The 288,358-nt window shown below is 38.3% G+C and overlaps 5 protein-coding genes and 2 long non-coding RNA genes across 24 annotated transcripts; 2 read left to right on the top strand and 5 right to left on the bottom strand.

Moving 5' to 3' along the window:
* Window positions 1-1,393: 1,393 nt before the first annotated feature.
* On the bottom strand, window positions 1,394-57,758 carry NEDD4 (NEDD4 E3 ubiquitin protein ligase). Of its 5 annotated transcripts, XM_050713107.1 has the most exons (30): window positions 49,599-49,985; window positions 48,432-48,524; window positions 47,305-47,378; window positions 45,633-45,711; window positions 44,529-44,567; window positions 42,870-42,923; window positions 25,617-25,667; window positions 22,866-22,927; window positions 21,992-22,094; window positions 20,957-21,126; window positions 20,332-20,449; window positions 20,027-20,194; window positions 18,141-18,206; window positions 17,405-17,524; window positions 16,777-16,983; window positions 15,538-15,615; window positions 15,236-15,290; window positions 15,087-15,145; window positions 14,217-14,282; window positions 12,222-12,451; window positions 11,481-11,602; window positions 11,315-11,385; window positions 9,613-9,708; window positions 8,450-8,523; window positions 8,251-8,311; window positions 7,616-7,675; window positions 7,398-7,505; window positions 6,695-6,791; window positions 3,477-3,549; window positions 1,395-3,400 (listed from the first exon to the last, which is right to left on the bottom strand). In XM_050713107.1, exons 1-30 carry the CDS (start codon window positions 49,653-49,655, stop codon window positions 3,298-3,300), a joined length of 2,814 nt encoding a protein of 937 aa, XP_050569064.1. In that variant the 5' UTR covers window positions 49,656-49,985; the 3' UTR covers window positions 1,395-3,297. The 5 variants fall into 5 exon arrangements, with proteins under 5 accessions (XP_035409645.2, XP_050569064.1, XP_050569065.1 ...); XM_035553752.2 differs by lacking the exon at window positions 48,432-48,524 and having other exon boundaries at window positions 1,394-3,400; window positions 49,599-50,066; XM_050713108.1 differs by lacking the exons at window positions 48,432-48,524; window positions 49,599-49,985 and adding an exon at window positions 57,677-57,758 and having other exon boundaries at window positions 1,614-3,400.
* A 228-nt stretch (window positions 57,759-57,986) lies between these two features.
* On the top strand, window positions 57,987-69,883 carry LOC118251646 (uncharacterized). Its single transcript, XR_004779892.2, has 3 exons — window positions 57,987-58,685; window positions 58,896-59,030; window positions 62,308-69,883. It is a non-coding gene; the product is annotated as an uncharacterized LOC118251646 (long non-coding RNA).
* Window positions 69,883-122,604, bottom strand: RFX7 (regulatory factor X7). Of its 2 annotated transcripts, XM_050712979.1 has the most exons (9): window positions 122,510-122,604; window positions 98,597-98,630; window positions 90,543-90,625; window positions 89,616-89,738; window positions 81,302-81,422; window positions 78,959-79,039; window positions 78,067-78,274; window positions 74,897-75,192; window positions 69,883-73,973 (listed from the first exon to the last, which is right to left on the bottom strand). In XM_050712979.1, exons 4-9 carry the CDS (start codon window positions 89,723-89,725, stop codon window positions 70,671-70,673), a joined length of 4,119 nt encoding a protein of 1,372 aa, XP_050568936.1. In that variant the 5' UTR covers window positions 89,726-89,738; window positions 90,543-90,625; window positions 98,597-98,630; window positions 122,510-122,604; the 3' UTR covers window positions 69,883-70,670. The 2 variants fall into 2 exon arrangements, with proteins under 2 accessions (XP_050568936.1, XP_050568937.1); XM_050712980.1 differs by lacking the exons at window positions 90,543-90,625; window positions 98,597-98,630; window positions 122,510-122,604 and having other exon boundaries at window positions 89,616-89,839.
* A 3,524-nt stretch (window positions 122,605-126,128) lies between these two features.
* LOC118251643 (uncharacterized) lies at window positions 126,129-149,422 on the bottom strand. The gene is made up of 6 exons (XR_004779891.2): window positions 149,289-149,422; window positions 148,779-148,909; window positions 133,582-133,712; window positions 132,951-132,997; window positions 130,803-130,881; window positions 126,129-127,443 (listed from the first exon to the last, which is right to left on the bottom strand). It is a non-coding gene; the product is annotated as an uncharacterized LOC118251643 (long non-coding RNA).
* A 216-nt stretch (window positions 149,423-149,638) lies between these two features.
* TEX9 (testis expressed 9) lies at window positions 149,639-172,289 on the top strand. Of its 2 annotated transcripts, XM_035553994.2 has the most exons (12): window positions 149,639-149,772; window positions 149,886-149,971; window positions 150,956-151,019; window positions 152,520-152,590; window positions 156,191-156,239; window positions 157,281-157,363; window positions 158,854-159,032; window positions 162,056-162,138; window positions 164,493-164,666; window positions 167,626-167,760; window positions 168,271-168,405; window positions 172,122-172,289. In XM_035553994.2, the coding sequence occupies exons 1-12, from the start codon at window positions 149,722-149,724 to the stop codon at window positions 172,197-172,199; spliced, it is 1,188 nt and encodes a 395-aa protein (XP_035409887.1). In that variant the 5' UTR covers window positions 149,639-149,721; the 3' UTR covers window positions 172,200-172,289. The 2 variants fall into 2 exon arrangements, with proteins under 2 accessions (XP_035409887.1, XP_035409888.1); XM_035553995.2 differs by lacking the exons at window positions 149,639-149,772; window positions 149,886-149,971 and adding an exon at window positions 150,241-150,442 and having other exon boundaries at window positions 172,122-172,268.
* A 1,302-nt stretch (window positions 172,290-173,591) lies between these two features.
* Window positions 173,592-182,337, bottom strand: MNS1 (meiosis specific nuclear structural 1). Its single transcript, XM_050712914.1, has 10 exons — window positions 182,289-182,337; window positions 182,089-182,184; window positions 181,791-181,918; window positions 180,222-180,324; window positions 179,081-179,310; window positions 178,069-178,285; window positions 177,883-177,990; window positions 175,761-176,018; window positions 174,727-174,852; window positions 173,592-173,731 (listed from the first exon to the last, which is right to left on the bottom strand). Exons 1-10 carry the CDS (start codon window positions 182,316-182,318, stop codon window positions 173,633-173,635), a joined length of 1,395 nt encoding a protein of 464 aa, XP_050568871.1. The 5' UTR covers window positions 182,319-182,337; the 3' UTR covers window positions 173,592-173,632.
* A 28,816-nt stretch (window positions 182,338-211,153) lies between these two features.
* On the bottom strand, window positions 211,154-265,410 carry ZNF280D (zinc finger protein 280D). Of its 12 annotated transcripts, none has more exons than XM_050712915.1 (19): window positions 265,176-265,309; window positions 259,513-259,658; window positions 255,609-255,674; window positions 255,123-255,493; window positions 249,545-249,662; window positions 245,164-245,331; window positions 242,564-242,673; window positions 241,128-241,357; window positions 239,104-239,261; window positions 238,555-238,655; window positions 238,300-238,446; window positions 237,581-237,715; window positions 236,657-236,889; window positions 235,354-235,494; window positions 234,279-234,341; window positions 233,618-233,736; window positions 233,402-233,438; window positions 221,544-221,599; window positions 211,156-216,368 (listed from the first exon to the last, which is right to left on the bottom strand). In XM_050712915.1, the coding sequence occupies exons 2-19, from the start codon at window positions 259,649-259,651 to the stop codon at window positions 216,163-216,165; spliced, it is 2,598 nt and encodes an 865-aa protein (XP_050568872.1). In that variant the 5' UTR covers window positions 259,652-259,658; window positions 265,176-265,309; the 3' UTR covers window positions 211,156-216,162. The 12 variants fall into 12 exon arrangements, with proteins under 12 accessions (XP_035409814.1, XP_050568872.1, XP_035409804.1 ...); XM_035553911.2 differs by lacking the exon at window positions 221,544-221,599 and adding an exon at window positions 258,786-258,870 and having other exon boundaries at window positions 211,157-216,368; XM_050712916.1 differs by lacking the exon at window positions 245,164-245,331 and having other exon boundaries at window positions 211,157-216,368; window positions 265,176-265,402.
* Between the last annotated feature and the right edge of the window lie 22,948 nt (window positions 265,411-288,358).

Here is a 288,358-nt window from a genome sequence, read left to right on the forward strand (position 1 = left end):
GCAGCACAGCATCGCCCTGGTTGGTCAATCCAGCACCTGTTTGTTTCTGCCCCCCCCCCCTCCAGAAACCTCCCGGATTCCTTGCGTCCCCATGTGCTGGCCTTCTGGCAGAGGTTAGAGAACTAAGTCTCCTGTAAAAGCCACGGTTTGCAATCTTAGGACTCCATGAGATGCTTCAAGACAACCGTACCCACTTCCTTATGACAATTGGGTGACCTAGACCAACTCTTCACCAGGACATTATTACCCATAGTGGTGTCTTTTCTGATCCAGAACACAAGGCTCTGTAGCAGCAGCCTCTTGTCCTTTCTGAAGATCTCCATGCATCCAAGCACCTGCAGCCATATGAACTGTCACATCGTTCCTTGTTTTTATCTTGTGCCTGCATTCCCCTGGTCTCCCCCTGGCAACCTGCACTTGTGTTCAGGCACCAGAGTTGGGTTGCCTTAAGCCTGTGGCATCCTCCAGAAGGGCTGTGTCCCACCACCCTGCCCCAGTACTTAACATCATTGATCCTGTTCTCACACTTAACAGGCTGGTATTACCATTCCTCAACAAACCTACTTTAAAGCCTGCAGCAGGGGACTCTTCATCTTCTGTCACCCACCACCTATCAGTGTGAACACTTGGTTCAGGCCCAGCCGCTTACAAACCCTCCCCTAACATAACTTGTTCTTTTCTTAGTCTGTAACAGCACCAAAATAATTGTGAAAATTCATACCTTATGGTGGAGAAAAAGCCTTTCTTCTGCTGCCAGAAGTCACAAGCTTCCAGCTTTGCCCATCTTGGGAATTTCCATCTAGCACCTGCCCACCTATGACTTCCAGCTGCCCCTTCTTACTCTCACTGCGTGGTTGGATCATCTGCCTCCACAAGGTCTTTGTGAAGATCCTGGTGACGTCCTGCTCTTCATCCTCCCTGATGCTGTAAAGTCTGCTTACTTCTCCTGTAGCTCTTTCATTGGGCAGCTTAGCACCTTGCCCACAGCACAGCTCCTGCGGGTAAAGCCAGCGAGTCCCCAGGTCCCAGAAGAGGCACCAGGCACTCCATGATGGCAGCAGCATCCTTCCCTAGGAGCTCCCTCCCTCTGGTACACCAGGGTGCTTTCCATAGCTGGCATTGGAGACCATGCCCTGTGGCACATACCCACCACTACTGGGCAGTCCATGCTGTTTAGGACCAAAGTTTTGGGCCCTTTTCTTTGCCCTGCTGCACTCACCACTGATGTCTGTTAGCTGTGTGCTTGTCACCAGCTGAGAAGGGTGTTCCCACAGCAGGTGAACAGGGCCAGAAAATCAGCTCTAGTTTCTGTGGGGAATCCACCTTTGCCTCTCTGCTGTGTAGTGTTTCTAGGCTGACAATACAATGAAGGCTTGCAGTTAGCTACAGTTTTTATAAAAACATTTCTTTAATTTTTCAAAGATTGCATGTCCAGAGCAGAATACAGGGAAAAACTGTTTCTGCACCTCAACAGCTACATAAATGCAGTACTTCATTATGGTGGAACTACTGCCCATAATGTACTTATCAGTACTAAAAAAAAAAAAAAATAAATCCAATTCATATTAGTTCAAGACTAGTGACTTGCACTTGAAATAACCAAGCCACAACTTATTAGAATAAACTTTTATTTACTGCTCTCAGGATCCTCATTTTATACTTTAAAGTATGCAACAAATACTGCTACATTCAAATCTATACAGATTTACTGATATATCATTCATGTTTTTACAAAACTGCATATAGATTTGGGAAATCTGTATAAGTTACCTCTATTTACATGTAGTATTCTCAGCTCTAACAACCTAGTCAAAGAATAAAACAAAGGGGGATTTTAAATATCCCGTAAGACCCATTACATTTGTTACATAATTTACATATTTTTTAATAGAGATGTGCTACACGTCCTTCTTGCATATTTGTAAAGACTGTGACTAAACAGAAATTTGCTGGCCAAAGCTAGATACTGTCATATCCTCAGATCATATTGGTAACAAAATGTTCAAATTAGAGCAAGACAGGTATATAATTTTTTTCTTTTAGAACCAAGTTGGCAATTCATTTTAACCAGCACTTGCTCAAAAAAAAGTTAAAATTAATACAAAAAAAGTCCACATTTACAAAAGAAATCAAACTGATATTTATATGACAAATTGATCTACAATAAATTGCACATTGTTGGTTATGACTTTGGTTATACTGTATTAACAAGCTTGGTTTCTAGACTAACAGTGGAGAAAAATATAAAAACGTAGCTATAGAAACTAGCATAATCTGTAAACATATTACAGAACCAAATTCTGCCCCTGGTTACATGTGCATAACCGCTGTACAGTTCCGAGAAGTTTGCACATATCAGACTGCTGAACTTGGCCCAGAAAACCCTGTAAACATGTTCTTTATTGTTATGTAGTGCAATACTGCAAGAATGGATAATAAAGGCCTCTAACTACCAGTAACTAATACTCTGTGATACTCATAAAAATTTTGCTTTAAGATTAGTTTGTTGCAAAAAGGCTGAATTGAAAACATCCATCATTGAACTACAAATTTATCCAAAAAAAGTGATGAACACTCAATAAATCAATGACAGTATACAAATTCAGACAAAAAAAGGATATAATTTCTCATTACAAATCAGACTTATGCTGCTTGTGTCTTATAAAAATTCCTGATTTTGTTACAGTTTTAACAACAGCAAGATAGAAACAAATTTTAAAAAAAATGTGTAAGCAAGTCAATGTTCTGCAAACTGATGGCTGATGATGCAAATAAATGCTTTACAATGTTTTACCTAATATGCTGAATTATAAGGTGCTTTGGACAGATCTGTAGCAAACAGCCTGAAGCAGCACAGATGATGATATTGCAGTACACAAAGTGTGTTTGTATCTTTAACTGATTAATAATTTCAGTTGTTTCTCTTAAAGCAGCAATTCAAATTTACAACCTCTGCAAAGATTTCTTCACAGTTTTACTTCAGTAGTTTACTGCAGGACAGTCTGTCAAATACTGTAAGAGGCAACTGCTTAAAAACACTTTAGTTTTTGACTTACTTCGTACTGGCCCATCCAATGTATATATTGTAGTTATCAGCAAAGTACACAAAACTGTGGAAATGGCAATATGCATTTTCAAAAGTTAGTGAATTTTTTAATACTTATTTTACAAGTGATATTATGAAGATTTAATATCCATGTGGCTAAATATAACGGTAGTCCCTGGAAAATTCAAATCCGTTTGTAAACCCTTGAAATGAAGTTGCAGCACTGGACCGATAAAATTTTTGTCTGTGGCTTAATCAACCCCATCAAAACCCTGAGTATTTTCAATCGCTAGAAGAAGTTTATCCCATAAATCTTCAAAGGAGTCATAAGGAGGCAAATCCAAGCGATTAAAGCTGAAAAACAGAAAAAAACACTTAAATATTTTTATTACTAACTTAAGGACATAGTTTACCTAAATTAAATACTCACCAGGTATGAGCTCTTGGCAGTTTTTCCGGGGTACCCCACTGTTCAACTGTAAACAATTGTGGTCCATTTGAACCTGCAAGGAAGAATACTTCAATTCTCACCTGATTTCTTAATCATTAGAAATTCAAATTATGAAATATATTGTTCTTTTGTCATACAATTATGACTTTAGTACAGGAGCTACCTGTATGAATCAAATACAGTGTATACAGTGGTCATCAATCCCAATTTACTGATACTTTTAATTATTTCTTGCTACATCTTATTTTCAAGAGACTTTTACACCTTAAACTCCAAAGTCTAAGAGCTAAAAGCATATGCATAGTATCTAGCATTGAAAATTTTATACAGAAGAGAGTTCTATAAATAAATTTTCATATTTTTTTTCATGTAAAAATTTAGACATGTTTATCACAAAGTGCCAAGCTTTAAAACCTGGCAGAAATTATTCACTATCTACCTTTACCTAGGCAACAACAGAGCCAAGTAACTGAGAACTTTCTGAAATGCAGTGACCATACATGTAACTCCAGAGATGCAGATAAGCACCTGAGAGAACTTGTGGCTAGCAGCTGCAGCTCCTGCTACACCTGTGTCTTCAGCAACTGTCTTACAGCATGTCATAACTGAAAGTTTCTTGAATCTATCAACCAGCCCCAAGTGGATACAAAGGGTATTTTGTAACCACTTCCTTAAGACGTTGAGAGCATTTGTGTGTCTCAAAAAAGACTGTAATACAAAATCTCTGTTTTGTCAGAGAACAGGAGATGACCTCTGATGTTGGGTGCTATTCTACAAGGAGACCACCAATACAAATTGGAAGCTCCCAAGAAGGAGTAGCTCTCTGCCTTTAAAATGGAAAATGTGAAATATGTTTCAGATGAGTAGTAGTAATGACAGCTGATGTATACGGCTAAAGGTACTCTACACAACACCTACAAAATTATTTTGGTTAGAATTCTGATAGTCACCTTTCCTTTTTTCATGACTGCTCCAAAATTTTTTTTGACTATACAAGTTACAACTGGCAGTTCAAAAAGATTTCCTTTGTGGTTTTATGGAGAAATGAAAAAAGTGTATACATATTCATAATAAAATTAAATGATAATGCTAATAACAAATATGCACAGTATACCATTAACAAATAAGATGACTGCACACAAAGTTGCAGAAGTAGATTTGGAAGATATTAGCCAACACATATTAAAAAAAAAAAAACAAAAACACCAGACAATACATCCCCAAAGTGAAAATAAAACAAGAGGAGGAGAAAATCCTCCCACTACTATTAGCATATACAAAAAGGCAGGAAATAGCAAACAGTGCACAGAAACTACACTATGTACAAGTTTAGTGAAAGAATTTGACAGATGAGAGCAGACACTGAGCACTTTATCCTAAAATATCGAGTGGGATGGATAGATGAGTAGTTGTGGGAATATTTCCAGCTCCATGGTTGTTCAGCACAAAGGGCTGGTTAGAAAAGGCAACTAGAAAGCAAGCCCAGAAGAAGGATGAAGCAAAGAAACAGCTCTATACCTGGCAATGCATTCTACTATGCGAGATGAAGATCAAACTCCCTTTTAACAGCTACGTGGGAGTAAGCCTGTATTTTAGCTGTCCAACTAATAAACTAATGGCTGACAAGGCAGAACGGGGGCAAAGACAAGAAATACAAACAAGAAAGCCCCATCTGTTTTGTTCCCTAGTTCTCAAATTTCGGTCGATTAGCACTCCGTTTTTATGAGCAGAAATCCCTCGCTTGACCACAAGAGGGAGATGTGCCGCTAGGAAGCAAGCCCCACGAAACACAGCCCAGACGTGGGGAGCAGGAACCAAAGTGGCAGCCCGGCAGTAGCAAAAAGCCACGTACCAACACGGAGCGCTGAAGAACCACCTACAGTTCTTCAAATACAAGCAGGTACTGGAAATGTGACTGTGCTCAATACTGGGGTTTTGTGAGGATGGCATGCTGACCACAGTAAAGCAGAAATAACTGTAAAAGAAAGAAACAAAAAGCACTGTGCAAGACAACTGCTCATTGAATTTTTCATCAGGAGTGAACAGAACTAGAGAAATGCCAGAAGACTGCCTAAGGATATCCCAATCCCTGGGCAGCAAGGAGCTAAGTGCTTCAACTGTTTCTTTCCATATATCATTCCTTAATTCTACCTCTGGCAGTATTTTTAGATAAATAAAAAAAATCCCAGAGGCAGCAGAATTTTGATCAAGTTCCATTGTGATAAACACGTACTGCAGCTCCAGCAGTACCACAGATCAGGTGCAACAGTAGACATGCCTCAAGTCTGCTGCAGGCACTGTCCTTCTCATCGGAACTCACAAGTCATTCACTGATGGAATGGAAAAAAAGGTCAACCAAGTATTTAAGATGAAAATGATGACGGTGAAATGGGGAAGGTGAAATAACGGCTGGTATTTGTTCATAATTCTGCTGTTTCATAAATCACTGTCTTGTTTACAAAGACGGAAATGTTTATTCAATGTTCACTCAGTTGCATTCACATTTTAGCCTTAATAAAGTAGTCTAGCAGAAAACATAGTAGCTGATGGCAGCTGAAAACAGATTTCCCAGAAGCAAAAACATCCCCACCCTTTGTGGGCTGTCCTATCTGCTTGCCCACAGTCTTACCACAGTGGGCTTTCTGGCTTTGCTATTAAAGTCTACTCCCCACAGCCATCTGCTTGTTCCACCCTCCCTATGGTAGGTTCACTACTTCTCCTTTGGCTTTATGTTTAACCCATGTCATTTCAGTAGTCCAATTCACAGTATATCCTTACAAACAATTGTATCTAAGTGCAGCTTGTGGGCAGGTAAAAGCAGTTAGGGAACTCAAGAATCTGCAGTTAACTGCTGATGCCAGCGTGTCTTTGCACTTTATGCAACAGAATCTTCTTCAAGCTGAATAAAGTGTTAAACAGGGATTTTTGCAGCTCTTTAGAGCTTCAAAATCTAGATTCATTGGAAAAGTCCTATACATTTAAAAACTCTGAAAAAGAGAATTAAAATGAAGTATTTCTAGAACATGGGAAATGTGTGTGTGATCTAAGTGAGTCTTTGCTAACTTTTCTTCTTATACCTGTCAGAATACATTCATTTTAAAGCAGAAATTGAAAAAGAAATTTTTAATGACAAATATTGTGAAAACTTCAGTATCATGTTTTGTTAATTAACTGTGAACACACTCATAAGTACTCACCATACAGCTCAGCAAACCCATTCATAGGTACACGTGATGTGCCAGTAACAAATTGCAGTAATCTTATTCTCTTTTCAGAGTCCATCATTAAGACTGCCTATGTACGATAATAATTAAAATTTAAGATTTAGTTGAGGTTTAAATTATGATTTTACATAGAAGATTTTTTCTTTATTTTACATATATATAAGAATATATATATATATATTTAATGACGTCGTCTACTTCTTTGCCTATTGCTAAAAGCCATTAAGTCAACAATTTTTAACAGCATTAATAAGAACACGGTTGCTCATTTTGCAAGCTGTAAAATACTTCCCTTGAAGATTCTGCCTCTATATTTTTTTTATTTTAAGTTTCTTGATGTTATGAACTAGCAGCCAAATTCCTGTTTTATCAAACAGAAGACTTTAATGCCTCTTAAGTATATCAATGCCACAGAAAACTACACAAAAATATTCAACCCCAGACTTTTTTTTTTTTTTTTTTTGGAAAAAGGTAAGTTATCAGTAGCATATTGTATTCTTACCGTGCATCTCATGTATGGTTTTCTTACCAACTTTCTCAGGAGTTTTAGTGTACAAATATTTACCTAACTACTGGTGAATCACATGATAACCTAACATAGCTGAAAGCTGAAAAGACGCAGCTTTTGAACAGGTTTTCTTGTTAAAAAAAAAAAAAAAAAAGAATTTAATGATACCTTCCAGAACCATTGTATTACTTGATGGTTTACATTGTAGCCATTTTTGTATTTTGTATGTAGTTTCCAATCAGCCACATCCACATCTCCCAGTCCACACATTAACAACTACATAAATAGGAAAAAAAAAAAAAACAAAAAACAATCAAACCAAGGAAAGTGTAAGTCAGTAACATTAACTTCCAGCATATTTGTTTTCCTTTCCATGATATACTTACCTCCAGCTCATTTTCATCAAAAATTTTAATCAGATCCTGAGGTATTAGTTCAAAAAAGCCCTAAAAAAGGTGAGGGAAGTTTTTAAAATCAAGTTAACAATATTTAAGCATCTTCGTTTACTAAGAATTGTATTTTAATTATAGTAAATAGAGTCTAAGCTTATGTTTATCAAATACAGATCTTTGGACACCAGCAGTCCCCTGTGTGATTATAGTACACTTAATTCTGACATATTTCACATTTCTTTACTGTGCTCCACTCAATGGTGAACATATAACTTTGAAAGTCAAATATGTAATATTACTTATACAAATATGGATAAGCCAACTAGTTTAATTTAATCCTATTAGTCTGATCTCATTTTTATTTTTTCAGAATTCATTAAATAATTTACACTACTGCTAAAGCTGTCAGCCAGGATTGAGGAATAAGCCAACTTTTCAATATGAATTAAACATTTCAGTAAACATTTACCAAAACTACTTAAGACTGAGAAAATTCAAAAAGTGCCACTGCTTTTTTTATACCTGTAACAAAGCTATCCGTGGGTCTTTACGATGTCACATTCTAAAAAATTTTTCTTAAGATTACATGCAACAAATTCTAAAAATACCTTTTGTATTTAAAATTATACCTCTTTAAAGGCTGCCATTTGTTTCTGTACTCTGCTCACAAATCTCCACTGTATTACAAGACTGTAAAAAAAATTGAACATTTTAAATAAAAACAATTTGTAACAAAATCAAGTTGTTTTGTGTATTATAGCCAACACATAACCCCAATTATCAGAGGGGCTATCCAGGAAGATATATTGCACAGTGACCACTACTTACTGAATATAGTCTCTCTTGTTCTTGTTGGTGACAACTATTTCTGATCCACCACTTTTCAGTTCATGTTGATGGGTCTAAATTTGGTACATAGAATTAGCCTTATATGAGATACACATGTAACAATTCATGCATTAATATTAGGTAATTTAGGTAACTTTGAATACAGAATGTCAAATCTATGAGAAACAGAACCTGTTTCACAGGTCGCTTGAATAAATGGATTTTTTTTCCTAATGTATTATTCAGGGATACCAGACTACAGTGTGGCAATGTTGATTTTCTTTGACCTGCTCCAGTGATTGGAGCTGCTCTTAAATTTGTACACAGGTTTTCAGTAGTGCTGGCTTCACTAACTGCACATCCAATTACCAGGCCTTTTTTCCAAATTCCCAGGAAAAACACTTACAGAACAGTTCCAGCCATTGCTCCAGTAAATAAGTGAATCCATATGCATATCAGTTACTTAATGATTCATACCACCAGCACCTCAGTAGACAAATACCTCATTTTCCAATTTATTACAAATGCACTTTTTCATGCTCCTACTTAGGATCTAATTTAGTTACACAAGACCACAAAGGCTTATTATCCTACTTAAATCTCACTGGCACCTGTAAGGTGGAAATACCTATGGTATTTCTGTGTGACCTGCATCTCAGACAACATTCTACATAACACTAAACTGGTTTATTCCATAGTTATCTTGTACAGCTTAAAACAAACAAACAAAAAACCCCACCCACACTATTATTACCTCTGAGGGAAATTTACAACTCCAGTCATTTCCAAAAGGGCACATACTTTCAGTGAATCATGTAAGAACAATCTATCCCCTAGATTAAGTAATGGGTATATGGATATTTTAGTCTTATTTGCATTCACAGCAACAGCTAGCTACATTTCAATGCAAGTATTAAGAAAAAAGCATAAGCTATTGTTTTTAAGGCTGTGCTTATTTCCAAGTCACGTCACTTCCAGACTAACAAAGCACTGAATGAGTATGTGCCAGCTAAAGGAAGAAGCTGAGTAAACAAACCAACATGACTGAATGATGGATATTTTTTTTTAAGGTGTTCTTAATACCATAAAGATAAAATCAGCTAATTTCACAGGTCAAATGTTTTGTTTCATTTGTCTATTCTGCTTAACATAAGCATACTAACCTGTCCAAAAAGTTCTTCATCAACTATAAATCTAAGGTCCAGCTCTGCTGGATCATTTTCAAGAATCCATCTCAGAGAATTGTAATATTCACTATCCTAAAAGAGAAAATTAAAAGTTTAATGAATTAATACACAAGATTTATCTGAAGTAGACACAGCAAAAATCAGTGTTTCTTAAACTAATACCAACTGGATTAAAAAACTTCTGGTCTTTTGCAGACCAAGTGCAATAGTGATTTCATTATATTTAACTGTCAAAGCCAACAACAAATACTTCTCTACTAAAGGGAGAAGAATTATGTTTCAAGGACCCTGAAAAGCAGATATATTGGAAAGCTTCTAGCAATGAATCCTCAACACAATAGTGTATAGCTTAAAATTTGGGGAAAAAATGTGAAATAAGAACATATTTAATTGCATTTTATCTATGACAAATATTTTCCAAGCATAAACTATAGATCAGATTTTCTCTTGTTTCTTTCATTCACTATCGTCAATATTCTCATGGGGACATGACAAAGTAGAACATAGCATTCCCTTTCCAGATACAGTACTACATGGGGTCTGGTCTTCTGCATTAGGAAAAGCTTCTGTTTCAAGAAGCACAGATGTACAGGACAATGATGGGAAACCTTTCAGTGTTTGGTGTCAGGTTTAGTTTTAAAAATAACTATGCCAGTCTAACTACTTTGGTGCCAAGAGGTGGCACTAGTACAAATGGTGTTCCAGCATAGGCCTTTGAAGAGGCCTGTGAGGTTTACAAACTGATGTAATGCCTAGCTGGTACCTGGGTATTTATTTCACACGTATTTGAGCTCACGTCTTCTACAGCTCTGATGTAGACATTCCTGCTACAGTACAGCTCTTCAAAGAAAAATGGCCAAATAAAAAGAAATTCCATCAGGATTCAAACTGGATGCACAAACTAGTAATTCTGAAAAAGGCTGCTCAAATTTAAGTATGAGAGGAGTGCTGTCCGTTTGACAATGATTATATTTAATCATTAATGTCTCAACCTCAGGAATTGTTGAGAAATATACTTAGTTGGTTAGTTATTAAAACACAATAACTTGCGCTTCTTAAAAGCACAGTTACTGTAAGCATCAGGAACAAAGAATGGAACAAATAAATACTTGTTTCCTTTACCAGAAAGTAACTGCTCAAATTTGAGTAACAGATTAAAGAGATTTAATAGAAAAATCACTCTGCCACAGCTGCTCCAGGTAAGAACCATTATCAGGGAAACAAACAAACAAAACTTATCAAAAGGCTGTTTCCTCTGAAAATAGTATACTGAATTACTAATAAATATTTTCAACCTCTGGAAGTTTAAGCAATATGTTTCTGTTTAATAATCAAAATACACAAACTACTTTAAAAAACACAGTGGCACAGGGATCCCAGAGATGTTAGTATTTATATTTAATTCTAAGAATCTTACTGTCAAAAATATGTTTAGAAACATCATAAAGTTTAGCATCAAGTTTTCAATACAGCATAACTGACAGAACAGAGTTTAGGTCCGTCTGTTTTCCATTGAAAGTTTTAATTCCTATGCAACTTAGTTTTATTAAGGCTGTATCCTAAAATTTCCTTGAATTGTACACTTTCAACCTTCACAATGTCATTAATGTTATACAGGAAAAACTTAACATGAAAACCTAACATGTAACATAACATATGAGAGAGGTAAATTACATACCACAGACTCCATATCATGAAGTGTTATTGGTTTTTGTAGCATCATCTTGTAAAAAGGACGAATAAAAAAGGCTTTAAAGAAGAACAAAAATTGAACAGTAGGTAACAAAATTCAACATGTGCACAATTTTAATCTAAACATCATATTATATAAAATAAATACTAACCATCCAAAAGTTTGCCGTGGTAAACAGCCATTCCAGCTACTCGACCTATAAACTTGAAATATGACAGATGATCTTCATTGCAGAGTCCAGAGTTTGGGTTGATCTGCAGAGTATAGTTATCTCTGAAGTTGAGGGAAGCAGCAGGAAAGAGAAACAAAAACACAAATTTTTGTACTATTAGAATGGTCCCACATCAGAAGATCTGAAAGATATCATTAATTAAATCAGATACAACTTTTCACAAAGTTAAAGAAAAAAAGTATTTGGATTAGGAAATCACTAAACTAATAGTTAACTAATACTCAATGGAAGATTCTATTAGCTTAGCAGAAGTAACATTTTTTAAACACCACAAACTACCTTTGAAAGTTAGAGATATATCAAAGAGAAGTGCTTAACTCTGATTAATTTTAAAGGAGTTAGAATAATATTCTCAGCATTATATGTTAAATATTGGCTCTTCATACTGTAAGTAGTGGATGGTTGCAGGTGTACCTTTGTCTATGTAAAGATGACATGGCTTACTGCTGAAAAAAAATACTGATATTGTTTCCACAATATTCTTCTAACAAGTTAAGAACTAGTTACAGAGTATTTCAGTTATTATCAACTAAACCCTCACATGGTTTAGGAGGGAGAAGAAAGGAGAAAAAAAAAAGTAATTCAATTCTCAAAGTACACAGGAGAAATAGAATTGATCTCCTTAACTTAACTCAAGTCTTCTGGACCTGCATTACTTACGTAGCTGAATATTCAAACAATCCATAATAAGGATTAAACATTTCCTTAGAGAGAAGGAAGAACCATTCCCTGGCCACTCCTCCATAGTCTAAACCTTTTTCACCATCAAATTCAATCCAGAGTCTCGCTTTAAGGAAATCTGCTCTCTTTACAGCTATAATTCTTCTATAAGAATCCTCAAGGATTGTTGTGCGATGAATTTTCATTTCAAATCTGTTTGGAATATCACTCTAAAAAATAAGAAACGAAAAGAAATAAGAAAACAGAATGATAGGACAAAAAAGTATTCTTACAATATTAAAAGAAAAATCAACCTACTTAGAATTTGAAGTCACAGGAACAAGCCACAAGGTTTCTATTGACTTTCATATATGAAAATGTTTAAACAAAGAAATATCCAAGGAGATCATAACTTGCTGCTGCGCTTTCAGAGCAAGTCCCCTATAAACCTGGGATAAAACTTTGCTGAAGTATTAAATGAGAACAGAATATATTCTTGATTTCACTTGTTTTCAGCCAGTTTACTTCAGCAATTACTTTAGGCAAAATTCAGAAATTCATAAAAATGGAACAGTTTCAACCCATTTTGCCAGATGACAATGACGCAATGAAACTCAATATATTTCAGATTTCAAAGAACTAGTCATACGTTGCATAGAAATAATGGATTTCTGAATGCAGAATTGCCCAAAGTGGGGGAAAAGAATGGAATGCTGCCTTTAAATCTAATGCTTGTTTATATCCAAAACTAGCTTGGTCCAAGATGCAAACAAAAAATAATTAAGTTGGGGTGATTAGAGTGCATTATTTGACATTTTCTAAACTGCAAAATAATGTACAATATATATCAAATTTACAAAGTGGCTGAAATACACAGGTCTTTTTCACTATGTCAGAAAGCGAAAGAGTACAAACATCTTATTTTGAGTTGCAAATAAATGTTTCAGAAAAGAACTTCAAAGAACAGTACAATTAATTTCTAAACCTAAATGTAACTGATTAAAATAGTATTCAATAAGTCAATCTCAATTTAAATCAACCTATTACTTTAATTACCATTTAGATAGTTGTGAGTGCTTAAAAGGCAATGGTAATGTACAGTTTACAATCTACACGTCTATTTCGTAAATTGCTACGATTATATTGTAGGCACGAACTGTCTATCACTTCTCAGATTAGGGTAATAACATTTGAATAGATGGTAAGCTTGTTTTAACTATGAACACAAAAAAATTAGATGTGTTATGTAATTACATACAATTTACAAGTCAGCTCAAAATGCATATGTTTCAGAAAGGCTAGAGACAAATTTGGTAGTTAAAAGGTGAAATACAGGTCTAAACTCAAAGGCTATTATTTTACATAAATACAAAATTATATATATAATATCTATAATATTATATAAATATAAAAAAAATACAATATATAAAATAACACCCAAGGATACTGAATTGAATGGCAATTGTGCAGAGATGTATTGTTATCTGGATATCCAGATGCTAAGTGTTATAAATATACTTGTCACTGCCAGTTTAAGAAGAACTTGCAAATGAGATTTATAGATTTAAGATTTTAAGGCTCTAACAATTTATTAGTCATCTAGCCTGATCAGATTTCTATCTGGACAGTTTAAAATCTATTTAGAGAATTTCTATTTCCATATTTTGACTTCCAAAACTATTATATGCTGTATCAGTGATTTCCCAATTTTTCTGCTGACAGGCTACTTCTAGGCTAACTTTTTAATCTTTTAAAATTTCTGCTTTTCAATTAGATTGCTTTCAGTCTCATGGCTCCATAGTCAAAAACCTGTTAGATTAAACACTAATTGTAATCAAGTTGTTGCTTCGTAAGTGTATTTGCAATCAGAAATTCCTTCTAACATTCTCTAAGCAGGTTAGAGACATTCAATTTATTTTTACTGTAACCTAAGCCTTCCTATGTTTAGGGGCACACATTTATTAACCTGCTGCTAGACTGCTGCTGATTACTAACCTGTTTCTTCAATTTCTTTCTGAAGAACTCATATTTCCGCTTATAGTCTCTGGAGTAAGGCACAGCCTTTGGAAAAAAAAAAAAAAGTGAAGAAAAAAACTGAAAAACTGCTTTAGATACTCTAACAATTAATGTAAGAAACCAGTCTATATTTGTAAAACATACAAAATATGTTTAAGCTATGAGAAAACAAGAATACATATTTTTTACTAAGTATGAAGGGTATTTTCAATGTATCAATCTATGGACAGCTCAAAACATCTGAAATGAAAAGTACTGCTTTGATCAAAACATTTGTTTATCAGTTCCACAGACTTTATTCTGTACTTCACTATTAACTGATGTAACTTATTAAAATCACTGATTTGCCCAGATCAAAATGCCCAAATGTCTGGTGACTTATATAACACACAATCTTTCCTTGCTGTATCATGAGAAACCTGGCTACAAACACCTCTATTTTCCATGGACAGAGAAGGTTGTTTACATATGTGGGCTATTAATAAACACAGATATCAGTTGAACACTAAAACCCATCTATAATTATAATGTGTACCATCTTTGCAATTAGTCCTGGTAATTTTGCACTTCAGATTAAGTATCAAGGCTAGATAATTATTTTTCCGTTGGAAATTAATTTCATTCCTTTTAAAGCCATCTTCTTGTTGAAATGATTTTTATTTCTGGCATTTAAAGACCACTTCCACAGAAAGCCTTGTGAACAGTCTTTCAAGAAATAAAAATGCCTTGTTCAAATACCATGGAAGTTTTGTCTTCTAGACCAGGGTACCTGATAAATGATGAGAGTTTGTTTGGATTCTATTACACAGTTTTCAAGAGTATGATTGAAGCTACATAAACAGAACTTACTGGTCCAGTTATTGCCACATTCTGCAGTCGAGGATCCTCCCATTGTGTTTTCTTTGTATCTGCAAGGCATTTCATAATTTGTTACACTAATTTAGATAACATTAACTAATAAAATTATGAGCGGTAGGAGAACAGTACATTGTACATACTGTGGTTTATGAAGAATACTCTTCCATCTGTGTGAGTTCTCTCTTCCCAACCTGGCTATAAAAAGGAGACACTTTTAATATAAATTTCTAACCACACAGTTTGCATAGAACCCAAGGTGATCTGCAGTTTTGGGGATTCCCCCGTCCCACACATCTATTCTCAACACTGGAATTCAAAATTTAGTTTTGTTTTTTGTTTTTTAATGAAAACAGCAGGCTGCATTTTTTCATGTACAAATTTTGATAGTGCTAGTTTAAACTAAATTGTTATACCTGCAAAACAAGTAAAATGGTTTACTTACTGGTAATGGCCCTAGATCTACTGGATCTAAAGAAGTTTTTCTCCTCAGATGAGCAGGAATTTTCAGTCTTGGATCTTCCTTTGAAAGCAAAATAACAAGCATGTTAAAACTGGTTTGAGGTTTGTGTTGTTTTAATTTTGTTTTCCTCCTTGTTAATATTAACGTAAAGAATATGCCTAGTACCAACAAGATAATTGTTGCATATTCTACAGCTAGGCGATTCCTTGGGGATTCTCAGCCTTCTAGTACTTCACAATCATAATCTTTTACTCAAATTTATTCAAATTCTCTCACTTTTCTAAATATTAAAAATTCCCTCACTCAACTCAGTTTTTGAGAAAATTGAGAAAATTCATCTTTCCAAAGGGTTTCTGGGACATTTTGTGCTTTTATGGTTTGTTTGTTTTTTTCATTTTGTGATTTGTGTTTTGAGGGGTGGGAGGAAAAATACTTGTATTAAGTGATGTCTTTCCATAATCCTGAAAAAAGTAACATTCACTTTGAATCAGTTTCATGTATTTCTTTATATTTCCCTTTCATCCAACAGTAATACTGACCTACTTTTCAAATGCTTAAGACAATCTAATAGCACTGACTAGTGGTATGCAGCGCCACTCCGTGGAACCATAGTTGTACAACACCCTCATCCATACTGCAGCTGCACCTGACCTGCTTCAAGAATTCACAGAAATTTGCATTGTGTGCTATACTGTGTGTGACAGGCTCAAGGTAATGGATTTCTTACTGGAAGATAAGTTTACAAATCTGATTTCTATGAACACTGCATATAAGCTATCACAGTTCGACAGCTATGATGGAAATGTCATTTAGGAGATGCGTTACATCTGCAAAACTCATTCCCATACACGTTTTCCTCCTTCCAAGGTAAACTTTCAAGTGATAATACAGTCTGTAAAATTCATGATGTTCTACTCATGAAAAGTATTTTAAATGACTTTGCATTTTTGTCACATACGCTCCTTAACAGAGACAACACAGCTATTTTGCCTGAATGTGAAATGTCAGCATCACAACACCATCTTTGCTGACAACAAATCATATTCACATTTGTAGTCTTTTTTTTTTTTAAAAAAAAATTTAAAAAAAAAAAAAAAAGAAGGAAAGATGCCAGCAATGAAATCTTGACACTGAAGAAATCCATACAATCTTGCTGAAAGTAGCAAAACTTTGAATTGAAAGGAACTAGAATTTCGGTCCATGAAAATAGTTTTCCATTACCCATGTTGTAGTTTTGGTATTGTGGTCAATAAAGAATGGTCTCCCATTGGGTGCATGTCGAACTTCCCAGCCTTTAGGGAGAAAACCTTGCTCCATTTCAGGCTGCTGATTAGAAGACTGTTGTGGTAAATCACTTGATGTTGCTTGTGGTTGTCTTGCTATAGAAGTACTTTGTGCAGTTGACAACTGACCTGCTTCCACAGCAATCTATGGACAAAAGACAAAAAACCATAAGCCGTTTAAGAGCAACGTATTTTTTCTGTTAAGGTACCAATATTTCTTGACTCATGAAAGCAATTGCATAAAGCAAATGCCAGACAGTACACAGATTTGTTTATCAACAACGTTAACTAACAATCACAGACTATGCTACCAAAGATAAAGTTTTTCAGGCTTCTCCAACAGCTATCACACTCCAGAAGGCTTTCCTGGTACATTTGTAGAGTGACTTGCTGTAAGTATTACTGTTCCTAGCTCTAGTTGCCTTCCCTCAGATATTTTATGTGGCACTTTATCATTTTATGCCTTTCAAATATTTTATTTCAAAGAGATCTCTAAACTTCTATTATGTCAGGTGCTTAAAAGGTTGCATGAGTGAAAACACTAATAATTAGAAAACAGAAAGTACCTGTACAACTGGTTTTATCCAAGTAGTAGTTCTAGAATTGTGGTCTATATAGTATGACCTCCCTTTTTCATCTTGTCTTTCTTCCCAGCCTGGGGGTAATCCAGACGAAGTAGGCAGTAACTAAATATTAATGATAACAGAAGAACAACAGTTACAACTATGAAATTGACTATGAAAAGGCTTTCCTCTACTGAATTAAACAACAACAACAAAAAGACAACAACAGTAGGCTCATGATTTACTATCAATTGGATAAAATGGAACAGAAGTACTTAAATACTTACTGAAGCATGAAGTGACCAAATCATTTTACTCATTTATTTTTAATTCAAGCTCCTCATCTAAAAGGATTAAAAGGATTTGTGGTTTAGGCATGGCTGATCCAGCCCAGTACTTCCAGCTATGAACTCATTGCAAGTTTGCAGTGTCACCATGAAAACATAATATAAGGATAGTGGTACAGCTTTTATTATAAAACAAGCAATTTTAAAAACAAAATGTCATGGGAGGATGACTTCCTTCTGCAAGCTCAATTCATGCATTAAACTAATGTTAAACTGAAAACATGAAGTTGGAAGAAGGAAGCTTTACCAATGAACTACAATCTTGCTAGACTCTCATAATTGCAATTTGTTCAGGACAGCTACCAGAAGGACATTATACATAGCTAAAAAAAAGTTTTACATCCTCCAACTTCTGTGCTACAGAAGCCTGTGTTTTTTGGACAGTGACATACCACCGGATGTGCAGGTTGCTCTTCAACTCTGTATGTTTGCAGACTACCTCTTCTGCCAGAATGATTCTTGAAGTAGGGGAGAGAAATGACATATTAGGTGTTATTATAACTTTAAGGATAACAGCAAACAGTCAACAAGGAAAACTATAATAATTTTAAGTGTGATATTCATCTTCAACAAAGTGTCTGATTTGTTTTGAAACATCAATTTAATATAACATTTTGTAAACTAATATAACATTACTACAAATATTAAGTTCACAGTGTCTATTGTAACTTCAAAGAAAATTTTTTTAAAAGGTTTGTGAAACTTCTGAAAACAATAGCCATTTTGGCATTTAAAACATTAGTTACTTGCAACCAGTTTTATTACAATTGAATTTACAATATAGAACTTAGTGCATTATCTTGTAGTAGACTAAAGCCTATGATACATGAGAGCCAACACAACTTTACAGAGAGCAGATTAAATCAATAGTAAGATATGAGAGTCTGAGATACCCGCTTTCCAAGAAAGGTGATTCAATTCCTGTAGTTTGCATAGGCACATGCTTTTTTGCCTAGAGGCATTTTTTAGATCTCATCTGCAACTGTACTTCACCTGCAAGCAACTGTACTTCATCTTGCTCCAGAAGTTCCAAAATTACTTAAAGGTTTATTCCCTATCAATGTACCCTTTTAGGATATTTCAAAGAAAAAGTATGCTTTTAAATTTCTTTTTTGGGGAGTGGAGAAAGTGGTAAAGGTGAGGGGATGCAAGACCGTCATTTCTAATTGTCTGTTACAAATAACTTGAACATCTGCTTCTTCCTGTGCTTAAGCTACCCACCAAGCAAGCTGAAGTAACATTTTCCATAGGATTCTGAGTACATCAAGTCTTGTCGCTCTCATTTTGCTATTTCAGAAACACTGGAGATGCCTTTGCACAATCTCACAAAAAAAAAATTACCTTCAATTCATACTTGGAATGGCAATCTGAGCATCACAAAAACTGATGATTTCATTTAAATAGCAAGATCTTACATATTAGATGGTCTGGGTCACCTCTGTAGGCTTTCCTCAATGGACAATGGTTTTCTTAAGTCATGTATTTATATATATCAGTTTACAAGGCCATTTGTGAGGTTCAAGTTTCACAAGACAGCTGAGCTTATTTAATTGCTTACTGCCACCAAAAAGACAAGTCTCACTCCTTGCCATATCCTCCTGCTACTTTGCCTTTGCTGGTATGGCATTTGTTAGACAACCTAGGGTGCTGTTCCAGCTTGCTAAAACAGCAAAAAACAGAGTTGGAGAGAAAAACTAAGTGTTTTCTGCTGCTTTAGCCACTCGAATGGACTCACTGGGAGGTCAGAGAGGTTTCACAGTTGGAGCAAAGGTTGTAGAACTGTAAGAGTGAGGTCTCCTTTTCACTGCTATGTAGTCATCAGGTTTACTCAGCCCAGTCATAAAACCTTATCCCAATATTCACAATGAAAAATTAGTTATTTTTAAACTTGTCCTAGGGGAAGAAGTTAACAGTACAGAACTATTCCCCTAGATATCAAGATAATCATAGACAGCTTTCTTTATCTGTGCTTTTCAGCAGTAATCAACCCAGCATAATACTAGAATAAGAGGTAGATTTAGAAGCTGAAAAATAGCTGACAAGTCTGTTTGGGTTTCAGGCAGAAATTCCTGCTCCCTCTAAGTAAAGTGGTAAACAATAAAATGGTTGCTTAAATGGGCTTCTATCGTAAAATTACTCTTCATTTCTCAAAATCTGTGATAAAATTAAGCATATATTAATTAATACAAAGTATTCATGCATCTACTTCTAGCAGTAGTAACACATTGTGTAAAATATTCTAAATATTTCTGTATGAACAACAAGAAAAATAATTTACCACATAGGCTGTTGACTGGCCAGTAGCCGAACTTCCAGAGGTATTAAGTCTGGTATTCAACTCTTCTGCAAGATGAGTCTGTATATCACAATTATTCTGTGGGAGAGGTATTTGAGGGTTCTCATTGCTATACATTGTTGCCTCATCTTCAGTTATAATTTCCCAGCTCTTTAAATAGAAAACAAGGAAAAAAAAAAAAACAGTTTTAAGAGTAGGTGTAAGTTACCGATATTTAAAACAAGTTTTTTGACTAAAGTTAAAAACCTATGTACATTTCAGAAATATTTAGAAATATTTGTTTTTACCTCAGGGGAATCTCTGTTGTCTAGATTTTCAGTATCCTCTGATATCTGTCGCCGATGAGTGAATACATGCTGGGCTTCCAACTGCATGTTACCGATATCTGCAACAGCTACATTGTCCCTATTGAAAAAAAATATATATATATGTATCAGCATACATAGTCACTTCACCTTCCGACAACAAAAACATACTTTATAGTCATTTTGGAGGAAAAAAAGAGAAGCAGTCACGAGCTATACAGATTAATGTAATCTGTTTAAAGAAAACTATTCATGTTGATAGGAAGCGTAAGTAAAACTAAAGAGCCAGATAGCATTTCAGGTATTGTTTTTGTAATTCATATGCTAAGGGACAAAATCTGGAAGGAAAAAAAGAAGTTCTTTCCATCACTGTAATTATTTCTTACAACTGTGACCAGTTTCAATTTGAATATCAACTTCCAGAGAGCAGGAAGGGTGCTGTGCAGTTAAATTGACCACTAGTCAATGACCATTACACATTGGCTTGAAGATTACAATGTCAAAAGGTCTCTACTAATTTTCAAGTTATATATTTTCCAGTTCCCCTTGCTTTCAGTGTAGACTGAATATTAATATAAGGCTTGAATTTTCAGGACAAAAGACTTACTGAGCAGTTGGTCTTTTCCACTGTGTTCTCCTGAATTCATGATTGACATAATAGGTCCTGCCGAGGATGTCTTGCCTTTCTTCCCAGCCTGAAGGCAGTGGAGGAGATTGCTGCTGCTGCTGTTGTGGCTGGTTAGCAGCATCTGGTTGGTCCAGTATAATCCACCCAGGCTGAGATACAATATTAACAACTTTTAATTAATATTGACAAAGTTGAAAAAAGTATTCCAATTTATTAAGTCACCACCTTTTTAAGGTGAAGTCCTACTATATCTTAGGCTCTTAGTTTTATTGTGTATATTTCTTGAGAAATGAGAGAACAGGTGATGCATGCAGAAGTCATATTCTTAAAAATCAAATTCCTTAAACACATTAGCATTAAGAGTTGCTTATTCCAGTTCAGGAAAATAAACAGGATTCATGGAATAGTGTTTTGTTTTTAAATAGTTTCATACATATGCTGCAACATACTAGTCAGGTGAGCATAACATTTTGTAACAGCAGAAGTGATTATGCTAATTAGAGTAATTTAAGGTCTTGAAAAGAGATCTACTGATCTAAACTGGATGTGCTTACTAAAGATTCCAAAGTAAAACAGTTAAGATCAGAAGTATGCCTATAAATCGGAGAAAGGTGAAATTCTAAAACAAACAAGATGTCAGTGTCTGGCTGGCTACACTTAAATAATGTTAAACAGCAGTAAAAATACTGGGCATTGATACTGCCATTAATTCTAAAATAAGAAAAGTTACATGGAAATATGGCAACGCAGTATCAGCACAAAATCAGAAGTCTAATGTGTTTTCCTTCTTAGATACACTGACAAACCACTCCTTTATTTAGAAAAGCTGCAGTCAGAAAACCTATTTTATGCAGGCTTAGAGCAAGATACAAGCAATAGGATTTAACTGGTTTGTTTACAAAATACTGTTTACAGCTTAGTGATTTCTAACATTCATTTTTATGGTAACTACTCTTACTGTCTGAAGACCAACCATTTGTTAAGTTTCTCAGCAATAAATACATCTTTTCCCACCTCCAATTCTTCGGCCTGTTCTGTAGTTTCTTCTTCAGATCCATTGCTTTTAGGTAAGTAAGTCATTTTTAATCTAAGGTGGCCTTTAACTCTTGACTTATGGCTGCAGGAGAGAAAAAAAAAACATTCTTACTGTGCATTTATGAAGTTGTTACCTAGGAATAAAATAGCTAAAGAAAACACAGCTGAAGGATTATTCTGAAGTTTCTCAGCACAAAGTTGACTTTTTATAGTTTTTCTTAATAAAGTTCTGTAATGGTACCGAATTTTCAAGGCTTCAAAATAAATCCAATCTAAAATCAAAAAATGCAGAATACTTCAAAATTACTATTTCTGCTAACAATGTGGCTGACAAAGATCTACTGATTCCCGTATCTTCTGATCTTATTTCTGAATTGGAAAGCAGTATCTGAAAAATGTTGACAAGCATTTTATATATTTTTTTCTAACAAAAATTGCTACAAATTCCTCAGATTTAAGGTTAGGAATATATTTTTTAAAAACAAATATGAAATGTGCAACACCTAACATCGAAGCATTACATATCATTTAAAAATTCCTTGTTTTCAAATCACAGGACTTCTTAAATGTGAGAAGCTTTTCAATTTAAGCTTTGTTATTTAATTAAGGTCACATGAAACTGTATGTGAAACAGGCAGAGACTGCTTTTAAAGGAAAGCAGGAAATAATTTCAAGCTGAAAGAGGATCTAAACAAATGCTTTCTAGTAGAATCGCAAATATCTTGCTCCATTGATTTTTAAATTTCTCTAATGAAAGCATGAAAACCTAGACAATATTTACGTACATACAAGAACTTATACAATAGTATCATTTACATATGAAAGTAAGAATTTCGAGGTGGTATTTACTAACCTTCTTGGATGAAGAACAAAATCCCTAAACGTATATGGTCTCTCCATACTTGGATTTTCTGTCTGGAATAAGATAAGTATTTTCAAAAAAAATCTGTATCAAACACTTGTTTAGGAAAATTATCAGAAGTTTTTAATGACTTCCTTAAAGGCTATGTAAGCTTTTAAATTGAAATTATTGGTTCAGTTAAAGTTCTGGCAATCATCAGCTTTAGTCTTCGGAATAAAGATAATTCCCCAGTTCAAGAAAAAATTACCTTCCAATGTTTCTAGCCACTGAAGCATTTAGAATTTTTTAGTTTCTAAAGCACAAGAAAAAATAACTGTTTAGCCTGAAATCAGTAAATACTTTCTCAGTTTTCATATTTAAAAGATCCACCATAATTATTTTTCCTACCTCGGTATTTTCAAGTATGTTTATACAGAACAGATATGAAAAGCTTTAGGATTCGGAAGAAAAAAAATCACAGAAAAATCCACTCTGAGAACATCTCTGCTCTAATTCATGAAAGTGAAGTTGTTCAACAGAAAGAAGCACAGTGGTAAACAGACAATTTTAAAAATATATGTCCCAGGTGAAAGTAGAGAAATATACATGAATGACCATTAACAAAAAAGATATTTATTTTTCTGGTTAACATAAATATTTATAATCCAGCTGCTGTTCTAAAATTCTTACAAAAACTTTTTTTTTTTTTTTTTTTTCCCCAATACTGTGTATTGTGGAACATTTGGAAATCTCTTTTCTTGAATCAAAATGGATTTTGCTATTTCAGCTGTTTGTGAATTCTGGGGTATAACTCTAGACTCTTGTTAGTTAATACATTTTAACCATTTCAAAAAGTACTGCATAATAAGAGGAAAAAACTGCACTTGCTATATTTGTAGGACTTAAGGAAAAATGTTAGATGAAGGAATTCTTGAAGGCTGAACTGATTTCATAACGGTATTTTCAAAGAATGTCTAATGTGTGTCAATATTTGATTGGAAAGAGGCAAAATATTCCAGAATCTAAGGTTAGCCATTATTAAATTAGAGATTTTAGAATTTTATTTGGAAAAGGCCTGTGTCTTTGTCATGAAAGATGTTATGAAATGGAAATTTAACCTTATTAAATTTTACTGAATAACTATTACATTGAACCTCAGAAAAATGCCACCTTGCATTACAGACTTTTTCAGTGTAAACTCTTATTAATACTGAGATAAATACTTCTCTGAAATTAAAATGGAACTAAGCTGTCCTTTTTTTCCCCTGCCAAACAGAACACACTAAAATAATGTGGAACTACATCAGATGAGAAAAAAGAAAAAACATTGTCTTCTTAATCTAAGTTTTGTAATTACTTTTATGACTTGTCAAAAAGGAGAGTTGCCTTGGATTCAATACTAGATTAATCTTGGATTAATAGAGTTTGGTTTTGGAAAGATTAAATTAATACCTCTTCACTATTTTACCACAGAAATGAGTTATCCTTTTAGCATGTCCCTGACTACCAGCTCTTTTTAGTTATGAACAGTTGCATTTGCATAGTAAGTATCAAGGAAAATGAAACGGGAATCAAAACCACATGCAATGAAGAGTTTATAACAGACTGATTTTATTTATCTGGTAATTTCATTTATCCAATAATTTCATTTATCCAAGATATATTTAGTTAATACGTAAATGAAAGACTATTTCAAGTAAAATAAAATCACCTTATGCTTGGGCCAATAAAGTACATTAGATTTAGATAGCAAAACCAAGTAATTAAGAACCAGGAAGATGGAAACAAAGAGTAGACAGGGAGAAGTTGACTTTTAAGGAAGATAAGAAGACAGACATGAAAATATTTAAGTGAGACTCTGTAAATTAGTTTTTGCTTTAAAAAAAAAAAGTGGTAATGCACTGATATCCCCAAAAGTCTGTGATAGTGCTGTCCAGCTTCTTAGTGGGAAGGGAAAGCAGACAGTCTTGTCCAGAGGGGCATTACCATCAGTCTCTCCAAACTACCTGCCCTGAGGGAGAGGAGTTTGTGTGATCTCCCACCCCAGTTACACCAGGTAGCAGGACAGATCTTTTACTACTCCTTAACAAGGCTCTTACCAGAACGAAAGGAGAAAATTGCTCTTGGAAAGGTTTTTTTTTTTTTTTTTTGCCACAGTTGTTATCCTGTCTTTACATCAGCTGTTGATAAAACTGCTAGTACTCTCTAATGTTTTGAAACCTCAAAAGAAAATGTAAAGTCTTACTTATTTCAGAGTTCTTGGTGATCTTCCTTGCATATTAACAATGTGCTTTGCAAAAGGAATGCAAAAAGAAAACTAAAAAAACTGTAACAAGCTCTATTTCCCACTTACTCTCTTGTGTATTTGTTTATGGGAATAAGGAATATTAGAAGTAATTTTGCTTAGCATTTTAGGCAACAAAAATACTTTAAACAAAATACTTTAAGTATTATAATCTCTTTAAGATGTTTAAAATCTTTAAGGATTATAATCTCTTCTTGGCTTTGAGACAGTTTAAAACCTTTTATTTTTATTCTTTAAAAAACTAAAAGCATTTTTAACTCTCATAGCAGCAGAAATCCTTATCTAAATACAAGGTAAACTACATCTTTTTGATAAATGTCAGCTGTAAACAGCCAGAACAGGAGAATTCAAACACTTATATCATGAGTAAGCTTTACTTTCTTAGATAACTAAAACAGTTGTTTACAAAATCACTTTTTCACAGTCTTAAAAAAAAAAATCAAAAAATAAATACAAACCGGTAACTGATAAAGAGGAATATCCACTTGCCCAAGAAAATCATCTCGAGTCTAGGGAAAATAAAACACAAAGAAAAAGCACAAAAACCTTAAAGTTGTGAAGTATTTAAAAATACTGTTTCAAACCCCTGATAATATAGCAATGTTTTTTAAGAATTTCAAGACACTCTTGAAGCATAGACAAGAACAATTTTTCTGTGTAGAACAAACTCTGATTGAACCAACACTCAGAGTCTTGGACAGTTTTGTCGTTCTCAAAATAAATGAAGTTTGACAAAGCTGGGGGTGGGGACTTGGATTTTATTTGTTTATTTAGATCATATGGACTAGTGCTAATGAAACGGAAGAAGAGTTGTTCAGAGTTAGGACTGAAATCCTCAGCATCTCTAACAGAAACATCGTTTTAAAGGGCAAAATGTAAAGGCACTTCCACTAGCTATTTCAAGTAAAATAATTGTCTTGTTATATACTTAAACAACTAAGCATTTCTCACAGAACAATACAATTATTTACAGACCTTCCTCCTAAATTTGTTGCTGTACCATAAGCTTTTATTCAAACTCATCACCCAAGGATTTTGATGGTCTTCTTCCATAGCTTTCCATTCCCGGTTTCAGCAACTCATTGAAATCTATTTCCTTTGCCTCAGGACAAAGCTGTACATTTCACCTTTTTGCGAGTATGACTGTATTTTTAGGTTTCAAGACTCTAAAACTCTTGTCCAATTCTACCCAATCTTTTTGTCCCATTGACCACATTCTCCATTTGAACATCTGACTTTAAAGGATATAGGTGTTTCTCCCTTAATAATTCTAGTACCTCTTTTCTTTAGGTCTGTTGTCCCAGGTTTGCCTATTTCATCTTTAAATTGTATGTGTATGTGTAGGAACAGTGCCTCATACCTGTATGAGTTTATTGACAATGCTAACTTAAAGCTTCAATTTTTATACCTCCCAAAAAACACAATATGCAACTGGACTGCAGAGCTTATCATACATATCATGCATGCCAGAAATCTACAGATACGCACTATAAATTTAACTTAAGGTTATATATGTCTCGTATTCAGAATTGGGGGGGAGAGAAGGGAGGACAACCAAACACAAAGCAGAAGTAAATAGCTTTTCAGTTCACAAACTGGTTGGGTATAGAAAGCTACAACAGGTTTTCACACCAGAAGAGTTTAAAGCTTCCCTGACCTAGTAAAGGAAAATTTTCTGTATTATTACAGACCACAAGCTTCTGGAAAAATATAGCTATCATTTCTGCCTATGAGGTTCTTTTTAAAATGGCACAGCACATACCTTAGACACGTTAAAAGACTTAGTATTTGTAAAGTTCTTGGCACTCCCCAAGTGGAACAAGCCGCTCAAATAAATTACTGGAATGTGGGACAAAAGTCTGCTGCATTTTAGAAAACCGCAGAACATTGTGTTTGTTACCAGCATTATTTTAGTACAGGCTCCTGTTATTCACTTTATTATTCTGCTGTCTCTCCTGCTATTTTTAGTAGAGCTGGCCTCGATAACCAACCTTTAACAGTACTTTCTCCTCCAGCCAGCGAGTAAAATCCACCAGCGGAGATTTTTGTTGACCTCCAAACTACTAATGCATAGATCAGATAGCAGGAATGCTCTGAAGCAGAGTGCCTTGCTATGACGAGCTGACTAACTGCCTTCAAAGAAGTGCCAAAGAAGCTTTGAAACAGACATCACACACATTAACAATTAAATGTCAATGGAGTTGAAACTGTTTGGATCTGTTTTGTGAGAGAAGGCATCCCAGTTTCCTTAGGAAAGACAAGTGGGCCAGTTGTTCTTGTCAACTTTTAACTTCTTGACAGCCAGAGAACTCAAACTTTCCGCTTGCCAAACCATAAGTGCATAAACCTCTATTAATGATATATTACATTAACAAAGAGGCCTTTCATTTTACTGATTCAGTGGTTTAGTCTATAGAAAGTTATTAAAAACATGCAAGGACAGACAGCTGCTATATACAATACATTTGAAGAACTCTAATGCAATGCCAAAGTGAGTGTTCAAAGAGTAAAAGCACTGAAAAAGTAATCCAGACACACCTGAAGTCCAAAACTCATTCCCGTCTATTTTATAAATATATATATATATACACACCTAATAAGCCTTAGCATTTAAGATGCTGGATTTTTTTCCTGTTTCCTATCATAAATTGGATACAAACAGATTTTAAACTGCTACCAGACATGATTATCTGAGTGTCCCAGTGTCATCATACTGGGTCACACATTAAAGAGCAATACTTAGAACATTACCATAATTTATCAGGTTTGAGCAGTTATCTGAATTTAATGCCTTCCTTAATTGTTGGACTCATCACAGTACCATGTGAAACAGCTTTTGTATAAGACCATGGTGTTGAAATAATATTTTCTCTACCAACTTTTGTGATTAAGTTTTTCTTGGTATTAGTGCATGAAGCATATTCCCACTCTTTTCCTGAGCAAACAGACAAGTAGTTGTACATGAAGTTGGTCTTCACACACAAATCTACAGCTGTATGGGAAAAGGAGAAAATACACAGCTTTTATTATACAGAATATAAAGTATCAATTCAAACTGAAAAAACAAACAGTGATCCAGACTATCGCTGCTTAAGAAAACAAGAGCTCAATAGATCCCTTATAAAACCAACATTCTTCTTGCTTAAACACTCAAACATCAATGTTAGTTACAAGCTTGATGAGAATGAAAAAAAAAACTGAAAATAAAAACAAACTTTCCCAAGCTACACTAGCAACTTCAAGTATTTTTCTTTTCATGCCGCCTGCCCTGACTGTATTATTTAGCTATCTTGAACTCTACATCAAGAGAATTGAGCTTTTTTTCTTGCACAACACACAACTCATCACAGGAAAACAGACATTTCAAATGACCAAAACTGAATGATCATGTTAAGATCTCACCAAGTTCATGGATTCTAAAAGCAATGTTTTCTCTATCTTGCAAAGCCATAACTACCTTACTGCACAGAATTCATTGAAGTCCCAATCTCCTGTACCTGTATTTTTACAGGGCAGAGGTAGATGGTGAGATTTTTTTTCTCCATTAAATGCAGGCATTTCTTTTTAAGTGGCCTTTATGATTAAATACAAGTTGACAGTTACTGAGGTATAAGAACCCATTGGCATTTTCAAAGAAGAGAAAATAGCTAATGTTAGATAGATGGTTATTACACAATGTATGTTTCTGCAGGACCTTCAGCCCCACTGGCTGATTCCAGAGAAAGGTGTCAGCATAACATGCCTCAGCAGTTTTACCATCTGTTTAACAGACGGCATTTAGAAATAACGTGAGTTATTTTCACTAATTCTCCCTCGCCTTTAAAGATATTTTCAGAGAATTCCTGCTCTACAAAGACCACAGCTAAAATATTATGTTTTGCCATTTATAGCTTATACTTTTTATACAGCACAAATACTCTATAGGTAGATTCCTTGAAAGTTCGTATTTAGCCTACGGTTATTTTAACACACCATTCATATTACTCCATTCAGTGTTTGCTACTTGAAGAACCTGGGCTTACATAGTCATTAACAAAGTAATTCAAGATAGGTTTGGGTGTTTTTTTGGCATATGAGAACTCATTTTCACATGGGTCACAGGAAGATAATTTGACGTCTAATATAACCGAAGCATACTTAAGCACAACATAAACAAAGAACAAGTCAAAAGCTAGTAAAGGGTATGTTTTATTCATCAGGAATTTGAGTTCCCTTGGTTTTATGGAAAGATGTGCCAAATAAGCTACTATATAGAAAAGCAGGAATTTTACAGTTTATAACTGTCAAGAGCCAATCCAAATTTGGCCTTCTGTGTTCAAGCAGCTAACACTTTAAATAAACATTAAAAATAAATAAATCAGAAAACCGTACCAAATATTTCATTAGTTACTACTTCTACAAGCTGCTTCTCATATCAAGTCAACTTTACAATAGTATAAAAAACAAAACTTTTGCATCTATTTGTGGGAGATTCTGTGTCAAGCCTTATGACTTCAATTAAAGGTTGAGAAAAACACTTGTAGTAACAATTACAGGTGCACTTTTACCTGCACTAATTAACAACATAAAGGTTAAAACACTTAAAAACTGTAAAAACCTATCAAACATTTAAATGCACATGTAATTTTCTTCCTGGTTTGATCTGTTTCTCATTTCAAATGTCACAGATGTTAATCACACTGTCTAATAAATACACTCATCCAGTGGACTCAATACACACAGTCAACTTTTTGTTATTCAGAGCAAGAAACATAATAAAACAAAATTAAACTGGGGGGGGGCCTCTCCCAAGCCTAAACCTACTGCTGCCAACCCTAAACATAGTCCTCAGATGACCTGGCTACAGCAGCATTTACTGGTTTGTCTTAAGCTGTGCAATGCTCAAATTAATAAATCCCATCAGGCCTAAACTGTCCTGCACAAACTGACCTTGGATGCCTCAGCCTCTATGACACAAGGCAAAGAGGACACGAATAACCCACCTGCAATTATTTCTACAACAAGAGCAGCATAACAATTTACTTCAGATAAGCTCAACAGTTCTTATGAAAGTTACTTGACACTTCCCACATTAGATAGTTTTTAGAGGCCTATAATTTGCAGATGTTAACCACTTCGGATATATTCTTTGTATTTAAGTATTTGTTATTATTATTCCTAATAAATTTAATTTGGAACAACGACAAACACAACAAATAGCTAAGGTAGAAACTAAAAAAATAGTAAGCACTGTTCTAAGTTCTAGAAACCTCGTTGGAAAGCCATGCTTTCATGTTACTGAATGCAGCCTTCTCCCTTATGCCATGAAAATCACAGACTGCCACAGAAGCCATTAAGGTCTAGGAGAACTCAGTTCTGTTTCCTCCCACATTCCTCTGCTTGAGTTGCCATAGTGTCCCATTTGCATTTTAATATGCCTTATCCTCAATGACTCCGGTTAAAGCTTGAATATAATTTCAGCCAGAAACTTGCTGATGTCCTCCCTAAATCCTGTTTGCTTATGCTCCAGTCCATACAGCCCAAAGCAGCCCTAGGTCTTAAATGATAATTGCATCCATCTGCTGACTTGCAGTTTACCTTGAACTGCCACAATGCAACGAGAGTGAGTGATCTCTTAAAACATGGACGATTACGGATCCATAAAACAGCACTGAAATGAGCTACACACATTTTGCTGGCTGCATTCCCAAAGCAGTGTGTTCTGTTTGTCACAAGGAGCAAGGAAGAAAGTTCATTTGAAACAGAGACACTTAACAGAAATGCAGGGCAGTCCCCTTCAGACAAGGGTAAAAGGCAAGTTGTAAGCTACTGACTCGCTTGAAAATGCCAGTCAGTTTCACTTGCTTGCTCAATCTGTGAAATTCATCCACTTACAGAACACAAGGAAAAAAATGTGTTGGAATACAGAAGAAAACTCTCAGCCCAGGCCGATGTGAGAACTTTAAAGAGCATTTCTACCATTTGATCCTAGGCAGCTGCAAGGGCTGGGCAGGCACCAAAGAACCTAGGAGTCTGATTAATGTTACGTAGCCTTGTATCCTCTCCCTAGCAATGGCCAAGAACAGATGCTAAAGGAAATAAGAGCAACATGTAAGAGTAGTACTTGCCCCAACATATCCTCCAGGCTCAAGTAAGTAGTTCATCAGGGACTTTTTCTATATCAAGAATGCAATATACTTTGATGGACCTTCCTTCATTTGAAATCCATTTCTTTTTCGATACCCACAACTTCTTGCAAAAGCAACTCAACAGAGAATATATTTATGATACGAGTGTAAATTCCCTGTTAATGTTCACCCCCCCGAACTATAACTTTACTAAACACCCTTTACATCATTCCTCCCCTCCCTCCTCCAAGCTGAAAAGCTGTTGGTCTACTTAGTCTCCTCACATAAAACTTACACCAATCTTGTGACTTTTATTTTTCTAATAGTTAGACATACTTTCTGAAAGAGGATGACCTGAAATTTGTTTATCATACGTGGATTTGTACAACTCCATAATGGTGTTTTTAATTTAGTTCCTTCATTCCTTTCCTAATAAAACTGAACATTCTATTTGCCATTAAAACTGTCAAGAAGACTTGAGTTGACATTTTCAGAGAGTCATTCACCACGACATAAAATATTTCCTGACCAGTATGGGAGACCATTACTATGCATGCATCATTAGCGATTTTTCCTGTGTGCATTACTTGGCATTTATCAACACTGATTTTCAAATCATCCACTCTACTGTCTAGTTGCTCACTACCATAATTTTTTTTTTTTGTAATTTCAGAGCTGACAATTTAATTCTCACTTCTGTTTTTATCTTTTAAATAGCTGTTACCAGTGAGGAAGCATTTTCTACACTTAACGTCTTGAGACTATTTTTCAGAACTTCTACTACGGGTTCTTGTTAAATATTTTGAGAATTTAAGTGTCCTGTATTAATCAGATCACTCATTTGCCTATGTTGCTGGTTAGTTTGATTTGTGAGACGTAGCTTCCTTTTATGAAAGCCGAGCTCATTCTCCGTTCCCTGTAAACAAACAAAAAAAAATGTCACACCTAATAAGCCTATTCTCTATATTCTTCCTTCCAGACTGGCATGTTGCAGTAGCTTGTAATTCCCTTCATTTCCCTTTCAGTCACTTAAAAAGACTGGCCACCTTCCTTCAGTAAGACAACCTAATAGATCAAAAAATATCATTGTTAGTATTTTAATAATTTTCTAGTTCACCTCCTTGACAATTCTTGGAAGAATACCTGCAGGTACAGTTCACTTTGTTGTCTTATGCCATAATGCTTAGAGAGACTTATTTCTACATCACATTTTCCAGTAAATATTGGGTTAAAAAATGTGTTGTGGTTTCAATTTCTCACAAAAAGCAAAAGGGACGTACCACTAAACAATGACATCAAAACATTGCATTGATCACAGCCTCGTATCTAAAAGCCTTGAAGTTATTTAGCTAGTCAGGACTGAAGGGAAAAATGTCTCTATCTTCCCTTGGGAGCAAAGTTTTACTTTATAACACATTCTTTATTTTCAGTAAGCCTTAGAGACAGTAACTATAGCTTATGGCTATATTAAAGAAGCCACACCATGAATTTTTCCCCACTCTTGTGGTAGATGAAAAGGACATGAATCAACCTGAAGACTGGGTAATTAAAAATTTATATAGCTGTTTCAGGAGCTCTGCTCCACATGGTTTTGCAGTTTTAGTCTTCCCTTTGGTTGGCATATGAGAAACCTACTCCAACTGAGTTCAATTGCAGACTATAAACAGAATGAGGTTAATTATAATTTGTGCAGAGCACAAAAAAAAAATTCCTTTTTAATATGTACATGTAACTTTCACTGCTGACTAAAAAGCTCTAGAGCTTTAATGTACAGAGTTATTATTCTGCTACAGCCAAGACAGTGTTCTTTTCAGGATGACAATATCCTGAACATTACGCATGGTTCATCACTGCCAAATGGAACTTGTAATTCTCCTTGACTGAACTGATATCCCACAACACAGAATGGGCAACAGGCAACCCTGTAGCACGATCCTTCAAGTCATGCAATACTGAACAAGATGAACATTATTAGGTGAGGAGGTAATCAGAGCATAACAGTATAAAGAGATTTGTACAGAAAAGACAACTCCAGACTAGTCAGGGAACTGGCTGATGTAGTTGCCAAGCCACTCTCCATCATATTTGGAAAGTCCTGGCAGCCAGATGAAGTTCCCTGTGACTAGAAAAAGGGAAACATCACAGCCATTTTTAAAAAGGTACAAGGTAAAACCATGGGAACTACCAACCTGTCAGCCTCACCTGTCTGCCTAGGCAGATCATGAAACAGAGCCTCCTCTAAGCTATGGTAGAGCATATGGAAGACAGGGAGGTGATTCGAGACAGCCAGCATGAATTTCACCAAGGGTATATTGTGCCCGAACGATCTAATGGCCCTCTGTGCTGGAGCAACTGATGTCAGCTACCTGTACTTCTGTAAGGCCTTTGTTTGACACAGTCCCACACAGTCCCTTGTCTCTAAATTGGTGAGAAAGGGATTTGATGGATGACTATTTGGTGGATAAAGAATTGGCTGATGCTATTCAAACAGCAACTCCTGTTACAAAAGCAAAATGCGAAGTTCCAGAACTCGATGAAAATAGCTGAAGAATTACAACTTATTTTTTTCCACACAAAGCTGACAATATAAAATGTTTTTATTTTTTAAATCACCTCTGAATTTTTTTTCTTCAGTGTGAGTTTCATTCAATGAAGACAAAACTTCAGCAAAACTACTTGTAAGCAAAAAGGTAACAATTCTGTTAATCGTATAAGAAATTATGTTAAAGACATACAGTTACTAAAACATTTGCAAGTACATTTATGATATACACATCTTCTAACCAGCAGCGATACTGATTTGGAAGGAAGTGCTGATATCAACAGGGATGTCACCGTAATAGCGTATCTGTGGAAGAGATTAGTATAGTTTTTTTTTTCTTCTTGTTTCAAAAAGTTTGTTCATGGTCAACAACAAGTGGAACTGTAGCCACTGCCCTTCCTCTGTACCTCCTAATGTCTGCATACGCAATATGTAACCTGTTCCCTTACTCAGCCCTACCCTCCCAGTTCACACCAGTGACATCAAAGTGCTTTAGCTATAGCTTTACATCCACCCCAAGAGACATATGCACTGAAAAAAAAAAACACATTAAAAACATATATACAAAGTCAAGGGCAACTGTCAATGATGCAATCGTGCACTTGTATACCTCTTCCTCCTGCTTTGCATAAACGAAATTCCACTCCCTGCTGCAGAACCTATTCAACATATTTCCAGTAAAGATCAGCAGTGCCATACAGGCCATCACCATTTCCCACATTTATTAACTTAATTAAAAATAATCCAAGGCCTGTTGTCACAGAAATTATGTTTTGATTTTTTGATTTTTTTCTCTCTCTTTTTTTTTTTTTTTTTTTTTAAAGTGAGCCTTTAACAAGCTGTTGATTATAGAATGCAGGAAACCTGATACTAGGTGGCTGAAGGCTAGTAGCTAGGCACATAAGAAAAGAATGCATAGACCTTTCACTGCTTCAGACTCTGCAGTGTCTGACCAAAGCACTGATTTGATTTCATGACTGCTCTGTACAGATAGCTGACATTACTAAATGCTACTCCAGTATCAACTTGTTAAATTTGAACTCAGACTCAGCATATCAATATACTAGGCCAGACTAACTGGAGTCAAGAGAAATATTTTGGGAGTTGTTTATTTTTAAATGAGTCACAACACACCATGATAATTAATTGGACTGTATAATTAAATGATTGCCATAGAACCTATTATGTTTGTCAAAGGCTGTAACAGCAAACACAAAAATATTTATCTAGTTTATTCTAGTGAATTACTAAACTGCCATAAAGTCACTATGGGTTTTGCTTGGTTTGGGGGGAGAGCCTTTAAATTTTTATTACATGTTTTAAAGGATATTGTACAAAAACTGATTTTACATAAAGACTGATAGGGCCCCTTCAACAGCGATATGCTTCTGTGCCTTTCAGAGGAATCCGAAACAAGCATACTACCATAAAACCTTTAGTGTCCAGTTTTCTGGCATCAGAAATCTTTTTAATTTGTATGTGGTCATGGTACAAATCAAATATTTGGCACAAACCAAATATTTGCAAATGCATGAAAGGTACAATGTAACCACAACAATTTGGGATTCAGACGATATTTTTTTAAACAAACAAATAAAAAAGACTCATCTCTCTAATTTTCTACCTGGAAGATAAAAAATTTTTAAGAAATTGGTAAGGTTAAAATATGCTGCCACATTACCACAGTAAAGATGCTGTCCTATCACAGGAGCATGCTCTAAAGTGCTTTAAAAAGTTAAATTTAGCCTAGATTTCATGACAATACACTGTGAACACCATTCCTGGGAACTGACACAAACCTGTCAGTCCAGTGAGCTATGAGGTTCTCTGGAAATGTTTACTAACAAAGTAATCCTGAACTTAGATTCTAACTGGATGGAACATAATAAAATTCATTCAGTATTTAAGCATTTTATATTTTACATATCAACTGACATTAAACACATAAGCTAGCAGTGAAATGTACTTGAGGTGCATGACTCAACATTTTCCTTTTTTTTTTTTTTTTTAGAATAACTAGATCCAGACTACTTAAAATGTCATAATCTGTTTGTGCTTATTGTGGAATTTGCCATTAACAGTTGGATTTGGGGATGATGAACTGCCAAATAATATACATAGTGGTTACCTGTGATCCACTATAAGCTTTAAAATAAGCTTAAAACTGAAATCACAGTTCTATAAAAAAGAACATATATTTGTTTTGTTTTTTTCCATAAAGCAATACAAAACTTGAAAGAAGTCAAAAAGTATGGAATCATCAGGTACTACTCTAACTAAAGGCAGTGACAGAATGAAAATTGCAGGATATTATCTTCAAGGTAATACAATTACTAGTTCAGACAGGAACTGTCACTAATATAGAACTTTGGCATAAAACTCGTTGCTTCTACAAGTAAATTAATTAAAACTACAGTAATTCTAATTCATGGAGAATGAGGTCTTAAAATTTGAAATAACTTTTGTAAATATTAGTTGTTGCTCTTTGATCTCATTCACAAATAAAACCAATAAATAATATTCAGCTTGTTCATATCTTCACAATGTTATTTAAACAAATTCTAAAATCCACATTTCTCATGGCTTATACTTAACTAATATAAACTGCCGCAAGAGTTAATAAGAGCAAACACACTTCTGAAGTTTAGTTGGACATGAGTTTCATTACCAAAAAAATATATTTATCTAGACCGAAGTACTGTAATTTGGACAGCAATGTTGTTGGGAGAGGTATTAAGTTACAGTGTACTGCTCAGACTGAAGTAGTGGTTGGAAGAAAAAAAAAAAAAAGGAAAGGAAACTCTGAAAATTCCTGTGGTTCAGGGTGTATACAGAAACAAATGGTATTTACAGTTTCTCTGCTCAAATATTACTTATCTTTAATTCTATATAGAGTGAACTGTACTGTAAAATAAAGCCTATAAGAAATAAACCTGAAAGTCTCTAATCTACTCATTTTTACCCATTTTATAAGTAATTTTAATAATAATTATTATTAGGCAGTAAAATTATGTATTTAAAACTTTACAAAACTGAAGTTTAGATACCTCCAATGTCTGAATAATTAGACAAGAAAATCCCTTCAAGTTATGTAAGCAGGAAATTATAGTTTATAATACATGTTATATACAGGTATTCCACTCTAAGACCTATTCACCAAAAGAGTACCATATTCTAAGACACAAATCTAAAAAACAACATACAGATCATATAAAAAAATAACATCCTAATGATGACAGTTTGACACCATTAGGAAATTCTGAAATAGCTGTGCTAAACCTTGATTATAGATTTTATTATTTTCCATTTAAATTTCAGCTGTAAAGTACTGTCAGATTTTTCTATAAACCAGAACACTCACCTTATGGGGCCTCCACAAAGAAGTGCTAGATATTTCCCTTTTAGAGGTTCCATATCTTTTGTTAACACCACTTGTTTTTCCTTCATTCCCAGGCTTGAACTGTATATGCAACTGAGACGTCCTTGCACTATGACACTTGTATTTAAGACTGGATAAACAGCAAGAAACTTTTTGACGTGATCCTTCCAATGAAACACTTCTTTGCAAAACATGGTGGGTTTTGCTCGCCTGTGCATTTGGTCTTTCCAGTTCATTTATATTCATCTGGTATTCTGAATCTATTTTTGAGGGTAAACATGCAGATGTGCTACGTGCCAGTTTTAAAGGAGGGTATTTTGCACTGGAGTTCAGATTTAAGTCTGCACTGCAACAGCCATTAACCATTTCACTGCTCGATGCAAATGCTCTTTGAGTCAGATGAACTGAAATACATGAGAAGCCACCAGCTACTTCTTCGCAAGTTGCCTGCTCAGAACTGTTCAAAATTTTACTTTTGTCCTGTAATGATGTATTGAAGGAAAGCGGTCGAACATCTCTAACTTCACCAGAAGAGCAAACTGTTTTAGACAGCCGAAGTCCATTGACTGCTGTTGAAAGGAAACCCTTAGAAACGGTTTGATCTTCTTTATGTGCCGGCTCACTGGGATAAATAATTAGTTTATGTGATGTCTGATAGGCACCTCTATATGGCAGCTGACCTGAGGTTATGGGAGAAGCTGGGGGAGTACTGGAAGGACTCCTAGGGAAAATTACCAATGAAGAACAACGCCGCAGTGGAATTTTAGTTTTCTTCCTCACTGACAAAGCATCTTGGTCAAAAGTAGTATTACTTCTACATGCTTGTACTTCTTCCTGAGGTGAGTTGTTTCTATAGGGATTACATTTGTTAGAAATGTTTCCATATGGAAAGTCACCATGTACAACACCACTACAGTAAGTACCATCGCTCATCGAAAGAGTGCCACTACCACTGTCACTGATGACACTGTTACTATATGAACCTCCATCACTCGTGGTACTTGTACATGATCCATAGTCACTGCCAGCACTGCTCAAGGATCCATTGTCACTGGCTGCAATACTGCTAAGACTGCCGCTGCACGCAGCACTATTGCTCAGATGGCTATCATTAGCTGGATGATCAACCACAATTCTAGTGCCACAATTTCCTTCATTACCAATACTGATGAATGAAGTGTCTTCGCCATCACCAGACTGAAAATATCCATTATACTTTCTAGACTGTAGAGAAATATGCAGTGAGGTGCTCTTTTTTTTTTGCAGTGAAGAAATATTTGCTTTTCTTTCTTGATTAATTATTTGCTGCATTACAGGTGCACAAGCAACTTGTCTAGGAGTCAGGTTCATTTGTGTAACATTAGGTTCAGAGTTCTGTGTCCTTTTGAAGTACATCCCATTGTTACTATCCAAAACATCTTCGGAGGTTTCTGATAACGGATCTGTGTTACTTCTTTGAGTTGCAAAATGCAGTCTTAACCGTCGTGCCATTTGTTCTCATTTCCACGCATGTTAGTGAATGAAAACCAGAAAAATCCTTCAGCAGGAAGGCTACAGGCAGCTGCACAGAACCTAGAGCTAGTACATCACAACAGTAAAAGCTCATAGAAGTAGCAAGCTTTGTCCTAATTTCTACAAGATACTAGTGTTAAAAAAAAGACTGTACCTCTTGAAATAAGTCAGCCATTCGTTGAACTGCAGTTTCTGGACCGTCTTTGATTGCTTGTAGTCAGAAAGCACTCATTTATAAAGCACTTATGTTCCAACGACCTCAGCTGCAACACACTGACAAACACTACTAACCTTGTTCCAATTATACCTTCTGTAATTTGCATAAATGAATATAATAAACTCCCAGTATTTCCAAGTTTAAAAGAGCAACTCCTGCTGCAGCTGCACTAGCTGAGTCAATGCGTCCGTACTTTCCTCAGCAGCGTATGACTACTAATATTTTTACCCGTAGGTTTAGAATTACAGGAAGTTGGTAGGAATGAAATCCCATATAATTGAGTATCAAGTCTAGGATTGAATTTCCAAATAGTAACCATGCTAGCAAACTGCTGAGGTCTGACTTATGCATAAACCAGGGAAATAACCCTTCTCCCCTAAAAAAAATAAAAGTTTTTCTACTCTATTTAAATAAAACTTGAAGAAATCTGACATTATCTAACAATCACACTTTGTAAAGATTTGCACGTTAAAAAGCTCTCCTGCCAATTAGTTAATAATTTTTAGTGAGATGCAACTGAATTAGAAACAACTTATCCTGATTAATAATTCAGCACTTACTTTCAGCCTACCGTGTTAAATAATATTTTAACCTTCCCAAATTACAGCTGTTAAAGGTAGAAAGAAATAAAAATATTCTTGCAAGCTACCATCTTAGCAAGCTACTGTCTTGTTTGCTTGAAGTCCACATTAAGCAAACATTCATTACTGTTTGATATGACATGCAAATATATGGCCAGCTACATAAACTATGAAACACCAAGAGAATTATGTACTAGGATAAATATGGTTACAAAGCACAATTACAAAAGAAAGCTACACGGTATATTATAAACAAACCACTTCATATATTCATAGCTAACTACTAATTTCTTTTCCAATAAAATTATCAAAATGAACAGCACAAAGAAATGAATATATTGTCAACTCTTGTAAGAGTAATGGTATTGAGAATTCCTACAAATGTTTCACTGTCTTATATTATCTGAAAAGGTCCTTTGCTGGCATCTAGTGGGACTTTTGAAAAAAGACAATCTGTTAAGTGTATTTTTTTGTTTGTGTTTTAAACATATTTGGTTATGAACGTACTTTTGAACACAGAAGCCATATATGATGCAGTACTAAACGCTACCACACTAACATGAAATTACTTAGTGCCGCTGAAAAAGTGCAAACAGAAGAGAACACTAGGCCATTTATACTTTTATAGGTCATACTACTAGATTTTTTTCTGTTCCATATTTATTTAACCTTTGCTGTATTTTAAGCTAGAAGGCAATAAAATTAACATTTAAACCTCCTTCCCAAATAAGAGCCAAGAATCGAATTCACAGTACTCTGTTTGCAAGCAACAAATTTGTTTTCTAATTATGCTCCAGGGCTTACTTAACCTCCATTACCTGAATTCCATGATTAGAATACAGCAGTAAACGAATACTAGCTTATTCATAAAAGCCAACAAATACAATACTTCATCTATTTCATTACGCTTCACCAACTGGATTTCTTCTAACGTTATGTGCTGAAGAGGGGTTGGGGCAGGAAGGAAAGTCAAACACCATAAAACCTTTCTTGGTAACAGATTTTAAAAATCACATTTGAACTACAACCAATATATTAGAAAAAGAAAAAAAAAGTGTACACATGCTAAGATGTGTGAACGAAGAAGAAACAATGCAGTTCTTAAAGCCCCTTTCTGCCCTGACAACACATTTATTAGCAGCAGTTTGTAGCATGCTAGTGTGATGCACAACAAATTGCAACAATTTTATCAGATATAATACCTTCAGTAAAAGAAAGCAACATTTTCGCCCCCAACAGATAATCGGAAATGTTTTTTTCCCCAATTTTCCCAAGAAACCCCTAGGTAAATGATAAACTGACATATTTTGGCAACTCAGAGTTAAGATTTCAGCCACATTTCTCAGCACGTCATTTTTCTTTAGCTATGATTTTGCAGGTATAGCCAGCCAGCTACAGCTTCCTTAATCACTCCAGAAATGACTTTTTAAATGCAATATTCTGTCCTACTGAATTAGAGTTCACATAACAATAATAAATAATAATAATAAAAGAAGGACCTATAGCCCCATGCAAATATTATTATTATTTAGCTCTTCATTATCAAATAACATAGGCTCTGGTACTTCATTTGAAATATGCAGAGCTGGGACAAGTTATTTTAAGACAAGAAAAGACTGCAAGATGTCAACTAGGTCCTGCACTGGCCCATCTCATAAACGATCTCATTCTCCTTCCTGACAGACTTTTCTAATGTGCTTTTAAAGACAGCTCTAACAGAGGATTCCACAAACTGGTCAAGCCATTTATTCTACTAATGGCTTGCATCAAGTCAGCAAAACAAGTAAGTTTCAGTGTTCCCTTACTAAATCAGATCCAAACCAGGTGATTTTTGACAAGTCTTGAAACTACTACAGAAAGATGTTAAATCACCAACAACTGGAGTCTTAATTAATGTTGCAGGACTTGGAATTTAAGCAGGACTTGGAAAATGAGTTTTGAGCCCACTTTTCAAGAAAGCGACGTTTCTTAAAAACAGAACTAAGATTTCAAGGTTCAATTTCTCCACGAAAGCTACCAGGAATAAAAGCACATGGGACAAAATTCTACAGAGGAAATCACCCATTAGGAGGACAGTCTCACAGCTCTAAGAGAATTCCATCAGCTTGCTCACATCTAGATTTTAAACAGTCATCAAATATGCAGAAGAAATGCTGCTTAATACTCAAGCCGACTAAAATCATGAAAGATGAAACACCTTTTGATCATAGGTACATATCCTAGTGAAAAAGCACAAGGCACCCATAATTTATGACATGTGAAGATAAATTAATAGAAGTAGGGGAGTCTATCAATCCCAAACACTCACAGCTAAGGCAACGATATGACTGACTTAAAGTAGTTCAAGACATGTGGGACAGAAATTTAGTCTTCACCACAAAAGAGGAAGCTAAATAAAAATAGGAAGACAGTCTTTTCCATTGACCAAATGATGAGATGGGAAAGAAAAAAATATTGCTATTGTAGAACTATACAGTGACTGATTAGGGCATGCTGCTTTGATCTTTAAATGCAGTCACACATAGGAAACAAAGCACTATTTCCAAGTTGATCCAGTAAGATGTTTTGTTGGCTCCTCTCCCATAAAAAAAAAAAACAGGTCAAACAGCTTATCTAGTTTAGATCAGAGAAAAAACGGTAAGAAATTTTCTTGGTCAAAACGAAAAAGGAAACATTGGCCTTCCCCAAAATTAGGGATCTGATTTTCTAGTCATGCATCCTGACTTCCACAGGGTGGCAGCAAAGCTCCAATGACTAATTACAAAGTACTTCTACCGCATGAAGAATAGACCATAGCCCAAAACATCATTTTTGAAACATACATCTGAGCATCCCGAAAAGTCACAATTAACCTGCCATGTAAACTACAAATGCTGATGATGCCTTTTAAAGTTGCTTTAAAAAAATAAAATGAAATGAGACTCCGTATACCTGGGATAGGCATCCAGGATCTGCTTGTTGAGACTTTCAAAGAAAAGGTACACCCTTTTTTTCTGTGCTGCTCCTCACATACTGAAGAAACTTCTCACACATGTACACAGATACCTACATTCTCAATACTACTTTGTAGTAAAAATAAACATTCATTGCAGAGCCTTCAATATTATGGAGGGATTTGGCCATATCATTTGAGACAAACTATAAAAAAATGATGCTTTTGAGTTGAACACATTAGAAGTTAAGAGCAATAGTATGATTGCTTCTGATCATCAAACTATGGTAATGTCAGACACATAAACAAATCAGGTTTCCTTTAAGTTTCATTATAGATGTTGGTTTGTTTTTTTGTTTGCTTTTATCTTGAGCTTAGAATCCAGACAAACTTGATTTCATTCAAGCATTGAGTAAATTGCAATATTAATAAAGGACCTACCAAACGGTTTTCATCAAATACTTCAAAAAGAAGTCTGTGTTTCTGAGGATTAACCTAGGAAAAAGAAAGATGTTAATAGTTAAAATACACACTGAATTCCACTATTTGTCTTAAGACAAATGACATTTCCTCTTGCATAAACACAGTAAAGCTAATAAAAACTCAAAAAAAAAAGTTTCTCATAGAACTTGGTATGCAAGTTCAGGAACGTATCATTGCTGATATTATATATACATACATATTTACACACCAAAGAAAAAAAATCCCTCAGATCTGTATTCTGGAAGATTAACATTTTCAAAATATCCTTGGCTACAAGCATGCACCGCTGGTCTTCAAGTTCTCCACAGGAAGCATTTGTCCCAACAAAGTTAAAAGGATATCTCAACTGTTATACGCATCAACACAGAAAAACATCAGGCAAGATTTCAAAATACCATGGAAAAAGGAGTACGCTAATACTTAAAGACCCATAGGTGTTATGAATTTTCTGCGGAATTATTTCTTAAGTCCACTAACTAGCCTGCATAGTCTTTTTGGCTACAGATGAAGAAACTGCTCCCCCATTTTGAGCACGTGAATCAGCAGTTACAGCTATCAAGAATTGCTATCCAAAAAAAGCAAGTCACGTGGAAAATTTATGACACTTAGCAGAGGGTACCGTATATTTGGTAAAGAATGCTTAAATAAATCTTTGTTGACAACAAGAAATACCTGGACAAATTTTCTGACAAAGCCTAAATGAGCTCTCCCACAACATAATATGCAAGGATAATTTAGTTTCTGGATCACAGAAAACAAATTAAAAACCAAAATATTAACTAAATGATCTTGGCATCTAGATTATAAAACCAATTCTCTAATAATAGCAGCTCAGAATGTATGCAAGTATATTGTGTTAACTAGAGGTCCGAAAGGACCAAAAAGGGGTGGAGGATCACTTTCTAGACCTAACTGTATGTATAAAGGTATCAAACAGTACAGGTTTTTATAATGTTGCAGAAAAGCACGTAATAAAACTTGGTGACTGGAAGCTGATGCTACACATTACTTTATATAAAGTCAAAATTTCCTCATAAGTCAAGATTTGATTTGTTTATCAGAGGAGGGAAATTCACCATCATTTTGAATGTGAGAAAGTTGCCTTTATTAAGCATGCTGAAAAACACAGAAGTCTGAGCCCTTGACTAGGCACCTTCTAAATTGGGGCCTCTACGTCTATGAATGTCTCAGCAATACAGTATATGTTCTGACTGCTTGCGTGCTTGTTGGACAAGTAAGACATAAATTAGACATCTAATCTACACCTTGCTCCTAAAATAGAAGTAATACTATGCTTTTTACACAACACATTTGTATCGGAACCAGTAAAACAAGATTGGTGCTATCCCAAAAATGTTTTTTAAATCCATGCTCAAGGTTTTGAGTATTCATGTAACAAAGAAGCTAAGATTTTTATTTGTGCTATAGGTAAATTTTCAGTCTTGAAAATAAATGTATTTCTAAGGAAAGCAGCCTGTGAGTCTTTGAATATTAATTATAAAGTTTGCATTTCTGATCTTAAGCTGCAGAAGCAAGAAAATATTTTTCCTACTGTTAACATAATAACCAACATAGGTAATAAGACCGTAAAAAAAAAAAAAAAGGAAAAACACTTACTCTAAATAAAAGTTCTTCATTCCACTTTGGGTTTAAGGACTATATGTAGGAGGAAATAAAAAAAGACAACATTGGTTATGGGAACAATTCTATACAGGTATCTTTTGTTGTTTTGTCTACTTGTTTTATGTCTGCTTTATCTCATATAACAATAGACTTAAAGCACAAAACCTTTAACACTGCTATTGCAGATAAAAGTCTTAGGAGCCTTATGCTGTTTATTGCAGGGCAGAATGGAGACAATTTACGCAAGTATTCTCAGATTCTGGCTGATGCCAAGGATGCAGAAAAAGGCATGTCATACAATCCAAAACAGTTCATTTATGGTATGTTTTCAGTAACAGTCACTGCTTCCCCTTGAGTCCAGGTTCAGTATCTGCATTGCTTACATGCAAACATAAACTGATCCTGAAATTATGAACTGTTACCAAATGCCAGATCTCTCAACAATGTAATCCAGACACACCAGGCACAGATGGACCAAACAGAATATAATCTGCTCAACCACACACCTTTCTCAACTGTGGTTATTTTCAGAAATACTGTAGCTATGGTGAGAGTGCAAAACATCTGAACTAACAATTATCAACAAAAAGAGAAAGCACATCGGTCAGTCATAATACAAATCACAGCCATCTGAGAACAGCAGTTTGGAAGAATATTTTCTCTCTCAGTTTTCCATTTTTAGTAGATCTAATATAAATTATAACTTCTAACACTGACTTTTGTCTGCAGGTATTCTAGAGAAACCAGGACTATCACGGTTCAGGTGAACTGTACAATTTAATGTACAAAATAGAAAAGTTGTACAGAAAGAGACATTAAAGACCCAAAAAAAAAAAATCAAAACCACCCAGTATGTCCATAAACGATTCGGTTTTGGATCAGTACTTACCTCACCTTCTTTAGTGGTTCTCTACCTTCCACAGATAAAATTATTGAAAGGAAAATACTAAAAATAATGCCATAAACAGAGAAATAGGGTAGATTATGGAACACTCCTTTCACTTGAGGCATATTAATCCTTCTATTTCTTGGATTCTTACCTTTCCCTCAGAGTCTGATGAGAAAAAAAAATACACCCACAAAGATAAGAATGCTAACCTTTCTAATAGTTTTTGTCTGCACACTGCTAAGGACTCCAGTCACTGGATCATACACTGTCACTTTCACATATGGGTCACTGTGGGGGGAAAAAGAAAAAGATAAGCAAACTGCTAGATATACTTTTTTTTATTTATAGCATTATTAGCAGTTGAGTTTTAAAAAGCTTAAATTAACAGAAGCTATTAAACTAGAAGTCACAATTTATTTACAAACACCATATCCATTGGCACTTATAAACATTTTCTATATAGTTTTAGAGATAATCAGTAATAATGCTTGATTAGTTTTTAGCTCCATAGTAGCTAGGCCATTTTACATTCTGTATGTCACTACAATTTAATTCTCCTTCCTCTTGCACAATTCTCATTGCATGAGAAAAGATTTAATAATCTTAATGTATTTCTACAAGACAGTCCTGAAAAAAATCAGTTGTGACTGAAAAATCTTAACTATTAAACTTCTTGTTTTTGACAAAAAGAATTTGGAACATCTGGAATTTGAGGTACTTCCTTAAAGACTCGGTATTTTTACTAAATGTTCTGTTTCACAGAGTTTAACTTGAATTTTTCTGTTAATGAAAGTGTCTAATATGACAGCTTAAAATGACCTACTGCCTCAGATATTTTTCCTTCCTGTGGTACAAGAAACATTATATCAGTAACTACTTTACATGAACAGAAACAAGGCATTCAATTGCTCAAATAAACTATTAAAAAAGGTAGTGAGGACCATCTGCCATACAGCAACAGAACATACAGTTTTCACATATTAAATTACAATGAGAAAAGTTGCCTTTTTTTTTTAACTAAGAAATTTGCATGTGAGAAAAAATAAGCGATTATCCGGCTTAAAAATATGAGAAGCACAAGAATTTTTTCCAATGCTAAATTGATGTCACGTGTAAAAATAATACTGCTAGTGCTAAAATAACAGCATTTCTGTACATATGTAAAAAAAGCTGACAGCAGAACTAGTACTAAACTCACCAGTACTTTTTTAGACCCTCCGGTCATGGGACAAAAAAAAAAATAACTTTACTACAAGCTGCATGCTACCACTTGCCAATTCTACAAGATCCTGCAACACATTCCAATTACAAAGTCTGATCTTTACTGTGGTAAATGTTAAATCATTTTAATTGTTTCTTTCCTTATACAGATTGTAAACTTTTAAATTTGTACATACCCAGAGCCTGAAGCCACTGGCATGGGTTTACCACATCTGTAGAATTGGTGGATGCTGTTCCTCTGCACATAATTTGAGTTAAAGTACTCTTGTTGCTACCACTGTTTAGTATGGTATTCATTCCAAGTCTTTAAAGTACAGATGAGACAATTTTGATTAAAACTGAACTATTGTTGTTGTAGCTGCACTCTAACTGAAGTAAAATATGTGCATGTATCTATCCTCCAAGACAGAAGTATTTTAGTGTGCAGAGCCTTCCCACATGTTTTGCCAATGCATAGATCTGTCCACGTGACTTTTGGGCAAGAAAGTAGACACCTTCATGTTTATATAGCCTCTGATCATTTTTATAAGATGCCAGTTAAAAGTTTTTTTTTTTTTTTTTGGGAAAGAGGCATAGTAGCATTTACTAAGATCTAAATAGCTACGGAAAGAAAATAAAGAATCAGCTGTCCATTAAGACATTAACCACATATTTTCTTACCTGGCTCCTAGGATATCCTTCTTGGCCAGACCAATTCCAGCTATAACCTTCACCCTGACAATTCGTGTGTTCTCCTAAAACATAAAATTCAGGATGCATTCAGTCAGATTTATTTTTCAGATCTATTTTTTGTTTATAGAACTAAAAAGCAATTCTTGGTACAGTTCTGGATTCATACTGAAAACTACACGCAAGTAATGCAGGTATTTCATCTGATAGAAACAGCCCTAGAATTCAATAGCAAGTTTATTCTACTTTAACCCCTTTTCAGGTATTATCACCATCCTTCAGGACAGAATTGTTAACGTAGCATACAACTGTCCCCGCCAGCCTTCCTTCCCAAACACCCCTCAGAAACAAGATGAAGATAAATTGGCCCGGCAGTGGCAGTCACCATTTCCCCTGAAAGCCTTGCAATACACTCCCATCAGTTTGGACATACTGCACAGCACACCCACAAAGACCTTCTAGAGCAAGGGCAAGAAAGAGCGAGCTGCTGTTGCCACAATTTGCAGAGCGCAGTGGCTTTCACCACCTCCCAGCTGCTCACAAAAAGGAGAGCATCCAGGAACAGCTTCCAGCCCTCTGTTTCTTAGCAGGCAACTCCTGGCTGCCCTTTACCAGAGCAGGCAAGGACCTTGTGACAACACACAGAACACTAACGACTTCTGTTTGGAAGGAAGCAAAGCACTGTTCGTCACTTACATCTCGCTAGCCATTCAAGCCACTTGCAATACGCACTTGGCCAAAAACATGCAGTTTTTACCTAATAGCATCCCAGCATTCATAACCGGGTGGAAAATACCCTCTGACGATAAATTTATTTTCTGGGAGGAAGTAAAAGGGTATCAAATTTGTCAGAACAGACTGATAAGCAGTGAAGAAACAAAAAAAGTTAAGAATGAAGAACTTCGGCATCTATTTTTTATTTTATAGCACAGAGAGGCTAGGCCCCAAAAAATGGCATTTTTAAGTTGCATCGGCAAGGTGTGAGATCTTAAAAACAAGAAACAACCCACTATTTCAGCTACGCATTATTCAAATTACAGTTTGACAAGGACACTTAAGTTCGACTTGCAATTACACTCCTCCTGCTAATTAACATAAACGCACAGACACGGTCTTACAGGCTTCCTGTGGTAAGGTATGGAATTCAGGAGCAAAGGCCTAACTGCTCTCAGAGGAGGAGGGAGCACTGTTTCTTGGGAAAGCAGAAGGCTCTGCAAATGAAAAAGCATTTGTAAGGAATGGCTAGTCAGAGAGACTGTGAGGAAAGCTGATCTGTTTTGGTGGTGAACGAGTTAGAAGGGAAACCAAGAGCACTTGGTAAAGCAGCAGATGCCATCCCCAGGTCTTTTCTGAATTCCATATATGACAGAAAGTGCTTTCAAAAGGAGACACATAGGGAGCACTCAGGGAAGTTTGCTTTGTCTTCGGGCTCCCATATAACCACAGGGCTGGACTCCCCAACCCGCACCAACTGGAGGGGCTCACAGAGCTGATGGACGGAATTAGAGCGCTAGTCCTGAGGCCTTCTCCCACCCTCTGAGGTGATTGCCAGGGGGGTGAGAGGAACCATAGCCACCTGCACAATAAAACGGTCAATCAGCCCAGACAATTCCAGCCAAACCACAAGTCTATCCTCCAAATTCACCTCAGAGAAAACTGTCTCCTAATAGGAAATCTAATAGATCAGAAACAAAAAACCCAGCAACAACCACCACACACGGTTTTGGTGTTTTTTAAACTGATAGCTGATATTGAACTGTTTGTTTCCTTCTCCGCACTACAAGGAGCAGTAACTTGAGGAAGCCCCTACCCTCGAGTGCAAGGCAATACTTGACCACAGGGATTACACACTGCTGAGGGGAACATACACTTCCACTCCCTGACCCTTCCCATCCCTTACACAGAGAGCTCATACCAGGGGCTGCCCAGTCTCTGGTCACACCCCTGAGCAGGGCAGACCATGAGGAATTCAGACAGGTTGACGCAAAAGCAGTCAGAAATACATTGCCCTGGAATGACTCATTCTTCTCCCCTGATCATCCGGCAGAGGACAGAGGTCTGCTGACAGGATACAGGTCTGCAGCACGACCGTATGACCTCTTCTCCCCACGTGCCAGCAATTGCGCCTGGCTGATCACAGTCGAGCTGCGAGACGTTAGAGCTCCACACAGGACACCACACTTGTGCTTACTCTACTCTCCTCGAAACAGCCATGCCCTACTCAGTGCTCGGACCTGCCCTGTTTCAAGGTCTGAGGGAAAGAAAAATAATAATAGTGTACTTGCCATTTTTTTCCAGCATCTCCTCTCTGGCACGCTGTGTCCCAGCCTTACTCCTGACATCCTTACTAGGCAGCTGTGTGCTCCCCTGGCAGACAGAACTAACTTCAACACATCTACAGGGAACAACTTCAAAACCAAGATTTCAAGGCTTCAAAAGCAACTTTGAGCCTTGTCTTCTTCATTCACCATGCTGAGGAAATCAATATTTGCCCACTTCATAGCCAAATGTGGGAGAAATGGTGGACCAGAAAGTGCTTCTGTAGATCCACAGGCAGCTGCAGCCTGAGAGTTTTCGTGGTCAGAGTCACAGTCAGGCTGCAGCAGTACCTTGTCTGTCGTGACTGCAGTCACCCTTAGGCTTGCCTCGCTACTCTTCCCCACTGCAGTGCTTCCAGCGGTGCTGCAGCAAGAGGCAGCACAGGCACCCAGCCAGGAACACGCCAGCCATGCCTAGCAGCACTGCGGCTTCTCAGGAAACCGCTCTCTCAAAGTCCAATTTATCTTCTCAACAGCCTCTTCCGGGGTATAAACGCCTAACAATTCTTTTGCACTCCTGAAATTAACTAGAAGGGAAGATAAAAAGATGAGCAGGCCTTTAAGATGGCCAGACAGAATAACCTCATTACACACCCACTCTCAACTTCTCCTTTGCACCAATTCCAGGATGCACCAAACACTTCCACAAACTCATCTAAATTGTTGAATTAACAGAAATTGAACCCAACTCATTGTCTTGTCATTTTCACATTCACTAACAATTACTCTGTTTACTAACAGATTGTATATAACAAAAAGATCATGAAATAGATGGTTTATGAGCTGATCTGTAGACAATCAAATAACATATTTAAATGCCTGACAACCTGCCATACTTGGATAGCAATGCAGCATAAATTTTTACGTATGCCTATTAAAATAGGTGTCAAGTAGTTTTTAAAATGTGTTCTGTACACAGCAAAGCAAGAGTCAAACTAATAAAGATAAAATTTGATTTCTAAAAGTAGTGTTTAATTTCCACTGAAGTCACTATGAATCTACCTAGATTCCATTAATACAGATTAAGGTGAGAAGGTCTCAGATTTAGTTTTGGACAAGAAAGTAGCCTTTAGAGAGAAATTACAAGTATTTAAGAAGTTGAAAACCTGCTCACTACTTCACCAGAAAAGAATGGTTTTACCAGAATAGTGTGGTTACAGCACACTTAGTTATTTATAATCAATGACCAGGGATACAAATATTAACACTGTCCATATCCACCCCCAACTTTTCCAAATTCATGTGGTAGGAAATTAATCCTAAAGACAGCTTGGAGGAGTGACTGGCAGAGGTAGCAATCATTTTAGTGGTGAAAATCCAGGACAGGGCTAAAGAATGACAACGAGACATATGCAGAATGAAAGGGTGAGAAAGATGGCACAAATGAAGAAGTGATGACATGGCAATGACTACAGCACAAGATATCAACTAATCCAGAGAGTGATGATAAAGTGTAAGCTTAGTATAAATCCCCAAAGGCAAATTCCAGTCCCTGAGTGTGGGCATGCACGTGTGTACATTGAGTGCTTTGCCAGTCCCACAGACAGCAAACGACAAAACGCGGCCCACACAAGTCAAAGGTGAAAAGATTCACAACCAGATTACAACACAGAGTTGTAAGTTGTAAACTTACAAGTTTTAGCTGCTGCCTATACCTGACACAGGGGAAGGGGGAAAAAAAGTTCCAAATTTTTCATTTTGTGTGTTGAAAAATTATAATGTTACACCAGGCATTTGCCTTTACCACTCATTCATGTCTGCAACATCTAATAATTCGACTATGATTGTATTACGCTACTAATCGCCCTTCTTCACTTGAACAAGGAAGACAATGCACACAGTTTTGTGTTATCTAATTCAGTGCCTATAAATGCTCTTTGATGTTAATGTAAACATCTCGAATCCAAAAAAATTTCACCAGAGCTTTCAGCAAGCTGTAATCTATTTTTTGGACTGAACAATGTTTCCAGACATTCTGAACCTCCAACAGCTGCCTGACTGACTGGAGTCAGACTCACATAAACAACTACCATATAGAAAAAGCACTTCATGTGTAAGAAACAGGTAAAATTCTGATTAAAAATTTGTGTGACAATAAAGACAAATGTTTTAGATTAGGAGAAGGGTTCTTCAGAGTACATATTAGATTAGTATTGAAAAATTAATTTTATTGATTTTTCTTTAATCTTTGATCCAAGTTTTGATTATTTTTAATATACTTCTACAGAAAAGACTCATGCAGAATATAAGGAAACAGCAAAAAATGGATTGTTAACATGAAACATTAAAAGGTACTATATGCTGGGCTACTAAACAGCTTTTTTGAGGAAGCCAATGTAAAAGTCGGCGTGCCTTACGGAGAGCACGCTTTGTAATGAACAATTGCTCTAGGCAATAACATCCTGTTATTCTTTTGTTCCAGTTAGATAGGTCAAGAATCAATGACCATTAAATTTAGCTAAGAAAGGAGCATCAAAGGATGTTACAACTATAAAACAGTGCAGCAGCAACACCTTTAAAGATTTTGGTAATATCTGAAATTATACGTTAAGGTTTTCTTAAGATTCATAACACGTCTGCATAAAGTGCACGGACAAAAAGAGAACAGAAGACACTGCTTCAGGTACATACAGATAAGGCAAGCTGAAATAAACATACCAACAATTTGCAAGTTCACAACTGAAACCAGTATACAGCCTGGCCTAGTAGACAGGGCATCAAAAGAAAGGGATGGTCAAGGGGCTGAATGTGTTGTACACAGCACACAGAGGGATCCCTCCCATCCCATGTATTGAGATCTGCAAATTGCAGAAGAAAAAGAGCTGATCAACTACTACACAGTGTTCTGCAGTACACATCTGCAGACTGCTCACCTCATTAATGAACAGCTGTAAACAGCAAAGGGGCAGGACACTGGCATGGGTTGTAAGGCACTAAAGCCCAAGACCCCAATATAGAATAAGCGCTAGCATTAAAAACAGACACCATCAATATACAGTTTGTTTTATAACGGGCATCTCACATTTGTGAGCCATCTTACTCAAGGTACTCAATTTTACTGTACTGTTACCTTGTATTCCAAGCACAAACTGATAAATGAAGGACATCATCACAGGCTCTGAAGCCTAGGAGCAGCTGGGAAACAATGCTGAAAACAAGCGATAGATACAGCAAATACATATTTGTGTTGAACGGACAGCTTCTTTCTACTCTGTTTTAGTAGGTGACACTGCTGTTTCTATATGCTAAAAAGAAACAAGCAAAAGAAAACAAACACACATCTCAGCAACAGTCCTAGTCTGCTTCTCCCATCCAAGTGCACTTCGCTTATTTCATGTTTCAATGAAAGGTTTTGTCTGTCTGTTTTTTAAGCCTTGAGATCATTACTGACCATAAGAAGTTATGCTAGTGTTTCACACCAAAAACAAATTTATTAATTGCATTTCTTGAGCAATAAGCCATCTGTTCAACTCAAATAGTATCTATGTTATTACATTATCTACATTGAGGTTAGCACAGAATATTTTCCCTTAAGCAGTCCAGGAGAAGAGACTGATGCTTTTCATCTGTCTGATCTTAAAAATCACATTTAAGAACAGACCTGCTTCATATATCATAGGAGATACTGATAATTTAAAATCCATTTCTTTAATATTTAATCTAAAAAACATAGATCAGGCTAAGAGGACTTACTTATACAACATTCAGCTTAAACAGTTCAGGCAGGAGATAGACACAAAGTTGATGGCATGAGAAGCATGCCCAATGAAATCACTGCTAAAACTCATCTCACTTGAAAGAAAAAGTCCGCCACAGAATGGCCAGACTTGACTCAAGGAAAAAGTTCCTGCGATACTCAGACCTTGTAGGTGAGGCAGACTTGCAATGTGTGTGTTAGGTGACCTGTGCAGACCACTAGCTCGGTTAGCGTCACCAGCCCATTCCACCAGGAGACGGGAAGCAGGGAAGACTTCGCTGACGGGCCCATTCCTTCGCAGCCCAGCCAGCGCTCTGCTCCTCCTCTAGGGCAACAACACAGCTGGACCTTTTGTCTTTAAAGAAATTCTCTCAAGGCAAGCCAGGCAAGTTTTTGACTCAGGAAGATTCCTGTTACAGAACTACAGCAATCAGTCTGGTAAACATAAGGTCCTCGACTTCCATCTGCTGGTTGCAGTCCAGTCTCACTAACGCACGGAGAGCCTGGATGTAGTTGTGCCACAGAACATTTTGTGTTCACCAGTAAGGAAGCCTCATCCTTCCCCAAATGCTTGATGTTGCTATAGATTGTATTTAATGCCTCCGCTTCTGAATTAAGGAAAGACTCGAGAAGACCACTAATGGAGTTAAAAGTCTGCCAGCGTATTTTTAAGCTTTTATCTTCCCTTTTTATTAAAAGACAAAAAAATCACTCTTCAACAAGCACAACCCAATATCCACAACAGTCACACCTGGCATTTTTTAGATCACCCTGAAGAAAAGGCTTAAACACACACTAGAACAACTCCATAAGATATCTTTTTGAAATTACTAGATCTAAACAAATTATATTTTGATTTAAAAAAAAGAAGGCAAAACCATCACTGTTTCTGTAAGTATCTCAGCTATACCATATACATACACTGGATTTTTGTCAACTGTTTTTTCTGCCTTGCAGAAGGTAGGTAAAGCCTTCGCAACCTGTAGGTTCCAAGCATTTCTGGAGCTGAGATGCGTGTCTGCTGTTTGTGTTTGGGTGCCCTACAGCAGCACAGTCAGAGGGAGCAGGCAGCAGCAGAGAGGTGCTGGGGAGGCCACAGGGTGTGAACCCAAACGGAAGTACTAGGCTGTCTCAAGCCTAGATGATAACAAGCCAGGCATAATTACTGTTCTCATCAGAAGCAACCCAAAGGAAGAATAGGCCCCACCAGCCTCCGAACAGTATTTGTAAGATTTCTGGTTGTCAGCATCATCTCTGAAATGCAGCGCTATGAGAAGGGCTCTGGTGGAAGGCACGCAGAAGGGGAGAAGACAAACTGTAAGTCCACAACATTCAGTTCACCAGCAGCAAGCTAAGTAGTCATTAAAAAAACTGGTCCAGTAGTATATTCTAAAGGAACAGAAGAGTATATCTGAAGTTTTCCAGAGCAGAATGCCATATGCATCTGGGAAACCTTCCATGACCTGCAGAAAACCAGACCACTCATTCTACAGAGGGCAGCTCTCCAGTGACTACTAAAATGGCAAGTACATCAGGCACGATGTCTCCTTGCCTCTAAATTCCCACTATAATTCCCTCTGTAATTAAAAAATGCAATTCCCTCTGTAACTAAAGAATTAACAGAACAGCAGCAGAGATTCCAACTAGTCTTCCTCCAATTTTCGAAAAACCATTTCACAACTGCTGTTCAAAATGCTGTATTTATTACAGCAGTCAATTGCCATCATTGACTAACCAAAAGCCGATTTCACTAACTGAAAGCGAGTGGCTCAGTGTTAGGAAACGCTAGATCCCAGTGTTTCCTCTACACAAATCCAAGCCTGAACAACCTGGAAGTTTTGTGTTAGAAAGTCCCTCAGCCAAAGAAAACCACTTTAGTAAAGGACACCCTACCTCAGCAAGCACATTTAAGAGCTCCAGCAAAGTCACCACTACTACAACAAAGAAAAGCAGCAGCAGCAGCTGCGTCAGTCAGCTCCCACAGATCTGAAGCAACGCTTGGAGCTACGTGGAGAGGCAGGCGTGTCCTGATCACGCAGGAACAGGCACAGGCTCCCACTTCACGGCGTAAGCCAAAGGCTGCAGCAGGTGGTGTGAGCACCGCAAAAGGCCTGACCTGGTTTGGAAAAAGGTTAACGAGATGACAGAAAGTCATCGTTTAACTGTTCTTAAAGCTCTTTATTTTTCTACACTGAGACCTGCTGTAGTAAGAAGTGCTATTCGTTCATTTGCCTTTTTTCTATATACTACACCTGCAATGTAAAACAGTCCAAAAAAAAATCGACACTTGATTAGCATTCACTTTTATTCTAATATTGTTCCTACATTAGATTCATTTTATCCTGTTAATGCACATTAATCCTGTTAGAACTTTTGATGATACAATCAAACCGTTTTTTTTTCTGAGACACCTTACCAAGTAAACGAAATTGATATTGTTCAGAACTATTCCGTATTTTCTCCTTTCCTCATTTTTCAGCACGTGACCCCAGACCTCACTTTCCACACAGTGTTAAGACCCTGCTGTGAATACAGAATTAGTAGTTTTCACCACAGACTTTTCTGGTGCTGATTACTTCAATATCCATGCAAATCACAAGAAGTCCTGTGGGTAACAGAAAGATATTATATCCATTTTACAAATGAACAACTGAACCAGGGAAGTTAAGAACTGTATCTGCTAGATCCTGGCACTGATACCCAAATATAGCATATACAATAACCAGCTGTACACCAAATAACCTCAACTACAGCTTCCTTCCGAGCCCAGCCCCTTTGCCATCATTTTGTTTGTGCCAGCAACATCATGCTAGCAATGCTGTGTGTTAAGTTCAAGTAACTAATACACCATTAACCAATAAATTAGCAATAAATGAATAAACTCGGGGGGTAAGGGGGGTGAAGAGAACTCGCACTGTAATACTGCATTCGGCTACCTCAAAAGTCAGACAAATCTTCTCCCCACCTTCCACCACCCCAGCCACCTTACCACATAATCCTACGCAATAGCTGCAACAAGTACTGAGGTTTTCCAGATAACACCTCTTCTTTTACCAGACAATTTTGATTCATACCCCAGGCAAATTCATCTTGCAGAATGGGTGGAACAGCAGCCCTGGGAAAGCAGCAGTGTACAGACAGACATAAACTATGAAAGGTCTGCAAAACCACGGGGGAGGAGGGGAGCTTTCACAGAGAAGTCCTTGAGGTCACTTTCTGTACAGTTTGTTTTCACTGTGATTCTGCATGTGCAATCTTCCAGATTTGAACTCCAGGAAGGCGAACAAGATGAATCCAAAGAGGTAAGAACTCTCGTCTCCATTGCAGCACCCTAGGCCAAAGTAGCCTACAAAGTTTTCCTACAACCCTAAGGTTGTTCACTCTATCCTGAGCACATGCAGAATCACACACTGGAGCTACAACGAAACTGACCAAGTCCCTCACTATAAACAAACGGCATTTTCCACATTTGTAACTTGAAAGAGTTTGGCTAAGCTTCTGAATTATAGACAAAGGTAAATCCCACAGACTTGTTACATACTCAGGAATTCTCTACTTCCCCCAGCTCAGTCTGTGTTCTAAAGAACATGGGGAAGAGGGGAATTTTTCAGTTTTGACCAGATTTCAAAACATTTTCCCCATAGCAAGGCAGGCTAAAAACCAACAAAGCCGACCAAAATTTAGTAAAAGCAAGTTGAAGTTGCAAGCCTAAGGCATGGAACATTTGAGCCCAACCAGACAGCCCCAAAAAGTTATTGGCAACTGGAAGCAGGGTCGTGCAGGGGCACGCCACGCAGCCCTGCAGCACGCTGTGCCCACTTGCCAATGGGATTCCAATGGGACTGCAATGCTAAGACGGAAATAAAATACGTTAAGGAGAGCTTTGTAGTGACTCCACTGGAAGCAAAGCACAAATTAGGAAGACTCACGCTAGCAGCCCACGAGTAACACCTCCAAGTTGTAAGAACTGCTGCTCAGCACGCAACAAGTGTCCGTCGGGACGGTCCCCGCCCGGCCCCCGCAGCGTGCCCGGGGCCGGCAGGACGCCCCGCTGCCACCGCACAGGGGTCCCCGAGCATCCTCCCAGCGCTGCAGCCTGTCCCCGCTGCCCCGCAACGAACCCCCAAGACCTCCCTCATCGCTCCTCGCAGGGCTGAGGCACGCAGCTCCCCCTCGGGACCCCCCCGAGCTCGCGGTCGGTCCCCGGCCGCTGCTTTCCGCCGCCCCAGCCCACCGCCGGGACCCCCGCCCCGAGCCCGGCACCTGGAGCTGCGGGAGCCGCCCCGCCTCGGCCCCCGGCCCGCAGGAAGCCCCCCCCGGCCGGGCGCGGCGCCCCCCCCCAGCTCACCTCCGGGCCCGGCAGCCCCAGCACCTCCGCGCCAGAGGCCGCCATGGCCGCGCGCGCGCTCCCGCCGCAGCCCCGCCGCCGCCCCCGGCCCGCCCCCGCCCGCCGCAGCACGAGAACGCGCGCGCGCACCCCCTGCCCTCCACCCCATTCTCTCTCCGCACCCTCCCCGCCCGCGATTGGCGCCGGAAGCCCGCGGCACCGCCCACCTTGCCACCGCCCCGCTCTGATTGGTTCTCCCTGCTCCGAGGCCCGCCCGGAGACGAGCGCCGCGCGGCGGCCTCAGGGGGCGCGCGGGGCGGGGAGGGGCGCGCGGGGCGGTGTCGCTTCCATCAGGGCGACTGCTTCGGGCTCCGTCTGGTCGCGGCGGGGATGTGTGAATAAAAGGCGTCATTTTCCTAACAGCGACCCCCTAATCCCCGCTTTATATCGCCTACGGGCTCTTCTGCGCCTCAAGGAGCCAGCCCTGGGGCTCGTTGCCTGAATCCTTCGTGTCCAGGCTGCCTTTGAGAACTGTAAAATGCCCAGAAAAGCTGAGGGGGAAATGGCCATGGCGCCATGGCGGTGCTGAGGGGACCCTGTGTGCCAGGATGAGGTGGTGCGGTCCTCGGCAGGGCTGTGGGGCAGGAAGGAAGCCTGTGTTGTGTAAGGAGCTGACCTGACGTGGCTGCTGGGCTGGAGGAGCAATAAAGATAAAGTGCACCAGCTGAGTCCCAAATCAAAGCAGGGAGTTGTGAGAAGTGGCCATCTTCAAAAAAATTTTTCTCCAGCCTAAGCTACTTACAAGCGGTAGCAGTGTGTTAGTTAAGGGAGCAAGTCGACGTTTCTGTCAAGTGCTTGAGGTCGGTCTCAGATCACCATGCCACAGTCCCACTCGTTCTCATCTGAAGGACCTGCTTCCCCTGTATTTCTGCAAATGGCCTGAATTCATCCTGCCTTTAGCCCATGAATCACCCAGGAGCCCCAGCCTACCAGCTTTCCCAAGCGGCAGAAGACCTGTGGTAAGAAACCTGTAAGTAAAGTAGGTGGTTTAGGCTGAGCTCCATAGCTGTGAGCCTGTCTACAAGCCAAACTCCTCCAAGAGCTGAGCAGCCTGCGGGAGCAGAGAGCATAACTTCATTTTAGGATGAATGTGTGGAAAATCCTGTGCATTGCTAAAAAATGGGCAAATGTGGCAGGGAAAAATGTTGGCAGGGAAACAACTTCTTTCATCATCTTTCAGCTCATCTAGCCGGACCATCATGACCTGCATGACCAAGTTCTCTCAGCCTCTGATGAGAAATCCCACCTTTTCCAAAGCAAACACAGACAGGCTCAGCTCGTTGGACAATGCCCCAAGCAGACTGACAAAATCTTGGTAAGTAACGCTTCCTGAAACTTCCCAGGCCTGTGCCAGTTATCACATACACTCCCGCTCTCCTCCCCAGGCTAACAGGAAGCTCTGAGCAAAGATAATCTCAACAAGAGCCACACCTCCCAGGATGCTTGTTCTCCCACCAGTGAACCTATGCTCTTTTTTTGATTGATCCCTTGCAGCCTGACAGCTGCTGCATGTTACGGGGATGGGACAAGCCCTGAGCAGCTCATGGGCAAGCTTGTGCAGGGTTTGCAAGTCCCATTCCACAGAGTCATCACTCTGATAGATTGTCTGGAGATAGGAAGTTTTCAGCTCTAATTAGTCTGCTCTAGAGGATATGTAGTCATTGGCCCCATGGTCAGTTGCACCTCATGTCTTCTGTTTAAAACCTTAGCTACAGTAATATTCAGAAAACAAGGCATTTCATGTATCAGTTACTTTCTGCAAAAGCTTAATGCACCAATCATCAAAAGAAAGTTAGTCATTTTCTCTAATGGTGTGGTGGTTTTACCCAGCTGGGCAGCTGAATTCCACCACAGCTGTTCTCTCACTTCACCTCCTTGAAAGAAAAGGGGGAGAAAATATGACAGAAAGGGCTCAAGGGTTGAGATAAGGACAGAGACATCAATATGCTGTTAAGGTCTATGTACATTTTCACTGTGGTCAAGAATTATCTTCAATATTCCAGCAAGACATCAAGCAGTTCACTCAAAATAAAGGAATTTTAATTTAAACTATCTTTTACTTAAAAACATGCACCATAAACATAAACCACAATCTGTTTGTTAACAAACATTCAGTTCTTATATAAGATATATATCTCCAGCATTTAATATTTTATGGTCTTACGCAATTACAGACAAATAGGAAGAGAACTCTTCTGAGAGATCTTCCTTTTCTTTCTGCAGATAACTGATGGTCAGCTGCACAGAATAACCTGCATTTGGATCATCTAAGTGCAACGGAACGCTTTAACTGTGTATCAAGACCATTAAAAACATATGAATATTTAATCTCATTACTCTGTCCCAGTGGTGTGTTCTCATCTGGTAACAGAGAAATTTGACTTTCCTTGCCGTCTAAATTAACCTTCATTGACGTGAAATATCAAAAAACAAAACAAAAAAAACACTTGAAAAATATTTTCCATCTCTTAGATGATGGCATCCAACCTGGCAGACTCAATTTATGGTCAAGATTTTATATTGATTTACAATATTTACTTCTTTCTTTATAGTAAATGTTTTTATGAGCTGAAGAGAATCCATACATTCTAATACTGAACTGCTTTGAAAAAAAAAAAACAAAGCAGTCGTTGTTAAGGAGGAAATAATGTTGGAAAAGAAGATTTGCTTCAGATTTTCCAAAGGGTTATCATAATAAAATAATCTTTAGTTTAATAATATATATAAACCATGATCATGGTTAAATTACCAGTAGGACATTAAGTGACATCAAAGTATGTCCTATATTAGTAGGATACAGTTTTGCTATAGAGGATTTTAAATTAAATCAGATAAATTATCTTCATTGTTCTTGCTTCAAACCAAAGGAATTAGAAGTAATTTTAACTGCAGTTACAAAACAGATCAGCCCAATGCAAATAACACACATATAGATTTTTATCCTATTATCTTTTGTTCTACTGAGTCATATAATAGGAAATGTTAAAAAGATCCACTCATGGCGTCACAGTGACAGGTAAATGCAAGACTACATGCAAGAGGGAATTAACAGAAAATATATATATTGCTAGTGAGTCATTGCTATGACTAAGATAAGTAAATACCTATTGATAGCCTTGTAATCTCAATTTCTCTACTACAGTGACAATGACTCACTAACGAGACTAATGTCAGAGAGAGTTAAGAGCCCAAGACTTAGCACTCTTCTTGGCTACACAGTTAAGTGTGAATACATAACAGATCCTGGCACTTAGTACTAGATATCAAACATCATAACATGATGCAACACTGATACAAAGATGAAAGCTTAAGTTTTGAAAGAAAAGTGGTAAAAGTGACCCCAGATTGATTATTGTCTCTGCGTTGCATTTTAGCTAGACTGTTATTAACCCCTCTCAGGTTTTCCCAGTCCCTTACTGGTCCTTTTTCATTCTCATTTCTCCTAAGTCACTACTTCTGCTTTCTTCAACTTAACCTTTCTTTCCCTTAAAAGCAACGTATCTTCTGTTTGGATGCTTGTTGCTTTGTGCATTGCACGGTGCCAAGGCACTGCCTCCAGCTGCCTGAAACCCAGCAGTCCTGTCTGTCCAGGCTGCAAGGCATGACCAGCACCCTGGGACAGTCCCCAGCTCCAGGCTGGGCCCCAGTAGAGAACAAAGATGATTGCATTGTTTGTGTGTTTTCTGCCCTTTTACTAACAGGGGCCCAGTAGAGGCACTGAACTTGCACTGACTGCAGATGGAAGAGACCAAGGGCTTTTAGTGGTACTTCAAGGAATGATGGCAACTTTCCCAAACGTAGCAATCCAAGCACCTCAGGGCTTAGATACCAGACCAAGACTAAAGCTAGGATGAAGATGTACAAAATCACTTCAGGATTCCCCAAATACAACAGGCGTGTGAAGCATTTGCATGCCTCATACACATTAACAGTATGGGGCCACCCCTGTCTGGGCACCTTTTGCTGCAAGTGAAGAACTTTTCCTGACTTGGAGTGTCACTGCTGGGCCAACCTCCAGTGAAATGGCCGACTGCAAATGTCCGCAGCTATTAGAATAAAAAATATAGCTCCACCCCCTGTGTTTTCCTCCCTCTCAACCCGTTTTGGATTCTTGTTCCCAAGGACCAGATGTGAACCAGAAATTCCCCACTCAAGTATCTCCTTTTCAGGGCAGCCTGCACACCAAATTTAACACCAGCAGCAAGCACCTCTCCACACACTGCTCCCTAACTGTGGGTCTGTGTTCCCGAGACACTAACACCTGCTCCAGGCCAGCTCCTTCCGTCACCCCCCCCCAGAGATCCCCATCCCCTGGGAAAGCTGCTGAAATCTCCAGCTCTCATTGGGGGAGGCTATGAGAAGGGGAAGATGTACAGTAAAAAACATTTTTCCTAATTTCTGTGACTAGTATAACAGTTTACAAGCAATTTTAGAAATCTCTCTAGATTGATGAGCAAACCTGTATAGTAAGAAGAGCAACTATGGTGGAGGTGGAAAGTCACACTCATCTTGTGCATATGCATTTGAATGAAGCAGTAAACACTTGTCTGAATCACCATCGCTCAGATGTCATTTTCTCTCTCTATTTTCAGTTTGAGGGGGAGGAGAGCTGCCAGAACAGAAACCGGAGTTGCTGAGCTCCAGTCGACTGCTGTCACTGTTCCCAGCTTAATTCACTGCCAGTGATCCCATGGTTAACACAGTCATTGTGGATATTTTTTCTAGCAGCTCAACCCTTCATAATGTCGCAGAAGTAAGATCTTTCCAGAGATTATGTATTTGGACTTCTCTTCTTCAAATATCTTGAGATTATCATTCTCCATATGTGTTTGAAGTAGTACATATTGGCTGCTCTTTGCTAGTGCCTAAAACATTGCTAAGACTACAGGAAGCTACTGTTCTGACTGGGTGGGTAACTGAGCAGCATTTATGCATTCTTGTCTTTACTCCTCTCTCTGCATAAGTTTTTGTTCCCACAAGTAATCCTAGTCAGAGTAGATTTTAGTTATTCCATTTGCTCAAGAACCTCTGAATGGGGCCTCTTGGACACAGCAGCTTTGTCTCCCCTCTACCCATACGTACATAGGAGGAGAGATTGTCTTGATGTTCAAAGCAGTGTGTAACAGAAACAAGCAGCATTTTGTTCTCAGAAATAATCATTGCTTATACGAAGTTTTTTGAACAGTGCATTTCAGAATGCATTCCACTTCTTGTCTCATGGCAAGAGGAATTGGGCTTTACTCTCTGGGGTCTGATTATCACTGCACTTGGAACACAGGTCTCCTGTTGAAGTACTGATACGGAGCAGGTGCTTTGAAGACTCAGGGATATTTCTGTTGGAGAAAGCAGATGAGTGAGTCCTAATCAGTTAGTTTACAATGATATACATTTATAGATCTGTGTGTATCCATCCATACTGAAAAAAAAAAAAAACACACAAGGATATTTGAGAAGAGGGAGCCCAATAGCTCTGTAAAATAAGCGTGCTGAGAAGCCCAGAGATGTAGAGATGAGTAGGTCACCTCCTCAAAGAAGCCTTCAGTGACCACTTCCCTTCTTAAAGTGCTCAGACTTGTTTCCACCCTTGGACTAGCTTTTCAAGTACGGTTTTAAAGTTTGGGTTGTAAAAAAATGCACATACAAAAGAATTCATTCCAGATCAGTAGCATACTGCAAATTAACAACATTTGAAAGAGCAGCTTGAAGTCCACTGAAAATATGACTCTAATGGACATCATCTGATCAGCTGGTATGGACAGGCAAAGTTTCATATGATACATAATTTACAATAGTCCATAAAAAAGCAGCAGTTTATTAAAGGAAGATGACAATGGAGGAAAGATGAACCACAGGGGCAAAAATAGAACCTTTTAATAATTGCAGAGATGAGGCATTACCAGATTTAGAAAACAGGTAGGCAGGCCAAGGGAGAACAGACTCAGGAGGAACCACGACAAAGCAATTGGTGAATAGATATGCAAATGTTCCAAGGCAACCATCTTGAGTATTTACATCACCAGTAGGATATCTCCTGCATATTCTAAGCACGTAGCAGAAATGTTATGATCTATCAAGAACTATAACCACTGGGTTATAAAATTCTGCATTATATCAAGGTAGTCTTGTATTTTGAGTATTTAAACACTGAATAATTGCAGTCTTTTCAGCACTATACATTTTCTAAGCAAACTTCTCATGTGCCCCCATTCACTTTTGACTGAACTGACTTTTGACTGAACTGAATCAGTTTTGCTTAGTTTATATTTTACCTTTTTTTTTTTTAGCTAACAGATTTGCAGTTTTATTAGTCAATGTCAATTAGGTAGCAGGAGGTGCTGGTTTGTTATGTTAGCAATGACAGAGGTACTCAGATTCTGTAAACTATTGCTTAAAATGCTATTTGTTAGAGCTAGCACTATGAAGAAAGAGAGGACAGCATAGATCGTTCTACATACTTTCAGATGCTGTGAAGACCAAGCTATGCTATGAACATGCCTCTGATTCACATAGAGCACACTGTGCAGACCCTGTCCATGGAAAACTTATCCCATTTTGCTCACTTGGGCTATTAAAAAAAATTTATTACAAGAAAACTGTTCATCATTTCTACTGTCAAGCAGAAAGGATGTTCACATGAGAAGTTGCTGCACTTTTAAATAAAGACAAGGACACACAGGTGGTGTAATCACCAATACCAAGTGGGAGCTGCATGCAGGCCCCTCTATTACAATCACCTCGCCAAACTTCCCCTGCAACCAGAGGTTATGTGCAGAACACAGGCATGAATCCAAGCTGTACAGACAGCACCCTGCACCTATTCAGATTAAGTGCTAAGAGTTATGTGTAGCACTAACTCCTCGTTGTGCAACAGTCTTCACGTCAGGATCACTGCAGATAACTATTAGAAATACCATGCAGATCAACAGTATATACACCACTAAAACGATAAGTTTCCTTGCACTTCCTTGTAAGCATTGTTTAGAAACATCTTAAGCATCATCAGGTCACTGCTGATTTCTTAAGTTTGAAATTGGTTTTCAGTTACTACACAATTTCTAAGTCTCACTATGCATTTATCATGTGCTTCATCTCCTTATCCAAGCTTAACTCATTTTTAACAGGGGGAAGAAGGCAGCCAAGATCCAAGTATTGATTATTTCTGGCTTATCCATCACAGGAAGCTTAAATAATTAAAAGGTTGCTGGCAGTTGAATTGATGATCATCAAATATTGTGTTTTAACTTCATCTGACTGAGAGCAGCCATGCTACAAACCCAGATTCAATTAGGTTTCCTCAGCTCTCCAGTTTGATACACAAACTGATGGAGTTAGGTTGGAAGGAAGTTCTGAAGGTCACCTAGTCCCAGACCCTGCTCTAATCCACTGTGTCAAGGTTGGGCATCTAGTTATTGGGTCTGGGAGAGCAGCAATTGTAGAGGTAGTTTATTCTGCAACCACCTCATAATGCAGGGCTTCTTTTTCTGTAGAAGGTGATATTATCAAGTCCCAGAGTCACTGTATAGACTACATGAACCACTGGCTAATGCAGCAGTCCTTATGATCCTAGAGGGCAAATTCTGTTTACTAGAATACCAACTGCATTCACAGATGCAGATTGGTATTTCTGGAGATGTGAAAATACTTCCAGTGTGGGTTTTTTTTATTTTTTTTAATTTTATTTTTTTATACAATTTACTCTGGATGTCTTGGTTAAACACAAACATCTAGTCATTTCTATTCCATTTCCATGCACAGCTTTGTTTGCTTTATGAACTTTTTGGTTTACTATTAACCCTAGTTCCTTCTTTCTAGTCTACAGCTGAGAGGTTCTAATTAAAACTTCAGATGATCTACCGATTGCTTAAAAAAAAAAAAAAAAAAGCCTTTTGTATCTCCTACACTATTTTCCACTCCATTCCTTGGCAAATTTTAGTTTGCACTTTTTTTTTTATGACTGTGGAACATGGTTAAAGAGTGTCAGTATATTGTTTGTAATAGTGGAAAATGTTTTTTTGGGGAATGTTAATTTAGAACCCAATGAGATGTATTAATAGTATCCCCTCTGGTGTTATAGTAAAATTCATCTTTCTGATGCTGCTTCATTTATGTCTCCCTGACGATTCTCTGTTGTGGACTGAACTAAATTACTTTGTGCCACCATCAAATCTGCCATCTGCCAACTCATGTGACTACTTCCGTAGTCCGGGATGGAGTCTGTGCCATCTTTTGGGCATCAAAACCTGAATATCTATCCTCACTCATTTTCTCATAGCCAGCTTTTACTCCATGGCAGTACTTCTCTGTTGTATTTACGTAGGCTACGCTGGCAGCATTGCTTGCTTTTATAACACGAGTAAGGGACTCCATACATCAGAACAGCATTTTTTTCCACTACAGCGAGTCAAGATGGATCATAACAGTGTCTTGTAAGACTGCTTTACCAGTATAGAAAAGTGAAACCAGCAAAGCATTGCCACAGTGGATGACTCTAGCAGCAACGCAACATTGTAGGATGGCAGCAAAATCCACCATCCAGACACAAATCTAATACTTGGACCCACATCCACGCTAAGATTCCTGTAACACTGAGAAGCTGCACAAGGCAACTCTAACTAGCACAACTATCACCGTCATGTTCTGAAGTACAGCCTCAAACAACAATATTTTCACATCTGGTGGTATATTTGACCTGTCAGTTTCAACCTCTTTTTTTTCCTCCAAATTTAATAGTATTGTCACACAAGCGATTTCCACATTAAAAAGGGATAACTGCAGAATTGGAACATAAATTCTGCAAATTCTCTCAACAGATTACTCTGACAGCACAGACTGCTCAAGGTTTCCAAGGCAGGAAGATTCACCTTCATGCACAGCTTTAAATGTAAGCCTGGGCTCAGCAACTGCAGCCAGTCAGTACAACTACACAGCTGTGATGCGTCTTCACACAAACTAGGATGCTCTGTTAGGCCCACCTTAACATACATATAAAGAAAAGAATCCAGAAATCATTTTAATATAAAATGTTTTTATTGTTTTTGAAAACATTTAAAAAACAATTTTTGAGCACTTTCAATAAAAAAAATAACTGAAATGCTACTGCAATATTCAACTACTGTAGTTTCAGCAGTACAACAGACAAAACACTGGGGAAGAGGAGGGAAACTGGATTTCCTGCATTAAATGAAAACATGGAACAGGGATTTTTCTTTCCTTACGGTGCAGTAAATAAAGCACAGTATAGTACAAGACTATTATATGAACGTCAGATGCACTGCACAAGAAATGCTTTCCTTCTTTTCAGTTCAGAAGTCAGTGCTTATTGCAATTATTTGCAAATTATTTACTTCATGAATTCTTATCATGATAAAATGATGCAAAAATGTTTCTCAACACCCGAACAATAAAAAATAATCCAAGAAAAGAACATATTCAACAATAACTAAGCTGAATTAGTTAACATAAAGAAGTAAATAACTTGTGAATAACTATGCTCACATGGTTAACACTGGTTAACCAGTTTCAATACAGCAAAATAAAAAAAATAAAAGTGGTTACAGGAGTATATCTAGTACTGTACAAGATTAAGTCATTAACACTCATGCACATTTTGTGATCATGTATTAACATGGTGAAGCAAACTAAATTTAATTTTTCCTGCTGTAATATTCTCATGTAAGAGAATAAGAAATAGACATATCTCATTGAGATCAATGCACATTGCTACATAAGACAATTTCACCTGTCACTTTTAATGACATTTTGCCTTTTAATAATGAAACACATTAGAAATTTTTTTTTGTTTTATTTTTTTTTAATTTTTTTGTGTGTGTTTTTTGTTTTGTGTTTTTTGTTATTTTATTATTATTTTTTTAATCTGTGGGCTGTATTTCTTGCATTTATCCTAAGGAACGTGCCTGCCACAGGTTCAACAGAATTTTAGTGCAATATATGAACCCAGAAAGTTTGCTGGACTAACCAACCAAATTTAAAGTGTTTGCTGCAATACAGTACACAGGGTACAAATTCACTAGTTCATATACTTTAGCAAAAATTGCTATCAAAATCATTTATTTCTAATGTTAGCAGGAAGCCAATTATGTAAACAAGGGGTCAGAACTATCTCAAATTCTTAGTTTTGGAGTATCTGACACAGGCTTCCGTTTGTTAAAAATCACAGAATTTTCCTTTGGGTATTGCATACTTTGGTGTGCAGTAGTGCTCTGTCTCAATGTAAAGAACTAACTAGCACTAAGTATAGGGACCTAACAGAATATTAGTCATAACACCAACATACAAACACCTATAAATTAACACACACCTATGTACAAAGCTGTGCCTATGCCTTGGGTTTCACTTGAAAGAATCCTTACTGAATTGAACGTTTCTTAAATTTAACATACATTTGCTTTAAATCCACTGATTATAGAATATGCCTACTAATTAAGTCACATGTTAGGTTCAATATAATGTTTGTATTTAAAAATAATTTAAAAGGTACTTTTAAAAACCTTTGGTGACGGCTGCATAATTTATAGTGCATCAGCTTTTTAAATCTACTCTTGCTTTACTGAGAAATGTTCTGAAGAACCAGAAGTTAGGCAAGAACTTGTTTACAGCAAGCCCATGTCAGTCTCAGTGCCAGCGCCATGGAGGTGAGGCCAGCACAGCATGCAGACGCAGATGGCTGCGGCACAGACGTCCTGCCCACCACTCTCCCCTGGCAGGTAGGGTTTACATATTCACAGCACTTTGCACAGGGTCAGAAAAGAGAGGTGCTGAATGTGTCTCAGATCCAGTGAAGTCAACAAGAGGATGATCAGCACCTTTCTGGCTAAAGGCCACAGACAGGTAGACAATTCACGCCCTGCCTTCAGCAACTTCTGTCTAAAGGAAAAATGGTTCCAGCCTTACTGACAGGCACCTAACAGAACTCTACACTGCGGTTTTTAGAGTCCTCCCCACTTCCTTGAAAAAAAATTAAAAGGGTCACTTGGTCTTAAAGTAAACCACACCATCGCACATCCACATGTTTTAAGGAAGGATCTGAACTCTCCAAGTCTGTTCCTAATGAAGCGTCAAAACTTCTGATGCAAGCACAGTGAAATCAGGCTGCATTTAAGGTGCTATAGCTTATCGCAACTGTTTGTCCCTGAAGAAGAGGCCACAGACTGGGTGTCAATCAGAGCAAGAGCAAAAAAAGCCATGGTACACCAGTACCTGGGGTGCCAATGCAATATCACAAATTGAATCAAGCACAGCCAAAAAATAAAAATCCAGTACTGAGATCAAGACATTAGCAGAATCTGAAGAAGGAGGGGAAAAAAAAGTCACCTAAAAATGTGAGCATCTCTTCCTCAATAAATCTAGGAGGGCTTATTGTGCCTTCCCATTCATAAGTTCATGACTGCTCATTCAAAGAAGTAATTCAAGAGAGGAAAACGTTTTCTGTTCTGCTTTCAGTTCTGTACATATCAGTTCACAAGATAAATAATCAATTTTATACTAAGCTTAAGGGATGGTACTGTAGCATCCTTAGTACAATCCTTTTGTAAAAGCTTGCCTCTGCAAGTCCTCTTTCTAACAGCAGGGTCACGGGCTAGTTAAACTCTCTTTTCATCATTACGGAAAACCATCCCATGCTGATAAAACAACAGGTCTTTTTTGTTTCGTTAAGTGAACTACTAAGGTAGAAGTCTAAATCCCATTTTCTAGCTAAGGAGTATTAGCAAAAATTAGATTCATCTGTCCTCCCAAATCATTTGATGAAAATGGAATTCAGCCTTCTAAAACAGTAAGCACTTTGAAAAGTTTTACCCAAAGAAAGATCACATCTGACTGTGTATCTGTAAAGTGCCTGGCAGTATTATGGCTCTATATGAAATATTTTTAGATCAACCACATTTTCTAATATTTTAATCGTATTTTGTTTAAAACAGAAAGACAGAAAGGCTCAACCTACTGAAACATAGAGGAAATAACATCTTCCTACACCCTCCACTATGTTAAAAAAGAGCAAACTTAAAATCGAATCTTTAAAAATAGTATTTTAATGAGCTCCAACAGCTCTTTTGTTTTTAAAAAGAGGGAAGAACATCACATGACTTCTTTAGCTCTGATAAATAATCAAATAGTACCTATCATTTTAAAATAGGGTGTTACTCCTAGATTAAATCTCAGTGCTCAAAATCTTTTCTCATGAATTTTACCTAATATAAAAACACTGAAATGAAAACTAAAATACCAAGTATAATGTCAGAAACATTAATGGATAAAATAACTACATAGATGTGTATCTCTTAAATAAAAAGTTTAGTGCATCTTTCTTTTTCCTTGATCATTCCTGTTAGTTTTCCTGTCTCTGCATCTTACTAGAGATGTAAATGGCATGAGTACTACAGAGATTTTTTCCACAGTTCACCACTGAGCAGCACTCGAGATAGCTACACAATGGTCAGGCACCTGCATGTCACCTGGTTCACCTGTACCCACTCCCTATCACCTACATACCTGCAGGCACCCTGCCTTTCAGACCTCAACAACAGAGGTCAGTAAGAATCATCTACTAGAAGTAACAAGCAATACGAAATATGGAAAGCCTGCTAACAAGCTCGACTTAACACCCACCCAAAGCCTCAACCATAGCTGTCATTGCTGGCTGGCTATTAACCACTTCTTTACTACAATAAAGAATATTGAATGGGAAACACTATAAAATTCAAATTTTAATACTGGCTCTTTAATAGCCCATCACCTTCAGAGATTTGTTTTGGTGACTTGAATTGGTAAGACTGCCTTTTCATTGCTCAAGTATGAGCAACTGGTACAGCAAACTTTTTTTTTTTTTTTAAATGCCACAAAACATAGCGTTTCTGCTGCAGGAGGCACTTCCATTAAGACAAATACAATACGTCTGTCTTTTAGATACAGTGTGCTACATACATACTATAAAACAAGATTAACCCAACATTTCAACAGCAGGATGATCCTTGCTCTCCATCCACTCAAAACCTGAAGTCATTGAGTTAATGGATTCATTGCAGATTTGTTGAAACAAGGGGTCATTTTTTAATTCCTCCAGTGTAGCATCATCATCTTGTCCCTGCTGACGACCTGGATCGAACAGTAGATTTGTGTCTAAAGTGTTCAGATCGTTAATGCTGCCTGAGAGTTCGGAAGACAACCTGATGTCGCTGGAAAAGACAGATGTAACGTTCAGATCTGATGCCACCTGATTCACCAGCTGCTGGTTTGTTGGCAGACTGTCCTCCCCTAAAAGGTCTTTTACAGTGCTGCTAAAATCTAATTGCTGCTCTCCGATGTCTGATTGTGCTTGGTTATCTCCAGAAGAGAAACTGATCTGATCGGTGCTGCTGTTTTTTGTGAGGTAATTTGGTGTTTGGAATTCATAAACTGAAGTGCTGGAATTAATCATATTTTGCGGGTTGGCACTAGGAAAAGCAGTGGATGTCTCTAAAATCTGAGTGAGATTCATCCTGGCTGTGTAATTTGAGGGCATGTTGTTCATTCCCAAACCTCTCACTGCATCATCACTATCAGAATCAAGTTTGCTTAACAACACATTGGTTATTTTTTTAGTGTTTGTTTGTTTCTGAAGAGACGGGAAGGCTGTCTGCATCATTACAGTCAACGGGACTGACTGGCTTCTTTGCGCTATGTTATTGGCACTGGTGTCTGCGTGGATATTCGTAAATACATTGTGAACTTCCGGAGTCACCGGACTCCCAAAAGGTGTCACACTGGAGCGCGGTATATTTGAAACAGGGTAAACAGTGCTTCCACTGAGATTACGCTGGCGATGGACAGCAGGGCTCACGCTCCGGCATCTCAGACTGTTATTGAGAGTGGAACTGGCTCCTTTGTTGTCCAGAGGAGCAGGAACAGCAAAACCCTCTTGCTTGGTAGTGTTACTTACAGGGGCTGCCTGGTGCTGCACAGGTGAAACGGGAGTCACGCGACCGAAGTGAGTATCGTGGTGGCGTGGCTGAGACTGGTATGACTGGCCAGGAACTGCAAATGCGTGAGGTTTCCTGAAGCGATCTTCCACTAGCTCCTGGTAGCTCGTAAGGATGCCGTGGTTTGCAACCGATGAATTGGTGACACCACTGTACCCGTTATTCATCCACTCAAGTTTGGTTTTGTCAGGGTGGGTAGCCATAGGCCGCTGCATTGGCTTCACGGGGCTACTTGAAACAATGCTGGCATCGTGGTAAGCCATACTGGAGCTTATGGGAGTAAACGCGAATGGGTTTCGGCATTCCACAGGACTCGGAGGGACGCTGCTGCTGCAGTTGGAATGCGGCGTGCCAATGGGCGTATGCCGGCTGCTTCCTAGGGCGCTGTCTACGGGAGTTGTCTGAGCCAGCCTGGAGCAAGGGCTCTCTCGTGACACGTTCTGAGATCCAGAGATCATTTCAGAGGTGGGGGTCGGAGTTGGGGTGGGGGTGGGAGTCGGGGTGGGGGTGGGAGTCGGGGTGTGAATCGGAGTGCTGTTGTTATGGATTGAATGGTAAAAATGTGTGCTGCTGGGATGAGATGACACAGGAGCTCCTTGAGCTGCTGTCTGACTCGGAAGTGCCATTCCTAGACAACCACCGTAAGGATGAGGATTATTCATTGACATCTGCTCCTCCATGAGCACCAGCTCCTCCACAATGCTGTCCTGGGTAAGGTCATCATCAAATGAAAAGAAGTTCTCATTCGACTGAGGGACTGTATGTTCAAACTCTTTCAGCTCAGACTGCAGAGGTAACTGATTTGAAGACTGTGCTTCTATTTGACCCAAGGAGGAGTCCTGGATCTGGCTCTGTAGCTGCTGGTTGTATACATCCTGCTGTATACCCTCACAGTGCACTGGCTCCCACGCAGACTCCTCTAAGTCACTAGAGCCAGAATGTCCTGCGATAGTCATAACACTGATATCTTGCTGCTGGTCACAATTCACAGATGCAAAGTCAGAGGTTTTGGTGATATGGTGCCACGCATTTGGGTTAAAGCTGCCATCAGATTTTGAATCATTTTCTATGATAAACATGTTTCCTTCCAATTTCACTTTAATATCTGGAGATGATGCTGATGCAAGCTGCTGTCCTAAAGTAGAATCACTGGTATCACTGGTGCTCAAGGAACAGTCTGTCGCTACGTTTGCTGGAGCTGTGGAAGGTACAGGGACATTTACAGGTACCTTGCTGGGAACTTGAGCAAGCGTTGCAGTATTGTCACCGCTAGCTAACGATACAACCTTTGGAGCCTTCTTAATGCTGTTTGCTTTTTGACCCTCCACAGCATTACCAGCTGAAAGCTGCCCCACCAGTGGTTTCTTTACAGGTGGTACCTGGGAATCTTGAAGTGTAGAAGGTTGTCGCTTTCTTGGACTTTTAGTGCATATTTTGTCTTTAATTGTAGACTCACCAGTAGGAGGTGAACCAATGCTGGTGCTGGACAAGTGACTGGCAACTGAGAGCTTTAGAGTGCTTTGATTATTGCCTGCTGAAGAAACCGGTGTGATCTCATTAGACTGTGTTTTATATTTGGTCCCTGCTTCTTCAGCTCCCTGATCACAGCCCTTAACTGTTTTTGCCTCCACAACACCATCAGCTGAAACCTTCAAGGTTGTGACCTCAAAATTTATTTGTTGAGCAGGAGGCAGGCCAGGGGCTGCCTTTATGGATTTAGATACATCAGAGCTCTCTTGGCCCTGTACTGGGTTCTCATCCAGCAGTGCTTCTGGTTCCATTTTGATCTCAACTGCAGATGCAGCTACAACAGTGCTAGGTTTGGATCCTGGGGACTGAAGTGAAACAAGAGATCCATTTTTCATCTGTGGAGCGGCTCTCCCCTCTTCCACTGCTCCCGCACTACTATTAACTGAAGGTGTCTGTTTGACAGGCACACTACTGCTGCTTGGGGCAAGAGATATTGCTGTCATTTTTACCACATTTAAGGAATTCACATGTGGAGCTGGCACAACAGTCTTGATTGGGCTACTGGTAAAAAGCACCGTTGTGGGAGAGCGGATGGTGAGAGCACTGGTATTTGCTGGCTTCGGTAAGATCTGTGGGTAGCGATGTCGGGCAGAGCGGTCACCAACTGGGCTGGCAGGAACATTCTGGGGAGTCTTTGGTGACTGCTTGACTGATTGCATGTGCTGAGTGACCACCTGAACATTGAGCGGCAGGACCTTGCTATCAGACGATCCCATAGGACTTGGAGATGTCACCAACTGCCTGGTCCTTGGCACCTGTTCACAGAGGAAGAGACATGGTGTGGTGATGAAGCAAGAAAGTCCTCCAAGCCCACAGACTACTTCATCCCCACACATTTCAAAGGTGAAGGACGATGCAGCTCAATACAGCAAAGCTAGTGACTTCAAAACAAAGCAAGCTGTTCAACTGTATACCAGGCCATTGATATTTGTCTGCCTAGGATTGGTGGACAGACACGTGACCTCAGTTTTTAAGGAACAAGGCACTGGTGTACACATTAGGCTTAAGAATGATTATTCTCGTACAATCCTTCACCAAATAGAACAAAAGACAGAAATACAAAAGATAATGAGGAGAGGATGCATTCAAAACTGCTCATTTTCAAGATTTCAAAAGCAAATCAAATGTAAGCTGAGTATCAGGCAGAAAAACTCCCTTATCTATTGAAATAAACAGCACAGCTAATATCCTAAAAACAAATAACCTTCCTCCCAACCCGATTTTTTATGTCTGAAAGACAAAGAAGCTCCATATTATCAATTTCATGCAAAAACAAAATTGCTGTTGTCACCTAGGTATGCTGGGCCAATGCAAGTCAATTTGGATTCCAAATGAGGGGCTCACTGAGCCACATGACCTGTGCTGGCTTTCCCATCTGGTTAAGCTTCATCTCAAGGGTCATTGTTCCCACATATAACCAATATTGCTAGCTGAAATCCCACTGTCAAAGATTTCAAAGATGAACAAGGCCTATGTGATATGATCAGAATGACGCTGCCTCCTTATCTAACCCAAACTTGGTCACATCATTACACCACTTGTGGTGTAACAGTCACTGGGACAGAAAAGCATCAAGGAACCCAAGTCTGAACGAAAACCAACATTTTTCCGTCCCATTGACATTTCTACTTAACTACTTTCATAAGGGGGTTTCTCTAGAATTGCTGGAGAACATTACCGGTATCGGACTGGGGACAGCTGCCACAACAATACCAATGGGCTGAGGAGACAGAATTGCAGGGCTTCCATTAGATATACTCGTCACACCATTGGTTGCAGTGCCTTCCGTTTTCTTTGCTGGAGAGTCTCCTGGCAAAGGAGACTGCAGTTTCTGTTCTTGCTGCTTCTTCTGGATCTTACGCTGCAGCTGCTGCTTGGCATCAACAGGAGATGACAGCGTTTTCACTTGTGGTTGAAAGGAATTGCTTTCAGCAGTAGGTATAAAAGCTGAGGGCTGGGGGATCCCTTTTATTCCTGAACACAAAAGAAGAAGAATGAATTATAACAACACATACACTGTCTGTTGTAGTGCCACTTCTGTATCCAACGGCAGATACATAGCAGGCATCTCCACAACCGTTCAGGGAGCACCTCATCCATTCGTGCATTTCATGCTTGAATCTATTCAGTGTCTCAGTTTCTTTCCATATCTGTGGCGGAACTCCTATCTGTTAGGCAAGCTGGCCATTAGCTGACAGATTTTAAGTATTGGCATCTTCTTTCTAGTAACCTCAAGCTACATATTTTGAATTACATCTAAAAACAATGCAATTAATTTAACTGACAGTAGAGGGCAGTGGATATGTTTCAGAGGAATCTAAAATCCGTTATCTACCATGTTTTTGTTATGTTATCTATATTGAAAGCAGTTTTAAAAATGAAAAGTCTTTCCAAAACTGCATGTCTGTGTCACAGAGGAGCAGCTCTGAACAGATACTACCTACATGTAATGCCAGAATGGATTGCAACCAGCACGGGATCACGGACAACGGTGAAAGAAGGGCAAGAAGATTAGCGACAAGGGAGGAAAAGAAAAACAAAAGAAGGTAAAGGTGAAAAAATGATGGAAATTAGAATGATATATATATATATATATATATATATATATAAAAATATAATATTTTTTTTTCTGGAGACAATGCCTTTGCTAATCACAAGCAAGCAGTGGTGCTTCCAAGGAGAACACTATGGAGTTGGTCTTGTCTGTGCAGCTGGTACCAATTCCTGTTACAAAATCACATCACATCTATGATCTTTCATTCATTAACAGTCAAGAGGATAAGCACACTCTCTCAAGGACCGCCCAATTCTCTTGAATTGCCCTTCTAAATATGCTTTAATAGTTTCATTTATATTTCCGTATTTTTCTCCATTGCTTTAAAATAACTCAATTATAAATCAATCATCGCCATTTAAGGGCAGTAATTTGGGTTTAGATACCCAGTACAAGCTCAAACACCGTCTTCTGGTAGCCCACCCTTTGAGCAGCAGCCTGCATGGACCACAAGAGCCTGAACTCTACAACATGTCTCCACTTTAAGTGTTCAATTCCTTCTTCACAGAGCAGTGAAACGCCCAAATATATTGCTATTACTGGAAAATAAGTGACCTATGTGGTCTGAATACCGAAAGCAAGTAACATTATCAGGAAAATAACACCACAATTTTACCTTTGAGGGTAAAAGCTTTCTTTTTTTCCCTACCAGTTAGCACACAGAGACACTATAGTTCCTCATGATAAAGAGGAAAGGTAATGAATATCTTATTTACCATTCCAGACCGTAGAACCTCTCCTGAAATGAGTATCCAAGCTCCACAGGCATGCATTGGAAATAACCGCCTTTTTTCCTTGAAACGCCACCTTCTCCTCAAGGAAGTAAGGGGATCACCCCTGTCTTCAGCTTTGACCACCAGTTTCCATTTGAAATGTGTGAATTTGAAATCCATTCCTCTGTGATGTAGTGAAATACAAAGCAACTCTCCTCTTTACCTTGATCCTTAACAAAGATCTGACATCAAGTGCTGGAATCCCAGTTACACAAACTGCCTCTGGAGAGGGCTCTCCTGCCCCTCAAACCATTATTTCTAGTATAATCCATAAAAACAACAGCTGACACGCTTTTACTACCTGACACAGATCAAACATCTCAGGAAAATTTTTATCTGACATACCAGAAATGCCTGTAAGAAAATCTGCTCAGAGAGAAAATTAAGACGGACAATTGTTTCCAAATTAGGACAAGTTATCAAACAAACACAGTTACAACAGCAGCGTGCCTACAAACCCCCACTGTCAAGGCACCCAAATCCTGATCTAGCATAGTACAGCTCAGTACAATTACTCACATGCTTAAAGTTAACCCTGCCTTTGAGTGCTTTATAAGACCAGGGTCCTCATCAGAGGAATTGGAGAAGATCTTGGAAAGAGTCTGGGGAGACAGGTGTCCATCCAAGTGCCACATGCAATTACTGCAGGCCGTCTCCCGGGAATCACCAGTCAGCTAATGACAGCACCACACACACATCCCTGCCTTCAGTGCAGCAGTTTTTGACCTGAATGGCCAAGATGGACTGGAAGACCCACATCCTGACTGCTTCCCACCATGCATGAACTCCTACCTTTCATTACCTCAGAGAATATAAGCTAGAAAAACAACTTGAACAAGACCACTCAAATTATATCATTAATAATTTCCTTGACAGAGAATTTCTTGCTTCAGTTTCTGTTGCTGAACTGTTTACTCAACTGTAAGGACTTCTAGAGAAGTTTCCGAAGTCTTTTCAGTGACCAGCCCCACACTTCACACTGACTGTGATTACATAGCAGCTTTAACACCAACTAAGGTTTCTCTTCCCCCACTTCCCTTCCCTTTACCCTTCTTTCAGGCAGCACACAGTTCTCAAGAAGCACCACTCTATTTTACCACACATTTTTATACCCAGTCCTTATGTGACCGTTAATGCAAATCTAAACTGCAGCAAGAAGTTGTCAAGCAAACAAAAGGTTACCATCACAAACTAAACCTGAAGCCGCTGCTTATTTTCAAATCTTCCTACCCAGACTACTTTCAAGAAAATAATTTAAAGCAATGCAGACTGCAATCAGTCTGGTTCAGCTAACATCTGTTGGAGAGGACTAAAACAACAAGGTCTGAAGTGGGATACGTTCCTACTCAAAGCAGGGGAGACAAACCGCATCAATCCCTAAAGGTCCAGAGCTGTCCAGACACCTCACTCCTCCTGTTCACCCCAGATTAAGATTAAAAGAAATCCCTCTGACTTAAAATGCATTACTTTCAGAAAAAATACCCCCCATTTCATCAATTCAGAATCAAGTTAACTCATTACCTGCTGGTGCCCCTGCCATTACTGTTAAAGCTGCCATTGACTTGGTGCCGATGTAGTGACTTTTTACAAGGAAACGAGCCAATTCCAAGACTGTATCAAAAGGCTGGCTTAGCACTTTCTGGGCCCATTCACAAACAAGCCGGCAGGCCGCAGAGACAACTTCCTCATCGGCACTTTGTAGCTGCCCAGACGGCTCTGTCCCATCCAACTACAACAAACGAAGAAGGAACGGTTACTTTCATTATTAAAGGTCACTAAGGAGTGAAAACAAGAATACAGAGCAAATGATGATCAAAGGCACACAGGAAGCTGAATACATATGTTCAGAGTTTTTCATGAAATTGGGAGAATGAGACCACAACATCGATGCTACTAAAAGTTATATGTTACTGCTTGTTTCCAAAAGGTACCATACGGAATTGGTGTTTCTGGAAGAAAATCAAAGCAAGAATCCCAACATTCAGACCACCTACAGTTGATCCTCCTTGCAACCAGAGTCTTGTCACCTCAGCAGCCATTGTTACCCAGGAACTGCTTCTTTCACATGGGATTCTCCTCTAATGCTGAATTATTATCATCAATATATAGTAAAGCCAAAACAGGATCAGAGTTAAATATATATATATACACACACCTTGTAGGTAGTAGTACTATGGAATTCTGCTTCACCTTCGATTTTTTTTTTTTTTTTATAATAGCACTACTATTCTTTCTGGATTTTTATAGAAACACCAAACAATGATTTAGAAGCTGAGCATCATAAAGAAATTCTTAAAAACTACACAGCTCTTCAACTTACTTGGAAAACTTAAGGTAGTAAGAAAAACTTAAGATAGTAAAAGTAACATAATAAATGTTAATTTGCACAAATATGTATAAGTATATAACATACCCCATCTCCAGTTTTGTGAAAGTCAAGGTTGGGCAGTGTTGGCATATGAACAAAAGCCTTCTTCCTCAGTCCACTGTAGCAATATGTGATCAAGAATTAAGGTCTACATCATCTCTGCTTGTTAGGTGGCATGCAGGGAGGACGGGCAGTAATTCCTCCCATACTTCTCATAAGCTTTATACTCAAACTCAGCAATGGCTCTCAAATTCAATGTCATTAAACATAACCTCACAGCAGCCCAGAATCAAAAGCCTAAAAGTTCACGTACAGTGTCTCTTTTCTGTGATGAGCAAATCCTTGTCAGAATCACTAATTTTTCATTTTCTCTAAATGTGTATTTCTCTTCCCTAGACCACGGAGTTTACATTTTCTTACACTAACACGGATGGAGCATAATTACAGTAAATTAAATGTAAGGTGGTTAGGTATTAAGGCAAGTGTGAAATAAAGTCATATTTTAATAATTCTGAATTAGAAACTTAGGAAACAGAACTGAAAGAGAATCCTGTCAAGCTATAATTACATCATATAATTTGTTCCTTAAAATTTGTCTAGCTCCATCCAGAATGCTGCTATTAAGTTTTGGATTCCACTACTAGATAATCCAACATTGTACTTAATGAAAAATTTAACAGACATAATTTCTTCATTTACAATTATGTGGTTTTTTTTGGTCCCCTCTAAAGAAGACAAATAATCCTGGGCTGCCTCCTAGCATTAATTTTCTTTGTAACCATGCTTCGAGTAAAACCTTGTCAAAAGACAGTATTACAGTGAGTCCGTATCATTACGGCTAGTTCTTTTGACTGTTTTTTAATTAGAACATACAACCTCCTTGAAGCCTTTTGGCCTTTCAAAACCCTCCCTCCCTTGCTTTCTGCAGTAGCTCAACCTATCCACAGCGTCAGAGCAACGCACTGATGGAGCAAGAGTTGGCCCTGTGGGACACAGCAGGCAGCAGGTTGCTTCATGACAGTTTCCAGATTCTCAAGGGAAGGTGCAATTCTCAACTTGGAAAAGACTAAATTCTTGCAGATGAAACTATTTACTTTGAAAATCAGTAACAGTTTTTGGTTTTTAATGGAATACCTCAGCTTGCTAAAGACTAGACAGAAGCAGTTACCTATGCAGTAAATACAAACCATAGCTTTATCTCAGAAAAGCCTGAGAAAAATTTACATCCTTGTAGCCTTTTGATTTGATTACTGCATTTCTTTCCTAGCAGGGCTTCTTGTCCCTAAACTGAAACAGCAGAACCACCAGTGATATAAGCTGACTCTTTTCCACAGCACTTGCCCTGACTTGTTCATAGTGGCTGCCTGTTAGCTGATAAACTAATCTGTCTCAACATTTAACTGTGCATACTTATGCCTGTAACAGTATCTTTACCTACACTATGACAACATCAATTTTCTGTATACTTCAGGCTTTGTTGTAAGTTACAGCTAAACAGGATAGCATTTTTGCATACCCTTTGGGAGAGTGAATTTCTCTACCACAGGCAAGAAGGGAAAGAAGTGGATTCCAGTTGTGGGCACAGGGAATGAGACCACAGTCAATGGAGAGAGACATCACTTCTCATCCTAGGAGCACTTGCTCTGAATTGTCTTTTCTGTCTCAGGAAGTATGCACCATGCAACGAAGCAATCAGTCTGTTCCCCTCACCCCTGCAGGACAAGCCATCAATAAGTGACTTCCAAGTCTATAATCAGCTTTTTGACTGCTTCCCAGTAATCCCCTTTTCTCTTTCAAACAATCCTAAACAGTGGATTGAGGAGCTGCAGTTTTACGAGAGATTTGTAGCACCTCTTAAGAAGGATCTTTGGCTTTACAACTACCTTTTAAAGTACCGGTGTGCACAAGTATATAATGAAGCAAGAAATGTTTTGATAATTCTGAACTTGTACGGCGTGCACAAGTATATAATGAAGCAAGAAATGTTTTGATAATTCTGAACTTGTACGGTGTGCACAAGTATATAATGAAGCAAGAAATGTTTTGATAATTCTGAACTTGTACTGCTAATAAAATATTATTGTATCGTGAGGCAAGTTCCTCTACTTCAATATTCCTCTTCACACTATGTGATAAGGCTTTTTTGGTTCCTCACTGTTGTGACAACTAAGCTTCCCAGAAAGACTGTGTAACCTAAATATACTACCTTGTTTCTTAAGTGGTATCTTGCAACTTAACACTATAGCATTTAATAATTTTTAAAGAATTTTGGAAAAGTGTCTGCGTATTTTATTTAACATTACTTCTAAATTTAGCTGGTAGTTAAGATGTAACAGCAGATGTTCTCCAGGCAATTGCAGAAGTTACTGCGAAGTGTTCTAGCAAAGGATATTTTGATTTGCCTCTTGTGCCTAGGCGACGGGCCTTCATATTCGGAAAGACATTTTTCATGATCTTTCCGAAGTCAGCAGCACTTAATGGGTGATAGCCAAGATTGTCACAATAGCTCCTGCAACAAAGAGAAATAAAACGTGAATGGAACCAAAGTTAATACAAAAAGGCCAGCCTGCATGCTAGACTCCAAAGGTTTTCAAAAAGAAAACACTCAAACCCATCCATATATCCACAACAAATTGAATACATAAAAATGTATACACAGAGCTATTAATACCATCGTTTTTGCCTTGTTCTACACTAAGTTCAAAGACAAGTCATGTGGAGATTTAACAAGTAGTGGCATTAACTAGAGCGCAGTTAAGATTTACTCCACAACTTAGTTTGAAGCTATTATGTTTCAATTCACTTACTTTAGGACTTAGGAGTGACATTCTCTAGCCAGAGGTATAGCTTGAGTGTGGGAAGGCCTGAAGTCCTATTAGAGTATTTGAAAAGCAGCAGGTCAGAGATTTGTCTGCCTATACAGCTGCAATTTGAGACAACTTAGCAAACTGATTTTCATGAGGCATAGCTTCCCGTGGAACCAGCTTCACCTTTATAGGTGTAACACAAGCATGTATTGAGGACCTAGTCCTCCTACCAACTGTTTGCCCACATTGAACTGTAAGATCTGCTTAATTATAGATATTCTTACGTGAATTACCAGCCCTAAATTCACAGATTTCTACTGCCTCTATAAATGTAGATCTGCTAATCTTCACACAACTGAGTAAACAAGTTGATGACACAGGAAAAAAAGCAACAGAAGCTATTCATTTTGCTAAATGTACTTTTCCAGTAAAATGGGTACTGTTATCTGTCTTCAGTTCTCAAAAACAGCAGAAGGAGTTTTGTTTCAACATCTATTCAGAGGTTTCAACACCTGAGATATCTAGAAAAATATCTCCTTGAGGCAGAGAGCAAGAATTGTTGATTACACTGCTAAGTGTGAACATTCTGAAAAATCACAATCATGTGAAAGCAACTGAGAAAAACGTAAACTGCTCTGGAATGCTTAGCTATGCAGCAAGTGCTTAAGGCAGCACAAAGATACCAACACTACTACATATCGCCTTTTGTTCAAGAGCATTGTAGTATTTCATGGATGTTGACATGCTCAGGCCCAAAAGCATACCGTTAAAGCATTCTCTTTCAGACTTCCTACGGTCACAGAGTCAGCACCATAGCAATAGCCTCCTTTCCTGTGAGAAGCCCTACCAGAAATACACAGAACCAACCTGTCTCTGAACAGAAGAGGTGACTACACATCTGTGTGGGCATCATAGCAGGAGAGCATCAAGACAATCACGTCATACACTACATTGCTCACTACTCTAACTTGGGTACATGCAGGCAAACAAATCTCTGTTCATCAAGGAAGAAAACAAAAAGCATCGCTCCTGAAACAGAAGTTTAATTCCCAGCATCACATGGTAAAACCAGTAACAATCAGCAATGGCATCTGCATCCAAGTAGTCCAGTCAAACGGCCTTCTCTGAAAACTGTAGCTACACAGAGAGATATTTTTGAGATATTTCCACTGCATTTATTTTCTTTGTAAAAATATTAGTTATTACAGAGCAGGTATATGCTGCTTTTACCTTGGCTGTATGTAGGTATCCTCCATTTGCAAAGCACCGCCACAAATGTTATGATTTTGATGATAAACAGCCAGGTTTTTCTATTTGGTTCTAACATTCTCCTATAGAGCTTGTGTGTCCTTACTTTCCCCAGCTCTGTCTGCAAACTTGTATAGACTGCTGTTATCCGTGGGAGAGAAATAAAAGACCTTGGTTTCTCCTTTCAAAATGAAGGAGGAAATGCAATGTAGTGCAGAGGAGCCAGTCTTACCGAAACTTTCAGCCCATTCTTGTGAGAACTCACTTTTTTTTCTTTATTTAAAAGGAAGTGAGGGGATGGGACACAAACAATGCCCCCCGACACATTCCCAATGAAAGTGGACAGACCACATGAACAGGAGCTGCTGGACACCGTGGAAGCTCCACCATTGGAGGCACAGCATCACAGATTAATTTGAGTGGGAAGGGTGCTTGGTAGCACCCTTTTAGACTTCAGTCTAAACACCAGCCTACAAGAGGCTCAGCTTTGAGGTCAAAACCAGGCTGCTCGGCTTTGCCCAGTCAGGTCCTAAAAACAGGCAGAAAGATTTCACACCCTCTTTGGGCTCCCATTCTAATGCTTGATTTTCCTCATTCATAAATTGTCTGGATAAGGCAACATCATGAAATGTCAAAAGCTGGCCCTGCTCTGAGTGAGGGGTTGGACCAGGTAACCTCCAGAGGTTCCCTCCAACTAGTTTATATTTCTGTATCAGACATTTGGAAAATTTTTACCTGATTTATATACCAACAAAATTCATTTCAATGCATGTCAGTCGCAGTCTCTGGATTCTGGGTTTGTCCCTTTGAAGTTAATACAAAGGAATGCTTCTTCAGCCTTGCTGCACCCTCTTAGGAATCAGACACTGCTTCATGCATAATGCCGTTCTAGACACGTCTCTGCACTTTTTTATCTGGAGTCTTACCAGACACCACTGGATTTTAACTTCCCTCTGAAAAATCCTAAAAGGTGGGTCTTTGTCCCTTTCTAATCCTGATTACAGGGCTTGAAGTCTCAACTACCATGTAAAGGGGGGCTCTACGAATTTCTCTGCTGTAGTCAGCGGTATTTTTGACTGAAACTCAACAATGTCAGCAAAACAAAACAAAAAAACTAAAAGAGCAAAACAACACAATTAGGAACCTATCAATCAATCGACTTCAAAGATAAAATTATTCCCTCTCCAGAAAAAAAAAAAGAAAAAAGAAAAAAGGAAAAAAATTCAGTTCCTCAAGTCAAGCACATCTGTTTCAAGACAATTACTTGCTAGCAGCACCAAGCATCCAGTTACATGGTCCCCCTGAATCCATACTGGCAGCTCCTGCAAGCTTGTGATTTCTGAGCTCTTATTATCATCACGTAATTTCAGTTTTCAGGCAGATCCTTCCATATGGCCCCTCCTCCTCCTGGCTTGGCCGAGAATCCTACATGTCCATCTGCCATCTCTCATTGACTTGACAAGACATACCAGGAGTCTCTTCCCTTAAGCTCTTCTCTCTGCTACTTGCACTCTTGGCACATTGCTGAGCCCAGGAGCTGTTTTGCTTATTCGAAGGGTGGGTGGGAAACAGATGGGGGAGGGAAGGTCTACAAAGAGACAGGAGTGACAATGGATGCATGATTGCTTATGTTCGTTTGTACAGAGTGCTCCTACACAGTAAATTTGGCAAGGAAAGTCCATTTTCAAATTACATATACTCAAGACAGAATATACAATGGGAGCACGCTTGAATTAGACCACAAAAAAGATTAACCAACTAAAAGCCAACGAGTATGGTCAGGCTATGCAGCCCAGCTTAATTAGCTTCCTGGGCAAAGAACTGGATAAAATGGAGATAACAGATTACATTGAGACGGAAGGGTCAGAGGAAAGCTACGCACAGTTCCTCAAAAACTGTCTTGCTTACTTAATATTGTATTAAATTGTTTCTGTCAGAAAAAAATGTGGCAAAATCATCTGATTCTGGAGGCATCACTGAAACAAAATGACTGGTGTATTACGCGGAAAAACTGAAAAGACAAGAATAGAAAAAAACATGGAATTAAATACCTCGAAATGCAAAATAATGCACAAGAATTAACAAGTGCTGCTGCTGTGAAGTAGGCACTCATCAACTGAATGCAGCAGAAGATAAAATGGATAAGTTCGTCATCCTGTTGTTAATTATGATATATCCATAGCAGCTGATAACAAGGTGGATACAATCTTAGCGTAAAACAGCAGCATTACTTAAGGAGAATTTTTCTGTCACTGTATGTACAGGCAAAATCTCACAGAGAACATCGTACATATTCTACATACCCTGTTCAAGAACGCTGAATTCAACACGAGATGGGTGCAGAAAGAACCACTATGAATAGTAGGAAAGAACCTATTGCATGAAACGAAACAAAGATCTTGGCTTATCCAATCCACCAAAATAACTGATTTCTAAAAAATGGGTTAGAACAAAACCTTATGAAGAGGCAGGATCTCTTTAAGCTAATGAACAATGCTGGCAAAGAAGTCCTAGAAATCACATAGGATGGAATAGAGATGTCTGAAAACCATCAAAGAAACGGAATTCGGTATCAGATTCTTAAGACTAGTAACAAAGCTAGAAAACAGTTGCTTTAGATGGGAGTTTGATCAGCTTTTAAAAGAAATACATAGTTACTCACTTACAACAGAAGACTTGACAACACAATAGGTCCCATGCAGTTCCTATCAGGGAGTTTTTACACAAAACACCGGTTAAGAGCTATAAAGCAAGACCAGCATGCATCTCACATCTGTAATTTGTTTGATGTCCATTGTAGTCCTATACCTACTGCCCTCTTCTGTTCCAGCTTCTGAATATTCTTCTTTAACTTGCTAGTTAACATCTTTAACACTTAGTACACACACAACCTATGCATCAGGTGGTATCAATTGGCCCAGCAGCCAGTAAATCAAGGATTAATGATTTACAGACACAGACACAGATTTCTAGGTTAGAAGAGACCTCAAGATCATCGAGTCCAACCTCCGACCTAACACTAAGTACTCCACTAAACCATATCGCTAAGCTCTACATCTAAACGTCTTTTAAAGACCTCCAGGGATGGTGACTCCACCACCTCCCTGGGCAGCCCGTTCCAATGCTTAATAACCCTTTCGGTAAAGAAGTACTTCCTAACATCCAACCTAAAACTCCCCTGACGCAACTTTCGCCCATTCCCCCTCGTCCTGTCACCAGGCACGTGGGAGAACAGACCAACCCCCACCTCGCTACAGCCTCCTTTAAGGTAACTGTAGAGAGCGATAAGGTCGCCCCTGAGCCTCCTCTTCTCCAGGCTGAACAAGCCCAGCTCCCTCAGCCGCTCCTCGTAAGACTTGTTCTCCACACCCCTCACCAGCTTGGTCGCCCTTCTCTGGACTCGCTCGAGCACATCCATGTCCTTCCTGTAGCGAGGGGCCCAAAACTGAACACAGTACTCGAGGTGCGGCCTCACCAGAGCCGAGTACAGGGGCACAATCACTTCCCTAGACCTGCTGGCCACACTGCTTCTTATACAGGCCAGGATGCTGTTGGCCTTCTTGGCCACCTGAGCACACTGCTGGCTCATATTCAGCCGACTATCAACCAATACTCCCAGGTCCTTCTCGGCCAGGCAGCTTTCCAACCACTCATCTCCCAGCCTGTAGCTCTGCTTGGGGTTGTTGCGCCCCAGGTGCAGGACCCGGCACTTGGCCTTGTTGAACCTCATACAGTTGGCCTCAGCCCATCGCTCCAGCCTATCCAGATCCTCCTGCAGAGCCTTCCTGCCCTCGAGCAGATCGACACACGCACTTAGCTTGGTGTCATCTGCAAACTTACTGAGGGTGCACTGGACGCCCTCATCCAGATCATCGATAAAGATATTAAAGAGGACCGGCCCCAGTACCGAGCCCTGGGGGACACCACTTGTGACCAGCCTCCAACTGGATTTGACTCCATTCACCACAACTCTCTGGGCCCGGCTATCCAGCCAGTTTCTAACCCAGCAAAGACCAGATAAGAGATGCAAGCTCACTCAAAGACCTCCTAATCTATATTAAGTGTTTTAAGTGAATCTGCAGGGCACCAAGCGTAAATATGAACAACATGACTCTTTTCTTGCATCATTGCAGTAGCAGCAAGAGGACCCAAGTGCTTAGTGAAGGCTCAAAAAATCATTTTGTGGACAAGCAAGGATTTTTTTTTTCTGTGTAAGTACTGCCAGACTTAAAATCTTAATTCTCTAAACTCAGCTTAATCTACACCTGGCAGCCTCCAGAAGGGTGTTTACTAATTAAGCAAAGATACCTAAGTAAAACTGATTGACAAGAAAACACTGAAAGGATTTATTTGATGGGAAGCAGCAACTATTTTCTTCAGGCTACATAAGAAATTAGGCAGCTCACCATGAGTCCTAATAATATATTCCAGACTGTATTCCCCTATAACTTCCAAAGGAAGCTGGTAGAAGCACCACGTTCGCTGAAACACAGCTTCTTACAGCACAGCATATTCTGTCAGTGCAAGTGGTACTGCAGTGCCAACAAGAGAGGTGAAATAGCTCTCATTTACCTCCTTTCTGAAATTCAGCTGCAAGCTCTCAACCATCCCAAGTGCTACTGGCTCATATTACGATGCATTTATCTCCCTTTTGAAGGGGGTAAAATAAGTGATATACTCATTCACTTTTACCTAGCTAGAGATGTGAATTTACAATTAAAAAAAGTAAGAAACCAAAAAGAAGCATCACTGTGTTAACTTAGATGAGGGATGCAAGGCTACTGAAATGTGAAGGAGCTGGAAACGCTATCAACGTTCGCCAGTGCTGGATTTGTGTGCACTGTAAGCTTCTTTTTTATCTTCATAGAAAAAAGAAAAACACAAAGGTGATGCAAAAGAGCAGTATTTTTATAAAAAAATATTTTGACCAAAATTTACAGCAGGAATTAAAATGCTGCTATGATGCAGCACTCTTCTGAAGCCTTGTAACTTCAATTTATTATGTTCAGAGTGCACAAGTTTCCTCACTATGAGCTCATGCAACATTTATCTTTGCACACAGAGGAGAGAAATTATAACTTGTAAATAACAGACAAGTGAGATTTGAGAGGACTTAACGCCCCTAGGTAAAGAAAAATGACTTATCAAAACTAACTCATCTATTTATACACCTGTTCCCCACCTCCCACTCCAAAGCTATTCTTCCTTCGGTGTGCAAGAATAGCTCATAAACACACTCACAGAAACTAAATGTTTTAAATACAGAACAGATGCTTTCAAAAGATAACAGATTCCAAACATTTAATATTTTCCTGAATATTTGCTTTCCACCCTTATTTTGTTAGGCAAAAAAATACAATACACAAATACTTGATGCAGCTACATACAAAAGCCATCCAAATTTCACACTCAACAATCTGTAGATGATTTTTCTGGGCATCTGCAGCTTGGCACAGCATGGAAGCCAAGCAGATTTGTTGCTGAAGCAGGCCATAAATTATTAAATAAGAAATATATTTAAGAATAACGCTTCCATTTCTCTCCCGCACAGCAGCTGCTGCTGTTGCTGTGTCTGCGTGAGCAGCTCCTGCTCGGGGATTGGCTACCCTGGCACGTCTGTGCTATTGGCTATGTTTCCAGGCTGCGTCACTGCTCAACTCAATGGTGAGATTTCAGAAATAGGTGTGTGCGTGTTTATCAACCCCAGGCAAGCTAATGCCATCATGCTGCAGCTTAGTCAGAGCAAAACAACTCTACCAGAGAGAGTTAATTAAAATGAGGTATTCACATAATGCAGCGCTGCAACAACTACCAAGGGCTGAATCCTGTAGGCATTTGTGAGGTGAAGGCACTCAACTCCCTGCAAATTATTGTAATCATTCAGATTATGGAAATATTCATACTAGGTCATGAATCTGTTATTCATCTTCAGGCATCTGGGTCTTTTTTTTTTTTTTTTTTTTTTTAATTTCCTGTAGGGAACATTTTGTAAATGAATCCAAATCCAACTTTTGCCAAACAGCTCGCTCTCGCTTGCTTCTTATCACTCTCGTTACATGATAGCTTCAAGACTTGACAAAACAGACTCTCAGTGGCCTTGGTTACTGGTTTCATGCATATTCAGGTATATTGTGCCTCTGTAGCAATCAGGTTTGCTGCAGGAAAGCCCAATACTTATGTATTATTCTGGAGAAAAAGGTACCATTGACTAGATCTTATGTGCCAAATACCTGCCTTTCCAGGAGGAACAATTCAGCCCTTCATCCTTGTTAAGACAGTCATTTACATGTGTACATATAAATAATTAGAATAAAAAGCACTGTAAGACAGCACGTGGCACTTTTTATCTGTGCCACTCTGTCCAAAAAATAAAAACAATATTCATACTGATATTTACTTGCTAAGAAATACTTGCACATTTACTTCAGCATACGGAATGCACCACTTAAACAGCACAGTCCTACCTTCAGTGGCACAACTACTGAATAGAGTTGGCCTCAGTTACATTAGCACACAAGTACAGAAGGCCTTGTTCTTCCAGGTGCACTTGTATATGTATGTCAATGGAGTACTTGTAGAGCCCGTGTCACAGAACTATTTACAACTTCGTAAAGCAGTATGTGGAAAGCACTATCAGAAGCACTCACTTGTATTCATCATAAACCTCCTGTTTGGGAAGGGATGTCTCAGGGTGCTCTTCCAAGGTATTCCGTATCCAAGAGAAGGCATGCATCTGCTGTGCACGGCTGGATGACATGGAGATCTGATCACTATTGAAAGAAGAAACAGTTCTGATGAGGACTTTACTCCATAGTTCCTCCTCAGTACTCATTTTTGTATTTGCACAGACAGAAAGATGACAAAGACAACAAAGGCCAGTACCTCAAATGTGCAGCTATTGTTTAAGGCTAAGGAAGTATTATCTCCCTATTTTTTATACAATTTAACAAAGAGACTCCATACTCTGGTTCTTGCCTGACACACAGCCACGCATAGAGTGATGGGTTAGAGTGTACCTACCTCCTCTCTGGTATTTTTTTTTTTTTTTTTGCTGACCATTCCTAAGCTTCTGCCTACTCAGTCTGCCAACTGCCCTTTGCAAATACTCAACTTTCTCAGCAAGTGCTCAGAGTGCTTCCTGTAGGCATCCGTCTGCCTATATCAGCCTACTGGGAACAGATGCTAATTTCATGATGTTGTGATCTTCAGGTTGTTTTTCTAGATCTTCCTTTAATCAAACAAATGCTACTAGAAATACTGTTAGTTCTTTCTTTCCCCCAGCATCACATTTATGTTGCTATATTATCATCACTTCCTATGTAAAATGTGAAGGAACGATCAAACTTAGGCTGCAAAAGATATTCTTGGATGAGTCTTGCATTTTAGGAGGTTTACATTTACAAGATATTTGAACAATAAAGTTCAAATATTAAAAACAATCTTCACCAAAAAATAAGTTCTTAATATTTGAAGACAGCTTCTGCTACCAAACATGTCATGTAAATGCATGCTCAGTAAGTGCCACAGGAAGTTGTGTTTTCAGCACTAGCTGCTTACCTGTACCACACACATACCTTTTGTCTCCATTGTTGGGACCCGAAGGCAGCTGAAGGTAGAGGTAGAGTTTCTCTAGGTCTGTAAACTTCTCAACTTCTTGCTAGATAACAAAGGTGTTTTGGTTAAAAAGAAACGAAGGGGATAGGGATAGAAAGAGCAAACAGTAAGAGTTGAGCTCAACAGCTAAAATTGTCATCCAACATTGTATTCCAAAATAACATACTTTCAAACAGGAAAATACTTATGTTAAAGAATGTTACTGCGAGTACTCTGGGTCTAGAACTATGATTTTCTATTTGTACACCACTGCACACTAGAAAACACTGGTCCACAAAGCCAGATCCACAATACCATTACAAAATTCATACACAATAAAAGTAGAATCTGGAGAAATGACAATAAGAGAACACTTTTGTAACTGGACACGTAACATGAAAACCTCCATTATATTCTCAGAGCTCATTTGAAGCACCTCTGAGAACAAAGCATCAAAAAACAGCTAGGCTATAACTATGCAGAATGTCAGACCAGATCCTGTAATCCACACCACCACATCAATAGTTGTGTCACAGACTTCAATGTCATCTAAATACATCATGTATTTGCTTCCTTTGGAATCAGAATTATTGTACAAATACTGAAAACAAGCCATTCAGTTACCATGAATCCCTATGATGCCTGAGTCCTACTCTAGAAGATACCAGCTGAGCATCAGACACAAGAGGGAGTTTTACCTGCTGTACGCAAACAGTGAGTACTACATATGAGCTGGTATGGGGTCATTCCAGATCTCTCATATAGACTCCGACGTACTAGGCCATCAGCTGAGGTAAGGTATTCAAGCCTGCTCAGCAGCAGCAGGAGTAAAGCCATGCAGCAATGAGTACACAGATTCTTTCTGGAAGATGCTGCAGAACCAATATGTGAGGTGCACTACCAGTACAGAGGCTAAGAATACCACAATCTCTTTTTAGTTCAGAATATAGCTTTCTGATTACAGTTAATTCTATTTTCCTTTACTGCTGTCTTACTGTCAACATAACCTTTTCCAAAGGGAAGAGAATGGGACCAACAGCCAGTGAAGCCTGTCTATTTCAACAACAAACAGAAGAGTGGGGAAAATAAATCCTAAACTTCATTTCAAACTGGGGTCCCTACCCATTCCAGTCAAGAAGCATCTCACTTCCACTGGCACAAAGTTAACAAGAGAACTAGCCAGAGGTGAGCTCCCCCTCCTCCCTGCTGCCTTTGCAATAAAATAAGCAAAGCAGTAAGACAGACACTCTCAGAGCTCACAGAAGCATTTCCAACAGCAGCCAGGGAACAGACACTGTATTTGTTGCTTTTATTTGTGTAAGCTTCAGCAAGCCACAACATTAGGTTTTTGTTCCCCCCCCCCAATAAACTCTTGAAATTTGCTGACACTGATGTCTGTTGATCTATAACAGCTTACACAGCAATGGTGCACAGACCACCGAAGATCCAAAGAGGTATTTCTGAACAGGTGCGTTTTGTAAAATTCTCTGTTCTTCCTTCCCCGCATACATGATGGCATTTACAATGGTGGTCCTTCCACTATCAATGATGGTTTTATTAAAAAAAACATTACTGAGATCATTCTCCAAAGAAACATTTTAGAGAAAATAAAATTTATGAAAAGATAGAAATGAAACAGCTGCAAGAAAATTCACACTTGTTTATTAGACTTTCTTGTTTTCCAAGAGCTTAGAATCAAGAGAATCACAGAACGAGTTGGAAGGGATTTTAAAGACCACCAAAAGACATGGGTCAGGTGAGATCCACTGCAAAACACACAAAAAAGCCCTAATGATTGACATCGAAGTGGAAAACAACCTCTTGTCTTCAAATCTAACGTGCTACTTCACAGTGTAAAGGGTGGTTTTATACTTTCATCAGAAAATGCTGAAGCAGTCTCAATGCCCACTGCAGCTGAAGGAACTTCTGCTGTCTCCCAGCTAAAGGAAAGGGCTGCACGCGAAGGCCCTGCCCAAGCTGCAGAGGCACTGCTATGCAGGTCCCCTCTGACAACCATTCATTCAAACAAAACCTGATTTATGTGTAGAGAAGAAATCTGACTGGGATTATGTTAGCAGAATCTTTTTCAGAAGTTGCCAGTGAACCAACAACTCTCATCAGCGGAACTGCATCCCTAGAGCTAAGGCAGCTGAGGATTATGGCTCTCATGTCCTCAACAAAGGAAGCCGGACAGTAGCATTTTCCCTCTGCTTTCACTTAAAACCCACTCTTCTCCACAGGCTGCACTCTCTGCACAACTCCTCCAGCTTGCAGCGATGGCTATGCAGAGCTCCTGGGGAGGCAGGCCCTTCTATGAAACGGGAGAGAAAACACGCAGCCAGGATGCAGAGGAAGTTCATGGAGGTAATCCTACGTGGGTGATAATTAGATAAAGCTAAGCTTATTAAATGAGACCGAATCTATTTAGACAAAAACATCTCAAAGCTGAAGAAGTTGCACCAAAGGCATTGAATGGGACACTGCTAATAGATTCAGGGAACAATGTTTTGCTTAAAAAATTCTGAACATTATATTTTGCTTAGGCTGTTTTCTCTCAATGTTTCTAAAACTCTCAAAGCTTTGTTTACAGCCTCGTTAAGTACAATTTCTTATTGAACCTTAGCCCTTATCTACCAGCTCTCAGTGGTAAGGCTCCAGTGATTTCAGTAGTCTCTCTGTTACTGTGACTGCTCCAAGTATCAAAACTTTCTAATTCTTAATGCAATCAGAAAAGCATTTGGGAAAGCAGAGAAACATTTCAGCTGGCCTACTGACAACAGATCTCTCTGACCAAGTTAAAAAAAAAAAAAAATGTTAACACATTCTGAATTTCACTTTGTCTTAAGTTGGATACATATGAAAATGAATAAAAAGAAAGGACAACACAAAACATACTACCAATTTTCTTATTTCCCACTAAGAAAATAGGTCAATATCATGTTTGGCAGAAATCTAAATGTGGAACAGAGTGGAAAAGAGTCAGAGCATCAAAAGGAAAACTGCAATGCTGGCAACATCTTGGACAAATTCCCCTTTGTGTAGCCACTTAAAGTTTATGCTACAGTAGTTTTAATATCCATACAGAATATAAAATGTCTGGGGAATCTTTTCTCACTACTTAAAAGGATCTAAGTACATTTTTTTGCTTGAAGTTAACAGACCTTGATTAACTGGTTCTATCAAATCAGCTGAAGAATGTTTAATTCTCCAAAGGTTATTTATAAACCATACTTCTTGAAGCTGCATTAGAAAGATGCATAAGAGCGCTAAACTGGTTGTATGACTGAGGTGTAAAGCCATCACAAAGCACCACTCTGCTATTCTGGGTCTTCACACATTATATTTATCTCCTGTAATTGGAACCACATCAAATGAAGGAAGATACTGTGAAGATGGGAGCAAGGAGCGTTCATACTTATTTTTTTTTACAATTTGGCTTCAATTTAACCAAAAAAAATACATCAACTATTCAAAGTATTTTAGTGATTTTACACGAAAAAACAGGACAAAGAACTAGAAACCTCAAGTCACAGACAAGGAAAGCCTTATGGTAATATATAAAGAAGTAGAAGTCTCTGGCATTTTTCTTCATTTTGGTAGTCACCAAAGACAGACAGTTCACCAAAGAAATTAACAAAATATGTAGCAAATATATTAAACCAGAAATCCATTTGTGCATACAAACAATATCGATGTGGTCCAAACGATTCTGTCCTTTTATTGACTAAGAACAATACAGAACAAGAACCTCTTAGGAACACAAGCAAATTTCTTTTTAATTCTAACAGGCATTTTGTTTGAGCAAATAAGCAGCTGTAAAATAATAGCAACTTTTTTTTTAATCAGAAATAGTTTTTGACATCTGGTTCCATACTGACACTAGCTAGACACGAAATTTTTCATGGCACAAAGAGACGAAGATCACTTCAACACAGAACGTAGCTAAGGAATTCATCTGTAATACAGGAAACATGAGACTCATGGTCCTGCTTGGAGAAGCTAGATTTCAGCTTGAGCCTCCAGATTCACATTATATCACTTGAAGTTTCCTGACTTTGACGGATTGAATCTTTCTATCTGTTTTTCTCCAACTGCTGATCCACTGACAGGTCACAAATGTTACTCGAATTTCATCTTATTGTTGCCAGAATGGATTACCATGGAAAACTCCAAGGAATGTTTTTGTTTTGCTTTTTGTTTTTAAAGTAAACATTTAGTCAGGCCCAACTTAAAATGAGATAGAAGAAAAATACACTAAGCAACAATTACCAGAATTACAATTTCTTGAATGCTGAAGAACAGCATTTAACTTTGACTTATTTTATATTTCTACAATGAAGGTAGAATTACAGGTTATTTCTGTCCTAAGGTTCTGGTGAAAATGAGTTGAAGGCCAGGGGCACTGCTGCAAGTATTTTGCAATATTACTATTTTAGAGAGCATGGACTGATCTTAATATTTTTCTCCACATTTTGAGTATTTATATATAACTATATTCTAATCTAAGTAAAAAAGGCTATGCCAATGGCAACATAACTTGCACATACTGGCAGACTGGTTCTAAAACCTGTCATATTTCAAAAGAACAAACATCTATTATTTAACAACCAGACTAAGAATAGCAGAGTAGTCAAGCAATCATCTCCCCACTATGCGAAGAGAGAAACAAGAAGCAAAGGTTAAATAATTTGCTCAAGGTCAGATGGTTTGTTGGAAAAATGATCCAGAAAGAAGATAGCTAAATTGAAACAGAACCTATTAGTCTAAAGAGATGCTAATAAACATATTTTGTAGGCTTTAGATGAACAGAAGCAGAAACATATTTCAGGTGCTAAATGTTCCAAACAAGCCCTAAAAATACATGGCAGCTTAATACTGACAGAGTGTCCAAGTACAGCTGCCAAATCTACCCAGAGCTGCTGCCTGTTTCCTGTAGGGCCAAAAAGCGACAAACTACCACCTTGAGTGCAGCAGGACTGAGGCAGGTTGCTTCAACAGCAGGTCGCGCACACTGCTGCTGCCCACACTGCCACTGCTCCAGCCATTGGCAGCTTTGGTTTTCACAGCCGTCGATCCAGCCATCTTTCACCAGCACTCATCTCTTTTCAGAGGACAAGGGAAAGCAGCCTTAGCCTTCTTGCTAAGCAACCAAATGGAGCATACAGTTCTTTACATCAGGTTCAAGAGTTCAGTATGTGGCAAGAAATATAACAAGCAAAGTCATGGGAGACTTCCAGACATGTTTACTACAGTTAAAAAGATGTTATAATGAATTTTTAATGGCTGTTTACACCACAATTCTTGCTAATTACCCCTTTTTTTTTGGATTGCACAGCATACAATATTCTTATGATCTTCCAGAAACTGACAGTATGTCAGATGTAAATGGTGCAATGTAACAAGTAAAAGACAGATAACTTTCGCCTCTTGTATAAATAGAACTTACAGTCCTAGTGCCCCTACACTAGCTGTTTTCCGCAGTCCTCTGATGCTAGTTACCCTCCGCAGCAGAGACAATTACCATCACTTTTGTTTCTTCTCCCTTTTTCTTCCTATCCTGTGTTAGGCAGCCTATGTTCTAAAGAGCATCCGTGTGCTGCTCTGCACATTGCGGCTGTGACTGGGGCTACCAAACACAAATGACAACAAGCATAGTCTGATCTTTGTTATTTATTTATTTATTTTTTATAGTTACTAGCAAACTGATAAAGTTTAAATGCTTTAAGCTATTATCAGTATCTCTCAACATAACTGAATGGTGGTCACAGATCTCCTCTTTACAGTAAAAGACGCAAGGGATGAGCATTGGCCCTTTATACCTCATGAGACTGATTCAGAGGCCCTGAGATGGTTGCTATCTGAACCAGATCTAAGGAAGTGCACTTGAAGGAAGCGCTCTGACCTGCCCATAACCTTGGGCTCAGACTCTGCAGCAAGCAGCTGGGTACTGATCAAGTCCAAACACCCCAATCACAGACCATTTGGACCAACCCATACACATTCCAACAGTGAGGAAACGTCCTCATCTGTCTTCTACAGGCCAAAACTGGATAGGTCTGCAAGGAAGCTCCAAACAATTAATTTTGAGTTGTAGGGTCACGGCCTTTTAGCTTAACACACTTTTACATTCTGTCTTGCAGCTTACAGCTTTCCAAAAGCATGTAAAATGCAGAAACTGTTTTGACATGATTCAGCTTCATTTTTGTTTCTCGAAACTATTCTGGTCTTAGATTTTGCTTTTTCAAACTACCTGAACAGCATTTGATCTACCTTTGCTGCCCTACAGTCACCTTTCCACTGTTGATAGGACTCCTCTGAACTCATCAGCAGGACAGACAAGAAAGCAACTGGAACAGAAAAACAGGCCATCAGGAAATCGCTGCTCTGTCCCAAGCCAAGCTATAGAGATTGCTTTGCGGGCAAGAGCACTGTTCAGAAAAACACCTGGTGGATGATCACAATCGACTCATGCAGATGAATGGTAACATTGGCTCACACCAACTGTGAATCTCTACTTCAGTATCCTAGATTCATGAATCTGCAGAATTTAATGCAAGACTAGTCCTACTGTAAATTCCGTTTTCTTAAAACAGGTTTCCAAGAAGCAGGTGACAAGTTAACTGCTACTTGTTTATTCATTCTCTGATGCTACTTAAGAACTCCTACCACATTTCTATTTCACTGCAGAAAAAGCTGGTGTTAAGAATTTTACAGGTGCAGTTTGCCCTCTTGCAAATGAAGACTCACGTACAAAAGATCTTATGTTCACCTGCTTTGTATCCGCAGACGCCACTAAGGAATAAATAGGACAAAAATGACATTATGCATCATGTTTAGTTGGATGCATCCAGGAATTCTTTTAAGCATAGGTAAAACTGGGCCCGAAGTCTGTTTGCAAAACAACAATAAAGCTTACCTGAAATCTCTCACCATGACAAATTAAGGTAACATTTAAAGTAAACAGAATTCAGTGCCATCTAAATTAGCCTTTGACAACGCGACTTCAAGGAATATTCTTATTTAGCTCAGCCATATAGTGGAACAGATTCTATTTGATAATGTCCAGATGGTTGTCTATGTCATGTTTTTATCTTACCCGCTGGTACTTCTGGATGAAATGCCAAAGGTAGGAAGTCAGAATAAGCAGTCCCTTCCAGTCTTAAGACTTATGAACTCAGACTCTGATTTAAAGAAACTTGAAACCTATTGCTCACTATTAAACACAAACAAATCCTCTCAGCTTGTCCTAGATATTTGCTTCCCAGAAATCATCTCTACTCACTGGCTAGGATTCTGTTATTTTATTGCACAAAGAAATGTGATCTTGATGTATTTCAAGGGCTTTCCTTTCTTCAATAAATGAAGCATCTGTTTTACGTACAGCTGAACTAACAGGACCTGTAGCATTGCTCACTTCTGGGAAGGTAGTCAAGATAGTGCACAACTTCAGAGGTTGGCAAGATTTAGAATAAACAAATAATCTGACAATTATGACATGAGCAAGACTTTCATGGACCAGGGCATTAGTCTGACAGGCTTTGTGCAAACATGCAGTTCAATCTAGTTCCTTCCTTAAAATGTGGCACTGGCCATGAATTAACTATTTCAAGGAAACAACAAGAGCAATAATCATTGTCATTAGCAACCTAAAGAGCAACGGAACCTGAAGGCACAATTAGCTTCTTGCAGATTCTGATCTGTGCAATCCATAATACCTCATTTAATAAAAACATGTTTACAAAAGCAGTAAGGCATCTTTCTAAGTCATATCTATACTGATAGCCTCTACAAAGGGAAATGACTTGCTGTTGCTAGAAAGAGGGCAATACTTCCCTGGAAAACGAGTACCAAATCTACATCATGCATTTTGGGGGGGGGGGGGGGGGCAACATGAACTACTTTTGAGCAGATTTAGAGGTAGTACCTTAAAGTATTGCCAAGGAATGACTTGATAATAACTCTTGGTCTCCAGAGCTGTCTATTTTGGTCTTACAGTTCTATCAAATATTAAAAAGCATTCTGGAGTTGTACTTACCAAAATGCAGTCCACTTTAGATTGTACAGTTTTGCTAGACGTGAGGGAAGAAAGAGAGAATAGAAATCTTGAATTAATCTAAACAGTAATGACAAAAATATTACATATTAGAAGTGCTATCACTATACTATAGGCTTAATCTCCTGCTACAAAATACAATGATAGCCTATGGAAGTATACTTAATCTGCAACATTTTTGGTAGAAAGTCACTGCAAACAAAGCTTTTTGTTAGATTTTTTGCTGTTTTACCCTTTTATATAAGAAGTGTATTTAAAATGAAATATCATTCCAACTGGGAACTATTATCCCAAGCTGCAAAGCAGCCACGATGGATCTCACTACTGTTATTGTAAACTCTTCCACAATTCAGATGCATTTTATTTGTTCATCTGTAAACACAATTAACACGTGCCCCCCCCCCAATCTTTTCCCCACACTTCACTAAATCCCACCACTTCAATGCATTTATTTCTAGTTTTCCAAAGAGCTGCTACAAAGCAGACAATTGGTATCCCACTGACAACTTACTTAGAAGTTTTCCACTTTAAGTCTCACTACCTCCTAGTTGGCTTATTAAGAAGAGACTGGGTGGGGACTGAAATAAAATTTGCCATAAACGACCTCAGGATATGTGCCAAGGTATGGTATGGAACTTATTATACTTCATATAAACACACCCATAATCAGCTTTTGTGTTTCTTGAAGAGTACTGTATGCTACGTGCTTGGTTAGACTGCATATCAGTTGAAGGCATTTAATCATTGCTCTGAACAGGAGAATGAGCTTTAACATGCGAAAATAAATAGTCTTTACTGTTGAACACTTACTGAACAAGCACTAAACAACCAGTGTGAGTTTAGGAAACACTTCACTGCTAGTAGAATAGAACATAATTCAACGTCCTGTTACCAGAACTAAACATATAATTTCCGGTTATTTTACTTTTGTACAGGTGCTACCACATACAAAAGAAAGGCCAAGTAAGGTATCCGATGGACATACTAAAAATCACAACTAAAACAAGCCAAACAAACAACTCTAGTGTCTGGTGAAAATAAGAGTTAGAGCTACCGATTCGGCACCTATGTTACATCCAATGTTCAAAGAGGCAGGAGCCTGGTTGTCCTGTTTGTTACAGCATCGCATTTTGAAACCAGAAGGTCTAAAATATGTCCTGCAGGAGCTGCTATTACTGATCCCCTCCGCCCCCCTTCTCGTACAAGAACCAGATATGGCAATAATGGCAATACAACAAAAAGCATCAACAGGCAAAAATGGATAGCAAGTCCACTGATGTAGATACAACGGTAGGTGTCCACTGCTGCTGACTTGGTGTTAGGACAATCAGCTGGGAAGACACTTGGAAATGCTAAGGCAGGAGTGAAGCTGAGCTGCTGGGGATTTGTGCAAACACAGAAAACTAAAGCCAGTAAAATGGAAGTCTTTCCTTGCCTAGATGAAGGGGCTCCCATCTACTGTAACAATCGAAAAAAGGCACCCAAATGTCATCTCACTCTTCATAAACCACCATCTTACTAGAAAGTCAAAGGACACCAAGCGTGGAAACCTGCTGCTGCTAAGAGGTACCACTGCATCTGACTCAAAGCTGAGCAAAGCAATACTGAAACATCGGGCTGCTCCCACAGCACAGCTCTCACCCTGGACTCCACCTTGCCCCACTGCCTCCTGTCCCTAGCAGGGTTTCACAATGCTTGTTCTGCTACAGATCCACAGCCTCTTTCATAAAGCAGCAGACAACACGCGCCCACTTTTGTACCAAAGCCTTTCCATGGCTTCACATGATAGATTAACGCAGAAAAGCAACACAGAGGATAAGGGGACGCAGGGGATAGGCAGACCAAATTTAGTCCAAACACAGCCTTTTCTCTACAGACCTGCTCACTATGTTTTGTGCTAGGTTTTTCAGAAGGATGTGCTTCTGCCAGCACAGTTGACAGCCCTGGCAGATTCTGCCAAACTGCCCATAAACATGCCCATTTGCATTAATATTTTCTTCTTGCAAAAAGAAAGAGGCAAACCGCCAGGAGGCAGCTGGGCAGGAGATCCCTGGAGTTGTCCTTTTATCTCCAAAGACCAGTCTGAGTCAGTAAATGTAAATTCTCAAATTCAGTTCAGACTCTTCCAGTTGTGACCCCTGCTCCCAGAGCACTGATCAACAGTGTCTAGAAGCAACAGCAAAAGAGCAATAATTGGACCAGTGAGTACAGTTTCTCTGTTTCCTTTTTGTCAACTGGTGGCACAAAAAGGAGAGTCGAGTTCATGTCCTCTAATCTGCACACAGATGTTGTGACATTTTACAAGGCAAAGGGTCCACAGCTCAAGCAGGAGTAAGCATGATGTCTATTTTAACAGCAATTTTTTCACCTCCCGCTGTGTGCTCCTTGGTATTCTAGAAGGACATTATTATAATTTGTTACTGGTAAACTGAGGCTTCTTTTACCCTAACCATATCCCACATTAACATAGCCTGACTTCATAAAGCCTGTGCCTAATGAGAAACACTTCTTATTTACCTTTCAGTGGAGTTGATCCACGTCAAAGTACAGCAACAACAACCCTCTGAAGAACCAGCCCTTTGGCTGGGAATGTGCTGGGACAGTGATCTTTGCATGGTCCTGAGCACTGCACAGAAAAGCTCCTTCTGGTGAAATTGTAAGATGAAGCATCTCCATTATATCAGGAGATTAAAGGACAAGTGACAGATGTGGTGAAGTAACAGTCACCCCAGTTAAAATGTATTTGCCAATGTTATTTATTATTTATTATATCTTCCTTTGCTAGCTTACAAGACAGATGTGTTTTGAAAGCTATTTTCAAATTTTAAATAAATAAGCCTGATTCTGTCTCTGCCAAATGCATCTATTACCTAATAACTATTTTAATTACAGTAACTGCACCAGTCGGGCTCAGTTTTACAGGCACAAAAATTTAATTTGGTCAACTGTCTTGGGAGACTTCTGGCAAAAATTAATTTGGTAGGTCTCCTACCAGCAATCACAAAAGCAAGGCTACCTCAGACCCTGTACCCAGACCTACTTCTAACACTTGGAGGCTATTACCCATGCACTTCGCTACATGTCCAGTAACAGCTGCAGAAGAGCACCCAAAGTGACAGATGTTCTCGCTAATGAAAATAACCATTTGAATCTATTAGTGACTTAAGTCCGTCTGAAAACTAAAATTAGAAGTCATACTGCTAGCATTGCTGCTCATGGACAGCTGCTCCACACAGCACCTGGGCGCTTGCTACAAGTTCCACGGCAGTAACTGCCTGGAGCATGCAGCACAGTTATGGTATCCATTCTTCTGCAGCTCTTTATGCTGAAAGTCTCCCTCAAGTCCAACTAGTTCACTTACCCGATCTACACCTTAATGCAGGCTGCTCCACACAGTTTAATCCAGGAAAAGCAGTACCTTCTCTGATTGAGGGGATAGCTGCCCCTTAGGAGTGATAACAAAGGCGCTTGTTTTTGACGGCTGCCTTGAGTTACCAGCTTGCATGAGGTACTGATCCTCCACAAGAACCTGGGAGCATAAAGCTATAACCTTTGCAAAAAAGACTAAGTGACCCTACCACAATCGATGAAATATTTACTCAGTGGACGCTGCAAAGCAGGCTGTCTGACAGTTCAGATACACCCAACTACTCAAGAAAGATGTGTTTCAGTCCCACTGCCTAAAGAAATGCTTCTCAAAAACATCAGCTCTGCCCAAAACAACACCAGTCTGAAACAGTTCCCCTCTGAAGAACCACCCTTAGCCATCAGGTGGAACACTCAAAAACAAGAGCCCAGCTTCTTTTAATGAGTTAAAGAGCATGGAAAAGGGGGATTATTTAGCCTGTGCTTTACAGAAGCGTAACAGCAGCTCCCTGCAAAGACTCTGTCTTTCACAGAGCCCCCCAGTCCTGTCTTCCCCAGAAATACATGGGCAGCTTTCATGCTGCAGACCAAAGCCTTACTGGAAAGCCTCTCAGCAGTTTTCACAGACTCAGTTCCTAACTCAGTCTTTAGGCCCAATATCTTTGACAGGTTCCTGAACACTTACTGTTGAATGCTGCAGCAATTTAAGCTTCTAAACGCTGCAGCCCTGCTGACAAACTCCTGAACGTTGCTCTAAGCAACACCTTGGGTTCAGGGATATGTAGCTGAAGCACTCTGAGCAGTATGAGAATATCTTATTACAAGATACGGCAGAACTCAGTTGCTCTGAGCACACTTAGTATTTCCTTAATGCTGCAAAGAATAGAGGCCATATAATCACAAGGGATATGAGAAGCCTTATGCCTGTGAGATCAGAAAGAGGAAGGTAGTTGGGAGGGGTAAAACAAAGCCATCAAACATGCTAGCTGCTGCTCAGTTAACTCTATAAACCTTCTCAAAGTCAGCACAATCACTGGAACAAACACTTACCAGCTTTTCAACAGTAAATTATTCGTTTAGTATCAAAGCTAGCAGCACAGTGAATGCTGGAGGAACATGTATGCATGCACTGCAAATGCCGCGTGAGCGCCCAGCCGCTACAGCGCAGCTCCTGTTCTGGGAGCCACTGTGCAGAGAAGAACACCTGCAAAGGGGCTCTCGGTCCCGTGCCTGGCAGGAGTGGGACAGCAGCACCTCCACAACACTGCCATTCACCCCAGCAAAGGACATCCCAGCCTCAAAAGCCACACAGGACGTGGCTCCCATCATTCAGGCACTAGCAGCAGACTTAATCCTCAAATGGAGGAAGTTGTACACAACTGCAACAGAAGTCCAGCTTGACAAAATTCAGGAGACAAGTGGAGCCACGATTTACAGTGCAAAATCCTGTAATGGTTTGACTAAGGTGCCTCAGGAAGCCTGGAGCCCCTTCTTCATTATGGCTTTAATTCCAGCAGTGAGATTGAAACAAATCTCTGTATGCTCTTCAGCACAATTCTGCAAACATTTGCATAAACTGGAACACCCTCCTGAGAACAGGCTCCAGAGCTCTGCTTCACGTGCCTGGTGCATTTTGGACAGCCCACAAAAAATATTATTTCTGCCTAACCCTAATGCAGGTTATGAAAAGGAACAACTTTCCATCAGCGCTCATAGCTATGCCATATGTTATGAAGACAGGATACAACTCCTGACCAGACAGGAAGGATGTCCCACTGCAGAGCTTCCAGATCACACACACTGAGTTACATTATTACCTGACACACCTTATGCAGTAAGTAAAGTTGCCACTAGAAACAAAAACCCCAGTGTGCAGTTACCTCTCACCACTGTTAATTAGTTACCATCAGAGATGATAAAGCAGTTACCAGTTCAGACAAATAATGCCAAGAGGGAGGTTTATAAAGCTCTAAAATAAGCTTCGTTTGGAGAAGTGGGGGGATGACCACAAGCTTTTTCTCTTGAGAGCTCAGCACAAAACCAGCAACAACGTGGGTGCAGCTCCAGCGAGGGGCAGGAACTGAGGCTGCTCAGCAGCCACAATGACATCTCCCAGAAACTCAATTGTAGCCCACGTGTATGGTGACATGCTGCTAACCCAATATTTTTAGGCAGATATCCAAAAATAAGCCTTCTGTGTGAAAGTGGAAGGTACCTAGGTAAGAAAGCTGGCTGCCAAGGAAGAATTATTTTGGTCACATGGCCCCTTACAAATTATCCAGCTATGCAAAGTCTCAATTTCTCACTGCACCAATCATTCCCTCATACAATCTTCACCGGCTGTCTGCCAAACTACTTAACAATAGGGTCTGCAGGTAGTCTTGTTCCTTCGATGGAGGAACAGCACGAAGTGAGCAGCAATCCCTGCCTCCCCGCACAGTAGGCTTGCTGTCTCCCAGGCACAGGAGGTAGTTCAGTGTTGGTAGCAACCGGGAGTCCTTCTTCCTGTTCAGTTTCCTGCTGCCTCTTTTCCTCTTCCAAAAACCTAGTTAGTTCCCAAGGACAAGTTAGACTCCATTACTAAATAAGAACAGTGCCAATTCAGGGCAAGTCATTTTTCTGAAAGCCATGTCAAAATAGAAGGGATAATTATTAAACTGAACCCACACCCTTCCCAAAAGATTCAGATCTCTCTTCCAGTACGTTGGTGACTTGAGACAACATTTAAAAGAAATCTATTTATTTTGAATGCTGTGAGGAAGTACTCAGTAACAGGACTACCAACCATATTACAGCAAGTGGTACTATCAGAAAGGTACTATCATCACATACTGCCTGCCTGCAGGATTAGGCCCTTAATTCTTAGTCTTACTGAATTAATGCTTCTCTTAGAGTAACAGCTCTAAAAATATCTTTATAGAACCTTCCATTCAGAAGCACAAAGAAATGTTAAACTGGAGCCAAGGATCATCTAAGGAGAAAATTATGAAAACAGCCGCCTATGTCTGTTGCTACTCAATTAACATCTTAACATATGTCATATTACGTTGTCTGGCTTGGCTCATATTGATAAAGAAGTAAAATGGTTGTAAAAGCATTTCAACTAAATATTTAGAAAGCAGAGCTGCAAAAGGTTGAAATCTGTTTCAGTTACTGCACTGATGACTACACTGCTTAGCTAATGGAGGCAGAGCTTTCGCAAGCATAGGCCAGTACAGAACAGCGCTTGTGAAAGGAAAGCACACCCAAGCAGGGCATTTCCACAAGTCAACCTTGGCATCACAATTACTGAATCCCCTCCCATCCTCACCTCTCACAGTGTGACACAGAAGAGCCAAAAAGCAGGGCTTCTGATGCCACCTAGGGGCTCTCTCTCTGCCTGCACTTTCTCTCCTGCAGATAATCCAACTTGATGTCTTAAAGGCAAAATAGAAAATATTACAGGCTATATTGTGGACCTGTAAAATCCTGCAACTCTCAGTGACTTAGGTGATAGTGTGTCATGGGATGGCTGAATCCACCACAAAAACTGAGCTTTTCCAAGTGTCTACTTAAAAAAGCAACCGAGGGACCAAAGCCATGGGAAAAACAGACTATGGCAGTATAAAGATGAAGTCACACCCTATGTGTTCACCTGTAGAGGCCATTTCAAGTAGCATCATCCAGTTAAACTGCAAGTTGTTTCTCAACTGACCAGTGCATTTTCCTTTCTGTGTCAGTGCCTTTATGTCAGATCATGCAAATTGTACAGCCAGAGCCAAGCTGGATTTCATTGAGTCGGATCTGTTTGCTGATCCAACAGAAAATTTATCATCTCATTAACGCAGACGAGCTTCCCGCTGAATCAATTAACTGAACCAGCTCATCCCACAACCCCATGATCCAATGGAAGGCAGAAATCGCAGAGCTGCAGGTTCCATCATTTCAGTGATAGCTCACAACTAGATCATTTGCAGCGTAACATTTTAATACCCTCCTAGTGAGGCCACAGTGAACTACCACAGGAGACAGTGATTAGTTCTGACACTATTTCAAACACTTAAAAACCAACAACAACAAAAAAACAGCAACTGAGCAGTGAGATTCAGATGACAAGTTTTGAAGACAGGGACTTAACTCTTCTGTCTGTATTTGAAGACTACTTTAAAAGAGGGAATAAAATCTTTATCAGACAAGTGACGAGTCCTTCCAGACACAGAGTTCGACTTACTTGCAGAAAAGACACAATTATCCAATTTGTATTCTCTCCCAGGTTCTCTCAACAACTTTTTGGAAAGATTTTCTTAAATAAGGATGTTAATCTTGAAGTGAATTGTAGAAATTTACCTTCTGTGCAATAGCAGTTTTCTGTCAAATCCAGTTGTACCTTGTCCTCTGCCCCGCACTTCACCTTTAAGCTAGCACAGCTGACTTCTCAAATGCCATCTTACACTGTCGTATCATGAAATTGTCACAAATTAAGACAGATTTGGACTTCAACAGACCCAGATCTGTAAACAAGAGAACCGCCAGTAACAGCAAACTTACCTCAATCTATTCGTTTAAACTACTTGAACCTAGCACAAACACAAGCAAATGCAACCAAAACATTTAATACAAGACAAATTAAATCTTCCAGTACTCAAAAGCAAATATATCCTCATTTCAGAAAGAAGGTACAGGGACTGTAATTCTGTCTTGGAAGTATATGAAGTATTGTTATTTCCCTAAAGCATAAAAATAGCCAGAGTTCTGTCCGCTGGAAATGTACCAAAGTATCTAACTAAGGCCTCAAAAAAGTAAATACAGAAAGCTGCCACCAATTAGTAAATATTGGCTCTCCAGCTTGAAGGCAGACTCCTTTAATCCAAGCCAAAACACTCTTCTTTGCAATATAAGGAAGCAAGAAAAACACCAAACTGATAAAACAGTGGGACAAGCCAAGCTGCAACCAACTGATCTTCCATGTAACCTAATCTATGTCCTTCCACTTGCAGAAGAAAAAACCCAAGGTCGGTTTTAAATTAGACACAAAAATGGGCAACACTGGACCACACAGCTGAAAAAAATACTAGATCAGCATGCCACTACATTTTAAGTTACTGCAGGTTAAAATTAGTCAAACACATGACTTCAACACTTGTTACTAAAATAAATGCAAGAAAAATATTGCATATAGGATAAAAAATATTTAATCCCTTCTAATTCCTGAGACTACGATGATTTTATACATTATTAAATAATGCCAACTATACAAACAGCTGAACAAAGAAGGAAGATAAGGCTACTAACGAAATACCCGTCTCCAATGTAGCCCGTTATAATGAACTGCCAAGTAAGAACTGCTGAGAAATAATTAGTTGGCAGACATCAGAATACCTGGGTCTGAAAATTAAATATATAAACATCTCTTTTAGCTTTCTGAAGAAATCTAGCTCTATGCAAATGCTGAAGACTCATTTCCACAATTCTTAAAATAACTGGGAAAAGCCTGCCACAGCCACAGCATGCCAGGTGCTCTATTCCAGCAACACAACAGTCACTTAAGTTCCTGTTTTGTATTTCTCTTTTAAATTACTTAAATATGCTTTTTGGCTACAAATTACTTGAATAAACTCTTAGAAGAAACAAGAAAAGGGTTTTATACATTTCTCATCTGTTTTTTTCAGCACTGATCTAAATTAAAATCAGTCTATATTGTTACATTCAGGCAGGACTCTATACTAAAGATGTGATGCCCTCTGTACATTATGTGGGAAGATAATGCCTTCCGAGGAGCTGCATCCTATATTTATTACTGACAATCCATATGAGGCACTGCAGGGTATTCCAAGATCAGTCTGCATCGAACAATTGCCTAGAAAGCCTAAACACAGAAAGCACAGGGTGATCTAAATAAAACTACATGAATAAAGTCCTACTTGAGAAGTCTTTTTGTCTAAAGCATGTCCTGCTAAAAGCAGAAAGGTTTGTGGCTAAATGGCAAATCACCTATCATAACGGGTCACATATTTCACAATGAAAACTGCTTTCAAAACTAATTACAAACAAACCAACCAACTGTTGTTGTTTCTGAATTCCGTCTGTACATAGCTGTGAGATTGCTACTGCAGTTTCGCCCACAGTCAGCAGAAGCCCGATCCAGTTACAACATTATTACTCAAGGCTTGTATTTCTAAAGGGCCTGACTGGGAGATGCTAGAAAGCATGACAAGATTTGTCTCAAGCCTTTCTCCCATATGGCTCTACAAAAGGATGCCTAGTGAAACTAAAGGGGTGGCACTCCTCAGCAGCACTTGAAAGAAGAGAAAAAAGGAAACGCACCCACAAAACGCAGGTGCACAGAACCCTTCTGTACCATCAACTTGAGAAAGACAAAAGCATTTCACTTGCCTGCAGAGCACCAGGACAGTGCACAGCGTAACACAGGATGCAGACCTGCCTCTCCATCTTCTTCTCTACAAACCAAGGCTACAAAAGGCTGGTGACAAAGGGACATGGTGTCCATGCACCCATGAGAAAAAGGGAATGGTGTACGCTCTGCTTACATTTAACACACAACCAAAACCGTGCGAATGTGTTTAGGGTTATGTTTATTGTACAGAGTTACACAAAGCTCAGACTATCAAACACGTACAAGCCTCCCGTGTTACCAGTGCTATCACAAGGGCTCCCAGCCTTCCAGACTGCAAGCACATGTTTTCCAGTGCTGGCACAGGTGCCAGGACAGCGTATCTAAGCCTGCTGATAACAGGTGAGTTTTTGTTCATTTCTCATAGTTCCTTTAGACATTTCCACAACCTGCACCTATCCTAGCTGCTTTTTGTTAACAAACTGGTTTGCTACTGGTTGTACCTCTTCTTTACCCTATTAATTTGGTAACCAGGATGGTTATCACCTGCTGAGCAGTGCCATACCCCAGCTCTATCCTGAGCGAGCCCCAGCACACGCCAAGCCCAGCACTGGGCACAGACACACTGCCACTGGAAGGGTCCCACAAAGCTCAGGTACCCCATACACCCGTCCTCACTCCAAACCCAGCAGGATCAACAACTGCAGGTTTCCCTTTATCCACTCGGGAAGGAGTTCTGACTGCCCCAGGATATAGTAAGTGTTCTCCAAGCATCTGCCTACACTTCTTTCAGACTAGGTGGGCATAGGTGCTCGATCATGGGAAAAGCAACGCCTCTCCCTGACATGAGCCACGCCATTCGCTGGCACATGCTATAACCCTGCTCCTATCCCTGACGTTTTTGTAGGGGTCAAAATTTAAAAACTGACTATACGCAGGATTAACACTGCACCGCTGCCTGTAGCAGCAGCCATACAACCCTCTCAGTTCCTCATTGCTGTTCAACAGCCATGGGTTCTTTCCAGCCTCCATCCTTCAGCCTTGCACTCGCACCTGGGGGCATTTCTCTCACTTCCACTTCCAGGCTTCAGCACACTCCAGACACAGGAACTGCATGGTATAAAAAGTCACAAGTAGCCAAAAGTCTCTTGCCTACCTCAAACATCATTTCACTGAACACCAAAGCAGTATATCCTGTAAGCTTTCCACCCTACTATTTAATTCCAAAACTAAGATCTTAAGAAGAGTAACAAACACATGCTACTCCACATCTCAAGGGTTTAGTTTGGAAAGTTTGAGCTCCCTTAGCCTGCAGCCCAGGTGAACTTCAGTTTACTTGCAGACTGAAGAGCTTGTCTAAACCTGTAAGCTGCACTTGATTAAAATTAAAGCTGCACAAAATTTAATTCAATTAAAGCCATGTAAGTTCACACCTGCACACATCTATTTCAATTTGTACCTACAGAGCTCAGCCTGGACAGCTGCACTTGCTCATAGGTGGCAGTTAAACTGTTTCAAGCGAGCACCTTAGGTGAGCCTGCACCGCACGAGCAGTTGCCCCAAGGCAGGACTACGTTCTCCAGCTCCCCGGCAGAGGCACCACCAGGCCCGTGCAGCTTCATGGCAACCCCACCAGCCAACTCCACCATCACCGCCACATGGACTACAAGCACAGGGCAGGTGGGCATCATTCAGTCAAGTCACCATCACTCCACCCACAGCCTCCTTCACTACAACTGCAATGAATGAACAAACAAGTTTATCAGATTATTTATTTCTTCTAGAACGTAACTTCTAAACGGGTATCATCAACAGCAGGCAACTAACCAGTACTTAGTATTCCATGTTAGGGCTTGTTGCTCCTTAAGCACTCTGATATCTATTGTAAAAGTTCTCGTTTTGTTAAACTTTTCTTTTAAAAACAGAGCAGAGGACGTGTGACCTGCCCTTGTTTGAAGTACTGAAACTGCAGCCTTGCAGGTCAGAAACTGAGTTCAGCACCCTCCTAGGACAATTGCAGATGTTCTGAATGCAGAATAGTTACATGGATTCATTATTCACAATACGTCCATGCCAAACATCCCAAAGACCTGCGAAGTTATACCACGACCTATTTAGTATAGCAGTCAAAAAAAAATAAAAAAGGTTGTCCTCAATTAAATCTAAAAGAGATTTACAGATTTAAGAAAAATACATTAAGTTTCTGAATTTCCCCAAATCAGTGCACCAGAAAATTAAGTTTAGGTTGGATATAGACAGCAAGTTACTAAAGCAATATTCACTGAGATAATCGCACTGTTGAAATTCACCTGTAGGCTGCAGCACACAACTGGCTAACGCCTTTGAGCATCTAACAACCTGCTGAACTGCATTTATTCCCACACTAATGTTAACCATGATGTCTCGTCTGACGGATCCCTCCAGAAAGAGGGACGTGGTCTAACAACACTACAGAATTCATTGGTCTGGATTTTCATTCCTGTGAGCCACACCATGTGTAAACATGCCAGCAGGAGAGCAGATGTCTGCACTAAAGGAATGAAAACGTCTTTTCTCAATTATTAGCACAGTTTGATTTCAATTTTCGAGGTGAACTATTTGCTGCTTTTCCACTCCTTTACCGAGTAGCTGAACTAATCAAGTCAACCTCACCTGAGTTTGACAAATTTAGGTAGGCCCATGTCTTCCAGAAGAATGCACTTGAGCTATCTCCTCCTCCTACCTTGAGCCAAATTTGACACAGAGCTATTGGTATTTAAAGTATTCAGTGGTAACTATGAAATTCTCTGAAGTGCCAAGAATCACTCTGAATTAACAAATAACAATTACTAGATTCTGCACTGAAAACACTTCCCCATGGTAAATATTTTCGCCCTGAACATCTGCAGCTACTGACAGGCAAGATCCAAGTACATAGGCATGTGTCTGTGATTACAGAAACAGGGTTTCCACTCACTCAAGCAATTGAACTTCTTTGTTTATTTTAGCTGCAAGTTTCACCAACTTCAACAAGTACAACCATGATGGTACAGGAACCTTCTGTTCTTAATCCCTCCAAGAGAAGTAAGCTTAAAGAATGGAAAAGAGAGATTCAGTCCGTGGGAATATGTGCAATGAAAGCTAGATAGGGACAGCTTAAACTTGGTGGTACTGAAGAGAAGAACAAAAAATTGTGGATTTCATTTTTATTGTCAATGGTACAACAATTTCTTTTTGCCTTCATTAACCAGGAAAATTGACTATTTATAGTGTACAGAGATAGCTGTCTGAATACATTCATGGATCAGGAACTTAATTACATAGGTTAATAAATCTTCAGGGTCAGCTTCTAGCATTTTTTGCATAAGCAAATGATAATTTACAAGATAGTTTTTTTAATTGATAATTCACTGTAAAGTCCATTTAGACAAACTTTTGCCCAATGTAGTGCACAGAAGCCAACATTTCCAAATTGCTGTAAAAAGAAAGTCCTTTTCCTTATGCCTTAAGCACATTTGTTGATTATGTTTTTTTTCAGTTTGACTCAGTAAGCTATCTCTAGTTGTTGAGTTCAATTAATGGTTTCTGCTCAAAATATCCCTATTCACATGTTTAGAACTAGATGTGACAATCCCACTTCACTCACCTGTTGAATGGAAGAGACAAATACACTCTTCTCTCAGCTGCCAGTTCATTTCTCAACTTTTAACAAGTTCATCATTGAACAGTACCATCAGAGTCAATCATAACAAATGTAGCTTTGCAGAACAGGCTCCTGGAGCCAAAAACTGCCTTAATTCTTCAGCATGCTGTGGTACCCAGTGTGCAGCTAGCGATTACTGACAGCAAGTTAATTTGACTCTTTTAAATATCAACTACCTAATAAGTTTACATGACTACTAATAGCAACTGTAGTCCCTAACACAGCTTCTCATTTAAAATGCAGACTTAATAAAACTAAATAAAAACAAAGGAAACAGGCAAGCTTTTTATGTATCGTTTATGAAAGGAAGGCTATATTTCAGAGCTTGGATACAAGGTTCCTATACCATAGTCTGACAGCGGTAAGAGTGTTTCAAAATGATTTTTGGCCTTTGTTTCAGACCGTCTCATCCCAGTAGGAAGAGCTGCAGCTTCCATACACAGGAAGCAAGAGATGTCACAGGCGCCTTATCCGCAGCTATGGACTTTCATATAACCCAGCCCCAGAATTGCGGAGTGGTTGTTTACCTTTCACTGAGAAACACTGCCAGAAGTATGAAACAACAAAATCCACAGTGTAGGAGACTGTAGTAGTAGGTGGATGATGCTGTGTCAGAATCAAGACAGGTTGCTTCAGCTAGGTACCTGTCCTGCAAGGGGGCCTCCTCTAACGGGGCAGCAAGGAGCACCTGATGCCTGCATGCTCTGCCAGAGGAACTACACCCTGCACATCAATATCACGAAAGATAAAAAGGTCCTGTGTAACGGCTGTCTGACCCTGAAGCTGAAACCTCAAGTCCCACTTTCAGATTGCCTCCACACACCTCAGACACTGTGCTCACGCAGCATCCATCCAGCACCACTGTGCCCAGCTCTCCCACAAGCTAAATACGCACCCAAGCTACTTGATAAATTTGGCAATAAAAATAGCATGTGGTACTAGAGGAGCGGGGATTCACTGCTTTTCAAAACAGGAGTTAAAATTCCATCCACAAAAATATTGTATTGAATGTACCTTAAAACTTCTTAACTTCTGGTACTGAAAAACTGTCTTTTGTATTTTAGTGTGGCAATGTTTCTGGAGAGGAAGGGAGAAAGCACACAGGAGTAAAGTCACAAAGACTACTCTAAGTATTCCCAGGTGACTTCCAAACAAGGGCAAGAAGCTGCAGAGGAAAATGCAGAACAAATTGCCCATCCTATAACCCAGCACACCTCAGTCACAAGCTAATTCTTTTTTGTCCAAGAGATGCTCTTGAGGCAGACACTTACAGGCAACCTTGTATTAAGAAAGAAGTTCCAACAGTTTGTCTGTATTGATGACAGCTTTAAAAATAAGTTAATTCACTCCTTTATAGGCAACCAAAGTAATGAAATGTAATTCCTCCTGTCCAATGCAATCCAACTTTTCCACTGGCAAAAGTCCCAACAACCTTTTACTGGCACTTAGGAATTTTTGACTAAGAAATATGGATTGCCTCCATGCCCATGAGACTATCCATCAAAAAGGACAGCCATAGATTACGGACGTTGACATTAAACCACGAACTTCCTCTAAGGGGAGATACAAAGATGCCTCAGTGAACAAGTTCTCCCCAGTAACAATTTTCTTCCCAGACTTGAAGTACCTGACAAGCAGTAGGCGACACCATCCACATCCAGCTGCGGTGAAAAGCTATGCAGGATCTGTCATTCTGGAGGAGCATCGGTGCATCCTGAGAAACACACGTCCTTAGATGCATCCCCGACTCTGCAACAGCCCCGCATTTCACCATGCAATATGTTTATAGGCTGCTGCTAGAAAAAGGTAACAGCTGATGCAACCTCAGCAATATATAAGGGCAAGATAAAAACTTGAAAGGATGCCACGTTGTAAACCCGGGACAGTTTCCACCATGTCCATCTCCTTTACACCGAAGCCAAACAGGGAGACTGTCACTCTCAACACACCAACAGTACCCCAAGTTCATCCCTGAGCTGAATTTCGTGACGGCCTCAGCTCAGCGAGCAGGCAGCCAATGCACTCTCAGCAAACAGGAAGTTGCTCCTGACCGTAGCTACCATACGGGGTTAAACTAAAACCAAAATAAAAAGCTCCTTCTCCTGCAGCTGTACCAAAGGATCATTAAATACAAAAGATGTGCTTAAAATATTCTGTTAACCAAGATGATGAAGGTGGCATAGGCGCTCCAGTTCACGTTAATACATCTACAGTCCATTGTAAGCACTTAGCCAGCCTGTATGCAGTAGCCAGTGAAACCAGCAGCCCCAAGCGATAGTCTTAGGTTGAAAGGTGGAACCAAAACACACCTCAGTTTTCTATAACTAATGCAGTGGATGAAGTACAAAAATATACATGCTTATGTAAAAAAGAGAACTTGGTTCATATGAAACAAAAAAAGTAAGCTAGTTATTCAGGTAGATTTTTTAAACATAATCCCAGCTACTAGGGATTGTTTATTTCCAAAGTGACTTGGGAATTTTTAGGAATTGGGAAAGGGAAAGTAAAAATATTTAAAGCAATACAGACAAAAGGTTCCCATCCTCACCTGCTCCTACAGTGCTGAGAGCACATTATATTGAATTTATGTACTGAAGAACAGACTTAAAATTATCCCTCTCTAAATGGCCACTTTGGGGTGGGGAGCGTCACAAGAAATCTACTAAAATCCACACTGTCTTCCAGTATCATTTACAACTCTTACTGAATAAAATGCAGCAACAGACCCCCAGCCCCGCAAACTAACAGAACTCAAACTAATAATACATGTTATGTAGCAAACAAGACTGGGGTATTCTAAAGGTGTTAAACAACACATGCAATTTATTTTACACTACAAATAGTTTGTATACCCTAAGCTTATCCCTCCTGCTCTCAGCTGAAAACTTGCACCATTCACTAGGTGTGATTCCAAGCAGCTATAAAAGGAGAGCTTCGCACGTCTCTCGCCCATTCAGGTCCCCTCTGCCTAACTTCTTGCAGTGGGGGTCACCAGCAGAGACCATCCCCATCTACCACGGCTGCAAGAAAGCAGAGCCTCCCTGCCCTTCGATATAATGTCACTGCATCAACCACGAGCAATTAAAAACAAGCAACAGGGAAAATATTCAGGAAGTTTTGAATGTTCTTCCACTGTCTTAATGATTAAATATTCAAAACCAGAAAATACTTGGCAGCTTACTGAAAGCCTGTTGATGGTACAGCAACTGATAACAAGCGTCCTACTTGATGACAGATAATCCTTTTTCCATTAAATCAAGAAAGCATTAAAATTGAGATACTGGCTAACTCCACTCAAAACAAAACAAAACCTTAAAATTCCCATAGATCTGAGGGAACGCAAGACAGCATTCCAACAACTTTGGAATTTTTAGATGTATTTAGGGGATTTTTCTCACTGGCTTGAAAGAACTAATTTGTGCCAGCCTTCTGTCTAGGCTCTTTCTGGATGACAGATCATTGCAATTTTATCTACTTAATTTACCTTTTAAATCATCCAACAATAATCTTTCAAACATGCAGTCCAGCACTCTATCCGACTGCTCTAGAGGAATGCTACAAAGTTACATCCATTTCCTATCTTTGAATTTTGAAATAACGAGATTCTTCTTGATATATGAAGCTTTGCAATATTAGATATTAGAAAGGCTTGAACCAAAAATCCAAATTTGGATTGTGATCTGAATTTTGCAGCTCTGGCTCTTCTCCAAATACTTCAGTTTGGCAAGCTGCAGAGTGGAGTAACAAGAGAAGGCAACATACATAAGTTACGGGATCTGTATAAAAACACTAAGTTCAACCCCTGTGCTCAACCACTTAAACACACAAAACACCCCAAGCCCCAATTAATAAAAAGATTAATCAGAGCTTCAGTATAAATCTGATCATCCAAACCTGAGAAATACTGACATCTTAACCAGTTGTATTGTGTTTTTTTTTTCCTTTTTTATTTTTAAAGAGCATTCAGAAAATTTGGGGGATGGCTCGGAGTGTTCTGATCAGATAGAGATGTGGATTCCTACCTGCCAATGGTGTACACACGTGCAAATCAAACAGAATTGCTCCAAATTGCAAGCAACCCACCTACAGAGGCCTGAGGTAACAGACCTGCAATTCTGTGCTTATTAACAACTCATTAGAAATGCCACCCTGAAAACCACAATGTCACACCGTCTGACTTGCTTCAACAAAGAGATATCCTGTGGTGGTAAGTAAAATGTTTATGAAACAAGGAATTGCGTACGTTTGATCCTGTGAAGTCAACAATTTCATGTACTCCTATGCATTTTAAATGAACGGCAGTAGAACTTAGCCAAGTCTTACTATTTGAATACTGTTCTTCTCCCCACATACTTTATTAGATCCTATTGTTTCAAGAAACAAAGGAAAACAAAGCCCACGAACAAGGGTGAAAAACCCACTCTTCCTAAAAGCAGCTTTACAGAGCTCGTCTCTCCGCAAAGCTGTTCCACCCAACTCAGAGCCAGGATATTCAATAAAACCTCAACTCCATTCTCAAAAGGTTACATAAAGGTCAGCATTCATTTTATTCGGGTTTATTTCTAACCTCATAAAAATGCCTGCAGACCAAATTGGCTTCCACACCTGCTGACCTAGAAACTCCAGCACCATGGTGGCTGTGCCCCGTTTTGGCAAGCTGCTGCTCCTCCCACAGCGCCCTGGCACCGAGTGCTGCGTGCCGCTGACCTGCCCGCGCCCGGCAGGTTGGGGAGGAAGGCTTTCTCAATAGCAAGGGGGGCGTTTTAGCAGAGGGCAACTGTTCTTTCAAGCCACTTCAGGGAAAAGGAATTCTTCCAGCAGAGCTTCCCCCAAAAGGAAGGTTTTCCTCCATTCAGAAATGGATAGCGAGAGATAAAGGGTGGAAACCTGGGCCTCTTTCGAAGGAACCAAAGGTCTCAAAACAACCCACAGAGCGGCCGTCCTCTGGGAATAGAGGATATGTAGAAAAAGTGACAAATGGTGCAGGTTTTATTTAGCCCAACTCAAGAGATCTGCACCACAGATGGTTACACCCTGGCACTGTTCAGAATTCGCTTATGGTCGAAGAGAAATAGGCACATAAAATGATCAGACAAATGGTTTTACAGCAACATCGTCCCTAGGAGATGGCTCTTACCTTCCAAGCGTGGTTTTCTCTGCAACAGCAACAAGGGAGCTACCTTGAGCAATGCACGTGGAAACAGACGGAGTCAAGTGAAAGAAACCCCACTTTCTGTCCGTACCCATTTGAGGAAGCAGAGTGTGAAGAAGAATGACATGCTGTTAGATGCTCTGTCCACAGAAGGCCAACCTCTCCTGAAATCATCAAGAACTACTCTAAAATATGGTCCATAGCTCAGTTTTTTCCTGTGTATTTCACTGCTTATATACTACATTGGGAAATACATTCAGGACAGGGAAGTCTCACAATCATCTGCAAACAACAGACCATAAAGACAGGGAAAACTGAGTGACAAGAAATATTTGCAGTTCTACAACACCTCTTAGTTGAGGAGCTGGAATTACTTTTTCCAAGGGGCTAAACACACCTCTGACGTTACTTAGACTAACTGGATTAAGTGTAGCCTGTACATTTGTCAACAACAATTCTAGCTCTTCCTCAAACTCATCAATAATCTTTTATTAAAGATTTTTTTATTATTAAAGAGTTACAAAAACTTTGTTTTACATCCTCAACAACGAACTGGCCAGAAGGAAGGAGGGCTTGGTGCACTCTGGGCTGGGGGCACAGAATAACCAGGAAGAGCCTGTAATCAGTTACAGGAACTTCAGTTCTCCACACAATTTCAATAGACCGTTTAACAAAATAGAGGTTTTTTTTTTTTGGTTGGTTTGTTTTTGCTTTTATTCCCCATCTTCCTCTCCCAAGCTACAGAAAACTGAAAAATTGCACATGCAGATGGATTAGTCTATGGATGAATCCAACCTGGCTCAAAAAAAAGAAAAATCTTAAAAAATATACATAAGGGGTTTTATGGGAAATTCAACTGTAGAAGAAAACTACCAGAAAGGTGTTTGCACCCACACTTTCTAAGAGCCTGAAACACCCTCTCAGCTTCCCTCTTCATTGTCAGGTATCTTGTTAAAAATATTAAGACTGTCAATCATTTTTTCCACTCACCCAACCACATAAATAAGTAGTAATTCCTATTATGAAAACTCTCAATGGCATTTCCCAAACTGTGGAGCATTTACTAAGCCAGCAGTCTAAGTGACGACACACTCTTGCCGACAAGAACTAACGAGGAGTGAGAGATGCAATTGCAGGAGCAGGAGTGATGTAAGTCATGACAAAGAACAGCGCTTTCCAAAGATTAAAAAATATTGATATTAAAATCAGCTAATCTGGTTTTCTAGCTCAATACAAAAAGCCCAGAACTCACCAAGGCACAATTTACCTCCTCCTGCCCCTTCAACAGGAGACAAACTGGGCCTTAGACCCATGTAATTCAGCACAACGTGGCCCAGCTCACGTGATTTTCCAGTACAACTTCTAGCTAGAGGAGTGATTTGAGGACAAAAATTATGGATCTGAAGCCTACGCCCATATCCAGTTTAAAAGACTAGAAAAGCAATGCTTTGAGTTTGTGACTCTGTGCTGCCCAGTCCTCAGCACGGTTCACACAGGAGATGGGGATGGGGAGGCGAGAAATTAATCTCTCGGGCAGAATTACTACACTCAAATCACAACAGATGCCTTTAGGACAAAGAGCTGAGATCCTGGCTCAGTGAAAGAAACTGGGACCAACTCACACACAGACAAGTACCAGATTACTATTTACACCAGTAAACAAGTACTCATTTAAGAGCCATCACCAGTTATTTGCAACAGTGATCAAGAAAACAAACCCATCCACTTCTTCAGTGCTTGTAGCTATGGACTGAATTTGTGATTAATGCAGTGAGCAAAGGGATGAAATTGCCTGGAATTGTTGGTCCTTTTAATCCCCCCCAGCAGGAGCAGAGAACCTCAGCCACCACCTTTCTCCCCGGTGATCTCCTTACCGCAGTCCTCGTGCCACACTCCTTTACATACGTTACTGGCTGCCTTCACCTACAGGATATTCTTTGGCAACTTAATGTGATAATGAGTAGACTCAGTCTTCACCAGCATATGTCTGGGTACAGAAATATCCCATACAAACGTCACATGTTTGTAAATACAGAACCCTCACCCAAAGAAATTAATTGAAACCCCATTAGTCTATATGCTCAGACAGCTGACTGGGGAGGTTTTCCCGCCTCGGGCTCTAACGTCTGGACAAAAAGCTATTAATAAATACAAAAGCTTGAAAATGAATCTAAGGGAAATACAAACAGGCAGATTAAGGCCCAGTGTCCAGTGAAGACTAGGGCAACTCACAAACCCGCCCAAACCGACATTAATCAGGTTGTCTGGGCTCCGCAAAGACGTATTCTTCCTAGTCTAGACTTCTAATCCGTCAATGGGAAAAGACATCTAATATTATTTCTGTCCTTTTCATCGACACCGCAAGAACACGTCCGACTGTCTGAGCAAGTCATACACTTAACAAGAACAAAAACAGACACGGCGGTGTTGGATATGTTTGAGTGGGGCAGCTAGGAAAAACACAGCTAGACAGCGATGAACTTTTAACTTCGGTTTGGCTACAAATAATTAATCGGCGGCAACCATGCAGCATACCTGCTATCATGTGCACATGCTGCTGTAATGGGAACAAATGCTTCCTGACTTGTTTTTACGCACAGCTAAGACACTCTTTCTCTCCCCTTCCTCAGTCCACACTAATAGTCACTTTTTATATAAAGAAAAACAAAACAAAACCCAGAATGGACTCCTACCAAGCACATTTTAAAATCTTCAGCACATATGCTGACTGTGTCTTCAATTTTAACCAGCAGGACTTAACCTATTGTTTGATTTTAAGGGACTTTGCATGTTCACAATTACTGGAGCTACTTTTGTCAAACTACATTTTAATCTAATAAACAGAATAAATTAAGTACGAGTTGAAATAATGAATAACTCATTGTCCCCCTTGAGGCCTACATCACATACTATATTTATATTTGTCTGTACAGTGGAAGGACATGCACAGACTTGTTTGTGATCCTCAAGTCCAGTATTTCAGTAGCTGCTATATTCTGCTTCACTATTTTCATTGACAATACATTTTGAAGACTAAAACCTTTTTTTAAAGAAACAAAACAAAACTAAAAATATCCATTCAGTGCGCACAAATGCATATGAGAAAAGAGGCAAAAATAAATACAGACAAGTGCTTATCTAGGTGTGCTAAATCCTTAGGGAAGGAAATGAGGACTTCAGCATGCCAACTGGCCAGCACACACAACTGGCAAGGCACAGGAGGAGGGGAGGAAGAGAAGGGAAAGCAGAAAAGAGGAAGCTCTTCTGCACGTTGCACCTAGCTCTGTTAATAACAGAGCACTGCCATTTTCACAAGCCCTCCCCACAGTCTCTTACACTGTTTATTCATTACCAGCACATGGCTCCTACTGAACAGGACAACAGATCCTAGACTGCAACTGCAGAAGAGGCGACTTTCCACTCTTTTCTCTGGGTGCAGTATGCACGACGTCCCTGGCAATGCTCCTCAGTCTTGCTGCTCGAAAACAACTGCATCTACACTACAATGCGAATTAACACAGAACTCAAGCTCCCAACGAGGTCTGGCTGATAGCAATACAGAAATAGAGAAACACACAGAACTCAGAGTAGTCACAGACAAAAGCTTTGGAGATGCCAAAGAACAGGTTATATTGCAGAAATGACCTGATCTCCAAATACTGCATTTCTGCAGCATAACCTGCAAGGAACTGACACTGTCTGAAAGTGGCAGAGAAGTTCCAGCCTCATGCAGAGAGCTGTCAGGTAGCCAGGGAGGAAAGGTCATGCTCATGTGAGGAATGTCTGTGAAACTACCCCAGGAGACAGGGCTGCAAGGTGCTGGCAAAACCTCTGCTAGTCACAGGCACTTGGCACCAGGCGAGCCACTCACGTCGGGCAAAACTCTGCATTCCTTTGTACTGAACAGGGAGTCAGGCCATTCATCAAGTGTACCTGAATCAAATAAGCAATCTTCATTTAAAATGCTAACGTATGCGCTCTTTTTCCTTTAAAAGAAAACCCAGAATAAAAGGGGAGGTTTTGCTTAGTAGCCATTTTGTCTTCAACTTGGACATGATACCTAATCTGAATGTAATGTAAACATGCTCTCTAAGGCTCATTTCCAAACAGCACGTTCATGAAAAGAGACGAAAATCTAAAAAGGACGTCACAAAATACCATAACAAATTAGGACAGTGTGAAGATTTCGTGATCTAAACAGACAGGAAATTCTGCAGTTTGTATTTCTTCTCTAGGTCACGTTGCAGAAAAAAACAAAACAAAAGGTAGCAAGTGTTGATTAAGGACGGGTGAATTATTGCTTACTGTTTCAATTCTAAAAAAAACAACCACCAAACAATAGACACAATTTCAGTATGCCATTCAGTAAAATAACCTGGAGAAAAAATTATATTTGGATTTTTTTTTTTGACAGCCACACGGATTCAAAACATAAAAGCTAACTATAGTATCAATAGAGATGCACGCTACATCAATATGTTTTTATTAGGATGAACACACATATATAGCCATATTATATACACGGTGTGTATATATGGAAAGTATGACCTATGGTGAGTAACCTATATTTACAATTCCTCAGTTTCACAATACTGTATCAGCCCCCTCAGCCAAAAGCACCTTTTAAAAGCATACAGAAAATGTAAATACTGCAGGTGGTAGCCCCTTGTGGATTGGGGCTGGGGGGGAATGACAAAATATTTCCTCTGCAGAGCAAGTTAAACTCAATTCATCTTTTCACCCCAAACGTACACAAAATTAATATTGTTAAGTGAAACGTTGGTTTTCCGTGAATTTTTACTTAATTGGGGGGTGGGAGGGTGGATTACTGGGCAGTAACTTGCAAGCCATCATGACAAGTTGCAGCCGAAACTGCATTTTGTTTGCCAGCCTGGAAACTCAGAAGAGCAGGGGTGCATAAGGAGGCTGGAAAAATGCCCTCGTACTGCAAGGCTCTGCATTCTTCGCTGCATCAACACTCCACGCTGGGGGTCTCGCCTGAACCAAGAAATAGCCGTGCAAACAGAAGGCTGTGTAACGCGCCGCCTAATTAAAATGCCTTCAGCAGGTGAGATTATACCCCTGCGTTTCAACAGAGCCGCACCGTAATTACCATTAGCGTTGAATACAAATGAACCCAAACACGCAGCACCACCAACCAACCCCTTCAGCGCACGGGACCGTCCATTGGGGGGCCAGAAATAAATAACAACAAGCATACTAACGAAGCGAAGGGAGGCTCGCTGCCGGGCAGGGGCACACCTGTGCGCGACCCCGCGTGTTTTCGGGGGGGAGCACAAAGGGGCCGCGCCCCCCCGCCCAGCGCATCGCCCCCCTGCCCCTTACCCCCTACCCTGCCCTTACCAGATGGAGCTACGGATCTTGTGCTGCAGCGCGCTGGCCTCGCCGCCCTGCAGCCCCGGCACCAGGGCCGGCAGGGCCCCGGGGGGCGCGGGGGTGCCGGCCGGCCGCCGCGGGGGCTGCCCCTCCGCCTGCTGCTCCTCCGCCATGGGGGCGAGGCGGCGGCGGGGGCCGGGGGGCGGACGGGGTGGCGGCGCGGCGCTGCCCGCTGTAGGCACTAGGCCTCTGCCGCAGCCCTCGCGTGAGTCGCCTTCCCCCGCTGCCCGGGGGACATCACGGGCGGGGAGCGGAGCCGCGTCCCGCCGCTACGCCGCAGGATGGCGAGCCCGGCCCGCGGCACGGCGCATGGCGGCCCGGCCTCCTCCTCCTCCTGCTGCTGCTCCTCGCCGCCCTCCCGTCGCCGCCGCTCCGCGCAGGGTGCCCGGGCGCTTCCCCCGCCTCGCAGCACCTGGCCCGGCCCGCCCCGCGCCGCCGCCGCCGCTCCTCGCCCCGCGGCCGCCGTGCCCGGCCGGGCGCGCAGTGCGCAGGCTCGGCGCTGCCCGAGCAGGCGGGCCGCTGCCGGGGAGGGGGCTGGGGCCGGGGCCGGGGCCGAGGCCGGGGCCGTGGCCGGGGGCCGGGGGCGAGCCGGGCCTCGGGGGGCGGCCCGCGGCTGGCGGTGACAAAGCGCGGAGGTGCGGAGCGAGGCGGCTGCCGGGCGCGGAGGGGCGCGGGGCTGGCCCGGGCTGGGCGCGGGGCGGTGCGCGGGGACACGTGAAGCCCCCTCCTGCGGCGCGGCAGCATTACATCAGCTGCAGGCACCTCGCAGCCTCCCGCAGCTCCCGAGGCTGGCGCTGGTCGCACACGCCGCTTAGAAACTAGCGTTTGTGGAAAAAATAAAATTGCTCGCCGCGCACGCGTCCCCGGGGAAGCTGGTCACCGCCATGGAGCGGTGGCAGGCTGCCTCGTCCTGCCCTGGGGCGGGAAGGCCGGGAGGGGTGAGGGTGGGGGGCCGGCAGCCCCGCGGAGCTGTGCCCCCGCTCTCTGTCAACACCGAGAGCGGCTCACGCTGCCCCTCTCTTGCCCCTGTTTTCCCAGTCGCTCCAATTCCTGTAGCATTCAGACAGGAATTCACAGCTTTCCGTTTGATTTATACCGGTGCCAAAAAGTCCCCAAAGTCCCAAGCTGTGCCTCCCCCTTTCCTCTTGTTCCTGCACAACCTGTGCCTCCACAGCCATAAATCAGCCTCGGGGGGCAGTGGATCCCCAGCCCACCAAGCCCCTGCTGCGGTGGGCCCGGGGGAGCCCCCAGCCCTGCCACACAGCCGGTGCAGCTCAACGCCAGCCGTGGTGCCAGGCACAGGGAGATGGGGCAGCGCCTTCCCCAGGGACTGCAGGACGGGTGATCGTGCTCAGCCCAGGGCAGAGAGATGGGTGCTTACGTACCCTGTACACACTGCACATAAGGATAAACGAGCAACTTCCTAGTTTACGCTGGTCCCAGAAAATGCAGGCCTAAACACAACTAATAAAGTAGATACGCACATGGAGACATGGTATTGTTAAATTTAGGAGATAAGTATTTGAAAATGACGATGTCACCAACCAAAGCAAGTGTTTTAAAAAGTAAATCTTCACTTACATTTCCACTGCTCCAAAGTAAGATCATTAATGGCTGTGACAATGATGGTGATTTTCTTCTCCTCATAAAACCTCTCATCAGAATTACAAAAACGACATTCTCTTATTTCTCCCTCCTACTAAAAGCAATTTTTTTAACTTTAATGGGAAATTTCTGAAGGGCATCCAAGAAGAGAAGATAAAAATTGTAATCGGAAGTAAATAAAAAAGCAATCAATTCAAAATCCCTACCTATTATGCTTTTTGCAAGGAAAACTACATCAACACACTTGTAAGCTGGTAAAATAAAACAAAGGTGTTCCCGGTGATATTTTCTAGTTTGGTTTCCACTTAATACAAATTGTATCAACAGGGTCCCGGTTGCCTCTGTTGAGATCTTTTGTTTGACCCTGTGAAATCTGAGCCAGAGCTTAACCTACTTGGATCCCAGCCCTAAAAAGATTCAAGCAAATGCATATCTCCCCTTAATTGAAATTGATGGGCCTACACATCAGAATAAGGTTCAACAGATGTGCATCATGTTTGCAGGACCATAGACTATTACAATAAATTGAAAAAATATATGTAATTTCAGTGTTGCTTTCAGTCTAAACCAACAGTTGGAAGACATATTTATTATTTATTTCCTTGAGAATTTAGTTCCCAGCAACGTCAAATTGTGGTCATACTTATTTATAGCTGTATTGGCGTCAGATGACCAAAAAAGAAATTAGTCACATCTGCTCTGTAAAATCTGCTGTGCTGGACACACACTGGCACCACAACACCACCACTGACACCCTGTAATCACACCTGGTGTTTTAGGGCAGAATGTGATTAAATTGGCACCAAAAATAATTAAGTGGACCAGACTCCGAGCTTGCATTTTTGTGGTGGAAGTGGTCACTAGGCTTCAAAAGCTATGTCTGTACTCCCATATCTCACCATCAGTTCACCTTTTTTTTTAAATACATTTTCCTGTGTTTTTTTGGTGTGAAGCCTTTCAGGTATAAGTCCATTTCTGTTGCTTGCTGGGTTTGAGTAGTTCTGATGGAACACACAGAGGCCCAAAATAAAATTGGGTGTAAAGAAGAGACTTCCTTTTTAGACCTAGCAGTAAAGAATAATTTAACAGGTTTTTTTCAGCCAGATCTTGAAAGAAACAGGGCATCCTCCAGCTCCAGCAAGGTTGCCAGTGGCTGGTGGCATGACCAGAGGGACTGCACAGCACACACTGGATAGGAGAGGTGCCCCAGAGAGCTGCCTGTGGCAAATGGCCACACCAAACTTCCCCCTGTGCTACCTGAGCATAAACTATCTTTCAGGTTGTTTGGCCTGCTTGGAGCCTCCCCCATGACTGATTCAGCTGATGGGAGTTATTGCTGCTAAAGATTTAAAGGGCAAAATCCAGAGAGGTCTGTTACAGAATAGAATAGCATCAGCACAGAGGGCTGTGCTCTGCTCTTCAAAAGCCTTTTTCATGTTAGGAATAACTCCACTTCAGTGTTTTTCTCACATTCCCATACAGCACAAGGTTTGCCCCAGGTTTTTTATACACCTGTATTAACACTGAATGAGGGCTTCTTCCCTTTATGTATTAGGTAGGCCAATAAATTGAGGCCAGTTTAGCTGACTACTACACAACCAGCTGCCTTTGTACCTCTGCAAAATGCATGAAAGAAAAATGGCAGCTTCTTATATGCAGTTTACATGGTAATATACAACTAAAACAAAGAAGAAATAGATCCAGAATAATTGTTTAAACAAAGAGGAGCTTGTGCTGACACAACTTGAAGACACTGAAGAGGATTATTTAACTGCTAAGAGACTAACCTGTTCTCAGATGAGCTGACAAAGCACTGAAGACCTTCCAGGAATATCCACCTAGGACCACTACTCAACCCTCTACTGCAATCCTTGTACTTACTGGCTTTTAATAGTTTTGTTGGACATGTAGATTGAGGCTCCTGGTCAGTACAATAAAAAATAAAAATAAATAATAATAATAATAATAAACATAAAGAGGTTAATTTTAGGTCCCTTTATTGTAAACAAAGGCATGTGGTTAAGTTTAAGCATGTCAGAAACCTGAACAGTATTTGCAGGACTGGAATCTTACTTTTACTTTCCCATTTCCCAAATATCTTTCAAGCAGTGCAGCAGCTGAACTCAGACAAGGTAGGATAGGGGCTCTCTGGTCTTGTGCCTCTGTTTCCAGACATTCCCTTTCTGCAGACAGTTTTTGCTCATCTAGAAAGTGATGTTGTTGTATTAGTGCTAAAATTCCTGTCTTTTCTAACTCAAAAGTGCTGGAAGCCTGTTGCGCTGGACAGATATATTTACTAGAGGATGAAAGAGAATGAAAGAGCCATTTTGGGGAAAGAGTGAGCCCGCTGTCTGCATGAAGGCAATCTCCACCATGCGGTCTGGGTGACAGGCAGGAACTAACTATTTTGCCAAGTTAATTCCAAAAGCAGTGTTCGTTTTTCTTCCATTTCTGGAAGTTAAAATCTAACACAAGCCCTCTCTGCAAGGGAAAGTTATTCCTAAATATTAACCTATTTTCCACAATTTTTATTTTTTTTCTTCTTTGTTATTGTCTCTGCCAGTTGGGGAATGTACTGTCTCATGCTTTCAAGGAGTAATGTCTTGCTGCCCTTTCTGAGCAGCCAGTACCGAGGGTGAGTGCTCTTCCCTGTTTCCTGTCAATAGAGAGAGATCTGCCATCTTGTGTCCAATGCAGGGCCAAGGAGAGGCCTGCACATTCAGAGACTACACTGAGGGTAAGAGGCAGATAAATAATGAAATATTGCTATCTTCATCCTCAAGACAAGCATAAAACAAATTCTGTGAGGATAACTGACTTTAAAACCTTGCTAAAAAAAAAGGCACTTTCTAAAAGCTTTAAACACTGGTTCAACTGAACCCCATTTTGATGCCTTCTTTGCAACTCTTCTTCCCTAAAGATGTCTGTCTCCAGATCTCCTGAGCTACGCCCAAGACATCTCCCCCCAGTTCTGATTGTTTTCTTACCTCTATTCATGTGTAGCACTAGTAAAATGAGAGTGCAATAACTAATAGTACACCTAATCAATTTTTATGTGTATTTTAGCTTTTATGTTTTCAATTATTTTAAAAAATCTAATTTACCTAGAAAATCTTCAAACTCATGTCACATCAACTGACAGGAGAAACTGGGCTGTGTTCAAACCTCACAGTGAAAAAGGGGCTATTTTAATTTGAAGGATAGCCTGCTTGGCCAGGAGTTTGCCAAACTTTCCTGGTTCTTGCAGCATCTGAACAGCGTGTGTGCAAGTATTGTGCAGTGGGCAGTATCGCAACCTGGAAAACAATGAGAAACATAAAAAGGTAGGGAAATATTAGGCAGGCCCCATGATCATGAATTCGTCTCCATCAGAGTACGAGTATTAGCTACCACGTTGACTAGTTACGGAAACAGTTTTGGAAACCATCCTCACTGGCTCCATTTCTTCTCTGCTTTGCCATCCATTTAGTCTTTTATATCTCTGCAAGGCAATTTTAAGATGTTAATGGAATGGGTGTGCAGCCCTTACTCCATGCAGATGAAGATGATCATCAGAAACAAGACAGCGAGGGTCTAGGTTCACACAGGCCTGGCTATAGCTTGCCATGATAGGTCAGACAAGGAGTGTGGTGTCTTGCTGGGATACTATACAGATCACTTACATTCTGGAAGTCACGATAACCTGATTAAATTCCCAAGGTCCATCCAAGTTCTTCAATGGCACAGACAGTTTGAAACTTTTTGTTTCCATAGACTGCCTCATCTGTAAAGTAAAGTTTTCTGGGGCAAATCTTTGTCTCAATGTAATTTCAAATGGGATCAGCTGCTGAGTTTGAGAAAGTTATGAGTATGGTGTTCCTATGTGTCACATAGCTGTCTTCAAGCTGCAAGACATCAATAAAGAAGAAATAGGCACTAACTACTGCAGCCTAAGAAAACTACTTAAAAAGGGACAGCGGGTCATGAAAGTAATGATTTGGACTGTCCTATACAGCAAGGCTGATAAGTAGGAAGGAAGGTTGTCACTGACAGAAATACCAGAGTTTGATACTTAACTGAATCAGGTTCTGCAATGACATCTTTCCATTTTCGGTGATGCTGAATATTTGATAACCTTGCTGGTAAAAGTTAGGGGTGAAAATATTTTTAGTCAGACCCCTATGCAAATGCCTGATCTTGTCAGCTGTCTTTCATGCTGACCCAGAAGCTCAGTTTTAGGGAGACTAACAAAATCAAAGACAAGGAGAGAGAAATGCATGCAAGTTTCATGCAACAAAGCAAACAACACTTCAGTCTTTAATTCTTTTCCTCTTGAGATTCAGTAGTAATCTGGAAAGGCAGGAGGATTCAAAAGTAAACGTTGCCTGCCTGAAATGGCTTGACTGCAAGGACTGGGTCAGCCCCTGTCTGCAGGGGCTCAGCACCTCCTGTGAATTGCCTTGCTGTATGCAGTGGTGGCCACCTGTACAGAAACGTGACCCAGAGAAGCTCACTGCATAACACGGTAATACAGTAATTCCAGACATGATAGGAGAGGATGGGAGAGCACCAAATCCCCAGACTCAGAGCCATGTGGCACAGGCCCTAGCCCAAGAAACCATCAATTTCAGTTATGTTGGGCCAAGAGCTGCATTCCCAGATAAACGATGGATGTCCTTAATTGCTGCCTGAAGGAATTCTGGAGGATTTCCAAGTCCTGCAGCCTCCTGAGAAATTTGTTTGCATTTTCTCCTGTATGTAAATGGACAAGACAGTGATCCAGCGAAACCCAAGTGCTTGTGATTACAGCAGTTGTCCTTTGATTCCCCATCTGGTGAGCAGGAAGTGTCTTCAAAGATCAAACACCAGCCTGAGGACACATTCAAGATTTTTGTTCTCAGAGAAGTTGCTCCCCAGAAATGAAGGGAAAGGAAAATACTACCTGCACATTGTGCTCACAGAGCAGACAGATAACCTCACACATCAATATGATGCCATAGCCTCATGCTTCGTCTCATCTTTCTTCTTCAAGCTCCCAACACGACGATAACGCTAAGATCAAAGCACTCACATCTCATCACTACTGGTTCATGTCCATCTGTTTTTAACACTTCGGTTCTTTTTGGTCAAAACTTCAGCTCTCCTCCTGCTTGTCTTCTGGCGCACAACTCCACCACCTCCAAGCACCATGTCTATTCGTGCGCACACTCCAAGCTGTCAGGACCCTCTCCTCCACACAGCCTTTAGCCCAAAGGCCTGCATCATGCAACTCTTCACAGCATTTGTGCCAGCAGTCACTGTATCTTGAGCATCGGTGGCTGCTGAAGGCAGCACTGCCTGGGCCCAGGAGCGTTGCTGTCGGTGCCTGGTCAGGATGCAGCAGGAAACGTCTGGCATCCACTCCACGACCATCTGCTAAAACCAGGCCTCCTCTGGCAGGAGTCCAACACAAAGTAAATAGTTTCACAGCCAGATTTCAAACTACAAAATAACTGAGAAATATGGCTTGCTGCTTCTAGTTTTCAAATCCAAGACATGGAAGCCCCTAGAAGCAAAAATCTTGTATGGATCCTAAGACCTTGGTTGCCAAATGGGTTCATCACAGTAAACAACAGGGAGAGAGTGCAGTGATGTAGCCATTTTGCTCGGCTAATTAGTTCAATTTGCGCATTTGCTAGTATTTAAGATGGTTTCTTTCTCAAGATCAGTGATGGAGAAAAATTAAATTGTCAAACTGGAGAATTCAGCTTGCAATACATGTTTGGGAAACTGTACAGACAGAAGAGTTCTGAATGTTGCTACTGTATGGTATTTTTCATGGCATAAGAGAGAGAGAAGGACTCAATGAAGTGTGAATGATTTTTTAAAAGAACAGATTGCCATGTATTTTAAAATAGGTCAAGTTTTTGGCCTAGTTTTGTTGAGGGTGCCCCTTAAAGCAACAGGGTTTAATATCCATGATAGTGCCATTGCATTTTTGTTTTTAGCTATGTCTATGTATGACTGTAGTTTTAAGGCAGAAATGTTCAAGCGGAAGAATACAATGGCAAAGACTGTGTATCTCAAGCCACATTTCTGAACAAGTTACTCGGAATAGTAAAATCCCAGTGGTGGCCACATTTTATCCTTAATGTGTAATGTTAATCTGAAACAAGCAGCTAAGAAAAAACAAACTATAAATGAAGGCGATGACCAATGAAGCCAACACCCACACACCTCACTCCTGTCAAACTTGACCTATTAACTCCCTGGAGTCCTGGGAGTGCCACTACTTGCTTTCCATCTTGAAATTGATTAAATCAATTGATTATTTTTATTTAAGTAGAAACAGAAATACAATAATGGCACTTAGATTGAAGATGCACAAGATAGTACTTAAATGAACAAACTACGGCTACATATGTTGAAAGAAGATAGATTACAATGGTCAGTTGTCAAAGCAATAAGAATCTGTATGTGTACATTTAGATTCTAAAAATGGGCATTCAAGATATTTAAAAAGGTGGGAAATTCTGCATGCAATATTAATTAATGTAGAATAAATACCATTTGTCTTCTACGTATGTAGCAGTCTGGTACCTATATTTATGGATGCACCTTTGCTCTGAGAACATAGGTACAATGCACACATATATAATGGCATTACATAGACTTAATTACTCAACATAATACTCACAGCAGTAATTGAAGTTGGCTTCAGTGCAGTCATATGGAGTAAGACAGGACATGAGTAGGATTTTCTCCATCCTAGAGCTCTGGAAAAAGACCAAGTACAAATCAAGACTGGTTGTGCTTGGGAAGTACACAGACAGGACTTGTCACTACCTACTCTCCCCTGAGGCAGAGGTGGGAGCTCAGTGCATCCTTATTAAGATAGAGGTTCTTCGACCCACTAGGTTGATCCATAAGGGATAGTGCCCTTCAGGCACAATCCATCTAGAATGTACCTTCTTGTGGTGAAACTCTGCACTGACCCAATGCACAGCCAGGAATAAACATTAGTTGGCTCACAGTGTTGTACAGTAATAAACATTCTGAAGAGCTTGTCACTGCATGCTTCAGGGAAGAAGTACTATCTGGAACAACAAGGTCTACACATACACTTGGTATACAAATCTTTTGCAAGCTGTGGACTTCATTATGAAAACTGTTCATGATTCCAGTTAAGCTGTGATTAAAGGCAAAGCAAAAGCTCCCCAAGCATTCATCACATTATAATTTGGAAAGACTTTAATCATAGAATCATAGAACCATTTAGGTTGGAAAAGACCTTCAAGATCTTTAAGTCCAACCATTAACCTGACCTACTAAGTCTCAGCGCTAAACCATGCAACTTAGTGCCATGTCCACACACCTCTTAAACATCTCCAAGGATGGGGATTTCACCACTTTCCTAGGCAGACTGTTCCAATGCTTGATCACCCTCTCTGTGAAGAATTCTTTCTGATCTAAAACTCCCCTGGCACAACTTGAGACCGTTTCCTCATGTCCTATCACTTAATAATTAAGACTGTTTTGAGAATACCTTTGCTTTAAGGATAGTAGTTGTAGTCACCACTATGGACTAGAACCTTTGTTTTGTACCTGATACTAATCTGCATCCTCTGCAGTTGAACCAGTGTGAACTGCTACACATGTGGCTTTGTGTGAATGGTTTGTGCCATAAAAAGGCACACGAAGAAGAAAGAGGATATTTCTCTTTGCAGAATACCACAAAGTGCAGGAAGAGTCATTCAGAGAGCTCCCAGGGATACTGATTTGTGAACAGCTCTTTTTCACATGTGAACTCCCACTACTTCCTGCAAGACAAGAATATTGTGCACACAGATCCGGTTTGAGTTTTCGCACTGATGATTCCTTCCAACACTGCTCATATATCAAAATCACTTTCACTACATGATAGACGACAAATTCTTCCAATAGTAATTCTATTAACTTTCTGTCTGCTACAATCTAAATAATTAGCAGAGATGCTAGGCAGATTTGTGCTGCCTGTGATAAGTAGCAGCAAAATGTTAGTAACTCTGCAATGATCCCATTTCTAATAGCTGACAAAGTCTTAATTTGCAAATAATCCCACTGAAAAGTCTTCCTCAGCATAAATATGTGACTGCAGTATTACTCAGTGAGGACTTGGGGACTAATAATCTGATTCAAGTTGGAAAAAAATAGTCATGTTATCTACTTGGATTGAATGTGTTGATAAACTTCACAGGGAGTTCTCCTCACCAGCATAGACCTCAATGGAGCATGCACATTATTTTTTCTTATCAGGGTGAAATGTAAGAAATGAGAGACTGTTTAATTCTGTTTATGACATTATACAGAGGTCCAGATTCTTAATGCCTGCTTTTGTAGAAAGTTCACACTATGGGATCCTGAAGTCAGCAACACATCCACATTTCAGGTGGAAAAAACCTCTGAGTAGAATACCTGTTATAGGGAACATATAGGATAATTACACTGCATGCTGATGTAAAATGACTGGTTCATCTACCTGAAGGACAGGATCTTATTCTGTTGGACTAAAACAATCTTCTGTGGGATTGGAGACAAGAAAATTGAAAAGAAAATGTTGCTCATAATTCATCTGGCTGAACTCACACTTATCCTACCTAGGCAATGGGTTTAGCTCAGAGTCAAAATCAAGCTATCAGAAAGGTACCACTGAGATGGGGATGAAGCCAGATAGCTTTTGAGGGAACCCAGTCCATGAGCAGATAACTTGTGAATGGGGGTGGGACGGGAGGGATGGGCTCCCATGTCAGATGAGTGTGGCAGTGAATGAGTCAGCAGTGGTGGTTACAGACTTCTCAGTACTCACAACAATCTTTGCGGTCGTAACCAATCTGTTTGGGTTGGATCCTCACCCTAGCAAAAAAATCAATAGCAAATCAGTTTAGATAGGAGAAGAATTGCATCCTTTATCAAGATGCTTTATCAATGTCTTAACAGTTTACTGCCAAAACTTCTAATTAGTTTAACAGTTACAATGTCACTGCTCTTACAAATCAATACCACATACAGCCAAAAAACAGCCGTTCTCATACTCTCAGGCTTCTAACATTTCTCTAACAATTCAAAAGAAAAACAGACCAAAGTATAAACATCAATATGAGAGAGGACTTCATGTCCTCTGTTATTTTTAAAGTGAACCCAAGAGACGGCTGATATATTTAAATAGCTTTTTAATTAACGTTATGTGTGAAATTATAGAAATTCAGATAAAAGCTCCCAGTTTACAACTAATATAATTTGAGCATAGGAGCAAAGTGTGGGGATTAAAATGGATAAAATCATGGATTTTACTCTTTGGGATAGCACTCAGAGATTTTCAACAGTTTTAATCTGAATAAGCTCTACAGGAGCAGCTCAGTTTACAAACCAGTGCATTTCAGATCTGGGTGTTTTATTACCACTATAAGAAGAAGAAAATGAATAAATCAGTAGGTCACCTTGCTAACTTGATTTTCCTGCAGCAGATCATTTTCTTTCCTTCAGGAAGTAAGGAATAGAGATCTCTTTCCACATCAGGAAGAGAGGGATTCGGGGCAGCTTTCCCTCTGCTCTTCATTTTCACTTTAACCTGTAGAATGAGTTGATCACATTCTGTTAATTAAAATTTCCCATGTTAGGCAGTTTTGTTTGGTTGAGGTTTGTTTACTTCTCCTTTCAGGTTTTAACAAAGTCCTCTCCCTGAATTCTGGCAGAACTCAAGCTGAGGAATCCAACTGTTTAAGCCAAGTTTAAGATACTGCCATTTACACAGTCCTGTAAGGGCCAGATAGCTAAATGTGATATCAACCCAGGACCAATCCTTTTCTCACATACAGGCTGTGTTTTATCCACATTCAGCAGGTAGGTTGGCCAGAAATAATGTCTAGTCCTTTTATTAACATAGCAGGCACCCAACTTAGAGCTGTGCCTATTTAGGCTTCTAAAAACAGTTTGCACTGAATATACCCTCTGGCTTCCTGGCAAGGCTGCTCCCATACCAGTAACTTGATCTATGCACTCATGGTCACCATAACACCAGCCAAGCACATGGAAATAAGAGCATCTTTAGAAAATACCTCAATGGGTTAAAACAGCAGGGCACAGCTACCAAAGTGATGTTTGAGATTCCTCACTCTGCAATGCAGAGAGAGGGGCTTGGTACCTTCTGGCTGTTTGCAACTTGAAGAGAAAAAGGATGATTGTGCAGTTGGCAACTTCTTGCACAGAAAATCTTTCCAGAATTACAGCAACTGACTAGTTTGACTTTGAGTTGCCTTATTCTTCTGGCACTGAGGTAGGGGAGGGGGCAGAATGGTATCAGTTCAGCTAAAGGCATGCAGAGCAATTAACTAGATGTTACAGGCCCAAATTCTGCCCTATTTGTACTGCTGCAGCTTATAGCATATGATATAGCGGCACAACCATCTCTGAGGACAAACACCATCAAAGCAGAGATACAGAGCTTCATTACTAGTAATCTAACTGTTAAAAAGGAAACAATATACTGCACAAAGGCCTGGTAGATAGAAAATACGATGTTTTAAATTTTATTCACAATGTATTTAATCTCAAATGACATATGCAGACACAGAAAACAGTGATGTGACATTTAAACATACCAGACCCACCCCACTGTAAGATATTTTCATTTTTTTTGTTCTAAACTTTACTATTTTTTTTTTAATTTTGAAGGATTGCTTGAATAGAAAGTTCTATAATCATAGTATATGGTCACTTTTTGTAGAAGAACATTACTCTGCTATATAAATTTCCTCCTTTTAATTCTGAAAGCATAGGCAAGTTAAAGAATAATCATAGGTTAGTCATAAAAACAATATGTCAATATTTACATGATGTTCTTTCATGTCTTGGTCTTTCTTTGCTAGTCCGATGCTTCAACTTAGTCCAGTATGCCTCATCAAGCTCTGGATCTAATAACTTGGGAAGATATTTTAAGATGCATTTGCATTAGCAAGTGAGAATCTAAATGGAGTAAGAAAAAGTGTCCTTAGCATGGTTCAAAATAATTGCTGAAAGAGGGATCAGGATATAACAGGGTAGAAAAAAACACCCTATGTGTAGCAACGAGAAGGCCTGTGGGTACATCTGCAACTTCCTTGGACTCTGATTGTAAAATTTAAGATCGTTTTGAATTTCTGTTCAAATACAGATGCAGTTATGACATAAGAATATCAGAGCTATTTTAAAATCTGCTCATCTATGGTTTTGACACCACTTTTTAGGGGTCTAAGGAAATTATTTTAAGGAAAGAATTGGGGCTTGAAAACTCCCAACCACTGTTTCAAACGGGGGCAACAACTGGTGTCCCAGGCACTGTCAGGAAGAAAGAACAGTTTAAGAGCTATCGGGTTGCTTTTCCATCTTACTGGCTTTACAACTTCATAGTTCTGACTTACTGGGGATGCAACTTAGATATCGATAGATATTTGAGCATAAATATTTCTCTCACCAGAAGTCGGGGCTTTCTCTTTAGCGCAACAGGAGAAGTCCCACTGCTTTACCAGGGGCAGCAGATGGGTGAGGCAAGTGAATGGTCTGTTAGTTTCTTTTTCGTTGCAAGTACGTAAGCACTGCTGCATCTGAAACCCAATTACTATAGTATTTACAGCAAAGAATAACTCACAGCAAGTACGAAACCAAAAGTATTGCTACATATATGCAGTGTATTTCTCTCTTTTTTTTTTTTTTTTTGCATAGTTTTGGCAAACCTGCAGTTTGGGGACTAAGCAAAGTATTGTATCTTCAACAGATTTATAGCAAGTGATTACATGAGCATCCTCTCTCTCTTTTCACATTTAAAACCTCTTTTAAGATTTTTAAAGTTTTTAGGGCTGGCAATATTGTATGGTCAGAGAAGGTACATGAAACACAGCACAATGGTTTCAGGAGGAGCATACCTGAATTCACCCAGTGAACTAGCATCTGAATCCTCCAGTCTGGGGAGCAATAATATGACTCAGGGCATCCCAAATCTCACAAGTGGTTCGATATAGTTTGCTTTTTTTGAATTTCTTAGACACTTATGGACAATCTTAACATCAAAGTATTGCCAGGTGCACATAAGCTGCTTCCCTAAAGATCTGTCCTCAGAGTTAATAATGTGCTTTTTACATTTACAACAGAATTGCTAGGCAGAGCATACTGCATGCATTGCCCTGTCCTGCCGTTTGCCTCAATTCAGATGCTCTACTCTGGTAAAAACAGCAGCGTTAAAATTTTCTCCACAGTACACTTCCCTCCTAAAAATCTCCCACATAAGTAAGCATTCTTACTCCTGCAGCTCCACCAATGCTAGCAAGTGTGGGAGGTATGGCATTTTTGGTACAAGCATATTTGGACTCTCTCAACAATGTCTGCTCTGCTCCTTTGAATACATTTGCAATTAATCAGAGGAACCTACTACAAAGGGTGGTCTACTGCGAAAGGTATCAAGTGCATTTGGACTTCAATATACCCTTATTTCATTCAGATAATGATGCTTTCCCTCCTCCTGGACTCCCTCTTTTCCTAGAAACTGCTGAATGAGAAAAAGTAGAAGTTCTGTCTGAGGAAACTGAAAACAATAAAAGCTCTCCAACCTGTTTATTGAAAGAGCCAGGCTCTATATTATTATATTGTAAAATATAGTGTAGCAAAACATCATTAAAATTGAAACAGTTGAGTTCATTTTCAAATAGATGATCTGTGGAGATGAACATTCTTCAGATTATCCGTGCTACTACAGGGAAGGTACATTTTACATTGATTTTCGCATAAACATTGTATGATCTTATATGGTATGTAGTCAAATAGCTGGAATCCATTAAAACCATGCTCCAGCTGTGCAATCACTGTCCTCACAAAGATACTTTTTTTTATGTGGTTAATGCCAGGAAGAATCCACAGATTCAATTATGAGATCATCAAAATATGTTGTTTATTGCATAAAAAAGCATTTGCAGCAATTTAAAATATCTAGTCAACACCACGCTGCTAAATCTAGATAATAGAAATCCTGGAAAAATTTGAGCTAACTCTGTCTGGATTATAGCTGTGGGATTATCTGAATGCTAAATTACTGTATATGTTTTACTCACAAACATGAGCACAGACAGTATAGGAAGATGGATGACTATGCAAATCACAATAAAATCCATCCCAAGAGACTTTTTAATACACTAGGTAAACAACCCCTCTCAATTTATCAAGCATTCTGGATTGAATTAATGCTGTCATTTACTTTGCTGTTGCTGCGTAGAGGAATATGGTTTAACTTGAACAGCTCCTTTAGCAGCAGAAAAATAACAAAGGTTTTCTCTGTGCATCCTTCATAACACACACAGTGCAGGAATATTAATTGACTTCTGTATTTGTATAACTGAATTAAAGAAAATACAACTGTAGTTTAGTGCATAATCAGAAAACCAATTTATACGCAATATTTAGAGAAAAGATCAACTCTGGCTCTCTTGTTAAACCTTCCCTTCCCCTCCCCCGTTGTTTACACACCAGAATTTCTGGCTTTCTAAGGACGTACAGTGAATGAACCTGGATTGACCTGACACATAGCATCTCTCAAAATTTCCCCTTGAATGACTCACAGATGTGTGAGCTGTGACCAAAAAAAAGCAAAGAGAAAAAGCGCAGGGTACTGCACAGCCTGAGTGAATTTGAAAGAGGTGATATTGTCTGAGTGTGCCATGCCTGAGTCTCTCTTTTACTGCAAGTGCACTGCTAGGGATTACAAATACACATTCCTTTGGTTGCCAGTTTAGCTCAGTTTGACAACTGCAAGTGAAATTACCTTCAGTTATGGTCATGCAGGGATTATTCTAATTCCTGTAACTCTACTTGTGTGCATTAGTCCTTTTACTGCTCGCTAGTGCTTTTTTTGGTATTTTGTGTGGCTATACTGCATGTTCAAGCACCACTCAGTTACACGGCACAGTCGGGTAGGCTTTCCTGGGGAAGAAGGCTAGACAGTAATTTCTGCTCCCTGTGAACAGATATCAGATGATATAGAAATAGTCACTTTCATTTCCTTCTTTCACATTCAAATAAGGTATGTAGCTCTGTAAACAGATTAAATGCAATTCTGGATCCTGGGAAACTGTCAGTGTAATCCTTCGGTCAAAGTACAAACAAATAAAAGAATAGGCCTTAGCCAGAGAGTTCAGCCACATCCAGCTTTTAAGATCCAACACTTTCAGCAGATATCAAATTTAGAAAGAGCACCAAAATGTTGCATTTCTACTGAGCAGAGGCTATCCTGAATATATGCCATTGACATTTGGGCATGATAGCTGTTATTCTCAAACTGTGCTTATGTGGTAACAGATTTGCATTGTTAGCCTTCTTTGGTGTTTGACAAGGAAATGTGGGTTCTGTTCTTCAGCTGCTCTCCCTCAACCAAAGGAGTCATTTCTTACAATTTCTCCCACTACTCTACCTGCTTTTGTGATGAATGTCTGGGTACTAGCTGACCTATAACACAAAAGCTTTTACATGAACTGTCTCCAGAGTAGTGGTCTCAGGGAGCTGAACCAGCAGCAGTAACACCGAGATATTTTCAGATTAAGGTTAAAGCCACCTAGCCACAAGTATCACTGCAAGAGTGGAAAGCGGAGGTAATGAGCTTAGGTCTACTCTGTGTTTACAACTCCTGCAAAACACATTGCAAAGACTCCAGTCTACACAGGATCAGTACCAAAGGTGGTCTCTGCATAATGGTCTCTGCCATAAAGATAACATACAGGATAGAAAAACGTGAAAAATAGGTGCAGCAAATGTAAGAGTACAGGTTGCAAAGGGCTTACGTGAGCTCTTAAACAATGAGCTAAGCTCATGTATAAAATTAAATTCTAAAAGAATTTGGAAAGAGACATTGGGGTTTCATACTATATTACTAATCTAAAGAATAAATACTTCGTGGGATTAAAACATTAGGAAAAGATCTGAAGTGAATGAAGTAAATTTATTAATCTCAAACACCACTGCATAGCCATAGATCAAACAATAAAATAGGGCACTTCATATTACTTGCAGGAATGCTAGATATGCTTCTCCCATTTCTTATATATTCATTATGAAATTTGTTCTACTGTAATCCAGACATAATTTAAACTATTCCCCAAAGTTTGGTTGGATAAACCAAACTTTAAAGGCAAATATTAACACAACTAGCATGTCTTTCTGGAAACAAAGATATGTTTTTGTTAGCATTAGCAATATTTCAGAAGACGGATCAATTTCCATTCAAAAGGAGATGAAACAAATTTAGAAATCTGATTCAGTACTGCAGTTAGATAACAGCTCACATGCTTAACACTATATATGAGCTTAACCACTTTCCTGAAAAAGTATTCCAGTTTGACATAAATCTCCAACAAAACTCAAATCTTTTCAGAGGAGATCTACAAAAATGGTAGACAGGTAGGGAAGAATATGTTTTCAGTTGTTACGTGAGCAGAGCTTCCTGTAGCTCTATCAGAGCAACAACCATCATTGTCACACAGGTAGCTTTGTAGAACTCCACGGGCACAAACCTGGACACTCCTCCATAAAATGCTCAATGCTCAGACACAAGAGGCCAGCAGTTATCTAATGGTTGTTCAACATGACCCAGGAAAGGGGCAGCTTATGTTCATTTCCTATTGGACCGCTGACTGCATAAGGAACACAGCTGTACATGGCATGGAATAACATCATTTGCAGCTTTACTGCTAATGTCAACACAGTTGGAAAAGCTGCATGGAAAATAAACCACAACCTTTGTGGAGGTGGTTTCTCTAACACACGCCAGCACTTAGTCATGGTGCCAGAGCAACACAGGGAAAGGACCCATGATTGTTGTTCATGCTGTACTGACTTCAAAGATAAAGGAAAAAATAACTTATTTTTCATTGTCATTAGCTGCTTTTTTTCTCTTTCACATGCAATGCTGTATGAGAGCAAACCCCTGGTTATTTGAGGGGTTGCTCAAATCCTCTGACAAGAGTTAGTTTATTAAAAACTATTAAGATGATTTTACTGTATTCAGTATCTTCTTAATAAGATTTCAAATTTAAACTATAAAGTCCTCTTCTGAGGTTTGAAAGATTAATAAAGAGACTTCAGCAACTTTACATGACCAGCGTGACACATTACTTTTAATGAGAGAGTCCCTAAGTGAGGAATCTCAAATATATTTGTGACTGAATACATTAAAGCTCACACCAGTGATAATGGCCTCCTCTACAAACAGTATTTTCACAATGAATACAGAAAGTTTTCATGTTGCACTGTATCAGTTATTTTGGCTTAGTGCAACTTTGGACTTTCTTTTTGCTCTAAAACTACAATTTACAATACAGCTGTTAGTTCTGTTTAAGAAATGACAGGCAAGTGATCTTCACAGAAGTGAAGTCACCATTCGGGAGGTATGACAAAAGCTTATGTCCATCTCAGAATAGAATTTTATTATTTTAACTTTTAATTCTATTTAAATACATTTTAAGACTCAATGTAAGTGAAAGGAAGCACTACGCGGTTATAACCACAGATGCTTAATATGCTGATTCGTATCATTTAAAATGGATTAAATTTAACTTTACACATAATGTTTAAGTGTGAATTGTTTAATTTATTGAAACCAGAAATAATTTTACAATGAATATTTTCACTATTCAAGCTATATGTTTACAGTGAGGATTCAACTTCTTTGATAACAATCGCTTTCATCTCTACATTCCCCTTTCTGTTCCTTATGCAGTGGCATGATCTTGCAAAATCTGAGTTGCAAACACTGGAGAAGATTGTTTAAATCTAAGTAAACAAAATAGCTGTTCCAATGGATCTTTTTCTTTTGATCAGGTTTTAGGGAAAAGAACCCACAATGCAGTCTTTGAACTTAAATGCCTTTGGAGCGCTCTTTTTACTCGGCACAGCCAAAGGCATAAAAGCTGATTCATTCAAAATTAACGTTAGCCAGTTTTTCTTCTCTCCCACTCTGTTAACCAAAAGTTCAGAGCATTTGAACACAGCAGTTCATTTAATAATGCTAATAAGTTATTTGACAATAAATTTTAAAGGAATGTACAGCCTTTCACTTGCCACTATACTGCTTGTACATCTGTCCTGTGGCACTCAATGCATGTACAATACCTAAATGAAAGTAGGGATCCAACTTTGCTTTCAAAAGAGGACTGTAAGGAGTGATGAGACTGAAGCAAGGACATTTTTCCACTTTGTTGCATTTACATCTAGGAAAGTCTGTATTTATGTATTTGTTTTTGTCAGGGATTTGAAATTTTTTGTGTCATTTATTTTTCTGGGAGGCCTTCCCAGTTATCTGCTGTTGCCTGCTGAAGCATGAATCCTGGGAAAATCGTAGCTTCTCTAAGGAAAAAAAAAGTTGTGACTATACAACAGAAACCTTTAAATCACTGCCAAATGGTCCTAGCCTGCAAATTCAGTTCAGTATTCAGTCCAAGGTTATTTCTGCCATGGCAAGGTAGTTTCTTTGAAAGACAGATGCTTAGCTGTGCCTTACTGTCCCACAGTAGATGTCCAGATCTTGATCTATGCATTTCCTCTCACAAAGCAATTCCCATTAGTGAAGTCCTGATTTAGTTTAAGCTAACTTACAAATTACTGCTAAGTTAGATTGCTGTGATGATACCTTGACAAAGCTTTTGGACGTGCTCAATGTATGTATTTCTCAAAAGATTCAGCCGAAGTTTAGTCCATGAACTGAAAACAACCCCCCTTGTGCTTTTCCTGGTAGCCACCCTCACATCAGAGACGTTCATTAATGTTGTACTTGGATCTCAAATCTGAGGGACTGCCTCAGAGTGCTGTGGGGCATCTTCAGCTAGAGCTGACTTCAATTGCAGTTGGGGTGCTCAGCATGCCTAAAAATTAGGCCATGTATTTTTAAAAGCTATCAAACACTGTGTTGTTAAAATAACATCTCTTTTTTGTGTGGCAGAAGAAGAAAAAAAATCACATGAATTTTTGCTGGCTCTGCAAATAATAACAATCACTGTTGGCATTTGTTTACGAAAACAGGTAAAAAAATAACAAACTAATATTCTCCCTCTGCCCCATACTGAACTATACATATATTACTAGAGTTAGTGAAAACGTTTGTGCCTCACCTAAGCTGAAATAATTTCCCAAAGCAGTTTAATGCACTAATGAGTCACATGCATTCATACTGGCAGTTTTACACAGGAGCATGTAGGTGGACTTTTACTTCATTTTATTACACTGCTACGGGTTTTCTATCACAGAGAGGGAATTAACAGAGGAGCCAAGGGCTGAACTGACAATGTAGACTGAATTAGCATTTCTTTTATCAAGCAATGTAGAATGAGCAAATACCAAAACGTGTTATTCTAGTTTAAGGCTACACTGAGAATATATTATTTGTGAATGCTAACACTGACACATTTAAAAAGTTAGAACTTGTTTGTACTTGTTAGATAATACTAATTTGCTCGGTGATGGCACACTATAGTCACCAAATATTTTAGATTACATCTTACTCTGCACTGAATAAAAAGTTAAAAATATGCAAGTTAGTAGTAAAAGCCAGACCTGTTTTGCTGTTGTCAACACAGCATAGCGATTTTGAGACTTCATCTGCATTCATCCTTGATATGCACACTCAAATATACAATGTGGCAAGTCCCATAAAAGCAACAATACAAAAATATGTTTTCTAAATGATTTTTATGCTGCATAGCATGTGCAGAACATACTCTTCCAAGTGGAAAAGAATTGGATACAAGTCACAACACACCTATGCAAATAAAATACGCATTAAAAGAACAGAAGAGTATTTGGCTCTTTCAGATTATGTGGTTGTTGGTACTAAATATATGATTATATTTCTCACTGACAACAGCATGAACAGTAACAATAAATGCAGGTTAATAATGACGAATGGGATCAACAGGAACAGCATGGCCAGATTTGCATTTGCTCCTGTAGTAACTGCAGGGCTCTGCATTGGGTGACAAGATTGTTTCTTTTTCAAAGTTTACCATGTCAGTAGCATGCCATTCTTTTGAAAGGTGATTTCTGCTTCATAGCAGCTTGTTGCCTCCCTTAAAATTAAGGGAGATGGAATTGTGTTCTTTAGACAGAGAAACTAACATATAAACTGGCCGTCTTAGTTCCAATGATTAAGTAAGAAATATTTGGAAAAATATTTAGCCCTATATTACTTCCGGTCTTCTATAATGCAAATTAAATTTGGGAAGAATGAATCATTGATTTATTTCAACTTATGTAGCCTTTGTTTGAAATAGGATGAAGAAATAACCTGATTTGGAGAGAAAAAAAAAAGTGTACTTTCCAGAGGAGATCGAAGAACATTTGACAAAATTATCTAAGGGACAGGTCTAAGGGACTGATTGCGGTCTAAGGTTGCAAAACACTGTTTTTTTAAATGCAACTTCACACATGACCGTACTTCAGATAGGAAATAGTATAAGATTTTTAATTTAAGTAAAATGAATTGTTGCTTTGGGAACAAGCTAGGAAAACAGTGTTTGTATACATCCCAGCAGCTCTTTAGAGGTACCGTCAACTAGAAAATGTGATGTCTTACACAGTAGGAGGAATTTCCATCATCAGTGAAAGACAGTTCTCTTACTTTGATGTTACTGTCTTCTGGAATCTTCTGAACCACCATACTGGAGGACCACATTTTTTTTTATTATTATTAATTTTCACTGAGGCAGACTGATTAACTTGTTTTTCTTGGTTTTGGTTTGCTTGTTTTTGCCCCCCCCCCAAAAAAAAAAATAATCCACCAGCTACTACTACAACTAAAAAATCATAAACTTGTCATAACCTGGTAACATTACAGTGGCCACTTTGAAGAGTGGTCTGAAGAGTATTTGCCAAACCTTTTGATCCCTAGTAATCAGCACAGAAGTGCCCAAAATCCAGAGATTAAAGGATTAGGCCTCAAGAAAGACTTGTGGTATTTCAAGAAAATGTGACTGATGCTCACCACTTATTTTTTACAGTTCTGATGAGATTTAGTGTTTAAGGTCCTTTCCTGTTCAGACATAAAAGCTGCTGTAATCAGAGTATTACTAGGAAAAACTACTCTGTTTGGGGATTCAATATGTTTAAATTGTTGAGCCAAGGTTATTGTTTGGATTAGGTTAGAAAGGATGACACAGAAATAAGTAAGCTCCGATAGCAAAGCAGAGAAGAACAAAGAAAAATGTTTGTATTTGTAAGCAGCATTCTGAATATCCTAAGCAAGCTAGTTACAGCTATATAATAATCATCTAGAATAGTCTAGCAACTAGGTGTTGTATATGTCTACACAGCTACTGGAAACAAGACAAGTATTTCCATCAAACCAAAACCTGTATGAAAGCAGAACTGGAGGCATGGAGATGGAAAAGACTTACTAGGTCAGCTTGCCCATCCCCCCAGCCCTGTTGTCCCTCGAAATCCATGTGCTCGGTTCACGCACACCTCCTCTGCTTCTGCCACACAAACTTGATGCATAACAACTAACATCCATCAGTGTCATTACACTAAAAAACATGTGATAACAGTCTATACTGACAGGAAACCATTTTAGGATATTTGTTGTTAAAGTCAAAAGATTTTTTGGCAGACTTCCTATGTCCAAGCAGCTAGCAGCTTTTCCATAAGAAATACGTGGCTATTAATAATACTTGGTCTTTATACTTTATGGAGGAATTAGAGAGCCATGAGGAAATATCAGCATGTATTTTTTTACATTACAATAGAAAATGTATTTTTATACATTACAATATGCAATCATGCCATTTCAAACACCACTGGATTATTGTTACTGATTTTGGGAAAAAAAATCCAACAGCTGTCTGGGAATTCCCTCAGTGTCTGGATTATTGATTAAATAGCTTAACATTGTCTAGATCCTACCACTCCACTAATGTTTGAAAATGCTCGTTGGTAAACAAGTTTGCACTATTTTCTCTGTAATTGCACAAAATTATGTATTTTATTAAAATTAGCCTGATTTTTGGGTGAGATTGGCTGTTACTACTCCTAAAGAACTCCACACTGTATGTATGAAATACCAATTCTATCTTTTAAAGTAAAAAATAAGATGCGTCTGTGCAGCCAACCCCCCTGACTTTTCAGAAAACTGCTAAATATGAAATTTCACATACAATTCATTCCAAAATTCTGGTCTTCCTCCTTGCCCCTCCAGGAAATTGGAACTAGAAAAATGAAACAAAAATTTAAGGTAGGGAAACTATTCGAGCGTGAAGTGGGTGGGTGCAAGTGTTGCAGTGTCTTACATTACAATGATGTGCTTGGATGCAAGTTTGACATCCTCTGTGGTACATTTAGGATGGATAGATAGATGGATAGATAGATAGATAAATAGACAAACACTGCCTGTTAGCTTTACATTCCTTGCCTGTCTGCATGTGCTACAGTCAGCCTGTCTCTAGTTTACTTCCTCGTTACTTGGTTCAGCCTGCACAGGCTGTGGTTTTTGTTCTGTGTGAGGCTCCCTGTGCCTGCCCTGCTTGTGAAGCGAGCAGATAAGAGGCATGGTGTGAACGACAGCTTATGTCACGTGGACCACGAGATATGGCAGCGTTGTGTGGCACGCTGCTGCAACAGAGGCAGCCCCAGTAACACAGACCTCCTTTGAGAGTGGATTGGATTGCTTTGGATTCACTTGCCTAAAAACGTGGGTGTTGACTGAGAAAAGTACCAGTATTCAGAACTGAGAATGTAAACATAGCGCAGTAAACAGTCTATTCATGACTGCTCAACCCAGAGCTGGGTAATCTAAGCAGTACAGACTGTACTGGTCAAAGAAACTTGCGTACACGTAAGAATGACACAGTTTGCCTCTGTAAAGCATCCCTCTTTCCTAGTATGGAGGGTACAGCAGGCTGCAGTAAGTCCTGCAAAAGCCATTTCCTTCTAGAGTTGTAATCAGGTAATATTTTATTACAGGCCTCTCTCATATATGTGAGTTTAATTGAATTTAGTTCTACCACATTACCAAGGACAATATACAACCCTTAACATGATTGTTGATCTAAAAATGCTAAGCCTTTTGCATATAGATGATGCTATTTAGGCTATCTATTTGTTTAGCACAGGCCTAAAAATAAACAAAACACAACTTCAGCAATAGTATCAGTTGCTGTCTCTTTGGCCTGATGCATTTGCAATGATTTTTATGGAGGAACATCTTCTCCTAAAACACTGTTGTTCCTCTGTTTCTGACAAGTAATGTGCACACGCATGGAAATCCTGTGCTTTCCTACAATGTTAGCTATGGATGGTATTCAAGTCTCTACTAAATGTCACAACTTTTATGACAGGCATGGAAAATTCTATATAATGAATGTTGAAGACACTAAGCCAATAAGAATATACTAGGAACAAAAAAAAGAAAATATCTAAAATTGTAAAAAGAACAGGTTAATACATAAATCTCAAGTTTTTATATTTTTATTTTGAAAAGGAAAGTAGTCCACACTTGTGCCTGCAGAAGAAGAGGGCCATAGGTAACAAATAATGCATGTTCTTTGATCTAATCAAAAGCAAACACTGTATATTGATCCTCAGCTGTCTTCTGCAATAAACTATTCTAACAGCATATCAGCAACACATACCCTTCTGTCCCGAACCACTCCTACCAGCTATACTGATCGAGCTCTTTTGTTCTATGATCTGCCTTCTCCTTTGCTGAAAGATCAACAGTGGCAATGCAGTGAACCACTTAACTTGGAATGTGTGCATTTTTGTTAGAGCCATTTGATTACGAGAACAACATCATCCTGAAGAAACCTTATAAAATAAAAAATAATGCAATACTTGGAAGCTACAGAAGAACGAAGATTTACAACCACTAATCATGGAGGGATACTAGCAATAGATCTCAACTATTGCTCAAAATGATCACAAATATTGATCCATTTGAAATCTGTACTCTGTTTCAAAATGACAAAAACGTGGTATTATAATCACAATTTTTAGGTTAATGTTTTAGAAATGATTAAAGGGAAACTGGGAATCTGCTAACAAATAATGTCAGATAAATCTCAGGCCATACCAATGCTTTGCTTTCAAGTGCTTTTTTCAGATAAATGAAATAAATTCTCCTAGCTCTGTAAGTATCTCGCTATTGGTTGTCCCCTGTAATATAAGCCTATTCTCTACCCAGTTACCAACTAAGTATTATAGAATTAACCACAACTGTTAAGGTCACATCAAGTCAACATAAAAGTGATAAACCCTTAATGGAGTAAGGGATCAAGAATATAACAATCTCTTATTTCTGTTTTCTACATCTCTGGAGAAATACTTTGAAGTTCACCAAGAAATACTTATCTAAACATACTCATCTTTTCATATTATTTTAAATATAGGTAGTTGAATTTTAAATCCAGTACAACTGGATTTAAATATTTCAATAAAATAAATCATGTTGTGGATCATAGAGAAATGTGCAAATCTGCAATCCTAATACGTATGTATGTTATCATTCCCAGAGGGCTCTACACAAAAAGAACTGTGTTGCTGTGTTTGTTAACATATTTAATCATTTATGATATAATAAATTACCCCACTTTTGTTTATCAAGTTAGCTAAAAGCTGGCTAAAAAACCCATGGCTCTAATCTCTCTAATCTCAACCAGTGATCTTGTTGCCTGCATACCTAACTAGCAGAGATCCTCTAGCTAATATTTATGGCATTTTTAATGTCATGATCTTATACAGCTATATTGGATGAAAATTTCAAAAACAGTTAAGTATATTACCAAAATACTTGTCTGCAAAAAGAAAAAATACTTTTCTTTTGAAAAAAAAAAATTGTCGCTGTTTGGAAAGAGCACGTTCATCCTTATAGCTTTCACATTGGCATTATAGTTTTCACCTTGTTGGCATTCTCTAGCTCCTCTGTTTCTCTTAAAGTCCCCCAAAACCTCATTTTGGTTATGATGCTTTAATCTATCTTGGAATTGACAATTTATTACTTAACAAAATCTGTCTTTCCCTTTGTGCAGGTCCAGTTTCTTCTATTGACCTCTCTCTTCCTTGTTTCTCCAAATCAAAAGCTTAACCATTAGAGTTAAATTCTGTATGTTGTTTTTCAAAGGCCACCAACCATTAACGTCTTGCTATTCTTACTGAGCACCCCCCCCCCCAAAAAAAAAAGTCTGTAATGGACTGAATTCTTGTCTGATTGTTTTTTCCAAAAGCTCTGTAACTTCTTTTTCATAGGCTCATCCTTTTCCCCTTTGTATCAATACCAATGTTAACATTAAGCACTTTCATTTTCTATATTGATATTTGTATTTTTTGCCTTCCACTAATCACATTTGTCCTGTATTTCATTTCATCACCATTTATCCCATTACAATTCATGTCTCGGTGCTCAAAGTTAATCTCCAAGCATTTCTTCTGTTTTGCAACTAATACTTCTGCAGAAATCCTTCAACTATACAGACCCTCTGTGTTTAGTCAGCTAAGTCCTTGTGATTTCTCCTGTGTATATCTCTCCATTAAAAGCATAGTCTATATAATTCAGGGTATATTATTGTTACTGTATAGACATCCAGATACACATATGTGACTGTACACGTGTTGCAGAGAGAGACAGAAACATTAATGAACTAACCCCATCAAGGCCATCCAGATCTCTGACCCTTAGGCTCAATGCAGCTCAGAATGTTGCTTTTCTGATTCTTCCTCACAGGTGCAGGGTTCAGAGACTGCCAGGGAGGAAAATCAACAGTTGGGCATCATCATCTAGAAACGTGTGAAAGGAAAACAGCTGAATGAGCAGGTGAGTGGGAGTACAAACCACGTGTGAAAAGGGGAACGACCCAGTAGCTGACTGGGGGGGGAGAAATGTATCAAAATCAAACAGTGTGGGCGTCAGGGTCAAAAATAATGGAAAGATTCAAAAACATAGCAGAGGACAAGGCTAAAAAGAGACAACAATCACAGAAAACTAAGAACAGAAAATGCACAGATGAGAGAGCACGAGTGCAGTAAATGGGGTAGGAGTGGAACAATTGCCGTATTGAAAAGGCGATGACAGAATTATACGCAAGGCCAAAAGGCTTAAGGGGAAAGAGTTCTAATAACTATTTAGTACAATGATGGGTATAATGCCACCTCAGACCTTGTCACTTCTCCCTCATCCAAACTCTTGGGAGCCCAGCGATGCTGGGAGCCGCTTGATCCTTGTCCTCTGGTCAGGGAGCCAGTCACCCTAGGCCCTTAGGCCGCAGGCTCTGCCACAGGGCTCCCCACACGGCGTGTGAGGAAATGGGCGACCAAGTACTTCAGCTTTCAGCCGCCTGGCAGCCAGGGCTGAAACGTGGCTGCCCGCGCCTGCAACAGTGACCCTAACGTGCCGCAACAGGGACTGCCCCTGCCCCCGGGACCCAACGGCGCCAGAACAGACTTGCCAAGGGCTACGGCCCGCGGTGGGGACGAAAAAAACGCCGCGAGAGCGACAGCCTCTCGGCCCGGTGGCGGGGCCGGAGAAAGAGCGGCGCCCGCCGGTTGCCCGGGCGAGGGCGACGCCGCGCAGCAGCCGCCGCGAGAACAAAATGGCGGCGGGCGGCAAAAGCGGGGTCCGGCGGGGCGGCGGCCTGCCCGAGGTGAGGCGGTGGCTCGGGCGCGGGGTGACGAGCGGGGGCGGCGGGCAGGGCGAGGGGCAGGCGGCCGAGCTGGGCCCCGTCCTGTCCCGTCCCCTGACTCATTTTCGCTACAGGTGCGGAGAGCGCCCGGAGGCCCCTCGCCGCCCGCTGGGAGCAGCGTGGTGAGCGGTGACCTGCTGGCCAAGGAGGCGGAGTACAAGTAAGGAGGCCGGGGGGCGGTGGTCCCTCAGCACCTCAGCGTCACCCCGCTCGCTCACGTAGCGGGGCTTGCAGTTAATCCCCAGCATCGGAATCTCTCAACCGCTTTTACCAAATGCACAGATGAGAGTACTAAAAGTGGGGTTGGAACTTTTTTTTTTTTTTTTCCTGCTGCAGTGCAGCTTTCCTACCGCCGTTTTGCACAGGAACATCAGGGTTGGCTGTGTGTTGCGCTAGGCCTTAATTCAGTCATGGACATTAGGTTTTTCTGCTTAAAATAATAATAAAAAAGGTATTACTTTTAACTTAGGAAGATCTAAGTGCTTAAGACTGTTTTAAAAAAGGTTTGAAGGTTCTGAAGCTTAAGAGAGACGCAACGATCCTGAAAGGCAGCCCTAATTACAGACCAGAAAGCACCTTGCTGCCCTGCTGTAAAAGCACTCACACTCCTTCCTGTCAGTTCCCAGCTCCTGTAAGTGGTGAGGTGTGTGGTGATCCAGTGTCCCGTTACACTATGTGAAAAGCCATAAAGTGACACATGCAAAAACATAAGCATATTTTAATCTATGTATATGTATGGTGATACCTTTTAATTTATATATTTATTTAATTGTATGTGACTCCTTACCCAACCCCTGCTGCTAAGTACACTTAAGATAAGTATTATAAATAAAAACAAAAGTGTTGAGGAATTAAAGACCTAAATGTGTATTAAGCAATGACATAACAGAAAATAAGGGGCTCCCTTTCCCTCTCAGAATCATAGTCTAAATCTTACTGTTCAATATGTATATGGTGTTTTATTATAGACTTGATAGAAACCCAGGAAACTGTTGAATCAATTTGAATAATACCCTGAAGTATATTTGGTAGTTCATTTGTAGGAGTTATTAAAATTTCATTTAGTTAAGACGGGTACTGTCATAATTACATTTATGTCTCAAATCTTTCAGAGAGTCATTGACAAGCATTTGTACTCTTTCAGGCGACTGAATGCAGAATTAGAAGCAAAAACAGAAAAACTTGTGCGTCAGGCTGAAGAAGTAATGGTGAGTAGGCTATACAGACTGTTACGTAGCCTTGGTTCACATGCACACAGGGTCAAGTTTCAAAAGAAATTATTTAGACCATGACAACTAAAGGTATTTTGGTTTCAAATTCAATCTAAACTTTACTTCCTATTTTCTTCTTCCTTCAAAATTGTGAACGTCTACTAAAGACACATGCAGGAATAATTTTTGTATAAGTTCATCAGGTAGGTAGATGTTCACAGATGCACAGAGCACTTGCGCAGATTTATACATAAAAACATTTTACGATGTTTAAGTAAAGCCTCTGCGGATGTTTCCATGTCTTAAATAAAATGCTATTTTAGTATTTGAAAACCAGATAGTTCTGCAATAATCCTAGTGAAATAAGATCTACGTTGTTCAAGCTGAAAGCAATATAAAGAATAACAAATAGAAAATATGTAGTTAGTTAAAAGGAAGCTTTCTTAAAACAGAAAATTCTTCTGTTTGTTAGTAGTATCTTTTAAAATTGTTTTGGCTGTGTACCAATTTTTATATTAAAATTGGGCAAATTATGAAAAAGAGAGCGGGGTGGTCTGGTTTATACCCAAAACAGTTTAGAGAAGGTGCTCTGAATATTAGAAATATTTATTATAATGTTGCACTTCAGAAAAGGCCTAGAACCCAAATTCTTAAATATTCTGGAAAGATACATGTAGTTTGTCTACTGTCGAAACTTCATTTTTGTGTCCTGTGAAAACATGTTCTCCTCTTGAGTTCTAATAAGCTCAGGCTAACTGCTTGGCATTTGAGCAGAAGCAAGTGAAACATCCAAAACAACATCCAGTTTCTTCCCGTTAGAAAAACAGCAACAACAAAACCACTTTTTTCCCCTCCTCTAAATGCAGCAGTAGATCAGATATTCTTGGGACACTTAATATACCACATAGCACTGCCCGATTGCACAGATATAACAACAAAAGAGAAACAAGTCTAAGTTTAAAAAAGAAAAACTAAACAGGACAACTGCATTTAGTTTTTGGTTATGTTTTCTAACTGTAACTTAGAAACATAAGCTATCTGAACATTCAGTGTTAGATAGACTAAATTGTTTTCTTAAGTACATAAAGCATATCAGTGTCCAAATTATGGCTGTATTGCATAAAATAAAACAAAGATTTATTTTTAAGGGTTACTCTGAAATTAAAAAAAAAAAATGAAAATTTGTTTCACCTGCTCAGCATTTGCTTTCTCATTTCAGAAAAAAAAATGAGAAAGGGTAACAGCATCTCAGATAAGTTGGGCAAATGTTTTATGGTAAAAAGGCAGTAATTACATATTGTGGAACAGAAATAAATGCTTGGGGATATCAGTGGTATTTTAATTTCCAGCTATCTTTTCCTGTGTTTGAAAAAATGTTCTCTATGGTAGACTAAAGTTTCGCTTTTTTCCATAGACTATAGTTGTGATCTGTGATTTAAGAATATATAATTTATCTTTAATGGTTTATATTGTCCTATTTTCTTTTTTTAAATAAAGAAAAGCCAAAAGGAGACACTATCTAGACCAATTTCAGTACAAACTCAGTTACATGAAGATGACAGACAGAGGTATGTGCTTTACAAGTGCTGTGTATAATTCATGGGGAATCTTTGGCTCTGATGTGCACACCTTGACTTGCCCTATTCGTGCTCCGGTTTTGTCTTATTTTTGCAGCATACTGTATTAGTGGAGTCTGGATTTTATGCTATTTGAAATAATTGATACTAAACAACTATTTGTTGTGTTTTTAAGGAAGTCTTAATTTTGCTGAAATACTCTATCTAGGAGGCTAAGTAGCTCTGACATCTGTAAAAGCGGGAGCAAAAGTAGCAGTTTTCTTTACAGTACAAAACGGTAGACATTGAGCAGTAGATATTTTGTAACCAGCTCAGCTGATAAAACAAAGAAATGCTGGTTCTCTTCGTTCTAATTTAACTTGGCTTAAATGCTTGTGGGACATGAAATGTGTGATTAAAAAAAAAAAACGCAAAAAACGAAGATAGACAAACCTTCAGCTGCCACCCTCTGGTATTTGGATATCATTACACTTCTGAAGCCAACATACCTTTGGTCTGTATGAATTGGGCACAGCTGGGGGTTTTGGCCTGTATGTTTGAATTTGTTACCTCTAGACTGGATACCTGACAATATTTACTTAGATGTTCAGGGGTGTTATTATTTACTCAGTTGTTCAAGGGATTGTATATTGATAACACACGAAGTGGGTGGATTTGAGATATACTAATATGCAGTTTAATCAAAGATCTGAGCTGGCAGATTCCTAAAAAGATACAAGGGTCAGACTACAAGCTGTTTCAAATGTTAAGCTGCAGTTGGGAAATGGTTTTGAAGTAGTATAGATGAAACTCTTCTAGAGGTGATCAAGTAATTACTTTTGTGCAAAGTAAAAGTGAAAAAAAAAAAGTTTTCTATGACCATAAAAAAGCTTTTCAGTAACAAAAAAAGTATGACTACAATTTTGTGATGGAAGCCTGGCTACACCAGCAAAAAACTTCACTGCTATAATTACGATTATTCCTGAGCCATTTTGAGGCTGTGTGTGTCAGTTGTGGAGGTGAGGAAGAAAACAAAAAACACATGTATTATCAGTATAGCTGTGCTTTGCAAATTTACTCTAGATCTTTCTTTAGTTTTGTGTTCTGCTGGATGGATTTTGACTACTTGACAGAAGATTTTTAGGAACTTCAAACCAGAGTTTGGTTATAGGGCTGTTTTACAAGGTAATGTGATCGGAGGAATCAGCCTTACAGAGAGAGTTAACAGCTATGATTGTATGCATTTGAAATAAATGGAAGTGCTGAAATAATTAGGAAAATGTTGGCAATTAGCACATCAGAGTAGCAGCTAATCTACCAATTACGTACGTAAATTAATAGGTCTTAAAACAACCACAGTCTGTGTTCTAGTAAACGTTTATGTAAGAGAAGAATTGAAATACCATGCTGTAGTGGAAAAAAAATAGAAATGTGTGCTAGGAATTGAGCACACTGATTATCCATGAGTGAACATTGAGGCCATTCAATTAGATTAGCTCCAAGTATTTAATATATTTTTTTCCAAAATCATGCAAGCAAATATGCCACAAATCTAAAGGAAGCACTTAAGATAATTTTGAAACCAGTTTCATTGTTTGCTTTATGGAGAACGAACACTAAAGCAACTGGAAAGAGGGGGAAACATTGAAGCAAAGAAGGAAATAGAATCAGAAAAAAAAGACAGGTTAAGTGCAAAAAAAATAGCAAGAAACGTTAAAAAGAAAAGGCAAAAATATTTAGGCTGCTCTCTAAGTCAGCATGTATTTTAAAATAAGTGACTCAGGATTTTATAGCTTAATATTTGCAGAGAAACTCGAATAACATCGAGACAAAGCCGCTCCAGTGACACTGCATTGAAATCAGCTTTTGTTTACACTTTCACTCTTCAGCGCATTGCCAGGCTCATGGCGCTGGGATCTGTATGCGCATGGGCAGGCACGCTATAGGCTTGGAATAGGATTAGCAAACACAAAGGGTTTGCTCATGCACATGCACCTCGTATTTACATGCTGAGATGGAATTGTTAAACATTAGCTTCTGTTTCATTGTCACCGCAATCGTCTGGCTATTTACTTGTATACCTTTTCAGGTTTTAAACATTAATTTTGCTTACCAACTATAGAGCTATATTACGAGTTTTTAAAAATGCATTGTCATCCGTGTGCAAGAAGAAGAAAAAAGTTAAATGACTTTGAGGAATTCAGTGAACAATGAGGTTTTTGTTTTATATTTTTGTCTTGCGAAGGCAGCCGTGAGGCAGCAGAAGCGGTAGGATCAAATTAGTCTATGGATGGAAAGAAGAATATTGTTTTCTTCAGCATCAAGTGCTGGATTTTCATATTTTTCAGAATAATATGCAACTTATTTCTGTGGCAGAAAATCCTCACCTTCTGCACGCTCCTGAAACTAGCCAATAGGAGGGAAGCATGAGGAAAATAGGGTAAACAGACAAAAACTAATCATCCTATTCTTGAAGTCTGTTGCCAACCACACAGATGATTTTTTTGATTAATCTGGAGCTTTGTGCAGATAATTCTTGCTGACGAATGATGGGTGTCTAAGATTTTTAAAGACAACCTGTGAATATTTGCTCAAATCTACTGAGCCAAATCATTGAGGTGACTTGATGTGCCTAGATTTTAAATTTTGTTACATATATTTTTATTTATCTTTTTATAAGCTTCCATGTTAATTGAATAGCTAGAAGTTGTAAAAGGTGGTTAAAAAGTCATCTTTCAGTACATTAATACAGATCTACAGAATTCAGATTCTAAAAATAAATTATATGTATGACAAGAAACTTGAAGTTAATAGTATATAGTGTGCTAATATTTTCATCTTGCTTCCAAGAGATTTTAAAATATCATTTAACCTGAAGTTTAGTTGCTAAGAAGTATGGTTTCCAGCCAAATAAGCAGATAAGAAAGCTGCTCTTTCATTCCTGGTTTTTATCTGTAAAATGGATACAGTATTTGTAATATGCATTTCAGGCAAAATTCTGAGGCTTTTTTTTGTATAAATTGCTCCCATCTCTTATTCACTTGACAGTCCTTGTCAATTGACTTAACAACAGTCAATCTAAGCATACCATAGCACTCTCTCCTAGGATGTAGAGGACACTGGTTTATATCATCATTTTCTTCGCTTTAATTCAGAGGCTTGAATGTCAGGTAAGTGTAAGAGTCACTGAACTGTTGGTGATCTTTGGTAATGGTTTGTCAGTCCAGCTGTTGAAGCTGTTAACGTTCCACATGCTGGCAAAGTACTCCCTCATGCAGGGAATCATGGATCAAATAACCCGGTGTTTGCTGCAGTCACCTGAACAGCAAGAGATGAGATTCAGATTGCAGTACATAAATAAACGGTTATGTTGGAGACCATATTAGAATAAACGTCTTAGGCTAACCAGGTGATTTATGTAGCAAATGAGACAGAATGGAATGACAGAATGTGAGTGAACTGATGATTGAACTTGGTATATGTTCCTACATATTGCTGATTGTAGATATATAAAACATTACTCTCCTGATACAGATGGTAGTGGATTTTTATCCTAAAATGTTTTTTTATACGCATTCAGTGAATTTTATTTTATTTTTTTTGTTCCTGCAGAGATCCACTCTTTCCTGAAGTTTCATGTCTTAAACACTCACATACCAAGGTATCAATGTCAAAATTATCCTGGTTAATTTCTCTTCCACGTATTAGTTCCGTTTTTGAGATTGTGCAACACAGGGGACTTACATGGCTGGGAAGCCTAATAAAAATGATGCTCAAACCTGAGTGCTACAGGGACAGGTGGACCAGCATTTCCAGTATTTTTTTTCCACAGTGCCACTTGTAGCTAGGTGGACTTCTACCACATTTAATTTCTTTTTTTAAGTTTCTCTTCTGTAAAGCTTATCTGTCGCTTCATAGAAGTGTTCAATGCTTTGAACATCAATTTAACAATTCTAAGTGCAAAATATTAGAACATAATTAATTTCTTTCTTGCTCAGTATAGTATTAAAGGCAGTGCTGCAGTCTTCTAGTTGTACTAATAAACTAGTAGTCAAAATAACTTAATAAAGCAAGGGAAATATAATGTAAAAAGGGGATTGAGATTAGGAACAAACTGTAAAAAGTTAAAAGCCTCCAATTTACATTGAGTCTTTTAGGAGATGAGCTAAAGTTTCCAAAACGTTGTTTTCAGTCATTTATCATAATACAGTAGAGAAGACTAATTTTGGAAGATTATTTGCTTGGATGAAAGTAAGAAAATATTGTTAATCATTTTTTTTTCTACAGGGAATTTATAAGATTAAAATAACACTTCTAAAAAAAAAAAAACATTTTTGAAAGCACGATAAGCATTGTTCAAAGAAATGCAGTCTGTTGACAAATAGTATCTCAATAATATTTGAAAGCCCTGCTTATGCATTAATTTATTATGAGTATTGCTGAAAGAGGTCCCACAAGCAAGTAACTATTGGATGTGTTATAATTTGGGCATATGGACATAAAACATGCAAGATAAGCACTAGTACAAATAAAACTGAAGAGATTTGGTGCTCTCCTGAGATTCTGAGGCTTTGGAAATCATTCTTATTCAAATTCAAGGATACTTTCCTATATGAAAAAGGAGGGGAAAACAAACAAAAACATACTAGCAAGTAGTAATTTCTAACTGATAAAAATCACTGCTTTCTGGAAAATTTTGTAGCCACTAAACAAGAAGCGTGCTTCCGTGCCCATGGCTCAGAATAGACCATATTCTGGAAGTAAGGGGAAAAGAACAACTTCAAGGTATAGTATGTATCTCTTTTTTTGCTTATAACAAAATATTTTAGTTGCTGTTTTTGTCTTGCAGGTTATTTTTATTCGTATGTGCTGCTGTGTATAGATTTATCACACAAAGGCACCAAACTATTTCCTCTGTAGTCATCTCCACCTTGTAGCTGTCTCTGTTTACTTGCATGGAGCACCTGAAATCATTCCCAAACAGCTGATCATGACAAACTTGCTTTCCGCTCAAGCACTTCTCAAGGCTAACAGTTAAGCTGTTAACTCCTTCAGCAAAAGGATGCCTAATGAGCACACTTGTGGGAGATAGGTCTGGGGCAACTGGAGAGAGCACACTTTGGTGCTGCAGGCTGATTTGTGATCAGACACATGATGCTATCTAGGGTCTTTGTTATTTTTGTGAATCTTGAGCTTACAGGACAAGAGAGAGTTGGTAAAAGTATCACAGCTCTCAGGGGCTTTCACCAAGTGCTGAAAAGCTTCAGCTCTGTAGACAGCAAATTTGAGGTCATATAACCAAAAATTTGAGGTCTGGACAAAAGAGTAGAGAAGTCATGACACAAATCTTGGGGGCGAATGAAAGCTGTTACAAGAGAAAATACAGACTTAGAGAAGATACCAAAATAGAATGAAAATTGTCTGCAAGATGGCACAACATTAAATTAGCACAGGTCAGAATTATCTTTTAGGATTTAGAAGTCACTTGTGGATCATTTGTACCTCTTTGGCTCAGGTGAGGCTGTCATGATGGCACCATCTCATGAGATTTAGAGACTGAGCTGTGCAGGTGGAGAACCTTTAAGATGAACACAAAGTTGTGGGAGAAGTGAACTGGCATGAGTTTTGAGGCTGCATTGGAATAAGGATACATTTGAGTAAGAGTTAGGAGCTTCAGATGATGTGGGAGCTAATGTCATTGTTTTATAAAAGAAAGCTGAGGAGATAGCCTCTGTAGCAGCTGTGTCATGTATGTTGCATTCATCAATGTCGTTAAAGGCTCTGGTATGCAACTATAAGGATTAACAAAGTTTCCTACCCAGGCATAATGATATATAAGTTGTGGCAGTAAGGTGGGAATGTAGGTAGAGAGAACGAAGATGGAGAAGTTAACAGTGTGGGGAAGATATAGTCAAATTTAAGGCTGAAGATAGTAGTTTAGTCCAAAAGAACATTCTTCTGTTTCTTTCTCTTACCCTGATTTAGTTTTGAAATTGTCAGATGAGAAAAACACCATACTAAAAGCTTAGCAGAAAGTGGTATTGTTTCTCTGTCCCCCCATGGTAGTTCATGTATTAACATAAGCTGATGTAATTATGTGGAATACAATAAAGGTATTTTACATAATGAAAATGGCAAGTTGCCATTGATGCATTTTAGTATGAAAGAAAGCAACGAAGTTGTTTTAGGTATAGCAAATACTATATTTTTGTATTTTTTTTAATTATAAATTTAACATCTAGGGCTTGTGTTTTTTTTTTTTTTTTTTTTTTTAGTACAGAAATAAGAAATCTGGAAGCACAAAATGCTGATCATGTTGCAGTACTGGAGGATTGCATAGATTTTTCTTTAGCAAAAACAGTAAGTGAAATTGAAGGAAAACTAGACAAAGGATGCTTGCCGGATTGTCTAGATGATGACATTATTCCAAACATTGGAAATGAAATCGGAGCAGGTAGGTTTCTTCATATGGTTACATACTTTATTCTTACTGCCTGACTGTTAGTAATGGTTTCTCCTGGGGGGGGGGAAAAGTAGACATTATAGGGAAAGTTCTAAAGTCCTTAATTTATATTATGGTAAAACAAAAAGGTTTGTCTTCCTCATACAGTCCTAAAGAAAAATGAGATCACATAGGAACAATCACGGGAAAAAGTGAATTTTTTTTTTATCCTCATCTCCTCCTTTCTGAGTTGACATTTGAATGTTTACATATGTTGATTTGTGGCTACAACTTGATTCATTTCACTCGGGAAATGAAAATACATGATGCTATGATGCTAAACTTGTGTTTCCAAAAAGATGAACTTCAGTCCTTTGCACAGATTGTGGTGCTTGTTTGTCCTAGAAATAGAGTAGGAAGGGGGAATTGCAGCATTTACTTCAGCCAGTGAAGCTAAAGGCATGTTGCACATTTATCTTTTTGGCTCTAGTGTGATAAAAGCAGGCTTATGTAGTTTCTTATAATGCTAAAGTAAGCACGAAGTCAGAGATTCACTGCAGTAGTAAAAAAAAAAAAAAAAAAAAACATATAAAAAATCGAAAACAAAAACCTCTTCGTGTAATCTAATAGCTGGGTATCAACAAGCATGCCAACACAAATGGCTTGATTTCTAACCTCATACAATTCTCTGCAAGTCTTACTTCAGTAAGTCTCCCAAAAGAGATCCTCAAAGCTTTCTTTTAAACAGTTCTTGTTCCTGAGGTAAAAAGAAATTGCTTTGGATTGCATTGAAAGCTTACACCATGTAAATTCAAGGTAACTCAAGGAGAATTGTTACTGGTGTCTAATAATCAGGGCCTGTAGACCAAGAGCATGTACTTGAGCATTGAGGATTGTTTCTTTTACTTCAATGATGAAGTGAAATGAAAACACTCTGGATTGATTTTTTTCCCCCTGAAGTTTGTCATTGCTTATTTAGAATACCCTGATACATCTTAGACAACATTAATGAGGTTTACTATTGTGTGTTCTTAATGACGCAGAGCTGCCGAAGACAGAAGGGAAGTTGTCTAGAAGTCTATGGGCTAACTCAGTAAAAGAGGAGACGGAAATTATAGAAACAACCAATTTCTGCAGGCTGTGGTGTAGTCCTAGAGTGATCTATTGTGAGCTTACATTGTTCAATATACAGAAAAATAATCTGTAAAAAAGATGAATCATAGCATGTAAAGGAACTTGTGTATGAAACAATGATTTTAGGATAGTGAGAACTGACATGGAAATCTTGCTGGAGAAGCTCATGCTACTGAGTGAGGTGATAGAAAGGAAATTTATATTGAGCATTAAAGAGCAACTGATTGAAGATACATTAAATTATACCTACTTCTCAATGGGACTTAAGTGTAGTTATTACTAATTGAGACAACTCCAAAAGCATAAACTGATTGTTCACAGTGGAAATAACCAAGTGTGTGTTAAAAATTGATAAGAAGATAACAGAAAACAAGATACTGTACTGGTATCGTTATGCACTATATAACTGATGCTATCCCATCTGCAGTATGACACATGGTTTTACACACCCCATCTCAGAACCAGAATGCAGAGCTAGTAAGGACACAGGACTGAGTATATAGTAACAATCACAAGCATAGAACAACTTGAATTTGAATCTTAATGTGAAAACAAAATATTTGAGGGAAGTATACAAAATTCTGTAATGGAATCACTAATGGTGAATGGAAAGCTGACTTTCTGCAATAGAAATGCTAGGCAATGCCACATTAAAATGAATTTAAAGCAAGCTAAACAAAGTGCTTTTTCTGTATCATACATAGTTAAATTAGTTAACCCATTACCATAGCACATCATGAATACCAAACAATAGTATGTCTTAAGAAGAGAAAGAGTAATATAGAAGTACGTGAAAGAGAATTCAACTTGATGGCTTCAGTGCGGTCTCCAGCTCAGGAAATCCATAGCTACTAGTTACCAGAAGCTATTAAGTTCGTAATGAAAGGGAAAAAGTCAGTCAGTTGGTATTTTATTTTCATATGGTGTTCTCCTAAATCCTACTTATTACTGGCATCTGCAGAGTTACAACTTAAGCTGCAATAAACTGTTGATAAGGGAGGGTGGGTGAAACAAAGAATTCCTATTACAGCAAATCAGTAAATGTAGCCATCTGTGCATTTACATTCAGCTCCAGGTACTCCTCCTCCAATTTATTCTTTTTCCCTTGTACCTACTGTGAATAATGGTAATTTCTATTTTGTTCGCTTGATCCTCGTATTGTTACCACGCTTCATGCATGTGGAAGTTCAGAGGGAGTTCTTGTGAATGATCTGGGGAAGAGTGAGCAATGGGGATTAGAACACATTCTCTTCACATTTGGCTTGCTTTGTCATTATGGTAGTGTATTTCTTAGCTGTCCAAGAGCAATAAAGTACTGCCTTTGAAAAAAATAAATAAAAGTAATAAAAAAAAAAAAGGTTTGATTTTAAACTACTAATTGAATATTGTTAGCAGTGTTCTTAAGAAAGTACACTAGTGTGTGGGAGGGGTATTAATCTATTAGGAGGGTTTTGCAGTCTACATGTAATTCCTTGTTGTGAGCAGCATGAAATTACTTTGGGTGTAACTACACAAATTACAGCTACAGATTGATTGCAACATAGACGTGCCCTACAATGTAGTTTCCTTGATTTCAAACTCAAAACATGCTGTAATGTATAGTATGACAAAAGCTTCCAGTAATTTTCTATTTTGAGAAGAGACTCTTGCAGTTTAAAGATGCTGTGTTCAGTTATTAAAAAGAAAAATCTATCTAAAGCTACTCTAAGAATGAGAAACTTGCAACATTTATCTATAAACCTTACTTTTAACTTGCCTATTTCTCTTAATAAACAGTCAATATCGTGTGTTTTTAAAAACAAGATGATGAAACTGAATTGTTCTTATGTTGGTCTTGCCTCTTCTCTGCATTGAGTCATGAGTACTTGTGGATATTAAATAATTAATTGTTATGTTCACAGAAGCTCAAATCAGGTTTCTTAAGGCCAAGCTACGTGTTATGCAGGAAGAGCTGGACAGCTTAGTGAGTGAATGCAGGAAAAAGGTAAGATCTGAGTTTTCTTATCTGTAGAAATAGAGTACATCCCCCTTTTACAAATAATCAGAATAGAATCCCTTCACCTTTGTTTAGGCTTTCTACTGTTTTTCTTTTTTTTTCTCTTCAGTTAGTAAAGAACTAAGGTTCTATTAAAAAAAAAAGAATCAAGAATAGTAATTTCTGTATAAACATGATCTTAAACTATAAGCTTTTAAAGCATACTTCATGAAAAAGAATTTGAGACAGGAATGAATGATTGGTACTGAACATGTGCCCCAGCTGTAGGGACACTGTGGTGCTGCAGTGTCCTATGCATCACTGTGGGGAAGGAGAACACTATCAGCGTGAGGAGGAGTCAAAATACAGATCTGTGGTATACAGAGGGAAGATGAGTGGTGCCCAGAGATGGGTAATAGAAGGAGAGGGATGGAATGAGAAGTAAATTAAGTTTGTGAAATTTAGTCAGGTACTCTGGGGGTCCTTGATAGAGAAAAAATGTGCAAACAGCTCAGCTGTGATCCACTTTAAGTGGAATATTGTAATCAAAATGGAAATCAGGCTTCCCCATTCTCAGGACACCATTCTTACTTGCTGTGAAGGACTGCATTTGGGACTACATGTTTAGTGAATCAGGTTATGAATGTAAGGAAGGGGGAGACTGTACTGGTATCTTTCTGCTACAGTGTACTACAAAAGAGTTTTTTGATCTACACTGTCTGCCAATATACTTTCAGGTGATGCTCAAAACACCTCTGGAAATGTAAAAGCCGAAATAGTTTCTGTCTGTCTGCCAGAGGGATTGCCTCTTTTTCATGCATTCGGAACTAAGCAAGGATTTTGAACTAACTTTCCATTTTTTTACAATTACATTATTGTTGACTGTGGTCTCTTAACTTCAGAATGGTTTTTTCTTCCTTTTCCCCAGGCCCAAATTTGATGATGACATTCAGAACATATGACAAACCACCCATGTTTTTTCTCTCGAGGTTTTGATTGAGAGTTAAGAAGCAGGAGGATATTAAAAATTGTTTTGGAGATAGGTACCTAGAGAAAATCTGTAGAAGGAATTAGATTTTGATATTTTATATATGTACTTGATACCATATTTAATATTTATCAATGTGGTTACTTCTGCATTTCTGTATATCTATGCTGTGATCAGAAGAAGGCTGTAACATCAGATTTTCAGGACACTTTCACTTTCAGATTAAATACCATTTTGTCAGTAGCTATAGAACGTCATCATTCCATGACAAAAATACTATGGAGTTCAGTTACTCTAGCAGATGACAAGAGAAAACCTCGTACCTACTTCTGCTTCCATACTACTCTGTATGTAGTTTCTGTGGTATGAAAATAACTTTATTACATTCTAAAGGCCCCAGGAAGAACATACTTGCAAAGCCTCGAGACAGACTGTGAGTTTTGCTTCAATTCACAGTACAATTATTATGAGGAAATCTCTTTTAAATATAAAGAGTGGGAATATCTGAGATGCATGTGGTCACCGAACACTCAGGATAAAGCACCCATTTCCCATGTGAGAAGCATGTATTCCTGGGGGCTGGGAGGGTAGGAGAGACTTTTTTTTAATAGAAACTCCACTTTCTGTGCATGCCTTGTTATGTTTTTGATAAAGAAATGAAGGGCATAATGTAGCTCTGAAATAACCTACATTAGTATTCACTTACAGTGTTTAAAAGGATATAAATTTAAAATGCCTTTAAGTTATACGGCTTAATGTGGGATATAATTGCCAGTAGGTCATGAAGCTAGTACAGGATTCACTTTATGTTGAGAGAAACTTGGATTTGAATACTTGATGTATCCTGGAACATTAGCTTGCTTTTAAGTCAAAACCAGGTAATCCTTTAAAACATAAAGGAGTGATTATCAGTAATTATATGCTCTTCTTTTTACTAAATTTTTTCCTAATTGTGTGCATTTAGCTATTCTCACAAAAATGTCATGAAATATCTATGTGCCGTTGTTATTCATAAAATTCCATAACATTTTGATGGTTCTCACAGCCTTTGAGTTACAGGAAATTACATGTTTTACATATTACTATAAGACGGTCCCAACTTAAAGACTGCAGAAAATTAGATGAGCAGAAAAATATTTTTTGAAGTACTGCTCTGGTAAATTCATGATCTGTTGTTTCTTTAGTTTGTCTCCAAAGTGTTGTGAAATCTATCATCATCTAAACATTTTGAAATAACATTTAAAAAATGATTATCCTTATATCTACAATATATATACTTGTAGTTTTATTTACAAAATATTACTATCACAATATTCTACTGCTTCTTTGCAACATTTTAATTTTGTTTTTGTTTTTGCTAATTGCTGTCAAACAGGATGATGAAAATCAGAGTTCAAAATCTCGGCTTAAGGATAGTGAGGAAGAAAAGACTAGACTGCAACGAACAATCAGCCTGCAACAGTCTCAGAATGAAAAGTACAAAATGTTGTCACAAGAAGCAAACAAAAAAAGTGAAGGATTACAACAAGAGGTCATTGCACTAGGAAAGGTATTGCAAATATTAGTCTCATTTATCTTGTGAAAGGGAAAAAAAACATCAAATCACCCTCTTCAGTCTAGCTTTACAAATTTGTATCCAACGATCTCATTAGCATTTCAATCTCTGATAACAGTCTTAGAAAATATATTTTAATATGGTCTAATCACTTTGTAGAAAGAAGAAATGACATTTTGTTAATTGTTTTTCTTCTGTTTCTACTATCATATATTCTATCTTTTAAAATTAAATTGTGTGAAAGATCTGCAGGAGACAAAACCACCTTTTCAGAAACTGCTGTCAAAGCCATAAAGAAATCTTGAAAATACAGGGAAATTGTATTTTTCTGGTTTTAATTGTAGTTGTTAAAAAAGCTGCAGCTCATTTTAGTATCCTCTGCTAGGTAGAGGAAAGGATGTCTCTGTTCTTCGAAATGGACTATTTGAAAATCAGCCGTTCCAATTTGGATGTATCAAAATTAACCTGGCTCGTCCTGCAGGCCCCATATGCAAAATTGTATACGTGCCTAGTTACAGCAGATGGCCTTTATACCCAGCTTTGTTTGTTTGGAACTTAATCAAAGAGCAGCATGTGTTTTTCTTTAATTTATGAGAGCTAGAGAGGTTGACATAAAAATCCTGTACTACATATAGTATTGTGTAATGTATGTAATATAACCAGGAGAATGTTACAGTCAGGAATGTGGGGAAAGCAGAACGCGACCTTTAGCTTAACAAAGCCTCATTATACCTCCATTATATTGTACTATGCAACTGTATAGGTGTTCTTTCATCTTAGTGTTACAAAGTTCTGGCATTTTAAAACTAAAATGTACTAAGTTTGTGTGTAGTTCCTGCACAGATACTTGGAGGTTGTGAGTTCACTTAAGTACATACCTTGACTGTTGATTCTGTCAGGAAAATGTATGTTGGTTCTTGCATATTCGCAATTAGAAAATTTATCCCACCGTTTAAGATATATCCATTGCAATTAAAATTTTATTCACATCTGCTGTACAGCTACCATATCCAAAATATGGTCTCTTTCCTCCATTATCTTTGCTTTGAATTTACCAACCCCACTTTGGTTATTCCTAATAGGTTGGGTTTTCTAGAAATTGTCTAGGTCACTTATCAGACACAGTCATGACAAATGGTGGTAGTGCTTTAAAGTACTGAGAAGGCAAAAAAAAAAAACAACACAATTTTGTTTATTTTTTAGTCTCTTCAGTATCCTTAGCAAACAAAAATCTTAACATGTTTACAAATGTGTTCACTTCTCTCTATATCCCAGTGTTGTAACTGTGCATGTTACGCGACACCCAGCTGGTAGTTGTCTGAACTGCTTCTGTTATGACATAAGTAGTAGAAGACCAAGTTGTGATATGTGTTATGCCACGTTCACTTAGATTCTCAGCAATTTATACAAGTTCATTAATCTCCCAGTTGTTCTTTTGTATGTACCTAGGCAAAGAGTTCCACCAAGTTTTCACAATTTACCTGAAACATGGTAACTAATTTTGTTATTTCTACGTTTCATTCTTCTGCTCTCTGGTCTCCCTGACTCTTATTTTCTTCTAACCATCTGCCCCCATCTAGGTGATCTAATAAGCGCTACCATCATTTTCTGTTTGCTGCCTAGTTAGAAGAATATTATTTCCTGTATGTTCTCTCCCACTTGTTAATTCAAATTAGTTATAATGTTACATAAAGTTTAGGGAAACACCAAACTTTTGCTCTTAATCCTTTGAAGACTTTGTGCAGGGATTTTACAGCTTGCCTTGAAGAAAGTCTTAATGTTAAACATCTTCTCTCAAGTGTTTTTTGGGGGACAGGGGTAGCAACAAAATAAAACATGTTGAAGCAACGTCTTTGCCAGCTGCTGGGGAGGTACATTCACCAATACCATTTTGAAGAATTAGTGAGATGCAGCTTGCTCTCCTCTTTTCTTCATCCATGTTGGAGAAGATGTCTGGGAAGATTTCCAGCTTCCCAGAAAGACCTAGTCCAGTCATAATTTACCATTTTTTTTTCTGGGTATACTTGTCAATTAGATGTTTACCTGGGTACAATATAAGCATACTAAAGTATATTTCTTGGATAACTGATGGTTACTTAAAGTAACCACCACAACAGCTTGTGTGGAATTGAGGAAGTGGAACAACTGCTCAGAACAAGAGTGCCTAAGGGTAAAGGGTTAAAAATAAGACATTCCCCCAACCTCAGTTTGTTTAAAATAATCTTTCTGTACCCAAAATTTGATTATTTCTTTTTCACAAATGACAAGATGTGCTCTTTCTGCCAGAATTGTTTATTTCTTCTACTTCGTCTTTCATCTGTATTCTCTGATCTTTAATCTCATTACTCTGTTTCTCAGCTTGGTCTCTTTTTCTTATTTCCCCACTTACAGCACTATGAAATACACTCATCAGAGATAAGAGGGAACTGTTTTGATTGTTGCCATAAACACTGGATGAACTATTTTCTGCTAGATGAAATAGTTACTACCCTGAGGCATCAGGGTAGGCTGTTTTAACTTCTAGTTTGTAATTACATGTGATAAGCTGTGAGAAAAAGAGGTAAAGAAGCAGTTGCGAATACTAGCCACCGTTCTAAAGTCTGCCACAGATTGAACATGGCAGCACTTTCCCCCATTTTTTAGACTGGGCATACCAGTGGTCTCCTGTATCAATCCTGTGGTCTTACATGATCAGCTCCACAATACTCTAAGAGAATGCTAAAAGAGAGCTTAGAAAGACTTTTCAAGATTTAAAAATCTCCTTTTCAAGATTTAAAAGGAGGAGGGAAAAAGGGGATAACAGTGGTATTAATGGTCTTTGATTCTATTCACAGGCCACAGAAGTCCGCTAAGTTCTCAGGGATGAGCCTTGCTGCAAATGTCTTGGTTGTATGGTATTCCTTACAATACCATGATTCATAACGTTTGTTTTTAACCTTTTCTTCCCATACAGGAACTAGAGAATTTGAAGCGTGTACAAAAGCAGGCCGCAACCAGTCAGAGTGCAACAGAGGTTCGCTTAAATAGGGCCTTGGAAGAAGCAGAAAGATATAAAGTGGAGCTGCATAAACTGAAGCAAAGTAACAAGGTACAGTGGTTCAGAAGAAAGTTTCAATTTGTGATTACTCAATATTGCTGGAATGAGACAAATCAGCTTTGGAAGTACAGCGTCCTTTACAGACTATCCCAGAAGTAACTAACAGCAAGTCATCAAGGGACTTGATAACTTATCTCTGATGATACTGCTGGAGGAAGAAACACGTAGAAGAAAATTATAGCCTCTCATTTTTTTTGCCTTTTTTTTGATAATAAATGTACCTAGAAAGGGAGGGGAAGTACACATACACAACTAATACATACACAGGCAAACCACATTATTAATTTATCTTGTATTATTTATTCAGTGGAGCCAGCAAATGTTATTTTTTAAGTTTTTATTTCCTTAAGTTTTATTGAGGGAATATTTTGATGCATCCATTCTCTTTTCTGAAATGTCATTTGTAGCTACTATCTGTCACTTTGTTACGTTATGCCAAATTTCTCTGGTTAAAGCTTCACTTGAATGAATAATCCATTTCTCCTTTTCTTCCCATGGTAGGATGTAGTTAACCAAGAACTCAAAGTAACTGAAGAATTAAAAACAGAAAACAAGAAACTGCAGAAAGAAAAAGGAGAGCTAATTGCAGGTTTCAAAAAGCAGCTCAAGTTAATTGATATTTTAAAGAGACAAAAGGTAAGGACACAAGTACTGTTGTATTTCAGATAACTCTTACCTGAATTCATCTGTTGTCAAGTTATGTACTCACATAAACTAGAGCCCCAAGACCGGGAAGTTGGAATACAAAGGAACAGCAGCTTTTATTAGCACATGTTGCTAATGTTTGTCTTTAAAGTAAAAGCTGGTCCTCTTTTGGATTGACTCCATTCCTAATTTGGAACATATCCTGTTATGGTAAAAGATTACTACTGACGAGCTTTGAGACAAAGAATATCTGTTTGTTCAAGAATAAATATTGTTCAGGTTGTAACATCAGCTCCCTGCAGTGCTGTGTCAATAGAATCCATTTTAGCATGTGAGGGTTTTTTGTTTTTTCCACCAGCATATTACTTGCATATCATTAGCTGTAATATAGCGCCCTCCCAGGATTAAGGCATTACATTTCAGACTCACATTCTTCCTGGATTCTCAAAGTGCATCCTTTGCAATTAATAATGCTTCTTTGTACACGTGTACAAATCTGCCCAAGTGCAGATCTCCCTGTGTGTCAGGAAAAAAAAAAAAAGGGAGTGGGTGAGGGGAAGAGTATTTAGCCTAGGTGTGAATTTAGTAGAGCGAAGGACGGGAGTTGATCTACGTCCTTTTGTAACTCCTGGAATATCATGCATTCTTGGAGTCACAATGACATGTACATGGCCATATGGGTTTCCTATCTACATGGCACTTGCACCTAGCCTTATTTTGAAAGTCATTTGTTTGTATATTCATTTAATCTCCTTCACTTCCTCTCTGAGGGCATAGAAAGAAGGACAGGGGCTACTAGTTTCAGGTTTTTTTAGTATGTGAAGCTGAAATTGAATATAGAGTAGGTAGTAGAATACTTGCTGAAAATTCATGTTGAATGGAATCACTGTTGAAGACTGTTCCTGAAACACTTTGAAAAATGTATTTACCCCCTCTGCAGTGTCCAAATACATTTTCAGCATATACCTATCAAATGAGATTTCATGGAACAAATTGAAAGAACCTGTAGGACTTCATGAAAGCAAATTACAGTGAAAGGAAGATATATTAAGAGATGTTGCCCAAATCAGAAAGTCTTTCCCCTTAACTGTCAATGCATTTAGGTCTCAGAGTTCTGAGACACTTCTCCCTTAAAGGACTGCATTAGGTTCACATGGTGTTACTTGTATCAGTTTTCCTTCTGATGTTGCATGGAAGGTTTGCAGAGCTATGTAATTCAGAATTGTCTAGATACCTTCTTAACTTGGTAGAGGGGTTCACTCCTGCTCACTGCTGAATCTTTATCAATCCAAGTAACTGCACAGTGTAGTAGAAAGAAACATATCAGCGATAGAGTTAAGGCTCTGGTTTTTGCACTTAAACCACAGCTGTCAGCTCAAGAAAGCAAGTAATGGTGACTTGTTGAGCAGAAGCATCTTAGAAGGGCTAGCCTTTACGATAAGAAAATACAACATTTGCCCTTCAGAGTGCTGCAGTGATCACCAGACACTGTGTAAACACTCATGAAGTTGTTGAGCCTCCAGAGAGAAAGAACAGCCCTGTATGAAGTGGCAACTTCATAAAACAAAATGCACATACTTATCCTAAGGATGGAGAACTGCAGTGTGGAAATACACCCTTGAATTTGGAATGCATCTCTGACACAGGACAAAGGAGGACAGAGAGTTGGAATAAGTACAACTGGGGCTGCTCATGTACTTCCAGTAGAAGAGTTTTTCTGGCAGTAAAAGAATCGAGAGGAAATCTTGGGAATTCATCTAACAGAAATACTACTAGCTTAGCCTTGTCTGGCCTTTCTAGCTCTTTAATGTTATTTTAAGAAAAACAACAACAAAATGTAGCATTCACTCAAAAGATAATTTACATGAGCTAGCTCATTGTCCTCTGGAACATGAATGCACTGAAAAGCATGTCCAGGGACGGTGTTTCTGTTTGAGCCAGAAACATAGTGTCAGATAAACCATACATTTTTAAAAAGTAGTTTAAAATGCTTAAGAAACAAAACTTAATACATTTTTTAAAACCATGAATACCATAACAGAACAGCAGATAGTGGAGAAAGCCACTTACCTTCTGTTACTAAAAATGTTATATACTCAGAGAAAAAGGATGTTGTTAGTTGTTGGTCTTTCAGAACAGACAACAGGTAGAAAAACCTGAAAGAAAATGGTGCTAACACTGCCTTTTATACCTGGCAGCAGAAGGAGCTGGGAAGTGCACTAATGCTCACATGAGGCCAATATACATAATCACCAGAAGACCTTCAGGTTGATTTTACATCAACCTGTTGTTGAATTAATGAGGAATACCTAGTTTGGGTCATTTGTGTAGTACTCACTTATAGTGAGATGCACAAAGCATCTGTACAAAGATGTACATCATGTGCATCATGTACAAAGATGTAAAAAGGTACAGCTATTCTGGAGGTGACGATATGCTACGATACGCTGCTACTACATGAATAAAAATAAAGGAAAAAAATAAGTAGTAGGATGAGTTGCGGCTGGCAGCAAGTAGGTGTTGGTGTCCAAATTGGACTCTGTAGACCATTCTCTGCTTGCCTTGAAAGAGAGAAACTCATAGAAAATCCTAGTTTTAAAAGGGAATTAGGGAAGTTAGTCTGGGTTTTACAGAGCTGGAGGGTGTTACACTATCAGTGGGAATTGCTTAGGCTTCTTTGTAGTTGTTTGGAACTGACAATGTGTCTGTATAGAGAGAAAAAGTCAGATACCTTGTAGACCAGACGTGTTTCCTGTTCTTTAAAACATAGCCATGCTATTAAAAATGTGCATTCTGAATAAGAACTCCTTAGATGGGACATGGTCCTTGCCACTTGAAATGTTGGTAAGTAACGAGAGGATATTGCAGCGTGGCGATGAGGACATGTGGCATATTTGTGCTATATGCTGTGACAGCAGCTGCAACCCCGTGAGCTTGCAGGGCTTCCTGGCTGCTGCGCCTGATTGGTAGCTCTGTGTAAATGTCCTGGCCATTTGTGTTTCCTCTGCAGTCACCTGGATGACATTCTTCCAAGCAATTACATTCTTTTAAAACAGAAAATAGCCTTGTAATAAGTTTTAAAGTTTTGTTTGTTCCACTCAATGTTCTGTTTAAAGTATCCTATATATGCTGTATCCTATATATACATGCCATAATGAACCCCAGATACAGGGCAATGTAACAGAGTAGTCTGCTCCAGATATCTCTCAAGATGTATTAATGGTATGCTTTGTTTTATGCTGATTATGCTATTTGTTACTGCTACTGTATTCCTTCACTAAAATATTCATTCAACATTAAATCATGCATTTTAGAAGCATTAGTACTGTGAATGAATCAGTGATGTGCTTGGCTTTAAAGTTAGCTGAATATTGATCAGCTTGAAACAATGTATACACAGTTTCTTGGATGTTTTTTTAGAGGTCATGGGAGTTGTCAGTTTTCTGGTAATTTCCATGCTCTGTTAAAACATATTTTTAAAGTAATACAAAGAACTAAGAAAAACTACTGATCCCATTTTACTAGAGGTGAAGTTGCATTATTTAGCATAAAATTAACTGCAATATCCTTACACTAAAAAATGAGAACTTTGCAGAAAATACGAACAAGTTTGAAGCCCCTTTCAGCTATCTCAATTATGCAGGACTTCATATTAGTCATTCACACTAGCTTGTCTTCTGATCCTGATTTCTTTTATTTCTTTCGAGATGCACATTGAAGCTGCTACGATGCTTTCTTTTACTGAAGAGGAATTCATGAAAGCTCTTGAGTGGGGAAATTATTGATTCAATAAAAAAACCTGTTTGAAATAGAAGTCAGATGATACAGCCTTTTGGCACTAAAAATGTTTGTTAATAAATCAGTGATTTTTTTTTGTTGATTTCTGCTTATGTTGAAATTATTTAACTTTTAAAAGCTTGCTAGCTTATGTTGCAGTATCACTTGAAATATAAATTGCAAAGTTTCAAGCCAAACTGTCCATTCTGTGGTAAGCAAAGAGACACAGAGAATGCAAGCAAGATTCCAACACGGGAACTTTGTTATTTTTTTTGCTTTAGTATTCAGAAATGTTTGTTAGATAAGGTAATGCCCAGTTAAAAGAGAAGTCAGTGTTTAGTCTTAGAAAATTCGTTATCGCAACAGGAATAATTTAACAAAAGTGTCACGTCCTTTACAAAACATGTTTGGAAATTGTCATTGTCTGTTCTCTGCAACAGATTTTTGGTTTAAGCATCAACAGCTCTTCTGTGAAAACATTCATAACTTGTTTTAGTTGTTCACCTTACAGTGTGAGTGGCAAAAACATACCTGAGAATTGCCCCTCAACACCAAGAATGACTCTATAAATCTGATACAGTTGTATTGTTCAAAATTTCTAATTTAGTCCAAGTAATAAAACTTGACTCTGTCCCTGGTCATCCGCTTCTGCTTATGGATACCATCAGGAGTAATGGCTCCATATTCACAGGTGCCCTACTGGCATTATCTCCTTGAAGATTTTATTATGGTATCGTTATAATCAAGGACTAGATAAAAATGTGAGCTGTGTACCTTAATGAAGGGGAGCAATAAAGGTCAGTCCTGGCTGCACGAATCTTTGTCAAACCTCAGCTATTTCAATGTATTCCTCCCACAGAGCAACTTAATAGGAACACAACACACAAACAGTAAGTTTATGTACAGAAGTAATACTATAAAGTGATTCTGACCTCAAAATGAGAACTCCCTCTACTTAGATCCTACTAGCAAAGTAACATGAGCTAGCAATGAACAACTAATTCTGATGTACCATTTGTAAGGAGAAACATTTAGATTAGTATTGTAATAGTGTTATGCAAATATAGATAAATCTTTAAATTAAAACCAAAAATATAGCATCCCAATGTGCTAGTCCATTACGAAATATCCATCTGAATTTACAGTGTCTTAGGGTTCTGTTCAGTTGCTAGAGAAAATATTTTTAAACATTGCTTCAACCCAAACTCAAATGTCCTATGTAATTGACAAATAATAACTTAATTTCCTACCAGTTGATTGGTGAAAAATGCAAGTACAATATACATTTAAATAAAACTCGCTGTCCATCATATCTTCCAGTCTTAAAATGGAGACTTTTTTGGCAATAAAAAGGAGCTCCTCACTGTTAACATAAACAGAAATTTTCATTAGAAATCAGATGACATCTACTGGCAAACCAGGAGAGGAGACGGTGGAAATTTCATCCCTCTTCAGAAAATGCATTCTCTCTTCTCTTTTGGAAAGCCAACCTAAATTCCTCACCAAGCAGCTTAATGTCATCTTCACCTTTGAGTATTCCCTGCAATAAGGGGAAAGAAACACACGTAGAAGATAAAACAAATTAGAAAGATGATTATGGATCTTTTTGTGTAAGTTGTAAAGCTTTTATCTATCCATAATGCCAGTACTATCTTTAAAAACAAACAGTTCTGAAAACCATCAACAAACTTCAATGGATGAGTTTCTAATTGCTGCACTCGGTGCTAACATAGAGCTGCCAAGCAACTACACTGAAAAGAGGCACTGGCTGAGTTGGGTCTTTATCGCCCCTTAAGTTGTGTTGAAATTAGCCTACACAAAGAAATTATTTCAGAAATCAAGTGATACTTAAACAACTTGAACAGGAATTAGGCTTTGGAAGACTAAGTGTGTTTTGGGGAAGGGAAGCACTGGAACCCAGAAATCAAGATCTCTAACCCTAATTTTAGTGGTCATACTGAAGAAAAAATAAGTTAACACCAGTACATGAAACATTCATTAAATCTTATTGAAGTTTTTGATGCAGTTGGTTTTTTTTCTAATAAGCAGCTTTTTCATTTTCTTAAAATGCGTATGACCCACAGAACATATCTTGCAGCATTTAGAAAAACATTACAAATTACAGCTGTATTAGAGGCTTCAAAATGAGGCAGAACTTCCATGTTTATCCATTTTGAGTGAAACAGGCATTTTGAATCAAATAGGCTTTTAGATACAATGGACACCTTTCTAGCTGGAAGGGCCTTACTTAAAAACTTACATTCCATATCCCAAAAGCTTCTTATGGGCAAAAAGGGCTGGGGAAGCTTTCAACAAACTCTGTATGCATCAACAGGGCAAGCAGTGATACAGCAATAAAGAGTATTTTTCATTGCTGCCTATTTCAGAAAAGGTGAACACGTGAGAGCTGACACAAGGATACCCACTGACTTCAGGTAATTTACACAGTTATACAACCTTACCTTGAACTAGCCAAGAGAGAAGTGATTTATAGAAAAAAAATCATTTAAAGCATTTCAAATACAGTTCACTTACTCTAGGAAGATAACCCAGTAATTTAGATGCGTGCTCTTTCAAGAGTTTCTGTCTCTCTTCTTCAACAATTAGACGAATGTTTTCTCGTCTTTTCTCCTCTAACTGCCTTTCTTCGAGTTCACGTTCCTACAATAAAGAAGTAAATTTTCTTAACCATTGAGTTTCAGCTCTGTCAGCATTTATTTCCCACCAATATATACTATACTTATGGAGACTTTTTTTAATGAAGTAAATTTAGAACTTTTAATTAATTTTAACTCCTGGTCATGGGAAAATTAGTTTGAAAACGATGAAAAAGCATACGTAGAAAGGCACTATTTCAACAATAAGTGATAACTACAATAAAAGTCTCAGACAGAATAGAAGACTGAATACCAAGACTTGGGCTATAGTTAAATGATTTAAAAGTCCTTTGAAAAAGTTTGGTAAGTCAAGGTCTGGTTCCTTGTGGACTCTCAGCTGACTTAGTCTGTTCCTGCCTCACTGCTCTAATCCAGGAAAAGGAAAACCAGGCCTGTGTTCTTATGCCGATGACTAGAAATTGCAGTTCATATTGCACGTGCAGTCTGAAAACTACAGCGTAGCATTCCATGGGTGGTTTTTAGTTTATGCCAAGCTTTTTCTTCCTCAGATGCTACCTGGAAATACTTTATCTGAAATCAAGGCTGAGTTTTCCCCTTCTTACATATCATCAGCAGTACCGCCTGATGAAGGAGCCTGAAGTGGGCAACAGTTGTGTCACTGATCATATGGCTCTTGAAGAGCTATTTGCAGAGCATGTCAAGTACGCCACCATCTACAGCTGTTAAAGGCTTTAATCTTTTCAGCTGTAAAAAGTTGTCTCTAAAGACTTCTTCCTTGTCAGCAAACTAAAACAAAGGCCTGCTTTCTACCTCCTGCCCTCAACCATTTCTCTGCAATTCCTTTGTCACCTTTCCCTTGTAACAATAGCCTTGTTACATAGGATAGAGAACGTATTCTCATATTAAAATGTTTTGGCTCAGACCAACAGCAAAACTGAACATTTCTCTTACTTTATCTGCAATAAATTGCCTGCGACGGTCTTCAATAAGTTTTTCCACAGCCTTTTTGTGTTCAAGCTGTTTCATTCTTCGTTTCTGAGCATTCATCTGTTCAATGCGATCATCCTCTGCAAACTTGGCCAACATCTGTTGTCTGAAGGCTTCTTCCTCTTCTTGCATAGCTTGTTGCGCTATCTTCTTTAAAGCAAATTGCTCTTCATATGTTTGTTTTAAGTCTAGACGTTGCCTTATTTTCTTTTCAATTTCTGCCTATAAAGGAAATTCAATAAAATGCTTTTTTATTGAAAATACTTTGGAAAATTCAAACTTCAGCCAATCTACCTGATTTGTCTCATAAAAATTACTGTAGCTGCTACCTTCTAGCATACATGAGTGGAGCAAGCATTCCATATTTAACAGTGGTCTCCAGTATTAACCAGTTTGGCAAGTGTCTTAAGACTGTCAAAATTAAGTCAAAAAAAAAAAAAAAAGAAACTTTTTCTCCATGAGCATGAAGTGGGTCAATAAGACATTCCTCCTGAACAACTCCCTAGGAACAACAGCATTACGTATTATCTGTGTTAGATTTTATCTAAAATCCGATGAGGGACAGAGTAGGCAGGAAAAAGCAAACGGATGTGCAAAAAGCAAGCAGTTAAACTGCTTAGCTTAAACCTGAACTTGCAAGTTACTGTCATGCTTCTTCTTAAGGTAAAATCAATGTATAAAGGGGACCATGAGAGTATCCCAAACCTTCAGTTGTCTTCCTGGTTCAAAGAAAAACAAATACCTTAGGGATGGCAAAGGAAATTTGAAAGACAGAATTTTTCCTCCAAAAATGAAGTTTACATACAAACTGCTTGTCCAGCACGGTACATTTAGGAAATACAGTCTGCTGGAGAGAGACACTTCCTGCCAGAACAGAAAGAAGAAACAACAGAATGAGAGCTGGGGTCATTCAGCCTGGAGAAGAGAAGGCTCTGGGGAGACCTTACAGCAGCCTGCCAGTACCTACAGGGGGCTGCAGGGGGACTCTTTCTCAGGAGGGGTAATGATAGGACAAGGGGGAGCAGCCCTAAACTAAAAGAGGGGAGATTTAGATTAGCTATAAGGAAGAAATTCTTTCCTATGAGGGCAGTGAGGCACTGGGACAGGCTGCCCAGAGAAGCTGTGGCTGCCCCATCAATGGCAGTGCCCAAAACCAGGCCGGACAGGCTTCGGGCAGCCTGGTTTGGTGGGAGGTGTCCCCGTCCATGGCAGGGAGGTGGTACCGGATGATCCTTAAGGTCTCTTCCAACCCAAAGCATTCTATGATTCTATGAAATTCAGTTAATTTAATAAGCCTGTCAGAACTGAGCTTTTTGCTTTGAGACAGCTCACATACTAAAATGGGCCCAAGGAAGTCCCTCAAAACCATCCCAAAGTCACGATGAACACAGGAGACTTTGCAAAATCCAAAGCGTAAAAAAAATAAAATCAATCCATAAATTACCCTGCCAGAATTGTTAGAAGAAAAGTTTTGGAAATGGGAGTTACTTGGCCTTTGAAGAGCATCCTCAGATGCAGAAGGAACTGCATATGGGAATATACTCTCACAAAAACGTTTTTGTAAGTGTCTTGGCTGTAAGTGACAATTCCCAGAGACTAAAGGAGAGCTGCTCCATCACATAGACATCAGAAGTTAACGGACAGAGGAATACTGGGTAAAATACTGTCCCCCAGCTTCCACCTTATTACTTATTTTCTAGATCAGCAATTCGAGTGGTTTCATTTTCTCTTAAAATTTTCCTATCTGGTCTGTTTAAATTAGGTTAGTTTACCCATAAGTAATCCATAAATTTTATATTTTTCTGCATATACACGTCTGTTTTTATTTTACTAAAGTTTCATCCAGACCAGCTCCACTAACCTAAATCTTCCGCAGGAATAATGGCAAAGTTGCAGTACTCCTCTCCACTTGCATTCTCCCTTAAACGGTTTATGCACGTATAAACAGAGGACATGTACTACATATAAAAAAGCGGTATCTGCCAAGTGCCAAAACATCCATACAAGTATCTGCAGAAGTCCAGGCAAAGCAAATTTCCCCCCACCCAGTACAAAGATACTATTTCAGCTACCTGCCAACACTTACCGTCTCCTTCTTCCTCTCTGTCTCTGCTTGTTCTTCCAGATACAGCTCTTGTCGTATTTGTTCCAGTTCTTCACGCTTCTGTTGTTCTCTTTGTAGATTCTGGGCAATCTATTACAAGAAGGAAGGATTTCTCAACAAAAGACAGAAATATACAAAATAATCTTTTATAATATCAAATTTCAATACCACGGCTTGAAGTCTATGCTTTTTCTCCGCCATGTCTCGAACTTTAGCCATCCACTCTTCTTCTCTTTGTTGCTGACGGCTGGCAAACTCCATGATTCTCTTATTTTCTTCTTCCATCTCTTCCTGTTTCCTCTGCCTCCAGATAGCTTGTTCTTTTTTAAATTTGTCAATATGCATCTGAGTTGCTCTCATTTTTTCTAACTTTCGTTGTTTTTCCCTGTATAAGGTAAAAAAAAGTAAAAGCGCATAAATAGCTATCTAACACACTGCAGTGACATTAAACTGACCATATGCTCATCATTAACAATATATTCCAGAGACGAAGATTTAGATGACTCTCCTTACCCATTCAGCAGGAAAACAGATGCCTGAATTATAAATGCTAATTAATGAACTATCCCTGAAAGGGAATCTCATGTTTAATACCTTTCCTTCCGGACAGACTGAACACATAGGTACTCACTGCTACTCTATTTTATACATGCTCCATCCAAACAACAGCGAGAAGGAAGCCCAATAGCCCAAATGCCTCAGAAGCCCTGAACCTTTTTATTCATTTATACTAAACTCTCACCCCACTACCATCATGCCCTCACAAAACTCCTTTCTTATCCATGGCCCTAAGACATGGCACACAACATATTTCATTTTTAACATGTATCACGAAAAGGCAGGGACACGAGGCAAGGTAGAAATCTGTGATATGCAGTCATTTCCAGCATGACAGGCCTAATGGAAGCACTCCTTGAAAAAAAATGGATTTTGTATCTGGGGAACAAGACCACATGATTGACTGAAATGACAAGAATATTCTGGCTCTTACACAGCAAAATCTATGCAACTGTCTCTCTTGTTACTGAAGTGGGACCAAGAGAATCTTTCTTGAATAGGAATAATTTGTTGAAGTGGTCCTTAGCCTATGAAATAGGCATATACAAGTTAATTTTTCTACATAGAATTATATACAGTTTTAAGTTTAAATTAAAAATAATAAAAATTCAAAGTAACTAACATTTGGTCTTCCTCATAGATCTTCCTTATGATTTCATCAATCATGAGTTTCTCTTTTAGAAACTCTTCATAAGCATCCTGCCTCTTCCTGTCTTGTTCCTCAAGCTGTTTCTCCAGTTCTTGCTGATACATTATTTTCTCCTTGTTTCGCCTTAGTTCTGCAGAACTTTCTTCTTTTGCTACCCTTTCATACTCTTCCTTCATCTTTTGGGCTATTTCAGCATCACTTTTCTACAAGGGGAAAAAAAAAGCAATGTAAGATTCTTTTTTGCTTCCACTTGCAGTGAAAAATTACACAGCATATAAAAGGAATTATATTGCATTACAAAAATAGAATGTTTTCCACCTTAATCTTTCTCTCTCCCTCTACACAAACACATATAGTGCCTTAACATGCTTCATGCCTTCAGTAGAACCCTTGAAGAGAACTCCCATTATCGAAACAACTTGAGAAGAACTAACAATACTTCAAGGAAGCCATATATTTTATTAAGACCAAGTAGAGCGTTCACAATATGATTGAAACTAGCTCATAATGGCATAGTGACCAGCATGTAACAGAACTATACAGAACATCCTCAATAAAGTGAGGATTTACTTAATTACTCAATTTACTTAAATTCTGCATCAAACATTAATGTAATTAGAATCACCTGCCTGATCACCAACATTACCCTATATGTATATAAAAGTTCACAGTTCTTTTTTGAAGTTACTCAGACATGTTTATGTTTAATAACAGTAAAAAGCATTTTCAACCATCTGCTTCTGAGATAAGGATTCACCACAAAACTGTGTATAATAGTTTTAACTTCAGTAAACACTACAAAAACAGTGAAATAAAAACTATATCCCTTCACACGGCTTAATTCACTACTACTTCGACTGTAGTGGCAAAGCAAGCCTTTTTCTTATGGCTAATCAGTTCTCCACAGCAAAAAACAGATTTCAGTATACACTGAATTCTTAAACTTAGCGATAATCTAGATAAAAAGGCCAAAAAGAGAAAGGCCAAAAAAAAAGGCCAAAGAAGAGAATTTTTAATACAATCTATACAAAAAGTTAAAGCACTCTGGTGGCTTCTGAGAACAAAATAGGACATGCTTGAAAACCACACGCTAGGATACGCTGAAACTAATTACCATTTTCTCATACTGTATAGCTTCTTTTTCAGCAATCTGTGCAGCTCGCTCCTTATTCATGTAAGCAGATTTCAGTTTTTTTTCTAACTCTCGAAGTTCAAGACTAAGCGAAAAAAAAGAAGTTTATCCTATTACAAGGTATCTATAGGAAAAAAAAAAAAAAAAACAACTTCCACCACTGAAAGCATATTGAGAGATCACATCTCTTTACAGGAGTTGAAATGATGTAAATTCTCAAACAGAAAGAAACAATGAGACAACTACTGAACAGGCAATAAAACTAAACCACAAATACCAACTGGTTTGAAACAATACTACAATAAGAATTATAAACTGATGAACATTTGCTACTGAATATTATTGTTTCATACTGTAGATCATTGTTATGGTATCCACAATAAAGGTTAAGTAACACAACAGCTCACTAGAAATTAGATGATGCTCTTCAGCTGTGCAAATAAATTACAGATATGTTATTGCATATCATGCGTATGTACAACAAAGGGAAGGAAAAGAAGGATTTTCATGAAAGATTTCTAAAAATACATGCTAAATCTCTCATCCTATTGAGGTCAAGAACAAAATTTCTTGTGTGAAATCTCAGCCCACAGTAACAGAACACAAAATTAAAATGAGTGCTGACATTAACCAGCCAACCAAACCACTGGAGAACATTGGTGTCTTTGCATGTGCAGCAACTCAGGAAGCTGAAATCTGCAGAGCCCGGAGACAAAAGCTACAGTAGTCAGGAAAGACACAAGGGCTGTTAACAGAATGTTCCCAAAACATTTTAATGGAATATATAACCTGTCCATAATCCAGAGTAATCACTGCAAGAGTCACAGAACTCCTTTCTTCCACTGATATATTAAAGGACTCCTAACTATTCTGAAACAAGTCTAGGTAATACCTTTAAAATAAGCTTAAATAAGTAATTCCTTGGGAAAGTTTCTTCAGAATGTATTACAGAAAAGGAAAATGGTTTTAGTTTTGTTTAGGTTTTCTTTTATCTTCATTACCATTTTCACCCATGACATCTGTACAAATAAGAAACCTGAGCACGATACTGTATTTACTGTTCTTCTCAACTTTTCAGTAATACTACAAGGATATACCGGGAATTTAACAGATACAGAACATGGAAAGCCAATGATACAACCAATAAAAGGAAGTTACATAAAAGATACACTGCTATCTTAACAAAATATTCGTTTTATTTCTCAGGGGAAAAGCCTGATTTTAGATAAAAAAACATTGCTCAAACAAAAAAGCAGAAAAAGAAAAGTTTCGAAGTTCAAAAAGTTAAAGCCTGTTCTAAAATAGTAAACTGTGTGTATCTGATTTGAACATACTGAGAGCTCCTCTCCATTGCTAGAAACCATCCCACAGTGTAATCTTACTGCATCTGAGGCTCAGTCCAAACTACGTTAAAGGAGGAAAAACAAACAAACAACTGAGAGATGCAACAGGCTAAATACTATAGTACCGTTATCAAGGCTGAGTTTGATTTATAGGAACAGCTGACGGGTGAAGATTTCAAAGAAGGCGACCTGGTATTCGAGGCTTTACCTGTTCTCCCGCACTTGCTGCCTTATCTTTTCATCCTTCAGCTTCTCATGCTTGAGCCTGGCCAGCTCAGCCGCCAGCCGTTCCTCCTGCTCCAGCTGCTGCTCCCTCTGCTGCTTCTTCTCTTCGTCCTGACCGGGGCAAACAGTTCCCGTCACAACTCGCATTTGGAAGACGACAAATTACAGAACCACAGAACCGCGCCGCTGAACAGCTTTAAACACCCTCGGGACGCTCTGCAAAAGTAACCTCAGACGACGAACGCCTCCCGCCTGCACCGGCCCCGCGGCGCGGCCCTCACCCTCCGCACGGCCTCATCCAGCCGCCGCTCCTGCTCCACCGCAGCCCACAGCCTGGCCGCCCGCCGCCGCCCGCCGCGCTCCTCTGCCGCCGCCGCCTGCGGGCGACAAGAGAGATACGGTGCCGCCGGGCCGCCCTGACAGACCCTGCCGGGCCACCCTGACGGAGCCCGCCGGCCGCCCGCCCGCCATCCCCGCTCACCATCCCGCCCGCAGCCGCGCGCGCCGCCATGGCAACCGGCGGCACCGGCCTCGCCTTCCGGGGCGGCCTGCGGCGGCAAGGGCCCGGCCGCGGGAAAATGGTGGCCGGGATGGCTTCCAGAAGAGCTCCTGGAGCGATTCCCCCCCAAGTACTACTTAAAACAGCATTTTGCTTTACGCATCTCTAAGCGCACAAACTAGATGGCAGCATTTAGTTACGAATTTCTGTCCTTCATGGCGATTGCCAAAGGGGAAGCAGTCAGGGAGCACTAGCCATGGCCCTCACCAGAAGAGAGGAGTCCTGGGAAGGTACCTCAGTGTGCCTCGCTCAAACCTGACAGGCAAAAAGGAAGGAAAATCTAACCTAGCTTCTCCAGAGACACCTTACACAGCACACAGATGCTCACTCCAAGAATTTCTCCCAAATGGCTTTGCTCCTGGAGGGAAATCAACCCAAACTCTACTCAAATACCTTCTGCCACTTTTCTCATATTTATTTTCCTTTCTACAGAGTTGCGTGAGATTAGAGGCATTTAAGCTCATTTAAAATAGTATTTAAAACTCATTGTCACCTATTTGATAATTAAAACAATTAACCTTAAGACAAAAACCTTTCAGGAACAGGTAAAACAAAAAGTTTGCCTGTTTCTATTGATTCTGTACTAGGTATGCTTCAATCTGTATACATGTGGGATGGGAACACTCATTATTTTAAATCAATTTCCAATATTTTATTAGAATGCCCAAGATTAGTGTAATACTTTCTGAAGCTTTGGGTATTCTTCACACTTTCAAGAGAAAAATGTTCTCCCACAACACTTGAGAAAAACAAGCTACCGAAACAACTATAGGCCATCTTTAACCGAACTGATGCAAGCAGAGGGTTGAGCTGTGGCAGAAAGAAACACCATGAACATTCTCTGCTACTCCCTTCTCCTGCGTAAACAGCCATATGCCTCAGTTAAATGGAATTTTCCTTCTTGCCAAAGAAAATAAAATCAGCTCCCCTCACCTTACTTCTGGAAGCAACAGTAAATAGCCTTCAGATGTAGAATTTAATTTTTGCACACATGTCCTTAATTTGGAACAGCAACACTCTAAAATAAGAACATTAAGTATACCTAGGTTCAGTCTCCAGGAGAGCAAGGCATTCAGAGAGAAAACCAGGATTGAAAGTGTTTGAAAAACATACATGAGACCAGCAAGTCAGTTCACAGAGTCCTTCCTAAAATTAAGAGGTGGCTTGCATTTGTGTATCAACAATATTCATGAGCAGTGTTTCTTTCACAGAAGGGACAGACCACAGTACTAATATCCAGTATAGAAGATACTTGGAGGTTTACAGTCCTCAGTGCCTCATTTTTCTTTGATTTCCCATACATTTCAGATTTGCTCCAGTGAATATATAATGTAAAGAAAAAAAATCCAACCAGAGAATTCTTTTATCCTCAAATCTTACGGCAGCTTGTGTTCAGAAACTCTTACCTTTAATGCCCTCATAGTTTTCTCCAACATAAATTAAGCCATGGGGAGGTTCAAAAAACATACTGTGTGCACAGATCTCCAAACAGAAAGCAACCTTTCAGCCTGTACAATCACCCAGTGTATTGGTGAAGGGAAAATGCTCCAGAAACGCCACACAAACAACCATATGCACAGAAACAACCCTTGCCCTACTCCTTTTATTAAATTAAATACTTGGAGAAGGAAAACAATAATTTCCCCTAATTCAAATACAACTGCTGGTCTCATTTATTCTTTCGTGAGAGCTTCCCCAAGAACTGCAGGCTCCCGTCCTAAAGCTTGGTTGTCTTTTTTTTTTTCCCTTTACATCCAGAACTTCCCCCTTCTTTCAATTTGTGGCTATTAGCATCTCAGTCTCCCACTATACCTTCCCCGTAGCTTCCAGGGGGCTGCTGCTCAGTCCCACCCAACCAAAGAACTGACTGCACCCCCTCATTGTGGTCATCTGCAAACTTGCTGGCCATGTAGGCGTGTGGGTAGCACACCTGCATCTGAGCAAGCACTTCTCTCCTCTGCACTTCCCATTCTCCCCAGCAAGGTTGTCTCCGTTGAATGATCCACCTCCACCTGTGGGAAGCATCTGCTTTTGCTGCTCCTCCCAGCTGTGCGGTCACAGCAGGTCACTGCTCCTAGCAGAGGCCTCTGTGGTAGATTCTTATTTGCAAAGAAGTCTAGCACTGTGTTTAAAGTGGACCTACCTTTTCCTTATGTCAAAAAGCAGACCTTCTTGATGGATGGCACCAACTAATTTCTCAGTTAAAGGCCACACTTGTAGTCTTGGACAGAGTTGCTCAACACATCTGACAGAACAGAGTGAAAATGCAGTCGTTTTGCAGCCGGCTACATCAGACTCCTTACTGTCAAGTGTGTTTATACTTAAGTTTTCTTTCCATAATATAAATTACCAAGTTTTTAGAATAACAGATAGTGAAATGTCTACTTTACTACAGTTTGGAAAGGAAGGAGTCCCAGTTGCATAATTACCATCAAACTCTTGTTTCATACAGCATTTCTTCTTGCAGTAGTCTGTTTATAGCTTACTGGTCAGTGACCTGCTTCTCATTCCTTTTTCCTAACACCATTAAAAACTCCCAGGGCCTGAAAAGCATCGGGTAAACCAGCAGCCAACTGTACAAGTGAAGCGTTAAATTCAGCACCCGTTTCTCAGGGTTAACAGAGCATATTAATAAACAATTCAGTTCTCAGCCTCAGTATCACCACCTACTGATCAATCTACCACTGCAGAAATGAAGACTGCTGAGGAACGAAAATTTTGCTCATGATAAAAATGACAAAATGGAGCATTAAAGGGAAAGAGAAGGTTTCCTTTACTTTAAACCAAAGGTTATGTAGGAGCACACAGCAGATAAGGTCATTAAATGAAAAAAGTGATGCCATTTTGCAGGTTTACCTTTTTTCTAGGGCATTTTACCAGATGATCATACCATGTGACAGTGACAAATGCATTCCAGCTGAGATAAGATATGTGGGTCATGCTGACTTTGCAACAATATAAGCCACTACTGGGGATAACATGGTGTCTCTGTGAGACAATTTACCTTCTTTGGATGAAAAGATAAATGTGAATTAACAGGGAAGAGTCTGAAACATCTGAGCAGTGGTATTGATCTACTAAAGACCTAGATAAGTCACAGAGAAACTAATGCTTGCTCTCCTTGATGTTAGTGATGGATGGGATAGCAGATTTAGCAGCTAAGGGGCTATCACTGTCAAGAAAATCTGAGCACTAGTACTACAAATAGTTTTTTTTTTGGGGGTGGGGGTGGTGGTGGTGGGGGGGGGGGGAAGATTACTCTGCAGTAGAGGGGAAAATATGTCCCAGGGCAACAGCAGGCAGAAGTGATCTTTTACTTATGACATTATGGACTGTAAACAAAAATATTACACAGAACAAAAATATTCTGTGCTTCAAATCCATTCGGCAAAAATACAGCTGCTCCTGATGAGAAAATGTGGTTTTAGTAAATATTTAGCTATATAATTGAGTTTTCAAAGAATAAAGAGAATAAACGGAGTCTCAGGCCAGAAAGGATGTTTGTGAAAAGGACATGAACAGCAATTAGTCTTATAGGGGCAGCATGTTCTTTGCTTCAGTTTCAGGTTTCCATCTCTGCTCAGCTGTACTAGTCAAAAGTAAATGTTGTGGGCATCTAAAGGCAGATGTAGCAAAGCCAGTTAGAATGTATATCCACAGCATCATATACAGCATATATTTCCAAGTAAACTTGGAGTTCTTAATATTTCCTATTAATATTTATTACTGGCTTATTTGAGTTCTTAAAGCACCCACCCGCTCTTCTGAGGAAGCACAGAGTTTCTAAAAAACTGAATACATAAATTCCAAAGACTACAGATGAATTTTACTCCACAGTGACAACACTACACCCCAATGTTTCTTATAAAGGGGATTTGGGCTGGTTGGACACAAAATAATTATTATTTTAGTTAAAAGGGCAGACTTACATTAAAATAGACTCATTAGCTATTTCGTAGAGAGGATTTTTAAAAATAAAAACAGTAAGGTAGTGCAACTACACTTGATTCTGCTTTCACGCAGGTAGATGATCACATTGTCCCTTACAGGCTTACATGTTGACAAAACCATTCTTCATCCCATGGTGTCTTACCTCCATAATATCCTTGTCAATTCTTTGTTTCCACATCAGCAGTGCCATAAAACACATGTGCTTCTTGAAACATGCAGACCAAACTCATTTGGACCTTGTAAACAAAAGCAGGGAATCAAGACGCTATTTCTTCACTAAGTTTCAAGTCTCTTTCCAAACTTCATTCAACCCGTCAGGATTTGTTCAGGGTTAAGATGGGAGGCTGCCTTAGACTCATTGGCTGTTTTCTTTTGTATCTTCTCTGGGTGCTTCTGTCTCTGTAGTTTCTGTCCTATTCCTATTACTCCTACCAAACTAAATTTGTGGCTTTCTGCAACCCTTCATTCAATCAACATTATTTACATTGCTTAGTAGTTTTGTAAGTGTCCTATATATTCTATAGCTTCTTATTATTTTAATCTATACTACAGAGTTCAATTGCTTCTTATAATTGCTGTCTTTTTTTTCAGGATACCTATACCATCAACATCAGCCAAATTTTGTACAACAGCCAACAGGATTGTGTTCCATTCAGTGAGCTGGGAAACAAGCTTTTACAGCACACAACACAGTCTGAACTTTCCTGCCAACTGGCTGCCTGGCTAGTAGATCTGCTCAGGTTATGGAGCAGAGAATTTCTCAAGTGCATTTGGCACAACTTTCCTAGCATTCAGTGATTAAAAAATAATTTGAAAGCCATGTCCACCATGCTCTTTTTAATCCAACTAGCAAACACAGGGGAAAATACAAGCTGCAATTACCAGGCTTTCTGCTTTACCTGTAATCTTTTTTTTTTAAGCAAATGTCCTAGGCAGAACAGAGTTCTGTGTAAAGATGATCGTAAAACTACTATGACATTCTTGTTTGTGCAGCAAGAGCTTTATCCACTTCAATTTAAACTTTTGTTCCCCCAGTTAAACTGAAAAAGAATTGAGATCACAAGTTCAAGCAAAAGGACCGATTTCTTTTTAATGAAAATGGGCAGCGATGTTTAGTTGAGAATCTAAATGTTTATGGGTATGACAATTCTGCTTATAAAAGCTCATCAAGAAAGTTGTATGAAGCTTACTCAGACTTCTGTGTGAACACTGTGATCTGTTTATCTGTTAAGAAGTGCCCTTCAAGATAACAAGATCCATTTGTAGCATTTAATTTGGAAACAGAGATTAAGTAACAAACTTGCATTTATGCTACTTTTTCTTATCTTTCATTGTCTTTTCTGCATGGGTTCAAAAGAAACATTTGAGTGACCATCCTGAAACCAGCTCATCTGCCAAGATGGGGAAGGGGACTGTCTCAGAGGAAAACCAGTCATTGCCTTCAACCCAGCCATCATCCTGCACTTCAACTTCTGCCTGCCTCTTAAGCACTCTACCTGGTCATGTTTTCCATTTCCAGCATTTTTAATGCACTACCATCAGAAAGCACATCTCTGGAAGGAATATTTATCGTTTCCATGACTGAAAAAGATATTGAGAAAAATCTGTCAAATGCTGAGCTTTACTCTTCTCCTCCTCCCTGCATTAGCCCCCATAGTAAAGTATGTACCCAGTAAAAGGGTGAGATGGCACATGCTCCCTGGACTGCCTAATTCCTTGGAAGCACCAAGCCCAGGTGTTTGCATATATTTCTAATTTGAGTGCAAAAGAGCACCAAGAAATGTGCTTAGAAGAAAGCAGAACCCCTCTCCTTCCTGCAAGACACACCAAACAGTAATTCCAAAGAGTTCATTTTAACATTTGTGTGTAAGTAAAAGCTGAGGAACTCTAAAGGGGAATTTAGCAGAGAGGGGAAAACAGAATAAAACTGACATTTTCAGAATTCAGCATCTAACAAAGTATTTAACAAGCTAGTCTGTAACTGTAACCCTAAGCCACAACATCACTAAAACAATGGGAAGGGCAACCGAAGGGCTATAAACAGAAAACAAACAACAACCCCAGAAAGGGCTGAGAGCAATGTGAAAGCCTGTGTCCATCTCCTGCTCTGGCATTTCATCCTGCCAGTCAGCTCAGCAGAGTTCTGGAAAAAGCCCTGGGCTGGTGAAGGCTCTGCTTCCTTGCCCCGTGTGGGGACATCTGCAGGAGTCCTGGGGCATCTTTAGTAGGCTCCCTGATGTTTTATTCAAAAGCCTGCAGAGAAAAGAAGAGGGCACAATAGTTAATGACACATTTCACTGCTGATAAAACAGCAACTTTGTGCTCAAAAAAAAAAAAAAAATCACCAGTGAACTGGTGAATTACTCTGTGCTGCTATGGACCAGATGAAGCCCCCAGAGGCCTGGCTGCCAGGTGTTCCCAGCCCTTTGCCTCTCACCCTGACTTGGTTGCTGTGTCCCTGGAAAGAACACGCTGGTGCTGGTGGCTGCATAGCTGGGGGGACTGCAGCAAAGAAAATAACAAAAGGACTTTGACCAGTAAAAGACATTTGCTTCCCATTTGGCGTATAAAGACAAGTTGGCCACTTGACATCAGAAGACAATGTATACACACTTCATGCAAGCAGTAACTAGAGTTTGGTTGTGCATTTATGCTTTGTACGATATGCAAACTTAGTACTTTCTGAAATGAACAGTTAAGTTGAAACTGTATTTCTACAATTTAGAAATCAAACCTATTCTAATTTGCTACAGCTGGACACCACCTGCAGAGTACTGTTTAAGTACTCTGAACATTACACACTTATCTTTTAAATATTGATAATGCCATTTCTCATTTATGTGGCATGAAGTCCCACAGGGAATAATTATGTTAATAAACCTTAATGATTCTCACAAATAAATGATCAAACAAAATTGCTACTGTTGATTTATATTAATGGATGCCTTTAGGAGGAGATTTGTCAGGATGTGCTGCTTCTTGAATCCCAATTCATCTTATTTAGCAGAAGAATGTACATAGTTTGTAAAACAGATTGTTTAAAATACAATGCGTTCATAGAGTTTCTACAGTCCATAACATTCAAGTAAGGTTACCTTGCCTTATGGTAAATCTGCATTAAATGGCTTCTCCGTATATAACTTTCTTTAGTCTTTTTTTTCTCCTCCTTTGTCCCTTGTGACTAAAAAAAAGTCCTCCTGTTGAAGACCTTTTTCTTAACCTTTCTGTTACTCATGTAGGAATTGGTGATCAGTTTGCTGTCCTAGTAGATGAACACTGCTGTTGACAACTTTGTTTTCACTGCAATGAGTCTAGAAACATTTTAGTGCTTTAATAAGGGCGCATCACCTGAAGTTGATGACCCAAAGAATTTTACAGGATATGTAATTATAGTTTCTACTTTTCTGCTACTGTTGGATATACAGGAAATCCCCATCTCACACTCATTCACTTCTGAAATTTTAACCAAGTTCATTTGAAAAATATTTTACATAGGCTTGCCTTTTAAATAGTACATATGTTTGAAGCAGTATCAATGTGCTTCATTTACCTGTGATTATAGGGCAAGAGATGTTTTAATCGTATCACAAGAGAGGAAGCTAAGGAAATAGCACGAGAAGGAACTTTGAGATTTTGAATTTAAACTTTAGTGGAGCTAGAAAATGATAATAAGTACATACTTTGATGATGCTGCAAAACACGTACATATGAGCTGTGGTAAGTCATGGCAAGAACCAGACAGGCAGAGGAGGCAGAAATATGCTTTCTTCGCCTGCACAATTCTCAGTGCCCAGTGGTGAGAGTCATACAGTAGGTTTAATTCTTTGCTTGGACAGCTTTGTTAAATTGATCAACTCCAGCAGCAGAACGAAGACACAGGATGTTTTTATCTTTGAGGGAATAATATGGTTAAGAAATCAGTAATTTGCTAGAACTTAACCTACCCAGAGATTTTCAGGTTTTTTTTCCTTTTTACCCCCTGCTGCTTGTCTAGGAGTACAGCATTTCAAAGCAGCCTACCATACAAACATTTTGTTTCTTTCATAATGTAACTAGCTCCCACAAAGCATGACATTGCATTCACAACAGGTTGGTATTTCAAAGGATTGGCATGAATGGATTTTAATACTGACTGGATAATACAATCATGAAATCCAGCTGAAACATAGCACTAATTCACTCCATGCACAAGGAAACCAGTATCTGCAGCACAGTGATGAAGGTCTCTAATAACGCTCTAGAATGAACTGATGGTTTGAATTATTTCTTCCAAGAGGAACGTTCCTTGAAAGCCTATCAGGTAAGGCTTTTCCTTTGCAAACCAGGGGCTAATCCTGCAGACTCTGAAAATAATGGAGATTCTAAACACTTGAAGGGCTGGAACATCCACAGTCATTTTCTTACATTTTGTGGACTAATAATCCTCACATTTGTCAATTCCACTGTAAAAGCTGGTACTAAAATCTTTCTTCTGCTATTCAGAGCACTATTTCTGTACAGTTTGCCCATCCTGCATTTCTTCTGAACAATGGAAAAACTTAGTCTCATTCATCCCTCGCATGTGGGTTCTTTAATAGCTCTCCAAGCAACTAGCAGGGAACATTTTCAAATATGTAATTACCTTTTGTATGTGACAACAACACAGAGACTTTGAGCAATTAGTAGGATTGGACAGACTAAGGATTAGGTGTGCCTAAATTCTGGTTTTGTCTGTAATTTGCTGCATGGCATTCAGAAAGCTACTTTATCTTACTGCTTTGCTCATGCTGGCAACAATGCTTGTCATACTTGGACAGCAGGAACATCAAGCAGATTAGTGTGTTTATACCTGTACTGCACTTGAATGGGTACACCACCACCTCCTAAAGGCTATCACTGAACACACCTCCCCAGGTACCTAATTGCCATTATTCTCATCTGCCTCTCTGCTTATCACAAAGCAGTACTGGTCTCATGGTCTGACTGACATAAGCTTTCTAAGATGATGGGCCATTTTTCTTGGAAGGCCCCAGGGCAGTCTGGGCTCTTAGGGATACCCCAAGCAGAGGGAGGAGACACCATGCTCCCAGCCAGAGTGCTGTGTTGCAAGGCAGGAGCCTTAGTCCTGTCTCTGGCTGTCTATAAGCTCTATATATGCACATAAGCATCCTCCCTAAAAGAAGTTTAGGCAACTTGATTCAATTAAATGAGACCTTCTCTTTGCCCCACCAACACAGAAACTTTCTTCTGGTTTTCTTTGGCCATTGGTACTTGTTCTGAGATCATTTTTGAAATCCCGGAATCATATCATAGAATGCATTGGGTTGGAACAGCTTCAAAAAAGCATTTGGTGTCTAGCAGAGTAAATTGCTTGACTCAGTCTGTCTCGTTTGCTACCATTTCTACTATAGATTTTTTTTCTCCACCTCGAAGCAATGTTAAAACCTTCTACCAGTCGCACAGGGAGAGCTGTCACTCCTAAACTGTCTCATCTCTTCCTTCCAGCTTGTTTTAAACTTTGTTGGTCAGTCAAATCCCTCTGCTCCTTGACTGACCCCACACAATTTCTACATGCTTGTTATTTGAAATACAGTTGCTCCTTATTGTCACACCATCCGGCTAGATACTTCTGCTTTTATATACCACAGGTATTCTAACTTAAGATACTTATCTTTAACAGTTAGTTCATGCAGTTCAGTTAAAATTTATATATAATTCATTTACATTTAGATAATGAAATATTCACTTCCACTTTGGTTGTATGCACATAAATTGAGATTCTAAATGGATTGGCTGCAAAATTGCTAGGAATTCAAACACGTTCCTTAGTGCTTATACAGTGAATTGGTTCTATTTTAATACTCACCCATTTTTATCCTGTCTCCTAAATAATTCATGTTTATTGATTTCTACTTAGATGTACCAGTGCATTTTGACATCAGACTCCTCACTAGCAGCTGCATAAAACAAAATTCCTGTTATCTAGACTGCAAGATTCACTCTCTTTTTAAGAAAAAAGTACTTTCTCCCTTTTTTAAAACTAACTTGAAATGAACAATTCGTTCTTGCCTACTTGTTATGTAATGTGCCAGTTTCCTGAAGGACTATAAATTTGTATATTTTTTTTTTTACCTAGTTTAGGTAAAGAGAAAGAAAGAAGAAAGATCTTCTAACAAATGTCAATATTTGAAAATATGGATCTCCCCTCCCCCCAATAAATAAAATAAAAATTAGATTATCTTTGCCTTCCAGGCAGCTTGTCAAGCAAATACCCACCTTGCTTGGCTCCCAAGCTGGATTAGTGAGTCATGGGAGAGCACCCTGTTACTCTGCGCACAAGCAGAAGAGAATGGTGTCCAACCCAGTCCAGACGCAACGTGTACACAAGAAGGGAGATGCCTGCACAAGTCCTCCTCTGGACACCTTGAGCTTGGGCATAGTGTCAAGGAGCTTTGCAGCGACTTGTCCCAAACTGTAAGCAGGAAAGCAAACAACAATACTCAAAATGTGCTTTCAAAGTGGGATATGAGAGTTGAGACTATAAAGTTAGACGTCATAAACAGTACATGATCTTAAATAAATTCAACACCCATCAGTCCTAAATGTAGAAAATCCACCTTCTCTGCCCTCAGCTGCATCAGAGAATTCGTTTCTTTTTCCTAAAGCAGTAGTGAAAAAATAAGATGTTTTTCATACCAAAATGGCATGAATCCTTCCTTCCTTGAGTACGAATTTTCTGGCCAGTCCTAGTCTGTGCTAAATGACTGTTAAGGTAGTATACAGAAAAATAATCTGAGTAAAAACACAAAAAATCCTTGACATTTGTTGACACTTTTTCTAAATAATATTGCTCAAAATTTATAATCTAACACTAAAATAAGCAGAATTTGCAAGTTATCTTATGTAATAACAATAATGTTAAACAAAGTTACTCATAGTGTACTGTGAGTATACAAAGCCCTTGTAATAAACTCATAATGAGATAAGGTAGGAACATGAAAAAAAGATAAAAATACCAAGACACAATAAATGCTAAAGCACATATTTTTGTTACATCTACATCCCAAAGATGTTTTCTGTGAGTTCTTTTTATGCTATGTCAATTTCACTTGAACAAAGTTTAGAATCCTTGCTAGCTGGTAATCTTCTAAGTGTAAGTAGAAGCGGTAATTAAGATGCTTAAAAATAAAGCCATGAAATAACATGACATTCATGACACTTGCAGTAAAAATGCATCCAAGCTTTTCTGTAGCTCTCTTTCAGGAAATATTTTTGTTTTTGATACCTTGGAAACAGTGACAATTTTAAAGAGGTTGAGTAAGTTTTAACCTTCATGTATTAAAGAATTAACATATTTAGAGCATGCCAAAATGTTGTTCAGGTGAAGGAGCTGAGTCTCATACCCTGTTCATGAACAACACAGGAAAGCTGAGAGACTCCTGAGGACCCTAGCACTGCAGGAAGTTTTAATTCCTTTTTCAGGAGTCACGTGGAGAAGCCACATCTTTACTGTGCTTTGCTCAGGGAGTGAAAGCCACCCTGTACAAGCACTGACTTACCAAGGGACAGAAAGGGAAGATGAGCTTTTCCACCTATTTGTATCAGACCATGTCCAGTCCTGGGAGGTGATCTCAGCCAAGAGAGGGCTACTTCCACTGAACGTGAAATAGTACATTCACAGCAGAATGACACTGCTAGATACCATGCTCACCACTTCAATTGTGCATGATTACCTGGTCCCAGACCTCGCAACAACCTGCTTTTCTAATAATAAGATACCAGGCCCTTGTCATTCACAGATCTCAAAGCAGAAGGCTGCGCTAATTATAGCTGTCCGGATTCAGTACTGCTTAGGTCTGCCTGAAGATAACCAAAGGGATTTTTTTCCCACACTATTTATTCTTAAAAGATTCTAAAAATATGCTATAGGCCTTGGCTTATTTCATTAGGTTGCTCTTCCTTTAACTTACAAAATATCTAAAGTGTTCTGTTTTCCTGGACAACTTCCTGTATGACTCATGGTTTCCATACAGCTTCACATTCATGAATCCACCAAGGCTACTGAATATTTATCAGATTTTGGGCTTTTTTTTTTTCCTAAAAGATTTGCATTTAAATAAATAACAACAAAAGAAAGAGTTGAAAAGAGTCTTCCAGAACATCCTTTCCCTTGTGTTACCTCTTTCAACTTTTGTACTATCATTGCAGTCATTGTCTACCAAATATTCCCAGGCAGACAGAGCATACATTAATGCTGCAAGAAACAAGATGCAGTTCAGAAACACTGACATCATGTGATTACACAAGTTTTCAACGTGTTTTTTTATTACTCTTATTAAAAAATCTATTATATTTGCTTACCCTTTCACTAAAAGTAATGTTGCATTTGCTGTTTATTACTTTTTTGTTATCTTATTACTTTCCTTCTTTCATGAAGACGCTCTACCAGAAAAAGCGAATTGATATTCATTTAATCTGTTTAAAGTTAACGTCACTCAGAATAATCCTTTTCTATCTTCTCTCAGGGAAATAGCCACTCGCCTCACAAGAGAGTCTGGCAGAATCCCCCTCAGACCCATTTTCACACAAGCACCACCAATAAGGACTTGCCACCCTCTTTGGTGCTGACAGAAGTGGGACAGTTTTGTTGGACTTCTCTTGGGTCCAGCAGGGGTGAAAATCAGAACTTCAGAACATGAATTCCTGCAAGGACCAAAACCAAAGCACCAGGATCGCCTCTGCCTCCTCTTCACACAGGCTTCTCCCTTTCCCATGCACACCCTTGCAACATATCAAACATCCACAGAACAGCAAATAATCTCAAGACCAGATAAATGGAGACTTTTGCTGCCATCAGAAAAGGATGTTCAGGACACAGATATATGTGGGGAAAAGTTCTGAATGGGTTTCCTCCTCATCCCTACTCAGTAATACAGAGAAAGGGATGTGGTAGTACAATTATTAATATTTAAAATTTGAGAGGTCTGGCTAAGTTTACCCTAACAAAAGGAATATTCTTTTGACCAAAAGCATCAGTTTTGTGAGTACTAGAAGAAAAATATGAGCCAGTGTTGTAAAATCATTGAGGGCATCCCGATTTCCAGTGAAGCAAAAAAATACACGTGTATGTATATAAATGCTCTCTCTTTTTTAAATAGCTCTTACAAAAAAGACTTGAGAAGCCTACAAAAGGAAAGGAGAGAGACTCTAAGGGCGTTTAGGAACAGTAAAATGGCATTTTTGAGCAGTGCATACCTTTCACATGCCCACCTGCAGGGATTGAGTTTTGGTCACTGGCAACATTTGGCCGCTCAGCACCTGGCCAGCCCTCCCCAAGGCACCAGCAGAAAAGAAAGCGAGAGGAAAAAAACAAAAACATGGGTTACAGGAACAGCAGTCTATTATGGAAAAACACCGCCACCAGGCAAGGCTTACAGGGAGCCAAGCTTTACATACTTTCATAAATACATAGTAAACCTCCCCCTCAGCCAAGCTTTTGCACCTAACATCTTTTTAATTAAGTTTACAAGGCACACAGCACTTTGGATCCTGGGGCCCAACTAAATCTCTGTTTACCCAGTCAGAGCCTCAGTGCATGTATGTGTAGGGAGGGATCCTGCAGCGTGACCCTGGGCGCTACACTCAATCCCTGCAATACAGTGTCTGGAGGCCAGGACCAGCCTCGGGAGCTTGGTACGGCTTCCAAGGACCTGAAGGAGAACTGAGCCAACCTCTGCTACAAGTCCGCTCATCTCAGAGGAAGATAACTGAGCTCATCCTCCTCTCCCTAGCGTTTCCCCAACTCCATGAAAAAAAAAACAAGAACAAGTCAAGTTCAGCAGTTTCTGGGACAACACACTGTGCCCATTCTGGTGGCAAGAGCTTAATGCTGTGAATTTTCCCTTTATACATTTACTAGAATTAATCTGTATCTTTGTAAACTCAGAGCAATTTCCCATCCTGAAGAAAAAGTGTCTTACTCTAAATCCGCTTTAATGATTGTGCCTACCCCATTCCGCTGAGATTGTTCAGAAGGAAGAGACTAATCTATTTAGCTTCAAGGAGGGTTTCTCTTTGACGTGCTCTCCTAATAGACCATTTATCAGGATGAAGGGTGCTCCCCAGAGACTGCAGACAGCAGGACAGGCCTGGCCTGAGTGACAGTTTGTCCAGCAGAGATTGACTTTAATGAAGCACAGAATAAACAGGAAGATTAAGAGACTGCAAAAATCAGCAACAAGTTTTGAGTACACCTGGGTAGCTTAAAGTGCAGCACACATCTTTCACTGAATTATAACTGATATATAAATATTTTGTTGCTAAGGATTTTGTGGATATTCATCATGGAGTTTCTTTCTCTACAGCAGCAATCTGGCAACAGCATGGATATATTGTATGGGATACGTTTTTACCAAAGTTCAGACCATTAAGGTAGCATCTCCAGCTGAATCTGTCAGAGCTCCTGCTACTGCCAAGAGAGAGCAGCAGATCCACCTGCCTGCTATGTCTACCGGAGGGTGAGGGCAAGTCAGCATCTCTCTTCACTGGCTGTTACCAGAAAAAGATCAGCGCAGATGCAGACATCTTTGGACAGATGACTTTCACCCACAAACCTCAGGCACTTAGGCCTGAGGTATAACCACGTGTTGCTCTTCGTTCTAATATGTGTGACTCCAGACATCTCTCCACCACTTGCATACTTATTTCTTTTGCTGGACTCTGATAAACATTAACTTGGTAAATTGAGCCTGAGACTGAACCTATGAATAAAGAAAAGTTTATAATCCAGTGGCAATAAGCTACAAATGCAGAAAGGAACCTTCCTACTACCACACCTCACACCTAGAGATGTCTGATACACTGTAGGCATCTATTACCAGCAAGTAAGACCCATCGAATCTTCTTGCCACTGGATGATCTTCTGAATTTAAATACACACTTTTTGCTAAAGCAAATAAATCAGTCACACTCCATTCTGCAGATGCTAGTATTGACAAAAACACAGAATACTGCTGGGATAGTTTATTCCCAGGAAAGAGAATGAGAGCTTGAGCTCCAGTATCTAGAGCTGCAGAATTCAAGCAGTTTTTACTACTTTCAAATAGCTTTGTTCTTGCAGGTCAGAAACTCTTTACCAAAACAAAACAGTTTCCAAAAAATATTCCAAAGAGTAACAGTTTCCAAACAGAATAACTACAACACATACTCTCACTGTAAAATTTCAGGGACAGTAGTTTTTGACAAAGTGGCTACATGAAGTCAACTTTACACATGCACTTATAAAGTTCACATTGTGTAGTTCATCTCCTTCTAAAACTTCTGCTTTGCCGTTACTAGTTTTCACATGTGATATCCAACCCAACAGAAAATGGCTGCTCCATTGCATAGACAACTTTTTTTTTTTAAATAGCATATGTAATGTCTTTCTGTAAGTATAAGAATTGAAGTTATATGTGAAACAAGCAATATAAATGTAATCTAGATGTTTTTAGGATCCCAGTCTGCCCATGTTGCAATTATACGTTCTCAACAGATGATGGCACCAGAATTCAATCTGTAAATAAACACTACTAGGTAACTGACAGATTGCTTGGATAAGTACATTAAAACAAATGTACCAAAATTTAGCTAATTTAAACTGTATAAAATAGACATAAACTAAGTAAAGGTTGGAATGTGCCTTTTTAAAATAAACTGTCACCTTTCCCCTGCTCTCTCTTTCCCCATGTCTCAGACTTCAATCTTTAACCATTAAGCAAAGATTTTGTCTTTCAAAGTGTGTACAGAAAAATCAGATACTTTAGCCAGAGTCTTACTTCTAAGGGATACTACAGATACATATTCTTGTTACCAGAGTTGTCATGCTTTCAGCCTTTGCTAATCTTGTGCTCTGTATAGCAGTGAGTTTTCTCTTAAGAGCACAAGCTAACCACAAGATCAGAAGCACAACCAAGAACATTAAACTCAGGAAGGTATTGGCAGGAGGCAAACTTTACTTTTAAATTCATAAATAATTAGGCTGTTAGAAGTCAGAAAAAACTACTCCTCTGTAGAAATTTTCATGAGTTTCTTACTTCATCTTTTTAAATTGTCCTGGTTTAAACATCATCAGTTTGGGCAGGCACTTGAAAAAATATTAATTTAGAAGAAATTGAGTCTGCCTTCATTGCTTCTCAGGTAAACATCATGTACAGATGTAAAATAAATGGAGCAGTAAATATGGTTGAAGATTTGGTAACTGGATTAGTAATAGTATTTCTAACATAGACTATTCACTAAAGCAGGAAAGAGAAAGGTGTTAAATTATTCAGCAAGGAACAACAAATGAATAATTGGGCTGTTAATTTACTGTTCTTTAGTCCTTGCAAAGGTTTAATGGAAGCTATGTTGCTTAAACTATTAAAAGTGTTTTATACTTGCCATATGTTAGCAGAACCATCATTAAAACTGTAATTTATTACTGGAACGAGCCTCAAAAATATTATGCTGAAGCCCAAGAAACAAGTCCTGGAACCAAGGGTCAGATTAGCATTTTGTTCATGGTATCGCTCTGATATGCCTCAAGCAAGACAAAGAGGTCCATTAATTCCGAAAGGACAAAACCCCACAACTGTACTTGTTTAAAGTGTAATTAGTAGGTTGAATTCTGCAGTCCAGAATAATGCTAGTGGCTAAGCAATTTTTTAGTGGGCAGAATGTACCTATATTTCATGAAGATTATTTAAATCCAAAAAAACACTCCAAGTCCCTAACTATAGAAAACAGAGAAAAACATTTTTGACACCTAACATATTCATACGTTGCTATTGCCAAAATGACTACACTGAAATTTGAAGGCTTAAACTGCATCTGGTTAGAGATCACTGTGAAAGCAATTTCTACAAGCTGTTTATTCCTTTGAGCTCATTCATTTACTGATAGCACTGTCATTTTTTGACAGACAATAATGAAGGTATTAGTACCTGTTGTACCCTACTCTGTGCATTTTATATACCTTTCCTCATTAAAGAGTATTTTGACACATTATAACAAGATAGCATTATTCTTTATGCTTTACGCACAGGTAACAACTTTATAGTAGTCTATTAAAAATAGCATTTTTTTTTTTATTATTAGATACTCTTCTCTTTGCTTTTAAGGTATGACAGATAAAGACCTTCTGTAAGATGCCATTTTTTTCCTAGTTAAATATGCACATATGATTGAATTTTACAACATCCAAATAAAAGCAAGATTCAAAACATACCTTCATTCTTCACACAAAGTACACTGTAGGAACCTTTTTTTTGGTAATGCTGAAGTTGTTGGTACTATTCTAAAATACATCTTCTGTTCTATCTGATTGCTGCTTCTCCCTGTGTATTTTGAATATTAAACTATGGTTACATGGTTTGGTTGGAAAAGGCCTCGTAAATGAAAACATTGTAATGGAAACGCTTTTTTTCTAGCTCTGCTAGAAGTACCATGTAAACTCTACTTCATCTGATTTTCATTGGGGATTAATTTTAGGAGGTTGCTTGCTCTCCATGTTTCTGATTTTGTTCCTTTAAAATACTGCTTTTCTCCAACCTCCCACTGCAAACTTCTTACAGGATTTTTTTTTTGTTGTTGTTAGCTAGGCATATAAAGTAACTATAAACCTGGACTGGGCCTCTGCACGCAGTGGTAGTGCAAATGAACAACAACAGTAAGTGTTGGGAGTTAAAATGCCAAAGTTGCATAGTTGTAATAGCAGGATTTTATTTCTAGTTCCTTAAGTAACTAAAATCAAAAAATCAGGGCAAAGCAGAACTGGTTTTGTTCAAACAGAGTATTTCACATTTTTGCACTAGCATTTTTCCTCCTAAGACCACTACATCATTTACCAGTCTCATGTAATTCCCATCCTTGTCAACAGCTACAAGGACCACATCTTCATCCAAATCCGTAATATTATTTTATCCCAAGAGCAATGCTTGACTGATGAAAGAACAGCCTGCCAGCCTCATATACAGGTTGTAAAAGGAAATACGATGGCAGAGTCATCACAGCAGGCCTTTCTTCCAGCTAAGTTGGCAACACTGCTCATTTGGGAAAAGTGTTTGCAAAGAGGTACATAACACTGACTCATCTAGATTAAGTTTTTTTTTTTTTTTTGCTCCCTGCTTACTGAGTAAGGGAATTAAATAAGATTCATACAAGCCTGGCCTCCTACTAAAACTGAATTTGACCAGCATTGCAGCATGCATCTTCTGCAGATTAAATTCTTAATGACTACATCTCAGCTGATCTCATACCTTTAATTCATGAGCTGTATCTATTCTGTGATCCCTGTTGGGACTCCAGTAGTGGAGACTCACCAACATGACTTCAAAGTGCTGAGTGAGGTGTCGCAAAGAACAGTTGTGGCAGCAGAAAGTTTATAGCTTAACATCACTGTCTCAGACTGTTCAGCGACCCTGCCTCAGCTTTAACAACCACTGTACACAAGTTATTTTTGAGTTAACTCAGGTGCAAATGCAAGGCTGGCACCCTGAATTGCTTATGTCATAGATGAATCAAGGCAGGTTCAATTGGAATTTCAATCAGGTATCAGGTTAAAACACCTATTAGTACGTTCCATTAATACATCACTTGCAGAATAAAGGTCCTAGAAGTGAATAATCCCTGAGGCAATACAATACCCTCCCAATATCTGGCCAACTCATCCCAAGAGAAAACTAGCAAAGCCATGATTCTACCCAATATAAATGAGAAAGAGGACTGCAGGGAAGAGGTAGAAAGACCACATGACTGGTAGTAACACAGCAAAAGTATAAATGGAATGAGTTTCTTCATTCCTGGCATTCATTTCTGAGGAAACAGGGAAGATAACTTCAGGAGAAGCTTCAAAAGGCCTCACCTTACTGGCCACATAATACAAATTTTCTTTTGTTTTAAAGAAAGGCATGAGGATTTTACTACAGTATTTTTCTTTAGCCAGCTTTATACTCGAGCCCAAAATCCTATCCTCTGCTCTTCTGGGATAAGCATGTGTGTGTGTATCTGTGCATTTCAGTAATTTATATAAAAGTCAATCCAGTGGTGTGATGAGAAATGCACATTACATTTAAATGAGCAGAGGGAATAACAAAGAAAACAGATGAAACCCATTACAGGTGTCTGTGAGGAAGGGAATACGGATGTGAAGCTCCAGTCTGAGAATTTTAACAGCTGCCATTAAAATACCCCAGTGAATTAGAATAGTAAAGCCTTTAACAAATCTTGCAGGTTACTGATGTTTGGCCTGTGCATCCACAGAGGGCTGAAAATAATGAAGCAAGTTTTAATCTCAGCCAATGAGTTTAGAATAATTTTGTATTCTGGCAATTCTCATTTTCATCATGCAGAATAAGTCTTTCACTCTGAGCAATCTCTCTTTTGTAGAAGCAGAGTAAGATGTAGTATTTCAGCCTTTTGAGTATTCAGACCAACATACACAGCCAGAGGACTAGAAGTCATCTCACTCTTAAATGTAGCGCAAGCAGGATTTAAACTGTGAGCTATTTGAAGTAGCCATATAAACTGGCAGCTTGCTGTCCATTTCTAGTTATAGCACTAGAAGGGTCAGTTAGGTTCATAATAAAATATACGAAATCTGAGTTCAATCAGCTTTTATTTTTTTGTTAATTAGAAAAAAAGGAAACCCTTGTAAAGAATCAATTATTTGCCTTTTTTATAGAAATTATCCCCACTACTATGAAAGGAGCAGTCTTTTTGCTAAGATTATTAGAAATGAAACAATGACATCTGCAGTAGGATTGGCCTGGAGATGCTCCTTCCATTGGCTGTCCTGGCTACACAAGAGGTGAAAGAGAGAAAGGTCTGAGAGGCAGGCTGGCAGGCACACACAGGTCCCACTGCAAAGCACTCAAGCACAAGGAAGTCTAGAATAACTACAAATTATCTCTTACTTCAGTAACCCTTCTTCAAAATACAATGTTTTACCATTGAAAGAGACAAAACTTCAGTTCAATCAAGTTATAAGATTAAGCAAATCAGGCTGTACGGAAAGATTACAAAACACCAGCCATATATACACACATTATTTGCCATTGTCTATCCCTATACTACACAAAAACATCGTAAGAATAATGTAGTGTAGTATACAGTTGCATTTTAATTGCTTACTATATATGTGTTCACATACCCACTCTTCACTCAAAGCTCAGGGTGAGCAGGGGCTTTCTTGTCCTCCACAACAAGAAAGGCAAGGCTGACATCAAGAATCAAAGTACATATCTAGTCATCACTACCTAGATAAAGATATTAAAAATAACAGAAAACCCTAAGACACAGCAGCCTACGACAGGCCTTGTCTATTGTTTTCAATAGATCATAATCCCAGGACAACCAATAAGCAGTTCTACTGCCACATACAATATTCAGTGTCCTTCCAGTACAACTCCTCTATGCTCCTACTGCACACATAGAAGGACAAATACTGGAAAACTAACAAAATAGAGGAAATTAAAAGAAGCAAAAAAAATACATAAGAGAGATATAGCTTATTTAGCGTGCTCTATAAGCAGCTGTAACCCACAAAACCAATCATGGGCAGAGACGCTTATCCAGTGGTCTGTAAACAAGTGTTGTCTGGGTTACCCACATCAATTTAGAAGACATATATGGACAACCCCCATAATCAACCACTAAACCCTCCTCTATCTTCAGTCTACTTGTGCAAGACAAGTAGAACATTAGAATCCACTCTAATTCTGAAAATTAATAGGAGATACTCAGCATAACCCAGACCTTCTCTTGGTGGGGAAAGTTATGATATTGGAGAATCAGGAATCCATAAAGCATGTAAAGTAACAGTTCAGCCTACTTTAACGCAACACCCTCTAGGCCATTACATATCATGTAGCACTTTAGACGCTCTTCAGAAAAATGATATAATTTTATCTTGCCAGAAATAAAGAACAAGTTGCTGAAAGAGGCACAATGCTCCTTTAAAAGGATTACAGTATAAATGTAGTCACCATAACTTGCTTGTTTAGATCAGATATTAAATCTTGAACTGCATTTTGAGTGTGAAAACTGTTGTCTTTACTTCACATGAGAACTCTTTAAAGACCCCAAATTATTGGGAAATAGCTACATGGCTTTCTACAGTATGCAGCACTATGCTCAAAATTTAAAAAGAAAATAAACACTACAGTATCCAAAGTACATTGGGATCTAAATTTCAACATTCATAGGTGCTTGGATATTAATGTTTGTTAAGTTTACATTAATATTCAAACCTTTATTTAGACCTAACTTGTAAAAGTTCTTCAAATACTGGATAGTTCAAGCCAGGTCTTTCCCTTTTTTTCTGGTAACAAACAGGTAGCTAAAAAATTTTCTTTTTAGTCCCCTGGTTAAAAAAAAAAAAAAAAAAAAGGGATTTTGATATTCTGCTCTTCTCCCATATATTGATTTACCCAGGTAATTTTAGATCAGTAAAGCAAATAATTACAGGTTACAGTTTTGCAAATCATTAGAATACTTACTTCAAAACAAAATTAGCTTCTTTTATACTTCTTAAGAGAAAACTAATAAAAATAAAAATCAGAATTAAAAAGTATTTTTAAAACTGAAAAATATATTATTGTGTTTGTGAGAGGTAAGGGAAAGAACAGCTTTAACTTTTCTTGCTAAGAGTTTCTGCTTGTAAAGACACGCCTCTTAATTGTTATTTTGAAGGTTATTCATACCAACTGCAAATACAAAGCCTTTTTCAATCATTTGTAGTACATGGGATGTCCAAAACACATATCCAGAAACAAGGTAAAAAACTGGGTATTTACATTATGCAAATGAAAGGTAATTTGCACACCAGATTTGCAGTCATGAAAAAAATCTCTTATTTAAAAACACAAATATTGGTATTATAAAACTGTATATAAAATCCAATTAAAAACATAACAGAACTTCAGCAACTGACAGTTTATCTCCTTCCAATTGTCAACTGGAATCGAGAAAGAATGATGGGGTTTAAGAGACTCCTTTTTCATAGAGACTGCCTCCTTTTGCTACAAAATCTAAAGTATGGTTTAAAAAAAGTTTTAGCTAGCTACAGCCAAGCATGGCAGAATTTGGCCCAGCCTGCAGACAATCCAAAACCATACCTCCTAGGATTATTAATCCATTGGTAGTAAATTTAACCTTTAAAGTAATTTATTGCAGACTGAGGAAAGCAGAAAAGTAAGCAGCTTGATTAGAGATGTAAGGTGAAGAGAGCACTGCTCTGGTTCCTTAAGTAAGTCAAACCTGTGTAGCAGCTGGAGCACAGGGAGCACGCTACTCATCTCAAACCTGCCTGAAGGTTATGTGAAAACTGGCTACACCTTGTAGCACGAACTCATCAAATACCACGGGGAAATGTGCTTGAGTACAGACTGCAGGGTATGGTTTGCAGTATGTACTTCTCAGAATGCTGCTAGAGTAACAAGGAAATAATAAGCATATATGAAAGACAAAGGACGTGACTGCCATTAGGGAATAAGTGTGCATTAGGGGCTTTTAAAATTTAATTTGGATACCAAATTATAACTCGGTTCTCTTTCCTTCACAAACAACAGCAACCAAAAAAGCTTCTGACCTAAAATAAGCCTGTTTAAAACTGAATGCAGCTATTACTCAGCCTTTATACTGTACTATCATCCTGAAAATACTACCAAATGAGGTCCTATACTTGTCCTACAAATGTCAAAATCCCTGCCCCAAAGAGTTTGCAGGTTGTGTTATAAAGTCTAATTATAGTGTGAAACCAGAAACCTCCTTCCAAGTGGCAAAATTCTGAAAAATCAAGATAATTACAACCCTAGCTCATCCTGATTTGTGAAGCTATTTTTAGAACAATATAGGCTGATGTGCTCTAAGCTTTTTTACATTTGCATTAACTCCTCTGTGATTCCTCCTCTGAAATGTGTGCATAAGCTGAGTCCATGTGAGATTCTACCACTGGCGCTTGTCATAAGAATTAAATCCCTCTCAAGCTTGTTTACAGCTCAGTACTTGTCATACTGCTCCCCTGAGCTTCATGGCTCACTGCTTTTTGTTGTTGTTGTTTTTCCTCTCTGGCTCTGTGAAAGATTTAATTTCTTTTTTGTTTATGTGTGTACTTACAGTTGCAGGTGCAGAAAACAAAAAAATTGCTGTACCCAGATGTTTTGAAGCTCCAGTAACATACATTCAGCTGAAATTAAGGAGAAAAAATATATTAGATAAAAAACAACCATCTCATACAGTATTTTATAGCATATTTAATAAGCGTATCATGTTTCTTTGACATCAAGACTCTTGAATATAAGTTTAGGAAAACCAGAATATTCTACAGTTGCTGTCTTTATTCTTTTGCGAAGAGCTTTTTAAAGTCTGAAGATGGTCCAATTACTCCTATTTCCAATTTTGCTAGTATCTTGTTGTAGTGGTTACAGACTCTATTATAAGTACAGCTACTGCACACCAAGCTGTCTTAACTCATTACTGAATTAGTTGAACCTTAAAGAGCTTGATCCAGATTCTCAGCCATACTTTGGAAAATATACTGTATCGTTAAAAAAATTACCCTCTTGCTTCTGCAGAAATAGGAGAAATTCTTGCCTGGATTGCCTGTAGAGACCTTAGTTCTTACATCTCAAATCACATCTAGTTCAACATGTCTACATTTCACAAATGCAGCTGGTTAACCTTGCAAATTCATTTACCCCACCACATATTCAAGCAGTCTATAAAAGGCTGCAAAGATGAATACGCTACTGTTCTATAGGCAACTACTGTAGCTATCCACACACATGCCGTAATGGCTTGTCTGCTTCACCTTAACAGCATGTGCAGACACAGAATCTTTCTGCAATCAATAGAGTGGCTGCTAACTTCTTTGTTCAAGCTCAGCGCACGCATTAGGAATCTTTCCTTACATATACATGTTCCCAGTCAAATAAGTTTATTAGCACAACTATGTGCAGAACAAAATAGTTCTTCTTGTGATTTTTTTGATCAGCATTTACATTATAACTTTTCTAGTCATGCACAATCTGTAACACAGACCTTGCTGGTGATGGTAATAGTAAAAATATAAGCACCTGAGCAGAATCCAGTGGAATTTTAAAGGATGCTGTTGTGAAACTTAAATGACTGGATCTGCTTTTCTTTTACCTCTTTTCAGCTTCAGTAACTTCCTCTAGAGCTTCTACTGGGCAGTTAATGGAAAAGCCTGAACAGTTGCTCTGTGACATTACTGTACAGTCACAGTGTTCTGCCTACTGTTGCAGTGGGAAAGATAGACTGCTGGGCTCTTTTTTCTTCTTTTTTTTTTTTCCTTAATATCTGCATTTTTGATTTTGGTTCTCTGGTATTCTAGTTGTCACCAAAATAAAGACAATTCTTCCCCCAGTGAGGCTCAGTATGTTCCTGATCTTGGAACTGATTTGGCACAGTATTCAAAAGTTTAGGGTTATAAGAGAGGTGCCATGAAATTGGTGAGTATTAGGTCTACAAATACATAGAACTATTTCTTCTTTCTAAGTCTCCTTGGTTTTATACCTAGCTTTACTAACTTCACTATGCACAACTAAAATATACACTCTTAAACTGATGGCAAAAAAATAAAGATATGGTTCAGTAAACAATGTAGTAGAATAAGTCCATTTTCTATGCTAGGAGAATGAACACCAGGATAGTTAAACTGTTTTTTACAGCATCCTCAAAATTTGAAGCGCTGCACAAATAAAAAGACATTACTGACTGACTCCAGCAAACAAAGATTTTCTACTCTGTGCTTATTTTTTCAGCAGATTAAATAAAAGATAGATACAATAGTGGTTGAGGTGTAGGAAGCACTTTTCACCTACCCGGAACAAGATTTGGCAGTGAAATGTATTTAGCTTGATGGACAGGAATTAGCCGAGTTCAGAATGAGTGACCTTGTAAATTATTGACCTTTACCTAATTGGTGTACATTATATTCAAGAATATCAGATTACAGTCATGTCAAATTTTTTTCTGCTGTGAGGCCACAGATAACAGATAGTTTGGTCTGAAGCTGAAAAGAATCTAATGTTTCTTGACAGAGTCCTCTACTCTCATTAACTAAAAGCAGAAACATTTCGCTTGTACATTCTTTGTTCCACTCACAGTAAAGTTCCTGTTTGCTGCTGCTTCTCATTGATCTTTTATTGCAATGATGCATCTAGACAAACCGATGACACTCTTCATTTGCTGATTTGTATCTTCTCCGGAGATTATCTTCAGCAGAATTCCTACCAGCTTTAGCACCGCCTACAAATAAGAGGATATACCTGTTATTGTAGTGAGACAGAAGTTTAGGGTGGATATATTTTACCCACTCTCATTTGGATAAGCAGGAGAACAACTTTTAAAGCATTTTTTCAGTTTATTTTACAGAGTTGAAGGTCACATACAAAATGATATAAAAGAGATGCAATCAAGAAACTCACAGTTTAAGTGGATTGTAAGCTCTCTCAAACAATGTATTTTGTTATTACGGAAAGAACCAATGCATTTGTAAAGAGTGTGTGAACACATCAAATAATGAATGCATTAATCTAAACCACATACGATGTGAGAAGACAAAAAATATATTTTTATTACAGCCAAAATACAAGTGGCAGTTGGAGGTCACAGCATGTTAAAACACTGCTAAGCCACAGTTCCCTAGTGCAGTTAAATCACTCAGTGCTAACTCACAGTCAGGAAAAAGAAAGGTGTCCCCTTTCATGCAGAACTCTGTTTTGGTTTAATTTCAACAATAATCTTTCCCATATATATAATACTGTCTATAGACAACTATGCTAGGAAGGGCCACCTTTAGCGTGGTGGAAATGCACAAGTCTAGCAAATGTTTTGAGAGCAAAGGTGTCTTGGAGAGGAACAATGTTTCCCAGAGCCCTTAGGTAGCCCCCACCTCACTAGCACAACCTGATTGATCACACAACTTATTATATGGAGAGAGAAGATGAAATCCTATTTCCCTCCAATGGGTAGCTCACCTGGCCAGGAGCATACTTTGATTAGCAGAATCCTCTAAATCAAGTATAGTGGCAATAGTACAACAGTCTGTTTAGATAAGTTTGTGCTCAAAAGAGTGTAAGGATTGTTGCTGAACTCTACCCTCTTTTTAACATGATCAAAAATAAGTTGTTGTGTTTGTGTTGTTTTTTTTTAAACTCTCCATATACATCAGGGAAAATAAAACCCAATTATATTTGCAATGTGGTTGCACATAAACAAGGTGTGCATGTGTGTGTGTACAAGGCAAACTTGTGGGAATGCAGTAACAGTTCAGTGTGGTTAAGACTTCACTTGACTTCCTATACCACCACCACTTACCCTCCACCAAGTTCAGCTTTTTCTGAGTTTCCTTTCAAGCTGAAATCTTCTAATTACTTATACTACTGGGATTCATTTTGAGTCCCTCCATTCTGTCCCAGATTTATTTAGTAATAACATTTCATTTATAAAGTAAATAAAAACTAAAGTATGAGTGATTAGTACCTTCCTGAGTGGCAGACTAGTTTTTATTTAACAAAATCCTATGCAAATAATATTTGAATTCAGAATCCATATTTAAAATGAATGTTCTGTAATTACAATAGGATATTGCAACATGCTTGCTTGGATAAACCAAATATATTGAATTTGCATACATCTAAAAACATATTACATGCATGCAAATAATGGAAGTTGTATTATGACCTTTAAAGACTACACTGAAAGTTGTATAGGTCTTACTCAAAAAAAGGCTTCCTCCTTTAGTGACAGCAGTTGATTGAAACTAATAACGTCTCTGGAGACCCAGCCATAATAAGCAGACAGTCTCACAGACCCAATAGCTTCATTACTTGCAGCTGTTTGGTATACTGAAAGCTCACTGTGCTTATTCCTCTTCTGGCAATGCTTTCCCTTGTCACAACAGAAATTTGTATACAATCCCCTACAGACTACTCCAAAAGCTTTATTTTTTAGGCTGTGGTTTCCCACAGTATAATAGTCCAAAGTGTGTCAAGATGCAGGCTTAGAAGGGAAGAGAATCATCTTTTTCACCTCAACTGTATCTGTGGCTCTAAGAGAAAGATAAACTTTAAGGTACACAGCCCTTCTTGGGGTTGTGAAACTGAAGCAACTGAAGCAACAAACCATGAAGTACAAGCTGGAAATAATTATTTTGAATTCTATTATGTTCATCAGTTCCACAGTTTGAGAGAGAAGGCAGGTGAAGAGCACAAACAGGCACCAGCTAGGGGAGAAACCAGGAAGGTCTTAACATCTACAGGAACGGCAAAGAAATCACTTATGAAATAGCCACGGATAAACTAAAAGTGGAATGATGACAAAATTCTGACTGCAATATTTATTTTAAATTTATGCTGTACTCAGTCCATTGTTGTTAATATCTATTAAAAGTTTTAATTTTACTTCCAGGCTCATCTTTCAAACACCTCTGATGAAAACCTTGCTTCTGATATTTAAAGACAATACCATTGTTACATCTGGTTTGATACCAGCACTACACTCTCACTAGTATTTTAAATATGCAAAGATAAACAGCTGCAAAGGGAAAGCATTACACTGAATAAAGCTGAGAAGAAGAGATCTGGGCAGAGTGGATTATTATAGATTCCCATCCACAAGTAACTTGCATAATGTCTGCTGGGGAAAGAAAAAAAAAAAGGTATGTTTGCTGTATTTTAAATATAGGTTGTACTTCAATTTTCCTTTTCATCAACAAGATTGCCTTCTGAGGAGCCCGGTGGTAAATGGATTTCTTTTGTGGAATAGACAGAAGTTTTAGGTTATTAAAAAGTATGTTCTGCTTTAAGAATTTTATCTTACTACTTTAAATTGAGTCAATACTAAGTGCCAAGCAGGTATATAAACAATACAGGTTCAGTGCATTGAAGCAAACCTGGAGAAATTTCGTAGGTAAACCTCAAGAAAAGGTAAGTGATTATCAGCCTTAAAACAGAGGATGGCAGTCTGCCTTGATACTTCACTGCTGGGGTACTTATTAGCTTGCTATTTCAGAGAAAGGTCACAAAAAAGTTGCAAGCCATATTTTAAAGGATGTTTATACTAAGCATTAGTGCTAGGACACTCTTAGGAAGAATTGGCAGAACTTCATTATGTAGCAAAGATGAATAAAATGCTACTATTCACATCTTAATGTTAAGTCACTTCTTAATATATTAATATAAAACTGCATACATGCCACATGCTAACAACTTCTTTTTGGTTCCATCAAGGAAGATCATAAAAGCACTTGTCTCCTCTAGGACAACAGAGGGAATCCAGTATGTTATCTGGGAAAGAAAAGAGAGGACAGTCACACAACTACAAGAAAAGCTTCCCCACATCAGGATCTTTTTGTGAACTCTGATCTGATATGCATATCTCAAGTTTTTTTGCTATCTTTCAGAGCCATTCAAGTCAACCTCACTACTTCCCCAAGCTACAATTTTAGGAACAGTAAAAAAAAACATCACTTTATCAGATAAAGCAGGTTAAACCACCTGTCCTGCATGTAACACGCTCATGATTAAAATTTTGAACTTACTTTTGCTTCTCTTCCGCATCTGTTGCTTTTCATCTCCATCCAACAACCTAAAAGTTGTTTATACATGAACCATCAAGAAAGATACATTCCAAGATACAAAGGATTGTGACAGGCAGAAAGAAGCCATCTAAATGATATTTAGGTGAAATGCAATGTATTTCTTAGATATATTTTATATATATCTTAGATATATTTCTTAGACAGAAAAATTGTACTCCATGCATAAGAATAAATAGACATAAAACATATTGACTGAGGAATGAAAGCCACATTTTTCAAGGCTGCTGCATCATCAGTATGACAAGACAATCTCCTTTATAAAGATACCAGTGTATGCTATCCCATTCACCAAAGCTTTTGTTCCAAATAAAACAGCTCTTTTAAATTAAATGCTTAATATTGAGAATTTAGTGAACTAAAATTAAAAAACCCTAGGTTTATTTACATTAACTTCATAACACAAGCAATGGTCAGCAATGGTCATTCTAAAAAAAAAAATCCCCCACTTTAAATGCAGATACACAGATCAACATCACAGTTATTCTTGTGGTTGTCATAAAAACCTCAGCCTCTCTGAAATAATGGTTCAAACAGTAAATAAACTTCAACAAAACCAGCTCATTTTTACATCCATAAACACACTTTATAATGCCTTGCGGGCATAACAACTACATTAATCTCCCTCAAAAAGAAGTGTTTCACAGCTAAGTATTTTCCACATTTTCTTCTCCCCCTGCTCCTTTTTCTTTTTTATTAATATGTATCTGGTGCAGTACAGAAGAAAACAACAATTTCACATGCTTAGCTTGGATCAATAAAATGACTAAATACAAAATTTCAGTCAAGTGTTTTAAAGCTAGAACAGTGATCCAAAACCTAAAAGAACACAGCACGAAACTCTGCGCAACCTCTGTAAACTAATATGAAATACCAGTCAACATATTTTCATTTTTATAAAGCAGTGAACTAACAGAAATAATACGTAGTCAAAATTATACTTAGATACTTAATGCTCAAAGGAGATAAAGTGCTGGGCTTCATCATCACTGTTCCTTTGAGCTACATTAAAATTAGAGCAAAAGTTTTATTAAAAGCAAAAATCATTCGAGTAATCATAAAACATACTTACCAAATTTTTTATTAGAGGCATATTATATTAAGCATACATCAAAAATGCAGGTTGCAACTACACAAAATAAGCTCAGCTCACAAGCCTCAAAAATAAAACACTAATGAGAACAAGAAGAGAACAATCAGGTATAAAATCTGTTCTACACAAATTTCTGAACAGTCTCTTACAAAACTTTACTGTGACAGCGTACGGCCACAGTCTTTGGTGGAATATTAGTATACCTTAGAGCATTAAAAAAATAATTCATTGCCTTCTACATGCTAGCATATAAATAACAATGCTTACACTTGCAGAAAAGCTTTGAGTTTTTTTTTGGTTGGTTTTTGTTTTTTATGTAAGGTTTTGCAGAATAAAAAGTGTTACTCGGGATTCTTAACTCAGCCCTTCAGTTTCTAATGCCTTCTGTCACTAAAGCACCAGAGAACGTGACTTAACACCTATTGCCCAGGGTTCTTCTCTCTCCATTTCCAATAAGTACCTTAGTTATAAAAATGTTCTTGATGTTTTGGTTCTGCTAGGTTTTGCTTAAAATGGCAATTTGAAATACATCAGCCTATTCTTGGAACTCACTATGAACTATGATTCAATCTGATTATTTTCCTGGGTTTATTCATGCATTCTATGAAAGAACTGAATCCTAGGTAAGCCAAAGTTTCTTTCACAAACTGCACAAGACAAACTGAGGCATTTGCCATACTTGGGAAGTGCCAAGTGACTGTATCATCACTGAGCATATTCTATTAATTACAACAGCTTTCCATTAAATGCAAATAAAGAACACGTGTGGCATGTGACTTCCTTAAAAATACAAAGTTATATAAACAAAGGTGAAGTTGTTATTCAAGCACATATTGTAAATGTCTTCAGAAGGGAAACAGTGATTCTAGTACGGATACCAAGAACTAACCTTAAGTTACTTTTTTTGGTAAGGCAAACTTCAGATAAAACGTCTTTCTAAATTCAAAGAGAATGGTGGCACAGAATAACTACCAACGGCTGGATGGGAAAAAAAAAACAAAACAAAAAAACCCTTTTACATCACTCAGAAAACAAAAAATTGAATTATGTGCACCAATTACATTCAAATAGCTCAGAATGCAGTCAGTGTTAATTGATCTTCTGGAGTGACATCAGTCAAAAGCACCAATTTAACTTAGCTCTAGGAAACCCACTGAATACAGAACGGAGTAATTTTCATCATTATGCAACCTCTTGCAGCGTTCAAACAGCAAACAAATTACTTCAGATACGAAAACTGCAATGGATTCTTAGATTTTCTCCTTCACAAAATAACATGCCACTGCTTTCATGATACATTTTATTGGCCTATTTAAAGTTATCCCATGGTCTTGCTAGAACAACCTAGTTCTCTCTCACCTCTTCCTTTGGAAGCGCTGGTATTTCATGTGTGTGTGATATTTCATTGTGAGTTTATGGCCTAACATTACTGTTTTAAGAGATACGGATTCTCTACATGGATTGAAATAAATAAGGGTTTACATATTAAATATCTGAGAATACATATATATTTTTGTCAAATACTCAGGTTTTTAAATTTTTGATTTTCCAAACTTTCTCAACAGTAGCTTTCAAACTATACATTTTTCATCCACATTTGTATTATTAAAATGGTAAACATTTTAAAAATTTAATTGCATAATAAAAGACAAATGTGAGGACATTACGAGCAAGTACCATACAACTGGCTCCACCTGAAGTTAATGTTTCCAACACCACATATCAGATTGTTATTCAAAATAATTAACTGGCATGTAAAAATTAATATTCATATTAAAAATAGTACAGGTTTCTCTTGGTTTATATAAACACAGGAACTCCTTCAGTAACATATGCACCAAGTTCTACAGCTGGTTTAGAACTCTGCAATACCCTTTTTGGAATGCTGTGTTTTATAATCACTCATGCCTACAAGCATGAAGACACTAGACCTGTTCATACTACCTCAAATTAAAAAATTCACTACAACTTTTAAAGATCAGAAGAATACTGCAACTTATTGTTCTCAGCTTTTTCACTTGTTTCTTATTCGGAGTTCTTAAAGCAGCAGATCTTGGAGAGCTGTGACTATGTAAGCCATTACACTTTTCTTTCTAAAAGGCTTCTACACCTGCATGGATGAAAATTAAGAAGCACTTTAACATCTGATTCATATAGCTTTTTAAGAGTTTGAAGCCATTTTTGAGATGTGGTTTATTTAGAAGTTCCAACAATGAGCTGAATGGTCTCTAAATTTTAATACTGTTGCTAATTAGACCCATTTAGCAGCTAAGCCTAGTTAACCTAAAAGGACAGAGCAGACTTCAGTAGCATGTTGATGGCCCAGAAAAATATCTTTATATAATCTGGAAAAGTTGGCGCATCTAACCACAATATACAGCTACAAAAATACGCTTATGCATAGGCACTTGCTTATTTCAAAAAATCACTTACGTGTCAAATTCAGAATTTTGAAATGAAATAATTTCTGGAATCTGCTAATAAATCTTTTTTTAAAAAGGTGGGAAGACTATGCCCAAAGTTACAAGCTGAGCAATAAAATTATTCACAAAGACAAAATTTTGTTGCAAATATTTACTCAAAAAGTAATAATTTACAGCAGTGCTTTAACAGCTGTTCAAACATTTAACATTCATTAGAAATAAAACTAAGTCAAAAGCACGTTCTGAATGTTTCAAATGGAGCAATGAAGTCCTAAGAGCAAGCTACTGTTAGTCATTTGCATTCCTATACCTAGCTGCTAGCTATAAAGAAAAAAAACAACCCAAAACCAGCAGCTATCTTTCTGTACATAACAGACTACAAAAAAACCTGAAATCGAACTGTACATTCCTATGCTCTCGCGTCCTTTTTGTAACAGTTAGCATTTAGCAGCTGCAAAATGGCAGAACGTATGCCAGCTGGTATTTCCAGTTTGGGGTTTTCCTTCTTTCTGCTTAAAACAATTTTTACATTAAACCATACTTTGGTTTGACTTACAGACCATTCCTATGGGTCTACTACTAAGAATATTTAAAACAATGGTAAAAGCCTAACAGCTACAATACTTTCAGCAGTATGTCCTACTTTATACAATTATGCTCGGTTATTTCTGCACAGCCTGCACATTGAAAACCCCACAAATATATATATTTTGTCATAGTATTTCCACTTTCACTGAAAGTTTATTAAGGTAAGCTTACAGTCTGGCAGGATTACACCTGTACAGAGGTGCATAGATTCATACAATTCTGTTTACATGCTTTTACAGACAGGAATGTGACACCAAATCCAAAGGTTTATGTTTACCCAATTTATCAGTAGACCAACAACCATTGCTACAAGTGTGCTCCACTTCAGCAGCAGAACTGAATTCATACTAAATTCCACCATTTCACTTAAGGATTTTTAAAAATCTTTTCTTGACTAGCAAATCACTTTATGTGAGATTAAAAAAATAGAATTTATTCCTCCTTTCAAATGTTGGTTTAAGATATACCACACAGAAGAGACAGGCAGACAAATTGAAATGTGTTACCTTTCATAAACTTAGTTAATTTAGTTGTACATACATGTACATGCTACCTTCATATGCAAAGTTTCCCTGCCGTGCCTCTTTCTCTCTCTCAAAAAAACCCTACGAGCAACCATGAGCACACTTGTCAGGAATGGTCCATGGTGTTCCTACCATTATCTATAATAAACAATAAAATGAACACAATTTCAGCTTGTTTCATTTTCATCTGTCTTGTTCACAGTTGTTTCCATTCTGTTGGGACTGCTTTCTTTAGAAGTCTCGTCTGTTCGTTCAGAGGGTCGTTCAGCTTTCTTTGATGAAGGTGCAACGTTACCTTTCTGAAGAATTTCAGTCGCTTCATGCTCTAGCACCTCTGATGGAGTCAAAGGCTCCAAATGAATACTGCCTTGTTCACTAATGTCTGAACTAACGGATTCAGGTTCATTTCTTTTTCTCAAGAACTGCTCAAAACTAACATCTTCACCCAACGTTAGTTTTAAGTCCTTTGCGTTCATTGCTGAAAGTGTAGTTTCATCCAAGTTTTGTACTTTAGTCTGGTCAGTCAAGACACCATCATCTGAACTTTGGCAAGTTTTCAACTCACTTTCACCATGAATACATTTTTGTTCTTTGTCTACTAATTGTTTGCTACTATCTGAATCACAACATGCTCCTTTCTCATGCAAAGAATTCTTGGAGCTATTGTCATCGAGTTCCAAATTGGGAACATTTTTTGTATCTGAGAATGATGAGTTTTCTTCATTCTTTTCAACCGATGCAACTTTTTTAGTTTGATTTCTATTGCATTCTTTTGTTTCCTCTGAAGACTCATGCTCTTGTTTGCTGAAAAAACAAAACATGTTATTTTTATAACAGCTAAAATAAAGCAACGCATGGCTGTGCTCTGCAAAGTGACACTCAGAGTGGTATTGCAGATTTCCTATTTGGTATTTTCATAGCAAGATGGGCCGAATTTAACAAGTCCATTTTTCTTAACCATTTACAAACTCAGCCTTAGTACTCTTCAATTCTTGCATTTCATCTCCAGAAATGAAGGTTAAGTTGTTCCCTTCCTACAATGTAGAACTTTTCAAAATACAGCATTAAGTTCCTCTTTGATGCAGATGTCGATACAGCTATTTCGGAATTTCTGTTGATGATGTACAAATAAAAGAAGCCAGTTCATACCTTTATGTTGCCAAATTAACTCTGCAGTACTAATGGCAGTCAGGAGAAAAAAGAATAATTGGAAATCAACATTAATTTAAATCTAACGTTTAGTGGAGCAGCCAGAAATTTGAGAATTCATTAAAAAAGTAAATCTGTGAGGACTATTTTTCAGAGTAAAACTGCATGTTGATTAAAAATAGGAAGGAACAGTACTGACTCATACAAGTAAGAATGAGAATCTTATTGTATAATAAGATATAAAACACAGTGTATGAACTTTTATACAAAGTAGCTGCAGTTTAAGTCTTGCATTATCTCAATAAAGCCACATGCAGTCCTCTAGGGTTATTAGGGAGGGGGGAGAATAAAATTCTCCAAAGAGACTGAACTGTATATTTCAGATGCCACCTCTACCCATAAAAACATCTAGTCACATGCTATACACAATTTGCTTATGTGTTTATATTATAAGAGTCAAAATCCTAAATTCTACTTTCCGATATTTCTTTTTATTTGTTATAGGAACCACTGGCTTCTCTCGTTATTTCAATGAGGAGCTCTATTTTTGCTGTGAAGATTCAAGTTTGGTAAAAACATCATTCTAAACCCATTCAATTTTTTTTTCTGAATGAGAAGTAGCTCTAATTACCTTAAATAGTGATGTTGATAGACAAAAAAACACAAACAAAAAAGAGAAGGATTGGAGGGGAGATGAAAGAATGAGTTTGATTTCAGATATAAATTCTACATAGGAAGTGAAATTAGGGGTAAGTACATCTCCCAGTTTAACTTTTGAATCTGAAACTTGAAAATAGTCTGAAACTTGAAAACAGTGACACGCAGATAAGAGATGCAACGGATAGTATCATCAAGTATCTTATTAATCAAAAAATCATTCGTACTTTATTTCTTCACATGGTTTTAAACATGATTTGAAATCACTTCTGACTAAATCCACCTTTAACACTGGATGAGCAACAGACAGTTCAAAGACTTTTACAAGGAATAACCAACTACCTGTTATTAAGTTTTTACATTATATTTTCACGCTGAGAAGTCTAACCATGTTTTCCTAGTGATGTAGGAAGTTAAAACAATTCAAGTGATTCACCTATATGCCAAGTGATGCTGAGCTGCACAGAAAATGGTTAGTCTGGTCCAGGTGCTATATGCTGCAAACATTCATAAATCTGTTTTCAAGCTTTACTTTCACTTAAGGAGGATAATTCAGAAATATTCTATTTCCTACTTAGAATTTATAACACAGGAATATTTTGAGCAGGGATAACTGACTACAGAAATACTGTTGAATTCTGAAATCTCACTGGCCACTGAAGTAGTCAAAATAATAATTTTCACCGTTTCACCAGTTTTTCATTCATAATAAGGAATTAACTCAAGGGACAGGTCAACCTTTATTAAATTACAATTTGCAATTACATATTTGCTACCATTACCAGACAGAGGCGTGTTTTTTTTTTCTTTTCATTTATTGTACTAAAACAATAAATAACAATTGCCAATAGATGACTTTTCTATCCAAATTCTTGTCCTCCCTCCTAAACTCCTAGAAAAAGTGGAAAAAGTGGAAAAAGTGTAGTATCTGAGAGAAAACACAAAACTAGGTTCTAGCACAGGAATCACCACTCAGAACCACACAACAGCCATGGCTAACATAATTAGCCTTACTTCACTTACTCCTAATTACCATACCTGTTCCAGAAAAACATTTAGCTATACAGAGCCTTAAATTCTAGTAAATATTTAGAAATGCATTCACATGAAAATCCAGTCAACTGTTTATGGAAGTGTATATACATGAGCTACTTTAGCTACTACTTTTCAGTGAGCATCCTGAGGGCAAGGAGTAGTTGCAGAGTTAACAAGCACAATATTATGCTTTACCTGGCCAGTTTTGAACACAGGTATGCAAAAAATATGGGTTTAAATAAAGGGATGACTAATACCTCATCAGCACACACAACAGTGTTTCCACACTGTGAATCCTATATGGATTACATGTATGTACACACACTTTTCACACCGAGAAACTCCTCAGAAGGACAAACCTCCCTTAAAGTCTCAAGGGAACCCATCACAAACTCCCTCACCTTCTAGTAATCAACCCCCCAGCTTTGACCAAACGAAGTCTTCTCACTGTAACTCATTTTTGGTGAAGCATGGGAGGTGGGGGAATGGGAGGAAGAAAAATCTTTATATATTTATTTCTCATGTAGAAAAAAAAAGCTGTCTCTTACCAATAAAACAGAGTATAAAAACCAATTGAACAAATTTTTGCACAGCAATAACCATCATTGAAACAAATATCCAGAAAACAGTGATATTTTATTGCTAGACACATCGGTAAGCTCATTTAGATTGACCAGTTCTTCAACGAAATAATTTCTCTCTGCTGAGAACTGCTGATGAATAAGCAAAACTCAGCAGCTGTGATGCACTAAAACCCGCAATAAAAAAAATAAATCATATTGGATTTCAAGAGAACATTCTGTTAGTAGCTGAAAAAGAACAGCCTTCTAACTAATATTTGAATGAAACACTCTATTCTACATGCAAACAGCGGATACAGTGTAAGAACACTAGAATTTCAGAGATCAAGAATACCTGGAAAATGTAAGAACAACAACTGTATATAGAAACTGTATACAGTATATAGAAACAAGAATTTCGGTGGTTAGAATACAAAATCTGACTGTTCTTTGATAAATCAGTGAATTGAAGTTTCTAAAGCATGACATCAACCATGGCTACAGAATATCATATCTGGGCTATACTAAAGAACTAGCTTGTGTATTGCCTGTATGAAGCCTGGCTTTAGAATAAGACTACTTCAAGGGACTAGTGGAAGAGACAGCTTTGAGAACAAGAGATGAATCTACTAAGTGAAAACGCACACACATACCAAGCTAGAGATGGCTAGAAATTAAGAGAATTTTTTTTCTTTTTTTCTCATTATATAGAAAATGTAAGATCTGGGGGCCAAGTGAGTCTGAGGGAAGTTCAGCTCTGCATGTGTGTGTGTTTTGTTTTGAAATCCTACTAAGCTTGAAGTTTTTTGCTGCAGTTTGCTACGCATATTCACTTAATGTTATTTAGATCATTAGTATTTTTTTATATTAAGTTTTTAAAAACATTCAGGAAAAAATATTGCAATAAAGAAAATCATACAACTTCAGAACAGAAGTATGAAGTGACACACATCTGCATACATGGTAGTTGCATGCAGACCCTCAGTCTGTGGGCTGTACTTAGAGGTAACAAAATCAGTACCGTGGTTACATTTACATTAACATTTTGGTATGAAACAACAGCATGGTTTTGAGGCAAATTCCTTGACTGCTCCCACATACCGGTTTGGTTTACAGAACTGCTCTGGTGTATGGAAGGTGAGGAAACTGAATTGGAAGCTCTGATCCACGCGTGCACCAACCATGCTCCAGCTCCTAATGGAGTCCTCCAGAACCCAACCAAGAATGGATGTTTCACACAGCTCTAAAGTATGTGCACTGCATGGGCATTCTGTCCCGGGAACACCAGATTGGCCCAAAATAATGCCTTCACACCACAAGGCAAAGATGTAGGTTTCTCAGAACCAACTGCTTTGATCTACTCATCTGCTCCTACAGGACTAATTACTTGTTAATATCAACATAGCTATGTTGGCTTAAAAATTTTTAAAAAGTGTTTGAGGACTGAATACCTCTGGCGCTAGAGCTACAATACTCTAGATGTCTGTCTTAGAGGTCATAAAAATCAACGAACATATCAAATGAATAGTTTTAGCAGGAAACACAGAACAGGTTTATAAATTAAAATGACTTATCTACTTAAATACAAGGATAGGAGAATGTAGCACATAATATTCAATTAGAATTACAATGACTGTTGACCGATCTGTAGCTTAAAGATGAAGTTAGGTTCTAATACCTGAACCATTTTAGCCTCAATTCTTCAGTATGCATTTTAAATGAAAGTAAAATTTCAAATGATTTGCCACACTGCATGAGACTATAATAAAGAAAGAAAAAAAAAACAAACCCTTTCTAAAAAGTGAAGTAACCTACAGAGACTCTGAAAGCAGACAGTTTCCCCTTTTATTTTTAAAGCACTCTAAGTGCACCTATAAAAAATAACTGTAGTCATGTTTTGACTATGCTTTTCAAGGTTAAATCTGCATCAACAATTGTGAAAGACTACTAATTGGCAGAGGAGATTTCAGGCCACAGGACCTGAAGTAGTAATTTAGATTGATTACATGATGTATAAGTCTGCCCGCACTGCATGCCCAAAGCAATGTATTAGATCTCAGTTATTTTCCCAAACTGACATTAAAAATCCACAATTTCAATTCTATTTTACATAGATCTGTAATTGGTACAGTTACCCAACAAATTAAAGCTAATAATTTTGTTGAGTGTGCTTTCTAGAAACAACATGGGTCATGACACTGAATGAATCCCCATGAACTAACATGTTGGGCTGTATGTTAAAATTGCTTTCTGTTTTCCTGGAAATACTGTTAATTCATACTCAGTACTACACAAAATGCTTCTTTTAACACTCGATACAATTTATTTCTTGTTTTATGAATTTTGACTAATTTGCAGTTCAAGCATTACTAAGAACACATTTTGACATTTAGAACCTAAATTCTATGTGCCTTGTTGAGTAAATACATTATGACTGCCGTTCAAAAAATTTTATCGCAGAAAATATACATTATGAAAATATCAATTAAAATACTTTCACCCAATTACCTGAGAAATAACACAGCATGTGTTATTTTGCGTACTTGAATTTCAAGATGTAGCTGATCATTATATTTACCTTTTAAATGTTGGTGTTTCTGTTTTTCCTTCAGATAAACTAGGTCTTGAAATTTTCTGTAATAATTAATGATATTTCTTTTATTTTACATCCATGACCAATTGATTACAATAAAGTTGTAGAAACAAATTCACACCAACCTTCTCATACATCTGCTAGGTAGTAAAAATACTTAAATATATAATATATAATAAATATATATATAAAATATAATATATAATAAAAATATTTAAGCGACAAAATTAAGTTGTTTATTTTTTTTGGTCTGAGTATAACTATTTAACTATTAAGTGAATTCTGGTTTTACAATAAGAGGTTACTGTGTGTAACCTCTTAAATATTTAAAAAATGCATAATTAGTTTTACATATTATTAGTATATTTCGCCCCACAGAGATGGTGTATTTTATTTCAATGAAGACAAATTATTCAGCTAATATTTTGAAGTTGTATGTTACAGTTATTGTCTTCTAAAATACCCTTTACAACACTTCTGTCATACTTTGTTACATTTCTGTCCTACAAAACTCATATGATCCATACCAAGAAACACTTTTCAACTTCAAATTATTGTACTCTCCATGCCCTTCCCTACATTTTGGAGATTATTGATCTGTATTCGTCTACTGGCCTACTACAGAACCTCCTTAGGGTACTGAAAGAACTGGCGGAGGAGCTGGCCGAGCCGCTTTCCATCATTTATCGGCAGTCCTGGCTATCGGGGGAGGTCCCAGTTGACTGGCGGCTAGCCAATGTGACGCCCATCTATAAGAAGGGCTGGAGGGCAGACCCGGGGAACTATAGGCCTGTCAGTTTGACCTCAGTGCCAGGAAAGCTCATGGAGCAGATTATCTTGAGGGTCATCACACGGCACTTGCAGGGCAAGCAGGCGATCAGGCCCAGTCAGCATGGGTTTATGAAAGGCAGGTCCTGCTTGACGAACCTGATCTCCTTCTATGACAAAGTGACGCGCTTGGTGGATGAGGGAAGGGCTGTGGATGTGGTTTACCTTGACCTCAGTAAGGCTTTTGACACCGTTCCCCACAACATTCTCCTCAAGAAACTGGCTGCTCGGGGCTTGGACTGGCGTACGCTTCGCTGGGTTAGAAACTGGCTGGATAGCCGGGCCCAGAGAGTTGTGGTGAATGGAGTCAAATCTGGTTGGAGGCTGGTCACAAGTGGTGTCCCCCAGGGCTCGGTACTGGGGCCGGTCCTCTTTAATATCTTTATCGATGATCTGGATGAGGGTGTCCAGTGCACCCTCAGTAAGTTTGCAGATGACACCAAGCTAAGTGCGTGTGTCGATCTGCTCGAGGGCAGGAAGGCTCTGCAGGAGGATCTGGATAGGCTGGAGCGATGGGCTGAGGTCAACTGTATGAAGTTCAACAAGGCCAAGTGCCGGGTCCTGCACCTGGGGCGCAACAACCCCAAGCAGCACTACAGGCTGGGAGATGAGTGGTTGGAAAGCTGCCTGGCCGAGAAGGACCTGGGAGTATTGGTTGATAGTCGGCTGAATATGAGCCAGCAGTGTGCTCAGGTGGCCAAGAAGGCCAACAGCATCCTGGCCTGTATAAGAAGCAGTGTGGCCAGCAGGTCTAGGGAAGTGATTGTGCCCCTGTACTCAGCTCTGGTGAGGCCGCACCTTGAGTACTGTGTTCAGTTTTGGGCCCCTCACTACAGGAAGGACATGGACGTGCTCGAGCGAGTCCAGAGAAGGGCGACGAAGCTGGTGAGGGGTCTGGAGAACAAGTCTTATGAGGAGCGGCTGAGGGAGCTGGGCTTGTTCAGCCTGGAGAAGAGGAGGCTCAGGGGCGACCTTATCGCTCTCTACAGTTACCTTAAAGGAGGCTGTAGCGAGGTGGGGGTTGGTCTGTTCTCCCACGTGCCTGGTGACAGGACGAGGGGGAATGGGCGAAAGTTGCGTCAGGGGAGTTTTAGGTTGGATGTTAGGAAGTACTTCTTTACCGAAAGGGTTATTAAGCATTGGAACGGGCTGCCCAGGGAGGTGGTGGAGTCACCATCCCTGGAGGTCTTTAAAAGACGTTTAGATGTAGAGCTTAGCGATATGGTTTAGTGGAGTACTTAGTGTTAGGTCGGAGGTTGGACTCGATGATCTTGAGGTCTCTTCCAACCTAGAAATCTGTGTCTGTGTCTGTGTCTCCTTCTCTACACACCATCGTCCTCTGCTCTGCCCAAGGAACTCTGAGGAAAGGAAGACTTCTTGGCTTAGCTCTCTGAATTTTATACGCTATATTCTAAACAACCTGAATCATCAATTTATATTTTTGGTTCTTCAGCACCCTGCTTGTTCTTTGACCTCCTGCTACCTATTCCCACAGGTCAGGGTGTACACTGCACTTCAGCTGACTCCACATGACAGAGGAAAAAATGATGAACATAGTTAATGCAGTTACTGGCAGATCCTGACAGGGTTGATGAATAAAATGTCAAGCACCTGCATGCATCAAACTAGCAAGCACTTGTCCTGGTTTCAGGTAGGACAGAGTTAATTTTCCTCCTAGTAGCTGGCAGGGTGCTATGTTTTGGATTAGAATGAGAAGAGCGCTGATAACATGCTGATGTTTTAATTGTTGTAGAGCAGTGCTTACACCAAGCCAAGGACTTTTCAGCTTCTCGCTCTGTCCTGCTAGCGAGCAGGCTAGGGATGCAGCAGGAGCTGGGAGGGGACAGACCCAGGACAGCTGACCCAAACTGGCCAAAGGGGTATTCCATACCATCTGACGTCATGCTGAACAATATATAGGGGTGGCTAGCCGGGGTTGGGGGCCGGCTGCTCGGGGATAGGCTGGGCATCGGTCAGCAGGTGGTGAGCAATTGCATTGTGCATCACTTATTTCGTACACATTATTACTATTAATACTATTATTATTATTATCATTATTATTATTATTATTATTGTTGTTGTTATTCTTTTCCCTGTCTTAATAAACTGTCTTTATCTCAACTCACAGACTTCACTTTCCCGTTTCTCTCCCCCATCCCGGAGAGGGAGGGGGGAGGGTGAGCGAACGGCTGTGTGGTGTTTGGCTGCCAGCTGGGCTAAACCACAACAGCACTCCATGGGATCTTGGAAAAAAATAACCAGAAGTTCCCCAGTGAAAGGCAGCTCACCTTTCTGCGAGATCCTGGTTCAGACTTCATGTCCAACTTGAGAGCTAACACCAAAACGCCTGTTTTGTCTGTATTCTCCACCTTCTCCAACCATGACTATGGTGGTTTTCCATGCCTTTTTTTCATCCTTTTTTGTTGTATTTTTTAATGAAAACCAAAATTATGGAACATAATTTTGTGGAAAAAAAAATACAAATTTCATAAACATGTGGTTCCCATTGAGCTTGCAGGAAATGCATTCCAAACCTTGTATGTGATGCAAAAGTATGAAAGATGGAAAGTAAAGGCAAAACACATCTAAAGTGGTAATGGAATCTATGGACAGAAACGATGCTACTATTTTTGTTTCAGAATCCTTTTGCTGAACAGCACTGAATAAAGATGGACAGGCTTATCACACTGCTACATAATCTTTGCTTCTGATACAAAACTCTTCCACTTTAGAGAATACGCAAGCAACATTACAAGAGAACTCTTTACTAGGTCTGAGGACTTCTCTTGCTCTCTAACTGGATGGAATTTCCATAACAAATTGCCCTTTTAGAAAGCCAACACAAAAGACAACTTGTTACACAAGAAAGTTCTGTAAAATCTAAATCCAAAGACGATGCTTTTGCAAAAAGTTGTGTATATACTGTGAGATCATCCAGCTTTCTGTTAGGCAGAAAGCATGAGGAAATTTGTACACATGGCTAGAAGGAAAGGAATTCAGGCCTAAAGAGGCATTTCCAGAGATTTTCCTCTATAAAGAAATGCAAATAAAAAAGTCAAAAAGTTACAGTTCACAATCAACATTTACACATTTCTCAGGTTATATTTCAGGTCAATTTCTGGGTTCACTGAAGATACATACATAAGGCAACTAAACCATTCCTTCACTGGAATCTGGCGTACAAATCAACCAAATTGGACTGACTAAAATTTTGAAATCGTTGTGTGGCAGACATAATAAAGATGTCCCTCCACCACTGCGATACCTTTTTGTGGTAAAACACAGAAAGCTAGCTCTTTGCACTACGCATATCTTCGGAACTCCATGAAATAGTAGTGTATGTATAGTTAAAATAGAATTGTCTTGCATCTTCAAACTAGTTACGAAGTTCAGAGATATTGTTTAGACTGTGTGGAGAAAAGAAAAGACATTACTTCCAACTTAGCTTCTCTCTCTAGAATGGAGATTTTGGTCTTTAACCTAGTGGATAATGAATTAAGATTCAATGTCTTCAATAGTGTATGGTTAAAACACAGATAAAACGGATGAAGATGCTTACAGTATGAAAGCAACTTGGTAATCTGAAATCAGTTTACAAAGCTTAAACTTCATTTTGAGCTTAAATGTACTTCAGAGCTCCAGAAGAGCGTTTCAAGATTTCAGAATGTATTATTATTGGCTATACAAAAATTATATGATAAATTTGTTTCACGTAACCTGTTCCAGTTGTATCACCTCATGAATATCAGCAGTCTTAAGAAAGTTACTGGTACTTTTATGGTAGAATTTACTGCAATTTTATGTGAGGAATAACCTCCTCCTTACCATAAAGGCCTTTTAAACAAGAACTGAAGATTTAAGACCCGAAGTGATAAATTTGTTGAAACGTAGTCTTTAAGAAGTGTATAAAGCTACACTCTGAGCCAGATTATTTATTTATTTATTAAACATCTACCACAACCCAACTACCCAGAACAAAGTTGCAGTTTACTTACAGGGCAATTGAAAAACTTTGCAACTGACCTCCAACTGCAACTTGGAGGAGATGCTTCCTTCAAAATACCTTCACGGGTACAGTCCATATATTAGATGAGCTATTAATTATTTAAATCTATTGACTTCTAAAACCACATTAATTAAACAACTTATCACAACATCACTAAAATTGATTTTCTGTGTTTATATAAGTAAATGCTACTGCAGAGATAGCAAGATGTATGTCTCCTAAAAAAACTTGTTAAGCCATCACTTCTAGTATAAAATCTAACCTTTCAAATATTTCCTATAAAAAACTGAACAACCCCCTCAAAATTGGCAATGCCTGTATCATCTTCGTTATTGCTGCATTAAAGGCAAACACTCTGCTGCAGTACAGTGCTGCCTCTGTTATATTTAAATAATGTTATAAATCATAAATTAAATTATTCATGACCTCACTGAGTGTTAATGGCTGTCTGCAAATTACAACATGCTTGACAGAAGAAACACCTTTATCAACTCAAATTTTATGAAAAACGTATACTAATATTAGGTACCACATCTATTTTGCTACATTAATCCAAGAAAAAGCAGTGCTAAAAGCGGACCCTTTAACGAATTTAACACACACTTTCAGCACACCATGTATGCCTTCAATTAACATTAAAGGTCTAGCAGGTAAGCAACAACTTGGACTGTGGTATAAACAAATATTTACATCTTAATTTGCAATAAACGATGGCAAAAATAACTAGGAAAAAAGTCTGTTTTACAATAACTGCTATTTTAGCACTGTAACAATGTTCATCTAATTACCAGTAAGAACAATGATCATCGTAAATCAAATAACACATTTATTGGGTCAGAGACTTGAAATGCTCTGAGTCATGACTAGCAATACTGGTAAAAGATTGTGCAACACCAGATATTTAACTTAGCTTTACTGCTTTAATGATTTCTGTGCAAGAATTTAAACAAGTAGGTTGGAAACTGTAATTTGTCTAAAAACAAACACTATTCACTTCTGAAAAGGAAGAACAATTTAAATGCAAAGAAATCAGACACTATGGGACATGCTGTTCATAGAATAACAGAACAGCTTGGGTTGGAAGGGACCTTAAAGGCCATTTAGTTCCATCCCCCTGCCATGGACAGGGATGTCACCCACTAAACCAGGTTGCCCAGGGCCTCGTCCAACCTGGTCTTGAACACCTCCAGGGATGGGCTTCCACAGCTTTGTTGGGCAAGAGAAGTATTTGTTCTTGTTGTTTGAGTAAATTAAGTTTTGCCACCAAAATAAACAGGTATGAACTGAATCCAATAACCATACATTGCTGTAAATATATTATAAAAAATAGTTTACATGATCAAATTATGATAGACTTCTGTGGCTATCTTTCTGTAGCTTAGAAAACAAATTTAAACTGGATAGTTTACACTGTTTTCAAAGTGAACAAAGTTTATAACATTTTGTGATAACTACATCTTTGTTAATATGGTTCACCTTGAATTACTGATACATATTCTCAACCTTACTTCTGTTTAGGAATAGGTTTTAGAATTTAGTTCCTTCTAATTTGTAATTAACAAGTTTCATAAGTGGATACTGAACCACAGAAGACTAACATCCTGTGATGTCCCTAACACTTTTACAAGAAATCTTAAATGTTTGGGGCCTAACAGTTCAGTTTCTGAAGAGTTCCATCTCCCGTAGTTCACAAAAAGCAACAAAGGCAATGTACTTTCTTACATATCTGGAGCTGCCGTACTTCTGGAAAGAACCTTAAGAAAGTAACACAAAGTCTGTGACCATCTCTGGTAAATACAGACTGTTGGTCCACAATTTTGAGCAATTTTGAAACCTCTCTACAACTCCCCAAAGATTCTTTATCGTACATAGAAATAAACTTCAATTTAAGAACAATGAAAAGTGACTCCTGATTATCAATCCCTCAAATAAAAATTCCCCCAAGATGCAGCAGCTGAGGACAAAATTTCAGCTTGACTGAGATAGTTAATAGGAAGTAATGGCCACAAAACCAAAGAGGTTCAGGCTTTGACTACAGAGTAAAAGACAGGTAATTAAGAACATTCCTTTAGATGCTTTAAATCTAAAGTCAGGTTGATCTGAAACTTTGTTTGATATACAAGGAATCACCTTGTGCTAATGGAACAAATTTAGAGTCATTGAAAAAAGCAGACTGTAAGATGCATAATCCAAACATAGATAAGGGTATTGTCCTTATTTCCGAAATTCATGTAGTCTCATAGCTTTGCCTGCCTTCACATAATAAAATGTACATTTGTGCACATACAGAGCTCAAATCATGAACCACTGTCTTCCCAGTGATCTGTCATGTTTTCCTACAGTCACATAGCTGTTCCAGCAGCTCTTTTGGGTAAGCAGTACTGAAAAACCAGCTCGAATCATTCACCAAACATACCCTTCCTGTCCATTCCTAACCAAAACGAACTTTTCCTAGAAAGCAGTAGCCCCAGCTGGAGCTAACAACTTTGTGTTATCTAAGTGGCTCATGGTACCTTCCAGCCACCCAGCTCAACTATACACAAGGATTATAAACATAAATTGCTTATAAAAACAATATACATAAACTTCAAAACAGAGTACCAATCTTCTGTAATTTGCAGGAAATTCCTAGAGAACATTTCTGAAAGCCACAAAAATCTGTAGTCACACTCCTGTTTTGGTTGCTGACAAAAACCTGAATGAAAGTGTAATATCACAGATTTAACTTCCTCTGAGTTACAACAGCATGTTCACAATGAAAACATGATCCCACTACGCTTTTTTGAATGCTATTGTGACAAAACAGAAACAAGTCCTGCAAGAAAAACTTGTGCTATGTAACTGATGGTTGAAATTGAACAACAGCATGCAAGACAGAACATATCTTCTGTCAGAATAAAAAGAAAAAGCAGCAAAAAGAACAAGACTTAGGAGTACTGATTGACTGTGCAGATGCTTAATCACAACGTATGCATAAAAGACAAACTGATGATGAGATCTTTGCTGTTACTAGCAATAACACAGTGGCTGCAGAAGCTCACTATCTCCAAAACTGTTGTTGTTTCTGTATGAAAAGTGAAGAGGACAAAAATATCAGTCAAAACAGATTAATCTTGTGGAGTTTGATTATGCAGAAAAAGAAAGTGCTGCAAATCAAGACCAACTTGTATTCATCAGAAATCTCTTATAACTAGGAGGTAGTAACAATGACTAATGTCAGAGTAAGATTATCTACTAAGCTCCCTGGAAGCCACTGAATTAGAGATTCAACCAAGAAATAAATCCACTGTAAGCATGAGGTTAAATTTGTAGGAATGCTAGATGTTCATCATGACAAAATGAAAGCTCATCATATATTCAGACAACTTGTTGATGGATAAACTTGCCACAGATTATCTACAACTACAGATGAAGTCAGAAGCAGTGAAATCAAAATCAGCAGATGTCTTAGCAGCTTGAGTAGAGCATCCTTGAAGATGAGAGATGATACCAAAAGAACAAGGTGTGAATGAACTGTGGCTGCTCCACCCTCAATAAATATATCTGCTTCCATCGCATGCTTTCCTCCGACACCATTTAGGAGCAAAAAGAAGTTTAGCCACTACAGTAAAGCTAATAAATTCCTTTGGCCAAGATTCAGTTTATGCAGTTATGTGTGATAGAAAGCATATTTACTACTGTATATGGCAAAGTCACTGGCAGACAAAATGCAACTTATTTGAATATTAAACAGATCAGGACTTGTATGTTTTAGTGAATACCCAAAGAGAATGACAAATCCCTTTACTTTAAAGATCTAAGATCAAGTTCAGAACAAAATGGGCTTTGGTGCTAGCAGGTATACATCCTCATTTATACACTACTCTAGCTTTGGATGATACTGACAGACTTGAGGAGACAATGAGCAGCAAAGAAATACTACATCACATAAAGGAAACCACTGGTAAGCCTCTCTTCCAAGGAGTATTGCCCCCAAAAGCTGTAAGTTAATGCTGCAAAGCAGAGAGTAACAACACAGAAGAGCCTTTGCCAGACTACAGTACTGGGAGAAAGGACCAGACCTGCTGCCTAAAAGGCGAAAAAAAAAAAAAAAGAAGAAAAAGAAAAAGAAAAATACCACAGCTTCAATGCATGAAGAAAAAAGAAAAGGTCTGGCCAGATGCTTGTTCGCTTACATACCAAAATAATCCCAAGCTCGACTGGGTTCAATTTGCTGCTCCACAATGATGTATCAGTGAGCCAAGGCAGTATACGATACCTGCTCACTTTCAACTCCCCTGCAACAAAAATGTCTACTGTCAGTTCATATAAAAATATGTTAATGTTGCGCAAAGCAGAGAGTTGAGAAAAGAAAGAAGAGTGCTCGCATAGTTATGAAGACTTATTCCCTCAGCACAAGGTAGATCACTAAACAACAAAAAAAGACAACTTATGTAGAGTAACAATTTAAAAAGAAAATCCTGCTGGAACATCTCCAGCTAGGTTATTTGTACTACTAATGACAGGACTCTGGTCCAAAGACAGGTGTCATCAACACTAAACAGAGCTTGTAGAACATGTTTGGTCATTAGCAATAGAGATGAGCTTTACAACACATACTGATAGTCTTATACATCACAGAAGATATCAAGGTCTGAAAGATGCAAGAGAAGATCCAAAAGCTTCCAAGAATGTACTATGTGTGTTATCGTGTCCAATGATGGTTATTCTGCAGAGTCCCATAAACAAGTTACACCTCATCAAAGTATAGGTCAAGGAATGGGAAGAAACATTCATAGATCACTGAGAAAATACATGGCAAACGTTATGAGTACTGTTTACAGGTTCCTCTTCCGAAGCTAAATGCAGAGCACCATGAACATTTATTTCTGTGTTTACTCTGTACTGCAAATAATGAATAGAAAAATCTGCTACAGAGATACGCTCATGCTTTTAGGTTCAGCAATGATACATTCTTGTCCAAACTATCAGAGACTTATACAGAAAAGGACAAGATCTCCTGAGATTAACGTCTATCAACATGTCAGTTTTAAAAACCACAGATATATCAACTCATGTAGAACCATTAACTAATCTTACAGCAACATCAGAGCTCCCAAAAACAATAGCTATCTGCATCTACCCTAATCTAACACACTAACACAGCTTGCAGAAACAAACCTGTACATATTTTCAACTCTACTTCAAATCTCTTCCTTTGGTGCTCACCAACCTGTTTCTGTCTAATGTTATATTAATATACTTCACATATTTAACATCCTTAAAATACTATCACGACACTTCTACTGTATTTTCAAGAGAGTAAGGTCCTCGTGCAGTACTGACAGCTTGCCACAAACATACCTCTTTCCCCACCATTCAATACACCTATAATCTTTCCTTACACGTAGTCCAGCACGTATTAATTCCAAATACCTGTTGACAGCTCCAAGTAGAAAAAACGAAGGTTGTATCACAACTCAACACTTCTTATGTTTCCTTTGTTTGAGTTTAACCAAAATCCAAACTGTTTAAGAAGACAAGCCACCCCGGATTAATCAGGGGATTATAGCTCACCCTCTTAAATGACTCTTCCCAGTGTTTTGCCCGATTTCAATATTTAGTGCTCCAAAATCAGAAGTTTCATTTTTTTCTTAAATGGCTTTTTGGAATGGTTTCCTAAATTAACTTCCTTCTCCCGTCCATTCTTCCCAGAACATCTATTCTTTTAAATAATGTCTATTATTCATTCCATCAGAACATCATTTTTATTCAACTACATCACATGTTAAGCAGTTACTAATAGAGATTTGAAGTTTGCAGCATAGATTTTGCTCTACTATTACTCATAACTGAAGAAAACATTTCTATGTTTGGATCAGATGAGAGAGTATTCCAGTATCTCCTCTTACTGGCCACTTTATGGAAAATAAGAAAGAAAATATTTAATGTACAGTTATGAAATCATAGAATAGTTTAGTGTGGAAGGGACCTGAAGAGTCATCTAGTACAACCTCCCTGCCATGGGCAGGGACATCTTTCCTTAGATCAGATATAACTTACTGGGGATATTTGCAACACTCACTGAAGGTTGATTTATGCTCAGAGGCATAAGAAATTCTCTTTGTTGGAAAAGTCCTCATGCATGAGAATCTCTAATCCCTTTTAGAGACAGCCTCCTATAGGCTATATGGAGTCAATGACACCTTGTTGTTAAATATGGGTTAAACTGTTTTCTTTCACCTTTTTAAAGTTTCTTTCTTTGCAGTCTAATCAACATCTTTATTCCTGCATTTAGAAAAGAGTTTAGAGAGAACTCGTGTTTGTTTCAACTGACACACCTCTGAACCTTCCATTAAGGCATAAACAGTTTCACAAGATATATTGTAAAGCCTCAGGTACTATTCCAGTATAATCAAGGAAGGGCTTAGCATGTATGATTCTTTTAAGGTTAAAAAAATCCCAAACCTTACAAACAAAAGCTCCACAATACTGCAGGTTCTTTTCCAAATCCTTAAAAAATTGAAAGCCAAAATCCCCATATTAATTTTTCTTTGCAAATCATTAAAAATTAATGAGACAGCATACCTTTTATCATTTACTCATTACATCATTTAGAAAATAATTTCTAAATAATTTATCCTACTTCCATAAAGGTCACAACTTTTTTTTTCTTCTAATATTTATAACAAAATTATGTGAAGAACAAACACTCATTTAATATAGTTAGCAATAAAAGTAAGTTCAATTTACAGTCCCACTAGGCCTAGACTCATAAGTCAGGATTGAAAAGTTCTAATACTGCAAGAACTGTTTATTTTTCATGACTTCAGTAATCACTGTCTCCCCATTCCTGCAATTCTGGATGTGTTCAAGAGCAAAAAGCATTAAGTAAAGCAAGGGCCTCTCATACATTTTCTATTCTAATGAATTCAGAAGAAACCCAAGTTCAAAGTGCAAATTTTGGCCATCTGTCACTGAATTAATAGGAAAAAAAAAAACAAACATTGAGTGGTAAAACAAAACTTACTCAGATACTTGTTCAGCAGTTGGCAAATCTACAGAAACTGAAAATAAAAAAGAAAAAATTTAGTTAAAAACACTTTAATATACGTGGAAATACACAAGTACTCATTTTCAAATCTAAGCACATAAAGATAACTGAAAAAAGGACTGCTATAACAAAGACATCCTCATGTAAGTATTTATATTTATGTATGCTACATAGAAAGCTACATATACTCACCATTCTCTATAATAACTTGACAAGTATGAGTGTGGCTTTCACTCAGATGTGTGGCCATGCTATCTAAGCCAGAACCATCAGTCAGAAAATCGCAGTTAAGACATACTACAGTCACACCTCTAGAGAAAACAAAGTAAAAAGTACATATCAACACAACATACTTACGGTTTTCTTAACTTACAGCTACTGGACAGACTATACAGAAAAATTGCTTTTGCAACTTTAGATGAGGCGACTCACAGAAGTATTCTTACTTTTTATACTGCAACTAGCACCTGGAATTTTCAGTCATCGACTAGGATATCTTCATTCTCGATGTAGTACAAAGAATACCACTTCGGACAGGACTTTATCTGTAAAGTTTGAGTTTCTTGGTTCTCCCACCTACCTCTCCTTTCAAACTTTGCACATTGTGAATAATTGGAAAACAGAGTTGGAAATACTTTTTTAGAACTGCCTTGCATTGAGAAAGAAGTCAACAAATTTGGACAAATTTTTGTTACAAGAGAGAACACTGCTAGTAAAAGAGCTAGTATTTTCACTTTTCTGCTCTAACTTGAGTAAGTCTAGAAATTCAAGAGGACCTAATCTCATTTAAACAATTAACTCACTATCAAAAACTAAAAACATAATGTTCTGTAACTGAAAAAAGCTGAATTACCGTAGCTCTTCTGAATGCTTCTTGTAGATCCAAAATCTTTTACTTGGACGAGCACTGTGAAAACTAAATATAAGAAAACATTACCACTTAAACTAGTTTTCTTGAGTACATCTCCACATAACCCCTACATACTGTACATGGTACTGCAATTTGTTTATGACAAGGCATGAAAATAGAATATTCAACTATTGACCTAAATTACTCTAAAAAAATAAACTAATGAAATTTTACAGGCTTCTGAATCTCACCTCCAGCTCAAAACTGGTAAAACCAAAAACAAACAAAAAGCCCACATTGCTGTGTTCAAGAGCAGAAGAGACAAACAACCTCAAGAACATCTAGCATCTCTACTCCTTCTGAGCTCTTTAGTAAATAATTAGTTTGGGAGGGACAAGACTTAGTTTTTTAGCATAGTACTGCTTGCATGTAGTTATATTACTTCCATTCGCATTTTAGGTCTGGAAGCACCGTAGCTGAAGCTACACAGAAAAGCTATATGGTGAAGAAGCTTTACTGAACTCAAGCTTCCTAAAGAGATAGATTTAAATAAGATAAAAATCACATCTTCAGAAAAACCTTAAGTTATTTCACATGCAGGTTAGGTATGTGCCAACACTGTACTCTCATATGAAACAAAAAGCAAGCAGCTGAGTACAAAGGCTGCTGCAGAAACATCCTCCCTGTAACAGCCTTCTTTCTCATCACCCCTTGTTCCTTAGGTGGTGATAGGAGCTGCAAGAGGTAAAGTAGGGGGGCAACAGTCAAGACTGCATCAAGGAAATAAATGACAGGAGACTGGCTTCCCAGAGACCATACAACAATTAATCATTATTTGTTAAGTTTGACTGAAATAATTATGAAAGATCTCACAGAAACTCTTGAAGCAAAAATAGAATACCGTATGAACAAGAACATCGGATTTAGGCCCTCAATAAAAAGTGAAAATCCAACCTTACACATGCCCCTGTTGGTCCTATGACACAATTAGAAATTCAGTTAATACACACATTTAACACAATTTATATGAATTTTAAAAGTATTTGATAACCCAATTAAAATTGCGTAGAGTTCTTACCTCATCATGTGATTCACATAGGCTTTGCTACAGCTAGTATTGTATCTGCATAAACTACAATGGACATATGTAGGAAAGTGGTTTGCAAAATCCTTTATTTCTGAGTAACATTCAATGCATTTGTGAGCTCCCAAACGATACCTAACAGTAACATGAAAAAGTTGATAGTTAACATCAACACTTTAGAACATAACTAGTTCAAACTTTTTGCTTTAAGTCTTTTAACAGTAAGAAGCAAAGAAGAATTCAAAAAATGTATCAGTTAAATATTTATTATGGGATATGTTAGTACATATGAAGAAAACGTTTTTTTCTTTAATTATTAACATCATGACTTTAATAAAAAAGTGCAAGTTAATGTAAACATCTGTTATTGGGCATTTCTGTAAACAAGATCCTGCAGATGAGAACCTCCAATTTCAGCTGCTAGCATTATCTTTCCATACTTCAAAAGGATTTCAAAGAAATGCTTCATTTGCCACAATGAGCACAAGAGCATGTGGTTTTCCTGTCACCCAAAATCCTCTGCAAGCTTTGAAATATCTATAGATCAAGAATATAATCCTGCTCTTCCCCAGTTTTGCTGGCTATTTTTGGATGTCTTAAAGAGCTACATTTTGTGAGTATTGGCACCTTACTGAAATGGAGGCATCCATAACCTTTGTCAAAGACAACTACGAATTCATGCTAGGCAATGAAATTATTTTCAAGTCCATAAAACGCCCATTAAATTATTAACAAGGATTGCAAAAACCATTACACTGTAAATACAAAGAGAGCATTCTCCCCACAGTCTGCATTTACTTTGACTCTTTTGTTAGCTCCCCAAATTAAGGTACCTTCTAGGACAGACAAGACTTCATCTTTTGAATAATGGGTTCAAATAAAACCCTTTAGAAGCTGAAGGAGGAAAACACTTTTCCCTCCATAAGAAAGCTTGCAAAGAACACCCCAACAGATGTATTCCCCCGCCAAAGGCCACTTTTAATGTAAATCTGCCTGGTGTATCAGTATTCGAATCATCTGGGGCTCTGTGCAGAGAAAGATTCTAAATTTAGAATAGAATACATGTCAGAGCATCTGTTCTTCCACCATGAAGTCCACCAGCCAAAAAATTATGAAGAATGAAGATTCAGAATCATAATCACAATACCAACACGTGGAAAGTTTATGAGTCTGCGCTTTCTGCAAAATGGAGCGGTCAAATGTTCCGTATTGCTATATCGTGAGTTACTAAAAAATTAATGAAATGACCACTTATATTCAAAGCATACTTACATATATTTTAATGCTAATATTTTACCTTAGATTATGCAGTGCTGTATTTGTAACTTTTTTTTTTTTGCTGTTGGTCCATGCATTTTGCTTCTTCGATGTAGCTGATGGTTTTGATTTTGCTTTTGACTTATTTGTATTAGATCTGTTATGATTTCTAGTGGTTGTATTTTTAGCCTTAGGTGATAGCTGAAATGTGGATGTACTCGTACTAACAGAAGATCCTGATTGAAGAGATCCAACAGATGCTCGAATAGTAACCTAGAAGTATGAAATTAAAAGCTTTTCTATTTAAACTTTTCAAGTTCCCATTTCTGTTTACATCAAAGTTTGAGCCATTTTAGGAGAGAAATAACAATTTCACATAGCATATGAAATTCCCCTCAGTAAAGATTGTCTCAAAAAAGAGTAAATACTGTTGACTAGAGTAAACTTAATCTCAACAGTCCACTGGATGCTTAAAAAGCTTGTTTTTCTGGAAATAATTAGCCATGACAAAGAACACTGCTCTCTCTTCAGACCTGCAACTGTCTACATCCTGCTCTCAAAACAAAACAAAACCCAAAACCAAACAACAACAAGAACAAGTAGCAGCAGAAAAGAAACAGAAAGGTCAGAATAATAAAACCTGCTAGGAAGAGTATCAAACAAACCTATCAATTCCTGGATTAAAAAAAAAAAAGTGTCTTGTTGCCTCATGATTAGCCAATCTACTTACTCCAGATAACTTTCTGAAGAATGAAACAGAACAACAATACATATCACCAGGAGGAAACCATGAACTGTTCCTAACAATTCTTGCAAGAGGAAGTGATTTTTTAGTTTTAGAGGCAGAAGAAATTTCTTTGCTTTGGACAAGAAAGGAGAAAAGCATCTCTTTCTAATTTCACCCCTTTCCCTACCGATGCATTTTCTTCATTTGCCCCTCTACTTTTCCTATATAAACACTTACCTTTGTTCCAGGAGGCAATCCTTCTAACTGTTTAGGTTTTCTAAATGTTCGGTGATGCTGAGTCTTGTGATCCATTTTTTCTTTGCAAGTCAAAAATTGCAGTCTGCACTTAGTGCAACGGTATATTCCTTTTTTCTTAAAAAAAAAAAAAAATATATATATATATATATAGTAAGCAGGAATGTCATGATAAACAAAACTATAGCCCTAGAATGTCTCAAGGAATGGTCATCTGATTTTTAAAAATTAACCTGATAAACTCTTAATAATATTGTACAAAGACAAGACAACTGTAAAGCAGTATTATTATGAGATGAGAAGGAATCAGAGGTTGACAGTTAAAGTAAGTCAACACAGTACATCACAATCTTTTCTCTAGTTAAATCACTGACAGCCTTGCTATTAACTTCAAGAAAAGTAGAACATATCACTATGACTTGGTGAAGAAACCAAGTAGCAGAGAGATTCTTTCAAGAATATTCAGAGATTTTTAAACAGGGAACTTCTGTCATATAAAAACATGACAAAGTCTAACAATTCACTTAAAGACTTCTCAAAAGAAGAAGTTATAAGGCTTCATCCTTTATTAACTGTTCTTATCCACTAACAACTATACAAATCAGTTCTATTTGTTGTTGTTGTTGTGTATTTTTTAGGGAGAGATTCATTATATATTTATTTAGCATTTTTCAATTAAGGATTGAAAAATATCTGCTTACCTGATGCCTCATGTAATGATGCATATACGGTGCTCCAATTTTTATTACTTTGAGGCAAAATGGGCACAGCAAATGTTTTGTATTTTCATGAACTGTCCTGAAATGTGTTTCTACATCAGAAAAAGCTGAGGATCTGTAGTTGCATACCTAAAATAAGAAGTTTGACTTTTATGTTAAAAGTTTATTGACAGTAGAGACAGCGAGTGTTTATGTGGGGGGGTGTAATCTAAATACAAAACAGTCACTCTGAAATACCTGGCAAACATACGGCATTTCACCTGGCTTATGATTGTCCTTCATATGTTGCAAAAGAACTTGCTCTGTTTCAAAGGATAATTCACAGATTTTACAAATAGCTAGAAAAAGTGAAAAGCAAGAAAAATACAGTAGAAAATTAGCCTGGGATCAAAAGCAAATCAATACATATATATATGTGAACAGTGAACTCTATAAAGGTAAAAGAATCTAACAATCTTTCTACTTCTCAGGTTAAACACTCTGCACAACTTCAGGAAGCCCGTAGCGCAAGGCCCCTAAACAACATGAACTCTTGGAATCAGGGGCTTTCAATAAAAAAAACAAAGAGCCTGCCTCCACTCCCTCTCCCCCAGCTTTTAGAAATATTTTTTCCAGATACATTGTTCTGACATAAGTTGAATGACTGCCAAGCTTCTGTATTAAACCTCATGATTATTGCTCTTAAAGTACAATATCTTTATTCTGAGGTTATTAACCATCGAAAGTCAGAAAATATCTAAAAATTCTAGGTCACAAAAAGGTTCAATGTGATACAAGTCAACTTACTAGACGACTCATAAGGCGTGTGTGTACTTTCAATGTGGCACTGCAGCTGAAATGGGGTGGGAAACTGACGGTAACAGTGCTGGCAGGTGGTATGACTTTCCCAGCTTTCACTGCTCTGCTTCTCAAGCTCTAAGTGATGCTTCATGTGGTTCATAAACCTTTGAATGATAGTGAACAGGTGCAAAAAGCTGCATTTTAACACTATCCATGACATATCCCACGCAAAATGCACACGAACCCTTAGAAACACTGCTCGGAAAGCACTTCTCAATTTCAAGAAGTTAGAGGAGGAAGTGTTCATTTAAAACAAACAAACAAAAATCAATGAAGTTAAGCAAACTGACTATGCTGGAAATCACGTCTCAAAGCTAAAAAAGATATCTTGACTATTACAAGGAATATGCAACATGTCTGAAACATGCTCTAAATCTGAGTAATCTATTGCATTTTTCATGTTTGTTTAGCCTAAATTCCGGTCTTGAAATACACAGAAATTGTCAAAGGCAACAGCAACAAAACATGCCAACCATTCAGACCTCACCACCACCAGAGGCTCAAATCCACATTCTGAAGCAAGCAGAACTATAGCTCTGCTGAAAGCTATTAAGTAGTAAGACCACATCTGCAACTAGGACCTTCATAGCTTTATCTGAAATTACCTCCATCCAGAACTGACAGCATTCCAAGACCTGCCTTTCTATAAAGTATTTAGGTCTGAAGATATGTTATGAAGGGCAGTTATCAAAGAATGCCACTGTGCAGCTGATAACCAGGTTATCAGAAATTTGGTGGTACATCACTACTGAAAGTCACCATCTTTTCCTTCTTAATATGTCCACTATCTGCAGGAGGACCTACCTTGGCTGAGAAGACTAAGCACTTAGCACATTGTTGGCAGGTCAGTTATTTGTGCAGCAGTGAATTGCCAAAAGGACGTGCTAGTTGCATAACCCACCACTGTTAACTTCATAAACTGTTCTATTTTGAATGGGCTTAATTTCAGTACAGCTAAAGGAGCTATTAAATGTAGGTCACATTCACAAAAGGAATGCATTTCTCAAAGTGGTGACCTCGGAATTAAAAAAACAAAATTACAGTCCCTTACTGTGATAAAGAGAATAGTTACTTGAGCTCAGATTTCTAATATAATGTAGTTGCTTAAAAAAGCCAACCCCCCCCCCCAAAAAAAAAAAAAAGAACTGAAAATATCCAGGTACCTAGCAGAAGAAAGGAACTGACACCATTAAGTCATGACAGTAAACTCTCTTGAACATCTGACAACATACAAATTAAGATGAAATATTGGCACTTCTACTCAGACACACACTTAAAGATTTACAGCAAGTTTAATGTTTGTAATTACAAGAAACCCTTGTTTTGTTTAATAATATGGGTTTAATGTTAGCATAAGGCTGTTCATTTTAACCTGCAGACTGTGCCTTTTGAAAGAATAGTTCATTTTTCTTCAGTTTTACATTCTGCTACTTCAGCTTCCCTTGAAGAATGCATGTAAAAAAGTACAATGACCTTAACTTCCAAATGAACAATGACATGAGTTCGTCTACCCATTAAAACAGCTTACTGAAGCTTTTTGTGGCATTTGGAAGAAAAATTATTCCATCAAAATAACAGTTGTTACATAAGTAAACCACCAACTATTAGTCACTGGAAATCCCTAAAGAAAATTAACACTCACATCTACTGATATCACCATCAATCAGGATGGCAAGTTGTACAATACTTTGCTTGCCCTTCTCAACCCCAAAGTCCTACAGCTGCTCTCATTAAAACTAAACCATTTCCTTTAGACACCATTAAAACTCGTACTCTGATCACTGAATAAGTTTAAAATATGGATGGACATGCACAGTAAAAACTAATTCAATTTCTGTTCAATTACCCAGTATTATCAGTTTTCAAGGAGCCAAAAGTCTTTCTATGCCAAAGAGACAAATTGTGAATGTATGAAATTAATTACTATAGGCTGTAAATTATTAAAATGTGTAGGAAGTGAATTCAAATACCTTATGTTATTTTTAAGAACTTTCAGACAGCTGAAGCACTTAAATGTTGTATGAGTCTTCTGCTCCTGTTGTACCTGCTGGGTATCACCTTCATGTTTCCCATAATAGAAGTCGTTAACTAACATAATCAATTTTCCTTTCTCAAATTCATTGATTTTGCTTGTTGTACTTGAACATTCTGTTTTGGCCACTCCCAGGAAGAAATTATTTATCATATCTGGACAACAATACTGAATAGAAAAGGGGAGACAAAAAGACAGACAAAGGTATCAGTCGCTCTGAACAAACTGCATCAATGACAACAGCATTTTAAAAACTGAAGCCACCTGCTAACTAGAGCTACATGAGAAGCTCCATTTCCATTCTGTGACACACTAACTTCATGCAAATTCACATATGCTTTTTTAACTCTGAAATGATCTTTTGGTAGTGCTTAGATAAAATACAATGCATTTTTAACACCGAAGAGGGATTATTCTCATAGTTTCATGTAAAATAAGTTTAAGATTCAAATCAGAATACCAATGTTGCCTAGTGGTGCCTTACTTGTTAGAAAAATGTCTACTTAATCTAAATCTAACAAGAAAAATAACCAGCTTTTATGCAACTATTTTGTTGACAAGTGTAAGTTTACAGAGCACCTCATGGAAAGTTTTATCTTTTACCTCTTTGGGGAGGACATTTATTGAAAATAGCATTTTTTTTTTCCAGCATCGTGAAAAATTCAGAAATCCTACATCACACAATACACATTATTTATGTGTCTCTACCTAAAAGTGTAGATAATGAATACTTAACCCAGTAGCTGTAATAATAAACTTAATGCTTAAAAAGTATGAACTACTTCATATAGAAAATGATATGAAGTTTCCAACAGTGAACAAAATCAGAATGTTTCTGAACAGATCTCTCTCCTGCTGGACAACAGTTCTTATTATGCATGATTACTTTCTATAAGCCTACTGGTAAGGAGCTCATCTTCTAGCGTAGAAATGTCAGTCAGTATACTTATCCCCATATACTGTAAACTGACATTTAATTTAAAAAAAAGTAAAGTCACTTTATTTAATTCACAGTTCTTTAATTCAGCTAGTACAGTAAGTACAAAAGCAATTTTCTACAAACTGATTAGATAAAGATAAAACATTTTTTTTTTTTACTATTGTTATTATGTATGCTTCTGAATTGTATTTTGAAGCTGAAGAAGACAGGCAGCACATATGCCTCATTTCGTTGGGAAAATATGGTCAGAAGTGGCAACATTTGGAGCTTCCCATCTCCATTCTTGATCTCCGTGACTACAAGACATTTGGGCCCTGGCTGATTATAGCCAGAAGCCAGACTATCTTCACATCAAAACATGGCACTCTTTTTCATAGCCAAATAGAAGACCACATAAACTTATTATAAAGTTTATCAGCCCCAAAATATTTTACCTTCATATGATTTTTTAAAGGATCCATAAGATTGAAATGAATATTGCACTTTGGACAAGCTCGTGGAAAAGGTCCTCCATTTTTAATATTGCTTGATGTAGCATTAGTACCTGGAAAACATATTAAGATTCAGAATTCACAATCAAGAGTGACTGATTTATTATTATTTATTATTCTAGCAAAACATGCTATTTGAAATAAAAACTATTACCACTGATGTGGCTGTAGTGAACATACGCAAGGTTTTACAACCATCTTTTAACTACTGTTCTTAATTTCCAAAATCATTTTATTCTGTTTGATATAAACTTATATAAAATCTTAGCAAATAACAAGGAAAAAATGGGAGAGGGTAATGGGAGCACAACAGAGACAAAACATGAATTCTGTTCCCCTAAGCCCCCAGACGAAACAGACTGTGATTTTTTTAAAGAGGTTTAATTCTTAAAGATTTGTACAAAACTTTTTATGCCATGACCTGATCACCATCAAGTAGGGTTCAGATATCTGTTTTTGAAAGGAATTTCACCATCTCATTCTCAATAGTAAGACTATGGTTCTCTGGCAGTAGTTGTAACCCTAAGCCTATTCAGATGCATCATTCCTGTTGAGCAAAGGTGTCTTTGGAAAACCTGGAGAATAAATCCTCTAAATAATTACTCCCAAGAATGGAAGGAACGAATATTCTCTTATCAGTATAAATTAATACTTTTCAAGCAAATTAAAAACAAAAACCTTTGCGTTATCTTAAACTTCAATGAATAAAGCCAAGCTTCCAGTTTTCTCCTAACTGCCAAAAGACAGTGAGAGCTACTTTTCCAGGTCAAGTTCTCTTGCATTTACAAGTCATTCACAGATCTGGAGGACTCCATGCAGAATAAGCAGTTTAGAACAGATTAAACACAAGAAAAGTGTTAATATGTCAACTTCAGGGTCAAATGTACTGTGCCAAGGCTATGAAAAAATGTAATAAAAAATATACACACAAATACATCTACCTTATAACAAGTAAAAGTATGGGTTAAGAGATGACCATGCAACAGCCTAATACATTTTGTCATTAAAATGATCTTGCATAATCCACAAGGTAGACAGAGATCAAGCAGTATTTTTCCATGAGGATAACATTACTGCTAAGAATCGTAATTAAGCAGAAAGTCCTTCACATGAGTGGATGACCATGCAAGAGATTTACTACAAAACAGTGCTGCAAGTCTTCAGTATTAAAGTTTGTAAAACATTTTGACATGTTTGCTGAGGGCAAATTAATTTTGGAATGTTCTGCAGCAAAATCTAATGTTCTGTGGTGCCTCAGTGCTGGATTTTGTGACATTTGAAATTTGTATGGGATCATGGAACTGCCTAGAGACAAACTCAACAAATTGGGTTCTCAGTAACTATGATAATCTATTCCTTTGTTACTGAATTTAGTAATATCCTCTGGTTATCTTTTGTATGCTGTAAGCTGCAGCACAGTGTCTGTTTTGCAGCACAGTATCTGTTTTACCCAACACAGGGTGGAGGAATTTTTTTTCCCAGCAATATTCCGTGTTATAGCTACTTCCTGCTGGTTGCTAAGGAAGAGAATGACAGCAGAACAGCTGCAAACAAGACGTGAAAAAAAAAATGAAATGATTCTAAACAATTTAATCACAACAGGGGTAGCTTCTCATTTTAATATTATAGGAAAGAGTATGTGGCTGGAAATATCTCAAAGTCAATAATAAGTTCTGGTCTATTATAATCAGCTGGAAAGCACCTTTTGGCTCAGGAGGAAACGTGCCTAATTATTAATATGCTAAAACAGCCAGACTACCTTTCTACTTGTAGGGAGGGGAAGTTCATTCAAAAAGCAACCTGAAACTTAAATTCCCCTGCTCCTTTCCTACTACTATTTTAAGCCGTATCAAAATCACCACTGCAAAAGAAAGATCGGAACTGCAAAAACCACTTTGCAATAGTTATTCCAAATACCAGCATCACAGAATTTAGGAGGGATGTGTAGAGGTGCTTTTGTCCAGCCTCCCACTCAAAGCACATGCAACCCCATCAGCATGCTCAGAGCCATCCAGTTGATTTCTTAATAACTCCAAGGATGGAGATTCCATAGTCCAAGTCCCTCATCTTGCATTCCTAAAATTAACTGTTTTCATCTTTTTAACTAATCAGAATTACTTGATAAATTCAGCAGTCACAAAATTCTTTCAAACTTGATTTTTTAGTTGGTTAAGTTTCAACCCCATTAAGTTGTTTGAGCTAAAAAATAAGATGAGTTCAGGGGCATTTATTTTGAATGTCTGTTTTCACAGCTACTGAACAACTCAACTAGTCTCCACTTTACCGAAGTCAAACATCCAAACAAGGAAGGCCAAAAGTTTGAATATGCAATAACTTAGGGTGAATTAATTTGTAAAGGTATATAAATTCTTGCATTGAAAGGTTTGTCTTTATTTTTTATTTATTTTAAGGCAGAACAATTACTTATTTACATTGCCTTAATAGCATTAAGAATAATGATCAACTTAAACATTGCAAGAGTGCTAGCTTTTTCCATGAACCAGATGCATGGATTGACAGCTAGACCATTTGATCTACCCTACCTTTTGAAGATACATTTTGTGATGGTGTTACTGTTGGAGAGTTAACTGTAGGTGAAACATCTGAATTGCTTCCAGCACCAACCTCATTAGGCTTGGCCTTTTTTGGAGTTACACTGTTGCCTTCAGAAGTAGCAGGACGCTTAGATACAAAAACACTCTCATTCAGACCTAGTGGTTTAAATTAAAAAACCTCAGTTTTTTTCCATAGTATATTACAAACACATTACTGATGCCTATACTTTAAAGGATGGACAAGTCCAAATACAGCAGTTAAGATTTCCCTAACATCATAATCCATGCAGAAGTTAAGAAAACTATATCCAACTCAGAATTTTCTCAGACAGTGGAGGAAAAGGTAAAGGTGAAATATATACAGCCCCACCTCTAAAACCAAGTAAATCATACTGTGACCAACTGAATTTCTTTGGCCTGCTTTTCACATGTTGACCCACACCCATCTCAAACAGATTCTTAACTCTGTAAAACATTTTGAGACTTCAGTTTGTATGCAAAATACTACCCAAAATGAAAATAGTGTTGTAATTTCTAATGAGCAATCATAGCATGCCTATTTTGCTCTATTCTGATAAAGATGCTGATTCGCTAATTGTTTGTAGTACTTCTTCTAAAAATAAATAAATAAACACTATAAACAACTCTGAAATTCAGAGTTTCAGTGCCTAATAAACCGGCCCTTCAATATTTGGCTCTCTCTTGTCCTGAAACCAACGTCTCTGTTACTGTAAGATTATCCTTGGATTGGAGAATCATCCAATTGATGTAATCTTGATACAGAGACCAATCTTCAAACAGACCTGAAGCACAGCTACATACCAGTAATTCTGAGGTGACAGCACAGGCTTTCAGTAATTCTGAAGTGACAGCACAGACTGCAGACAGCTTTTACACTATGATGAACTATGAGGAGGACAAGACTTGCAGAAAGTAACTCCCAGACACAATGATATCAAGTAAGGAGATTCTTGTACATTCCCCTCCCAACCGTCTAACTGCTCCAATGACTTCTTTGGGTGTAATAAAAAATGAACTACTATCTTTAAAAGCCTTTCCAATGATCAGAGATAACTTGCGTTACATAAAATTATTCAAACCACCATGAAAAAATAAAAACCAAGCCACTGGTTCACCTCCAAGTTGTGTTTACCCTGTGTTAGCTATCTATAGCTAGCAAACAGTCTCCCTGTTCAATCCAAAGAATCTCAGCAGAAAATGTTGGCATTTGAGCATTTGGACATTTACCACGTTACGCCTCATATACAGGAAAACGTAATTCACTTGTTATATATGTATTTAATGATCCTAGTATTCTCCTTCTGAGTATACCCTTCCGTAATAACCCACTTCTTCCTGACATAAATGAACATACTAAGCTCAAATATCTCAGCCTGTGCTTGTTTGCCAAAGACAATGCATTCACAAAATAAACAGGTCATTTGCTAGATGATACTACTTCCTAGATTTTGTTTGCTTTACATTTACTTATCCTTGATCACAAACAGTTTTCATACAACTGGTATAACTTTTGCATTCTTCTGCATCACTGAGGCCATTTGAGCATCAGGCCATCAACCCGGAGCACGTACAGTTTAAGAAAATATAATTAAGTATCTATTGTTGTATAAGAAGGGACTGGGTTAAGACAGAAGGTCTGATTTTACAAGAATCTTCGGTAAAATACTTAATTTTACTAAGGAAAACCTGATATATAAAAAAGACAATTTTTACAGGTTAACAAAATTGGTAATACTTTAAATTTAATACGCTTGGCATATCTGTGACACACAAAAAATTTGAAGATCATTTTGTATATTCATACAGGTAAGGATTCTTACCTTGGTTTATACACCTCTGATCTAATAAATTTCCTCTTTCAGAAAAGTGATAATACTAGGAGAATATACATCCATTTGCATTTGAATTCCGCTGTTCATTCATTAGAAATATTTTAAGGCATATTTTGAAAAATAAACAAAACTATTTTAAATATTATTTAATATCTAGCCTATGCAAATCAGTCCCTGTTCTGACTGACTTGTCTTTTCAACGTGCCTCTCTAGTCTGGTGCATTGACACCAAATTTCCTCAGATCACTGATGCTCCAGACTAGTTTGTCCAATGCTCCATCCAACATACCACAAGCTGAAATTGTCAGGGACTCCAGGTACTTGAGCCCAGAGCACACAGTTGCTGTTTGGTTTTGCAGTTTGCTTATGAAGTCTATTACCTTCACTTCACACTACTAGTAAATACTTTTGTAAATATTTTGTAGTTATTATGAAACAGTTGACTATTAACATACACACAGCATCATTGTATATGATATTGAGAATTACTGCAAAAAGAAGCCACAATATGGTAAAAGATATTAAAAATGGTAACCTTGAATAGAGGTGGTATATGTAATCTGATAAATCACATCAAATTAACCAAATAGGGACATGAAAGCCTTCTCAGACCTGTCCCTCACCAATGCTTCCATTAACCTAGTGATACGAACGTATGCATACACTTCAGACAGCTCTTGAATACCACAGAATAGTTTTTCTGTTGGTTATGGCATTTTCTGGTTCCTCCAAGTGCGTAGTTTCACATACATCCCCAGTGCCCATCCAACATCCAGGTAAGAGCTATCAGTACCGTTTAACTTCTCACCACCGTTTAGCAGCCTAGCAAAAAGGTTGGTTAGTGTCTGTTAGCAGTTCCTCATTTGCCTGGTTCACAGACCTCGGGAACAAACATTTATGCTACGTTGAGCTAAAAATTGTGTATTCTTCAGTGACTCCACATGCAGAAGTTAAACTATCCTGCAGAGTACCACAGGCTGGTTCCCAATAAGACTGCACATTGAAATACCATATTCCAGAATGCTTTGTGCCAGCAGTGCTGCCCATGAATTAGAGGAAGCACAACACCAACACAGGCAAGTAGGCATCGGCACATACAACCAAATCAAATGTAAGAGCCTTATGTAACCTTATCATGCCAGCCAAACCACAAAACACACAGATACTTCTTGGGAAACTAAGTTAAATATTACATTAGTCTCCTGTGTCATACAGGAATAAAAGAGACACAACTTTGAACCAGGAATTATAAACCTTTTCATCTATTTTCTCCGTTGTATATCTATCTTACTGAAATATACAAACTAAGTACGATATATTACTTTGAACTACAGTCCTTGATGCCTTCAAGTACTTCATTTTTCCTGATAAGAGCCTAATATAAGTAACTGTTAAATATGCAAGCAGGTTTCATAAATTAGAAAAATACAATTAAACTTTAATACCTGTGGCTTTGGAGAACTAGGGTTGAATACTGAACCATTTGCAATAAATAAAAGCCTCATTTGCTTTACAAAAAGCTATTTATTCCACTAAGACAAGAATCAGATCACAGAATAGACACATGCAAAGAAATACACTACCTTCATTGATCAGTAGCTGCAGTGAATGCCTTAGCTAGAGATGCAAAATCATCATACCAAGCAACAGAAGAAGCTACCAGTCATTCTGTTTTATGTTACTTTTAGTATGACCTATTAAGCCATTCATTATAGATAGCCTGTTACCTTATGGGAGAATCAGAAGTGTTTGTCATCTATAACTTACAGACTGAATCCTAGGATTCTGTTCAGTTATTAGAGAAGTGCAATCCTTCACAAAAAAAGGGAAAGTTTCAAGTTACAACCTGTTTAAGATTGAATACACTGCATGCTTCAAATCTATTCCACCTGCTATGAAAAAAGGGGGTTGTTTGTTTGTTTGTGTGTAGGTAAGTTAAATAGTTCCTGTTGAAATACCGTTTAGCTAGATGAAAAAAAAAAAAATTGTTGTCATATTGTACTCTTTTCCTTCCCCTCCTTTTTGCACAGGATCCCTTTGATCCCATTTACTCCAACTGCTATATATAGCAGTCAGGAAACCAAGACCATCATCATTGGGAATCCACTCAGCAGACTCAGGAAGTTCTTCTGGCACTGTTCCACAGCCCCTCTCTTGCTAACAGCCGTTTCTATTCATGCTAGTCGAAGAGTGCTGGATATACAGAAAATGAGCCTTTAACTGTCAAAAAAATTGTAGTGTACCTGGCAATATTTTTTTTCCATCTAAATGACCATTACAAGACATCAGTTAATATTACAGTCAGTCTAATGCAATGAAAAGCAAAGTCTGACAACACATGGCTCTGAAGTTTAATTCATTAAACATTATATAGTGTTATGTACAGGGGGAAGAAAAAAAAGTAGCTATACTATATTCTAAAAATCCTATTTAAAATTATAACCCAAAGGTCTGCACTACAGTTAAATGACATTATGCTGTTTCTTTCTCTTATCAACTACTACAGTTATACCCACCTGTTACATTCACTGATGGCCCAGTCTGGTACTGTGGAACTCCCGAGCTCTCTCTCACACCAAACAGTATACCAGATGTATTATCTGGTGCAGCTGGTGGAGAATCCATAATATAATCCTAATAAGATATTTTCAAGAGGGAAAAGAAATTTGAGGTTTAACATTTTTTTACTTGCAGGCTTCAAAGGGTTTATCTTAAAAACATACGATGGCTTACAAGTACTCATAAGTACTCATCTCTAAATCAAGTTCATTACAATCTCCCCCAAATAGTTCCTTTTGACATTTAAAGAAGTTTGCAACTCTTATCAGTGGTTGTTAATTTAGTCATAGCTCTATATCCAAAAAAAACCCCAACCATATGACCCAAGAAAGCCCATTTTATGAAATATTACTAGAACTATGTGAATTGCTAATTGTAATTACTTTTGTTTAAAAGTCTGATGTTTCAAATTATACTTGAATTGTTCTGACAACTGTAGAGCTTTCTTCCTTCAATACAAGCTTATACATTTGCCTGTTACTCTTGTGTAACTGCTACTACCTGCATTTTAAAAGAACAGAAAACAGAACTGAAAGTAGCACAAACTTGCTGTGAGCAGAAGCCTCTTAAAGATGAGACTACACCAGTCGAATTCTGTGAAGTGATCAAGCTTTAATGAAAGTAAGGAGGTATCTACAACATGTTGACCGTGAATGGCACTCAAACTTATGGTATCACTAAGGGATATTTTTTTTTCTTTTATGTAGGATAATTTATAAGGGATTTCTTGAAATAATACAGCTTAACTCCCTTTTCAAAGCACAGCTAATCTAAAAGTTGGTTTGTGTTTCTCAGCACCTTGATGCTTTTGAGCATCCCCAAATACAGGTATCCTTTTACCCTTCAACTTAAAAGGTTTGCCCTTTAGTACTACCATAACCTAAAAAATGAAACAGAGTCCGCATTTCTCAGCCACAACACAGAAAACTTACACCTAAACACTTTCATTGATCACCCAAGACGTAACGTTTAGAGCGAAGGAAATGTCAAATTTAGTTCTTATTAATATTCAAATTTAGAGGCTGTGGTAGGTGAAAAACACACTTCCCAAGATCATTAGTATTGCTCACATCTCAATAGGCTGTTCATACTAACTAAAACAATTTGGAACACAAAATATTTTCAGCAATAGCAATAATGAGTTAAGAAAAACCTTATGATAGACTTGCATTAAATCTCCACATTGAGGTATAAATGGCAAAATATTGGCACTTGATCTTTCTACTCTGAAATAATGCAATTAGTTGCATTAACTTCGTTATGCTGTACTGTGAAACAAAAGACTAGACACTTTCTTAAAACATGCTCACCTAACACTCATACACACACACTTTGTCATCAACGTATCCATGAGACAAAGGCCGTAATCTTTTTGCTGTAAAGATAAGTCTCTTAATATGCTTCCCACTCCACTAAGTTGGCACAACTGTAAAAACATCCTGGTAGAAGCTGTTATCTTTTTAACTACCACCATTTTGACTAAACCTGATGGAAACAAGTCTAAAGGCAGTGCACAAATACACATACAGGTATGATAATTTGTTTTAGGACTCTTAAGTACCAGAAAAGATTGGAACAAAGTGAGAGCTTTTTCTTCCTACTCCGTTTTTGTTGTAGAGCTCTGAAATGAAGACCCTGCAGGGCCCTAATGATAACAAAGAGACGTTCTTCCCGAGCGATCTAATTCAATCTAAGTAAGTTAAGCAAAGGTGTAGCTGTTGAAATCATGATAATGCTAAAAACATTAACTACTAAACTTCTTTGCTGTATTTGTTACAAGTAAAAACTACAAGCAGGAGTCGTAACAGAGCAGGTTTTACTGTATCCACGATGGCTTCAGACTAGCTGGTGAAATTATAAGCGAAGCCCTTAACCTGCAAACCCCAGTTCTAAAGCAACTAATGCTCAGGTGGTAAGCCTTCTGTAGGCTCCTTGGGTGGAGGACTTTGCACACCACCATTTAAAATATGACCAATACAATATATATACACAAAATTTGCCACTCTTACTACTTTGCAGTTTGCTTTTAAGTGCTGATATAATTTCAGCTTTCTTCAATAAACTAGACATTTCGATGGCATGTGTACACCTCCCTAGTATATACTAAACACATCCGGTGAGCAAGAAAGTAAAAGACTGGAAATTCAGTCTCATTTTTTTCTAAATGTCCCCTTCTGTTTAAAATTATTCTTTTCATATAATTTGGTTCTGTTGTTTTACATACACTAAAAAATAAAAAATATTATCATGCTTTAGAAAGCAAAAACATTTTAAATAATTAAATAACGCAGCTTTACCGTGTCAATGAAAAAAATCAAACTAACATGTACAGGTGCTCTCACATGTAGAAAGTCTAAATCCAACAGCCTTATAAATGAAGTTCCGAGGGCTCAAGTAAAGAAAAAAACAAAACATTGTCACTCTGTTTTTCAGAAGACTAGTAACAATTTTAGACTCAATGTGCATGCTGGGTTTCCTAACTGTAGAAACTGACATGCCAAACTGTAACCAAATCCACACAGAACTGGAATGATGCATGGTATTGGACCTTTGCTCTTTCAAAATTTAACTAGGAAGAACTGAAACCTGAATCACACTCAGACTGAGGAATGTGCCTAGCCATTACAGGAAAGATGGACAGAAGTGGCTAGGGCTTACTGGAAGGCATTCTGAATGCTGAGTCATAGAAAATCTTCATCGATGAGAATGAATGAGTCTTAAAGAAGATAACCTTATGATATCATATACAACAGCAGTAGCTCTGAATTAATTAGGACTGGTGTAGACAGTACCACCGAAGCCAAATTCAATTCAGAATTTTTGGAACTGATTTAAAATAGTGCAGTAACAAGAACACAAAAAGGAAGAATCAAGTTGGGAAGAAACAGAAAACGTGTGAATAGAAGTGTCATATAAAGCCCAAGGTAGAAAAACATTAATATAAAGCAGTGGTCCCAAGAGAAATAAGACTAGATACACGGGAAAAAAAAATCCCCAAAGCTTAAGGAGCTCTTGAATGAAGACAATTCTAGCCAAGGACATGAACCAAAATAAAAGTAGCATACATATGACACTAGAGAAGAGCAAACGACAATGTGTCAGGAGTGATTTTAAAAACCACAGAACATTGCCCAAGAACCTGAACTACAGTACCTCATTAAAAATAAAAGCACAACAATCAAGCCTTCCCCCCTCCCCCCCCCCCAAAGTATGGTTTAATCAAGTGGCAGAACAATACAAGGATAAGGAAGCAAACTATCCTAAATAAGGCTGAAACTGGAAATACAAATCTGAATCTGGAAGAGTTAAGTTGAAGAGATGGAAGAGTCACCTTCAGTATGTTCTAAGCAAGGAAGAAAAACCACCACCAGAACAGTCTTCCTAACGGTACTCAAGAATAACATCTTAAGAACACACTTAGGATAAACTTAAAAAATTAAAGAGCTCATGAAAGCCACGATCAAAATATCGACACTGAAAAGAAACCATACAATATGAGATAGTCTCAACTGTGTAAGTTGTAAGAGACCACAGAATATATATGCACTGGGCATCCCACAAAAGGATGCTCTACTTTGTAAAGCACATTGATCTAACGTGGAATAAAGACAGAACAGACTAATATATGGTTAGAGATCCCTTCCTACACCATGCACCTTGAAAGTCGCATTTCTAGCTGCAACTGCTTTACACAGGTGTATCTCTACCAGTAACAAGAACAACCTGCAGGTTTTGGCAAAGTAAAAAAAAATTGTCTAAGTCAACTCTGACATTCCTGTTGCAAGCAAACTTGATAAATGAGAACGAACTTTCAACAAAAAGAAGTGCTGTGTGTATACCATCTTTAACCTTCAAAAGAAATTACCATCATGCGAGTTACATCCCGCTTACATATACGTTTTGCAGCTCAGCTTTCCTAGGTCTGCTTACTCAAAGGTTTCCTAATAAAAACATTTTAGAGGCCACTAGCAGCTTTATCTATTAGAACAGAAACACAGAATTTGTATGTGAGAGAAGTATGGGAGGAAGCTGTCTCATGCAACAGAGATTCTGCAAGACATCTTAACATCCTTTTGAAGGATTTAATAAAGCATACTACATCATGAGTAAGCCTTGATAAAACTCACAGACTTGGAATATGTGTATACATTAGGTGATATAGCAGACTTTTCTGTATTAACTCAGGCTGCTTTATAAAGACAAATTTAAGAGGACTTCAGAGCCAAGCTGTATGTCCTCCTGACATCTGGCCTTTTAATTATATCACTGTTTTAGGCCTTCATACATGCCATGACAGACTAATTTAATTAACATGTTTCACTAGATGTGCCCAAAAATTTCTCTTTGCAAATTGTCAATCAGCTCCTGAAGACTCGAAATTGGAAAGTACGAATTCCTTCCTAACAAATCTGCCAGAGATCCAGCTACGCGGGCAACAATTCTATTGTATAGTTTTTCTGAAAATCCAGCACCACCAATGATTTAGCCACAAATCATAAGAAGAATACCTAATTCTCACGTTCTAACAGCCTTATTCTTACTTATTCCCTTGTTCAGTAAAAGCAGAATATATGAAGACTGAAAGATTTTCATTTATACCTAAAGACTGACATGTCTGTAAATTTGCATGGATTGTGGAGACGGTGCCCACTTCATTTTAGCCTCACAGTAGCAGCTAATACAGCAGTCACATTGCCTAAACAGTCTCAGCTTAAACATCACACCATAGTTTACCTCATACAAACATAAAATGTCAATCTTCATTCTTTCTCTCTCACAAGTATCCAACAGGTAAGGAAAAAAGCCAGCATCTAACCTGAAGTTCTGAGGGAGTCCTGAGGTTGCCTGGCTCTCCCTGAAGATCTACAATATATGACTTGTGTACCTAATTCCCTTAGGCTTTTAAGAAAAAGCAAGTATCTTGCAAGAGCATTTCAGCTACTCACCCTACAGCTTATGGCTGCTTGCACCCCCGTTCTCATAGCACAGTTTCACTACAGCTGCTAAGTGAACCAAGAAGCTACCACAACAGCATTCTCTGAAGCAGCCATACCCCAAGAGAGGCATTGTAAAAATCATGTGGGAAAAGCTAAACACCAAATGCAAGTCACTGCAAAATGAAATTAATTCATCAATATGAAGGATCCGTCCCTAAGCAAAGAATGCACCTCTGTAAAATTTAGAGAATGGGATTTCCCATCATTTCTCCATATAAGCTAAAGAAAATTATCTAAACCACATTGATCTATGGTTAAGATTTTTCATTTAATTCTGCTGTTATTAGGTAAAGCTACCATCCTTGAGCCCTGCCAACACATTCTAAACATAGTAAGAGTTTGTAAATCAGTATTTTCCATATATATTTTAATTATGCAGAGCAAGGTTATGGTCCTAGAATCTTTACAATTTACGTAATGGTAGTCAATAATCTAGTGCAGGTCTTCAAATCACTCTACTAAGTGAGTCAGTATGTTCCTCATTAATTTACTCAAAAGCAAACTGAGTATTTTACAGTTTAAGGGAATAAAAATTTACCTGATTGAGTATTACAGGCTGTGTTGTTACAGTAGTCACTGGCCTGGATACAGGTTGAGCCACTACAGGAACTGTGATATTTCTTGATACTGGCTGTGTCGTCACTGGAATGGTTACAGGTCTGCTAACAGGCTGTGATATTCCAGAACTTGGCCGGGGCATCTGCTGTGTTGATAAACATCCAGCAACTGGTCTCTGCAGTGTCTGTGAAGTTCCTGAAACATTCACTGGTCTAGACAATGGCTGAACTGCTACAGAGCTAGTTGTAGGTCTGGATACAGACTGAAAAACTGATGAAACAGGCATGGCACTTGGGCTGGAGGCAGATGTCGGATAATGGTGACTGTCAGGCTTGAATGTAGTAACAGTACCTGTTGCAAAGGATTCCAAAGTTATCTTTATATAATTTTGTGGTCAGACATTTCATAAGTTTTGTGGTTTTGAGTGTGTTTGTTTTTTAATTACCATATTAGGACAATATAGTACCTCTACTGGGTGCACCATTCTGTATCCCCCTTCGTGATGAGCTGAAGTTGACTCTGTTCAATATATCTGTCAAAAGTTACATTTATCTTAATTGCAGTTAAATTAATAGCTTAAACTCTTTGCAAATTAAAAGCAGCATTCATGTCCACTAATTAAGCCAATTAGGATTTGACTTATGAATTAGAATATTATTTCTAAAACAAATAACCTTACAACACACAATGCCATTTGTATGAGTTAAGACATGCTCTTCTACTCTGCTTTTCTTAGGTTGGCTAGCTCACCTAAGAATCTCAGGTTTTATTTTCTTGGAGATTAAGACACAAGTAAGAGTGTAAACAAAATAAGAACACTTCACAAAGATTTAGCTCTGCTGATTTTAAGAAATGCATTTATTCATTTCTGTTTGTTGCATACATAGAAAAGAAGTTCCCCAACTCTACAACTGCTCCAGAGAAAAGGAATCATTTTCTTTAAATCAGTTACTAAACAATTTCCAAACTCAAGTTCCCAGTGCCAAAGGAAATGAAGAGAGCAGCAATTACAGGAGCCATATTGGAAGTGTATTACAATCAGGTTGATTTTCTTACATATTCCACACAGCAGTATATGACCAGAATTCTAACTTGTTGGAAAAAGGTGGAGTTTCTTAGATCTAATGCTTACTCCCTAACCGGTATCAACAATATTCCCCAACTGTCTACATCTTTTTCTAAGATTACAATGTATTTGCCAGAATATTACAGCAATATTGATCAAATTAAAATATTCTTCTACCACCAGATTCTCAATGCATTTAATGCTACTGTCAAGTTTCTTGCTCTGACATGTGAAAATATGCATATGAAATTAGATAAACGTTCCAAATCAATACGATTGAAAATACCTTCTCAAACCGGGGTCAAATTACATCAGGATCTCAAACAAGGTATTAAAACTTCTGGAAATTGTGCTTAATAACCTCAAGGCTGCTTCCACAGACAATAGCTCATGAGTATGCAGTCCCCAGGTTGATAAATAAATCTAACAGCAGCAGAGCTCAGATCACAGCTCTCAACCTGTCACCTGCATTTAGATCATACTAATGAAAAAGCAGCTACGAGCGACAGATTCAAATAGGTTTGCATTTTTTAAGATAGGAGAAATTTAATTCTGCAATAATACTATTTTTACTTCAAATGACGCAGTCTATGAGCAAGGATTAACTTAACTCAGGATTTACCCAAATATGTACATTTTCATGTTTATTAACAAATCTATACCCCACATTTTAATTCCAGAGCCAAAACAAAAACCTTTGTCTACCTCCCCATAAAAAACACAACACAACAAAAGAACAAATCAAAAACAGACAGCAAACAAAAAACAGCTACCCTAAAAACTTAAAAGTTATGGTTCACAAAAGATATTCAGCTCATGCAGTCTGATAGACAGACAATTCAAATCCTAAAATATAAAGGTAGAGTTTACTATTTATAAAAACAACATTTCAGAAAACCAGTTATTTGAAATAAACTAGATTCACAGGACAACTGATTCTTCATAGACTTGACATGCCATTTCCCCTCCCCCTTCAAAGTATTATTTTTCCAGTTTGCGCAAAACAGTACTGAACAATAACAAGGTAACATGGAGAACAACATTTTAAAGTAGCAACAAATTACAAGTTTATGTGTATGAAAAAGTAAGCAAGAAAAAATGAGCAGTAACTGTAGGAGAAATAAGCAGTTGGAGGAAACAGCAAAGCAAGCAAAGTGTGAATTACTTTTCATCCCACTCTAACTAATCCTCCAGTATGGCAGAAGAGACACTTTGCCATATGTAACACTGGGCCAGCATGTCAAGGCTGAGGTCCTTACCTATTTCCTTCCCATTTTCAACATCAGTCTATAGAAACTGATAATTGCACTGTCAGAAGAAGGTTAAAAAGATTGCTATGTATTGCAGAAGACATACCTTTCAGAAAAATTAAGAACAATAAGCACATCTCCATTTGTCATCAGATCAGACAGGAATTTTCTCAAGCAAAAACTAAATAGTAGCGGTAAGCAAAGCTGAGTTCATCGTGGCTTGCCTATCACGAACAACGATTCTGCAGACTGGAGCCTGACTACTGCCAGGTCGTACTACTTACAAGCCAGAGAAGAACTGAGGTCATTCTTCCATAGCTGTTTTTGATAGTCAAGTAGGAGATTACAAAGAGAAAAGTTAGGGAAAGGGAAGGAAAAGAGAAAGTAACAAGTTACATCATAAGTGCTTTTATGTGTGTCAGGACTGAGTATGGGCAGCAGAATTAGATGCACACATTGCAAGTCTGTATCTTTTACCAAAGTTCTTGAAGCTGCTGATTTATATCAAAAACATAGTTTTCACTTCAAACACATATTTCTATCCTTTTGACCAGGAAATAAACTTTATACTGACTGCAATGAACCTTTGTATATTTATTGCTCCGATGTCTAGCACTTTAGTAGTTCACTTTCATGATCTACTGCTAATGACCAACAGTAATCCAAAGGTCTTTAGGCCTCCGAAAAAACAGTTAGGGTATTTTCTTAACCCTTTTAGGAGTCAGTAACCGCAGAAAACTTCTTAAACCAAATTTCAAACATTCTTCCAAAGGTTCAAGAGGATCTAGACTATTTTTCAAGTATTCAAAAACATTAACCATTGAGAACTATTTTTAGGTGAGAGAGCTTTAACATCAACTTCAATGTTTCTCGAATACTTAAGACATTATTTTCCACATTTTTAAGCTAGTGCAAAAAGTATTAAAGTAGACTTACTATCCCAGTGAGTAACAAAGTAAAACAGAGCTCAGATGCACGATGAAGGTACTATAAATGAAAATGACTGAACAGCTAATAGTAGCTCCAAAGTCCATGCAGCAGAGTATGGCAAAGAGCCTAGTTTAACATTTTGCATTGAAATTCTTTACTGCAAACAACAAATGTTCAGAAAATGACTATGAAAATCTCAGATACAAGCATAGCAGAGACAAGACAAAACCATGCAGCTGTAAACCTCCTTACCAGGCTGTCTTCTTTATCTGACAACTCGGGAATGCTTAGGTAAAACCTCCTAACATTTGACTACAAGATGGCCAAACACAGAGATCCAAAACTTTCATTACTGAAATTAATTTTAAAAACAAAAATTATGTTCTCCTTCACTTACCTGCCAAAGCCCAAGCACAGGAAAAACATGGAATTCTGATACATCTGCTGTCATCACAACCACCTAACCTCATTCCCTGCACTACCTGCAATCGGAGAGAACTACAGAACTTGATGAAAAAACTCAGATTTCATAGGGGGGTAATGAATTTATTAATAGAAATCTCTTACTTAGCAGACAGGCTTGTACTATTTTCACATTAAACGATTTTCCTGTTTGTGCCTTTATTATACACACTTGGACAGTTACCATCGTTTTATTAGAATGATGTTCACACATTCTATCAACACATGAAATGAGCGGGGGAGGGGGGGTGCGGGGGGTGGAAGAGGGACTGCCACATGAAGACTTGAATTCATGCATGTTACTTCAGCAGAAACACTTCCAAGTATCTACTTAAATATTGACTATATTAAGAGCTATTGCATGGTTTCAGCATTGTCTGTACTGGACTTTTAACTATATTGTCAGTGCTAAAACCTTCAAATGTCCTTGTTTTGACTTGAGAGATTTAAGGTTACAGGTAGAGTCAAGCTGTGCATTACCTGGATGTTAGGACAGAATTCCCTAAAAATTCCAGTTTTCAGTGTAAGACAGCAAACTAAGGAACAGCTTTAAGATGTGGAATTTCTTAAATCTCACTAATTCTAAAAATCTCAATTTTCAATATAAGTTGGAAGTTTTACACCTTAAAATACCTCTTAAATTATGGAAAATGTTATCTTACATGTACTAGGCGGCTTTGAGCTTGAGATTTCTCCAACAAAGATTGGCTCATCATCATCATCATCCTCCTCCACTTCTTTCACTCTCTTCTGCCATGGTTCTAGCTCCTCTTCTTCACATTCCATAAACAATTCTGCCATCTTGAGACTAGACAGAAAAAACAACAATATTCAATACTTCTGTGAGACAAATGCTTCACTGTTAATAAAAATTACTGCACTTGACAATAATTCCCAAATGGTCTCCCCCCACCATGTTCAATACAGGTTCAACATGATCTGATCTAGAAGGTCTTCAGAGATCAGCATCAGAACTACCAATCACAAATAGTTCTGTTTGCTTTTAAATAAGCTGTGACAACCAACAAAGCTTTCCTCTTTCTTTTCACAACCTGTTACATAATCTTAAAAGCATTTCTTAACAATACAGGAAATTAGAATATAGGTTATTTGGAGTGTAATATATATATATGTAAAATAATTTATAATAAGACCAGTATTTTCATAAAACCAAGCAACTGCTTCAGCAATAACCAGTATCAGAATGCCAGTAAAACTGTATTTGCTCTTCCTAAGACTTGGAGCTTCACAGAATTTAATGTCTCAGTTTTGCTTGATGATGCCAACAGTACCTCAAGCTTAGAGAGAATTTGATTGAAATTAATGAATAGTTTTGTTAAGTACATGAAATTCTATTCATCACCGGACTGCTTTGACAAAAACTGAAGAACAGAACTCAAGAAACTTGAGTATTTCTTGTCTAATATCAGGCCCCGGCCACATAACCATTACTAATACTTCCCTTATTCTTGTGCTGATGGAATATTTACTTTACAAAGCAAACTAGCTAGGGAAGCTGGACTTTGAAAATCATTCTATTACACAGTGATAGTTGCCTGACACTGTAACTCCCTATACCTGGTGTGATGTCACGGCCGTAGCTCTAACAGCAATGCAAGGAAGAAACGGATATTGCCTTTCAGCAGCAACATGCAGTTAAACTGACCTGTTTACACCGTAAGTAACAAACTGTTTTTACCATTACTACATATATATAAACGAGAACAACTTTTCCCTATTATTAGTAGTAAAATAACGATATTAACTTAATTAAAGACTTTAATTTAAGGAAGTGTGCTAGGCCCATTTTTTTTATGTCGTTTAATGGATGCTATAGTCTCCACATACTCAAAAGCCTTGCTGTTTTCTACAGTTGCAAGCAGATTTCTGCCCAGAGGCAGCTAGGAATTCTTGAAGGCAAGAGCTATTTGTACAGTCATTGATTTCAGAAATGCATCACAAACCCTGACTTTGGTTTTTCTTGAATACCTACAGCCCTAACACCAAACCTCTTAGTAAGTGTCAAAATTCAACTTCATCTCTAAAATCTTGATTCTGTTTTTCCACTTATCAACTGTCTACACTAAATCAAGCTCAAATCTTTTAGAAATAAAGCTTGTGTATGATGTCATTAACGACTACCAAAAAAAAAGACTATATATATACTTGTATATATACAAAGTGACAAAATCAAGGCTATATTCATAAACTGCTACTTCTTAAACCAAATGATTCCTCTTTTAACACATCAAGGGTGTTCATGCAACGGAGCTTTCTGTGCAATTTCCCATGATCTTCTCTTTTCCAAAACTATATCAAGCGCAACATATATATTAAACATTGGGTTAAGTTTCTTTTTTCAAAGTATAATTTTCAAAGTATAATTATGCAAAGTTAAGAATACTCATAATCTCTCAACAGTGTTTAAAATGGAAGTCTTCAGCACAGAGAGTGAGAAACTGTCTAATAAGAGTCAACAACTTCAGGATAGGAGCAATGAGCTGCTGTCAAAAATCATGGGGGAAGCAGTCACAATCTGGGGGAGTGTGGCCACGGGGGTCAACAAGCCACATGGTTGGTGATAACATCGGACTCCATCAAGGAATGTAACGAGTTTAGAGGGAACAAAGAAGGGTAATTCAGGAGATGCCTTGCCATCTCGAGTTGCTTGTGTTAAGGCATGGAAGTTGCTGGGTGTTTGCGGTTGCCGGGCAAAGTTGTTGACCAATGAATAGTTAGTGGAAAAGGACTGCTGTGGGGCGAATGGTATAAGAAGGGAGCCTGTCCTCAAGATAGGGATGCAACATGGATAATGAAGTTATGTCATCAATAAAGTAGCAGCAGTTAGTGATCCTAAAAGAACCCTGGTGTCCGTGTGTTCTTTACGCCACAACAATCCTGCACCGGCTTGCAGTGAAGTGTGTGAGAGCGGGGCAGGAGGGTTGCGCGCCAAGTCTTGAGGATAACACTAAGTTGCAGAGCTACACTACCTCCTTCCTTCATCAGATTAGGATGCTGAAGTTAAACAAGGTGCTAGAAAAGAAGAGAACAGGACACTAGACTATGCTTGTCACAGGAAAAGAGGAAGAGCATGGAGCCAATTTCCACTTTCCACAGACAAGAAAGGCCACGTGCCAGGTCTCAGAAGGTCAAGCCCAATCTCCTCCTTCACAGAAGGCCTTTGCTTTACTTACAGGGAGACTAAGTTTGTGAGACTTCAAGGCAAAATGAAAAATCATTTTCAGACACTTGGCTCGTGGAACTGCTAACATGGATATGAAGGGCGTGGGGGGTATTTTTATTTAAGAAACTTAATTTTATTGGACTTCAAAAACGTAATCAGATACCAGATACACTCAGAGAAGGTGAGAGCACATGCAATTACACAGAAAACACAGAATAGGCACCAACAATCTACATACTAGCACAATTTTAACAAGATGCATGATAACCTCAGTTACAGCAGAATGCAGCTGATTTTTTTTTTTATCCAAATAAAAGTAAATTCAATAACATAAGTATGGACAGTTAGAAGGTTACAGCAACTAGCAGCACTCTTATGAACAATTCCATTTTATGAATAAAAATGGTTTTCTCAAAAGGTGACTCAAAAAGTAGGACCACTCTTTCAAAGCAAGTATCAAGTTATTTTGGATCTTATCTTTTTTTTTATTCCAACAACAGGAATTTAAGGCAATGCTTTTACTGAGCCTAATGAGTTCCTGCCTTGTTTCTATACTCCTCCTTCAGTCATGATAGTACAGCTTTTCATAGGACTAGGACATGAACCTATGCAGATTAAAAATAACCTTGCCTGCTAGCAGTTGAACTGGCATGACTGAGAGGTCAGAAAATGAGTGGCCTACAGAATTACAATCGCAGTAAGGGGAAAAGGTTTGATTAAAGGAGGCATGCAGGAACTGCTCAAATTGTCTTCATTGCCAATATCTCCATCCATCTTTAGAGTACAATCAGCTTCCAAGTTTTCAACTTTTTAAACTTGATTAACGTAGAACCTGCATGCCAGGAATCCTTCTAGCGGTTGCTCTCAAAGCCAGCAACAACAGTGACTTCTTCCCCACTCTCCACAAGTATTTTCCAGTGGAGGTGCAGATTCCATTGTAACAAAGATAAACCCACTGGCAATAACCTGTATTTACTTTATTTGTTTTTAATGTGTATAAACACAAATACACATTGACACATGTATCCACTCAAAAGTAGACCACAGATCTGAGGTAGGTCCAAAACTCCAATGAAACGCTACATAAATAATCAAAGAAAGTGTTTAAAACATTATTCTAACCTAAAAAGTGTCAGAAAGCGTCTCCCTCCAGGGGAGGGTCAGGCTGGGTGTTAGGAAAAGGTTCTTTATTGAGAGGGTGGCCGGGCACTGGTACAGGCTCCCCAGGGCAGTGGTCACGGCACCAAGCCTGTAGGAGCTCAAGAAAAGTTTGGGCAACGCTCTCAGACACATGGTCTGATGTTGGGGTGGTCCTGTGTGGACTCAGGAATTGGACTCGATGATCCCTGTGGGTCCCTTCCAGCTTGGGCTATTTTGTGATTCTATGAAAATTGTGAACAAATTCTTTAAAACATTTTTAAAGTATTGTTAGAATATATCAAGGGACTGCTTAAAAAAGCAACAGCAGTTAAAACAAAAAGGCTTCCTATTTTCACAACTGCGTGGTTGACATTTGTATGCATCTGTCCAGCAAAAACTAAGGCTAGTGATAGAAGTTCATTAGGCTAGCGCAGATAATCAACATCCTGCAAAAGCATGAGCTCACAGAACACAGTTACCAGGCAAGCAACGAACTAAAAACCTGACAGAAAAACAAAAAAAAAAATCATCAACTCATTGCACAAATAACAGGCTCCTGATAAAATAAGTATTTTAAAAAAGTATTTTGAAATTTGGACACCTTTATTTATCATGTTAGTTACATTTAAATACACATAGCTTTATTGAAGCCAGTTGTATTTATATCCTACTTTTTACTATTGGGATTTACAATTGCTTATTTACACGGAAACAAGAGAAGTGATACAAGCATTACTAAATATAACAAGACTGTGACAGCTGAAGCAAAAACAGCAGAAAGTGATCTGTCCAAGTGCACCTTACAGACACCCAAACCAATGCTATAGAAAATCATGGCAAATACAGCTGCGGTAAGATTACTGAAGTTACTGAAAACCCATTTACTTCTTCAGATGCAATTCACTTGTTCCACACTTATGGTCAACACTCAACGTTTCCAATGCTTGGTACTTTGGACTGGCTTAAAATAACTGAAACTGAATCACTAGTTTGAGGTTGGTAGTATACTTCAAGAGTGAGGGTATTTACATTAGCCAGAAAGTTTCCAGACTAGCCTTGTTTGTCATCTCTTCATAACAATTATCAGTGAATTATTCACCCATTAGTTTTTTTCACCTCCAGTTCAGTAGCTGTGCTTCTAACAGGAAAGTTGTACTATTTAAAACACAGACCTCGTGATGAGCACCTACATGGTGTTTTTCAAACAACTTCCCCCACAGGCACATAACTTTGCATCGTGTTAGTTGCAGAGGAGCATGCAATCTGCAGCTTCACGAGTACGGATAGCAATTGTATTTTTAACAGGCGCTGCATTTGTTTCAGCAGCGAAGAAACAATGATGAAGTGGAAACTGAACCAGGAAAGTTTTAAAAAGCCAAAGCATAAACCAACTTCCCTCAGAAAAGAAAGAAAGAAAAAAAAAATGTTAAGGAAAGAGCAAAACCAAAGGAGCCAACGCTACCCTCTCAGCCGGGAGCTGCCGTAAGCTCCGCCTAGGGAAGGGCACCGCTGCCTCCCCAGCCAAGCCCCCAGTTCCCACCCCCAAGCCGGGCCGGCTGCGAGGCGGCGGGAGGGATGGAGCCAAGGCCCGAGGGCAGCCGAGCGGCGACCGCTCCGCCCGGGAGCCGTCCCAGGGCCGCCGCTCGGGGCCGGGCCGAGGCCTGCGGGCCGCAGCCGGATGGAAGGAGGCCCGGCTCTGGGCCCGGCGCCCACCGCCAAGTGCCAGGGGCCCCGGGCGGCCCTGAGCGGGCGGAGCGAGCCCTCCCCGCGACGCCCCCGCGGGCAGACCCCCGGCACCCAGCGGGGGCCCAGCGAGCGGCTGGGGGAAGCCCTCACGGCCCGGCCTCCCCGCTCCAGGGACGCGAGGGGGCTGCGAGGCCGCGCTCCGACCTAAGATGGCGCCGGCCTGGCAGGCAACAATCCCCCCGCGGCCCGCAGCGGAGCGGGGCCGGGGCGGCCCGCTGAGGGGCACGGAGGCAGGCACCGAGCGGGCTGGCTTACCGTGCTGCCCCTCCGGAGGGGCCGCTCCCGGGCTGGCGGGGCGGGGAAGGGGGGGGGCTGGGAGACAGCCGCGCTGGCAGAGGCTCTGCTCCTCACATCGCCGGAGCGCGGCGCCCCACCTCAGCGCCGCCGCCGCCACCGGGGGAAGGAGGGAGGAGGCGGGGGGCGCCCGGCGCGAGGCCTGCCGGGTAGAGCGCGGGGCAGCCCCACAGCGCCGCCTGCTCGCCCGCCACCGCGGGGCGGGGCCGGGCGCCATGTGGCGGGCCTCACGTGCCGCGCCTCACGGCTCCTTAGCCGCCGCCCCGAGGAGAGCTGCACCCAGAGTTACCGTCACGCATAAGAAGTTACAAAACGCGTTACTGGAGCCGGGGGGACAGTAAATACTAGATTTTGTACTTCTCACAGAGGAGGGGTGCTGTGCCCATGTTGTCAGGGGGGTGTTTGAGAGGCGTTTACCCAGTGGGTTAAATAATGGAACTGAGTGTCAGCATTCCAAACCTTTACTGAATGAAATACTCCCTTCGCTGCCAAGGGAACATCACTGAACTGCTAGACAAGGTCTTGACTTGACAGTAAGGCCATAACAACTGGAAAATGCCGCCCTGGAACACGGTGCAGGAAGAGCTGTGGTGCTGCTGGTCTTATAACTTACAGGTGAAGAATGCTGAACCACAAAGTAACTAAAATTCAGTTTTTCTCATACATTTTAGTCAATAGACCTCTCCTATCCTGGACATCTCAGGTATTAGTTCCAATAATCTCAACATCTCTTTAAGAGTACTTCTGAGTTTACTTCTGAGTTTAGATCTTTTTCCCCCAAAGCTTTGCTGTCCATTCTACCCTAATTTTTTTAAAAAAGTACTATCTTCTTTTAGAAAAATATTAAATTATTTCTGGTGAAGTGTAAAGGTAAATAATCAGAAAATACTTAACCAAATGTAACCTGCATCTCTCAGCTTTTATCAGTCCATACTTACCTCAACTTACTGTCACTGACATCTGCCACAGCTGCTTTCAGACATGCCCAATTTATTTAGTGTAAGTTCTTTAAATTATAGGTATTTTTCAGAAGAATAAATCGTGTCCTTTGTGAAGTTAAGCTGTAAAGATCAAATTGCTGTGTTTAGCCTGGAAAATACCATGTTCATTTTCAGTATTATCTTTAGCATTGAGATGCTTCCAAGGTTCTTTGGAACCTCAGAGAAGGAAAAAACACAACATCTAGTAATTAAATGATTGCTGCTTAGTAGTTATGCCACTAAATCATTTAGTTATCACTGTTCAGTAACTAGAAAAATTATTGAACTATACCATCCTGCCAAAGCCAATATGATGGAAGACATGCCATTTTTTAGACTGTATTTGAAAATACTGCAAGTTCTGGAGATGTCAGCCAAAATTACCTACCGTGGAGGAAGGCTGCGTTGTATATAAAATGAGGTACTGGTAAAGTAACACAAGGTTCTGGCAGGACCATGGCTGAAAACTTAGAAAACTGTAAACATATGATACACTTTAAAAGAGCAACTTTGCAGAAGCTGATTACAGGGAGTTGATGCAGTTGAGCAGTACACTGTTGGCTATGGTAGTAAAGTTGAAATCTAACTACTCTGAATTATGACCTCAGATTTATTGGCCTGTAACTAAATTACTAAGGAGACATTCCTTTCCCAGCTGAGCGTTATTGACAGTAATATCTCATCAGTTTGTGTTTTGTATCAAAGGCATTTGTGCTGGAAAGATCAATTGATGACATCCCTCAGTGGTCCAAAATGCTTCAGTTGCTTGGTACATGTTAAAAAAACACACACACACACACACACACCCAAAAAAAAAGTTGCAATTGCAAAGTTAAAAACTTTATTGCTAACATGTATTGTAGATGTAGGCAACTGGAGACATTGATTCAGTCAACTCTGGCACCTGTTAGAGCTGCAAGCCCAATCAAAAAACAAAATCAGCTAGATATTTGTACTTTTCTTTGCCACTGCCATTCTTTCTTTTCCCCCAGAAAAAAAAGACAATGTTTCATAGATTCATCCTAAATGTAGATTCACTATGTTGCTAGTGTGATCTGCTTCTCCCACTCTGCAGTTCTTTCTGTTCAGTAGTAAACTAAACTATCATCTGTTCTGTCCCAGGGTCTGTTCCCCCACATCACTTTTCAGCAGCCACTGACCTTACCTTAGTCTAATTTTGAGAAGGCACACAAGTTGGTTAAGAAATAGCACAAACTGGTAGCTGGATTATTAACAGCACCAGAGGGTATAACTTCATTCCTGTTTTATTGCTCCTCAGACCTTATGCTGGAGGAGGTAATAGAAGGGAGGAGTACACTAAGTGAGAAATTATTAATACAATTAACAACTTCACTTTGCATATCAAGCAAAATAAGAAAAATATGAACAAGTGCTGCTTATGTTCAGGAATTTCAAGGCCAGAATGTCAATCAGCTAACCATGAGGATTTTGCAAGGGAGGGAGGCAGGCAGCAAATGGGAGCCCAAAGCATTCCTTATTAGTTACCCCTTGATAACTAGATTGCTAGCTGATAACTTGTAGGATTGTACTGGGATGGAGCTTTGTTAGAAAGAACACGACTGAAGACATTTTCTTGCAGGTTATGGTTATAAGGGGAATGATATGGACAGTAGATAGAGGATTCTCATTGAGAAGCGTAGCGAGTTACTCTGGTATTCTCTATAAGGTGGCAGTTGCTTTCAACTGCTTCAGCTGAAGTGTTAAACAAAAAAAGTCATCATATTGATTCACAGAGACTAGAAAAGCACTGGGACAGCACATGTCTATGTCATTAATTTCTGTAGCCAAAAGGCCCAGTATAAGAGTTCCCAAGAAAGTCATCCATTTTTCTTTTATGGTAAAAAAAACGGCTAGGGGGAAAAAAAATCCTCATACTCTATTTCAACTGGCATGTCTTTAAACAGTGCATCAATGTGTGCAAAAGCTTGATGATTGCTTGTCACTCCAGCACCATACTTTTTAAATTTTTAAACCACAGCCATCGCATCCATATGTAACCAAAGGCAAACAGACTCCGTCAGGGTTTTAAGCAACACAAACAATTAGGTTGAACTGCTTTGTGTTCCCAGATCAAAGAACAAGATACAGGGAAATCAGTTGATACTTTAGAAACCTTGCTATTCAAGAACACCAAAATGTATGCTTAAGGCATATAAACCACCTTACACCTTATCATGAAATCATAAAGCAAGCTTGTTTTTTTTTTTTCCTGTAGTTACAAGCTGATTCTGAGACCCTTTAAGCACACTGGTAGGATTCACAAAATCAGATATACAATGCAAATTATATTATATTTGGACTAAGATGGTATAAAGAAATTCTTAGAACTATTGCTATTTATATTCATCCTGGAAAATCCATTTTGTTACTAGGATGACCTAACCAATTTCATTTGACTGAAGGAGACTACTTCCCTAACTCCCTCCGCAAACAATGGAGGTAAATGGGAGACTATCCAGAAAAGTGAATTCAGATTTCTTTTTTAATTGAAGCACCGGCAGTTGCCACCATAAACAATTTGTGCAAGCTTCTTACAAGTTTGTAGGTTTATAGATTACATAAACACAGACATCAGTTAAGCTACCACCAGCACTCAAATAACTCTGCCTAGAACTCAGAGGTCAGTGTCACAGCACCAGCACCAACATTTAAGGTTACCAGTTGAAGTGCAATATACAAAGACAGTTACAGGGGATTTAACTAGGGATCATGAATTTGCCTACATAGAAATATGAGCAGAGCACTAGGAGAGCATAAGTTTATCCATCTTCTTAGGCAAACAGAACTTTTAAAAATTAGAATTTTATTAGTACATCCATCAGACATTTGCATCCCCTCTGCTGATACCGAAATACCTCTTAGGTAATTGTCAGCTTCAGGTTCATATTTTAAAATGAGCCCAAATACTTTCTTCACTATCAGTTTCGTGAACAAAACCAACATTTTGTGAGAATGACTGAAGAGTGAATAAGTTTACAGTATGTTCTGAAAAGTCTTGAGCGGAATCCTGAAAAAAATGTATGTTAAATTCAAGCCACATATAACCATGCCTTGTTACTAACATCAAAGTTCACTTGGATGGAGTAAACTAGGGAGAAGGTGAGGTCCCCAACAGTGAAGATTTTTAGAGCAAGTTTCAGCATGTCAGAAGCAGACTTGGTACATTAAGTGCTTAACTACTGTCAAACAACACTTAATGACGACTTTTGTGAAAACAAAAACTTACTGAGTGAGGAGTCCATGTTGTGTCTGGTCACTGTTTGAATGCAGTCGGGGAATCCAGGCGCAATCGTCTAGGTGCAATTTCATACGTAGGCAAAGAAGTATAGAAAATTGAGGAAGTCTTACTCATTAGCATTAAAGTTACAGGTTTGTTTAATATTATTTGTTATTCTTAGAGGCACTGCACACACAAAGCAAGTACCAATCCACATGATGTTGTCATTGGAGCTGCTGCCAAAATTTTATTAGCATGGATAAGTTCAGACAGGAAGCCTTTAACTAGGAATGCACAAACAGAAACATCTGCAAAACGAACACTATTCAACACATGTATGATTTACTCAAGTATTCCATAAGGTACGCTTGTATAGTTGGTTGCATTTAGCTGGCTGTGGTTTGTTGTTACAGTATTATACCTTCAGGAATTTGGCACAAGTATAAACACTAAGGGGTGATCTGTTTATAACATGACTTTATAATGTTTGTTAGGCATATGTAACTTGTTTGTATTTTCCTTTTTGAGACAATATGAAAAGTCTAACATGCAACCCTGAAGAAAAGCATAAGCTTCCAAGCTTCCAGTCTTTTAAACTTTAAAAGTACACCTCTGTAAATTAACAAAAAAGGAACCAATCCAAAAATTATATTTTTAACACATTCAACACACCATCACACAGGATTAAAAAAATATATATCATCTAGGAAAGTCAGTGTCCCTTTAGTGCACATGTAATTCTCCTGTCAACATTACTCAAACTCATCAGGCCAGAACACATTCTAAACTGCTTGAGATTACAAGAAATGTTGGAATCAGCTGAACTCTATTACAGTAAAAATGGCTGCAAACAGAACCATTGCTATTACAAGTCTGCTCTGTTTATTTGGATGGAAAAGAGTTATAGTGTCATAGAATCATTAGGGTTGGAAAAGACCTCCAACATCACCTGGTCCAAGGAATATTTCTTAAAGAAAATGTTTAGCTTCCAGATGGTTTTCATGGACACCCGAGGTTAAAACAAAGTTAGTAGATTAACATTATGAAGCAAGCCTTTTTTTTTTTTTTAGAAATTGATTTTAGAAAATGAATACTACATATGCCTGTTTATCTATTGCAACTGCTTGTCCAGCTCTCACATCGGAGACAGAACATACACCTTGTCTGATTCATTTTTTATCATTTACCTCAGAACAAATTCAATCCTGGATGTTTGCTGAGTATACTCCACATAGTAAGGAAATCCAGGTAGATAACTACTTGGTTTAACCTTTCAATCCATTTCTATTCAATTAAGTAATTCAGTAGTAAAGAACATTGTTCCATTGTGTTGATGCCAGAAATTGTTGCAGTACTTGGCAGAAGCCTTAAATAGCATGAAAAGTGGCTTAATTCAACATATGCCCTAGAGACTCTTGTTGAAAAATGACGCTACCGGGTAAACTTTATAGTCATATTTTCTGCTCAAGAAAAAAAAAGGTGTGTGAGACTGATGTAAGTGTATTGCAGAAGTTGTCTGTTGACAGCAATTGCCGGGTCATACTGACATGAAATGCACGAGTCCTATTGATCAGTTTCTCTCCCTCTCACTTGTTCTTACAGTCTTTGTCAGAGAAAAGTGCATTGCTTTGCCAAAGTATCCAGGCTCGTTAGAATACTGTGAACATATTCAGAGGCATGTGCATTAGTTTATTTTTTTCCCCCTCTAACGCTTCCTTTTCCATTACTTGTAATAGCTAAGTCATTATGCAAAATATTAGCCATGGGATCTCAAGAGCAAACCACATTGTTGTAGGCCGACAAAAAGAGGATAAATTCATTCCAAAAGAGAAAAATGCGAGTTAAAATTTGTAGAAATGCAATACTCTAGTGCAGCTTTTAAACTACAGCAGATAGTGCTTGGAGGTGATAAATCATGCATCTTCTTTGATACCATAACTTACATTGCATCACAATGAGGTGCTATTAGGAAGATTTCAACAATAACTGAAGAATAAACGAAGGAACATAGCAACTCCTAAGTGGTAAGCATTTTCTCATCATCTGAAAGTAACGAACTAATAACACAGAAATAAAGGAAGAAAAGCTGTTACATGTAATATTTGTTTTAGTAGACTGTTATTCAGAATTTCTGCTGAGGTATCAGCACTGCTGACAAGTCACAATAAGAAAAATGGAGAAAATGGCACTATTTGAAATTGTTAGATTTCTTTGTTCTTTACAACAAATTATATTTGCATGGCAGTTGCTGTTCATAAACGAGAACTGGAACTGCTTTCTTGGTATTGTCACCACACCTGCGGTACATGTCCATGAATTATGAAAAAATCCGTGACAATAACTGAATTATTTTTTAATCAGGTTGGCTGCTAAACTGAAAGGAAAAAAGTACTAGAGTAACAAAATATAAAAAAAACAGGGATTGCCTTATCTACTAGCCAATTAGTTTACAGTCAATAAGGAGACATGCCTTAGTAGTCCTAGAAGCAACACTTTCCACGGGTGTGATCTAATCAGAACTGTAGAGGATATTTGGGGTGCTTTTCTGATTTGGCTGTTCCACTTTAAGAAAGTTAAATGTCCACATGAACAGGAATTAAAAGCCCAGGATGCCCCATCTCCTCAATTCCTGGTTTGCACATCAGGCTTGAGTCATTCTGACTCAGTGAACACTTTTGTGAAACAAAACAAAAAAGTTTATTCCAAAATTCCTTCTAGTCTGGGTGACCAGATCTTGTCAAACGGTAGAGGGAAATTGGCAGAGGTCTCCTGTATCCCCGATGAAAGCACTAGTACTTGCACTTTTGGGTGAAAGGGGACATCACTCCCTTTTCTTTCCTACAAATCTAGCCAGTCAAGTCATAGAATTTTGCATTTACACTGCTCTGTGAGGTTTAAAAACTGTCAAAAGAAAGCATTGGCCTCTCTAAAATTTCATTTCATGCAAATACCATGTCATTGCCTTCCTTTTAATTGCATTTTTCCATGTTCTATTGCAATCATTCCCTCCTTGGTTTTAGAAAGTTCATCTATAGCATATGAACAAACAGTAACTTAAAAACAATACCATTATGGCATTATAAAAACCTTGCTTAAAAAAATTAAAACTTATCTTAAAATGATTTAGGAATTTTTTTCTGATCCACTGACTGCTATTTATAAAGATTGAAACTGGCCAACAGCCCTCATATCTACACGGCTGTTTCCTCTTTGAACATTCAGCAGAGTTGACTTGTTTATCTTTCCTTCAGGCTCCTGCATGTTGGGTGTGCAGCGTTCTCAACTGGAACTACTCTACTGCTTGAAGAAAATTTAGAAACAAAGCTGTGAGCAGTAAGTCTAAAACAGAGTAAATATTGTTTGGGCTCTCCATCATCTCCAGATTCTTGAATATTTGATTGACTTAAATATAGCCAGTTCATGGTTCCCCTGCCAAATTACAAAACAGAATGTTTACTGTGTACCTGGTATACTGCATACCTGGACTGCATGTGTCTGGCAGCCCTGATATGTTTGTACTGTAATCAAAATGCAAAGTCCATCTGAATACCATGGTAATGCATACTTCATTGGCGTTAATATTGACTTAGCTCTGAAGCAGACAAGGTAACTGTTTGCTGTGTAACATTTCAGGTGAAAGTGTTCTAAGTGGCTTGACTGAAAATTATGTTTTTGACATGGAAATGTGGAGGAGGGGTCAAGAATTCTGACAAGGAGTATGATTTTATTCCTGTACATTTGAATAATAATATTAAAGTGACATTAAATTTGGTAGGGACTTCTATAAGAAGTGTGGTTTTTTTTTTTTGTAAATGTCATTACTTAAAGATTAAAAACTTTCATTTGGCTTCTTAGAGGTATTTAGCCCACGTTATTAAGGAAAGGAGATTTATGCTGTCATAGCATGTGTGCTCTGTGTACCTTTAATAGGTTTTGAGCACATAGGCTGATTTGAGATAAATTTGATAGAAGGGTAGATACCTTTAAAGTAATTTAGAACTTCAAATGTTTGTAGAAGTAACTGGTAGGTAGAGAATACCCATATCAAAAGTTAGAATGAATAGATGCTCATTCTATATAGGAGACAGATTAGAGAAATGCCACAATGGTGGCTTCCACCCAAGTTTGCAAATGAGTCAGATATAATTTCTTGTGATTTCACAGACCTGAGTTAACAATGAAAAATCACCATTATTATCCCAATAACTCTTTGAACAATGAGGGCATGGATGCATATGAGCATTTGGTGTCTGAGGTGGTTCCCAAAGCACAACCAGAGTCCAAGGGAAAGTCTGTGTCATTTTATCACCTCTAACATTTACTAGCTGTTTATCGCAAACAATTATTCTTGCTGACTTACGTGTTACTTTTCTGCATGCTACAGGGATTCTTAACAATATAATAATCTCAAGTCTGAACCTGGAACCTACAGCTTTTTTGCATTACACATTGTATAAAAGGGGGAGGTAAAACGCCATTTCTGTGCTAACCTCACTGCAAGTTGATATCTTTTTGTTCCTTTTCCTCTGAACCCCATAACGCTGTTTCTTCTCGCTATGCTCTATTACTTAACCCCAGCTGCCAGTGTTGCATAAGTGCATAAAACTAGTGAAAACATCCTTTCATTTTCCTCTTCGAATTCTGTCTGGTCAATGTTACTTTTCATGCCAGCTACAGTAAAGATACAGTAAAAATGATAGTTCTATAATGTGGACCCACATTAAGGGCTAACAGTGGAGAGCAAAATAGCACTGTAAAACTAAGTTGTAAACAATAGACAGTTATTGGAGAGTGAAGTTTGATGCATGCTTTTTGATCCTTGACTGATGTACCTAGAGAAACAAGAATTTTCATATGACGTTACAATTAATAGCATTGCATTGGTATCAGCTGAAAATTACTGTGGCTTAGGTCAACAGAAATGTGATCTGGGTGCCACAGCAGTTGAAAATAATTATATTAACACGCAGTATTAAATCACAAATGGCAATGCTATGACAAAATCTATCCTAGAAAACAATCTGGATAAGCAGAGGCTGCACAAAGTTCTGTGAAAAATCTTGATCATAACATTCTGTAGCCCACAGATTTCTCAGTCAAGGGGTTTTTGTTTTTTAAATGTGCCTGCAACAGACATTTTCAGGAGAATTTCCTTAACTGTCCTGACATGTTAATACAAATCTATGTGCAGTACAAGGTTATTTTTCCAGACCTTAAAGATCTAGCAAAATGCTGAAGGCCTAAACAATTTGTGGTTTGTAATTAATTTCATTGTTACAAACAAAATGTCACACTAGTAGTTTTCTCTAGCGTACTGCTTCTAGTGTATGGTTTCACTGGGAAACATTAACAATGAATCAGTCAACTGCTCTTGCTTTTATTTAGACAGGTGGAATACAGATATTAAACTTACACAATAAGCAGATGCCTATCTGCATATGACAGAATTCAAAAAAGATTTCCATGTTTTCTAAGCTAATGTGAACACTGTGCATATCCTTTACTAAAAACCAGGATTGCTCACCAGATCTGCCAATCCCCAAAATTAGTTTTTTAAGAGGCCATGTACAAGTCAGTGAAAAACAGCTCATCCCTTTGAAGGTTTGAGACAGGCTAATATTTTACTTTTCAGGAAAGATAAGGATGAAACAGCAGGAAGCTGTGGCACGTATGGAGAAGCGATACTTAAAGGCAGCTTTCTGTTCAGAACCATGATGCTAGAGAAGTTTCACATAGTGCTGCAACTGAGGCAATTGGCATTTACAAAAAGTTAATTCTTAAAATAACTTCTGGAAGTTAACCAAGTGGGATGGACTTATAAATTTAACAACACACCTTGCTTCTATCAAGATATGGTGTGCATACTAGTACTGCAATTTCATTTGGCTAAATATGCATTAGCTGTAAGATATCAATACCCCAACAAAATAGGTAATAAATGCACCTGTGAAAAATTAGGCATTAATTATAAACAGTCTCTGGTGGCTCAAGCTACAGGACTGCTCTTTTAGTTCAGCAGCAAAGTACTCATCTGGGAAACATGATATAATTTCTGGAGCAGTTTCTCAGATGAGTTTTCTGTTTCAACTGCTAACTGGAAATGATTTGCCAAAGCAGCCATGTTCATTCACATTGTTAACCACTTAATGATCTATAATACGGTAAGAGATCCTGCTTCCACAGAATCACATATTCATCGAATTCATTTAGAGTATTTTCAGTTTGGCTGAAGTACCAATCAGGTTCTTCATCTTTTTGTACTTTCTGGGAGTAGTGAAGAATGTTTTGGAAATGAAAAGGACTACAGCTATAGAACTGCAATATATGAGAGTCCAGACCTAGAAAAAAAACAACAATGGAAATGTAGAAGGGAAATTCTTGCATTCCTACACTTTTTCAGGCTTTTTTCCTTGTGGGTGGGTTGCTAAGGCTCTGATAAAAACATAGGCCTTAGATCAGAATACAAGAGAAGATGCAGTTCTTTTGAAATAAGGTGTTTCAAAATATTGAAGTCCTAGTTTGTTAGAGTATAGTCCTGGTTCTCATCTTTTTGTGGGAGAATTGAGAACTGGAATGTAAGACAAATATAAAGAGTGACTACTTCTGAGAAAATAACAATCTGGGATTTTGCCCAAACGTAAAACAGTTATATACCAGTTATGTAGTTTCAGGAGGTATCTAACACTGAAAAAACATAGCTTGGAAAAAAGACATATTAAGATCGGTAATAATTTTTCTCTTTTAGTAGCTTCTGTCTCAACAATTAAAAAAAATCTAAAATGAAAGATTATATAGCGTTAATAAAAATCTACGCTTAATGGACAATCTGAATATATATATTCTTTTAAACAAATCTTGATCTGATTGAAGAAAAGCAGTTCTAAGCCGAACCCTCCACGCTTATTCATCCCCTTTACCATAGAGCTTCTGACTGGAATGTTTTCCACGTGGGAGGACAACTGTCTGCCAGTGTCTGCTTTAGCAATACAAAGCTTAAAAAGTAGTCCTGCATATTCATATATTGAAATTTATATTCCCAGTACCTGCAGATTTAAGAGCCACATGATAAAATGGATTCTGTTTGTGCTCTGCTCTTATTGGACATCTATTGTAGAAATCTGTTTTCCAAATTTGAAGTCTAATTTTTCCTTTAAATTTGAATTTTAGAATTTACCAAGAGAATTATACCAGGTTACAAATTAAAATGCTGACTAAAGAAGAGTGAAACAACTAAATTAAGCAACTAGAAATAAGGCAGATTCAGAATAACAGTATTTCTGATGACATCAGCATTGAGTTATGGTGTTTAATTCCATATAGAGAATTTTTTCACAGTGGAAAAAAATACTACTTTTCTAACTTTTTTCCTCTTTCCCAATATTTCTTACATATTTGTGTAACATTTGCACTCAAATTATTTTTGTATCAATCCTGAAAAAGTCAATCATCATTACATAGCATGTCGCAACTTAATTCCATCTCCCAAGTCCAAGTTACTACAATCCGTGCTAAGAACACCCTGCACATTTTCCATGTTTTAGTGAAAAAGAAAGATTTTATATTAGACTTCATGGTCACCTTTTGAGAACTACATTTTTTTTCCCAACCGTTTTCAAAGAAATCACCTCTCTGATGCAAACATTATGCTTGGTTTCCAATCACACTTGTTGGACTTTTTTTTAAAAAAGGTTTCTTCAGAAAGCATACACAATGGGAATTTTAAGCAATGCTCTTTGACATAAGGCTTCTTTTTGACTGGTGGAAAGCTTAGATGCTATCCTGGCCATATGGCTGTCAGCTAGAAACAACCTCAAAAGGAAGCTGAGAACACAATAAGGAAGAAGTATCTCAGTTAATGAGGAAAACACTTCAAAGATGCCCTTGACATGCTTTCTATCTGCAGTGGCCGAGATACAGTAGAGTCAGAGGTGGCTGAAGGGAAGCTAGAGTGCAGCACCTAGCTGGTCTCAGGCTCTAACAGGTGAGAAAAGATGCCAGTGAGATGAAAACCAGCTTCAGCAGCAGCCCCTGATGGAATGATGTGATTTAGAGAGCATTCAAAGTTGTAGCTACCAGAGACTGACATTCTGCCCCAACCCAATCTTTGTCTCTGCTGGAGCTATGGTCAGGATAAACTGGCAGTATAAAGAAAGCTGATAGGTTATTGTCCATTTGGCAGTGCTCTTGCTTTTACTACTAGAGATTGGCATTTTGCTTTATTCCAGCAACTCACAAATAATTTCATTTCATGTTTTCTGTGACCGCTTATGAAAAAAGACTTCCACTTAGTGCAGCCTACTTCTATGGATGCTACTTAATTATTTCTGTCATGAGTAACTTTGTGTGGTCTCACCAGCTGTTCTATAAAGAAAATCTTTGTCATGATCTTCCCATAGCCAGATTAGCATTGGTAGAGCTTGATCAGTAAAAGCCCTGAGTATATTTCAGGCTTTTCTCTGCATATCTGCCCATGAGCGGTGAGTTTTGGACTGCTCTTTTATTTTGATACCTTGCATATATCAAAATCCCACATTCATTTGCTACATTTTTCAAGCGACCATGAAACTTATTTCAACCATAACAAATGTAGTGCCAGCCTAAAATTAGTGCTTTCGACAGGGAAACCTCATCTTAGGAGTTATAAAATGCTTGTCCTTTTTCCTACTGTCAGCTTTTTCTGCTTCTGTCTAGACCATGGATTTCTCTTCTCAACACCAGCAGTGAATAATCCAGGCGGCTTTCCACCCATGTACTTGTATTATAATAGTCTTCATTCAGTGACTTAGCACACGAACAGAAGATCTCACTACCTGATTCTCAAACTCTTACACCATGTTTTGTACTATTCCATTTCAAATTAGAAGATTTCTCTGTATACTCTGAGTTAAAATTTCTTGGCGTGATCTGACTTTTCTCAAAGAATATTAAAAATGTTTGTCTTATCTTTGAATAAAATGTATTTTTGAATATGTGGAATTACTCTATTAAGAAGAAGATTGAGAAATACATATGAACAACAGTGAAAAATGTCTAATAATCTAAGACGACGGTATGGAGATCTTGAGAGTAACACTTGCAGACCTATGACTGTTTCATGAATTCATTTCCATCTGTATTCTCTACCAGGGTCTCTTTGCTACAGGTACACTATATAGTTTATAACACTAAAGAGGATAATAATACAGCATGCAACAATGCCACATGGCTAATAATCCCATTCCCATTAAATATTTAGAGTTCTGTCATATTTCATAATCAGAACATAGAAATAACAAATTAGAAAAATTCCATGCTGATTAAGATGACTAATTCAGTATTAAAAGCTGTAAGAGGAAGCCCTTACTTAAAAACAAAATCCTCAAATGAAGTTGCAATCATTCCTAAACATTTTTCCCTTGATCTTCTGTTTTCATATGGCAGTATTAGGACAAGAGCAGCTATTCCTAAACTCTAGACTGTCTGTAACATAGAAGTAATTTGACCCCACTAATGTTCTTTCATCTGTAAAGTTGAAATATTACTGCTTATCTAGGCTCAGAGCAGTTCTCATCAGAAGTCGTGAATGTCAGTACTACCCCCTTAGTTTTCAGTGATACCCCTTCAGTTTTGCACTGAGTCAGACCCTGACATAAATCACAGGCAGTTCTAATGCTGTTCCAGCTGAAGCGATGGATACGACTTTGGATCTGTAGCTGTTCCTACATCATGAGATTAGAAATGCTTGTAACATGGGATTGTACTAATGGTGAGAGCTACACTCCCAGCAGGCTTCAACAAAGAACATATCTGAACTTCGCACGGATCTCAAACAATTTTTAAAGATTTAGCCAGAGACACTGACAAGCAATACAGAGGCACCTACTTGGGAGAAGGGGAGCAGGATCTGAAAGACATGCAATGAAATCTCCACCATATAAAGCACCCAGCTTTGTTTGCTCCATGCAGTCAGACAGGCTAATGTTGGGATTCACAAATATTAAAAAATAATGACAACTTGGGATGTCAAAACATTTCCCACTTCCCTTATTTCAAGGAAATAGATATAGAAACACTATAATTGCAAATTTTAGTTACTTTTTAGGTCTTCTTTCTACTAAGAAATCTGGTTATCAGTAATCAAATTTGAACTATCTTCTTACAAGGTATTTGCACCAAAAATCTTATCACAATCCATGTATCATTTTTTAAGGATCTGAAAGTAAAATATCCATGAATATTCTATAGTTGGATATTCTAGAAGTTTAGGTATATTGTTGGACCTGTATTTTAAATCTTAAGCCAGAAAATGTATAACCATTTCCAGGAGACAGAAGAACACAATTTTCATTGTCAGACATCCGATGTATTTTTGAGTCAAGTTGTGGACAGTTGGCAAAATTATTTTATATTTTGCTTCTTCTGACCTCACATTTTAGCCTCCTTGAATCTGGAATGCCAGATAAGTATATGGTATCTAAACTTTAGCAACAGAATTAAAAACAGTTATAATCCTTTAACACTGGATATGATCTGAGAGTTAATAATATTTGATATGGTGCAGCACAGATGTCTACAAGTAGTGACTGATTCAATACTATCCATGACATTTTTTCCTACCATGCTTCTTTAGGCTGTGTATATAGATGTGGGTTTCCTAGAATTTTGATGCTATGCAGACTTCTTTATACTATTTTTTTTTTCAGTGTTTGCTTGCTTTGCTTAATATGAGTAGAGCTATTTTTAATTTTAATATTTGTTCAGTTAGGCTCTAAATCTCTCATTCTCTCAACAAAAAAAGAGTTGATAATCTCAGACACCCGTGGCATGTTAAAAAGCTATTAGATGATGGTCCTCAGGGACAATCTTAGACATCCCTTCCTTAGCAATATGTTAATGTCCCACAAGCTCTTGGAGAGTGTCTAAGAATTTCAAATACTGACTTACAGCCTTTGATTTATTGGTTGATCTGGTTATGCACGTGAATGGCATCAGACAGATCAGATTTAGTGGTGCAAGATTTATAAATGTTTATGTGTAGTAGCAAAGAAAAAAACGGGTTGCATTTCTGTGCCAGTGTAGGCCAAGCTCCAACAATGTTGCCAAGAAACTGCCAAACAGTTGTAGTTACAAATCAATTGCATGCTATTAGTTGTGGGTGCTAAAAACAGAACTCTTTTTAGAAAAACCTAGATGAGAATAATGCAGCATAAAGCTTATTTTTTAAGTAGGTGCTTCAAAATATCTGCAAGATAAAACATATCTTCCTTCATCACCTGCTCAACGTAAGCAAAAAATGGAATGTTTCATGCTGGGATTTATAATCTCTGTGGACCGCACTATGGTATCAAAGATGAAGTCAGCTACCATCTGCTCCATTTTATGCAAAATAAATGTGGCCCTTGAACTTTTGGCAATCTTCCAATTCAATCCTCCATGCAGATTTCTAACACTCCTGCTTTACAGGATATCCTATTATTCAGCTCAGACAGTAAAATTTTACTATTCATGGTCAACTAGTTGTTGACTGTGTACGGTATTACACAGTGATGGGGCATAAAGATATCTGTGTTTTTGTTGTGTTTTTAAATTAGGAGAACGTTCAGAAACAGTATGTAATTAAACATTAATTCTTTAGCACTGGGGCTATTCAAGGGTCACAGGAACTCTCAATTACTAGATTTTACTTTTTTAAACAAATACTGTTGCACTGTTAACTCAAAATTGAGGACAAAAGGCTTAAAAAGATGAACATACTGTTCAAGCAAGAAACTTCATGGAAACATTTTAGCAAACTCACCCAAATCATTACAGCAACCTAGTTTTGGCATTTTTATAGTGAACTTGCAAATCCCATTTTTCAAGATGTCATTTAACTTAGATAATATAAAAGGCTAATTTATCTGAATTGTCAATACCTCTTAAAACCATAGTTAGGCAGTTAGATTTTTCTATTTATTTCCATGCTGGCATTTTGTTACCTGAAGCCGAATACTTTGTACTTGCTTTTAGAAAGAAACCTGTAATATGTACCTCTCTTCAAAGTTTCCAGATGTGGTGGAATGCTATGGCTCTGTTCAAATCTCACTGCAAATGAAAATTGTCTTTGTTCTATTTCAAGTACTTGAAACATCCTATTGATATCTGATTACATCTGAAAAATCACTTGTGCTTGATTTTTAGATTAAAAATGAGCAATAGCATTTTTTCCACAAGTCACACCCTGATCTGCCTTCAAAATATTTTTTGATTTTGAAATATTGAAACAAAGTGTAACTAAAATAATCACATTAAAAAAATTGCATTTTAAAATATTAATACTTACCATCAGGCAATACAGGAATCAAGAATAGCAAGCAGAAGGGAAATTAATTCACCTTTTGAACTCTATGTGCACATTTTTAGGATTTGATCCTGGTAGTCCTAAACACTTTATCAAATCCAGGGACCCATTCGTATTCAGATAAAGTCTGTGAGTTTTCTTATCTTCAAAGGAGAGAAATCAGACTCTCAATACAAAGAAAAACCCCGAACTCCTGATAAGAACTGTAAATCTTTCCTTTGAAGACTGACACTATGAAGGATTCCTGTTCGGAGAAACTGGAGCAATATTTTTAAGTAACAGTGTCTGGACTTGTGTGTCATACCCTACAAAATGCAAATATTTTGATGAGAGACTATGCTCAAAGTTGGGACTTAAGGGAACTAAAGCAGTTACTATAGCAGACTGAGCTGGAGCAGTAGCAACGCTGGAAGTGGCAGTCTGAACAGAACTCCCATGGTTACTGGCATTTTCAGTTTGTTATTTCACTCTCATCATAGAGACCTTTATGTCACAGTGACTACTGATAAAGGAGGCCAGAGAACTCCTGCAATAGTGACTCCTGGTTTAAAGGACTGATGGCTTTTCACAGACATTTGGAGTTTAATTCCTTAAAATACACTTCTACCATGATGCCAAGATTTTAATTTTGCAGTGCATTCAATTAGAAACCAACCAAATAAAAAGACCCAAGTATTAACTATTCTATATATATGCCTCAGCTTCTCTTCACAACTTTTTTTGCAGTGTTTATTTTTCAAACTATTATCCTGTCTGACAACAGAAGTTCCAATGCTCAAGTAGATCCAGGTGCATATTTACTGTCACATCTCTCAAATGCTGCCTATTGTCCTTTTGTTAAACGTTAACTGAAAATGATGCAACAGGAAGTGTTCAGGAAGATTCCAAGGAGACTGCACACTATTGCTTTAATATTATTCTCTTGCTATCTCATTCACTTCCAAACTGTGCAGTTTTATCCTTGAAATTTTTCCCCGACTTCCTTCCACGAGCTGTTTGAGCCCAGAAGTCAATTCTGAGTGTTTGTCTTCAAAAAGTTACTAACTGAACTTACTTTGAAGGGGAAACACGGCTGGCAAACACAGAGAAGTTATTTTTCCCCTGTAATGATTTAGCCTTTGATGCATAGACAGATGGTCACGATCTCCTCCTCCTCCACCCATGGATTTTTCTAAAATGACACCCAAGTTTTTCTTGGCAGCAGTTATGAAGTCTGGCAAACAGCTCACTTCAACTCCAATTATATTGACCACATTAATGCAAAAGATGAGCAAATGAAATGTTCTGTATTCATTTGGAAGAGATGCATTAAAATTTGCAGTGAAACAAGATAAACACAAATTAGAAACAAATGCCTGCTGCTTACCTCCACGTTTATATCTAAGGATTTACTACGGCCCATTTTTTTCACTGAGAACAAATGTTTCTTGCTGGCATAGGGCATTAACTCTCTCATAGTACTTCTTAAGGCCCTAGCACTTAATAGAATTAGATTTCTGAGAATATCTTTGTAGACAGATTAATACCCATTTACTTTGAGCGTTCTAAGGAATGCTAGTGAATAATGCTTTCCTTCCTTGCTCCAGGGACACCAAATCTTCAGATGAATGTTATCTCTGGATTTTTTTAATCAAAGCTTTTCACACTTGTCTGTGCTTGTCGCACACATCTCCTGGGCACAGGAAAAGCAACCAGGAATGTGACTAATTCCTTATCCTAGGGCTTCTAAGCTGATTGTTTTTCCAAGGCAGTACCTACCATGTGAGGTATATTTCTCTCACAAGGCAATAATAAGGAAACCTTCCAGCAATTCTTTTTTCACCCAGTTACAGGCTAACTTCCTGCTGGTCCCGTGTGCAGTGGCAGCTGCATGTTAGCTCCTGTCTGCTAATAACTGGTGAGCAGGTTAATACTTCTCTATAGGTATGAGCCATCACAAATACCTTTACCCATGACAGCCCAACATCATTCTCTAGAGAAAGGTATATCATTAGACAATTTTGTTCGAATTAGTTATTCACCATCTCTGTAGAAGTGACAGTAGGCAGAACATGTATAACATCTGTATATTTATGGAAATGTAAAAAAAAAAATCCCATTAAACATTCTCTTTTTTTTTTCCTACCGGAGTGTAAATACCAAGAAGTTAAAACTTCTATGAAATGCTCCTACATTAGTGAAGATGTTTTGTTGATGACACTTTGTTGTTCTACCCAGACGGTCTCTAATTCTTAATCTGATTTGCATCCATGAATTGTGCTTAAGGTGTTAACATTTCCGTGCTGTCTAAAACAAAGTCTTAATTCTTAAGTAGTAAGCTATCAAACCAAAGACTTCTGATCGTTCTGCTTGGCAGAAAAATTCTGTGCTTATGTAGCTATATTTAGGCAGATTGAACTTGGGCATCTGTATATTAATTCCTAATATTGGTATTTATGCACACTACAGCAAAGTTACAAATCATACCTCTTCCTTAAAATATTTAGAGACCTGAAATAAATGTCCAGCATTGAATCATAGACAGCAGGATTTGAAAAGACATCCCAAACCTATAGGTGTCCCTGGCCAGTCTTACTTCTTTATCAGTCCTCATCTTCGATGTAAATATCACACCCTCCTACACTGTATATATTCATTACACAGCTGCAGCTCCTCCTCTGAGCTAGCTAGCACAGCTGTAGCTATAGAGTGCAGACCAGATGGCCAAGCAAAACCAGGCTTCCTATTGTCTGTAGAGCACAATTACTATTGCCACTAATCTCTGCTCCTAGACCCACACCATTTGTGCTTTAACTAGTATGACTGTTCTTATCTCAGTTCAAAACTGACTGGTATACAGCATCAATTGATCTATTGATTCAGGACTTTCAACTGTTTGATCAGCATCATCAACTAATTTTTCTCCCTATTTCTTGTGGTAGAAATATTGACCTACAAAATAGTCTTCTTCACCTGTTTTAGCCGTGTTGTGCAAAGAAGTTCTGCTGTGCAGTAACACCTAAGGATTTGACTTTCCACAAAAAAAAACCAGCCTTTTTCATGCTTTACACATGTATCACTTCCAAAATTACATGTATATAATATTATATACACATTAGGAGCAAATGCAGAAATGAGGAGTTATGAACAGCACCAGTCTTACAGTATGAAACAGGTTTGGCCATCAACTTCAGTCAGCTATCAAAGCGGAACAGTGGAAACAGCAGCCAGAAAAGGAAATGGATCAAGGAGCTTGCTATACTGAGCAGATAAGAAAGGTGATCGTTCTTGTGGCATAGGGAAGGGGGATCCTGGTGTACTAATGCCTCTAACTTTATAGCGATAGAGCTGGCTAAATACATAGTCACTTTTGAGACTAACATTTAAAACAGTTAATACGTACAATTAGTTCCAATGTCATTATAAATTACTGAACAACTTGCTTGGAAGTTTTTTTTTTTTTTTTTTTTTTTTTTTTTTTTAAGAACTACTGTTATTTTTTAGAACCTTTCACAGAAAGTAATTCTTAAAGCTTAAGAAAACATGGACATTCTGTTCACAGTTGGAATCATAATGTCAAATCCCTAGTTTTCTGCACCTATATTTTTGAGTGAGTTATTTTGTTCATGGATTCTTTGTTCAGCAAGTGCATTCCTTCAAGCCAGTACAGCTAGAGCATCTGTAAAAATGTTCAACTGTTTAAAATGTGCAAATTTTGTTGCTAATAATCTAATCACATTTCATGAGTCCAACCAGTCATAGTATAAACTTGATTTTCACGGTCTCTCTGCTCTACCTGTTCCATTTTCACAAACATAAAAACAGTCCCCTAATCATTTTAAAGTATCAACCATTTTAAAGTCCAGCCGTTGCTAACCTGTTTACTCTGCAGTTCGTTTTTCCTTTAATACTGCTGCATTTGAAGGTAAGCCAAGTGTTTCCGTATGGGTAGCTTTTGAAGAGGAGGGAAATAAATTAATTTCTAACATCTAAAATGACACTTGATCCCTGACATTTTAGTGAGAGAAAACAGAATCTAAGGAAGCTGAATTTTAAACAGTTTATTTAGAAGGTACAAAGACAAAGAATGTTTTTGACCAGGGTGCTTGTGATCTCATTCTTTAAAGTTACCCCACTGTAAACCAGTAATACCTACAAATGCAGTGCAACAAGAGGAAGATATATCTTCCCTTCCAAAGTTTTGAAAGGGTAAAACCACCCCACTAACTCCAAAGACAATCTTCTCTGCAGTATCTCTCCTATGCAACTCATGGAGAGTTACAGACTTCATAGTGAACAATACCTGCCCATTTGCTGGCAGGAGGGGAAGAATTCTGGCAGACAGTTCTGCCAGTGGCAAGGCAGCTAGCTCAGTCACCTATGCTGCTCACTGTGCAAAGCAGAACAGGAGAGATATGTGGTCTCTTGTTTAGGGCAGTTCCAGAATCTTAACATGGAAGTTAGCCAACTCCTTTAGATCCGTCCTTAAATGCACCCAAGTCAGGGTAGATGTGAAATACTCGTGTGATTTGTTTGGTTTCATGCATTTCATTTTATTGCCTATGGTCCTGTCACTGGGCACCACTGAGAAGAGTTTGGTCTTACTCTGCTTAAAACAAGTAGGTATGTGCCTGATACATTTGAAATATAGTTGTTTAATAGCAACTAGAGATAAAACCTAGCTCCAGAATGACACAAGCACAGGTAAGAAACCATGGGATAAACCTTCAGTCACGATGACAGGAAGAATGTTCATGCTGACCATCCTGAGCATACATTAACAGTGCCTATAATGAACCAACAACTGATGAACAGTAGCATGAAAGAAAGCAATCAGCCTAAACAGTAGCCTTCCTCCTTCATCCTCCTGGACAAAGGCATTCCTTAACACAAACAACCAAGAAATCTTGTTAAAATGGGTACACAGTTATTTGCTGTGACAAATTCCTCCCTAGGTAGGGAGGTGATAGGAATTGAAGGAGTGAGAGTGGTTAGCTCTTATAACTTTGGCTGTAACAGATGCTGACAATCTGGGGAATGCTCTAATCCTATCTACTCTGCAATAACCCCCAGGACTATGTTTGCCGTCATCTCCATACAGTAGGGTTTGGAAGTCACTTTCCCTGTTAAGCTCAGTGGTTATTGCCGAGGGGCTGTTGCATCCTGCAAAGTAGTTAAATAGTACAAAATTCAGAAATCCAGAGACTCTGTCCCCTTGAAATTAACTTACCAATGCTGAGTGAAATGCCATGAAGAACTGTGCACTGCAGCTAAAGTGGCATCTAGTGATTTTGTTGAAAATTTCACTTTCCTCCCCCAAGAAAGTAAATTAAACATCTGTCAAGTAGTGCAAAACTTAGACACCTGATGCCACCCACAGTTCTTCTACTGAAATGTGAGCCATTAAAAAAATGTCAGACTTAACAATTTTAAAGCCATGTGCTGCTCAAAGCACTCAGAAGAGATCTGGAATGTTACATGAATTCTTGCTTGAATCCAAGAATTTACCAGATGATTTTTTTTTCAACTGTTAAGAAGCCTAACTTTTTTTTTTTTAAACCATGAAGAGGCCTGATGAAAAGTGATTTTTTTTTTTAACAGATAGACAATTTTAACTTCATGAAAATGATTTTTACCAACACTTGCTTAAACCAAACAGGGTTGAAGAAGAGACTGCAAGATTCCCCCATGCAGTGCTGCCAATTGATTTCTCTTCTTGCTTGAAAAACACCTGCTATTTTAGCCTTAGGCCTCTCCTATAGTTTCGTGCTGCATTTTTATGGCTTCAGCAAATAAACACATCTCCTTTCTAGAGAGCAGAATTTATTTTAATTTTCATGAACCACACAACTGGGGAAGTCTGCAGAAGAGTGTATGAAAAGATCATAGTTGGTTTTCCGTTGTAACATTCAGACAAAGACTCTTATGATCTTTTAGATGCAAGCCGGGTAGTGCAAAGTTTTGAAGTAACCCTCAAACTAATGATTGTAACACCACTTCTACAAGCCTTGCGTACTTCAGATCATGAAGTCAAAACTGAAGGAGGGAATGCCTTAGGGTATTACCACCAATTACAGAAATTAGAGTCTCCTTGTGTTCTTGTACCACTTGTTTAGGCTATTCTCTAGATGAAAGCTTGAATTATACAGTAGGATCTTAATGATACAAGCCTCACATAGCCTTCTGGACTAAACTGAAATTCAACACGTTAGTCATTTTCACGTCAATGTCAGCTGCTTTTTTTTCCCCTCTCTAGTAATACTTCAGTAAGTAACTAATTTGATACTCAGCTTGGCATTTGTGAGACAGGGCACTCATTTGCCCAATGCAGAAGCATGTATATCTGGAACCAGCTGCAAATTCAGGTAGACATCTAAGCCTCTTAGCCTATAGAGGAGAACGTAGTTGTTATAACATACAGGAAATGAAACAGAGATTGGGGCCTCTAGAGAAGGGCCCCAATGTAGAATCATCATTCCTTGATCTGACATTGGGGATGAAGGTAAAATGGCAAAGTACCTCCACAGCTGCTGAAGGCATAGCCGCTAACATTTGTAGCATAGTTGACACCATTAGTGCTCATGGCAGAGAGCTAAGGCAGGAAAAGTATTTCTTTCTCCTGCTCACT

Source organism: Cygnus atratus, chromosome 11, assembly GCF_013377495.2.
Source record: "Cygnus atratus isolate AKBS03 ecotype Queensland, Australia chromosome 11, CAtr_DNAZoo_HiC_assembly, whole genome shotgun sequence".
NCBI lineage: Eukaryota > Metazoa > Chordata > Aves > Anseriformes > Anatidae > Cygnus > Cygnus atratus.

What these genes read in the sequence shown, in the direction of transcription:
- NEDD4 (XM_050713106.1), bottom strand. Translation starts at nt 38,677, where the DNA reads ATGGCACGACGGTTAAGACTGCATTTTGCAACTCAAAGAAGTAACACA. An exon ending in GAAAGAAATTGAAGAAACAG is followed by an intron (nt 12,452 to 14,216) that starts GTTAGTAATCAG and finishes CTTATTTTTTAG; the next exon opens with AGTGATATTCCAAACAGATT. An exon ending in AAATGGCAGCCTTTAAAGAG is followed by an intron (nt 7,676 to 8,250) that starts GTATAATTTTAA and finishes CACCTTTTTTAG; the next exon opens with GGCTTTTTTGAACTAATACC.
- RFX7 (XM_050712980.1), bottom strand. Translation starts at nt 89,800, where the DNA reads ATGAGTACTGAGGAGGAACTATGGAGTAAAGTCCTCATCAGAACTGTT. An exon ending in AATGGCAGGGGCACCAGCAG is followed by an intron (nt 75,193 to 78,066) that starts GTAATGAGTTAA and finishes TTTTGTGTTCAG; the next exon opens with GAATAAAAGGGATCCCCCAG. An exon ending in CTGTCCCCAGTCCGATACCG is followed by an intron (nt 73,974 to 74,896) that starts GTAATGTTCTCC and finishes CTCTGTGAACAG; the next exon opens with GTGCCAAGGACCAGGCAGTT.
- TEX9 (XM_035553994.2), top strand. Translation starts at nt 149,722, where the DNA reads ATGGCGGCGGGCGGCAAAAGCGGGGTCCGGCGGGGCGGCGGCCTGCCC. An exon ending in GGGGCGGCGGCCTGCCCGAG is followed by an intron (nt 149,773 to 149,885) that starts GTGAGGCGGTGG and finishes TTTTCGCTACAG; the next exon opens with GTGCGGAGAGCGCCCGGAGG. An exon ending in AACTGAAGCAAAGTAACAAG is followed by an intron (nt 167,761 to 168,270) that starts GTACAGTGGTTC and finishes TTCCCATGGTAG; the next exon opens with GATGTAGTTAACCAAGAACT.
- MNS1 (XM_050712914.1), bottom strand. Translation starts at nt 182,318, where the DNA reads ATGGCGGCGCGCGCGGCTGCGGGCGGGATG. An exon ending in CAGCAAGTGCGGGAGAACAG is followed by an intron (nt 180,325 to 181,790) that starts GTAAAGCCTCGA and finishes TTTTTCGCTTAG; the next exon opens with TCTTGAACTTCGAGAGTTAG. An exon ending in GGCAATTTATTGCAGATAAA is followed by an intron (nt 174,853 to 175,760) that starts GTAAGAGAAATG and finishes TCTTTATTGTAG; the next exon opens with GAACGTGAACTCGAAGAAAG.
- ZNF280D (XM_035553911.2), bottom strand. Translation starts at nt 259,575, where the DNA reads ATGATGATGATGATGAGCCAATCTTTGTTGGAGAAATCTCAAGCTCAA. An exon ending in ACAGCACTGCATAATCTAAG is followed by an intron (nt 235,495 to 236,656) that starts GTAAAATATTAG and finishes TGTTACTGTTAG; the next exon opens with GTATCGTTTGGGAGCTCACA. An exon ending in ACTGCTGAACAAGTATCTGA is followed by an intron (nt 216,369 to 233,401) that starts GTAAGTTTTGTT and finishes TTGTTTTTTCAG; the next exon opens with CAAACAAGAGCATGAGTCTT.